Below are 288,358 nucleotides of genomic sequence, written 5' to 3' on the forward strand. Positions count from 1 at the left end.
AAAAAATAAAGATGACCCCTCTACCAGGTAACAGCAACACAGAGTTCTAGTGAAAGCGGAACCTCGTACACTACCAGAATTATAATGTTAGGCTGAGATGAAAGTTCCCAGAAACAGCTTTACCCTGTAATTGGGCCAGTTACTGGTTCCCCTTCAGTGAGTTTCCTGACAGGAGGCCCTGTCCTCAGAAGGTTTGCTGCTTACAATTGTCTGCTTCAGTCTCTCCCTGCATCTAATTGCTGGATTTCTTGTGTCGCAGATGGAAAGGCTGATCGCCAGGTGTGAGGGTTGGGAAGGATTTTTCCCATACCAACAAACTGCTCTGTGTAGTTTGGGGCTTTTTTTCCATGCCTTCCACTCAGCGTCCAGCAGGTCTGGTTTTGCTGGTATTTAAATGAGCATTCCTGCAGCTCTGCTTCACAAGGACATTCGAAGGGCCCCAAGGGCTCTGCAACCCAGTAGGACACCAGCAGCTGAATCCTGAGCAGATAGATACATATATATAGCAGCACAAGGAATAATATCTTTCTGCACCTTAAATGCTTTGTGTCTTGCTGTGTCTCCTGTCCCAGCAGAGTCCCTTGTGAATGGATCAGAGGAAGTATGGCTGTTACTGTATACCATATTAGAAGTTATTATTCCAGGGTGAGATCCAACTTTGCCAGCAGCATTAGCTGGTTTTACTCCAGGGAGATTAACAGCTGTTAAATACGTCTACAGCAGCCTCATTTAGCCAAGTTGCACGCCTCTAACCAGGTACATACTCAGGGCTGGCTTTGCTCACTCAGCTGTGCCTTAATAATACTTTTCTTTTGGAATTTCAGGAGAGACTGAAGGTTTTTGTGTGTCACTGCTATTTGGAACTCATTTCTGCAGGGTTCATTTAGCTTTTCTGTTCCACAAAGCTGTAAGGAATACCTCCACACAAAGACAGGGAGGTCATACAGGGAATAACCCACTCCTGTGGGGTCTGGGTGCTTGCTATTCTTTGGAGTCTAGCAGAAATTTGTACAAAATCCTCAAAAGATTACTAGTGAAATGCTGAAATTCCCCTCCTTGTGATTGATATATTGTCCCAAATTCATTCAGAATTGGGCTAAACATATCCAGTAGTTACAAAATTAATGTGACATACCTTACCAGCACAGACATCAGCAATATTTCTGAGAGGACAACAAGGTGGAAAAGCATTTTCTAATAGTACAATATTGAATTATGTCAGGTACATCATATGGTTAATCTCAAAACTTCACAAAATCTTCTCCAGCTGTACCATGCATCTTAAGCTTCTATTCCACGGATTTATTCTAGTATAGTTGAAAAAGAGATCAAAACTGGCCTTACTGCTCAAAGCTAGTTACAAACTTAACTATGAAGAGACTAGTGTCTCTCCATAATTAGCCCATCAAACAGGGAATGTGCTTGTCAGCCAATGAATGCATATACAATTATTCAGCAATGTTTAAAGGAGTAAAGGAATAAACATGATCAAAGAGCATCCAAGAATTAGGGATATATCATTTTAATCTCTGAAAATTGCACTACACATCAAATGTTATGCAAATGAAATAAATAACAGACAAATCTGATTTATAAAGTTTGAATACCACCTAGGGGTTATGGTAACATCGTGCAACAAAAAAAAGGACCAGAATTTAAGATTAAATTTCACCTTCAAAATTCACCAATTTTTATTTTCTATAATGCTAAAAATATATCAAGACAGGTCTCAAAACCATGTCTGTGTTTTTCATTAACTGTTCAAATCCCACAGACCAGGTTTCCAAGCTGTTAAAGGAAGCCATCACCTGTCCTTGCAATTACAAGCTGGTGTTCTCCACACTCCACACATATTATTTTGGTTGATCTTAAAACTATAGTTACATTTCCTTATCGCTGAAAGTTATCTACAGTTAACAGAATTCTGTCCAGACTTTGAGATGCATGTAAAACACGGTGAAAATATGAGTGATTTTTGTTCTGTGTTTGATCTTACAGGTTGAGCAGTTCTCACTCCTCCCAGTCCTCATCTGTTCCAAGTGCTCATACCTCTGCACAGGTGAGATAAGCTAGGGCAGTCTCCATGGGCCCATTTCTTTACAGCTGCACTGGTTCCCAGCTCACACCACACAGTATCAGCCCTTGACATCTACATGAGTATGAAAGACTCCCACAGCAATTCTCCTTGCTCTCAGGTGTTGGGATCTCGAGTTACGTTAGATCAACCGAGGCATTTGGGTACTCTTTTGAGTTACAGAAATCTAGAGAGAACAAAGAGAACTCCTTGATGCAGTCCAGTTCAGAAGCAAAAACACTGGCATGCTCTTAGTGTTTGCTGTTCTTTAAGTTAAAAAAAAACAAACAACAGGCAAAAGAAAAAAAAGTGTCTGGACTCTGCCTCAATTTTCTATTTCATGCTAAGATTAAGATGTGACTGTCACCTGTCCCAACTCATGCTTTATGAGGGATGAACCCACTCAAATCCTGGTTCGTACTGCACTTCTCCAGGTGGCAGTATGAATACACTACTGTATTTGGGAAAGGAAGCTCATGCAACAAGAAAGAATAGTGTAGATGGAACAATAGGATGGGACAGAGCAGCCTTTGCATGGTGACATTAACACAGTTCACACATAATGCTATTTATGGACCCATAAGTCCTGTCCTTGCATATTCTGTGTGAAGCTACTGTGCAGCAAGACCACACATAAAAGTTCATATAAATAAAAGTCTGCCTGTAAAAAAAAAAATATGCTGACATACTATCCTAACTAATGCAGGCCTGCAATAGGACCCTAGCTCAGCCAGAGCCTTTCAGGTGAATCTTTGTAAATCCTTTTCTTCTGGCTCAAAAAAAAAAAAAAAAAAGAAAAAAGATTTTAAATTCCAAACCCAGGGTCTCCTGGAATTTTTGAAATAAAACCAGTGAAAATGATAGAGAATAGAAAAGGCTGATAAACCACTATCTTCTTTGCCCACTGGCAGGATGCGCTATTTTCTTCAGGCTTGTACTTTGTCCAATATCTTTCTATTGCAACAAGCTCTGTGTGTCTTCCCAGGTCCTTGGGAGAAGTCAGAGGTGGGGGAGGGAGTCTCTGCTTCAGCACTCATACTTCAGACTGCATAGGGGCTTCCCACTCTCTATGGGCAACAGCCATGCCCATCTCCTGTCAGGCTCCCTGCCTGCCCATGGTGGTACATAGGAAAGTTTTCCCATAACTCACTCCCAGGGATAAGCCAAGCTCTCCCTGTTCTTTACACAGTTTCCCACAACTTCCATACGTCCAGCAAAATAAAGGAAATAATGCTGCTTTTCTTGGCTACCTCTTTAAAAGATGACATACATTAATGAAAAACCAGCCAGCAAACGCGTAAACCACATGCCATCTATCACAGGTCTCCCTATGCTCAAGTAACTGACAACTCAGCTTTATTCCCTCTCCTGCCTCGTAGCTCACAGCGTGCCTCAAAGCTCAGAAAACAGGTATTGATCCAAGATGCTGCGAGGATAGAGCCTTCTGAGCAGCTCTGTGCCATCATTTTTCCTGAGGATCTGAAAATGTGGAAAGGCTGGGTCAGCTCAGAGGGAGCCTGGACTTAACCTGGGCAGGCACAGAAGTGGCAGTGACTGCCCAGACTGAAAACATCCAGGACACACTTTCTCTGCAGACTCACTGGCATGAAACATTTGTTCTCTGAAAAGGTATATTTTTTATTGTTCAGCCACTCTCAACTAGATTAAGGTTTTTTTATTACCTTCATCAACTTAGTGTCTCTCACTTTCAATTATACTGACTCATATTTAAGAATAATGCTAATTATTTTAATGTGTTTGCTGTAAATCTAGCCTATGCTAAAAGCTATAATGCAAATCATTTGCGACCTGAATCCTGAATTGTAATTAAAAAAATGCTTTGTATTGTTTGTATTGCCAGAGCATTCAGAAACCAACGAGGACTGAGATGTGACTGTAGGAGAATTGCATCAGACACATAACAAGACTGGCTTCCTGTCTCAAATAGTTCCAAAATAATAAAATAAAATTAAAAAATAAAATAAAATAAAATATTTTTTTTTTTAATGGATTGAAATAATGACAGGTCCTGTTTAAGATGTCTCTGCTATCAGACATGCAACATTAAACAAGGGAAAGGAAAAACAGTCAGTGAGAAACAGTTAATATAGATAATTTTCATAGCGGTTTCCTTTTTTCTAAATAAACATGTAATGTACAGCTAATAAGTCACTGTGGGGTGCAGGGGCACAGGGAGCAGACATTTCATAAACATTTCAGAAAATGCAAGCGTCCCAAATTTAGAAAAAAAATATTCCGTTCTCTTCAGATTCTTCCAGAAGTATTTTAATCCAGGCTTTCATTTTTCGGCTTTCTTTTTTTCAGCTTTCAAGTTTTAAATATAAAATACTACTCCCTGGGTTAAAAAGGGATAAAAGGACTAAAAACTGCCTTCTAAAGAAAAAGATATTGCAGCCAATTTGTAGGGAGATTAATAGCCTGTGCAGTTACTCCAGATTCTCAGAATAAGGCAAACTGAGAGCTAAACATATATCAGGTACTTACAAGCTGGAAGATACTACAGGTAAAAATGAGATACCTGTGGCACCAAGTCACAGAATGACCATAATAAGACTAAGATCTTTCTATGATGTTTTAAGGGCTGGGTTACATGAAAGAACGGTTGGGGAGGAAAAAAATCTATAAAATGTTTAAACAACAAGAAAAAGAGTCAAGAATAAATAAGTGGCTATGGATAGGATTTTGCCATCTGCTGGGGAATTAAATACAAAAAACAGGTAGCACAGGAGTGCTGTTTTGCCTGCTTATGGCCTAATTCATCTGAGGACCTCACACCTATGGCTTGGTCCAGAACTCTGGTTCTCCCTGTTGTCACTTTGTTCACATATTGTGATTTAAAGACTCATTTTCAGTGATGCACAGGGAATCACAACCAGGCCCTTCCAAGGCTGTTTATAGTGTGTCAGTCTGTACCTTTGTGACTACAGAGACCTGCTGCTTTAACTAACACAGAGGCAACCTGACTTATCATCTTGCTATAAGCTTACATGATAAATGAAACAGAAAACAAGACCCTGTTCCTCAATCTCTGCATCAGGAAAATAGAAAATAAGTGGTGCTTTGATATGTAAAGCAATAAAACAGTGTTTCTCTATTTGTCACAATTACCAAGGGATGTGCTTCTGGGTAGAGCATGCTTCTGTGCGTCTGTATTATCATTCCCAAGCATATGTGATCTGTTGTGATGGGAACAATATTAAAAGGAATCTTCTTCTTTTTTGCTGTTCTTAGAAAATGCTATAAAATGTTCCTCTGCACAGAGATAGTCATCTAAGTGGAAGAAGTGGTACACCACATATCATCTGAATCTTGAGAAGCCCAAATCTCTAGGCTTCTATTGCCTGCAAAAGACCTCATCCACTAATTATTCACAAGTCATATGACTTTGAGAAAAAAGTGTATTAAAAACATTGAAATCTTCTTTAGAAATTAGTGTATGGCTTAACTTTCCATCCTGCTTTTACAGCCCTAAGTCTGGAAGAAAATTCCTACCATGCTCATAAGTATCTTGGATAAAGAAATATAAGGCAAATGCCTGTGATGGTGTCCCTAAACACAAAGATTCTGGGAGCAATTCACTTGACCCAGAACTGCAGACATTTGGGAAGTTTTCTACCTGAAGAATGAAGGGGAAGAATAGGCAGAATATCCTGTAGAAATAATATGGGGAAGCTTTAAGATACTTAGTGTCAGATTTATTATATTGGTGCGGTTCAAGATGTCTTTTCATGCCAGCTGGCAGTGATGCCAATACTCAATTCCACATATATATGAAAAGAAGGAACAGGTGACAGTCAATAGGGCTTACTTCTGGTAACTCCCATTTGAACTGAGTGTTGATGTCAAATATTTTCTTGTCATCCTGATCAAGATGGGGGACTCCTGAGGTGCAGAATCTCCCCAGATGCAGGCTAGCTAGCACAGTAACTTCCCCTATAAAGCCCTACCACACTGGAGAAGCCTTTTTGACAAGGTATCCCTAACAAGTTTGCTATTGCTTGTGGCTAGAAACTATAGTGACCTCAGCAAGTTTGCTGTCTTGTCTAACCAGTCTCACCCTACAGAACAGTGAAGGGCAGTCACTGTGTCCTCAATTCAGCCTCAGAAGACATGAAGCAATAACCTCTCTCCTAAGCCTTCTGGGGATCCTTTTTCATGTATTTGCAAAGCAGTGTGCTTATCTAGGTATCTCCCAAACGCACACCATGCAAAGGTAAAAAGAGGGGAGATGCTGAAATATGTTCTGGATAGCTGTGATCATAGGATGTTTTCCATAGTCAAATAAATCTAAAATAGAAAATCCAAATTTCACATAAATTACATAGATCACATAAATATGTGGCATTTCTATTTATTTCTGTGCATTTTGCAAATCAGTTTAAAGCTATTATCAAGATCTTACTCTTCCGGATAATAATTTAAAAAAAGGATTAAAATTCCTTGAGTCTGCCTTAAAGGACTTCTCACCCTCATTCCTTCTTCCTCTACTTTCTTTTCTGTTTTCATTAACTTGTGGAAGAGTGCATGTAGTTTGTAACATCCACTGTACAGCAGAACCTCCTTTTGTTTCTTTACCCCCCCACACAACAAGTCTGCAAAAGTAATTCTGCTCCTAGACCAACACAAAATTACTGGAGTAATTAATCTTATTTCAAATTCTGGCCATCTGTACAGGATCTCAAAAGGCACATGCTTAAAATTATCTTTGAGAATACCTGTGGAAAAATACTGATCATCCAGCTATTTGCATACCTACTGCATAAAACACAGAGAGGGGGAGCTTTGAAAATTCTGGCATAATTTTCAATGCTTTCTGCAATAATCTCAGGTAAAGTGTATTGTGTGTGTCCTTCAAAACTTTGCTTCAAACACTTGTGCTGGCAAAATGCCACCATTTTAATTTTAAGTGTACACTGGATCGCCTGCTGAGTCCAGTGTTAGGTCTAAAGATTTTTGTCACTTAAAAGTAGCCTTCTGACTTCAATAAAAAATTGGTGGCTTGTACTGTGAATTATAGATCTCATGCAAGCTTTTAAATCAATCAGTCAAGCTTAGAAAGCAGTTATTTGGAGAATCATAGCTCTGAGGTTTGGGGCCTTTTTGTGTAGTAGGTAACTGATTTTGTAGCTTTTAGGAATAGTGGTTAGTTTGCTTTTTATCTCCCAAGGAGTACCTAGGTTTGACTAAGCAGGTTTACCACAGTATTTGAAAAAAAAATCCTTTACTTAAGTCATTTTCAAACTGTAAAAGAGAGAATAACATTAAAAAAAAAAAACAACCAACAAAAAACAAACCCACATTTGATCTGCTTAACCATAAAACTCAGGCTAAAATGATCCTTTACTCAGAAGATGAATGATTTTCTGGCTAACCTTTCCCATTTAGCTAGGGACTATTAGCCACTAACTGTGATTTTCAGTTACCTTCCTAGCCCCTAGTGTGGGATGAAAAAAATGTTTTTGTGAGAAATCATTAGGTTTTTTATTTGCTCTGCTTACTTTTGTGTGGCTTTATACATATATATATTTGCATGTATGGGCATACATTATTTACATATGGCTATGTATGTATATGTACGTATATATGTGTATGCATATACAAATTATGTATATGTATATGTATATGTGTGTTTTAGAATCATAGAAGCATAGAATAATTAGGGTTGGAAAGGACTTTAAGATCATCTAGTTCCAACCCCCCTGTCATGGGCAGGGACACCCTAGGCCTCGTCCAACCTGGTCTTGAACACTGCCAGGGGTGGAGCATTCACAACCTCCCTGGGCAACCCATTTTAGTGCCTCACCACCCTAACAGGAAAGAATTTCCTTCTTATATCCAATCTAAACTTCCCCTGTTTAAGTTTTAACCCATTACCCCTTGTCCTGTCACTACAGTCCCTAATAAAGAGTCCCTCTCCAGCATCCCTATAGGCCCCCTTCAGATACTGGAAGGCTGCTATGAGGTCTCCATGCAGACTTCTCCAGGCTGAACAGCTCCAACTTCCTCAGCCTGTCTTCATACGGGAGGTGCTCCAGTCCCCTCATCATCCTCGTGGCCCTCCTCTGGACTTGTTCCAACAGTTCCATGTCCTTTTTATGTTGAGGACACCAGAACTGCACACAATACTCCAGGTGAGGTCTCACAAGAGCAGAGTAGAGCAGCAGGATCACCTCCTTCGACTTGCTGGTCATGCTCCTTTTGATGCAGCCCAGGATACGGTTGGCTTTCTGGGCTGCAAGTGCACACTGCCAGCACATGTTCATTTTGTCATCAACCAATACCCCCAAGTCCTTCTCCACAGGGCTGCTCTGAATCTCTTCTCTGCCCAACCTGTAGCTGTGCCCGGGATTGCTCTGACCCAGGTGTAGGACCTTGCACTTGGCATCGTTAAACCTCACGAGGTTGGCATCAGCCCACCTCACAAGCGTGTCAAAGTCCCTCTGGATGGCATTCCTTCCCTCCAGCATATCAACCGAACCACACAGCTTGGTGTCATCAGCAAACTTGCTGAGGGCGCGCTCAATCCCACTGTCCATGTCAGCGACAAAGATGTTGAACAAGACCGGTCCCAACACCGATCCCTGAGGGGCACCACTCGTTACTGGTCTCCAGCCGGATATTGAGCCATTGACCACAGCTCTTTGTGTGCGGCCATCCAGCCAGTTCTTTATCCACCGAGTTGTCCATCCATCAAACTGATGTCGCTCCAATTTAGAGACAAGGATGTCGTGTGGGACAGTGTCGAATGTTTTGCACAAGTCCAGGTAGATGACATCAACTGCTCTACCCCTGTCCATCAGTTCTGTAGCCCCATCAGAGAAGGCCACCAATTTGGTCAGGCAGGATTTCCCTTTAGTGAAGCCATGCTGGCTGTCACCAAGCACCTTGTTGATTTTCATGTGCCTTAGCATGCCTTCCAGGAGAATCTGCTCTGAGATTTTGTCAGGCACAGAGGTGACACTGACTGGTCTGTAATTCCCCGGGTCATCCATTTTCCCCTTCTTGAAAATGGGGGTTATATTTCCCTTTTTCCAGTCATCAGGAACTTCACCTGACTGCCATGATTTCTCAAATATGATGGCCAGTGGCTTTGCAACTTCATTCTCCAGGTCCTTCAGTACCCGCAGATGGATCTCATCAGGACCCATGGACTTGTGCACGTTCAGATTTTTAAGATGGTCTCAAATCAGTTCCTCTCCTACAGTGGGCCCAAGGTCTTCATTCTCACAGTCCCTGTATCTGCCTTCCAAGACTTGGGTGGTGTGGTCAGAGCCTTTGCCAGTGAAGACCGAGGCAAAGAAGTCATTCAGAACCTCAGCCCTCTCCAAATCCTGTGTAGCCAGTTCTCCTGAGAGCTTCCTGAGGCGACCTACATTCTCCCTAGTCTGTTTTTTATTTGCTATGTACCTATAGAATCCCTTCCTGTTATCTTTAATACCTCTAGCTAAGTTTAATTCTAACTGGGCCTTAGCTTTCCTAACCTGGTCCCTAGCTTCCCGGACAACATCCCTGTACTCTTCCCATGCCACCTGTCCTTGCTTCCACTTATTATAAGCCTCTTTTTTCATTTGAATTTTCCTCAGGAGCTCCTTATCCGTCCAAGGAGGTCTCCTGGCCCTCCTGCTGCACTTCCTTCTGGTTGGGATGCAACACTCCTGAGCTTGCAGCAGGTGATCCTTGAATATCAACCAACAGTCTTGGGCCCCCCTGCCCTCTAGGGCTGTATCCCATGGAACCTTCCTAAGCAGGTTCCTGAAGAGGTCAAAGTCTGCTCTTTTGAAGTCCAGGGCAGTGAGCTTGCTGCACGCTCTTCTCACTGTCCTGAGGATCTCAAATTCAAGCATCTCATGATCGCTGCATTTAAGGCTGCCCTGGAGCGTCACATTTCCAACGAGCCCTTCCCTGTTGGTGAGCACGAGGTCAAGCATGGCACCTCTCCCTGTCAGCTCCTCTATTACTTGCAGAAGGAAGTTGTCTTCTACACAATCGAGGAACCTCCTGGATTGCTTGTGCCGGGCCGTACCGTCCTTCCAACAGATGTCAGGGTGGTTGACGTCACCCATGAGAACAAGGGCCTGCGAGCGTGAGGCTTTTCTTATCTGTCTACGGAGGGCTTCATCCACAGGTTCTCCTTGATCAGGCGGTCTGTAACAGATCCCCACAGTAATGTCTCCCATAGATATATTCCCTTTAACCCTGACCCACAAACTCTCTGTGGACTGCTCACCTGTACCCAGAGAGAGTTCCTTTTTTTTTTTTACTGTTACCAAAGGTGTGCCTGAGCAGCAGAAAGGCTGCCTGTTCCTTTTGTTCTGACATCTCCCCTGTGGCAGAGGTGAAACATCTAGAAAGAAAGGGCTGCACCTTTCCTGAGAATGAGATTTTTTTCCTGGGGATGTTTTTGAAGGAGATGAAAATGGGAAGATGTAGATACCCACTGTGTGTGTTTGGAGGCTTCTGAAGGAGCAAAGGACCTGGTTGCAGCACTGGGGCAGGCCACTGCAGAGCCAGAGGGTGACAGAAAGCAGGAGGTTTTTTCCTGTCACCAGAGTTTGCACAGCTTTGCATGGAGTTTGCACAGCTTTGTGAGGAAATGAATCTTGCCATTCTGGAAAGACAGGATAGAGAAAACCAAGAATCAGCCCAGAAAGACACAATATGGAGAGAGGTATTTATTTCAGATCTTTAAGCAGTGCCACTGAATATACTCTCTAAGGACAGAATGATTTTTTTCTTTCTGTTTATTATTACACATTTTAACCAAACCAAGCTTTACAGACTGGAAGCCCAGAGGTGCACCTTGGCATGCCTGCTACACTGCGGTCCCACCACAGGGACGCAGCTGAACCACCACGTCCAAGGGCTTGAGTTCTTGCTCTGGTCTGGGACCTGCATCGGTTCCTCAGCTGCTGACAGAGCTGTCAGCTCTGCTGCAGTCTCCTCAAGGTAGGTGCCCAGCTGGCTCTCTGTAATACAAAAGAAGGAAGAGAAAGACTTCAAGGATCTGTGAGTCATTTTCCTCAGCAACAGAAAGCGGCCTTGGCTGTGGATCTGGAGGACTATGCTCTGTGCCACATTCCTAACACGCTGCTGTGTTTCAAAAGGGAAAGAGGCATCAAGAACAAAACATGACAGATAATTGCTTAATATTTGCTGTGATTTTTCCTGACTGTGGTGCTTGTGACTGCGTGAAGAAACCAGGGAGCAGCTCATCTTTACCGCACAGGAGAATCCACACAATCAGCACAATATTCCATCTGTTTGAGTCATCTGCCTTTGATAGCATCTACTGCTGGTTAAATCAAGACATAAACTCCCCAACGGACAATTACAAAATTTCCTCTGGAAAGCACTTTTTTCTGACATTTCTGATGACTTGTACTTTAAACTATAAAACAGGTAGGGACAAACACTCTAAAATTATCACACACAACAGTACACACAGTCATTTTGAGCTTTTAAGTTATTCTTGCAACGAATACCAGGCCCTTGGCCCCCACTGTCTCTCATAATAATGTATTTCACATATTAATTATGCATTATGTAAAAGAAGATTTCCTTTGATCCATTTTAAATTTTGCTCTTTGACAAGAGGGAGAGCTCCTTCGTCCTTGCACGCTGCAGCCAGCCCCTTGTCTGCACTTCTCTTGGCTTCAGTGAGACTGAAATGCTCAGGTTCTCTCAAAAAAGAAAACAAAGGCTAATTGTGTGTCTTCCTGTGGATTTAGGAGCCCAAACTTCTATGTTCTGTAATAAAAATGTTCTGCAATTAAGCATAAAACTTATTTTCTTTTTCAATGACTGGGAGCCTCCTGCTTTCATGGCAAACTCAGAGGCTATTCTTATTATTACTGTATTGCTTCAATTATGCATGATATGTACTATGTAAGTCATATCAAACATACTTTTTATACGATGGGTCTAAAATAAACTCCATGTAGTCAATAGAGAGAATATCTCAGCATTTGGTGATCTTCACAATAAGCCCAAGGTTCACTTTGTTCCTAACATACACTTTGCTCCAGCAAATTTTGCTTATAATTCCCCGAGCTTTGTGCCTGCCTTTCTGTCTGTGGTACCGCATTAACATACTTTTATTGAATTATATTTCTCATTCATGCTAAACTGAAAAAAAAATAATAGCTTGCAGAAAACTAAATTCAGGTAGATACAACATCATAGGAGCAGTGTTTGATAGAAACATGAATCAGGTAATAAATAGCTTTCTTTGATCATTGTTTTTAAAATCTCTTGAACCATACTTTGATTAGTTCTATTTAATATTTAACATCTGGTTAGTCAATTTCAATCTGCAATGAGCGCTGCTGGAAAAATTCTATGCTGACTAAATACATTTATAATACTACAAAGCTGACATGTAATTGATTTTAGTTTCCATAAAAGGATTATGTTAACTTTTCTTAATCCATATATTAGGGTTTTGTGAAGTCCAGTGAACTCACACCAGGGATACAAAGTATTTATTTCTTATCAATATTTCATGTAAAGATGATAGGATTATCTTTTAACCTAAGTACTGCTTTCTAGTTTTTCCGCTGGAAAATAGCTAAAATGCAGAAAACATTACAGTGCTGCTGTAGCTCTGGTACAGTGAAGGACTATTTGGTGTTCTTTGGTTTTATATTAGGTAAAATCATACTGTGCTGAAATTTGGTATAGCTATAAACTACCAAAGGTTTTTTCTCCTTCTGCTAAAAGATTATGACAGATCTACATTTTTTAATTTTTATAATTGAACAAAAGCATCAGACTTCAACCTACTTAACATCTTGATTTAGCAAACAGTATTTTGGAGTCATGGAGCGTGAGTCATGAAAATTGCCTGTAGCCATTAATGTTGGCAGTACCCAGTTTCCCAAGGTTAACTCAGGCAATGTGGTAGTCTTGATTGTCTCCAGCCTAACAAAATATGATGGACCATATTGATAACAAATGTACTGCCCTTGTGTATCTTAAACAAATGCAGGATTAGTCACAGATAAAACTGAAGGTCTTTGCCTATCTGGGGAGAGTTTATTTTATCAAAATTCCCTGCTTAGTTGATCAAGACTATGTGCAGCACTGTGCACAGCTGTAAGTATGAAAGTAGACAGTATTAGCTGACAAAGGACTTTGTCTCCCCTTGCCACTGTAAACCCATACCTAATCTAGAATAATAAATCAAAAAGGGTTTGATCCAGAAATTGGCCCTATAGTGAGGAACGAAACAATATCCATGCCACTATATAATACTAAGTCAGGAACTTGGAGTTTTGGTCCAAGGCCAAGTGCCATGGACCACTTAGACTACACATCTTCACAAGAAATTATATTAGAGAGAGATAGGAGATGTGGTCTAACCTAGAGTGAAAGGCAACAGAATGTTTATCACAGTAGCATGCACATCGTTTTCAGGACTGATTCTAATTTGTCATTCTGTTACATGAAATTCATGCTATTGTTGCTTCCATTGTAATTCTAAATGAATCACAGCATCTTAAAATTACCTGATCAAAATTGTAACACTTCTGCCATTTCCAGGAACAAATGGAACTACATACAGTGGTTTTTCTCCTTACACTAGCAGTACTGCAGTGAAGTTGGGTTTCCATTGCTCATAAAGTATCCCATAATATTTTCTTACATATTCCTTTAGATTAAAACTAGCTCAAAGAAGTCTTTTACACTGTGAAGGATTTGGTTAAGGCAGACCTGGAAATGTTAATTGTGAACCCCTCAGTTATGAGCAAGGCTCTCTGCTTAGGCAAGGTCTTTAGGCCCTTAGGAATCAAGGGTGCCTAGATGACTTTATCAATACATGCTTGCCTACACAAAGACTTTCAAGCACTAGCTAATGGTCTTGTGCCTCCTTTTCTTTTACTTAGATACCTACTTTCCACTAGAGCCCTTCAAAAAGCACCTGTTTTTTTTTTTCTTTTTCATCTTGCCCTACATGTTCCTCACGGGGATGAACCAGGACTGTGCTTGCAATCAAGAATTAATTTCTGAGGCAGAAAACTGCTAAGTGAGAAGGACAATCCAAAAATTAGTTTGGATTTGAATCCAAAAATTACTCAAACAACTGTGTATCCTGTTTTACGTTTCCATAAACCATTTTCCTCTGTTCTTTTATCTTCACTAGAATGCAGATTTACAGCATAATACTAATATTTACATGATCTAGCAGACAACTCTACTTTAAAACACTTGTTAATGTAAGTCCTCCCTCCCCCTCAAACTGCTCACACTAATAAAAAAGAAAACTCTTTCACTTTGGTTTGTCTAGAGCATCCGGAAGATCCCTCTGCTTGACACATACACAGCAATTTACATGCGTCGGCCCCACACCACCAAGTGTTTTACACCAGGAAAGACACAAATGTCAACTCCATTATGCCAACTGTGATACACAAAATGTACATTATTTGCAGTATTAAAAACACTTGAGAAACATTGAGGCATTTGTTTTGGAACCAGGAGCCTGCAGCCATGAAATCAGTGGATAATAATGGAAAGAGTTTATTTTTTAGCAGCGACGTTACACTGCAAGCTCTTTTTCAAAATTAGCATGTGACATATAAATGATACAGGGTTTTGGGGCATATTTCCATGAAAAGTCTATTCCAGCCTCTCTTCTGCCTATGGAAGTTCATCCCATTATATGTTTAGACAACTGAAAAATACAGTTACATGTTCATGAACATTGTCAACATTGTCCAGCTACTAATATTATCCTCCTCACAAGTCTGTAGTATAAGCTATGGACAAATTTCTGTCAGTTTTACAGAATTCCTCCAAGTAGCCAATCTGAATAGATCTGAATTTGTTGCTGTGTAAGGGATCCAAGCTCACGGCAGGAAGTCCTTCACCCCCTAGTGTGAAAAACCAGACCCTGTACTGACAGAAAACCCCTAGGAGGGATATTTAAATCTGAAGTAAGTGGTCAGTTAAGTGCCTGCAGAAGCAAAAGGACAGATAGCATATTTGGTATGCTAATAGAAACCTATTTACTGGAGGAAGTGACAAAAACATCAATCAAATCAGAAAAGGCTATTAAGAACTGTTAACTCCTTTTCATATGAGCAATGATTTCTGTTGGAAAGTAAATAAATATTCATGACAGGGACCAGTGACAGAAATTTCACCAAAATTACGCTCTGGCAAGGCTTCTACCAGGCAAATCTTCAGGAGAGGCAGTTGGCCTGTGTTTTGGAAAGGAACTGAATATTTAGAGAATTCTACACAAGCCCCAGAAAAATCTATTTCTATATTCTCTTTTCCTTCCTTGGAAATCTGCTGTAGATATTGTATTTCAGCATTGCCCAGTAAGTCATCCAAAACTGAGATTTTTAAGGATTTAAAGACAATTTCCGTATCATTAGAAGCCCCTACCCCTTCATACTTGGTTCAATATCTTCTCAAAAATATTTTTTATTTTCCCAAGATTAAAAAATCTTGCAAAAACTAATAGTAGATCTCGATATCCTGCATCATTTGAAAGCAAGGTTTGAGCTTTTCTATGCAGATAATTCTGTCTGCAGAGCTGTAAATTTATCAATAATACAAAGTAAAAAGGGTCATTTACATGCTCTCACAATGTCCCAGAACCAGACTGGAAAACAAACGCTGCCTTTTCCTTTATTTCTGTATGAAAAAAAAAATCAATTTTATCTCCCATTTCCTCCTTTTTGGCTGACACATGGGAAGGAAAATTCTAGCTTCATCTATCCCCTTTACAGTTCTTCAGGAAAAGAGTACTTTTGTCCTTTTTTAAGGGGAAAAGAAAAAATCAATGCAGGTTAATAAATATAACAGCTCACATTTCATCAGGGTATTAGTAATGTAACCTAAAATGAAATAACCTATTTGCAAATATGGCAGCTTTCCATGCCAAGTTTCAGCCTGGAGCAAATTTTTATGGCTAAGTTATGAACCTCTAAAACACAGCCATGTCCTTAATACACTATCTTAAATGTCTCCCTCTTTACCATTTGCTTCTTTCTGATATCAATTCAGGGATATTTTTCAGATAGCTTTGCAAATTGGTTACTTTCATGGAGTTAGTTGGCAAGAATAAATGCTTATGCTCTCTCTTGGAGCATGGAAGATATTTTTGCACAAAGAAGCACAATATTTTACCTGAGATCTTCAGTTAAAAGAAGAAAGGCTGATCAGGCTCAGTTCCTTAAAAGCCTTCTCCTTTATCAAGATTGCATATCAGCCATAGGAATTTGAGGAATAAAGAAATCTTTTAAATTTATTTTTTTCTGTGAAGATTCACTGATCTTCTAAAGGGCCTGGGGGATGTTTTGTTTTGGATTTTCTCCATCCTAGATGCATTGTAGGGGTCCAGATGTAGGTCATTAAGACCTAAAAGGTGAAAATATCTGTAAAACTTTGTAAAATTTCATTTCAACATGTTGCTGGTGTATAACAAGGGTCAGGGACTTGCAAATGTAAGGTTAAGGAAAAAGCTGGTGATTTTTATAGACTAAAGGAATACAGATTCAACACCAACAGCTCAACAGGATTCAGTCATTCAAGTGAGGCACCAAGCAACACCTGAGATGTCTGAGGTATCTAAGAAACCTTACAGACCTGAGAGGCATGACACAAAATTTACAGGAAGTGTGGGCTGGATTGGCAGCCGAGGACTAAGCAGAAAACTGGTTACTGAAGTGACAGCAGTTTCATGCTCAGGCAGCTAACTTCTGCTTGCAGAGTATGATTTGGTTTGAGATCAGCTCTTCAATACATCCATGTCTGCTTATGTATCTCCACTTAAGCTAGGAGCTTGATTCAGCTTAGTGTATGTCAATATCTGGTGCCATTTGAACAGTGTCTGGGTTGGAAGACCCAGCTGCTGTTCCAGAGGTGCTCAGATCTCCCATGGGACTTATGCCATTTCTGACAGCCTGTGTGCATGCCAAGCATGTCTCACATAGCACAAGACACCTCTTCTCAGAAAACTCACTCCTGTCCTATGTGTCTGATCTCTTTACAGTCAGTACAGCTGTACCCTATAGTAAACAGACCGCTATTCGACTTACACTAAAATAGGTATGCTAGGTGAAATTCAGTTTCCTAAACAAAGGCAGTTGTGGCCATTTCAGAGCTCCTTGTGAATTCGCAACATCCTCACAGGGCTGGTAGATATGGCACAGAACTTCTGGGAGATTGATTCCCTATTGGATCAGCAACTGTGCTGTGGTTTAAGTCCAGTCAGTAATTCAGAAAAACCACATAGCCATTAGCTCACTCCTGCCCCTTCTCCCTCTGCTCCCGGAGGGATGGGGAGGAGAATTGAAAGAATGTAACTCCCACAGGTTGAGATAAGAGCAGCCCAGTAACTAAGGTATAACACAAACCACTGCTGCTACACCAATAATAATAATGATAAAGGAAATAACAAGGGAAGAGAATACAACCACTCACCACCCGCTGACCAATACCCAGCCCGACCCAAGCAGAGATCTAGCCCTTCCAGGTAACTGCCCCCAGTTTATATAGTGGGCATGACGTGCTGTGGTATGGAATACCTCTTTGGTCAGTTTGGGTCAGATGTCTTGTCTCGGCTTCCTCCCGGCTTTCCCTCCTCCCTGGCAGAGCATGAGGCTCAGAAAGTCCTTGGTCAGAGTAAACATTACTTAGCAACAACTAAAACCATCGGTGTTATCAGCACTGTTCCCAGGCTGAAAGTCAAAAACACAGCACTGCACCACCTACTAAGAAGAAGAAAAATGACTGCTGCTGCTGAACCCAGGACAAACTGGAATAAGAAAAATCCATCACAGGGTCCACAATGGCAGTATTTACCTATTTTTAGGCATGAATGTCACCATAAACCTTCTTTGAGTACAGTGGTAGCATAGAAACCACAACCTGTGGAAACCATAGGCATGGCTCAGCTGCACATTCATAGGCATCCAGTCCCTTTTAAGGTGTCCTAGGTATCAACACAGAGCTGAGAGAAATGACACAGGACCTATGGGAAACTCAGATCCTTCTGGCACAGCTGCTGGAGTCCAAATTCTCAGTAAATGGTGAGGTATCTCAGGTAAATGCACACCTGTGTGTGGGCAGCTGAACCTAGTTCTAGAGGTCTGCAAACTCTTAAACACTTTTGTCTTCTGGTTGGTTGGTTGGGTTTTTAATGCTGCAAGAATAAAGGCAAAGTAGGAGTAGCGGAACTGTATCTTAGAGACAAGAATTACCTTGAATTCTGATTTTATGGTAGGGAGGCTGTGTAACGGAAGTTCAAGAAAATATCTGCCTGTCAGATGTGGAGGTGGAGAGGTACTAACTGCAGTGCTTTCAGTGAAGTTGAAAATTACTCTAAGTGCATCTACCCATTTTAAAACCTCAACATCAAGTGTGTACTTTATTTTTTGTGTGCATCGTAGGCAGCAACTGGTATTAGCATGGGATATGTAGTCAAGTTCAGCTGTTGCAACTGCAAAAACACTGCAAATATAATTTGGATAACAGCCTCCCACAAATCTTGCCATAGTTCAGAGAAAGCACCATCACAACTCAGTGAAAATCTGCACTGTGTGGGCAGGTATTTAAAGGCATGAAACAAATCACAGGCATTTGCATACAGAAGCATAATCAGCTCTGCCCCTAAAATTGAAATTCTTTCCATATTCACCTTCAATTTGCTGATCATTAGCAACATTACAGTCCAAGTATAGCTCCCAAATACATAATGCATCTGTATGTAATGACATTGCTGCAGTTCTTCTTATCATAATGGAGAAACAGTCAGATTTAAATACTATCATGTGAGCTCCTTTGCAACCATTTCTGTTTTGTAAATGTATGTTGTATCGAACACAGTGTGACTGCTAAATCATTACTTGGAGGAAGGCACCCCATTTCATGTCTGTCTATTGTCTTTATCAATGTGCACTTTCAGGCAAGGGATAGAGTTACTTGATGTCACCTAAATATCAATACCATGTCACAAAGCAGTGTTTCTAATCATGATGCTGCTTTAGACTTATATAAAAAGTTCCCCACATTTCTCTGAACAGTATATCATGAAAGCTCTCAAAAATAAAGTGATATTTTATGAGATTACCAGTCATCTACAATTTCTTCATTCTAAAATCAGTAATATGTGGGCTTCAGGGAATGAGGACCAATGTTTCTGCGTGACTGAAGGTTATGTCTAATGATTGTGGTTGCTAAGTATCTTTGTTCTTTCCACACCGGCAGTCTACGTCAAGAAAAGAACTGACTCACTGGTCAAAGTCAGTCACATTTGCCCTTTGACCACTCTACAGGTCATCAGACTTTTTTGTTATGGAAGCTGAAGATGTGATTGGGGTGGTTGATTCTCATAACGTAAATAAAAAATGTAAAGCTATTAAAACCCTTCACCTTCATTCAAAGGTCTGAAAAATATTATAGTTAGTGTCAGGTTTTCATAACGTGGATTTCCAGAGCTTTTCTTTGCAAATGCCTGCCTTTGAAAACAGAAAAAAAAAAAGTAGAGCAACCTATCATGTAAAGCAACCTATCAGGATTGAAGCTTATCTCAGTTTGTCTCAGTTTTTACAGACATGACAATAGACTTATGAATTGCAGGTGCTTTTAAAGATCAGTATTTTTAGGACCTTTGGAAATAAAAGCTTGGAGTAAAACTGTAACAAGCAACTGTCAGAGCTAGAGATTTAAAATTACATCCACGATCTTGTAATAAGATCAAAAGGTACCAACCTGGTCAGCAAATACAGCAACAAAAATTCAGTAATACTTACCTATCTGATCATATTCAAATATAACAAAAACAAATGTGGAGAGATTCACTTGCATAGGTAAGTCAATCAATAATTATTTCTTGCATCCCTGCATGCTGCCTGACAATACTATACATGTACTGACCACTCAGGTAACTACCAGGTGTGAATTTGTGACAAGATTACATGACTGGAATCCATTTGGTCTTACAAACAGAGGGATTATTCCCTATCTGCATTTAACCCAGTCCAGAACAACTCTAATCTTTTTAGTGGCTTGGTTATCAAAAATTGTGTCTCCAGTATAACTTTGAATGCCACTTCAAAATCTTTCTTGATGTTGGCTTAGGGGAACATTTTTCTATGCAAGTGTCTACTCACTGATTTTAATAACTGAAAAAGTATTCATGCATTAGTCAAAACATGAGGTGAAGATAATTTCTGTAAAGTCAGTGTACCCACCTGTCCAGACTGCAGCGACTACAGCACATTTATGAGCTTCTTTAGAAACCTAGTGTGTCGTGGTGGCTTGGATCAACAAGTGCAGTTGTAGTAACTTTCGTACCCTCTGAGCTGCAGAACCAAGCCTCTGGTGCATATTTCTGAGGAGGAATGTATGGCGACCACTGGAGCTCAGCTTTCCCACCTAGCTCAACATCTGTGCCCTCACCATAAGATAAAACCAGGCCAGGGAAGTACTGAAATACCCTACAGGAAAGACTGAGTGACCTTCAGTGCTGAAATACAAGAAATGGGCTGAAATGGATTACTGGAAAAAAAATGCAAGGCCAAACAACTGAGAACTAGTAGCAAGAATTTGGATTATGAGCTGGGAGCTTATAAATTGGAAATGACAGAGGAGAAGGAATGGGCTGTGTTAGTCAATCACAGAATACTTGTGTGTGCCTGTGTGTTACAGCTACAAAAAGCCAGTTCCTAGAGCATGTCAGGGAGGATATATCTGGCAAAGACAGGAAAATATTAGTGTTATCTCATGCAACTCACATTTCACCTGGAATACTGTGTGCTGCTCTGTTTACTTGGGAAAGATTAATTCAAATGGAAAAAAGTCTAGCGAAAGGCTAATAAAATAGTCAGGGGAATGAGGAGAAGAGAGCAGAAAAGCCAGCCACGTGCTATCCATAACTGCTTAACACAGCCCACCTCTCCCAGGGGACTTGGACACCAGACCTATCAGCTTTGCTCCTTGGGAATTCACTCAGGGTAAAGAACAGGGTTAGAAATTCTAACATGGACATGAACTGTACATGATATAATTTGGGAGATGGAGGTGTGGGGAGGTGAAAGATCTCTCCTGTCCTTCTGAGTACTGAGCTTTGGGAGTGTCTTTCTTATAGAAGAAGTGAGGGCAAAACTTTTTACTGTTTTCCAAGGGGAGTATGGTAATATTAGTCAACAACTAATATTACATGGCAAAGAGCCCTTAAAAGCAAGGAGATGGACAGAGGACTGCCAATACACCTTCCAGTCCCATGTTCTTTTACTAGTCTCATACTTGTTTCTGTGTATATGAAAGACTTCAGAGATTTATGTCATTTTTTATCTTTACTGAATGGAAAAAAAAAGTAATAGCACAGATCTGGAAGAGAAATATTCCTCCAAAGAAAGAAGAATGGATTCATAAAGCTTGGCAAATTACAGTCATTGACAAATTAACTCTCTCTGAGAGAGATCAATATCAAGATTGTGCTGAAACTTAGGCTCCATTCCATGTGTCCCACAAAAGGGTAAAAACCCTGCTAAACCATTCCTTTTAATTGTCATTTTGAATAAATGAATGGCAATTTTATCATTCAAAGGACCTAGGAGTGGCTAATTGATATTTAGGTCTCTCCTTTTGTGTCACACACTGAAAAAAAGAATGTGCACACGTGTTCGTGTGTGTGAACAAACATTTATAAAGTTGAATTAATATTTATTATTTCAATGACAATCATCCCCATGGTACGCAGTTGTTATTCTTCTGAAATGGCAACTGCTGTGGACAGGTTTATTTAAGAAATTTCAGCGACTATATTTATGAAGGCAATGTAGAAAAAAAACATTTCAAGGAAAAAGTTGAAAAAGATTGGATAATGGTGCATGGAACTTAAGAGGGTTTGTACCAGTACCTCTCCACTGGTTTTTCAGGCCAATCCCAGATTGCCAGAAGACACCACATTCTTGTCCATGTTAGAGTTTCAGGCAAGTTAACCTTTAGAAGTTACCTAGCATGTACACATATATATTTTTGCACCTATGTCATTCTTGTATTTCACTTAGCCAAAATATTTCACCGCTATTTATAGTGGGATAATTTCCATCACTAAACAAGCAAAATTTACCACAGATCACATCCTTCCAAAGAAAAAAAAAATCAGTAGTCACCATTTTATCAGATGGATAGAAAAAGAAGAGACATATTTCATAGTACACTTCAGATGCTTTGGATGGCTGGTATTTTAAGCCAGTCATAAACTCAGCCTCACTTGCCTGTTAAAGAGGGATATGGCTGCTTTGCAACACCAAAGCAGTGCAAAATGGATAGAGCACATCAGTGAAAATGGTCCCAGATGTCTTAAATAATAAAATAATATACTAAATGCTTTGCAGTGCTAATGTGCCTTGTGCACACAGATCTCAAGGCACCTTACAGACATTAATGAATTAAGCCCTGTAAAGTGGGTAAGTATTATCCATATTATGCCCAAGGGGAAACTGAGAAACAAAGATGTAAGATGATGGTCCAGGAAGTCTGTGACAGACATGGGAATAGAACCCAGGTCTCCTGGTCCCCACTCCAGGGCTGGAGCAACAAAACGCTCTCTGAATTCATGTGTCAGTTATTTTTTTAAGTAAATTTAGTCCTTATGAAATTGACAGCCCCAAAGACTGAAGTGCTCTATTAAACCACAGTACAGGTACATCACCAGCACTGGCTGAGCACATTTTTCCCATGCTGTCTCAATAATAACCATCAACTGCACTTGCTTGGAGACTGTGGGCTGCTCCCTTTAGCATCCCATCCATTCAGCTCCCAGATTGCTCAGTTGAGATTATTGAGCTATGTACCAGGTCGTGCTTGTTCTAATGTGAGCAGGTAATAATAACTGATGATGAACAATACTTTTTGTTCAAACTAAGGACCGAGAATGATCAACTGCCACTTTGCTACACTGTCCAGCCCATATTTACTACAGAACTACAAAAATCATAGGTCAAATGCCTCAAAACTCACCAATATTATTTAAAAAAAAATGGACTGTGGGGTTTACTTCTATCTTCAAAGCTTTGAACTCTGTAACAACTGACAACTAAATTAATGCCAGCTTTACTGGCACTATCACAGAATCATGCAGGCATGAAGGGACCTCAGGTTGTCTCTGGTGCAAGCTCTTGCTTAGAGCAGAGCCTGCTCTGAGGCCAGGCCAGGTTGCTCAGGGCTTTATACAATCAAGCCTCAAAAAGTTCCAAGGGTAGACAGTCCATGGCTTCTCAGGGAAACCTGCTCAAATGCCTGGCTCTCCTCAGAGTGCAATTTCTTTCCTCACACCTAGTTGGAAGTTCTGCTTCAATTTACGCCTTTTTCCTGCCATATCTATCTATGGTCCATCACCTCCAAAACCACCCCATAGTCACTGGTGTACTGTTAAGTGCCCCTGCAGCTGCCTTTTTCAGAAGCTGAAGAAACCCTGGTCCATCAGGCTCTCCTTCACAAGGCCCAATCTTGGTGGCTTTCCGCTGAACTCGCCTCAGTGCATCAGTGTCTTTCCTGTTCTGGGGCGGGTGGTGTGTGAGACCTGGCTGCAGAACTCCAGATGCAAGTTAATGGTTGATGAAAATAGTTGTTTTCTTCTATCATCTATCTACATTCCTGCTGCCCAGGATGCTGTTAGCTTCCATCACTACCAGAACATAATGTTGACTCAAGTCAAGCCTCCTTGCTCAGCAGGAAACCCAGCAGCAGGGTAGTGGGTGGTAGAAGCTCCACTTGTTGCGTTGATGCCCTTTGACAGTTTTAAATCCATCATGTTTCCACACAGTGTTTCTATATCCTTATTTGCACCCTGTCCTCTCTAACATCACCTGTTATACTGCCTTTTGTACTGGAATTTGATCATGAGTTCCAAGTTCAGGCAAGCCAGTCTCCTGATAACATCAAGCAGCTTACTTGAGTCTCAGAGTGGACTATACTTGAACCTGAGGTTAACTTTAATGACCTAAGCCTGTTCTTCCTTTAACGCTGTCTCCCACAAGACCTCATCTATCACCTTCCTTATGTAAGCCAAAGTCTGGTCACCTTAAGCTCATGGTCTGTACTCTGCTCCTTGCCTTCCTCGCTGCCTTTAGGATGTTGAAATGCATTGCTTAATGGTAGCTGCACCCAAGACTGCCACTGATCATCACACCCCCCACCAGTTCTTCCAGCAGGACATCATCTGACCTACTACGTGCATTAAGTCATCTCCAGCACTCTTCAGAAATATCCTGAATTGTTTGTTTTCTATTTGTTAGTTTCTACAGCTTAAGTGTTAAGGTTCCTGATACAAGGTTTTCCACTAGGCATTTTATGGAAACATTGGAGGTGAGGTAACTACTGTCTCAACCTAACAGCACAGACCAAAGACAGGAGGAGAGTTTGGGATTTGGGATTTGAACTTATAACACTGCTTCTTACAACCAATTCTAATTAGAAATAAGGTATTTTTAAAATCAGATTAATTAATTAATGGCACCATTTCTTCAGAGATGTTGCTGACACGCTATCACTTGAAAGCTTTACATTTAATTTAGATACTTTCTGAAAAAATCATTAGCTATCCAAATATTAAAGGTTTGATGTAGAAGCCACTTGGAACATTTTTAAAGCTTCTCTTATGCAAAACAAGCAGGCTTCAGATTAGAAGTTTATAACTGTATTTATCAGTATGTCTCATATCTGGAAAACCCATTCAACTTACACATAAACCACAAGTCATTCATAAGAAAAATTAAGTCTTTGCTGAGCTGGGTTGAATTAAAATCAGTGACCTATAGGTAGAAAGCTTTGTACATCATTAGCGATTCCCCAGGGCAGCCCAGTAAGCACTAATGTTATGTCTTCTAGAATGAAGCTTGTTTTCTGGAAAGATAAGCTTATTAATTCAATTTTTGACCTTTATTGAGCACTCAGACAAGGTTGCCCACCCCCTGGACACAAAGGTAATATCTCCTACATACATTGCTTTCAATCCCAGGCATGTTCTACAATTAAATATTTCAAACTTTTCCTAAAAGATCCACTTCCATTAAGTAGTAAACAAGCATTGCAAAAAATATTACCCTAGATTGCTCCCTAAGTGTGTATCTCAAGTTAAAAGTTCAGCCAATTTTGTAAGGGCTTTGTATTAACTTCTGTATTTTTTTGTACATAGGCAAACCAAAACATTTTTGTAGTCATAGAAGATCTTATGTTTTCACTCTTGAGAGGAACTGTGACTGCATGGAGAGCTGGGAAGGAGAGCAGCAGTCTGCTGTGCTTTCTCAGGAACTGTCACTGCCTAGAAATATTTCCAGGCTCTGGATCTTGGTTCCTCACGTTGCTGAACCATCAGAACAGTTTCTGCTGTGATTTTGGCCCAGGCCAAACAACTTTCTCCCAGATAGTCCTAGGCATAATTTAGGAGCTAGAAAGCACCAAGGACCAAGATTAAGTGGTAGCAATTTATGTGTGGCTACTCTATTTTGGGGCTAAGGATTTAAACAGCATGTATATCAGCCATTCTGCATCAATTAGCTTTGGTGCCAGAGAACAGTCCTAAAATATTTAAATTTCATCATTTTAGATCTGGCCTTGCACAGACACAACACAGACATCAAAGTTTGAAAAGTATTGAAAAGGCCAAATGAATATGGGACATATGTTTGGTTTTGGGTTCTTTTGGAAGAGAATTGAGGACTAAGAATTGCAGAAATCATAGTCAAGCTTGATCTTCTGTAAGGATAAAACCTGGAGTTCTGTATTTAAAACCGTAAGTGCTCATGGTGTTTTTTTGCTAGGCATCATGATCCACTCTTTATAAGAAAATATGGAAATTTATGTGCTACATAAGCACATCATTCTGTTTATTCCTTTTGATATTAATTGCAGTACAGTAAATGGCATTTGGGTTTGCTATACTGTAAAATACATTCCATTTATAGATTTAATTTGGCAACATTGTCAAGCTTTTATTTTTCATATTTGTCAAATGAGTGAGCAATAGTTACCCAGAGATTTAATAATAAAGATTATGGAGGACATAGAATGGAGTAAAAAAACCGCTGGCTTGGAGCTCAGTGGAATTCTTAACCTTGGGTGCAAGCTAAGGGATGAGAAAGGGGCATTTTCATCCAGAATCAATTATCACAAACGATCCCATAGTCATAGCCAAGATCACATTATTTGCAATAAATTAACAATAGCCGGTGATTCTTTCCAAGTGCCTATAGTTTAGAATTAGAAAAAAAGGAAGAGTTAAAGTTCAATACAAGGAAGGAAGATTCCATCTTACTACATCCTCTGCTGTACCCTACTCTCTTTCAGTCAGAGCCTCAGTCTCCTGTATCCATGCTCCTTGTCCCATAGCACTTGCCATGCACATTTTGGTGCCTCTGCTCCTTACATGTTTCTTTCCTTTACTCTTCAGCACTCTTGTGTTCCCTTCCCATTTCTCTACATTTTATCTTTTCTGTTATCTTCCCTCCTACTTCAGTCCAAGCTTCAATAACAGACCTTCACCCTCTTCCTTCTTTTACGTTGAAAAAAACCATATATTGATTTATACAGGTTAAGAAACTAGCCTCAGAACTTTAAAATTGTTCCTGGAATTATTTTCTCTAAAATATGCAGCATGTAAAATTCCAGAGAGACTGGCAGGTACTGGGCAAGATGAGGTATAGGCAGTGGAACTGGTCTTGGACAGGAGGATAATTTCTGACACAGTTACTCATACTGACTGCAGTTTCATAATACATAGCTGTCTCCAGAAGCAAATGTCAGAAAAATAATTCTTTGACTATTTGCAAAATTATATAGAGCACGAATTCACTTCATATAGACACATATTTCTTGTATGTTCATGGAAAGACTAATGCAGGTTTGCCTGTGTTAATGCTTGAGGAAGAAAAGGTTTAAGCTAATATTAATGATGAAAACATTTAAACCTCGCAGATTATTCTCCACAGTTATTATGGGTCAGGATGCATAGACTGGTAAATGCAAAATTAGGAAACTGGTAAATAGAATGCATTGAATGCTTTTACATAACATAATACAACTTAAAACAAAGATTAGTGTGCCCATAGATCCTTACTAGTGCTCTTCTACAATGACTATTAAATAATATAACAGCACCTCTCACTGCTATGAGCATGCATTCACGAGCAATGGCTTTGTGATGAAAGAACATCACATTTTAATTCTTCAGACAGACACTAATTTTTAGTGGTCTATTTTCCTATAAGAATGATACTTTGAGCAAGATAGTAGCAAGACCAAAAATGGAAAGTTTTCTGAAGTTTTTAATCTTGTGTATGTGATGACAGATTCTAAATCCTAGTGTTGTTTTTGGTTGAAGACATCTTTTTGCTTCTAAGACACAGCACCAACAGGAGGAAATAATTCCATATGAATTACTTGGCCAGTCTGTGCCATGAAACACAATTTGGTTTTTTAGCATTTAAGCTCCCTAAAAAGCTTTCCAAATTAATTCACTAAAACCTTTCAAATCACTAAGCAAGTTAAAAAAGGTATCTTTGAAGAAACTGTAATGTAAATATTCCACAAGAAGAAAATGAGGCAATGGCCACAAATAAAATTAGTTGCTGAAAATTAATTCTAATTAAGACTATTTCTGTTCATATACAACTGGGTAGATAGGGAATGACACTGATGCAGATAGGATTCCTGCTTTTTGCAAGAAAGCATTCCTGTACTATCTTGCTTAGTTAAAAAACAAAAGAGACATTTTTTCATTCAGATTTTGTTATTTCTCTATCACAAGTACACTGGAATAAAGAAAGTCGCTTTTACCACAGCACTGAGGGAGAAAGAACAGGAAAACGTGAGGCAACTGTTCTCTGATCTTCATGTACATCAATTACATGCAATAAATTCCCTGTTGCTTGAGCACAGACAGAATCTCAAATGCACATATACTTTGGCTATTAGAAAGTATAAACCAAATAGTGATAAACAGTGACTATCTGTTGTTTAGATTTATTTTCTGAGTAATATAACTGGATGAAAAAAAAAACAGCCTAGTATTGAAGGATGTATCATTTTTAATCTCAGTGCTTTGGCTACTGCCAGCATCAGATAGAGTGTCATATTGCAGTAATTCAAAGATCTTTCTATTAGTTTCTCTGAGCCTTTAAAGCAAATGAAGCTGTTACAACAGGAAATGCTAGGCACATGCTCTAATTCTACTTAGGTCTGGGAGCTAAATTTAGTTTAAGGAGAAATTCAAGGTAAACTGTATATTACTTAATTTTCTTTTTTAACTGTTGTTTGATACACTACATGGTTGGATTTTCTGTGTTTTGTGTTTTGTTGTGTTTTTTTTTTTAATTTTCAATGCCTGCAATAAAAATTGCTGTTGCTCCCATTTGCAGTTCAGATGTATTAGCAGCAGCATATTAAGGCTGAGAGCTATTACCTGACATTACCAACTTTGGGAAGTGATATTCTGTAATTGCTCTTAGATACACACCATACTTGGGAAGGGTTAACTATCTGAATCTGCTGGAGCAGTTTCCTAAAGAACAATAGAAAAATCATTAGTGTGTTAACTGAAACAATACCATACTTTTCTCTCTATTGTTTAATCTTTTGTCCACATTACAAATATCTCAGTGTAGTTCTTATCTTTGACCTTGAGGGACTGTAGCTTTATCAGTGCTTCCGTTTAGATCACAGATGACCTTCAGCTGATATCATTGAGCCCTGACCTGCCTCAGTGATCTGCTCGCACAGAATACATATGCTGAGCAGTGCTGGTGTGTGCAGTAGGGGTAAGTGAATTATTTACAAAAATTTGAGTTGACACCTTTTATCAAATGTGGAAAGATGAAGACAAAACAGCTGCTATTGCTGTCGTAAGCAATCTGCTGGTGATTGAATAAAAGTGTCAAGAAAATGGCTGCTTGATGGCCTTTTGTTCTCTCTCATCCAGCTTGATTTTAGTTTGAGCTGTCAGTTAGGAATCACGGCGCAGTGATTTATCAATAGGCTGAGTGACCTTCTCGCTCAGCCGGCGCTAGCGTGAGAAGACAGCACCCTCTGCTGAGGGCAGACTACCTCTTCGCCACGGGCCCCAGCACCCACTTGCCACCTGCCACCGGGAACACGAACCTAAAATAATGTCACTTTTCGTTTTTCTTCTTTTTTTCTTTTCTCCCCTGCCTTTGATTATTTTTATCAAGTCTCAAACGTTCACCTGGGAAAGCTGAAAAAAAATAAACGAACCAAACCAAAACCCCTACAAACTGCAATGTGGATTTGCAGGCTTTCTAAAAGGGAAAGTACTAGTATTCGGTCAAAACAAACTTACTGTAACTAGGCAATGGGACATGGAAACCCAGCGGCTTTAAGACAAGGCCAGTTTGTGATACGGCTTTGAAAAGTGGTGCTTATCTCGCATCAGGTAATTCCACGCTATTCGCATTTATTCTATAGCTCCCATCTTTACAGCTGGATTTTCTTTCAAATATGCTCACGCAATGAAGTACTGACTCCTCTGAAGCCATGCTTCTTTGCTGAACTTCTGAGACTAAATAAACACACGGGGTGTTCCACAAAATCCACTTACTCTTTGCAAGAAGTCTTTTAAAGCAGCCCAGCAGGGCATCACTCCTCTCTCCACACTCACTGACATCCCAGTGGCAGCTGATCCCAGCAGAGGTTTTGAACTTTCAGCACAACAGCCTGTGCTGGGTCTTCCATCACATGTAATGTTTCTGTGCCCCCCTCTACACAGCCACCCTGATTCCAGCAACGGGGTGCAGATCCAGGCAAGGGTAGCCTGCGAGCAGCCAGAGCCAACTTGCTCTTCCCTGTGTCTTCTGCAGTGTGTGTTGCTTCTGCTGACAGACCCCAAAGCCAGACTGTGCTTTGCACTTCATATTAGCAGCTTTCAAAAACATTCTCATCAAAAAGTGGTTTCTGCATCAATTCTCTTTCCTCCAGCTTCTTTTCACAGCTTTCTGTTAAATTTAAATTTTACTCAGTTTTTCTTTCCTCTCTAATAGACTTCTTTTCTTGCAGATTAGGGGACCAATAGTCCTGTACTGTGCAGGACAGTGCAAGACCCTTTGTTCATTTTTGAGATCTTTACTACAATTATCATCTGGAACAGTAATTTTTGATACTTTTAAACTTTTTCTTTTTTACTAAGCCTAAAGTAATGAGTGATGTTATCTTCTTGAGGACTCCACTTCCCACACACATGGGCACATACACACAACACGCAGATTGCCTTTGCTTTTTTGCTAGTAGTGGGGAAAAAAAAAGAACCAGTGACTCAGAAAGGCTAGTATTATTTTCTCTATACATGAACAGTTTAAAAGTAGTTCTGTGAAGAAAGTTTTCCTAAAAACTGCTATGATAAAACCTTGATTAAAAATCCCAGCAGCTGCCACTGCTGAGAAAACACTTTTTAAATTTTCTCCTTTTTATCAATTTTGCACAGCAGGGTCTTTCTGTGTATTTTTATTTAATAATTTCCTTTTAGGACCCACAAGTTAAGCCTGCTCTTAGCCAAGGAGTCTGGGTCAGCATTTAGCTGAAGTGCTGTGAAGTTTTGTGAGATTTATGCATATTCATCCAAGTCAGATCCTGTGGTTAGATCCATGCAGCAAGAGACTTCCATTGACACAAAGACTCAGATTCTAGGGCCAGCACCAAAAAAAATTGCAATCAGTCAAAGAGAGAGATCTTCTTGGTGGCATGCAGAGGAGTAACTGGCTGATGAGGAGAATCCAGATCAAAGATATCCTTGGAAATCTATGTAATATCCCAAACTAATGGGGCACCAGAATTACAAGAAATATTTTACTTACAAAAGGACACAAATTTCTAGGTCTCTGTCCTAGGCAGGTGTAGTCAGTGGCTAAATAAGGGGTTCACCTTCATTATCATTTCATCAATCCTTTTCTCAAAAAAATAAACTTTTTTTCCATTTACTTTCACGGCAGTTCCTTCATTTTTCCTGTCTTGGTTTCACAGGCATGATTTTCCTTTACATTTCTACCCAGTCAGAGCAAATGCTCTCAAATAGTAGTTTGCAACTAGTGCTAATCTGACAGGGGTGAAATCAGAATAATGGCTAACGTTTTCTAGGGAGACAAAGCATCTTGGCTAAAGCAACCTTTGTGCTCACAACATGGCTACCAGCTAGCTCAGTGCTGAGAAACACCTTGCTGGCTCGAATGAAGGTTACTGAATTGCAAGTTGTGCTTAGGTCTTAAAAGCAAAGTTCCTTAGATCATGAGAGTCTGTAATAGGACATAAACAGACATTTCATCTATAAAATGCCTGCTCAGACACTGTCCTCACACCACAGCTAATGCATCAAAACCTGAAATGGGTTCTGTGTGACAATTTATTCCCCTGGTTACAGAAAATAATGTCTTGTATTATCAGTAGATTTTCTATAGTACTTACATGTTCTGCTAAGATATCTTGCAATCTTGTACTGTCAGCTTTATTACTAGTTTATATTATTTCAATAAAACTTGTTATAATATTTTGTGTTTTCTTGTGTTCAAATGGTCATTAATTTAATTTCCTTGTTTACGTGCTCACTTTATTTCTCTCAAACTTAAAAAATCTTATTATAATAGCTGAGGAAAAAAGGTGTGTTGAATGCTCTGGTTGCAAGGATCAGGAAAAGTGTAGAGGGTACGTGTCTGTCGTTTAGGGTAATTTTCATTGGGTTAGTGTGCCTATTAAAAAAAAAAAATTGATTATTTGCATAAAACATACTTAGCATCTTAAAATAATTTGAAATAATTTTAGAACTATCTAACAAGTACAAGTCCCTGACAAGATGAGAACATTTTAGGTGGCATGGTGGTACTATCTGTCAGCGGGCTACCCAAACTTTTCCTTGCAAGACACTGTTTTGCTTGTAAGAAAGAAATTATTTTTTTAGGGTGAAAATTTCAGTGCCAAGCATCTTCTTGCATTGCTGCACTCTACCCTTCCCCTTTCAGCCCACATCCTTCACATGCAGAAGCACAGCTTGGGGGAGAAGGGCAATGGGGAAACTCTCCCATCATCTTTGACATATGACAAAGATATTCTTGAAGAACATCAGAAATTCATTGCTGCACTGGACAGGGGAACTGCATGGGGCACTTCCCATTGTCTGATGCAGACTGAAGCTGTTGTTTTAGGACTGTAAGTCCCAAAATAAGTTATGTAGAAAAGGGCAACTTAGAGGAAGAAGGTAATGCAAGTTCAGACTAAGGGTGGATATATGCACTGTTTGTGCCTGGAAGTGCACTACTCTTACAGAGTGGAAAGAAACCCAATACTTCTAGGTCTGCTGAGACCCAATCTCTGTGAAATCCACCACATTGCCCCCACAAGACATCTGCAATGTGAAGCTATCTTTATTTGCATGCCCCACATAACTCTTGATAGATTCAGTGGAGAGGGTGGACCCACTAAGCTAACAAGACAAACACAGAAATCTAGTATTCCTACCCATTAACTCAAGTGGCTAGCATTTTTGTGATTGATGTCCACCATGCAGAAAGCACTACTGAGGGCTGTTCATATGACATAAAATGACATGTCTGGGTGGGATATTTCTTTTTTTCAGTATATTGTCTTAGAAATAAACTAAAATGTGGTAAAAAAACTTGACAAAAGTCTGACACTCAAAATCTAGGTTACCTCCAAGAATTCTCATTTACTTCTGTGTCTGTATTATAAGAAGTCTGTAAATTGGCATAATCACATTCTATTTCTGCCCTCCTTGTTCAATTCAATTCATGTGAAGGCTAATGCTCAGTTAACAGACAGGCATTCAATATTGTTCTTTCCTAACTGTTCAGTATATGGACCAAGGTTTTGCTGCATGCCGTTCAAATCCTGCTCTGAATACAGAATTATTAATTTCCCCAAAGGCTTCTTTGTAAAACTTTCCTAAATATTTCCTAGACAGTAGTAAGTTCACTTTCCCAACACCTCTGGGAGATGAGTGTCATTATTCCCATTTTACAGTTGGGAATAATGACACAAAAAATGTGGGCCCAAAGTATTCACTCATTTGGGATGTTCAGTTTAAGAACAACAGGACTAGGTATTTATAAGCATGTAGCATTCCACAATAAAATTACAATTTACTTCAATTTCAGTTGTGAGTGCTTATTGCTTCTGTAAATCAGACTCCAGACACCCATAACACAAGAAACACACCATTATTGACCACCTGTTCAGTGACTTGCCAAGCATCCCACAGGAATTCCCTGACAGATGCACAGATAGAGTAAAATTCCCTGCGGTTGCATTCAGCTCCCTTAACCATGACACCTTCTTTTCTTTTTTTCCAGTCTCTTATTTTGGCCACTATGCATGGGATTGTTTCAGCAAATTTGAAACACCTAGAAGTTAGCCATGAGCTGGTCATCATGCCTCTCTGTTGACAGTAGGGAGATAGGCTGAATAACTAACCCTCTGTAAGGATAAATGGATGGGATAGTAGGTGTCTGTCTTTCCCTCTGACTACAGAAAAATCCCAGACTAGCTTAGAATAAACACCCAGTATTTAGAAGGCTAACTTATGGTAAAAAAAAAATCCTTCCCAGTATGTTTTCTGTAAGAAAATAAATAGCATCATCCTTCACAAAAATCTGATAAATGTGCCCAGATTCACTCTCTAAACTAAATACAGCAAAAGCTACCTATGTGGAGCACATAAATAAAATAGTCTCATAATGCACATGTCCAGCAAGGGTAAATTAAACCATACTCCCAGCCTTGTATCAGTCTATATAGCTTCTGAAAGTACCTCAGTCACATTCTTTCAACATTGGTTTTGCAAGTAAAACCCTGCTTAATTCTGGCAGGGCATGTCCTTGTCTCAGTCCTCCTTGTCATCTCCTATGCATATTACTGCCTGTATTGTCACATTTTGTGATAACAATAAAGGAACCCATGTTCTGTATCGTAACAGAGGGTGAAACTTTCAAACCATAGGGAATCAGTTCAAATTCAAAGCTCAGGTCCAACTTTTTGCTAAAGGCTATATAAGCAGCAATTCTTAGATAAGACAGTCCATGATATGGCCAGATCACCAAGCCTGGTTTCAAATTTTGGCAAGTCTAGTAAATCAGTTCTATCTTAAATGCCTATGTCCTCTGTCTAACTAATGGAGAGAAATATATGGTTTTAAAGAGTTTCAGAAAGCAACTCTACATGCCTGAATCTAGGCATCTGGATCTTACTCGACACCTAGAGTCTGACCCTTAGAATAACAGAAAGCAAAATGCTTGACCCAGCCTTTTCCATGTGAAAATCACGGCGAGCATATATATATCTTGACACAACACTGAAATCTGTCAATAAATTCCAGAGCTATGGAAAAGGCTGTCACAGGGTGCTGTATATGACAACAAAGTTAGAAAAATCAGTAGAGAAGCCAGCCCAGCCTTGAGAAGAGATTATACCTGAATGTTTGGAATGAAAGAGGTACCCAATTTGAAAAAGAAGTAAATGTGTACTGTTTGTTTGTCATTACCACACCTCTACATGGATTTTGCAACTTGGACATTTACAGATGCTGTATCAAGTGTCTTACCTAACTCCGTTTGTTGCTTTTGTACTTTTACTGGTATGAAAGTATAGGGCACTCTCCAACAGGAAGATCTTTGAGCACTGGCATAGATGTAGCATAAAAGCAAGCCCAGTTATGCTGGTCTGAACACCTGGAGCATCGCCAGATATCCACAACTGACTGCACAACAACCAGGTGCACAATATCAGCTACACACCTGAGGTGTAGCAGCTATAAGAAGTGGTAGACTGCAGCTGCTCTTTTCTCCTGTGGTAAAGAATGCTTGTTCATACCATCGAAATATGAATAAGAGAGCACAAAAGGTAGGAATGCTGGTATAATATTCAGAGTGGGCTCCAGCTGAGTATGTGCAAACACAATGCACAGAAGAACTCATCAATTTCTCCTTGACAAAATCCCCCAGGTTGACTCTTCATATATCAGATTAGTGGAAAACTTCATCACACACAGGAACAGCGACAGGTAGGTCTTGTCAGGATTTACGAAAGACACACGAATACAGCTCGTATCTAATATACCGTTGCCTCTGTGTGCTCCATTTATTTTTCCTAAGACTTTGTACAAAAAGGTGCAGCCAGAGTAATCTATTTCATGGGTTAAAAAAGTGAATATTTTCCAACCTACAATATTTTTCATTTCACACTGTCTTCAATCTCTACATCTGCAATGTGCAGAGATTGTCTGCTTTAAATCTCATGTACGTATGCATCATGACGTTTTCATAAAAGGACCATAGAATGTTGAATAATATGTAAATTTTATGTTGTAATGAATTGGGTCCTAAGATCTTTAAAGGTCAGACACCTGATACAATACATCATGTTCTTTAATATCAACTACAAAATAACCGTAATAAATTTTGCCACTACCATATCCTCACACGCTGTTACCCACAAAGAAGCACCAAAGGAAATGTGTCATTTGTCAAAACATGTAGGGAAGCTGACATGTGTATAAGTAATTTTGAAAGTATTGCTAAGGTTAGGCATAGTTATACAAGTTATAAGGTTGACTTTTGAGGGAAGTAACACATTGCCAACAAGCCTGTCGCTTAAATTCCCTAGAAGATTTATACAGCCACAAGGCTATTTCTTTTAAAGTCAAATCACATCTAATGAAATGCTTGTGAATTAGCAGAAGATAGACACATGGCAACTTGAAATTATTGCTACTGACGTGGAGCAAACAAAACAAGAAGCAGTAACTAGCAGAACAGTTCATTCAGGCACAAATTCAGTAAAGCCTTTAAGAACACTCTTTAGGCCCAGAAGTTAAACATGTTTAGGTACCTCACTGAACAGGAAAGTCACAGACATGTTTCAATACGTATTGTTTTAGCAGAAATAACTCCTTGTAATATTAATGCGAATGTGAGGGAAGGTGGACAAAAAAGTGAAATACACACCAGAATTTGCATGCTGTGGTGACTGGACCAAAGGCTTTTTTGGGACACCACAGCATAAAAAAGGATAGAAGAAGAATAAAAAAGTATGTGGCCCTCTGACAAAGTTTGACAAAGATAATATGTGAGATAATTCACTGCTGCTTCACAGTCTGCACAGGTAGACAGCAAAGCCAAGGACAAGTAGTACATATACTCACTGCTTTCTTCTCTCAACCAATTTGTGTCTACCATTCCTGTCTTTAAAATGTAAAGGCAGCGAACCAGTTGAAAACTATGTGAGTAGCAAAATCACCAAACTGTACTTTATAAAAATAACAAAAAAATAAAGTGTCCCTGACCTTCTCAAAGATAGCAAAAAGGAAACTTAGGAACAGGGCAGATCATGTCAGCATAAGAAATGATGTCTCCAACCATAGGTAACACCACTGATAGGGTTTTGACACTTAACTAAAAGGAACTTCTTCTTAAGTCAACCAATGGTTTGTTGTACTGTGATCACGATCATGCAATGCTAACAATATGGCACATGCTCCTGTGTGTGCTCCTTCTAGTGTGCTCCTGCTTCCTCCCACCGACACAGGGTAGGACTGAGTAGGATTTTTTTTCAGATTCACTCACTTAAATTCAGCCACAACGTGTTGGTATCTGCTTGAGAGCTAGATGTCCAAGTTCCAATTAGTCAACAGAAAGATACAGGGCTTGATGTAATCGCATATGTTGCAGCTTCTAGTGCCACCTGAGTCATTCTGGAGCACCCCAGCAAATCCCAGAGCATCATACTGCTACTTCAAGGGGTCCCACCTGAAACAGAACTGGGCACGTATGCATGGGTCATCAATGGGGCAACTGACTATACTGTGAGCTTGAACACTTAGCTCATGTATGCATGTCTGCAATCATAGGATCATAGAATGATAGAATGGTTAGTGTTCTATGTAATGTAGGCTAACTGTATACAGTTAGATAACAGAATCTCAAGTGACTCCCACATTTCCTATTTTGTTACTTTTAGCCAAGACCAAACTGCCCATCACTTAAAAATAACGGTCTTCAAATAGACTGTCTTTTGTTGAGACCATCCAGAACTCCACACCCCATGAAGGAATGGTGGATGAACAGGCACAGTTTCAGCCCTAATGAACAATTGCTTCCTCATGAACCACAAACGAAGCCCAGATGACTACCTCACAAACAGCTAAAACTAGGAGGAATGAATGTGATGTTTAATTTTATGCACTTCTTTGTTGTCACTAATAATGTATTGTTACAGTTTATATTACTGGTGTGGTTCTGCGGAGTTATAGTCATAGTCAATGATAGAAAAATAGTCCAAAAATAGAAAGACTCTCTAAACAGAAAGCATAGATGAGAGGTCCCATTTGGCCCTCTTGCAGCAGGAACAGATAGGCCTGAACAGAAACAGCATGAGAAACAGGAAAAAATCAATGAGACATCACAGCCTGTATATTGGGCAGATTATATTTACCTACCTTGCAAAAGTGTTTGGGAAATTACTGTTTAAGTCTGTGCAGCATTTTAAAGGGGACAAAATGTGCAAATTGTTACATTTCTACATATTTCCTATGATACTTTCTTCCTTTGATAACAGCATACAACCATCATGTATTAAAGAATGAAGACATTCCCCATTAGTGTAAAACAGATGCATAATATACGGTTAGCACCTGAAGAATATAATTTTAATTTTGCCGTTTCATAAAGAAGCTTTAATTCATAAATGTTAATAATACCAAGGAGTAACAATCTTTTCCCTGGAGAAAGATTAGACCTTATATCATACTGTATATTCTTGGACACAGTTTCAACCTGGTTTTTATTATCATGTACGTTTGATTATTTTTTCAGAGTTTATTCTATTCCACTTATGGAAAACATTTTCATTTGCATGAAAATTTGTGATTTTAATATACATGATGTAAACACATTTTTTAACCACCAACATTTCTGTTATTTTAAGTAATTTTCAGTTCACATTGCAGTTAAAGAGTGTGTGTATACAATAAATTTTTTAATTCACTAGTGTTGTTTACCACAACGTGTGACGCATGATCTTCCAAAACATTTTCCAACATTTTAAATTAATTCTAATATAGGTTTATCAGTTCCTTGTTATGGTGCAGAACTTATATTAAATTCTGTGATCCATAAAACCTTTTCTTGAATGACACATAGTTTAGTTTTTCATTTAGAGGCTATAAAAGTGTTCACAAAAGTTATGTTGGAAAAAAAAATGATTGAAAGTGCTAAAACATTGTACAGAATATAAAATCCTTTCATAGACTTTTTATGACACATGAAACATGAGTCTTAAAGGTTTAATGCTACTGACTTTTATACAAGGCTTTTTAATTCTTGATTCCAGTTATGGTTCTGCAAATGAACTGTGACATTAAAAAGAATCAGGCTGGAACTGCCTTAGCTCTCTCTCTAGATGAGTTTCTCCTGTCCATGAAGGGTTCACATAATCTGCCCCACCCTGCCCACGTCTGGTTAGCACTAACTTGCTTTAGCAGCAGCCAAGTGTAAATCCTGCACTGCATTAAATCTGCCTAACACATCGCATCCCACTCAAATTTGTCATTAAGGTTAGGTGGGCTTATAAATTATTAAGAAGGCTGAAGTGTTACTTAATTTCCCTTTCTCTTAATATTTAATAGTGTGCTACAACAATTGAGCACATGATTTAATTGACTGAATACAGAACCAGCACTGATACATACTCCAATGAAATAGAGATGAAACCAGTTATTCCATCATTTACGTACGGGTGAGAAACTCATGCTACTGGGACCAGTGGCTGAACAGGTTCTTACACCTCTAACGGCTAAAGGAAGTCAAGTACTCACATATGGAGCACTCACCCAGCTCAGCAGGCTTTTTGGACTCTCCAAAGGAGTAGTGGCACACCTTTTCTGTGCCCTTCTGTGGGTGGATCTGTCACTAGATGACAATTGTACATGATATGCTCCCAGCCAAACACAGACCTGACCAGGTTGGAGGGAGGTACCCAGCACACCAAGTGACCTGGGGTATACACACTACATTAGGGACTACTAACAGGGGAAAGAACTACGGTCTTAACCTCCTTGAATCCATCTCTGCACGGGTACTTTGGATAATCACATGCCTGAAAAGAAGTTCAGTTCCATTGGCCTAAGGGTTTAGGGAGACATGAGAGTGACTGAACCTTAGGTTTTATTTGACTTGAACATTTACAGTTCCCTCTTCAACAGCTGTATCTGAGTAAGCTGCCTGTACAACCAAAAGAAAGAAAAAAAGGTGTGACTAATCCCACCCTGAAATAAATATCTTATGCCATTAGAATACTTGTTTCTCTGCACTGAGTACAAAAGCAGCTAGGACACCTAGGTCAGGTGTAGACGTATGTATGTAAGAGGCATCTTGGCAGACTGTAGCAGACTGTGGCCATGCGAGAGCTGCATCTTACAGCTATCCCCCTTCTGCTATCAGCAGTCTAAGAGAAACATCCGTGAATGCATCCATAAAAGTAAATAACATAGGATAGTACCAATTATTTGGCTTTGTAGGAAAGAAGCATGTTGTTGTTTGGATCTCTGCAGCTAAAATCCCTTTGCCTCCAAACAAAATAGGTTTGTCTCTACTTCTTGCTGAGAAAAGCCCTTGACTCAAGCAGAATTCTGCTGAGCTATCATTAGAGGTAAGGACAGAGAGCTAGTTGGAATGGGTCCTTGTTTGTGCAAATGGAGAAGATGGGTGATTCTGGGCTGTGCTTAAGCCCAGGCCCCAGAACTGTTGTTTACTTGTGCAGATACACTCAGTGGTTGCAGGTGAAGAGTAATAGGAATATTCTGAGTTCTGCCTTCATTAATGTATATTTAATTCTCAATACACTTCCACACAACAAAGAAGATCGATTAAGATTGACAACTTTTCACTTGTGTACTTTATTAATTAATGCTGCGTATCTGGACAAAGGCCATCACTAAATTGTTATGATTTATATTTACTACAAAACACAGGAATTCTGTTCATAGAAAGTTCATATAGGAGATTTACAAAGCCTATGTACCAGGCTACTTACAAAAAATGAATAAAAAAGGGGTACTGATTCAGATAAAGCACTGTTACACAATATCTTTCACAAAATTACATTCAAAAATCTTTTGTTAAATTGCTGAGACTTAGAAATGTTCATGAATGCTGTGTCCAGCAAATGCTATGAGCAATGTGATTCAGTTGATGATGAAGAAAAATCCATTGCTGTTACTACAGTGCATTGCTCTAGTCTGAACTAATGTCAGAATTTTAAGGTTTGCGTTGCTCTTGAAGATTTGGCAAGCTCATCAAGGGCAGATAGAAATAATTTGTGCATTGTATATCAACACTAGCAAACAAACTTTATTTTTAGTTTTCTTTTTAAGGTTTTTAATTTAGCTTTTGTCTAGAGGACATTCTTGAGTTGTGCTTGCAGGAAAAAATACTATTTTTACAGTATGAAGGAGAAGAAAAGAAAAATAAAGCTGTAAAGTGCCATGAAAAGCTGTCTGCTACAAGGGTAATATTTCTCTCCTGACAGAAAAGCTCCATGTTCTTTTTCCAAAACCCCTCACTAAACTCAGAAACATTGATCCAGACATTTCTATTGCTTCCTTGCTCCATAGGTTGATTACATACTTCATGAAAACTCAGAGCTGCTGTAAATTCTCTAACAAGAGAAAACATGCTGCTTATACACACTGCAGTGGAATGGCATTTTAACTTGCCTTATAGCTTTCCCACCCACTATTTCCATTCACAGTCTCAGGACAGATTAAAATATTAAGTTGTCTCAAGCTGAAATGTAATGTAAATTTAAATTAAATGTAATGCAAATTTAAACTAAATGTAATGCCTTCTCTCAAATGTCTGTAGAAACAACCTATTCTTCTAGTAATTAAACAAGCCCTTTTTCACAAAAAGCCACCAAAAAAAAGGTACAAAAATGTACTTAAAGAACAAAGGAAAAAAAAAAGTTTTTTGTTTTTTTTTTTTGTATTTGATTGACTATCAGTTCCCTTTAAAAAAAGCATAAGACTAGTTTAGTCCATAGTATAACTCTAGCACCTCATCACTTTCAGCTGCTCAGCCTGTGCCCAGTTTTGAGTGGCATTACATGTAAGGTAAATATACCTTATATCGGGGAGGGGGTATCTTCTTACAGCAGGTCTTCTCACCATCTCAGGCCTCCCCTTTCTCCTTGTTCTTTCTCCAGGCCTTCCCACTTCAACACAGCCTTTTGGAGTTTTTTTTCTGTAAACCATTCATTTAGCCAGAACAAGAACAAACACCATTTGAAAGCTGCCTTTTTTAGTTTATTTGTTTTTTTTAATGCTGTTTTGTGAGATGACTGCTTAGGTGAGGAAATTGTATTTTCTCAAGTACTTTGTGGAAGAGAAGGTCAGAAATGAAAGTAGTGTTTAGAAACCATCATCTTCTGGGCAAATGTGTTTTACAGAAAAGGTAAGGGATTTTCTAATCCAAAAATCCAAAATACCAAAATTAAAATAAATGTTAACTCCAGTAATAAAGTAGACTACAACTGTAACCACCAGGACTGTGTGAGAAAGACTGAAAGGGGACAAAAGAAGAGGTCATTTTCTTAAGGTATTGAATTAAGGTAGTGACAATAGGAGGAAGAATGAAAAGACACAGAACTATATGCTGGTGAATAAATTATTTTGTATTGAAAGAAGAAGGTTAACTCCTTGCCAGAATTCAGTGGAGGTGCCTAACCTGACTGAGTGTTGAAAATAAACAACACAGGAAGAGTGTCAGAGAGATGAAAAGCAGTAGAGAAGCAGCATTAGAGAAAAGTAAGAATAACAGCACTAGTAAGAAAACCAGAACTAGAGGGAATGACATGAATTGTTAGGACTACCCTTTCGCTATCCCAGGTGTAAGTACTTGCTACAGGGAATATGGCTCCTATGCTTTCAGAATTCACTTTTGTTCTGAGGTTCTTTCCTTGAAAATTTCTTTCACCTCTCACTTATATTTTCTGCTTCTCCTTAAAATTCTTTTCAAGACATCTAATCTTTCCAGTCAGACTGGGGTACTTTCCTACATGTCTCTCCATATTCTTTGCATACAAACTCCAATTTCTGTATTTTTAACTAAAGGAAATTACAAGTCTGCTGTAGATATGACTGCCTGAATCCACTCAGAAATTAAGATACCTAGCTACAGATATAATTCAGCTTTTTCTTCCACTGAATTAAACTGGAATTAAATTGTGACTGCTTGATGCAAGACCAGGTTTTCTGGTCTTCTATGATGTTTTTATTTTTCACTGAAAGAAAATGTAAACTAGCACCATCTCATAGTTCAGGAACACTTAGTGAAAAAATCTGCCTGTATAGCAGTATCTAAATCCAGTATTAGAGATATAAAACCATCATCTCATGCTCAGATAAATATAGCACTGCAGTGGTCATTATCTGGTTATGTACACAGAGATAATAAAATTATTAGTCTAACTAGTACAGATGGAAAAAACAGATGAGCTGCTGAACTCATGAGTTGTAGAATGGAAAGAATGAAACTGAAACATTGCCAAGACACTGATGGATGCATACCCTGAATGGTACATGTAGTGCTGGAACCCAGTGTCAAAAAGGATACAGTAGCACTAAAAATGAGGGAGGAGTGAGAAAGAGAAAAAGGTATAGAATGGTTCCCATGCAAAGAACAGCTAAATAAATTAGGATCCTTCAGCACCGAAAAGATATGCCACAGGGTTTATAAATTCTGAGTGTCTAGGAGAAATAAAGCAGTCCCACGCTGTTCTTCTTAATAAAAGATGGGAAGAGCCTTACACAAAATTAGCAGATCACAAGTGTCAAACAAAGGGTGTGTTTTTTTTTTTCTCATAAATCATAGTTAAACTGCAGATCACTTAACCACAAGAGTTTTATGGATGCTTAATGGTTATATAGGTTCAAAAAGCAAAGGGACAAACTAGTGAAGAAAGAAATGAAAGTCTAGCATGTACAAAAATCTGACCATTGCATCCAAAAGTCCCTGAGCTGCAAATCAGTGAAAGGTGTGCTAGGCATGTATCCCCTCACGCACTACTCTAGGCACTTGCTGTTGGCTGTGTTAAACTTGGCTAATGGGATTTCTTCTTCACCACAATACAGCCATTCTTATATTGCTATTACCACCATTCAATTTTAGTACAACTTGGTGTGCATTGGGAAACAAAAGTAACTCATGACTGAAGTGTTAATAGTTTCCTTTTCTCTTACTGCAATAGAGGATTGCACTCAACTCAAAATGGAAGAAGTGTGTTTATAGCTGACTCCTAGCCCTACATCAGAACTTCCCTTATCTTTTTTTTTTTCATGATTGTGGATCATATTTTCTCTTTTTCTAGGAAGCTTTATCTCCAGGGAATCGTGAAGATATGAGCTACATGTGGGAGGCTAAACCAGAAGAGTCACAGCTGTATGGGACAGCTAACTGAGGTAAGGAATTTCCTTCCCTTGACTCTGCATCATATACTGTCCCTCCTCAATATCTTTTTCTAGATGGTATTTTAACCTACATGTATTATTTTAAATGCTGACAGCCCCACCCCCCCCCCCCCCCCCCCCCCCCCAAAAAAAAATTAAATATGGGGACTCTGAAAAACTGCTATTGACTAGTAGTATTTGAATTCTGTCCATGGTGTTGATCTATTCTGCCTGCAAAGGGAATTAATGTCAGTGTCCTGGCCAATACATATCTACGTCTGCAAAATGGAGAGCATCTTGGTTCTTGCAATAGTAGCACTGAGCTGACTAAAATAATATCCTTTTCACTGCCATTATACAAACACAATATAATTGGGGAATTGCTAGAGTCCCTATATTTAATTTTAGTGCCTCGGCAAATGATCCTAATGGCCTAATGGCTAGATGCTGCTGTTGCTAATGCTGTTCAATTGACTTGGTTTCAAAGTGTATCAATGAGTCTTTTAAGTATCCACTAGAGCTGTAAGGTTTCAGATTACAGCTCTTAAACTATATGCGATCTCTAATGAAAAAAGCGGGGGGGGGGAAAGAGAATTGATAAAGTAAGCTAAGGCAGCAAAGTCAGCAAAAATTGCACAGGCAATCTAACTTCACTCTATGACCGGGTGAGCACATAAATTACTTTTGGTCGGTAAATAATACACCTGGGAAAGTAAGCAACAGCGCAAATAATAATCCATTTTTTAATAATTAAATCTTAGCTAGGTCCTCATTTGGTCACAATGATATTTTTTTTACAGAGCTATAAGTATAGTCATGGGATTTGTAAAAAAAATATTGCCTTGTAGCTTTTTATGAAAATGAATGCATATCCGGTATTGATCCTGACTTGTTCATGTTAAAACAAGTCTCCTTGGGTAAAATATTCTCAAATCAATAATATGCTGTAATCTCATGTGACACTAATAAAATAACACAAATGACAATTCATTTTTGTTTACTTGTCTCCTCTTAATGGATTGATAAATTTTGTTAAAAAAAAGGAAAACTAGATCTTGGTGCATAGTAGGCATATTTCTAAGACAGTTCTGATTGATTTTTGGAGTAATTTTTGAAGAAACAATCAATCTCTAGAATTCTTTCCTGAAACTTATTTTAATAGCTGTTGATATATGTTGTGCATATCACAAACACCCAAAACGCAGCACTGAAGTTCTTAATCCAGCACTTTACATTTCCTTTCCCCAAGCATTTTATTCCTCTAAATTTACAAGCAGCTACAGTGAGATGCAGCTGATTTCACAGATTTTAAGTTGAGCATATGTGTTTGCAGATTCCAGCCTAAAAGGAGCTGAAATATTACAGAAAACAATTCTGTCATAATCAGTGTTTATCTGTGTGCTATGCCAGATGTATTTATTTCAAATTGCCCCAGATTAAGATTACAGCTATTACCCTTCCTCAAGTAGATGTATTTTGCAACTTCTTGGAAAGAGAATAGGAAATGTTGAAAGTACTGTCATGATTGTGCTGAGAACTACATGTATTTACCGAGATAAACAGAACAACCTTGAAGCCATGCTTCTGCCAAAACCAATATTGTGTCTCCTCAGTTATGGGAGAGGGGGAGAGAAAAATAAATTAATTTAATCCACCTGCACAAACTGCTATGAGGAAGTAAGGTACCAAGCTGTTAAGATGCTTTTGAATTTTATTAGTTGCATCAAGTATTTTCACAAGAGCAATCTCAATAATCTCAGCTGATATTTTGGTGTACACGTAACAGAGCTAAAAGCTTGGTAAATGGTAGAAAACAGAGTCTGAATGGGGAAATAGTGCCAGCCTACTTTTTCAGAGCAGAGGTGGATTTGTAGCACCATTCACCAGCTGTGAGGGAATTCTGCAAGCAGCAGAACCAACAATCTGTAATTGGGATAAAAGGTAGAGATCCCGTGGCAGTAGTCTGAGTTCCAATGAGGGAAAGTCCACACTGAAACTGAAAAGTCAGCTTCTTGTAGTGGAAACACACTTTTCCTCATCTGGAATTAAATGCTTCTTGAATAGGGAACAAGCATTCTTCATACATAACCATGATGATGCAATTCTGATTTTTTTTTTTTTTTTTGAGAAGAAGGACTAAAAAACCATTTACAGGACCAGATTGTAAAGTGCCAAAGAGCGCAATATAAATGTTCACAGACCTGATCTATGAATAAACTTGCAACCATTTGCAGTGACTGCTGTCCAAACACCTAGTTTTACTATTTCTTTGTATTTGGGTTGTCCTTATCCTACAGCTCCTGAGATTTAGAAGTGACCCAGCTGTACTAAACAGAAAACAAGCAAAACAAAGTAAAGCTATAGTTTCTTCTAAGCAGAGACTCCTCTTTTTTCTTTAAGCATTTAATTTATAAATATCTCTTTCTTCATAGGTTTTCTATAGCAGGAGGAATATTGTCAGTGCTTGCCAATTTTTAAATAAAAAGTAGCAATTGCTGAAAACAAATCAGTAACAAATTCATTACTATTTATAACAAATTCATAGTGCTGCCTTTTTTTAGTTTACTGCTTCTGAAATAATCTAAGAAATTCTTGTTAGCTAATAAAAGCCAAGAAAAATGTTTTGTATGTAAACCATATCAATTTAACAAATTACACACCCTCAAAATTCCAGTTTAAACCAGTTAAATTTTCCAGCTAAACAAGTTCTTGGTGTTGCTCCTCCCTTGTGAAAAGATCTGCTCCAGAGACAGATTGATTTGTATTCTTTCTGATATCTATAGGTATGCACTGGCTAAAATACTTTCTTACCTCTTCCTGATTCAATTTAAGGAAACGGATTACTTGAATTAACATTACCTATCAAGTCCTTTGCTTTGTTTTTGCCTCAAACAGCCCCTCTTAAGCTCCCAGAAATTCCATCCGGCCTCCCACCGTTCATTAAAACAAGCCCTGCCTATTTCATTATTTGTGGTCCTGGCGTCTCTCCCCTGAAACAAAAGGGTAGATTGTCTGCTGCAGGAGACACCTGGAAGGTGCACAAAGTACAAAGGCTAGAATTCAAAGGAGTTCCCAGTGTATTCAACAAGCAATTACTTCTGCTTGTGATGGGAGACTGTCAGCTTCAAAAACAAGGCATTCTCTGGAAAGATTAGTCCAAATTACATTTTATTACATTGGCCCGCTTGGACGGCCTAAACTTCATCTCGTTCTTATTCTAATGGAATTCAATCAAGGGTATTAATATATTGTTTATGACATGTTTGGAGTTCTTGTGTTATCAGCATACATTCATGAGAGGAGCTTCAAACACTATCAGATAACAGTGAGCTGGATGTTGGATGTTGTACAGCATAGGGGATTTTATCATCTTGTTGAACCAGTGGCAGTGATTAAATTAAACTGTCTGAACAAAGCTTTTGCATGTCAGGCTGTTGAATGGCAAAATGAAAGAGTGACACACTTCAAAGATCAAGGAGAGAGAGAGCTGGAAAACCATACTTACATAACTTCTTATTTAATATATTAAATAACTGAACCATTGGCTGCCTGGGTTTTTCCTAGCAAATAATCAGAACAAAATATTTTATGCATTCTAGCATTAATTCACTACACACAAATGTCAAAGTGCATACGAAGTTCGTATTTCATTGTTACTTTTCTCATTTCGGTGAGCACCACACTCAATATTACTAGTTTTTCTCTGCCATACTTTCGAAAAAAATCCCAAAACTCTGATTCATACCGATTTCCCTTACAGCTTCGTTTTCATGTGTGCAAGGTCCAAAGGCACAATTCTTAGTTCTTTCCTAAAATGAGCAATAACAACATGCAAAATTTTACAGACACCGGTAGGCTTGTTTGTGGGAATAAAAAGTGTTCATAAAAGCAAGGGCTAAAATATCCAGACCCCAAGCTCTTGAAATGCAAGGTCATTTATAATTTCTATTACTTTTGTACCAAATATAAAAAAAAAAAAAAAAGACAACAAGTGCTAATAGGAAAATAAAAGACAAAACCTAATTCATGACCTACATGTTATTCTCCCAGAGTGTCTGGTTTCTGAAAATAACATTTGAATATATGAAACCTTTTAATGTGTACAGCATGATTTACGGTATAGCATACAACTTGCTGGTATTTTTGGTATGAACTCAGATACTTTCCTTCTACCAAATCTTATGTAAACAAATACTGGCACTATTCACCAATTACACTGCAATCTGCATAAAAAACGGTTTTCTTCTAAAATCTCAAACAAGAGAGTCCTAGATTTAAAATAAATAGGCTGAACCAAAAAGCAATTTCTGCTACAAGGTTTAACTGAATCCTCATTGAGGATGGATTATTGCCTAGCTATTATTTTTTTTAATATCCATTACTAGGATAAGTCAAATTTTAAGAAACACCAGAATGGTCTTCTTTCATTCTATGCTGAACTCAGAATAGGTCTTGACTTTGTTCAGGGTGTTACTGTAATATGAATTATAATTTCTTATCAATAGTAATTTCATCCCATTACTTTACTTTGCACATTTAAACAAGCGTTCGTATACCTTCTGCATAAATAAATAAATTCCCTTTATAGAGCAAGATTAATTTGTTTGCATGTGCAAAAATGAAAGCATTCTTGTTTTTATCAGAGCTGTGACTTAACATCTTCTTCAAAACTTTAGTATTTTTATTTGATAGTAATATTCTTCTCTCTTGTAGAGCCATAGTGCAATGACATCCATTAACATTAAAAACTAAAGAACGCTTTCAAATTCAAATCCACTTGAGATGGTACAGTAGCAGAAATGGAGCCTGAGGGAAAGAATTTTGAGAATAAACAGAGGACCAGCCCATTAGAATATTCCACTGTGTATATCAGTTTTTATAATTGGTGGTACATATGTGTGCATACATGTTTGTATTTCATTGTAACTCTATGAATACATCAAGATTTAATCTTCATGGCAAACAGGATCAATAGTAGATGTGCCAGTGCACTTCAGTCTTTATGCAATAGTACAAAGAAATCTAACTACATAGTGTATATTTAAGCATATATGTGTGTAGGAGCTTATTTAAGAAAAAATACACAGTAACTTTCTAGAGATACTTGTTTATGTTAGACATTTCAGGAATTTCAACCTATATTACATTCTTACTTACATATTCTTACTTTTTTGACCTTTTTCTGTTTTCACCTCTAAATAGCAGTGTGTATGAGAAAACTTAATAGCCAAGTAACATGGAATGTTGTACTTGCTCAGAAAATGTAATTGCTTAAATTTCTTTGCAAAAAGTAAATATGACTTATTCACTACTTGTGAGGCATGGGCAATCTAACCAAAAATAACATAACCATTTTACTAAATAACAACTCTATTTCAGTGTTTTCAAAGCTATATTTCAATTTAATTTTTCAAATAATTATACCTAAGTATAAAAATGCTGGCTTTCATATCACGCAAGTTTCTAAAGTTTTCTGAGATTAAAAGCATTATAGCAGAAGGAATTTAAGATGCTCTTCTCTTTAATTTTAGTTCTGCTACAAAGAAGGCCAAAAACAAATGGGTCTCATTATTCATGCACATATTCATGTAGGACAAGGAGAATGTGGCCCAGGTTGTTTACCAAGTGACTACATCCCTTTGTGTTGTGGTTTTTTTTCAATCTATAGACTAGAATCAAAAATACATAGTACTATGTACACATGTAACATTTTTATTTTGTATAAGCACATATATATATATGCACTGTACTTTGCAGGTTTATTCTTTTTCTCACCTAATATAGGTGTAATTCACTAGTAAGTATGGAAAAAGCACTGAATAGCCGTCAGATTATAATAATAGTTGAGAATTTACTTTTGTGTCTTTTAGTTACTATGTGATTTACAGACAGTTTCCCAATCAGATAGCTTTTAGATATTTGTAGTATAAGCTGCTCAGCCTGTGAACATTTATACATACGACCACTGAACTCAGCAGAAGTACTACATGAATAATGGTAGTTGTGCCTTTGAGAATAGAATTCATCTGATCAATAAGAAAAGGCTGTGTCTCATTCAATATAGATAATTAGCAGATTAATATAATTTGATTTATCCATAACAGTAATCTAAAACAAGTCAGACTGTGCCCCAAAACTGTGTCTCTCCACCAACAAACAAACATGCCCAAGGCAACTAGCTCAGCAGTAAACCTCAAATGTGAAGTTAGTCACGGTGAACATCCAAGATAAATATCTGCAAAGTCAGGTTCTAGCATGGGGGAAACAGGCCTCCACCCCAAAATATTCAAGTGCATGGGAATTCTTCTGTAACTTATAAGGGGAAAATAAACATATTCAAGACAGGAATGTAATCCAAAGCAGAAACAGGATGAACACTTTCATGGGCTATATAGGAGAAAGAATCCACTAACACTCTGAGGAATTCGTTCCTTATCATCAACATTTCTTAAATAAGATCATTTCAAATAATAATAGTTTATTAATTATATTTTGATCAGTGAAATTCAAATTATTTTCCTGTAGATATAAAATAGAAACAGTTTTGTGCTTCAGTGATATTCACCATGGAAGTGTTTCAGTTTCAGGGGAAATGACATTTGGGCTTCATTCCCTACAGTGGAAATAGCAAACAGCAGAGTCCTGTTTGTCTAGTAAAAGCCTCATTTAGAAGAGCACTTTACAACCTGATTTTCTACAGCTAGAGAACATATTACTTAAACTAAAATGCCTAAGGAATTCCCATTCCTAACATCTAGGAATGCATTAATTATTCTTGAACATGGCTATTAAAATTGTTAGCACATCAACATAAAGCAAAGAAAAAGACAAAGTGTTCAAAAGGAGCAAGGCAATATTACAGTCTAAACCGTATGCTTGTGTTAATACTTGTGGTCAGAATCCATCATCATGCATCAGTGCATGCCAGGTCGTATAGGAAGGAAGCACTACTCTAACTGGCAGCCATGGCATGGATCAAAAGACCAGAATGATATGCTAATTTGGTTTAAGATGAATAAGCATGTCAGCTGAAGCATTTTATGTAAAACAGAACTTGTGAAGTTTTACAATCAGGTAGACACCAGAAAGGAATTACAATAATCCACCTTGGAGGTGACAGAAGTACTATATGAATTAGCATTTCAGCTGTGGCCTGAGAAAATATTATCCTTAACCCAGCAACAGCAAGCACATAAATGAGTAAAAAGTGTAGTGAGGATGGCATGTAAACGACCACTAAAGAACATAAAGAGTAAGATGAGTACGATTATCTCTGGCTAAGGATACAGGGAAAAATGCAGCTGTGGACAAACAACAGGAGAAATCCACTGAAGAACTTACATGTGGCTTTTATCTCCCTAGTATCTGAAACACCTTTGTACCTTTACCTGAAGGCCCTTATTCATCAATGTATTTAAACTGGCAATTTGAGATACATCCAGGAGAGCTAGAAAACTATATCCAGGGCCTCATAAAAGACAGAGTGACTCCTACTACTCACAGCACAGGGCTGCAAGAGATGTTAGCTGCTGAAATGCTCCTGAATGCCTAGGTAGTTGCTTTGGCCTCAAAAGAAATTATAACTCCCTCCCCCACTTTGCTCCTGACATAATGAGGGATTTTTCTTTTTCATATATAGCTCAATATTGTGTTCTAACAATAGTTTTTATTTCCTTGCAGATGTAGCAAAATCATTGGCATATAACATGGCCGCCTACTTGAAAATGGAAAGTCAGATTGACACATAGCAAGCCAGTGATCTTGAAGTGGCTACGAATAAGTTTACAGAAGCAATTAAAATATTTGTTTAATTTAACATTCCATCTTAAACATTTGCACTCTAGGAAACACTTGTACAAGACTGGCAGCATTGGTTAGGCCTCCATCTTCTAGTGAGACATATGGTATTCTGTGCTATTTACAGAGCAAGTATTCTGGACATGACTTTAAAACCCAAACTTTATGCTAGTGTATATACCAACATTCCTGTACTTTGTTTTATATGAAAAAGGATTTTATGAATGCTGATGTACCAAACAGTTCCTCAGGGAATTATGCTGAGGTGGGAGTCTAATTTATGAGGAATAAGACATTATAGGAATATAATATATAAAATACAAAGATTATGCATTTTGATAAATATTATTAAAATTTCTTTTTGCTTTGCTGGGATAGGTTACACCTGGACAGATGTTTTATGAGGACCTTCTCCATGAAATTGATTATCTTTATTCTACTGAATGCCAACAGACATTTTAATTGAGAAAATACCATCACACATTCAGTGTCAAGTAGTTTAATGGTGTTTAACCAGGTGCTAAATAAGTGTCAAGTACTAGGCTCCACATTTATAATATGTATGTTGCAAAATAAAGATTAGGCAAGAATATTTCAAATGTACATAACCATGCATAATTCTGATACTGAGTAGCAAATAAATAAATAAGGCTTAATTATAGAGGTTCTAAACAGGTGGAGCTAGATTGACAGCTTTACAAACACATGAAAATAATTTTATTGGAAATATGCAATACAAATCCCATAAAAGTCATATGTATAGTTGCAGTAGTATTCCCTATATTCCTTCAATTTTTATGCTTCATATTAATTTACAACAATGAGCAGGTTGATAAGTACAGCAGTGTAAGAGCTGTACGAGCTTCATTACACAGCCACATACTTCTACTGTCACTGTCTTTGTCAGTCCTGACTTACTATTCTTCTCTGTGTGTCAGATTTGAAATTGGCTTGTGAACTTCTTCAGAACTTTATCAAAAGCTGCATTACATTAAAATAACTTTATCACTCCCCCTTTTCTTCTCAATTCATATAACGAAACATTATAAATGTCCCTACATTTCTGACTCAGAGCAGCAAATACAGAATGTCTTTCCCATATTTTTGTAGTTCAGCATGCATTGAATGTCGCTAGGCTGCTTAAACTTCTTGCACTCTAAATAATGACTCTTACTTTCCAAAAACATTGTGGATAATTGAAGAACATCATAGTCTTGGCCAACGCTTAGGCTGCCTGCCTCTTGAGAGGTTTGTAGTCTGAGAGTATGTTTAGCTAGTTCATAAGCAAAATCTTTGGACTACTACAATGCCTGTGAGAAAATATTTAGCTTATGATAGATTTGGGCTATGCTACTGTAAGGGAAAAATAAACAAAAAATAAGTATAGCTTTCAAGGCCTGTTTTTATATAGTCTCTTCTAGACAAAAGAATCAACAAGACACTTGCAACAGTGCCATCTGGTGACGCCCATACAGACAGCCCTAATGACAGGATTCTTTTTCAACAGTTCTAAGTTTGTAGAACAAAAGGTATCCACAATAATTAGGAATGTCTTAATTTTCATTTTAAACAGGAAAAACCAAATTCATTTCCATACTTGGTTACTGTCTTGTATCAGGGAAGTGCTCTGATTACTTTTTATAAACAGTAGTCAAAAGTGTAAGACATAAAAAAAATACAAACAGTAAAAGTATTAAAATACATCATATACTAATGTACACATACGTGGAACTACAAAGGAGCTACTTACGTACAGTTAGGGAAAATAGTGGGAAAACTTAAGCAAAGATCTTTAGTCTAGTGCTATATGTTTAAAAATCTGGATAAATACGAGAAATCTTGAATTAGCACTAATATTTTACCATTCTTTTGAAAGGGCACTGTGACGACCCAGCTAACTGAAGGCCAGTAATTATCACAAAAAACCCAGGGAAAATTAATGGAAAAGCTAGTAATCTGATGCGGGATTCAATTAATACAAAAATTAAAGGAATGAATGCAATTAACGATGGTCAACATGGTTTTGTAGAAAATAGGTCTTGTTAAATAAAACTTCATGCTTAATTTGGTTTATAATCAAGACACTTCCATCTGCAGTCACTCTATCTGTAACAGCATACTTTCAGACTTTTGTAGGGAGTTTCAACTTTAGAAAGCCTGACAGCTTTTTCTTCTTATTTTTTGTTTTGTCTTATGGCCTAAACAATCACAGTAAAAATTCCTTTCACAGGATTCAGAAATGGTTAAATATTCCACAATTCAGTTCACAAAAGCAAAGATATTGTTGAGATTTGATTTAATTAAGGACAGGACATATACATAAGCACACACTGTGGCTGTATTACATAATGCAAGAGCACACTCTTGTTATATAAAGCAGGAGCACCCATCCTGATTTTAGCAGGGTGATGCAAGGTTCAGTAGCTGTGCTGATACTTTATCATGGATAAACTGGAACTAAATGAAAAAGTTGTTGCTGATACATTTGTGGATTACACAAAAACTGGCAGAGTGGTAAATGTAAAGACAAGACAGACAGAAGGATTTTGACCTGTTCAAAAAGTGGACCGATTCAGATTAAATCTATTTTAACACAGACACATGAAAAGCTAAACAACCAGGAACAAGTTGGGCCATACGTGAAAAATGGAGGATCACATTCTGCAAAACAGTAACTCCAGAAAGGACTTAGGGGATCTTTGAGAAAGCATAGCTCAAAGGGAACCTTGGGTGTGATAGCGGAGCAAAAGAGTGAATAGGCTAGACTGATCTTATCTCCACCCACAGCACAGGTGAGATCGCTATCAGACAGAAGGGAAGGCGAAACCACCACAGGCTGCAGAGAAGACCAGAATGAGCACTGGAGAAAAGAGGAAAAACGCTTTAGAGACAGGAAAATCCTTTCAGCTTATCAAAAAGAATATAGAGTGGTGACTTGATTATAATAGCTCCCTCAGGAGAAAATCCCACAGACTAAAGGGTTCTTTAGTTAAGAAGGAAAAAGCATAACAAGCAGCTGTGTACTGAGCTGAAGTCAGATAAATTAAAAGAAATAAGGCACACAAAGTTTAATAGTGGAGATGATTAACTACGGAACAAACCAACAAAGGAAGCAATGGATACACTATCTCTATTAATGTCTTCAACTCAAGAATAAATGTCTTTTTGGATATGCTTTATCTAAACACAAGTTATTGAATTCAATAGAGAGGCTGCTGGGTGAAATTCAAAGGCTTGTGAAACACAGGAAGTCAGAGTAGATGATCTAATGGGAATATCTGCAAAGACTAATCTTAGCCTCAGGATGCTACTCTCCTTGGGTTACCTCTTCAGTCAAAAGAGTTTCCTTTAGAGAGCAATTCAGAGATGAAGAATAACTTTAGTGCTCCAATTTGCCCCTCTCCACTGAAAGAGCTTGCCTCTCCATTGACTGCAGAGAAAAACAGAGGTTTAAGGATAGTTGAAATCATCTGGGTTTTTCACTAAACCACCACCACACTAAAGTATAAAATGACAATTTTACTAAAGATTTTGGGAAGGGCTTAGTGGGTGAACTGTGGGGAGGATGGAGATGGGGACAGCTCTCTTTTCACTAATTAACCCTTGATAACCTCATCTGATTATGCAGGGAGCTACATCTTCTCCCTGAGAGATTGTCATCTATGGTGGGAGGCTGAAGATTAACATGTCACTTCTTTACCACCCCCTTAAATATCCTACTTTAGGAAACCCCTATCCTCCCTCTAATGTGGTCTCACTTTGGAGACCACAGGCAAGAAACAGAACCAGAAACACCTGACAGACATAGATGAGCTCCTGGCCAGCAGGCAGGTGGAAGAATTCATCCTGCCCCTTCTATTTTTGCTATTGGAAAATATTCTTACCTAATCTACCACATCTAATAAATGTGGCTATTCAGTTGGTATTTGATTAAAACTGTGGTGCTCCTATGGTACATCCTCGTCAGGGAGGCATCTCTTCCTACACACAGTTAGTCTACGTGCTACCCTTATCTTGATTGTGCCTTCTTGTATTAAATGATGTAGATTGATGATTAACTGCCAGAAAGTACATAAACACCAAAAGGGAAAAGCTAAAATGGCTATGAACCACAGAAGGTTGCAGAACTTCCTTTGGTGCACTAAGACAGTTGTGTACATTTTACTACTCTGAATGAAAAGAAAAAGATGACAATACTGGTTAGCTGTGCTGAAAACTCCCTCAACTGTGGCTATTTTACTACTGGTATATCCCATATGAGTAAAAGTTAAATGCATAAAATACATGCTAAGTGCCTAAATCTCAGCTCTCTTTTGTGAACCAAGGTCATGCAATCAATAGCATATCTTTTATTCTTCCTTATAGTTTTAAAATGTTTCAAAAAAATAAATTTAAAGGCTAAATTGCAACAATTCTTCATTAAACTAGAAATTGATAATAAAATTCTATTTATTAGAACCCACGCAAAACTAACAGAGGTGTGTTTTACAAAGCTGCAGCAGTGGTTGCAAATGTTTGTCTGCCATCTAGTGGAATATGCAACCCTTTCCAGTAATATTTATCCTGCTCTAACTACGGGAAGTTTTTTAAAGAAATAATTACAGAAGTAAACGTGAAAGGCATGAAGGATAATGGCACCATGCTCATAAAATTCTTAAAGACAAACTTTAACTGCTGCAAAGATGAAATAGGCAGACCTTTGTACATACAAAGGTCTGTAACACAAATAAGGTTGTATCAGGTGAGACAAAGGCTGGGGTAGAGAAAGACCAGTATACTGAAAACAGGGCAAAGCTCTTGTTCTGCCTGACATATTTTCCTAGAGAGTTTTTTGAAAAGCCTACACCTGTGTCACCAAATGTGACTTGGATACCTGGTATCTGACATGGGACATATTACATAGTCATTACATAAAGCAAATAAAAGTTGTATTTTAGAAGAATGAACACTATCCCTGATATTTATGTGATATCTCTATACACATATGGCATAGCATACATATGCTGATGCACTGGATACCTACACTGCACACTATGACACTCTAAAGGTACTTTAGGGGTACATAAGTACAAACATTTGTACACCAGGAGACTAAGTAGATTTGGCCATGCAGAATACTATGTGACTCCAGTTTCTTGAGCAGTTGTGCACGTTAGCACCAATTGAAATAATTACATCAAAATCGCTTCCAGGAGACAAACGAGTTGCCAAGAAAAGTCTTTATTGAACAGTGCCTGATCATCTTGGGGAAATATTATAGAAATGACAGCTGAAAAACTGGAAAATATTGAAGCCTGACCCCCTTTAAAACAGGAGAGGACAATGATGAACTGTGGCAGATATATTTGGGCAGAAAACTCAGCTCACCAAAAAGAAATGGGAGCACAAGACCTAGCATGACAAATTATAATAACACCATACTAAATGAAAATCTTTAAATCTTTTACTAAACAAGACTTTAGTAAAATTGTTTTGATCTTTAATTTTAATTCTTTTTTTTTAATATTTTGATAAAGGAAAACAACCTATTTTAACTAGAGTGTCCTCCCATGGGAAAGTTAAAGAATCTGCCCAAACAAAATAATGTTTTTATGTCCTCCATTCAGTCACAGATAAGATGAACTGTGGGTTCATGCCCTGTACTGCTATTTCACCAACTTCAATAAAACTTCAGAGGGTGCAAGTCAATGCCAAGTTTGGCCCAGCACTTCTAAAAATGGAATGGCTGCTGCAAAGTCATCTAACCAGAGCAGACAGCAGTGACTAAGACTGGCAGCTTTATAACTGATGTCATTCTTAACAGTGAAATGCTTAGCCCAAGATAACATTCTAAAAATACAGGCTAGATTATCAGTCTGTGCATGTGCCATAGATATTTTTCTGCCTTCAATGTGAGTGCAAACGTCACAGCACAGAGGAATAAACAGCTGTGCACGTACCTTGCTGAGCTGTTCCTGTGTCTTGATTGGTTTCATCTGAACAGCAAACCTAAACAAATCATTCATTTTTTAATTAGAAAAGTGCTTTATCTGAAAAGAGCCTGCATTTTACTTCAGCTTGTATCCCTCAACATATAATATCCTATACAACTCAAACTGTATCCTGAGTTCTCCGTATGAAAATAGCAAGGCTTCTTTTTATATGTCCTAGGAAACGTTTGTCCAGATATTTCTGCATGCATCTTCAAAACGTGTAAGACCAGTGCCTTCTTTAAATCTCTCATTAAATCTTACATATGCCAGAGTACTGTATTCACAAGTGATTAATGTTTTCCCTTAACGTTGTTCTTGCAGCATTTATATCTCATAAAGTCTTGACCTTTAAGGGCAAGGTGCATATTATTGTAACATCTTGGGTTTTTCACAGCTGTAAATCACACATAGTAAACAACCACCTGCTGCTGCTCACAATACACTTTGAGTTCAACACAAGTTCGCTGGTGACAGGAATGAGACTATTTCTCTCTCTTCAATGAGCTGACCCGTCCCAAAATTGTAATTCATCCCATTCACAGTCATCTGCCCCTGTAACATGGCTTGGGAACAAAAACAGAGGGTGTACCAAGCAGTTTTTCAGGAAGGCAGGAAGAATGTCACAAAGAATGTGTGGGAGCCTAGGGAAGTGGGATGGAGTGACAGCTGATGAGATGGCCTAGAGCAAACGCTGAGATGGGGTGGAGTGACAGCTGATGATTCAGCTCCTTCATGTGGTGTCTTCACAAGTTGTGCCAATGGGTAGTGATGGCAGCCTTGTTGTCTTACCACTGCCAGCTTCAAGGCCAAAGAAACATGCAACGGTCAAAAATGATTTAGCATGGCCATCCCAGGTTCCCCTTGCTGGGCCCGACCACGTCTCCCTGGCTGGGGTGGTGAGACAGGCCTGGGGTGCCAGGCCCTGCCCTGATGTCCCCTGCCCTCAAGGAGTCCTGGGCTCACACAGTACCCTGACACAGCTTCAGCATTGTGGAGAGTGTTTAATGAATTACCACCTAACTCGTAAAATCTCTTGTTAAAGGAACTGAACCTGTGGGTGGGAGTAGGGTGATACGACAATCTATTAACAGTATTCTATCCTGTATCTCCTGTCCATTAAATAATTCTTACCTGCTGTTATCTTCAAAGACAACAATTTTGAATCTAGCGTACAAATAAAATAACCAAATGAAATCAAGCTGGGATGTCCCTCAGCCTCTTCACCCTCTCACGGCTCCCTTCCCTGCCCAGGGGTTCTCCTGGCTGCTGCCCTGGGAACCACAGCATGGCCAAGTGCCGCCTCTTCCACTCCCACATTTTCCATCTCCTTTACTCAAAGTTACAACTGAGCTTTAAAAAAACCTGCTCGCCCATGCAATGACACTATTGAGCTCTTTCAGAGATATATTTTCATGAGCTGCTCTTTCCTTACAAGAATCTGAGGTGAGAAAACAGGAATATTTATGAAGTGATAATAAAAGTGCCTGGACTTAATATATTCCAGATTGCTAGTTCAGATAATTAATAGTTGTGTTGTTTGGGGTTTTCTTATCAGGTAATGTTTAAACGTCTCAGAAACCAAGCTTGCATTTCTCTGACAGAAACATTACTGATATTCATCCTAAATATTCTTAATTTTCTTCAAGTTACTTAGAGCTGTTTCACACCAACCTACATGGACTCTGCAGGCAGAAGCAACTGCCACAACTAGTGCATCTGACATCCTGCAGAGAGACATTAGGGACATTTCCCTAGAAACTGGATTAAATCATGACTTTGAATCATAGAATAGTTAGGGTTGGAAAGGACCTTAAGATCATCTGGTTCCAATCACCCAACCACAGGGCAGGGACACCTCACACTACACCATGTCACCCAAGGCTCTGTCCAACCTGGCCTTGAATGCCACCAGGGATGGAGCATTCACAACTTCCTTGGGCACTCCAGTGCCTCACCGCTCTTGAAGAACTTCCCCTGTTTAAGTTTGAACCCATTACCTCTTGTCCTATTGCTACAGACCCTGATAAAGAGTTTTTAAGAACTGAGATGTTTGGTTTTTACATTTTTAAAGCTTGGGTTTTGGTTTATTTTTTTGGGTTTTGTTTTTTTTTTTTTTTGTCAATCTCACTCCTGAGGTAACGAGACAGCAAAATGGGTACCAACATAGTACATTTGTTTTTACTAAGTGATGCTAATGGTGTGTTTCAAGTGAAAATTGTGATGCATAAATTGAAGCATACTGCACCAACATCTCGCATATAAACCCATAAATAAGAAAAAAAATAGTCCACTGACATTTCCACCAAGCAAGGTTCAAATGGAACTCAGTACATTTTTTTTGGTCTCATTCTTTGCCCATAAAATCACAAGTTCACTGGTTCACTGTTTACAAGAGCTGATGCTGGGTGACTGGTCTTCAATTCTGTTATCAATTCTGCCTTGCTTTTTAAAAGGTTGAAATTAATTTGGCACACCTTTCAATCTTTGGAAATTGGTTTTCCAAACTTTAATTAAAAGTAGTATTTGCGGTTCAAAGAGGTGAATCTCCACTACTAAAGGCCTGCCTAAGTCCCTAGCTCAGATGATGCATAGCAATGCGAAGTTGCGAAGTCCCACTGCTTGGCATTACCTCTCTTTAAAGAGGGCTCTCTACACACATACTACATAGCATGCTGTCATGGGTCACCACTAATTCTTATTGTCATTTTTTGGTGCTTTTTCTTTTAACACGATGTCTAGTCAAATAATGAGGGCTGCAGGGTTTCTATAGCATGAAAGTATAAACATGCAAAAGTACATGGCAGTGTTTGAAAGTGGAAAGCATTGGGGAAGAATGGTAGGGCCCAACCTGGCGCAGCCTACTAGGAGCAGTCCCTGGAGTAAAGTATATCTACAAGAGCATTCAGGTTCATTGCAGGGGGAACTAGCTGACTGGATTAACAAGAAAGTCTAAGACTAAATCAGTATTTGCTCAGCTGGAAAGAAAAATAGCTGACAAATATACATGCACTTTTTATGGGTACAGATCTATTAGGTCAAGTGTCTTGGCCTGATCATCATCCAGATTTCTGGGTTGGGTTTTTTTGTTTGTTTTCATGTTTTTGTCTTTTCTTCTTCTTGTTAACAGATTTTTTTTTGCTTTTGCTAACACAGTTACCTGAGAAATAACAACTCCTAATGTTAAGATAGTCATGTTAAGATAGATACTTCAGGATCATGTTTGTGTTCTTTTCTGGTATGCTACAATTTCCTGTAAAATTATTTTTCTACTTAATTTATATCGATGAAACCTAATTATACAATTAAAATGGCACTGATTCTGTTAGTTATCTAGAATGCAATGGCTTGGCCAGGCTGGATTCATGATTGTGCTTAGTCTCTCACAGCTGTGCTGTATGTGACACTAAAAATACTGGGTTTAAGAATAAGTAGGCACTAGTAGGCAGAACTGCATTTTATTCACAATCACTGAAAATCAATGGGAATAAGGTCATAGGTTACCAGCGGCCTTTGCTAACTCATGTGCTGCTTGACCTATTCGTAATTAATCTCTAAAAAGGGACAAAGTGGCAAAATTTGACAAGGATAAACTTAGTGACAGTAGTAAGACAACTAGCAAACTGTGAAGAGCTGCAGAAAGACATACAAGACTGATTAGGAAATAAAATGGCAGATGCAATTCAGCAAAGATAAATAAAAATTGTATACATGGAGATAAACAACCGTACTTTCACCTGTGAACCAACAGCCTCTCAGCTTATCATTACTGCTCAAGAGTGAGATCCTGTGGTTACAACAGATAATGCCATGAAGACAGTTCAGTGCTCAGCTCAAATTTAAAAACTCAAATGAGGAACTACTAGGAAAGAAATAAAGAACAAGAAAGTAAACAAACAGGCCAGTACTTAACTGCATGCCTAATGTTGTGCGCTGTTTTTGTTCTGCTCTCAGAAAATAATACATAAGACTCAGAAAAGTTTCAAAGGACAATAAATACAGAAGCTTAACTAATGCATTTCAGTTTAGAAGAGGAAATTTAAACGTGAATGTTATGTATGTGCAGATCCATGACTGGCACAAGCATGGCAGGTAAAAGCTTACTGTGCAGGGAACATTAAGCTAAGCTAGTGCAAATCAGGTTCAAAATAAACAAGTAACAGCAATTCTTTAGGAAACATACCAATTGATGAGGGTGACTGTTATTCAGGAAGCATATATGGCCGAAGGGAAACTGGACAAGTACTGGAAAAAGAATCACGGGGGACTACTAAATAGACAAACCATATGATGTGCAGGAAAGCCTGGAATAGAAGACACTTGGAAGCTAGGAGAACACAGAAGGAAAAGAACCAAATGTGCTTGCATTGTTCTTCTCCTTCCTAGGCAGCGCTTTTGACTAAAAGAGAGGCTATTGTGTTAGAAAAACTTTTGGTTGAGACCTGTATAGCTGTTCCTATGTTTATTTTTTCAAGAGTTTCAAGAGCATGTAAGTATGGAGCACGTGCTGTTTGCTCAGCTTCTTAGTTAAACATTGTAGAAGACTGTGTGTTACAAATGCAGCCAAGACTTCTGAGCCATCAATGCTCACGTTCACATAGTTGGGATTCCAACAAAGTGATACTTATTTTAGGGCAGAGAAACATTTCCAGTATGAAACTCCTTGCTACAGGGATTTTCTTTTCTTACCAGAAGGGCACATTTGCTTTAGTTTACAGAAAACTTTCAGAGTCTAGGTTTCACAAGTGAGAACTCACAGGCTTAGACACAACTCCCCAAACCAGCAAGAAAGCTCCCCGGTCTTTTCTCATTTTTGACATGCAGCACTGAGTTTAGATAAAATTAAGTGTACAAGCTAACTGATAATTTCTGTTGATCTGACCTGGCATTTTCATGACGTTTTAATGACTTCTAAGATTCCCTAGGATAAATTTCACTGTTTATATCTCTTCATATAAGAGATACCTCAGCATTTTCAAAAACCATTACACCCAATATTCTAAATCTGAAGTATTATAAATCTGAAGTTACACCACCAATGTACAAAGGATTTTTACGTGGAATCATTTTGCTCACTCATGAACACTTGTTCCCAGCTTGGTTATAGAATCTTTTTGGTTGGAAAAGGCCTTGAACATTATCAAGTCCAACTGTTAACCCAGCACTGCCAAGTCCACACTAAACCATGTCCCAGAGTTCCACAGCTACACATCTTTTACGTACTTCCAGGAATGGTGACTCCACCACTTCACAGAAGTTTTCACATCACCTTCCTGGAATGATTTTTTTGGTCAGCCTAACTGGAAACAATAGTAAATGATTCAGCGTAACATAACTATTTTTCTGTTCTCTCTGCCAGCAACTGAAATATTTAGCCCCTTCAATCACTTTTTGTAGAACTATGACCTAGACTGCATACAACGTAAACTCTTAAAGTAGAAAGAGCTTCTTTTTCTCTGCAAAAATATAATGTTTGGATTAACTAAGATTCCAGGTTCATTTCCAAATGTGCTCCAAACTATTAACCTTGGAGGTTAAGTCCCATTAACGCTACATCTTGGAACCATGCTAGCAAAAACAGAACAAAAAATTAAAAAAAGCGCTTAAATAGCAGCAGATGAAGAAGCAACAAAAAAAAACATTTTCTTATGAAGCAGAACTCTTGGATATTTACTGGTAAGTAACACAGTAAAACAGTTTACTGTATAACAGTTACTTATAAACATTTGTTTCGGCATCAGTGAAGATTCCTAGTGCTGAATGAGAAGACATTCTTATACCGAATGACTGTTGAAGACTCACTGGTTCCCACCAACCAAATCTGATGCTTCCTATGTATGCTTTGACTAGGCAGTAGCAATATGGCTGTAATATTTTTGGGTCTAGTAGCCAGAATAAGTGTAACAAATGTATCATCTGAACTCCATAAAATATTCCATGTAATCTAGCATTAAATTTGCATACATTTCTGCATGGATAACTGAAGTTCCAAGATAAAAAACAAGCAAATAAACAAACAAACAAAACAGCCCCAAAAGAAACCCCCACAACACTTTCCCCAGCAATCTAAATCAAAAGGACCATTCGTTACTTACATTATCAAAAGTGCTTTATTCCTTACTTTCAGGTTAAGACTTAAGTCACTACCATCATTCTAATTAAAATAAAGTCAGGATGGGCTTCATAAAATGAAACTAAAATTGTATATGCAGTTTTTCCTCTATGCAAGAGATAAAACCCAGGATATATTAGCACTTCTAAAGGATGCATTAACAAGCTATACTCATTATGCAATATTTGTTGCTACACACTAGGAAGTTCAGCAAATGCACAACCAATTGCACTGTATTCACAAATATCACAAAAATAGCAAGCAATGAGATTACACATGAACTTATCTCATTAAAAACTTTTCAAAGTTATACTATACATACATGCTTTTCAAGAAGCTAACAAATATTCTGAAACCTTCTCACACACACACTTATTCCACTCATTTCCTAAATAGTAACAATCTTCAAAGCCTCTGTTAACTTTGACCTGGTATTCTTCTCATGCAGAAATCTCCTCCCATGTCAGCCTGTCATATTTTCAGCGACCTAGAATGAGAAAAAACATTTATTACAAATCACCAAAAATAGGCACCATGTAGATCAAATTTACTCCATTCTTGTGACTATTTTAATTTTACTAGAGAACTTAAATCTAAACATAAGCTGAAAATTATAAGATGTGTAGCCTTGTTCTCTAATGAATACTTCTTTCATTTCTAAAAAAATAAAATATAAAAAAATGCTGTTGACTGCTTAGCATTTACTGACATAGCCATTACTATTTACTTGTGTTAAACTGTATATCCTGTATGTGAGCAGCTTGTAATCCTGCACATTTTACCCTAATGCTTTCAAGAAGTGATCAAATGCACCATTTTTTTTTTTCCCCTTTGAAGTTTATTTCTTTATACAATTTATAGTAATTACTATTCCCACCCATACAGATAAATTGACATAAAACTTGGAGGAATACCACCAATCATAACTGCATAAATCACACTGCTAATTTTTTGATTAAGGTCATCAGTAAGTACTTTTTTACTTAACCCAACCCAGCCAGCAAGGTACGGTTGTTGGAGACCGACACTGGTAGATTTTAAGACAGTTATGGGACAAACAGGCAAAGGACAGCAATGGGAATGATAAACCAATAAAAACAAAGGAAGTAGTAAAACCAGCCCTCAAATACTTATATACACTGTTAAACACATACGTATGCACACATTTAAGCATGTACACAAATACAAAATATGCATAAGCATATAAAATTTTAAGTTAAAAATGAAGTAAACCGTTTGAAAACTGGTGAAAAATAGCCCTGACTAGCATGTCTTTAGTAAAAATATCAGAAAGTTGGATTATCTAAAAATCAAAATCCAGTCTTGCAGAACAAGAACAGGCAGACTGGACAGAGGTTTCCCCTCCACCTTCCCATAAATAAACAAATACAACGTACAGGGGAAAATAAATCATGATGTTTAGGTAGTCAGTAAAGAATAAAATCCTTTAAAAGACAAGTGAAGATTCTTTTTGATTTTTTTTCTTTTAACCATAGTTACCCTCTCCACTAGCCAAACAGGTAAATAGCCTTATATATACATATACACCATGAAATCCCCTCTTGTCTGTCTTTGGAGAGGCCGAAAGCACAAGTTAATGTGATAAAAGCGGTATGCAAAGATTACATTAGCAAGCTGCATGTACCTGTTTGCATCTACTGCTACATACTATTAGGCCTGAGGATGTACAAATAAGGTGATATGTGTTAAAGTAAAAAGTAGAAAACTGTGATATGATGCAGATAAGGCAGCAAATAGTTGCTACAAATGGCCAGAATAAAAATCAGTGGATTTTGGCTGTTTGGTCTTTTTTTCCTTCAAAAAAGTTAATCCAGCTATTACTGAAAAGGTTTTATTCATACCATTTCTTGCTTCATGTTTCATTCAGTTGTATTCATTGCCTTTCCTATGGAACAGTTAAATTTCCTTGATGTAAAAATGAGTCATATCTCAGTGCAATTTACAAACTGAAGTATAGCAAGTTGAAAATACATCTGACTCTTAAAAACTAATTTATAAGCTTTTATAAAAAGCATTACCTTTAGAGCTTCTGTAGCCTTACGCAGTTCTTTAATAACAGATGATAATGCTTCTGGATTTATCCCCTGTTCGCAAAGCCGCACACAAATAGACAATGTCTCCATATCCAAGCCAGTGTTTAATATCCTTGAAATCTCAAACAGAACTGCAACAGAAAAAATGAAAGCACTTTAGTCCCTACAGACTATTAAATTTCAATGACAAAAAACATTCAACATTTAATTTCTACAGAGTACAGAACATGGCAGTTATGGAAAGCCTTTGCAGTCTGAACCTCAGCAACAACAGTTATGTTCAGTTTACCAGCACAAGCTAAAAGCCACAGCTTCTAACAAAAAAACCCACGCTTTTCTGGTTCAGCAAACTTAATACTGGATAATAGGCTTTAAAAATAAAAATAAGCGAAGAAATCAATAACTAACATTCTTGCCAATTATGTAAGAAGTAGGCTATAAGAATAATCCATGGTTTTGAACTACAGATACTGATGAAGCCCTACTAAAATGGACTGGAAACACATCAGGAGTTTTCTAGCCACCTCCTTCCATGACTAAACTTTGGTTTATGTCCAATATTAACACTGGTTTAACGATAAGCAGAACTATTTAATTTTTACACAATATCAAGAACAGCAACACGCCAGCATGGCATCTTCTGGGGGAGAGATTCCAGTTAGTTTTGTGCAGAAGCAAAGATCTCTCTCCCCTTCCAAACCTTTCCTAAAAGGCCTCTTTTGTTTCATTCTAATAAACAGCTTGTTACATAAGTAGCAGACAACTCATGGAGGTTTTATTTCTGTTTGCACCAGTAAGCTCCATCCTGAGGCTAAGACCCTAGCAATACAGGTTGATTTTGTACAGATGTTATTCACAGTTTCTGTAATCAAACCTCCACTAAGCTAGAAGAAAGTGAAGCAGCATGGTGACTATTGTCCACTTGACAACTATGAAAATACTCTGCTCTGGTGTACCAAAGACATACTGCAGGAGCCCTAAGAGTCGTACTTACCAAGGCCAAGATATCAAAGGCCTAATGTATCCAGCCAATTGCACTGAACTTAGAGAGAAATGTCAGATGCCATGGAAAAAAAACCCTCTACGTGTGACAGCACCTAGCCCACACAAGTAGGGTGGATTAACAATATGCATAAATTTAAAACATGAAAGCAGTTTGTCAGACCAAAGCCCTAGCTATAAGCCACAAGCGAAGCCTTCTCCCCAGCAAGGCTTTCTCTTCCCACTGACTTGAACGGAAACAATTCCAAACACACTACTTATGTGCATCCTGTCTGCACAGAAGCATCTTCAACAGCCAAATAAAGCAACCACAAATTGATTCATTTGCAATAAAAATGCCACTGAACATTAAGAGCTACAGAACTAAGACTGACAGCTTCCCAGAAATAAACAATCCTTACTCTCTTTAACCACATAACATTTATCGTGAAATTTACTAAGCATGTGATGTATTTCAAGGCAGAGCAGTAAATCTAACTAAAGATAAGTTCCTATTTCCTATGTCAGCAAGAGTTGTGGTCACTAGTTTCTAAAACAAAATATTAGGTGTTGAGGCAGCATCTTTGGCAGAGAGATGTAGCAGCTTCTCCACAAAAAAAATCTGAACTCTTAACAGATTCTGCAGAGAACAGCTGCTAAATATTTATATCTGACATTCTACATTAAGCACTTTTCTAAGCTACTATAGTTATAAAAGAATATTTCTTTTATAGCCATTTCTTTTAAAGCCATTGACTTCCATTAGGTGCCTGTTTCTTATTCAGCAAGTTAATACACAACACAGATTTCATGTTCTATTTAAAAAGCAAAAAAAAAAAAATTATCCTACAAATATTTGTCTATTCATTATGCTAGGCCCTCACCAAGAAAAATCTAATTACATGGACACAATTGTCAGTGTGTTACTTTTTAAGTCACTCCACCAAACCACTTTAAATACATATTCTTATAATGAAAATTTCAAAAGATTACTGTTGACAGTAAAAAGCCAAGCCAATTTAGTTATGGAATGCAGTGAAAGATCAGATATGAGGGTGTTTCTAAGGCTCTAAGTAAATATTTAAAGATCAAGTGCATGTTTAAGTTACGGAAATTTGTTTTCTTCTAAAAACACCTGATGTCAGAAAGAGATTATATCATGAACATCTATCCTAAATAAAATACACACATTACTACACAGGAAGCCTGGTCTCCTAAATCTCAAGGGTAGTACACTTTTCATAGCAGTTCTCAAAAGTCTTACTTTGTCCTTATATCTGCATATTGTCCCTCCTACCTAAAACATTCCTGCAAGACTTACTTACAAGTCCTGCAAGACAACACTTACAAGAACTTAGAATCACTGTCCTTCCCAAACAAATCTATCTCCACCCATACAGAATGATTTTATTCTCTTGGAGCATCAGAGAAGCCATAATAACCTTGCTAGTCCTGCCCTTCCTCCTGCAACAGGTCAGAGAGAGTAGCTGAGCAGCTGGAATAGGCATTTTCACATCAGTTCAGCTCATTAAGGTCTCTGCTGCTATGGAGTCCTCATGTAACAGTAGCCATAACTAGAATACAAGGTAAGGGCATGAGAAAATAAGAAACAAAAAGCAGTACCCCCAGAACACTCTCCCTAGCCTCTGGCCTCTCATTAGGGCATTCTCCAGGAAAGTCTTCATATTTAACACCACTCAGGTGACTTCCTGGCAGCTTTCTACTCTGCTTGAAATCCATGTAAGCTTGCTGGCATAGCCATTCCATGGAATTCCAGAGTTTTCCACTACACACTGCTAAGAAACACCTCCTTAACCTGCCACCTTTGATTCCTCCCCATCAGGCTGGAGGAGAAAGTGATCTTTATTCACTCTGTTCACATTTCTCATGGGTTATAGATCTCTGGCGTATCTCTCGCTACTCCCAGTGACACTTCTCTCACATTACTGACATGGTTTAGTGGTGGACTTGACACAGGCCTGGGTAAGTTGGCCTTGATGATCATAAAGGTCTTTTCCAACCTAGGTGAATCTATGGTTCCCCATTCTACAATATTTTTGTGTACCAGAAACTGCTCTAATTCTGTAACACTGACCGCTCCCCTCAAAACTTTTTCACTATGTTGGGTTTCTTCTGGTTTTATGATGGCTTTCTAACATGAGCCATCCACAGTTTGGATGCTGCCACTTACAGCACTACAAGGTTGGTCCTTCCTCTCCTTTCCATGCACTTCCCCCCCCCATTAAATTCAAGACGCATAGAGCCAGATAACATAATCTGCATTAACTCCTTGAAGTAATAAGAAAGAATAGCAAACGTATACATTTATAAACATTAAAAACGCTAAGTTAAATACTTAACAGCTATATAAAATGGAAAGACAAGTCACACGAGATCCAAAGACACTATCACTACATGGGCATTTGAAGTGTTTCAGGCACTACACGTACGTGAAGTAAAAAGAAACTGCCATGCGCTAAATCCTTCAGCAAACCATTATCCCCTTCACAGGTCAGTCGCTTGTATAGGCACGACCCAGCCCAAAGCCCCGCAGCCTGCGGAGAGGGGCGAGGGCAGGAGCGCTAAGGTGAGCCCAGCTCAGGGTGGCCAGTGCCGCAAGCATGGCCCCCTCTCCCGCGGCTGTGCCACCCACCGTCCATGGTCTCCCGCACCGCGTTGAGACTGGCGGCGTTGCTCGCCATGACGGCCCTCTCCTCCCACCCGGAAGCGGAAGGAGCACCCTTCGCGCTGCCCGCCCCGTTTCCCGCTCCCTCCCTCCCGGTCATCGACATCGTTCAAACAATCCCGCTCCACGTGACGCTCCAAACGGAACTCGCCCACCCAGCAGCAGAAAGCAAAAGGGCGGGATTTCGGATTTGTGCAGCGGCTCGGTGAGGGCTAGCGCAGTGATCTGAGGCAAGTATGAGTAGCTGGGTAACGGCAGCAGGTACCTGTTCTGGGGAGCTTAGCACCGCACTAGCTGCGGGCGTGTGGGAGAGTGGCTGGGGGAGAGGCTCGGTGACACTGCCCTGGGGGGAGGGAGGAGAAGGAGCAGTTCTCCGGGCGGGCTGAGAGGGTGTTCTGGTCCCTTTGCCACCTCAGGTAAGGGAGCTGCTGGGGCATAGCTTGACGGGAGGGCTGTAGGGATGGGGTGTGGGGGCCGCAGCAGTAGACCCTCCCGTCCTTTTTCCTTCCCCCGCGGGAGGGAGCGGTGGAGCCTCCCGCAGCCCCTAGGGAGTTGGCCCTTGGGGCTAGAGGGTGCGCTGGTGGTTTTTAGCGCCGGCTTTAGGCCGGTAGGTTTAGCTCCTGAGGGAGCTATTGCCCCCCTCAGGAAAGTCCCGGGATAATCTGCCTTCGCCAGAAGCTTCAGGGTTTGGCTGGTGTAGGCCAACAGGGCAAGTTGCTGGCCGGCAGCCGTTGTGGTTCTACGTTTGCTTCTGTGCTGGCTGCACAGCTTCTGCGCAAGGCGGGGGTGGCACCGAGGGAGACTGACCCTTGTGCTACCCCCGTTCTAGTAATCTTGGAATCACAGAACGGTTTGCGTTGGAAGGAACCTTAGGGATCATCGAGTTCCAGTCTCTTTAGGGATACCTTCCACTAGACCAGGTTGTTTGAAGTCCCATCCAACTTACTTTTATTTCTGAAGCCCTTGAGTGCTAGTTTTAGGGGTATGTGAGCTGCCTTTGAGGAATGTATTTGCTTTCAGTGCTTGTTTGCTTCTGGTGTTTTTGTTCATTTGTTTGGGGGGGGGGGGATTTGGTTCTGTGGTTTGGTTTGGATTATTTTAAATCTCCTTTTCAGTGCCCTTTCTTGTTTCCTTTTTGTAGGTTCTATTTATTTTTAGTTGTTTTTCTTATCAGCCTTATTTATTAGCTTAACACGTCAAAGATAGCTTTGCTTTTGTTAGTCTTTTAAATGTTTCTGGCTCTTTAAAAACCTTCAGGATGACCCTAAAATTATAATCGGAATTATAAATGCTTTTTTTTTCTTTTCCTTTTTTTCTTTCTTTTCAAGGTATCTCTTACTGTTATGGCTCATACAAAAGAAGCTAAAATGCAGATAATGCCAGAAACTCCAGGACGAGTCACCATCCTGAATCCTTTTGAAAGTCCTAGTGATTATTACACTCTTCAGGAGCAGATTGTTTCCAGTCCTTCAGTCTTCAAATCAACAAAACTCTCACCTGTAAGATCTAGTTTTTAGTTGTGTAGCTACAGAAATGCAGTGCTAACATTTTGAAATGCATTAAAAGGTGTATTTTATTTAGTGTATTTTAATGTATATGCTAAGCCAAAGAATTTTGGTGGCATCTGCCGTTCCTTCTGATTACAGGAATATGCTGCTTTGAATATTGACATTGTCTGTCTTCCTCCGATCTGCTAAGTGCTAAAACCAGTTGAAAGCAGATAAAGGACAGTTGTTGGATGTGGTGTTCTTGTCCTACCTAAAGCTGAAAAGTACTCCAGTTCCTACTTACATGCTAAGCAGGCTGGATGCGAGTAAAACATAATTTCACTTCTGTTATGGGTTGTTTGTATATTCACAGAATCAAGTTGATGATTTTGTGTATATATAACATTTTTTAGTTGCAAATCATATGCTTTTGGAGTTGGAATTATCATATGCAAATCATATGCTTTGCAGCTGGAATTACTTTCTGATAAGCAGGACAGCTGTGCTAATGAGTGATCTACCAAGACTTGGTAGATATTTTTTCAAACAGATATTTGAGCAGTATTTTGTAATTAAATGTTAAATAAAGGGCTGAAACTGCTTTGTTTCTGAATTTGATTTTGTTGCGTGCTATGTATGGCATTACAAGGGAGACTTTGCAAGATGCATATGGGGTTGCAAATCCTAAGTCTTATTGGAACTGCGAGGTGAAAGGTGAAAATTTGGGTTAGATGCAGGCACGGGATCTTCATGGAACCTCAGTTTTGATTGTGGCAATCCAGAAATGACTAAATTTTATCCAAAGTTCTCTATCTTTAGTACATCTATCTTAAGGAATTGAAAAGAATTTGACACTTCAGTTTGTAAAGTCTAGGTATGACCTTCTACTTTATATTATCTTGTAAATCATTGTAATACTACTACCAGGATAAAGAAGCCTGATTGACTTTTTTAATAAAGAATTTAAATGGAAACTCTTTTGATAGTCTCTGACAGAAACTGTATGGAAGTTATGTCTGCATTGTTCAAGTTTGTCCTGTGGTTCTATTTTATCTTTTGAGACTAGGAAGCACTAAAATGTTCATGTCTCTTTTTAGACACCAGGAAAATTTAGATGGTCTATTGATCAGCTTGCTGTAATAAATCCTGTGGAAATTGACTTGGAAGATGTTCAACGTCAAGCAATGTATCTGAGTCATGATAGGTAACTTCCAGTCTGTTCTTATGCAGTTACCTTGCTTGAATACTAGAACACTGTTCTTTTGCTTTATTGACATTTCAGCGCAGCAGTGAAGACTTTTTATTCAAATCTTTTAACATAGATTTTCATGTGTCCCTAATGTGGATATAATATTTAGATGAGGCTGCCTCTGTGTCACTCTTTTTAATGTTAAGAATTGCTAATCCACTCTGACTGCAGTTTGGAAGACAGCCAGATAAAAGCAGTCAACAGAAGCAAGAAAATGTCTTGCCAGTGATTGTTACGAAGCTACCTCTTCTGCTCCTTGTCACAACACAGTTTATCTTCTTGGAGTGTTCCATACTAACACCTATGAAGTGTAGGCTGCTTTGGTCTTTGGGACTCCTGCAGAAGGGTAGAGCTGATAAAGCTAGCTAGGCAAGCCAGTACTCTTTGAAAGGTATAGGTGAGACTTAAAGTGAGGGTGGTGAGGCAACAGAACAGGTTGCCCAGAGAAGCTGTGGCTGCCTCATCCCCGGCAGTGTTAAAGGCCAGGTTGAATGGGGCTTTGAGGTATAGTGAAAGGCGCCCCTGCCTGTGGCAGGGGGTTTGGAACTAGATAATCTTTAATATCCCTTCCAACCCAATCCATTCCATGATTCTGTTATAATTTTAGAAGACCAGTTATGATTTTTTTTGTCTGTTTTTTATCCAGATAAAAATACTTACTGATACAAGAAATAAATAGAAGATTTGCAAATATGTACTTAAAAATGGTACAGATCTTTCAAATGAACTGGAGTAACAGATAAATGCATTATATTTCTAGATTTATAGCATGAGGTTATTGCACATAATGGTAAAAAGATTTATTGTTTAGTGCAATTTCATTTATAATGTTTCTGTTAAGCATCTATAAAAGATGACATCGTTGGACTTGACTTTTTTTTTTCAATTATGTGATGGTTTTGATAATGGAGTTGTTTTCATTTGTCGCTTAGAATTGATAAGGAGACAGAAGACAGAAGGCAAAAAGCCATTGAAGAGGTAATAAAATTTTTATGCTATCAAGTATTTATTTGCTTTAGCTACATATCTGCAAAAGATTCACATATATTATAGGATTTCAAAAACCGGAACCCTATTATATTTTACTGATCAGTAAGAAAGTAATTTTCTGTCCTCCTCACTTGCAGATGTAGTTGAAACCCATGTGGTCTTTTTTCTTCCCATCTTCTTTCACACACCTGTAGGTCAAATCAGCAAATACTGTTTCTTTTGTGTTGCTTGGCTTGTGGGAATGTATTAGTAAGATAATTCTTAAAAATAATTAATTTCAGTTTAAAAATGATTGAGTATGTTAGGATTTACAGTAACTTCTGGTGTTAGATGGCATAATTTATCGCATTTTTAAAAATATAGCAGAACCTTGATTTTTTTTTTTGTTTCTTCCAAAGTCTGCTTAGTTGAAGGCAAGACTTACTTCCTTTAGTGTGTAATTCTTTCTGTTTGTTTTCATTTTATTATTTACCATCAATTTGTCTAGCAGAGAAGAAAAAGTGTTTCTTCAGTCCTATTTCCATTAAGATGAAGTTTTGACAGTGTTATTGACCTTTTCGTATTGTATCATGCCATTATGAGTTTCTGTCTCTATGAAAAAAAATGGTTTATGATTCCATAAAGGTGCTAGGTAATTGACCTGCAGCAAAGATGCCCTATTGTTCTAAATCTGCATTAAAAGGGTATTTATTCTTTGTTAGGTATAAACTAATGAATTCTGCAGTTAAACAGCTTGAAACCATGACTGATAAAAATTATGCCTTTAATAGTTGGGTGTTTCAAGCTGTTTTGTTTTCATTTGTTTTGAGTCTTTTATTGTGAGAACAGGATTTACCATGTATTTTGTGAAGCTATGTTATAATGTTCATCTCCTAAACATTAGTGTGTTCTGGATTGTCACAGCAGGTAGTTTCTGGTTCAAAGAAAGAGACTTAAGTGCCAGTACTCATAAATGTTTCACTGCTAACCTGCTTAGCCAAATACACTTGATAAGGTTGCCGTAAGCCTTGGTTGTCCACTTTTTTTTCCTTTCACTGTCTCTTTAGCAGTTCTGCAAAATGTCTTAATTGTCAAAATCAACAAACTGAAAAATTGAAAATAATTATGTTAAACTACTGTGCAATAAGTGTGGTAGAGACAATTCCCTTTTAAAATGAGTAATCGGTGTTAAATGAAACTTGCACAATTTTCCCTCTGAAGGCTTGAAAGATCTGGGGTGATATGTGTCGTAAGGAGCTTGGGGGCTGTCTTTAAATCACTTTTTTTTTTCTTTAACCTCTCTAGACATAAAATAATGAAATATTTGCCGGGTATAAGGGATTTAGGTTTTGGGGAAGGAAGAGTTAAAATTCTTAAAAATATAGATCTGTGGGTAGCAAAAGGTATGACTTAATTTTTTCTTGTTCAGCATACTAATCTAAATTGGAGTGCCTTCAATTTTTAAAAGTGCTAATATGGTTTGTTTCTATTCTAGTTTTTCACAAAAAGGCTCATAGTTCCTTCTCCTTGGACAGAACATGAAGGAAAGCAAGTTTCACAGTTTAATTCTGGTAAATGTAAGTTGCTTCTGTGTGTCACCCACAATTGACTTAGCTTTTGGAGAAACCATCAAGCATAGTTTTTTTTCAACTCTGATTTAAATTTTAAGAACCAGTAATAAAAGTTGGCACAACTGGTAGATTTTTAGCTGTTCTCTCCGAGTGCTTTCTTTTTTTAAAAATTATTTTTTAATTCAAAATCTTCTACAATTTCCCTTTTTGTTATTTTTGATTCCTGTTCTTGTATCTTTTTTCTTTTGTAACCTGTCTTCAAGCAGACAACTTTGCTGCATCAGTACTGGTAAAATCTTCTACTTCAGTTTTCTGGTAGCTGCACCTCTGAATTATTCTGACTGCTTTCCTGTCAGTATAAGTATATGGGAAACTGAGTTCTGTATTTTTCTACTTACTTCTCTATTTTTACTTACTTGCTATGTAAATTCCTGTTCTCTTTGTGCCCTGCTAGTTCACTGTCACTGTATGGGTGTTCTGTTTATTTTGTTTATGCCATGTTATTATTAATGCTCCTGTTATTAAAGTTTCTATATAACTAATAGAATACATAGTAAATGCATTACAAATTGGACAAATGTCGGCTATAAAATATTGTTTGCATTCACTGTTGTTTGGTAGGAGACTCTTAAGTGCGTGGGTTTTTTTGCAAAATTTGGAAGATGCTAAATTGTTAAAATTTTTTATCAAGGAAATGTAGCTTGTGGATAGTGTATTTTTAGTTGTCAGAGAACATTAGCCATGGTACTAGAGCTAGGGAAAGTGTGTGCTGAAAGAAGATGGTATAATGTGTTCTTTAGCTGTGTAAAAAAGTAGAATAGCAGATTCTTCATCTTCGTCTTCATGTTCAAATTGCATGATTTTCTGGAAATGAAATTTACTTGAACACCGCCTGTTTGGCTAAGCACAAACTTGAGTTTGTTTTAAATGTATGTAATGTAGAGGAGGCTGCAGGAGACAAAGATTTAGGCAAAGTTGATGCTACTTTACAAAGCTTTTTTTGAATAGAAAGGTGCTGAAATTCTCATAATCAGCTATAATGGTAACTTTTTTCAGTACTCCCTTTAGTTGTGTTAAATACTCTAACTTAACTGCTGGTTGGTTTCAAAACTATGTGCAATGCGTGCTTAAATTTAAGTTCTTATCTGTTTTACAGCCACAGATCTAAATAGCCTTTCTCCAATTGGAAGACAGCTAACTTTGCACCCTGACAAAAGCAATGGTGGGTAAAAGACGATGTCTGAAATTGCAAGCTTTTTCTGAAGCAAAATGACCCATTTTTTAATGGTGCTTTTATTTCAAAAGGCAGTAATTTTTTTGTTAATATTCCTGTAGAAATACTTTTGTAGCATATGGTACTACTACTTTAATACCTGTTTCTGATAGTAATTTAATTCTATTACAATCTTACATATTTTTTCCAAAGTAAAAACTGAAGTCATCTGTGGAGTACATTTTTTCCGACTCAGTGCATGCCCTTTTTCTGAATTAAAAAGTGAATCTAAGCCTCAGGTTTATGGGTAAATTACAGTTTCAAGAAGCCTGTAATGTGTTGGATTTTTTTGGGTAGAGAATCTTGATTATTTTCTCTGCAATATAAATAGCAGAAATCTTTTTTAACTGTTTCATTTTAGATAAATAATCAATGCTTTTCCCCATGGTATTTTGATGAATTTTCTTCCATTTCCTTTTGAGTCATTTTCTTCAGAGACATCTCTCTTCAGTTCAGAATGCCTTTCTAGAGACTTTTATGTTACAACCCTTTTGTTTACCTGTAGGACTGACTGTGCTGTGCATAGTTGTTGTCAAATCAGAATCCTAGCTTTAATTAACACTTTTCCTTATTGCAACTGTATCTTAAATGGCTTAATTGCAATGCAGTTTGAAAGTGGATTTTTGTTTCTACTGCTTTAGTCAAAGGTTACTGCAAGCTAATTTTGTTGGCTTTATTCATTGCAGCTGCTTGTCAGACAGTACTGTCTTTGCCGGTGGATTTTAATTTAGAGAAAATACTAGGTATGTTGTGTTGTATCAAAATTTAATTATGAATGTTTAAATAGAAAACTTGTGTCGTTTGCTGGGGTTTTCTTGTCTTATGAAATATTGAAAATGTATGAATGGAAGTTTTAAGTCTGTGGTCTAAATAAACAAGTTACTGCATATTTTATGGGACAGCTGACTTAAATGATATACTTTGAGTATAGACATAAAGACAAAAGAGGAGGCATATGGAGAACAATTGCAAAGTAGAAGGCACCCCCTGCCTTCTGCAAAAAGAGCTTTTACTGAGAGCTGTTCAACTTCACATTGCCAGCCATGAGGCTCATAGCTCAACTTTGCCTTGAGCAAAGCAATGCTTTGATTGTGCCTTTCATTGAACTGAAGCCACAGTGGTGACTAGAAGTTGTGTGTTGGCAAAAAAGCTGTGACCACTGAATGGGGAGGCAAGAGTCCAAATTAATTGTCTGATTGTAAGTGCTTTATCAAGCAGTTGCTGTCAGCTTCTCAGGAAGGGGCTTCTATGTGAAAATAGTGGGTATAGCTAGCTCAGAGGTTTTTGGCTGCACACTCCTATCCCTGTAGTGACAGCCCTCATTGTGTGCCATCAAAATTAAAACAGAAAATCAGAGCAATATTGGTTGCTATCATATTTCATCTTAACAAATGTTTCCATCAATGCATAGTTTGCAGATTCAGGAAAAATTTATTCTACAAGGAATATCCATTTAGAATAGAGTAAAACCAAACTGATATGATAAATCATAGCATATTTTAATGGGTCTTTGTTAACATCTGCATGCTTTTTGCTTTGACTTTGAGTTGACTGGTTTGCCTTTGGATGATGTATAACGATTACCATCAAATCATATGGGAGACCTGAAAAAGGGTCTAGTTTTGCTTGAGTAGTATAATAATCTGCTTTTCACAACTGGATGTGAAATACACAGATGTGAAAAGGCCAGTAAGTAGATGTTAGCCAATATCTGTCAATTTTTTAAAATGCAGACTTTAGTATTAAAGCATGATAGGCAGAAGCGGAATCTTAGTAGATGCAGTGGACTCTCTTGTAATGATAACAAGTGATCCTTTAGGATAGGTGGCTAAATTAGACTTATTACTTGATGTACTGGTAAATTAGATTAAATGTTTAATTTAGATAGATATGTCTCTGTAATAGATTTTTTTTCTTTCATTTTTACTGGAAATGACTGCTCCCTGACATTTCTAGGTGAATATATCAGAACTGATGAATTTTCAGATCAGTCTCAGGGAAATCTGAGCTCTTCATCACTCAGAAGAAAGCTGTTTTTAGAAGAAAATGGAAGTGTGTCTGAGTGTTTGTCTGTTTCTCCACATAGTCCATGTGGTAATCAGCCACTTGGAGTGCTTTGTTCAATAGACATCTCTCCAGTTCGGTGCAGAAGCCCTCTGGAAACACCTAGTTCAGTAAGTAGCCTGGTTTGGATGCTGGATGGGATGTGACTGACTTGGCACAGGAGCAGATCTTGGAGCAGGCCAATTTTGTGTTCTAACAGGCTTCACAAGGGGAACAGTCTTTTTAAGAAGCTACAACTGCTTTATTAGAGCATAGGTGTTAGGCCAAACTATGCTTTTGTGGCTTGGATTTTGGTGGTGTGGTTTTTGTGAGTTGTTTTTTTGTTGTTCCCCTCCAAATTCCAAAGTCAGAAAAAACGTGAAAAATAAAAGTTTCGAAGTAATGTCACTGATTTCTTATATCAAACTGTTATGCTGTGATGCTGTTATCTTGTACAGAAGGAATTATGCTTTAATTTCACAAAAGTAGGAATCAATACATATACAAGATTTGCTGAAGGCATGTTGTAACATTATATATATATATATATAAATCCATGAACTGCTGTCTAAAATACTAGCTGATATGAACAGGTGATGTAATTATTTCCCTTATAACTCCTAAATTCATTTATAGTGAAGGAAATTACTTGTGGATCTTTGAATGCAGTGCCAAATATGCTTTTTTCTTTTCCACGAGCCAGAGATTTCAGATAAAAGAGATATTTATTAGAACACAGAATATAATGTCTGTTTTTTAAGTTAAGCCAGATGAATCTTATTCCCAGGTAGATGTATCACAGCTAATCTGGTTTAGGTGGTACAGTTTCTTCTGTTGGGCACTTGAAGTACATGGAAAAAAACACTACCTAAGCTAGAGTGTAGCTTAAAAAAAGTCTTCATTGTGGTAACCTAATAAAGAATTCTTACAGTGTTCCTACAGGACTGCTAAAGTGACTTCTTGCATTGTACTCTTAAGCAAGATCACAACCACTGTTCTTTTTTCTTAAGTATTGTCTGTGCTGCTGCATTGAATTTGGATAACACTGATTCCATTAGAATATATATAGTGGTTGACCTTTATCTGCATTGGTATGAGTAAGAAATTGAGATTAAATACTTAACTGTATACACAGATAGTATTAACACTCTGTTAAGGCTTTTCATAGTTCTTAATTACAATGGATATTACAGTCTAACTTGGTATTATGTGTCAGTTTAAATCCATTGCTCTTTTCTTATTGTGGAGGCATAAAGTTCAAGTGAAGAGCTACAACTGGAATATTCAAGATAAACCAATGATAGAAATTGTCATTGTACAGGATTAGTTTTCCTCAGGGCTGCCATATTATGTTTTTTAGTTAGTTTTTCTATTTACATATTAGTCAAAATTTACATCATGAAAATATGCCTTTTTTTTTTTTTTTCTTCGCTCTGAAACTGAAGGGTCAGATTTCATCAAGTCCTATTCAGGGAGGAGCAAGTGTTTACAGTCTGGGAAGTATAACCAGTCCCACATTTCCACAGGGGTCTCCTGCCCCTAATGGTTCTCCTGCTTTTTCACCAATTGCTTTTCACATAAGAAAGACACCACTGTCAGGTATGGTTTAACTGTGTATGTATTATTCTTTCTTTCTTGATGTGCGTATTTTTATTATTAGAAACAGCTTTTTACAGTTTATTCTTGAAGAAGGCATTGATACCAAATAGGAATGAAAAAAAAAACCCAACCTTAAAGGATTAATCTGAGGAGGGGGGTTAAAGTTGTATGCCTGAACTAAGTAAGGTCATAATCTGATTTGGCTCAACCTGATTTATATGGACACAGAATGTTTGAGTTTTCAAATCGTGTGACTGTGAAGATTACTTGAAAGGGAACTGACTAGTGAAGAAATCACAAACAATTCTGTGTCCTCATTGCTCTAGAAGATGTCAGTTATTTCCTGTTCTGTACATTACCTGGTAAGTCTTAATGCCATGGTTATACGTGATTTTACTCTGGTGAGCGTTGTGGTATTTCAACAGCATTCCATATCGAGATTGTATAGGTGTTTTCTCCCTTGTTTGATTTTCTTGAAAACTTTATTGTTTCCCCATTGTTTTTTTTTTTGGGGGGGGTTGTTTTTTTTTCTTAAATGCGTATAGAACATGTGCATTGATATTTGTTCCGAAAAGAAGCCACAGAACCAGCCTTCACACATTTTCCGTTGTATAGTATTGACATTCAAAAATGTGAGGCCACACCAGTACAGCTAAATATGTAATGAGAAACAAAACTGGGTGGTAAAAGTGAGGTAAAAACTTGCCTTTACTGCGATAGTTTAAATCTGCTGGTGTGTTTTTGTTTTGGGGTTTTTGTTGAGTTGGTTGTTTTGGGGGATTTTTTTGTTGCTTGATTATTTTTTAGTTTTTCAAAGGCAGCCTTGGAGCTGGGGTACAGGGGTCAGTGAAATGCTGTGTGGTTAGTTAGCTGTATAATTAAAAAAACCCTAGGGCTTTGAGGATGATGACTTTATCTCCACCTGGTATCTCACAGCATAATTTTTTTTTTTTTTTTTTTTTACAGACCAAAGAAAATTCACATTTTGTTCTCCAGATATTCCTTCTTCTTCAAATAAAATGACATCCCCAGCTACAAGAAGTCCTTATATAGATGGTTGTTCTCCAATTCAAAAGTCTTCACCTATGAGACTTGGAGCATGCAGAAGAACTACCCAGTTTCAGACTTCTGTCATTAGGATACCAATTGCTGTTGAGAACCACGGTGAGAATGAGGAAGACAAGGAGAATGCTTCTCCATCAGAAGCTTGGTTCCCAGAAATCGATAATGGAATAACCTTATGCCAGCAAGATGGGGATACTTTTACACATGGCACACATCTTGTGGTAGCAACTGTGTCTATTGCACCAGATCACTCAGAAGCTTGTCATCAAAGGCTGTCATCATTTCAGGATATGGAAGGCTCCAAGGAAAATAATACTGTAGATATGGCTGACATAGCTGAAGTGTCAGAGGAAAACATTTGGATAAAAGAAACAATTGGCAATAGCAATGCACCAATGACCAGCTTTATGACAGGGATTACTTTCAGTATTGAAAACTCTCATGTGTTCATGTCGCCTCTTGCAGAAAGTAGCACAATTCCTTGTGACAACAGTAGTATTCAGGTAAAAATAAGAATCTTTAAAACTGAGCTCAACATAATCACTTCTAATATGTATGCTATTCTGGAAGTAATTGTCTTATTTTCTCTTAGTGGATGCTGCGTACAGGTGGCATTGTGACTTTTATCCTTCCTCCCCATTCCCTTTTTGCAGTGGAGTCAGCATAGCAGTTTTTGTGTTACAATGCACAGGAATACATTTAATCCAAAGTAATTCTGATCTATTTCAAGATGTCCTTGCTTATTGCAGAGGGTTGGACTAGATGACCTTTGAAGGTCCCTTCCAACCCAAACTCTTCTATGATTCTGTAATTCTGACAGTTTATGGTTTGCTTTTGTTATTACCTGATGGCAGTTGGTTTGTGGGACTAAGTTCTGTTACCTGGGAGGACTTGTATTTGATTAACTGAGGGGTTTATTGGTGTTAAATTGCAGTACCTTTTTAAACCCTGCTTCTTGGTTTCAGGTGGACAGTGGGTATAATACACAGACTTGTGGAAGCAGCATTATGGATACTGCGGGGGCCCAAAACAGTTGCAGAGAAAATGATGTGAACATTAACGTGTTTCAGACTAAATCTCAGCTGCTTAGAACAAAGGTAGGAGTTAAATTGTGATACGATACAAAAGTGACAGGCTTCTCACCTGAAGCATCTGTTCCTTATTTTACTCTATTTCAGAAAGCCTGAGGGGAGAGACTGTAAGGTGATTATAGAGACTGTGTTAAATGCAGCATCATTTCAAGTATTATGCTGAAAACAAGGAGTTAAGTGCAGGACAAACTAGCAGTAAAATTAATGTATTCTATGACAAAGGCAGACAGTTTCAGAGGAAACTGAGATATACGCATGAGAGGTAGTTGTGAGGCTGCTCATGGCTTCTGAAGTATGGTAGTCTGTCTCTTGTTTCTGTTGTTCCTGCTGCTTTTTTTATTAGAAAATTTTTAGATGTGTGCCTGTGGAGAAGTGCATTTTGGGGAGAAATTTGTCTGCTACTTGTTTTCATAAACTAGCCTTGAGTTTTCTACCCCATACCTGACAATGCTGACTTGGTGGGGAACTTTCTGCTTGGATACAGTATTATGATTACAAGCCCTTGACCTGTCTTAAAACTAAATAAATTACAGAAGACAGCACATACCTAGCAAGGGTCCCAAGCTCTTGTGACTGATGGGAAAGTCTTGCTTCTAGAGAGTGGGAAGCAAGGCTAGTTTCTTTGAAGGAGAGAGCAAAGATCATCTTACTTAGCAGTTGTGGTCTTATAAACTTAGTAGCTTATGGTCTACTACTTACCATCATTTACAGTCCTTGAAGGAGCGAGAGTACTGACTAGTAGTAACAGATTATGAAAAGCCTCAAGTAAGCCTATTTAGCCCTGACTTCACTTCTGTATCTGACATGCTAATAGCCAATAATCTGATGAGGTAAAGAGCAGATTGATGGTGCCTGGTAGACCATGGACATCATGTCCTTTTGCCCAGAGAAGTTCTGTCTGCCCCATCCCTGGAAGTGTTCATGGCTGCATTGGATGGAGATTTGAGCAACCTGGTCTAGTGGAAGGTGTCCCTGCCTGTGGCAGGGGTTTGGAACTCAATGACCTTTAAGGTCCCTTCCAACCCAAACTATTATATGATTCTATGAAATTTTGAACTCTAATCATTTAAGACAAGAATAAATGTGCCGTTACAGGAAGAAAAGATATTTTATCTTAAACTTCTAGAAGTACCCATCTACTCTGAGGTCATGCCCCAATCACCCTTTGGACTTGAAGGTACTCACAAGAATCAGTTGCCTACTCTCAAACTTGTCCTAGAGACAGTTCATGCAGCTGTCTTCTCCTGCTGCTAGTCCTTCAGTTGCTAGATCCTGACTAAGCCAAACTTTGCATTTTTGGAATAGGATTTAAGTGCAGTGGCATTCAGTACTTCCTTCAACTCTCACAACAGGGAACCCACAGAGAATATAAAAAACAAACCAAAAAAACAAACCAAAAAAGCATGGGCGCTGCTGGCTGAAAGAATCCAGTCTGGCTCATTCAGAGCATGTGCAATCTGAGAGGAGATGATTCTTGCTGAGGGCAAAGATTTCTGCAGAGAAAACATCTTTCATTTCTCTTTCATTTCAGAAGGGGAGAGACGGGAAGTTAAGGTACTAATTATAATTAGAAAATTTCCAATAGGAAGTTTGGATCTTCTTTCTTTGGGGGAATTTTTGTGAAAATGGGTTTAAAATGAACTTTTCCTTATTAACCTAGGAGGTTTCTGTTTCAAACCATAAGGACAGTCAGTTGCTGAGAGCAAGATCTCCAGAGAAGCAATGCTGTTTCCAAAAAGCAAAACCACATTGTACAGTATTCGGTCAAAATGCAACTTGCAACATTTCTGCCTGGAAACATCAAAATGAAAACCAAGTTCAGGGATTTTGCAGAAACGATATGTAGTTCTGTGATGGAGAAGATTAAATTGTGATGTCTAATAAATTTTTATGTATATCACATCAGTTACCTGGATTACGCATACTATTTGGGTTTTTTAATGCAAGTGTAATAAATTGTCTGGTATGTATTAAGTGGGGGGTTAAATAATGTGGGATTCTTCAGGTTTTATTAACAAATGTACTGGTATTATTAAGCAACCCTTTTGAAAATTAAGGCAGCTAGACTTGGTATAAAGAAACCACATTAGGTTTGTTTTTTGGAAATGTGTTCTTTCAGTGATTAGGATAGATTCCATGAGGAGCCTTGTTTGAAAGGTTGGACCTAACTTGAGCTTGAAAAGGAGTACTTCAGATAGGCTGGGCAAACCTGGAGTAACTTGCATAGGAGCCAGCGTAACTGTAAAACCACCTACATTGTAAGATACAACTTAAAAAGGCATGAGGGAAATTTTTCTTTGGGGAAGAGAAAAGGGAGTGTTTAGTTTTCATTTGTTTTTTTTTTTTTTTTTTTTTCCCTGATCAGATGTATTGTGTGGCTTCAGGAATGCTAGCAGTGGTGCCAAGAAAGAGTTGCTGGATAGGAGTGAACTGCTGGGGGTGTGAGGAGAGCAGGGCTGGGTGCGTGTCTGTGTCAGTCTAAAGGAAAAGTGATGGAACTCGGCTCCGACTTCATGAGGAAGGAATAAAATTAGTGGCCCAGAAACAGGTCCCTGGAATACATGTATGTTTTTATACTGAACTGCAAACTGTTAAAAACAGGGCCTTCAATTTTAATACCAGGCTAGTTCTTAGTTAGATTTTCCTTGTGAACATGAAAACTCCATTCTAGTTATGGAAGTTATGTACTTTCCACAACTGAAAAAAAAAACCAACCCCCAAATCTAGTTTTATTAATAATAAGGTTTATGCCCAAAGAATCTTGAAGTGGATCACCTGACTCCACCAGTGTTTCCTAAAAGCACTTTGTCCAAACTGAAGCTCCAGTACCCTTTTGAGGGAACGTAAGAAGGTGCAAGGAGATAATTGGTCTCAGTACATCGAGTGGTGCAGCCTTCCTAGTAGTAGACTGTTACACTTCCCTTTTATGTTTAATTCCCAGTACTGCTTACTATACTGTAAGCAACTGTTAGGTTGCTTACAGAAATTGCCAAAATATTTAATAGATAAACATTTAGAGATATAATTAACTTTTGTATGGCACTTACTGCAAAAAGTATTAATATAAACAAAGTCTTGATACTGTCAAGAAAACCACTGATGAACAGAAGTACTGGAATGAGGAGGGTCTGGAAGCCCAGAACTCACTTTGCCTAATCAAATCAGATGTGATTAAATTTGATTTGTTTAAAAGAACCTTCTGGAAGTTCTTAAATATGAATGTGGAGGCGGGTAGGGGATCAATATGGTAATGTTGTAGCCATAGTGACTATGAAGAGGAGATAAGGGAAATTCTGCCATCTCCAGGCTGTTTGTACACCTCTGGAGTGAACTTTATTGCATTAATCAAAGACACCAGTCTACGCCAGTAGGTGCTCCCTGGGTGAAGGAGCCTTCGCTCTGTCTGTAGCAAGGACACCCAGTCCCAGGGTTCTGGGTGGAAGTTTGTGTTCCTGTTCTATTCTGCAGGTCACAGAAAAGCTTGTATCAAAGCCCAGAACAGTTCATAGGTCAGATTCATCCCCTAAATTTGAAGGTGATGGGTGATGTTTTCTGAAGTCTGAAAAGGGGAGGTGCAAGCAGAATTGGGATAGCATTAAAACCAAATGCCTCAGGCCTGAGACTTGTGCACTTGAGTGGTGTATGGATAGAACAGTTCTTGAAATGGTTTAAGAATTAACCAGGGAAGGCTTTTTGAAAAACATTCTAAATGGGAAACTCCTGTGCCATCAACAAAGTTGCTTGGGTTTAGTTCTCACATTGCTAAAGTTGTAATTAAGAAAATCACTTTAGATTCCTAACCAGCAAATATGGACATGCAGTGGGCTTACTTCCATAGCAATTTAATCAGTATTTCAGTAATGCAGATGGAATTCACAGTAACTGAATGTAACATCCTGCAGTGTCTGTTTCACCACCTTGAAGCAGTGCCCTACTACAAGGTGGAAATGCACTGAACTGGTAACTTTTTAAGGGGACGAATTTGTTGAAGTAGAGAATGAACTTGGACTTCTGAATATATCGAACAGGGCCTTCAAAATGCCCTTAGCCTTAGGTTGTAAGGTTGTCGCTCCAAAGCAAGGCACAACTTGTCTGAGGTTTAAAAGTTAGTTATGACCTTGCACCTTGTTAACAGTAATCGACTAAAAGGGTGAATTTCAGATCTGCAGACTGTACAAAGGATTTATTTTTGCAAGTGTGATTACTAAAGTTAGGAATAATGTTAATGTAAATAGGAAGATGAAAAGCAGGGTGGTCCAAATGATGATCTGTTTCTGAACTGTTCCCTGTAACACCTATACTTAAGATTAGGTTTTATTTTTTAAAAATTTTTGATTCTTGATATGTTCAATGATCAGAGGCTTTCAGAGTATTTGCAGATAATAAAAGCAATCGCTAAGCTACTTAACTGTACCCTGCTGAAGTGTTTTCTTAAAGGAAATGTAACAGCAGAAACGAGTGAAAGTAAGAAGTAATTAAGGATCCCCCCAAATAAGTTGCCTGTATTTTCTGTCCTGTTTTATAGTCTTCAATTGGATGGGAATTATTTATTTTATGAAAGTGTGCATGTGTTTTCATGATGTCAGTGTAACTGCTTTGTATTAAGAAACCTGCTGTGCAAATTACCATGGAAATCATTTGACCATTCTGTTTCTCTGGTTGTACTTCACATGTTGGTTGGTACATGTTGCACAAAAAGGTCATTGTTTACATTAAATTAATTACAGTAGTTTTAAGGAGAGTCCTTTAACATAAATGTATTAACTATACATTGAATAGTGAAACAATAAAGACATCTCTTTCATACCTAGCTGGTATTTATTTCTTTGCTACATTTTGCAGCATCTTTCCTTTAATGATGCCAGTAACACCCATCTGTGTGCACTGTTTGGGTGGGGGGTGTTGGAGCAGAAGTAGGAGGTCAGGGAAGGAGCTCAGTGAACTGCTCTCATGTACACAGGTAAAAACTGGTTTCAGTTATTGTAGCACATGGTATCAGAGAGCCTGTGCTCTGCACATCTGTCTTGAAACCGAGTTTTGTTTTCCAAGTGTCTGAAGCTTTCTAGAGTAGTGCTGATAGGAGTGTAGAGTTAGACTAGTACTGGGAAGCAGTGCTTTAGTGCTGGGTTTGGCGAGACAATGGAACTGAGTTGCGAACGCACCCCTGGCAGTATTCGAGGCCAGGTTGGATGGGACTTTGAGCAACCTGGTCCAGTAGAAGGTGTCTCTGTCCATGGGAATTGGATTAGGATTCAAACATCTCATTGGGGGGACAGTGTTGTGGTTTCTGTTTGAGTCAGCTGTCTCCTTTTGGTGCCTTCTGTAAATACACACTTCATAAACCTGATTCAGCCCTTTAACAATGACAGCACTCGGGAAGTTGAGTAACTACGGCTAGGTGACAACCACATATTGATCAACTGTGACCTGATCCTTACCAAGGAAAGTACCAAGTGACTAGTATAGAAGTTTGTGAGCTGTAACTCTCTGAAGATGGCTGAGGAACACCTGCAGTATGTGGGACTGCAGTCTCTTGCCTTTGAGAGCTTGGAGCTGGCAGCAGCAGAACCAGTCAATGAAAACTACTCTTGTCCCAGGTGCTTTGGAGGACAGTTTCATTGAAACAAACATGCAGAACTCAGTAACAACTACCTTGGGGTCCCTGTGGTGGAAGTTCAGCACTGCGCTCAGGAGCACACACACTCAACCTACATCAGTCCTCACACCATGTAAAACATGCTTTATGACTACATAGGCAGGAGATGTGGCTTGCCTGTAACCACATGGTTCAAGGTACAAAATGAGAATTATAACTAACAATTGTTAACTTGCCAGTATGGGGCTATGTATGGCCTTTATTATTCAAGAGTAAGTTCTGTTAGCAGATTGAAAAAACTGACTTTAGTCAGGCTCTTGCATGGCCTTAAGGCTGTTATAAAATACAACTATTCCTTCACTTCACAGAAGCATTTATTTTCACCCACAAGACAAAACTATAGCCATACATTAAAACATAGATGGTTTTAAAACTACTGCTGCATACATATTCATTAAAAAGTTATTTTTTAAAAAAGCCAGTTTTACAAATCATTAAAAGGTGTATTTAAAAGTAAACATAATCTGTTTCTAGCATTTTGTCCATAGGGAAAAAAATATGTAAATACAAAGAATTCATGTGTGACTTCCTATTAACTTCAGTATCGAGCTATTTTTGTAGCTTCCTTTTCTTCTTCTCTGGTTCATTGTTGCTGCTTGTCTCTGCAGATAGATTTGCAGGCACATCATTTCCTTGTATCTACAGTAAGAAGAGCAGTGGAAGTCAGAACACTTTTAACTTGTACCTTCATGATGAAACTGGAGTTCACTTATACAGACCTTTTACAATCACTGTATCAACATCAGAAAACTCTGTTGTTAATCCCCTAAAGGAGGCTGTACCATCATATAACACTTGCAGCAGGAAAAGCTGAGAAGAGCTCACGCAAAGGGCAGCAGTGCCACCTCTGCTGCCCATAGTGGCAGGGGGATGAGTGAGAGGTGAGAAGGGACCTTAACCTCACAATTTCCATTTTGCTTTTAAAAGTCACGATTGCAGCGTTTCCTGCAGTGCTGTTCCTGTCAGGCTCAGGACAGAATTACTTGTATTTGAAGAAGTCACCAGGAAGCACACTGTGGTGTCTTTGAGAGTATGGACACATGTGGTACTGTGGTATTTAAGCCCAGCCAGTAACCCAGAACCACACAGCTGCTCACTCACTCCCCACCTTCCTCCCACTGCTCCCAGAGGGATGGGGAGCAGAATCCAAAGAATGTAACTCCCATGAGCTAAGAACAGTCCAGTAACTAAGGTATAACACAAACCACTACTGCTACCACCAATAATAATATGGGAAATAACAAGGGAAGAGAATACAACTGCTCACCACCTGCCAACCAATACCCAGCCCAACTGAGCAGCGATCTAGCCCTTCCGGATTACTGCCCCCAGTTTATATAGTGGGCATGACGTGCTGTGGTATGGAATACCTCTTTGGTTAGTTTGGGTCAGGTGTCCTGTCTCTGCTTCCTCCCGGCTTCCCCTCCTCCCTGACATGAGACTGAGAAAGTCCCTGGTCAGCATAAACATTACTGAGCACCAACTAAAACCATCAGTGTTATCAGCACTGTTCCCAGTCTGAAAGTCAAAAACACAGCACTGCACCAGCTACTAAGAAGGAGAAAAATGACTGTTACTGCTGAACCCAGGACAAGTATTTAAAGAGAGGAGAGCAAAGCAAGCTGTGATGGAGTTCATTTAAGTAATGTCTCTAAGACAGCTGGACCAAGACTATACACATGCATTCTCCTCTACACTTAGGTCTCTGGGCAAACTAATGTCCGACGAGAGAAGGTAACAGGTATTTCAGAAGCTTGATGCAAGGAAGCCAATCACTAGGACTTCAATGCCAGGTTATAAATCACATGGAAGTGACAACAGCATATACCAGTAGAAGGAATAGTCATTTAATTGTATAAGCATGTCACAGACACCTATGCATTAAACCCACCACCATAAGCCAAAGGTTATGGTTTTGGTCAGCTAGTTAGAATGGCAAGTATTATGACATGCTAAAGAGTATTGGAGAGGCTGTGAGAACAGGTAGTTACAATCAATTACCTTCAATGAGTGAGTGTTGCAAGAAGGCTCTAGACAGAGTCTATGTTTCTAGGTGTAAAGGCCTGTTTGTTGGGGGAACTGGTCAGGGAACCCATGAACAGGGAGAAACAACTCTATGCCTGAGGACCTGCTTAAGAGGTTGCCCACAGAACCATCCCTGTAATACAGATAAAAATCCCAAAGTTTAAAATGCATTACATGAGCAACAATAAGGAATTTAATGAAAATTTTATTAAAGGGGGTTGCAAAAAGGCAAAATGCTTTTGGGAGTGAGATGGAATTTAAAAAAGGCTTGGAGGAAGAACATGCCATTTATCAATAAGATTTCAAGAGAACAGTTAAAGAAGTGAAAATCTTGTCCAAATGAAGAATAAATGCAAAATTAAAATAGGCAAGCAAAAAAGACTGAGAACAGTAATAAAAGAATCTAAGTGAGAGGCAGGAAATTCCTCCTTGCATCTCTATCAGTAGCTAGCTGGATGATAACAGAAGCCTAAAGCAGGTAATAAAAGTGTATTTGAAGCACTCGAGAAAATTAAGACCAGTATCAAGAAAACTGTGACAAGTAAAAAAAAAAAAAAATTAAAAAAATGAAGGTTTAGAACAAAGTGGGTAAGAGGAAAGCGTTCCTTTAATGGCAGGGTTAGATACAGTCTATCTAAGAGTTCTAAAAGCAAGTGTAAAACTGTCAGCTAGCAACTGGTGGTGTGTGTAAACTCAGTGCTTAAAACTGGTCTTGGTACTAGGACTGAAAGATGAAAAGTGTTCCCACATAACACCATACAACACTGTACCTAATCTCTGTACGTATGTGATCCTGCATGGCTCTGTGGTGTGCTCGCAAACGTCACGTATGTGCTGCTGCTCCCAGTTCAAAAAAAATCATGTAAGAGAACTATAACAACATAAAAGCAATGAGAAACATCAAAGATGCAAAGGTTTCCAGTAAAGGAGGAGCTAAAAGAAGTATATAGAATTGGGTTGCATGGGAACAGTAAATGGGAAACACAGTATGTCATAAAGTAATAGTATTAGGTTTTAAACAGATGAAAGGTCAAGCACTTTTTCATACAAGGTGAGCTGTGTATTTAAGCTGCAAATTGCTGGAAGCTTGAAATGGACACAAAGGGAATGATCACTGTATATGCACTTGACTCCTGTATTCGCTCCTTACAAAGAAGGGGGACTAGTAACTGATGGTCAGGATGAAAAAGTATTTTGGCTTAACTACTACAGCCATTCCTGTATCAAGGGAAAAGCTAAAATTATAGTATTTGGTTTGTTGTAGAAAAAGGGACCTTCACAGAAATTAGTACAAGTAGAAGGGAAGCCAGCTTTCATCAGCCCTAATATGTGTCCATTTTCAATGAACAAAGTGCGTCCCTCAGCAGCAGCTCGGACAAACCCTCACTGGTGAGCACAAGCAGCAGGTAGCTCAGCACGAGAATGCACAGCAGGATGCAAGGTTTCTTTCTACTACAGATTGCATTTTCTACCCCCCCACTTTTTGAGATCATGAGGACTGCCTTGAACTCAAGCCTATACGACAGCTCAAAGATAAGTATATTTAAATGCGTCTGAAAACAGGTTATTTCTCAGCAAAAACAGAGAAATGATAATGTTTGACTGCAAAAACAAGGACCTCTTGCTTATTTTCGATTTTCTTTTTCCTACATGATTATGGATACTCAGTTATCGCACCATCTGTTTACCAAGTCACATGTAACTTAATGGAAGTATTCAATGGAACGCAAAATACTGAGCAGACCTGAGGTGTGAGACGAGGTGAAAACCCATGTCCCAGATGTACTAAGAAGCTAGAACCGGAAAGTCTGAAGACCAGAGACACAGTTATTAGGACACTGCAGTTCTTACCACATTATCAAGGGGTAATTTTTATATTGTGGCCATTTTAAGAAAGGACTGTCATTTACAGCCAGCAATTACATAGTTTCCTTCTGAGCCGCCCATCGCAGTTACAGCATAATTTACTGGAGCAAAGATGGTCTGACTGAGTTTTGGAAGGTTTTTAAAAGGGAGATTTGATTACAGAACCATGAAATTCAAAAGATACTACTTCAGCAAATCATCATCTTTCCTATCAGTGGAAATAACTCTTACGGGCCCAGAAGGGAAATTTAATTTAGAGCCCTTTATTCTTTTCAACAGCCAGTGAAAGCAGACCTGTGTCTTCTCGAGAGTGGACACAAAGCAACTGCAACAATCTGCTGCTAAGTGGTTTTTTTTTCCTCCTGGTTTAAACTTCAATTTTACCATACACTGATTTTTTAACATTACTGAAGAGTAATATGATTTCTGTGAATCACAAATGTTGTGCCTTACCTTTGGTTCTACCAACACCATCTGAATTTTCTGATGTTGGATGTTGGAAGCATCTAACATAATGTTCACCTTAACTTTATCAAATACACATAATGTTGTGTCTTCCACAGTCAGTGATGGTACCTGAAAGTTCAAATATTGTATAAATACTCACTGTTTAAAATGGCTTATGTTTTTTTACAGATAAATATTTTTGTAGGAAATTATTATGTGTGAATATAAATTAACATAAATGACTCCTGAATGTTCAGAGGTTTAGGAAAGCCTCTCTTACCCCTCTAAAACCAACTAGATTTTAGTCATTCTGCTCACTTACCAAGTAAAAAAATAAAGGCATTTAACATACCTCATTGTTGTAATCCAGTCTTGGTGTTGGTTTACCTTTTTCTTCAAAGAAGACTGTTCCTTCTAGCCCATACTTGGGAATCAGAACCACAACTGCATTTTTTCTTACAAATAATATATATGCATCTTCATTCACTACTCCTTTGCCTTTGAAGAACAGCTGTAACAGAAGTAAAATACATGAATAAGAATAAAAGCTAGAACATTCTCTGTATTACATATATACTGGCTTAAAAAAAATGAAAACATTCAAATACAAATCTATACTTAGTGATTATTATGCACCACGTATTGAAAGCAGAATAAAGAAATCCCATAAACTGTTCATAAAAATTACTGTAGTATTAAGCATCCATCATATTGATATAAAACACAAAAAAAATCCACAAGATGCCATTACTCTAAATCTTTCAGAACAAGCAACACAATGATGAAGCCTTTCCTCAAAGAAGCAGCTCTTGCTCTTACTCGCTTAGTTTTGCTCTACAAAGCACAACTCAGTGTTCCCTCTCTGCCTTTAAAATCAACATAAATGGTCCACCACAGTTAATTCTCACATATCAAAACTCCTTACCTGTGTATGGAATGCAACAGATGCTCTTTGTGCGTATTGAGCCATTTTATGTCGGTAATTGAGATTTTTACACATATCCGCTATTTTATGTTTATCTCTAAGTTCAGGGTAAGTATCATCTGCTCCTATTGCCACTGCCAAAAGTCGATGTACTATAATGTCAGCATACCTGCAAAGATGAGATTAAATGATCAAAACATACTTAAAAAAAAAATAATCTGAATATAATTTTGGGTTTGTGACTCTTCTAGATCAAAACATTTTTGCAATAATGATGGTGTGCTGATAACTCCCTATATTAATGCAAGATCACTCTTTTCACTGACCAAAGATACATTCTGCAAAGCCAGCACAAACTGTACTGTTCTCCAACATAAACTCTATATTCTACCAGTAGAGCCTGTACTTTGCTGCTTCTTTGTACCAATAGTCTGTACTCAACAGTACATGACTTAACCAAATTTAATATAGAATGGTGTTTCAATACCATTGATCTGCAAAGCATAATCACACTTTAACATCTTTGTACATAACTTCTAATAAACCTTCAACAAGGAACCTTTTAACGCATCTGTAAGCAACTAAAATTTAAGATTCCTAGAAGCTCCATAAATTATCCACACAAATGCACAGGAATTTTAATCCTCCTGTAAGAGAGATTTCACTTGAAATGTTCCTGAGGAGAAAAAAAATATGACAATTATTTTTCTTGAATACTGCTTGGTAAAAAGAAGAAAAAAACCTCTGATTTTCCAAGGTGTACTGTTTAACTACAATGCAAGTTTCAAATCAGCAATGCTTTTATATGTAAAATAACAGTCCCAAAATTTAAACACAGCTTACATCTGAAAAATGACAGACCAAACTCTGCCTCAGTCTCTGCTGACTTACATAATGCTAACTGATCCTGAAGTGTGTTTTTATGCCAGATACGCACTAGGGATGTATTTCTATTATGAGTTTTCTTAAAGATTTCTTTTGATCTTAGAAGTCACAGGCAGTGAACCTGGGAGCATGTATGAATACTGATCACCATCTAAAGCCATGGCTGTTTCAACTGAGATTTAAAGCTGAACAGAAACTGTATCTTTTAAATGCACACCACCACAATTTAAAAAAGAATTTATTCACAAATAAATCACTTATTTTTGTTCTCTGAAAGGTTCCCAAATTAAAATACCTTCTAATAGGTGAGGTAAAGTGGGTATAAATAGGTGAGGCTAAACCATAGTGATGAAAATCATTATCCATTCCGGAGCAGAAATAAACAGCTTGCATCATGCAGCGAGTGGTCAAAATTCGCAGCAGTGTATTTAGATATGGGAATGTAGGAGATTCAGCTTTGTCCAGTGATTCAGCTAAAGCCTTTGCTGAATCTGTCTTAATTTCTAAGTTCTGGAAGGAGGGAATCAAAAAATAAAAAAGGTCAGGTATTATTAGCAAATATTAGCAGAGTGTAAGCAGAAATGTACAGCCACATCCATGCTAATCTTAGCAGCTGGCGCAGCTATAATGCCAAATAACCCCACTGAATGCCACTATTACCAATAAATGAATATAGATAGATAAATCCACACATGCACAGGTCCTTCCCTCATTAATACTAGTACTCTATGCAAAATATGAAAAGTCAGTAGCCTAGCAATTCAGAGATTAAATCCATCCAGAACTAAGAAATACTTTGTTAATATTAGCAAGTTCTTTATTTCCTTTGACTTTTCCATCCCTTTATTGACCAAGCAGTAATCAACTTTGTTTTACTTATTCCACAGTTATTAAAATTTATACTTGGGAAAGTAATTTGCAGAACCAACTATATGACATTTTGTTCCTTGTTTGCCAGTGTTCACTGATAAAAATTCAGGTAGGTAGAAGAAAATAGGGAATGCATTTTATTTCCCATCACACATTGTATGATCTGTTGAATGTTCTCCTTTATGTAAACCACTGAACACAAAGCATGATCTAGAGACCAAATTATGGTAAAATAATTACATATTTATTTTTAAAAGTATGACAAAAGTATAGCATATTAATCATGATGGTTGCGTCATAGTGAAAAGCCACTTTCGTTTACTGAAAGAACATTTGTCTATGCATGGGAATTTAGCTTTCCAAATAAAACGGTAGTTTAATAATAAGTTTGAGAGTACAAATGAAATTATTATGACTATTCCAGTTTTACAGCAGTGGAACATGAAATGGGCTGGGTTTTGGCTCATCTATTGATCTTGCACTGATAGAGGCTAGAGAGAAACTCCCTTATTCTAAAAAACCCACAGGGGTGTGCATGTGTGTGAATAGTTGAGGGGAAAGGAAATATGACTGCACATCACAATGTCTAGAAAGTTAGAATAATTAGCTCAAATAAAAGACCCCTGAAACTGGAAAAGTAATTTTTCAGTTCAGACTTGGTTATTAAATCAGACTTGTTTCAGGCTAAATTAAACTCTAGCTGATCTACGGAGAGGATGGAAACTATAAACACACAGGGATACATTTTCTTCTCTCCTGACTCTTTAAGAGAGGTATGTTGTTTGATATGATTGACCAATTTGTAAGTACATCAATAACGTATGTGATCCGAACCCAAAAACTGGCTCAAAAATCGCATGTGGCCTGGAGAGGAGAAATACAACTCACAAGAGTTACAATAGGAAAGCCTTTCAGAGTGATTTGCTTTCTTTACTGAAGGAAGGGTTTTAAAAGAACAAAATAGTTCCCTTCATCTAGAAGTACACTTAATCTTGTTACAAGTACCAGCAATTTCAAAGTGCAGCTGATACACTTTCAAAACACCATTTTTGAACCCTTATTCTTGGGTAAGTGGCCAATCAGAATAAAAACCTGCAGCTTCTTTTAATTAAGTCACTTAATTAGCATGGTATAAACTTGCCTTGGACTTTGCAGCCTTCACAAGGATGTCATAATTTGATGGAGGAGGAGCAGGATGTTTCCGGAGCAAGGCAAACTCTGGGAACTCACTGTGAATTTTTTGTGCCACAGAAATATTGGCAAGCAACATGAACTCTTCAACCATGGAATTTGTTTCTCTACCAACATGAAATATTTTATATTGTTAGAAAAGCATTAAGCTATGTATTTACTTGAGTGCTTAATTAAGAGACATTCCACCATCCTGAACAGTATTATACAGTATTCACCAGTTGTTTTAAACATTTACACAATTAGGCAAACATTTTTAAGACTAAAAACGTTAACATTTATTAAGTTTAGATACTGAGTCAGAAGAAAAACACCCATTCTAAAATTATGAATTATATTTAAGAAAAACTCTCTTTAAAATTGTCTCAAAATGTCAACAGATAAGTTTTCGATTTCTTCCTAAGTGTACTGTTGTAATATTGTCCATGTAAGTTTGAAAACACCATGTTGCACACCACGGGCGTGACAGTTTACATAACTAAGTGTAGATTTTAGCACCGACACTAAGCAGTAGTTTGAGACAAAGTAAGTAACAATCTTCAGAAACTGAATTAGTAGCTCCATTTCTACAACTCTTCAGTAAGACTGTATCACTCTGCAATAATGTGCAATAACTGCTCTGTTTTTCTTAAGTTTTCAGTAATCCATAACTCCAAGTTCTATTTTCCTTTGTTAATACCAGTAGAAGAGCATCACAGAGAAGCCAGTGTGGTGTAGAAAGTTTGGACCTTAGTGTTCCATTATGTCAGTAGTAAAGACTTAGGTTCATATGTGAAGCATACGCTCAAAACTTGGTTCACACATAGCACAGTAAAATACAGAGGATTTCTTGAATTCTAGGGTCAGCTTCCCCAAGAAGCTGCCCCATCCCTGGCAGTGTTCAAGGCCAGGCTGGATGAGGCTTTGAGCAACCTGATCTAGTGAAAGGTGTCCTTGCCCATGGCAGGAGGCTTTGTACTAGATGATCTTTAAAGGTCCCTTGCAACCCAAGTAATGTTATAATTCTATGACTATTATGAACTATTATATGAACTCTGTACACTATTAATGTTACTACTTAAACATGTCTTTAATTCCACCCCTGCCCTGAATTAACTAACTGAGGAAAATAAAACACATACTTTAGCTCCTTAGTCTGCAGATCAATAGGATCATGAGTTTCACTGTCCATGTGGAAACGAACTTCTGGTGAGGAAAGCATCAAGGCTCTGGAAGACAGGAAGAGCTATTAGCAAATTGCGGTAAAGCAGACAACAGCTCAATTGCAAGGCTGTACACAATATCTGGGTTTATCATGAAAACGTAATTTAAAAATCAGCAGAAATAAAAATGAAAAAAAAAAAAAAACCAAACCCAGAAAACCCCAACATACAGCAGGAATTAAAAATAAAACTGGGAAATTCATGTTCAAATCAGCCAAAATTATAATGCTGACTCACATCAGCAGTAGCTCCTAAAATTGTTGTCTTTTTATACTGATTGTAAGAGATCCATATTGATTGATCTTGTAAGCACCCCAAGTTAACTGTTTTTCGGGAAATGAAGACAGACAATTTTATGCAAACTGAAATGGCAAAGTACTGCTCTTTTAAAAGACATTTGTTGAAGAAATGGACGCACAGGACCATTATCAAATTATTTTGACAGCAAAAAACAGCCAAGAAAAACAGAAAACAAAACCAACCAAAGAAACCAGGGGAAAAAGGAACAGCAACACTGCATGGTTTACCCATTATCAATTCTTCTCTTCTTCATAATTTTTGCTAATTTGTTTAGTTTACGTAGGCTGGTAGTAATATCATCGTTCATAGTTGCTGAATCAATTCTCATCTGTGCTTCGGCATATGTAAGAGAAGCCTTGAAGAGGTTTAAAAAAACAAGAGACATGGTACATAATAGAATAATGAAAAGAAAAACACAGTTGTCTGGCAGAAACTGCAGTTTGCTGTCAAAGGTGGTTCACACAAATACAAAGCTTGCCATTCATTTAGGTGCCGAGTTACAATTCTCAAATAATGTGAAAACAAGACAGATCTACGCAAGACATCAAGAAATACTACATTTACAGTGGGTTTTTTATGCTGATCACAGATGTATTTTATATGGATATATTTTATACAGACGTATTTTATACATCTGAGGTTTAATTTTCAGAAATGTATTTAAGACCTACAAAATCCACTGAATTTAACTGAAAATTATTAGTAGCTGGTATATACCAACCATGTCATATACACCTCCGTATCTCTATAGATATCTCAATACATTTATACTTTTTAAATGAAATACCATAACAAAGTAACTGCACAAAAAACACTGTAGCCATAGAAGTTTGAAAGAAGGGGGCAGAATCAAACACTTTGTCTTTCTAAGGTTTAAGTATCATTTCCTAATTCTAACAAAATCATAGATTACCAGGTTGGAAGGGACCTCAAGGGTCACCAGAAAAATACAGGAAAATCAATAAAGAGCAAGAAGAAGACTTTAGTCTGTTGATCACAGTTTTTGTAAAAAGGCCTCAAGCTTCTTCTTTTGAAATATAGTAAGATTTGTGACTAACCTTGGATTTGATAACACTTTTTGTAAATCTGGTTTTTAGAATTTCAGCCTTATGGTTCATCTCCCATATACATGAAAATGCAAGCCTATGAGAGGGAAAAGGGAGAAAAACCTGTTAAAATCCACATATAAATATCTGGAGTTCCTCATCAAGACCAAAGTACAGTTCATATTTATATATATATACCTGTCCTCATCAGATCTCAGGGAGCATAAATTGGAACTAAGTAACTCTGGAACCATATCAATCCTCTGCAAAATAAAGAATAAAAATCATGACTCAGTACAAATATGTATTTTAATTTCCCACTTTTTACTGTACTAAATGCTTGGAAATAATAACTTTTTCTTTTTTTTTTTGCTAATAAAGCTCAGATTTCCAAGAGAAAAGTGAGCTACTTAGTAGAAATTTATTCCAAGATCCATTTTTATTATCAGCTTTTTAGTAACAGTTACTTCTGAAAAAAAACTGTGGTCTGTAAGAAGTTAAAATGAACAGGACTACAGTTGTAATGAATACAAATCATAACAAACATATATATAATGAAGATGTAGCTATCACAAGAAAAAACAACTGAAAAGCCAAACCAGGCCACTTCTTCAGTTTCAGACTGGTATTACAACAGAAGTCCAGTTCATCCTTCTTGCTCTGCAAGCCAAATGACAGAAAGCACCTTCATTATGACAGTCTTAGGCAAATTACATGCAGCCCAAAGGAGCCTACTTTTTCTTTTTTTTTATTTAGTTTAGAGAATATTCCCAAGAATTACAGGAGGAAGGCAATGAAAACCTAACTGCTTAGTTGAACAAAAAGCTACAGAAAACCATTACTTTTTCACACAGATATACTGTTGTTCCTCTTTTTACTGACTCCTCATCCAAAGCATTTCCTGGACGAATGAAATGGCTGACATCTGCAATATGTACACCAACCTAAAAAACAGCATCATAGAAATTATAGGTCTTATCATGAAAGGCACCCTCAAGTTTTTATTTACAACCCAATTTACCCACTGCCAATTCCCTTCAGCAGCTCCTATATCCAGTAACAGGAATAGTTAAAATCTATCATACTGGTATTAAAAAAATAAATAGTTGCAGCAATTACACAAAATAAGAGTGTCCATACATTTAGTGGAAAGTTATATTCATTTCCAATGCAACCCTTCCTGCCTGGGGGCTCAGATAACCTCCGTCCTTTTCTCAAAGGCTCACTGAAAACGTGTTTTTGGTTTTCTGTTTGATAGAACTTCCATTTTTGCACACTCAGCTTGTACAGCTACAGATGAATTTATAAGGAAGAAAACCTGACTAAATCAGATATAAGGGGGTAGAGTGCTGGTGTTAAGCCTGTAGCTTTTTAATGCCCCCCCCCCCTTTTTTTTTAATAAAATAGTAATTCCTTAGGCATTAAAACAGTAGCTTCACTTTTTCCACTGATACTTATTCTAGCTGTAGATATCCATGTTTATACTTAGCTAAGGCAGCCAGTAAGTCTTGTGTTCATTTCCCATGCCAAATGAGCGGAAAGCAGGGTGAATTTAGAAAATTCCCACTTCTGACACTGATGCAATGCAAATCAGTTCCCTTTCTTTATTGCCATCTTGCAGTTGTGCAAACACTATTCATCTCTTTTACAACAGATCTTGAGCTTTGCTCATGTCATTTACTATTACCACTACTGCACTGTTTGTAAAATAAAGGAAAATGCAAATAGATGACCAGATAATAACAGAGAGACAATACCTCTATATTTCCGTTTTCTATTTCTCTACAATGTAATGCATCATCAATATCTGTACAGCCAGGAGGATCAACACTACAAATACACAGATGCCTTAAGTCCTCCCTGTATTTCATATCCTGAAATTAAAAATAAAAAAAAAATTAAATTGTTTTCAAGAACATTTTCTGTATCAAAGTAAAAATGATCCCTTGGGAAAGGCAGTTCACGTAAGATTTTCCAAACCAACCAAATATTTTCAGAGTGCTTTTGTTTGTTTGTTTGTTTTAGGACAAGATTTGCAGTAGTATTTATTTTTAAGATCAAAACAGATGTGCAGGAACTACAGTGATAGAAAATAAGTCAAAAAATGATCAAATATTTGTATTTGTTCATTTTACAGCAAACAGGAAGACAAACAGAACACAACCTCAATCTTCTCATGATTGCGACCAGGAATCCAGATTTAAGTGACATTTTGACTGATGTCCAGCTGGACAATTTGTTTCGAATGTGACTGCTCTCAATTCTAGCTTTTTAAGGCTAGTTTTATTTTTAATGACACCTGTAACATGCTTTTTATCTTAAAATTTTTTGTCTGTCCATAACAAATAATTTTAGCCACACCTCCAAAATTTGCAGAGGCTTTGTCTCCATAGGAAATCCAACTGAAAATTTACACCGAGATAAAATGGTTCTGGACATTTCTCCTCTATTTCTGATGCACTAGGTTATTCAAGAGCATCACAACTTGATCTGAAGTAGAAGACATAGGTATTATTACAATAATTTAAAAATTATTACCTGTTCTGTAATGCTCCATGGCATTTTTGGTAGGCAACTAAGGACAGCCTGGGAAAAAGGCTGATGAGGGACATCATGTTCAAGCAGAAGAACTTCTGTCTCGGTTTCTTTATCTCCAGCACTTCCCAAGTTCTTTACAAAATGACCCTGAGAAACAATATGCACACATACAAATATACATGCACATCAAGCAACACTGTTAACTCAGAAGTATTTTGAGACCATTATTCCACAGGTTATTAGTATATTAAGCTAACAGTATGAATAATCTTTCTTCAGCTAGCTGTCTCAGCTTTAACAGAGAGATTTAATTTCAAACATTTAATTGATTCAGTAAGTCTGAAATGTGTACATCTCCCTCTTTTCCTTGAATGGCAATAAAATTCTCCACAATTAAGACTGCAAAATTGTAAACATGGCAATTCAGTTTTGCAGTTAAGAATAAACATCGCTGCATAAGCAGCAAAACTAGTGAGGTCTAATTTCTCTACAGGTTTGTGTTGTGCCCACTCCCTAATACCGTATCAGCACTACTTCATTCCTCTCATCTCTCACATCTCATCCTCTACAGCAATGCTGTCTTCGCCTTAGCAGTCGTTCAATATATTCCAAGTTTCCTTCGTTTTTCTAAACTTGTTTGCAACACCTGTGCTCTCATTCATTACAAGCTATGCATTCCTATGCAAGCCAATGGAAGCCTCTTTAAAACCTACTTTGTTTTCAATGCAAACTAAAGCTAGTCCTCATTTTCCCTTATAGCTTCCTATTTATTTCCAAAGATCTTTCAAGAACTTCATTACCTGTAACTCAGCCCCACTGTCAATTTGGCTGAATTTGGCCAAGGTGTTTAAAACTACTTGCCAAGACAGTGATCAGTCTGTGAATGAGCAAAGTCACAGCAAAAGGTTCACATTTCTAGGAACCCAGACTAAAACAAGGTGGTCCCTGGTTAGTCTAAATAAAGCACCTTAGTTAGCACATGTAAGTTCACTGCAGAACTGGCGGAGTGAGCTTTCTGAGTATGATAAATCTGTATCTTTTTCTGGGGGTAAGAATGAACTAAATAATTTAGGGACTTCCTTAGTTGGCACCATCAAATGGCACTCAAAATTCACATCGACACTTTTTGAAGTTACTCAGCACTGCAGATAATAAACACTTTACCTAATAACACATAGAAAGAATAGAAAAAAGTTCATAAGAAAAAGCTTAAACTTACATTAGGATACCTGGAATTCCTGGGCCAGCCGTCAATAGCAACAATTATTCTTTGTCCTTGCAATTTATCTGCTTGTCTTGTTTCTATTCGAATGCGAGGAATTCTGCGATCAGCTGGTGTGAACAAATGGCGCCTTGCCTATTAACAGCCAGAAAAGGGAGCAATTAATTTTCAATTAGAGAGAAAAATAACAAAACCCCAAACATCTGCGCTTACAGTAACTGGATTGTTTCTTTACCTCTTTGATCTCTGACTTGGAAAGCATGCCACAAAGCGGTCGCCAGTTTCGTTTTATAATGCCCACTACTTTTCCTGTGGGTCTCAGCATGTCCTTGCTAACAGAAGTCTTCAGCTGGTAGAACACACAAGGGTTAAAAACACAAAAATCTTTGAACTCATGTTAACATGCTTGGCTATAGCACGTATCTCAAACCTTGGTGGTAACATCTTATGTGTCACTATAATGCTGTAAATTCTATTATGACTTCATAAGCAGAAATACGCTTCCCTGTGCTCTGCATGTCTTTTAGTGTTTTTAGTATGTGACCTGACTACACTGTTGTAGTTGTGGGGTTTTTTTAATGGACATCATTGCAGAAAATCAAGGAACAGCAGAAAAAAGGTGAAGAAATGCTATCTTGTCCCACTGTCTCTGTTTACTCCACAACTATCTCAATATTCCTTAAAAAAAAAAAAAAATTACTTTAATTTTCAGGAACCCTCTTACATTGTTTGAATATTCTCCAGTAAATCTAAACCAAGTAATTAAAAAACATTACCTGCAGGAAGATCATGTTTTTAAATAAATAGAAGTATTTGTTGGACAAGGTATACATGTATATGCACTGCATGCATATTGAGAGGGATTACTGCAAGAAGCTAAGGATTTCACAACTGGTTCCAAATGTATGCACTACCGGTAAAAGCTGACCATTATCATGAGACAACACCTGCTCCTATTCTAGCAAATCCTAATGTGCACATCAGTATATAGCTTTGTATTACCTGACTACCACCCAGGAACTTTTGGAGTTATTAAAGCTTAACTAAGTAACACGGCAATTTCTGATTGGGATTAATTAGGAAGTATCAATTTTAGACATAATCATATAATTAATGCAACTTTACGACTACAATTAAGTTTCATAGTTTATGTATTCACAATAGTATAAAAAGGATGTGTAAATCTGAAGCCTAGCACTGTCAGGGTAATGCAGATTTAATCTCTCTCTTAACATAAGAGTGAAGTGAAAAGTTATTTACTGCATACAATGTTTTCTTTCTCCTCCTCAGTTTCAATGTCATCTTCATCTTGGCCATCATCTTGCAAGACCACTGAGGACAGTGCCACCCATTCACTTTTTGGCAACAGCTCCACAGCTACAATATCTTCATGAACTGCTCGATTTAAATGTTTCAATCCTTGTATAACTATCTGGATTTTTTTTTTTAGAAAACAAAATGAAAATGTAAATATTCACAATGACAGCAACAGAAGACCCATATCAAAGCAGTATACCAGAAGAGTATACATGTGTAACAGGCTGTGCATTCTAAAGAACATTTTAAGGTATGTTTGTGACACATTTTTTTTCCTCTACCTTGGTTTCTTTCAGTACTTATGATACCATTTCAGGATTCCAACTGCCTCCACAAAAATAATGTGCTTTCCACAGATGTTTTGTTTATAATCATACAATCCTCCTACCTTTGCAAGCTAGGGAACTCCATATACTACTGGAAAACAGGAATAAAAGAAATGGGGAGCCAGGGAAGCATCTCCAGCTGCCACCACAAACAGGGAGAGAGGAGGTAAGCACTGCTGCTTGAAGCAGGACAGCTGTACCAACAGTAGGTAGACAGGTGGGTTAACTGTCTGGAGGGAAAGAATCTGTCTACTCATCACCAGGTATGAAAATATTAGGGGAAATAAAGCAGGACAGCCTCACAATGGCTTATCAGTTTCTCTGAAAATCCTCCTGCAAACTTATCTCTGTCTTTTATCATGTATTTCAAACTAATAAAAAAAGAAATCATTAGTCAGCTGAAAAAGTATTAACAGCACAGTCAGCATTTCAGTAGCCTATAGCCATAGAGTAAAACATCAGAAAAAAGTCACAAAAAAATCAGAAAAGGAAAAATTACTACAATGCTCATTTTAATATATGTCACTATGAAACAACTGCGTTTTAAGTCATTACTGAGGCTAATTAAAAGTTCACAGCATGAAGGTAAAATAAAAAACTTACCTCTTTTTCTTCAGCATCTCCATGAACCCAAACAGTAGCTTCAAGATAATTATCTCTGCTTGCCCTGTAAGTTCCTTGGAGGTAATTACCAGATTTTATCCCTTGCTGCAATTTGCTAAGAGGAATATGTTCTGGGAAAATTATTTTTCCACTTTCTATTTCTTTCTTAAAAAAAGCCAAATAAAAAAAACACAAACAAAATGAAACAAAACAAAGTAGCAACAAAAAACAAGAAGAAATTTTCAGTCTTTTGTACTCATGATTATTCTTAAACTAACTCAAGAATGTGACACTCAAGCTAACAAACTCTAAAATAATTACTATGTTCGATATGAATATAGACAGTAATAAAAAACAACTATTAAGCAGTAATTTTTCTAGTTAAGTATAAAAAGCATAAAGAACACAGAAACATGGCAATTACAGGAATGCCTCCTCTTCTTCTCCTGTTTGCCTGCAGTTACTGAAAAAAATACTGCCCAAGTGACACACGCTTTCATGCTGACTTGCATATACTAGCATTACGTGGTAAAGAGTATGGCACACAGTACAAGCGTATAATATAAACTATATATTAACATTATGAAAAAATATTACTATGACTAAAACTTTAAGAGGTGTCAGACAATGAACTGCTGAGCAGATCAACTGAGCCCTCCACTTTCTTTCCATTCTTGCCTGTCCCACCCTATTCTGACAGGACTACCTCTGACAAAATTAACCTTCCCATTTTTTGGTGTTAGTTTTTAGCTATATCAGTCTCATGTGATAAACACAAAGCACAAGGAAATAAAAGAGGATGTAGCTCATGTCTGAGCTGCAGCCTACACTTATGACAACTTGCATGACCACAAAAATCAGAACTTTTGATAGAAATTTATCAGTAAGTTAATATCAACTTTCAAATAACAGATAAAAAGCAGAGGTTGAAATGGTTTGCAATACCCATTTTTCATTTTGTTTCCATTTTTTAATATTTATACACTTTCTTTAACCATTATTATACTCATCTTTATATCAGTTACCTAAAGCAAGTAGCATTTTACAAATAACTAAGCAATTACTAATAGGCACATAAGCAGCAGTAAAAACTGCTACAATGTATCTCCCTTTCTTTTCAGTTGTCAAAAGGTTGTATTGTCAAATTGGTACTAAGTCCAGAGTCCTCATATTCTAAACTGATGCTAGTAGCCTGACATAGAGCGTCCAATAACATACTGCAAACCATTTGTGCTTAATTTATCTTATAAAAAGAAAATAAAAACATACCCCTTCATCAGATACACAAGCAAGACGATCTACAAGCTCAGGATTAGCTACCAAGCTTTTTATATATTCCTCACCTACAAAAGCACACACATAAAATTTATGCAAGAGGTGCACCAGATTTAGGTATGAAGAGACTGCTGAGATTGTTTATCTGAGCAATAAATTAAAACATACATGTCACTTTACTTACATGTATAAGCAGTTATCCCTTCCTCTAGAGCTTTCTCCTTATTAATTCTGTCATTTGTTAAAAAGATAACTTGAGTCTTCTCCTCATCCTCTATTTTCTTCAAGTGCTCACTGTACCATTTTACCGCTACCCGAATGGCTCTGTCATTGCGGTCATTAGAAGTTTCTCCTTTCTTCTGCTCTATGTATGTTTCTCTAAATACATGAACACATAGACATAAATAAATACATAAATGAAACAAAATAAATCTTAAAATCTATCCATACTTACAAAAATTTTTCAGACAAGCAAGACTGTGAGGCCAAAAGAATCTCTGCTGTACCGGTTTTTGTATGTGTAATACTCTGGCCACTGAAGGTCAGGAGACACACAGGTAAAGAAAAATAGGAAAGAGGAGCTAATTTCTAACTCAACCTTCGCAACTGACAACTGAAGAGAACTGCATTCAAGATGCTATAACTATGGATTCAAGATTCCTAGAACTATGATACTGCATATTGGAAACTGCTTGTGAGGGCAAAAAAAGGCAAATTAATTGCATGTTTATTTCTTAGAGCTTTCTGTCACTAACTAACCAACTTTTTTTTTTTTTTTTAATTCTGCTACAGACTGAGCTTATTAAGAAAATATTGGAATATTTTTAAAAAGGAATTGGAATGTTTTTAAAAAGGAATATTTTTAAGAAAAAATTGGAATATTTTTAAAAAGGACACTAAAATGGAAAATCAGTATTCTATATCTCAGGGCAAGTTTTGTCTGTAAATCTCACTCATCATTCTGAACACCTTTTCATAATATATATATAAGCTTATATTAATTACAGACCATGTTCCTGGAACACGTAACTATTTCCCAATTGGATTCCTTACAAGTATACAGTTCTATGCACCCCAGCCTAATTTTTTTACCTAGTTCAAATGTTGCAGTTCTGTTTCCCAGTTTCTTTCACCGGCTAGCAGCGCAATTGTTACATCCTATTCCACACCTTACCTATGATGTTCATTGGTGAAAGAATAGAAATGTTTTTCAGGGGTTTGAATCACGTCCCTAATTCGCTTGTATACTGGTATACTCCGATTCCTGACTTCTTGTAAGACTGTCTGTAGCACAATGACATTCTTAATAACAGGATCTTCAAGTATATCAATCTGAGGAACAAAATGGAAATGAATAAAAATTGTTGTTTAATTCTATCCAATAACAGGACTTAAACAGTTCAAATATGATTTTCCAGCCTCTTTGTAACCTGAATTTTGCTGGAATGAAGAGCATGACTTATTCTGATTTTCACCAAATTCAGCCTCAACATGTGCAGTACTCCAATCAAATCTAAGGCCACATGTACACTAGAAATTTAGTTTACATAGGATGGGTTCTTGTAAACTATTACCTTTGTAAACCAAATACAGTTTTATGCAATTTGATTGTAATCCAACATAGTTTAAAGGCTTTCTGGCGTATGTCTTTGTGAACAATGCAAACCATCAAATAGTTACTGTTACACAGCTAACACCAATATGCCTGTGACATGTGTAGGCTCAAGTTCTCCAAACCCAATCCCACTGTTGCCCTCCAGTTTTCATTTCTGCAGATTCAACTCACCAGGAATTCTGTTAGCTGCTCTTCACCTTTTCAAAGACCTATCTTTTTGAGGAAACGTGTTTAAAATTTTTCAGCACTTTTCTCTGCCAACTCCTGACAGCCACGACATGCAAAGAGAAGTCTACACATAACATCCATGCAGCCCATCAGGAGAAAAAGATGTGAGCTTCATTTCCTAAGCTTGTGGCAAGGAACTGTACAAACCCATCTCCAAAATGAGACAGAATCATAGAATCACATAATCGTCAGGGTTGGAAGGGACCTCTGGAGATCACCTATCCTAAACCCCCTGCCATGGCACAAGACAGCAGTAAGGCTCTAGAAGGCATGGCTAAAAGAACTGAAATCCATGCCAAACCAAGCTCCTCTTCATCTGATGTTTAAATGACCTAACAGATTAAGAGCCATGTTCCTAGGGCAAGTAATCAAGTATTAGTCTATGCACAAGACCAATTACCAGGCCAAGTCTTACTGTTACAATCATGCTCCGGTTGCTGGGTAAAAACTTTTCCTGCTGTTACCAAGGCTTTCTAATCCTGCTGCTCCAGTTCATGGCAGCGTACCGTGGCACATTCTTAAGAGTGTTCGACATTACGCATATACAAACTTTGCCAACAGACACCAAGAAGTCCGTGGGCAACAGACTGAAAGCATCCCTCAGTTTGCTGTTTTGGGAAAAAAATTCTTACAACTTTCAGGATGAGCAACAGTTGAAGCATGTGAGTGTTGTGCTCCTCTCCAGACTAATCCATGTTAGGATTCATGAATTATTTCCAGTCTCCAATGTCAGCACAGGGCTATTCTACTTTCCATGCATTCCAAAGCAATTAAAAAAAAAAACAAAACACCAAAAAAAACACCAAACAATGAAAATCATCAAGATTGGGAATTCTCCCAGCCTGAAATTTTACTGCCTGCACTGCCCAGGCTCAAGCCTTTGCACAACTAGGAATGGGCTGCAGAATAAAGTTCATCCCATGCTTCCAGGGTTGCACATGGGATGATTCAGCAGCCTCTATTCATTACCTGAAATCAGCATCACAGTATGAAGAACCAAAGCCTACAACAGGTCTGAAAAATGGAATGGGTATTCAGGAAAATGCAGTAACCACCTGAAGATCCTGATGCTGCTTCAGTCTATACACCATTCTAGCTTAACTTTCCATACCTGTATCAGGCTACAAACAGCGAATAAATAAATACTGTTCAGTATTTAAAGGGTGGCTACAAAGAAGATGGAGACTGCCTTTTTACCAGAAGTAAAATAGAAAAGGGTAATGGGTCTACGTTACTTCTGACAAGATTCTGGTGGGACACATCAGAAAATTTTTCACGATGAGAACGATCAACCACTGGAATAATCTCCCCAGGAAAGTGGTGGATTCCCCATGGTTGGAAACTTTTAAGATTTGACTGGACAGAGTGCTGCAACATGCCATCTAGGTCATGCATTGCCAAAAGAGGTTGGACCAGACAATCCTTGAGGTTACTTCCAACCGTAATTCTATGATCCTATGGAACAAGTTCTCTATTCCTACTGTTGAGGCAGCAAAATACAAAACCGGAATACAGCCTAAGATCAGGCCAGATTCGGCGATGCTGAAAGCCTCCTCCGTATCATGCAGAGACAGAAAAGCCAAGCCGTTCCGGACACCACTAACAACAGCAAGGCCCGAGCCCGGCGGCGTACTCACTGCTGACGCTATCCACACCTCTCCAGGAGCGATGCCCGGACCCAAGACCTGAGGGGACCCCTCCCACGCAGACGATTTAACCGAGGCTGAAGCAGAGAGGCGCATGACTAAGCCCAGAGCGGTGCCGGGACCCGAGGCGCGACCCGCGGCTTACCTGGTGAAGCAGGACGTTGGTGTCTGGCAGAAGGTAGTGCGGGGCAGGGCAGAGGCTGCTGGCGGCACCGCCGGGCCGCGCCTCGAGGCTGGGCGCGGGCGCGTCGGGCCGCAACGGGCAGAGGCGGCAGGCGGCGGCGCCGCACGGGATGTCGTCACGCAGGTAGTGCTCGCGCACCACCTTCACGACGGCGCCCGCCCGCGTGCGCTTCACGAACGTCCGCGAGGTCTGCATGGCGCGCGCCGCGGGCAGGAACACCACCCGCCCCCGCCGCTTCCTCCCGGCACGCACCGCGGCAGAGAGCGCGGGAATTGGCGCGCGGCGGCGCTCCGGTCGCCCTGGTGATGGCGTCGCGCAGCCCCGCCTCGGCCGCCCTGAGGGAAGGCGGAAGGGCGCGTCGCCGCCGTCTGAGGTGAGTGAGCGCCCGACCCGGCGTTGGAGCTGCAGGTGCCGAGCGGAACCCTCTTCGCCTGGCGGGTCAGCTTCTTCTCGCTCTTATACACCCTGCTGGCCGTTGTCTTCCGCTGACTTGGGCATCCGGCGTATCTTCCATTGAGCTGCCTCTGCCGTGGGGAAGGAGCAGTGGCCTGGGAGAGCCAGCCCCGGCGGGTTCGGCACCCCTCGCGTTAGCGCGGCACTGCCTTTCCCTGTAGGGCTTTGAACGGCTTGCGTTAGTCTGCGCACCTCTTCAGTAAAAGCCGTGGTCTGTACCGAGCAGTTGTAAAGTACGTGTGGCTGTTGAGTAAGTTAGCCTGGTAAGCGTACCAGAGCTGATACTTTAGAGAAGACAAAAGTGGCTATCACTCCATTCCTGTATTGTTTTCTGTAGCAAGCTTTGTTAATGCTCGTTATTGGATGTTCTCTGATACTGTATGTATGGCTTATGGATCTTGTGAAGTTTTGGTGCATGTTCTTCTGAGAGCGTGAATGGCAGGTGTACATCCTGATTTACTTACAGCATCTTACCAGTAAGCTTGATTCACACCGGTATTTAGCTTACTGCAGTCAAACCCCGTGCTAACAATTACTTAAGCGACAGACTCCTTGGGCAACTTCTTGAGCTTAAAATGTTTTTCTTGTGTAAAAAATACATTCATGTGATGCTGGGAAGTTGCTTAGTGGTCTTAACTTTTTAATTTTTCATAATGCCTTTCACTTAACTGTTTTGATTCTTACAGTTAATTCTTCAGGGGCTCATCTGAAAGTACCACATAAAAAAGCATTGCAAATAGTAGAAGAAAATGTCACTTAAAAGCTCTAAGGAAATGAGGAAAGTAAACATTTCCAGCTCTTTTGAGTCTGAAGATATTAGCTTAGAAACCACAGTACCAACTGATGATATTTCTTCCTCTGAAGAGAGAGAAGGTACTGTTAAAATAACTAAGGAGCTGATTGAACGGAAGGAGTTGCTCCATAATCTTCAGCTAGTTAAAATAGAACTATCTCAGAAAAACTTGATGATTGACAACCTGAAAGTAGAATATCTGACCAAGGTAAGAAATGTTGTTCTTTTTGTTGTATAATCTTTTCTTGTTTCTGGTGCTCTTGGAGTATGATAGAAACTTATATTCTGCCAACAAATTCTGTGAATTGCATGCTGAAAGCCTGCTTAGTTGTTTTTGGAAGGGATTTTTGTGTTTTCTTTGGTTTTTTTTGAGAAAAGAAGGAAACAAAGATATGGAAAACTTAGCTGACTGAGCAAGTAAATTCAACATTTCAAATGAACGAGGTGGGATTTAATTAGGTTTTTCTTTTCTAAAAACAGAAGAAAAAGACCTGTTTTCTTTCAGAAATGAAGAATAATTTTGTCACTGATAAAAGCAGCTTAATAGGGCTTTTCTACTTTGGAATAGTAGGAACAGTAATCTGAATACTATTTGATGATCTGTTAATCAGGATGTGGCTAGAATACGCCAACATGCTAATAGGAGGGGATTTTATTGTGTACAGTTGCCACTAAAATGCATGAAACTAAGAAAGGTTGTTAAAGCTTTGCCACACCTGTGTGCAGTCCACATTTACGGCCTACTAAATACTAATTGTGGCTTTCACAGGCTTGCTGCTTTGTATTTAAGCCTGGTTTGAAGTTAGTTGAACAAGTAGCTATTTGGCTGAAAACAATAAGGTTTAGAGCTAAGTCTTTTTTACTTTTAGTTCATTAGGGCAAAATCTGTATTGTATTTATGAAACTTATTATTTGGCATATTTGGAGGTCTTGTCAGATAGTCATTGCATTTCCTACGGCATTGGCTCTCCACCTTTTTGTACAGTTGTTTTTTTTTAATTACCAAAGTAAGCTCCAGTCTTTGTTTTATACTTACATTCATTCTATTTAGATTGAAGAGCTAGAAGAGAAACTTAATGATGCAGTCCATCAAAAGAAGCTGTTGTCTTTACGACTGGATAGTCAGCTGGCATTACAGCAAGAAGATTCCAGGTACAATGGGAGTAAAACTAAGAACTTCATCTTTAATAATTTATTAATATGAATTTTAATTAATTCATTGACAGTTAATGGAAGCTAATGATTATGAATTGCAGGAATAGGATTTCTTTTGCATTCTAAAAATGGAATTTGTGTGTTTCATTTACATATACATACATTTGAATTCAGCTTTCACTTGCTGAAGTTTTATTGTTACCTGGATTCAAAACTGAATAAGAACTGGAGTAAGAGCATTCTTAAAACTAGTAAAGAGTAAAAGGAGTAGGTAGAGGTGGCAGATTTTGCATGAAATTAAACAGAATTTTGAATAACTCTGCCGCCTTGATGACTTGGGAAAGGTAAGGGGATAATGTTTAGCACTCCCAGTTAGGATTGCTTATTGGTCAGGAACATTATCAGTTGATGATGCAGAAATTTTTCATCTTGCTTTTCTGAAACATTTTGAATTAACCTGTAGCTGAAAATAGACTGGCACACAGGCTTCTCCAAATTACTTTGTCAGTTAAATGTTCTAACACCTGTGAAGGAAGAGCATTACTTATAAGTCTCATGTTAGAGCTTACAGGATGTAACTAATTCAAAGTCATATTCTGTAGTAAGCCTAGAACAGATTTAGGGATATGAAGCTGGATTTGGGATTAGTTACAACAAAGTCTTTTAACTCGGAGCAGCTGACTGTCAGAAAAATGCCTTGTCATTCTGAATGCTGATTTGCACCAGAGTGGAATATTTTTATGTTGGCCATATCTGAGTTATTTGTGAAGTGTTCAGTAAAACAAGAACTTCGGTGCAAATTGCTATTAATAAGCATAAAAAGTTTAATGAAAAGACTGGGAAAAGTAAAGTAGTTAGTTTTCCTGTCTGCCTTTTACATCACTTTCCATCTCTGTTTAAGAGTATTGCACGCTATGTACAGAGTGTTTCCTTGTGTGACTGCATTGATGACCTGGGACTTTCTCTTGTCTTTTTGAAATCAGTGAGCCAGACACTGCCTTGTAGTACCAGCTAGTATTTTTAATATTACTTTTTAAAATAATGTAGGAGTTGGTCCATTTTGAAGAATGATTTAATTTGAATAGATTTTCAAGAGTCATGGCTAAAACCTCTGAAAAATTAGGTCAGTTACATTTGATTTAAATAAAGTGAACACTTAGAAACATCTTGAAGTGATGCACAGTTTTTCTTGTTGCATAATACCATATCTCTGGTGATAATAATAATGGTAGTATTTTAAGGCTGGCAGTAGGGCCGCTTGTTTAAGTGTAGTGGCCTTTGCAGTGTGTGGTTTGTGGTGTGATTTTTTTTGTTTTTTTTGTTTTGTTTTATTTAAAATGGATCCCAATTTTGTGTATTACACTGGGCAGAAAATGAAGGGTTGTGTGTGGAATAGGCCTTAATCACGTATGTGCTGAAACTTGGTAAGACACAAATGTAACTTACTATTGTACTATTTCTTTGGTGATTTACTAGTTCCTTGGGTTTTGTGTGGAAATACAGTCAGCTTTTTCATGCTTTTAATGTTTTGAATTTATAAGTTAGTCTAAATTTACCAATTAAAGTCAGCACATGTGGAGCTTAATTGACACTTCTCAGATTCAGCCTCATATTGTCAATGTAAAGTTTCTGGCATATATGATATGATTGTGTAATCATGCTGGTGTACACTTTTGTGCTAATTACCTAATCTCTGTAAAATTTCCCCACTACAATGAGCATAACTCACTGCCTTACCAGCGTATTGTGAAGGTTTGTCACTTGTGTTACTTGCTACTTAATGTCTTCTGTTTTCAAATCAATCTTGAAGAAAACATCAGGCTCTAATGAAACAAGAAATGGAAACTATTTTGTTGAGACAGAAGCAACTGGAGGAAACAAATCGTCAGTTAAGGGAGAGGGCTGGAGATATCCGTCGTAGTTTGCGAGACTTGGAGTTGACAGATGATTGCTATAAGCAGCTAAAGTTACTTCCTGAAGACCAGCTTTCTATCCCTGAATATGTTTCTGTGAGTATTGAGTTTTGTATTGGTTTAAAATATAGCAGTATCCTGGGTTTGCCTAGGATGGAGTTAACTTTCTTCATAGCAGCCTGAATCTTCTTGTGCTTGCTTTGTGCTTGGCTAAAACAGTGTTGGCAACACACCAGTGTTACAGCTATTGCTGGACAGTGCTTGTACAGCATCAAGGCTTACTCTTCTTCCCCTCTCCCCAGCAAGCAAGGGATATTCATGAGCTTGAGAGGGGACACAGCTGAATAGCTGGCATGAATCAGCCAAAGGAATATTCCATGCCATCTAAGGTCATGCTCAGTAATATAAACTGGAAATAGAGGAAGAAAGATGAGGTGGGGGGTGGCTTCCAAGGTGGTTATTGCTCAGAGACTGGCTGGGCATCAGTCTGCTTGCAAGAGGTGGTGACTGTATTTGCATGGCCATTGGAATAATCTCCCCAGGGAAGTGGTGGACTCCCCAGTGTTGGACACTTGGAATTCAGCTGGACAGGGTGCTCAGACATCTAGTCTAGGTTATGCTTTGCCAAGAAAGTTTGGACCAGATGATCCATGAGGTCCCTTCCAACCACTATTCTATGATTCTCTCTCTTTCCTTCACTAATAAACTGTTGAGAAAACTCAACACCTGAGTTTCCTTGCTTTTGTTCTTCACACTCCTGTGTCCTGCTCCCACTGGAGGCAGCCAGTGAGCAGCCAATATGGGTGCTTGGCTGCTGCTCAGGGTCAACCCACCACAAGCTGTAAATTGCTTCTGTTTAGAATTAAAGGTATTTGCATATAGTGGAAGCCAGTCTATACTCCTAAATTCTTACTCTTCCCCAGCTAGAAATGAGGGAACTTCAGAGACAGGTGTGCTTTTGGATCTGTCTGTTACAACAGGATTCCAGTAAAGAGGGGAACCTTTTAAGTCCAGACTCTGATGTCTTGAAAGGATTAGAATTGCTGACATATTTTAAGCAGGTTAAGCAGACGAGGTGTTACAGTTACATGGTGGGTACACACTGATGATCTAAAACACAGCAGGCTGAAAAAAGTAATTTGAAACTCGGCTTGCCAGAGCCGGAAGTCAAGGTGGCTGTTGCAGAGATCTCTTACCTTTCCTTCATGTTTTCCATCTGTCCATTTCCTGTCTGACTAAACGCAGGAGATAAAGTGTACCTTAAAGACTACTGTAAGACCCGTTTTCTTGATTTAAGAAGTTTTTTAATTATGGCTTATGGGTAGATAGAAGGGCAGGGGGATTTCTGCTTGCAATAAAAAGACAGTGTCTTCACAGACTGTGGAATATGTCCAGACTATCCTGGCTCACTTCTGGAAATGAAGAGGATTTGGACATACAAACCTTAATCCACCAAAGTATTAGCATTTTACTTATTTGTAGAGCTAGTTATTAAAGAAGCTGTAAATAATACAATTTAAAAAGCTTAGTGGATTTGTTGAGGTATAAATGCTGCATGAATGAGTTCTCTTGCTGGATGAAAGTAATGGTATACTGTGCTCTAAAATATGTACAGAGAAGCCTAACTTGTCCTTCTTATCTTAAGGATGTGCTTGGAAACATCTTCTCAAAAGTTCTAAAACTTGGACTTTTGAAAGTACTGGGAAAATTTTAAGGCTCTGTACGAATAACAAGATCACCTAGCTGGAGCCTCTTAGGTCGCTACCCCTAGTTGCCTACTGTACCCTGCCCTCTGCAGAAGTATTTCAGGGGTTTTGTTGATTCCTGCAATACCATGGTTGAAAAAGCAAATTTTAAACGCAAACTGAAATCTCTGTCAGCTTGCTTGAAATTGGTATGCAGGAAGCTCCAGTTCTTTGGAGCTGATTGGCAGTCAGTACAAAAGAATGTGTAGCTGGGAAGGAGAAATACAAGGTGTTAGTAACCTTGCCAGCTGCTTTAAGTGTAGGTGTCACAGCACAGATTGCTTAGACTGTATTTGTGAATAGAAGGGTACTCTAAAAAGGATGTGAAGCAGGAGAGGCAACAGCCACCTTCTACCTCTAATCTATCTTTCTTTTCCGCTTGCATTCAACTGGTAAATTCTACTTTTGTCTGTGACAGAAACTCCCCTACCTACGTGTTCAGTGAAGTCCTTTTCTTTACATATATGTCACTTTCTTTGGAAAGGACTGAAGAAGTCCTTTTTTGGTCAAACCAATTTTTTTTTTTTTTTCGTGAGAAGACATTGTAGTGAAGACATAAACAGTGTCGTCTTGTAGTAAGATGCTGTTTTCTGCTTCTCCCAACTTATTTTGGCAACAGGATCAGCATGAACATGAGAGTATCGGTTAAGCTCGGTGATTATCACTACTTTGAGTTGTTCAGCTGTAACAGATGCTGAGAGGCTACAGAACAGTTTTGTATATCCTGTGTATGCATCCATCTGGTTTCAGAAAGCTAGTAAAAGGATGTTGAAGGGACTAAGTAATTTTTCTGATGCTGTTTTCTGCTTTACTCACCTAAGGAGGAATTGTGCATTTTTCAGGCAGATAAAATCTCCGACTCCAGATCTATGGGCAGACTAACAGTATAGTGTATTGATATGAGAATAAAATTCTCCTTGGTGAGAAAGTTTTGCTTAAAGAAGAGTTGAGCAAGAAATTTCCAGACTTTTTTCTGTTTATCCATTATGAAATACTGCTTTACAATTCTCCAGGATAGAAGCAATTGTATATATAATTCTTACACTTTATTTGAAACCTGATATAATGGAAAAACAGCAGGAAGTGTTTAAATACACATTTTGTATATAGAGATACTGCAACATAGACAAACAGGACATAGAATTAAAACAAATGAGATGTTTTTTCACTGTTCTGCCACAAAGGGGTGCAATAGTGACACGATAGAGCAAAAACTAGGCAATGTTTAATGTTAATCATAGAATAATAGAATAGTTAGGGTTGGAAAGGACCTTAAGATCATCAAGTTCCAACCCCTCTGCCATGGGCAGGGACACCTCTCACTAAACCGTGTCGCCCAGGGCTCTGGTTCTGTCCAACCCGGCCTTGAACACTGCCAAGGATGGAGCATTCACAGCCTCCTTGGGCAACCCATTCCTGTACCTCACCACCCTCCCAGTAAAGAACTTCTTCCTTATGTCTAACCTAAACTTCCCCTGTTTAAGTTAATCATAGAATAATTTGGGTTGGAAGAGACCTTAGAGATAATCTAGTTCCAATAATGATGTTTTAAGCATCTTTCTCTTAAAAATCACACTTTTTTTAACTTGTATATAAAAATTTAGAGGTTTTTTTACTGTTTATAAGAATGATTTTCTTGGAAACAGAAAAATTTTAAAGCACTCCAGGTCATTGAACTGGTGCTTGGCAGCTGAATCACTTAATTTGTTCAGTAAAGTGAGCATTTGTGTACTCCTAAAAATTTTTCATCAAGTTGTTTAAAAATGGAATCTGTGAATTCTGTTTGATCCAATTTCAGTCGCTATGTTTTTCAGTGGCCTCATTTTACTAACTACAGCTCATTTGCCCTTTGTTTAAGAAGGCAGTAACTGATGAAACTACTTTAACATGACTTCATTTAACAGGAGCCAACTTCCTCATCCTCTGCGCCCACCCATTTTTAGGTTAAGCTTTGTTTTCTATAAAAAATGGTGGGCACATATTAAGAACTTTTTAAAAATTGCCTGGAAAGTGGTGACCTTTTCCTTACAGCACATGAATATAAATTTGTATTTTTTAAGATATGCAGTTATTTCTGAAATCCCATTAGAATAATCTTTGTTGCTGCTATATGAACTCGACAAGAGGTAATATGTGTGATTTGACTGCTGAGTTACATGAATGTTTATTTGCCATCAAGCAAGTTAAGTAACAGTTGACTTCTGCTGCAACCTTCCCCTCATGTCTGCATTAATTTGCACTTTCTTATTACCATAGATTGATGTTTTCTCAGGAGGGCTGTGCAGATAGATACACCTATCTTGATACCTATATCCCATGAAATCCTAGTTTGATACTGGATAATCTTATTTTAAGATTGTTGCAGTTTGGGAAGTAAATGTGGCATGATGGCATAAGTTAGGTTTCCTAAGGAAATCACAATAAAAAGACAAGAACTTAAGGGAAAAAGTAGTGTGGTTTAAAAAACCCACAATGTTTTAAATAGTCATCAATTAGTGACAGTCAAGGTTATTTTTAAAGAAAATAATATAATATTTTTTTGGGGAGGGAAGAGGATTTGATTAAAAATCAGTTGCTTGATTTCAGATGTAGTTGGACAAGTTCTTAAAGAGTCCACATAGGCGCAAACTAGTCAGTGGAAGCTATAGAGAAGAGACAGAAAAATTACTACTTTGAAGTAGCTGAAGCCTGATGTAGTTTGGAAGTTAGAAAGAAGCCACAAAGCTATCTTTGCTGTTTTGTTTTCATGCAAGCCAATTAGAAACAATGGGATTTCACAGATGGACAGGAAAAAAAGTCCTTGAATATTGGCATAATGCAAGAAAAAAAAGTAATGAAGCAGTACAATAAAGCAATATTATGCACTTCACTTCTCGGAATAGAAAATTTCTGTTTTCTAGTTTTAGCTGCTGTAGCATCTGATGGTTCGACTTGTCATTTGGAATTTTCAGAACATGAACAAAAAAGTGATCCTACCTTATTTCTTTTTAAAATGAACTGTAGTTTAAAATGTCCTTCATTTTCTTCATTTTGTGTGTAAACTTAGACATAACAAACTGAGAATCCCTTCTTACCATCTTAAAAATAACAGCTGTATTTTGGGAAAGCATTCATTTTTTTTTATAAGAAGTTGCTTCAGATTTATAGTATATGTCTTACTTTAGCTTGTGCTTGTTTTGCATCTGAAGGTAAGGCTGAAAAGTGGAGCTCTCTTGTTGAGTGCAACAGATTCAAGCAACTGCAGCTTTTAACAAGCACAATATTTGGAAAAACTTGAAAACAAAAAAAAGAAAATGTCACTTTTTCTGCCTTACTATTAGTCTTCCAGTCATGTTACACATTTGCTTTGTTGTCTAAAGCAAACTACACCTATATTTACATCACAAATTTCCATGGCTTCTGTGGTATGCTGTCAATTATGTGGAATATACCTGGAACTTTTCTTTGTCTTCTGTTGTTTACAGGTAGTAAAACAGACTTGTCTTCTGCATGGAAGTGTAGTACAGCTTGCTCTTGAGTTCTGTCTGTGCTTTCTTGCTTGTATTTCTTCTTTAATTGTATATCAAACAAAGCATTCATGATAGAGGGGTATGGAGAAGCTTTTGCATGAAAATAGTGCTTAATTATCTGTTCTTTGCTTTTCATCCCACAAAACAAACATTATAAGGTATCAGGTTAATCTAGGAGTAATAACATCTGTGTACGTGTGTGTGGGTGTATATCAAAAAAGCTCTTTCTTCTTTGTCTCTTTTGTCTTTTTGTTTTAGGGGTTTGGGATTTGTTTTTTACTGCTGGTTTATGGTTTAGTACTGTGTTTTTCTAGTATTTTTTCTTGTTCAGTACAAATGTTCTGGAAGAGTTTATGGATCTGAGATTTACTTGTCTGAGACTATGCCTGTGAGTGGACTGGGGGAAGAGAGAGGAGTATCTGTTACAGGATTGTTATTATTTATTTTTTTTTCATCCCTTTACAAGGATTTTTTTTTTCAGTGTTAATTTAGCAGGGCAGATTCTGTCAGAGGCATAGTTGCATGATGCAGCTGAACCCATGCAGCAGCCTGTCACTGCTGAAAGTGTGTGTGGGGGGTGTATCATGGCTTTTCTTGGTCATGGGCTGTTCTGCTTCCTGCGCTTGCTCTCGCATTTTGATCCAGATTCAGCACACTGAACTGGCAGAAAACAGAGCTAATCTCTCCCCACTTCTACACACCCCATTAAAATTTATATTGGCTTGGGGAAAGTTAGCAAGTCACGTTGGTTTATTGCTAAATAGGCTTACTTTCTTTTTTTCTTTTTTCTTTTTTTTACAATATTAATCAAATAGGCCCTAGGATTGGCACAAGTAAGAGGGAGGGAACATGTGGTCCCTTAGCAGCTCTGCATTTTAATCAGGCAGCCTGAGAGCTGCCTTAGTTGAACAGACATGTATATCTTTACCTTTATTCCTCCTTTTTTATTTAGTGCCAAACACAAACTGATTATTTCTTTGCTGCTGCTGTTAGTGTCTTAAAGAAAAACACTGTCTTTGCTTTAACATTTCCCTAGCCTCAGCCAGGTTCCTTGTTTACGCTAGAAATTATTTGGTGAATTATTGCCATAAAATGTTAAGCTGGGGTCTGTATTGTTGTTTTTGTGTGGCTTTTTTTGTTTGTTGTTTTTGTTTGTTTTTGTTTGTTTGTTTGTTTTTTAACTGTGGCTTTGCGATTGCAGTTTTGCTAGTCTCAATTTTGAATATGTATCTTGTTTTTCTAGATTCTATTCTATGAAGTAGTCCATTCCTTACGAAAAGAGTTAAGTGATCTACAGATGAAAAAAGAGAGCCTAACAGAAGAACTACGTGGGTACAAATCGCAACTGAAGTGTCTGACAGAGGTCTGTGAATCTTAATTATTTCAATTAAGAAAATGTGTAAATATATTGCAAAAAACTAATTTTCCAAATCATTATTGATGTATAAGATATAAAAGAGGGTTCTTTTGCTGTATAATAATAAGTGGGGGTAGGAGGGCTGAGGTGAGAGGGAAAGGAGAAGCAAGCTACAGATGCCCTTGCATAACAGCTAATTTTGCATTATAGCTACTCTGCAAAATTTGCTCATTAGAATGTTAAGGATAGACTCTTACCAGCTATGTTGTGCTTTCTGAGGGCAAGGTTCAGGTCAGGGAAACTGAGACAAGAGATCCATCCAGAAGTAGATAGGGAATGATTGTTCAGTGTATAGTTTTCAAGATGGTGATGTCTTAGTAATTTGCCTCACCTTTAGTTTTAGATAATCTAAAAATGCGTTTTTAAAGAATTCTTTGGAGTTGCCTCTTCTCTTCTGCTTTTCAACTTTTATATTTGAATTTCCTATTTATTTCTATACTAAAGAAAAAGATAATTTCAGGTATGTTATAAATGCCAGAGATAGAGAAACAAATTATCTAAATATATTTATTTTTTTATTTGCAAAGAGCAAAGGAGCTGAAACAGTATATGAAGAATGTATTTTTGAAGGTATTTATGAACATTTATAATATTCTTAGTATGCATACAACTAGGAAGATTTGTATTTTACCTTAGTTCTGCATAAATCTGGAATTGTGATAAGACAGCTTCAGGTACCTAGTGTGTATTTATCCAAGTTGTGGCCAGCAGGCACTTGAATGCCACTGTCAGTTTGCTACTTCTGACCTTATTCTTTAGTTACCACTTTTTTTTCTTTTTTTTTTTTTTCTTCAGAATTAACTTATGGAATAATCAGCTGTAAAGAGTTATTAATTGTACAGGATCATCTTTGTGAAATTCATATAATTTTCATTTCTCTTTTTGATTGAATTAAAAGTAGCCAGTAAAATTTGGGCACTTATGTGCTTCACCATTATTTTGTAATCATCTCTAGCCATAACTTAAATTAACTGATTTACCTGAGCATTCATTTTGCTTCATTGTACATTTAATGTGCTTTGATTGAATAAAATTCTACAGGAGGATTTCAGCCTTCTGAGATTTGACTGACATCTGTGTTAATTTTTGATACGGCAGCTTAACAGGATAGTAGATAACAATAATTAAAGTTTTGCTAGAAACAATTTTCTTGGTATACTGACCTTTCTTTAATATAGAAACATGTAATTTTGTTCTTTTTATACCACATGTTGGCAGTATCCACCTTTCCTACTGATTTTATTTTTCCAAGTTTGAAGTTTACTAGGCTTTCGATGTTGGTGAAAAAGCACTAGAATGTTGCCTGTGTTGAACTGAGGTGGTTATTTGAATGCTTATACCCTGTTTCCATAATCATGCTTAAAATGAGAGACAATTACTAAGAATGAATACCTCGTTTAAATGGAAAAACCCAAGCCAAAACCAATTGGGGAAGATATCCAGTTGCTGAAATGTAACAAGTTAAAAAAAAAATAAAATGGCTTACAGTTATTAATAAAAATTACTCCTTAGGATTCTTAGGTTTCGGGTAAGTTCACTTACTACAGTTTTTCCATATATACACTCCCCCAAACTCAAGTCTTTACCTTATCTGTTATGCAGAGGTGATGTGTATGTGACCTGAGATGAGGTATTTTATGTGCAGAGAGACTTGAAAGTCTCTGTTTTGCTTCTGACAAGTTCAGATTTGACCTTGTGACTTGATGAGTGTCAATATAACAAGGTACCTCAGGCTGTTTCAGGTAGTAAGGAGCATCACCAATATGTGAGGGTACTTCAGAATCTCTAATGTACTTAATACACTAAAACTAATGTACGTATGCATCTCTTGCAGTTTATGAAGAAGTGTTTTCAAGGTGTACTCTCAGGGTAACTTACTTATTTGAGTTCCTTAAATAAGGTCAGGCTTTATTGCAAGGAATTTATCAGTAGGAAATAAAGTACAGTTTTATTCAGAGTCTTAAGCTCTTATACTCTTCTTTTACTGCTTTTGTGATATTCCAATTATTCTTTATTACCAGATACATGAAACACAGTTGCTGAAGCTTCTTTCCTGTTTTTAAGGAACTTACACTCTTCATATCCTTTCTCTGATTTGCCATCCAGTATTCCTTAAGTTTTCTCCAACAGTTGCAATATTTCTGTTCTCTACATTATTTATTAACAATGTGTCTCTTCTGGGTTTAAAAGTTCATTAGGAAACTACTGATACAGATATTTGAGATGCAGTCATCACTGAAGTTAAGACAATCTATTACTTTTTTTCTCTTTTTTTTTTTTTTCCCTTCCCTCTGTGAGAATAAACCACTTCCTACAATAAGCATTTTTTTTCCCTACTGTTGCACATCATTAACAAACTCCCTAATGAGTTTCAACATGTTTTTTCTTCTTTGTGGAATATAGAAAGGAACTAAAATACGTGTTTAGCCCAATTTTTTTTAAGAATTACTAATGTCTTGGAGCTTTTCTGCTTGTTCATGCCTGAGGGACTAGGTTTGAGTAAGTTTCATATGTGTAGATATTCACCTAGAAATAAACTAGTGGGAAATACAAGACAATTGGGTATAGACTTGGGACAGGCTATCTAGCCAACAGAGAACTGAAAAAATTTAAAGGAAAATGCAAACTTGTCTAGTATGCAAAGCCAGTTCTAGGAAAATTTAAATGTGAAATGAATTCATCAAATAAGACAATCATTGCCTAGTATTTTGTGACAGGATGGCTGTAGTCCTTTAATTTGGTCAAAGGAAATGAGCTCTAATTTCACTGTTCTTCTGTTCATACTCCAAAACAAGGCACATTATTTTGTTTTCTTTGCTCGTGAGCCCTTAGTGTTTTGTGAGAAGGCAAAGCTGCACAGTTCAGTTGTCTGGATGTTATTAAGATGAGCCAGTATGTCTGAGTACTGGTTATATAAAACAAGGTCTTTGAACCCACCAAATCCTTTTTTGCTATATGCTGCCTTTTTTGTTTGTTTGTTTTTTGGGGGCTGAGGGGAGCACCCACCAAGAGAAACTTGTTCTCAGCACAACAGACCTCACCTGGCACGAAAATGGGTCAGTTGCCTGGCATTGTGGCCTCTTAGCCAACTGAGTTTATAAGTATCCAGCTGTATGAACTAGAAAGCTTGGTTCTCTAAAAATTGAATTGTCATTGTAGCCTTGTAGAAACCAAGTTTCTAAGATTTGACAAATCCTCATGTTCTTGTCTCTAGGCCATTCATTAATTCATTTGTAGTAGGCAAAAGTGCTGACATCAGGACATGAAAGACATCTTCCAAATCTACATCACCTGTATTTGTATTCTAGGTATATTAATTTATCTTTCATTTATTCAGAAGTGGCAAAAGGTCCTAACTGTTTATCGGCCTCTGTCAGCACTTATTTAATTCTTAGTATCCCAAGATTAAGACCACTAAAACTTTACGTTACTTGGTAACAAAGTTCTCTTGTTGATTGTCTGTTGCTGCTCTGAGTTAGCATTTAATCAAAGCCTGCTGAATCTGTAACACAGACTCAGTAGGGTGGGGAGCTGTTTCTGACAACTGGTAGCAGAGAACAGCATGAAGACTGATTTCTAGCACTGGAACATAATCTGATAAACACAGCTAGTGTGAAAAAATCTCTGTCACCACTTTCTGTTTTTAAAGTGGTCAGGCTAAGTGGTTCTGCAGTACTACCACAAAGTTAATGGTGCTCTATACACAGTGATTCCATCTGTAATTTAGACCAGTGTGGTCCTCTTTTTCTAGGTGCAGCAGCAACAGACTGGGGAGGAGTCAGTGGAATGGGTAAAAGCCATGTTCTTGTGTTGCAGTGCTGACTGATCTGTTATCAAATCATAAAATCAAATCAAACGGGTTGGAAGGGCTATTAACACACCACACCCCCCGCCAATGGGCAGGGAAACCTTCCACTAGACTTGTTTTGGTCCTTTTACAGTGCTCAGTACTTAAAGTATAAATAATGTTGGCACCTCCACCTTTGGTGGTACAGATAGAGGGAAGTCCAGCTGTAGTGTTGTATTACCAGGAGCTTCCCGGAAAGAAAACCAGCTTCTGATGTGTGTGTTCCCATGCTGAATATCGGTGTACTATTTTCAGAGTTGTTTGCTTCCAAAGTGGTTAGAACCTTTTCTCAAACAGATGTAATTTACTGCTTGTGTTTCTCTCAAGACTGGGAGAATGTCTGTGAAGGAAATTCTGCTTTTCTTTGTAGGCCTAGAAGATTAAGTATTGCTTTCTTCTCTGGCTATGAGTTTCTTGGCAGTGTTTTTCTGGAATTCGATCTTGATACAGTTTTAGCAAGTCTTAAGTCTTTCTTTTTTTTTTTTTTTTTTTTCCTCCTGTAACGTTGTCTTTAAGACTTGCAATCAAATTTATAGTATGGCAGTTAAAAGCTATGGTTAGCCTACAGACAAAGCTGGATGTATGTAAGACAAGGATTCTTTCCAAGAGCTTGTCTCTGAATCAGGATTAGTAGCTGTCAGGCTTAGCTAGGCATACCTAACAGTTTTCTCTGTGATAATGTTTCCCAGCTGGAGGAAAAATATTTCTATGGTCTTCAAAGAACAAACTAAGCTATTGCTTAAAGGATCAGTCACCACTAGATGTATCTGAATGTTGTAAAATTGAGAGTACCATTGCTAGTGACTGGGAGTGCCCTATCTAGAGTCCTTGACAGATTACCAGTTTCGTATCGGCATGCTGGAAAAGATGTCCTATTTGTCCAGTTATGTGTAACTTCTTCCTGATATTTGGGCTGTTGTAATTCAATTAAATAATGTATTGACCAATAATTTTTGAATACATACTGTGCACGTGTACCAGTCCATGGGTCCTGATGAGATCCATCCGCGGGTCCTGAAGGAGCTGGCAAATGAAGTTGCAAAGCCACTGGCCATCATATTTGAAAAATCATGGCAGTCAGGTGAAGTTCTCAATGACTGGAAAAAGGGAAATATAACCCCCATTTTCAAGAAGGGGAAAATGGATGACCCGGGGAATTACAGACCAGTCAGTCTCACCTCTGTGCCTGGCAAAATCTTGGAGCAGATTTTCTTGGAAGGCATGCTAAGGCACATGAAAATCAACAAGGTGCTTGGTGACAGCCAGCATGGCTTCACTAAGGGGAAATACTGCCTGACCAATTTGATGGCCTTCTCTGATGGGGCTACAGAACTGATGGACAGGGGTAGAGCAGTTGATGTCATCTACCTGGACTTGTGAAAGTGTTCGACACTGTCCCACACGACATGCTTGTCTCTAAATTGGAGAGCCATCAATTTGATGGATGGACCACTCAGTGGATAAAGAACTGGCTAGATTGCCGCACACAAAGAGTTGTGTACTGTCCTTCCAACAGATGTCAGGGTGGTTGAAGTCACCCATGAGAACAAGTGCCTGTGAGCGTGAGACTTTTCCTACCTGTCTATGGAGTGCTTCATCCGCAGGTTCTCCTTGATCCGGCGGTCTATAACAGATCCCCCCACAGTAATGTCTCCCATAGCTATATTCCCTTTAACCCTGACCTGCAAACTCTCTGTGGACTGCTCACATGAGCTGGCTTCAGTGTGCGCTTGCAGCCCAGAAAGCCAACCGTATCCTGGGCTGCATCAAAAGGAATGTGACCAGCAGGTTGAAGGAGGTGATCCTGCCCCTCTACTCTGCTCTCGTGAGACCTCACTTGGAGTATTGTGTGCAGTTCTGGTGTCCTCAATGTAAAAAGGACATGGAACTGTTGGAACAAGTCCGGAGTAGGGCCATGAGGATGATCAGGGGACTGGAGCACCTCCCATATGAAGACAGGCTGAGGGAGTTGGGGCTGGTCAGCCTGGAGAAGAGAAGGCTGTGTGGAGACCTCATAGCAGCCTTCCAGTATCTGAAGGGGGCCTATAGGGATGCTGGGGAGGGACTCTTCATTAGAGACTGTAGTGACAGGACAAGGGGTAACGGGTTAAAACTTAAACAGGAGAAGTTTAGGTTGGATATAAGAAGGAAATTCTTTCCTGTTAGGGTGGTGAGGCACTGGAATAGGTTGCCCAGAGAGATTGTGAATGTTCCATCCCTGGCAGTGTTCAAGGCCAGGTTGGATGAGGCCTTGGATGATATGATTTAGCGTAAGGTGTCCCTGCCCACAGCAGGGGGGTTGGAACTAGATGACCTTAAGGTCCTTTCCAACCCTAACCATTCTATGATTCTATGAAATGGATTAAAGCAAAATGTCATCTTCACTAAGTAGTGCACCTTATCCAACTAACTTGAGGGAATTGTTTTTCATGTTACAATAGTTATAGTAGCTTTACATTTGTGTAGGGCCATTAAGTACCTTAGGATACAAACAGAAAGTGCTGGCTTGTGTAAGTGATCCTTCAGAAATGAAGTTCTTTCAAGTTAGCTTTTTAAAAGCAGGATCACTTTCTTCCACTGGCCTATCTGTAGACAGTGTGAAGAAGTCATGCTTCTTCTGGTTGATTGGCTGATTAATCTTTTCCTTGCAGTTTTGTTTATCTTCTTATCCCCAAAGACTTTTTGAAAGATCAGCTAATCCCTACCATGTATTATGTGTCACTAACTTTGTTCAAAAAGTATGTCACCCAATTTTTGTACTTGAAATTTAGAGAGGTGTTTATTCAAGTGACTTGCTATAAGCTGCTATTCATTCCAGATGGAAGATAACATAAAACTGAGGTCTGTCATTAGATCTTTAGTTTCTCTACCAGTTTGTTTTTTAAATGGTGCATATCAGTGAAGTTTAGAATCTTCTTGCTCAAAACATCCATCTGTTGACAGTGTTTGTAAACCAAATGGAATCACTTCTTGGTAGGGACTGCTTCATGTATTTTGCAGAAATGACCTGTAGTGGTTAATACTGGGTCTTTTGGACAGCTCTGTTAACAATTTCTTTAGGCAATGTTTGCCTACCCATCTCACACGTCAGATTTGTTTGTTTTAATTGCCTCATCTGATTTGCTGCTCTGCAGTAACAAAAATTAATAAGAAGCTGAAGAAAAGTTATACATTGCTCGCAGGATCATCACAATCTTTTCTTCACACTTGTGGGCTTACTTAAGTTATTTTTATTAATTGGTGTTATTTTTAGGACCTCATTCATGTCCTTGAAAGTGATCTGTATCTTGATCCCTTTAAAAGCCCCCTTTTTGCTTCAGCAGGACATGACTTCATCATGATTTCCAAGCTATCTCTTGAAGGTAAATAGAAAGATAATGCTGTTTCTTTGCAGAGATCTTAAAGTCAGTTCAGGGCATATGGACATTGTTATAAACTTAATTAACTTCACTACATGCAAAGCAAGGCTTATTCTGCCTAAACACAGGCACCTTGTTTGTATGTCTTTAAGATGTATTGCTATAGAAGTCCAGAAGCTTGTGTGGCTGCTACCTGGAGATATGCTTACTGTATAGGGGATTTTGTGTGTTAACCTGTAGGCTGTTTATTAGCTTGTCTTCCATATTTCTTCTTGTGATTAAAATACAACTTTGATACCTAAGAGATTAGGTAGTTAGAAAACGTTGACCTGTGTAGAAGAACTAGTATTTCTTCAAGAATTACAGTTAATCTTTAAAAACAAAACAAACCAAAACAAACCCTCCTTTCTGTAATTATTTTTTTAAGCATCAAACTGTTTGGTTATGTCTTAGTATCATTTCAAAAGTAGAACTTAACCTCCTTCCCCTTCTCTGGGGTTATCATATTGCTACATGACACTAGCACTGCTGCCTTACAGTATCTGAAGGGGGCCTATAAGAATGCTGGGGAGGGGCTCTTCATTACAGACTGTAGTGATAGGACAAGGGGTAACAGGTTAAAACTTAAACAGAGGAAGTTTAGATTAGATATAAGGAAGAAGCTCTTTACTGTGAGGGTGGTGAAGCACTGGAATGGGTTGCCTAAGGAAGTTGTAAATGCTCCATCTCTATTGGTGTTCAAGACCAGGTTGGAGAGAGCCTTGGGTGACATGGTTTAGCATGAGGTGGCCCTGCCTGTGGCAGGGGAGTTGGAACTTTATGATCTTAAAGTCCTTTCCAACCCTAACTATTCTATGATTCTGTGATGTGTTAAATAAAATTCAAAGCTGTTTTAGATCTTAGGTGTTAAAAAGAATTAGTTCTGTAGATACAGTTTTGTAGATATTTCACTATTCTGTAAATTGGTGCTTCAGAGCTGTTCATGACAAATTTGTCCAGAGGTTAACCAATTTAATTGTATACTTTTGGTTGTTGTCTTCTAGTTGTAAATGAGTAATACTGTAGGAGCTTCAATAGCTTTCTCTGTGAAGGGTTTATGAATTCTAGCATGGTATTAGCAGCAGAATGGCACATGATATTTGCAGAGTAATTGTATCCGAACTTAATCTTTCAATTTGCACTTAAAAATTAAGTGCCCTTACGCCCATTTCCTGTTGCAAGATTAGTCATGTTTGCACTGCACACTTGTTACATATTTGAAATTCTAGCTAACTTGTAGACAACACTCTTTACCCAGACCGAGGCTTTAGTGTTATAATAATGCCATTTTTATAAATGATACCATGGTAATTGGTTTAAGAAGAAACTTTTCTATAGTGTTGATTTGTATAATGTATATCCACTAGGGTAAACATAAAAATAAGCCATATGTACCAGTATGTTAGGATGATTAACAATTGTGTCTTCAGATGACATGTTCTTAATGATATACCATCCAAAATCCTCATGAAAACTTTTTTTAGTGTTGTCATCTAATGTGATTTGTGATATATAAACCAAAAAATTCTTATTTATCAACAGGATACTTACAGTATATTTGGTGGCTCAGGGAGCTTTTCTGTAGTGTCTTACGGAAATTTAGGTGTATTTTTTCAAGAAGCATTCTGTCAGACTTTCAGTTTATGGTGTCTGTGAATTTGGTTGTTCTTTGTGTCTTTCCATCCCTTTCCTAGAGTATTATCTTTGTGTTCATTCCTCCTACGAAGCTGCATTTAGGAGTCATCCGTTACTTAAATGCTACTTTCCTAAACTTTTCTTGTCTATTAAAAACTAGCTAGACACAATTGCTATACTCTCTTATAATGTATGAAGCATAGCTTTCAATTTACGTTAAAAAGTTATGCACTCATACAATGTCCCTCTGCAAAATAAATTTATTTTGCAGTGGTTAAATGGTTAGTTCAGTAATTACATCTTAAAGCAGTGTTCACCTTCAGTGAATAATATTGTGATGCCTGTTTGATAAAACCAGATAGAGTTATTGTTTATCAAGAATCCATTATCGAACTTGCCATATATCAACTATAGCAGGAAAAAAAAAGCAGAACTTGGCAGTATTCTGAGAGACAGAAGATGGAAAAAAAATCTGGATGTCCAGAAGTTATTCTCAAGGTTTTAGCAGGCAGTTCTTTGTGCTGTCCATCAGTTTTCCCTAGCATAGGTGGCTGAGTCTTATTTTTTGTTGGTTTTGTGAAGAAATTGCTAAGTAGTACATCATTTAGGACAAGCAAGTAAGGTAAACTTGTGTAAAATTTTGTAGGGTAAATTTGTACTTTGTAGAAAAATCTGAGAAATGGAGTCTAGATTGAGTATTAAGATACAGAGGTCTGCTATTCCTGTGGGGGGTGGGAGAGAGGAATATGATAATTAGGAAATCTAGTTATCTTCAAAAGGAATAACCAGTGTTTTTAAAATACTTCTGCTTTCTGTGTGTTCTCTTGCTTTGGTCCTTTTTTCTAGTTTGCATAGTAGACTCTCAAAGTATATGTGGAGGACAAAGAATGGAAAATGGAAATTAAGGCTGATAGACCATTAAATAAGCAAATAAATACCTTTTTCTTTTTCCTTTTTTCACTCCCTTCACCAAAGCTTTGGATGATATTTTGTTGGAGCAAGTGCAGAGGAGGGCTGCAGGGATGATAAGGGGGCTCAAGCACCTCACATATGAAGACAAGCTGAGAAAGTCAGGGCTGTTCAGCCTGGAGAAGAGAAGGCTGCATGGAGACCTCATAGCAGCTTTCCAGTATCTGAAGAGGGCCTGCAAGGATGCTGGGGAGCGACTCTTCATTAGGGACTGTAGTGACAGGACAAGGGGTAACGGGTTCAAACTTAAACAGGAGAAGTTTAGGATAGATATAACAAAGAAGTTCTTTCCTGTTAGGGTGGTGAGGCCCTGGAACAGGTTGCCTAAGGAAGCTGTGACTGCTCTGTCTCTGTCAGTGTTCAAGACCAGGTTGGACAGAGCCTTGGGTGACATGGTGTAGTGTGAGGTGTCCCTGCCTATGGCAGGGGGTTTGGAACTCGATGATCTTAAGTTCCTTTCCAACCCTAACTATTCTATGATTCTAATATGTTTTAGCAAACATAAATTCCCAGATACAATTTGGGAGGAACTGGCTGAAATTTTTCATATAATGAGAGAATTTGGCAAGATTCGTGACTGACCGGCATATGTCTTCACATGGAAAATTGTTTGAAAATATTGTAAAGTGAGTGTGACTTTTGTGCTCCTACTATAGGTTTGTAGACCACCAGCTGTATATATGAGGTTTACTGGTCTTGGAAGTTGTGCCCATGGACAGATGTGTTAGAAAAAATTAGATACATTAATCACCTATTTAGGATAAGATAAAAAGTAAGTTGAGTATCAATATGACTGGTTACTTTGTGATACCTGCTAGATTTCCAGATACAAATGGTACTACTTGAATGCTCATAAGAGGCCTTCACAAAACTTAGTTGGTGATTGCTTTAAGTAAATATCAGTGTAGCTTTAATAATTTCAAAATGTCTTATCTTCTAGAGCTATGAAGACGAGAGGAGAACTCGGTCAGAGCTTGAGATAAGATGTCAGCGTTTAACACTGGAACTGGCTGATACAAAGCAAATGATTCAGCAAGGTGATTACAGACAAGAGAACTATGATAAAGTAAAATGGTAGGTATCTATATCTACCTATATACAAATGTTAATAGAAAAACTTCAGCCTTGATTGACTAGAGTTTTTAATTTGATTTTTTGGCTTAAGTACACCACAGATATTTTTCCTTACCTTAAGCCACTGCTGGTTCAGTTATCTCCTGTAGTATGCTACAGTTATAAGATGAACAACCTGTTGAATTCTGATGCACCAGATTATCTCCATGGAAGTTTATATTTGGGGATTTACTGTGTTTTCAGAAGAGCCTACCAGTCACATTGCAACCAAAGAAATGGGAGCTGTTGATGCCAAGCAGCTTAGAACAAGTACTCCTTTTTTCTTAGAGTAAAAGCAGTGATCTAACAAAAGGCCCTGTGCTCTACTGTGTGGTGACTACACAGTGAATAAAGAGTGCAGGACCTTGGAATTAATATTTATAACTTAAGATAGCCTTGTAACCATGAATTTGAAAGAGCTGTTATAAGACCTCTGTTAGAGTCTGTTACTGTAAAGTGACCCTGTCTTAGGGTTACTTTAGTGAATTGGTTTAACTGCAGAAAGTCCCAGTGTCTCTTCATTTTTAAAGTACAGATTTTACAGTTCTAGCCTGTGCTTTGAATGTGCATCTTGTAAACAACAACTGCAAAATAGTGAAAATGGACTTTCTATAAATACAGATTTATACTTCACAATCCAGCCCCCAAATGGCTTATTTAGTGTGCTTGCCAGTACATGAAATCTGGCTTTTGGCACATTTGTTGGGGAATGGATTCAAAAATTGAGATTATGAATAGAAAACACCCTGTCAGCTCCTTAGTTGTTCACAGTGTATGAACTCAAGCATACTTACTGACATAAATGACTTTGCCACAAAATCATTTGAAGGACAGTCTTTATTCTGGATAACTGTTCACAGTTATGTCTACTAAAACAACCTTGGAATCTACCTGGAAGCTTTTTGCAAATAGGATGGATTGATGCTATGGTTTGCCTCCTGTGTGCAGCTGCATCTTAATAAATGGATTGCAATAATGTTCGTGTGAATGGCCCCAGTGTTTAAGAGTGTACATTTAAAATAGTCTTGAATGAATGTGCCAAGACTGTATTTAAGAGTAAGTTGTATTCATCTGGGTAGGCACAGATGAAGGGAAGGGGAGAGCACTGTTGGCATGACTGCATGAGGATATTTGGGAGCATTGCAGGAGTTAATCACTTCCAGGCTTGTTTCAGTCTTTAAAAGTGCCATGTCAAATCTTCTAGTTCTGGTGTACTACAAGTTATCTCAGTTTTAAAACTATGCTATGCTTAATAAAAAACTGGTTAGCTTTTTTTCCAAACTGCAAGCTCATATTGGGTCATTCATTTCACTGTTCTGACAGGGTCAGATAGAGTGGAGACAGAGCTGCTTCTTTGTGCATATGGAAAGCACTCTTATTCAGGAAACCCAACATAATTTTTACAGCTGTGTCATGTGTATTTTAAACATGAAAAGAGTTGTACAACCTCCTCTGGTATCAAGAGACTGTATACAAGGGAAACTAGCAACTAAGAACAAGTATACATTGCTTTCTGTTTGATCAGGAAGATAGGAAAGAAGTAGCTTTACTTTTCCATCAAACTTCAGTGGCTGAAAAAGACTCAAGAGATTGTTGGAGGAAATAGCATCGAACTAAAAGGGTGGACAAGGATACTTACAGTTTATTGTTAAGAGGAGAAATGTATAGGCCAAAGTATAGGCTAAAGAATAATAATCGGAGGAGAATGAAATAATTTATGATGGGAATTCATTATTACTGTGTTATAATTTAGGATTTTTTTAAAAATACTTAGAAATTATGAAAATTCTTCCATATAATAAGGTATTGTTCTAGGTGTTCATCACTAGCGAAGGTAGGATTATCACTAATTGCCTTGTGAGTGACTGATTGGAAGAAGTCAGAATCATGACAGAAACGCTGAAGGATTATAAATGCGCAGGAATCTTGTTTGTTACACTTTATTCATCTAACAGTTTCACTTTATTTTAACAGTGAACGTGATACATTTGAACATGAATTGTCAGAACTCAGAAGAAAATATGAAATATTAGAGGTGTCACACAAAGCACAAGCTAAAGAAAGAAGTGACGTATCAAAAGAGGTAACGTTTTTATTTCAGTAATTGTCTATTTCTTCATCTCAGGAATTTGATTCTTTGTCTGCTTCAGTCTGTCAGGATCACTTGTAGGATCATGGAATAATTTAGATTAGAATGGCTCTAAGGAGACCAGCTGGTCCAACCCTTCTATGCAGTGCAGAGCCAGCTTAGGTTAGGTTACTTAGGGCTTAGTCAGGTTTTGAATCTCCAAGAATGGAGATTCCACAGGCTTTCTGGACAATCTGTTACAGTGTTTATCCACCCTCTTTGTGAAAATGTTTTTGTAAAATCTAATCAGTGTTGTTGCAGGTTTTTTTCTGTTGAAAAAAAAACATTTCTCTCAAACCCGTGTACATCATGTGCTCCAGTCCATGACCATCTTGGCAGAGATGACATCTAGTCTTGCTCCAGTATGTTAATGTATGTTTTTAGGAGGAAATCAGAATGCACATGGCACGTCAAGTACAGTTTCACAAGTACTGAACACAGGATAATAATAAATTTCTTGAGACTATTTTCTTCATTGTTACTAAATAATGGCCTAGTAGGCACTTGGCCGTCTTTGCTGTCAGGGCACACTTCTGGCTCATGTTTAGTTTGTTCAACTGATATTTGTGTATCCAGCCCATATTTTGCCCGTTTTCCCATAGAGGTGTTATGCAAGATGGCTGAAAGCCATGCAAAAGTCTACATAACTGACATGAACAGCTATGCCCTCATCCATAGAGCCAACTTACTTGTCAGGTTTGCTAGGCACAGTTTGGCCTTGATAAATCCATGCTAGTTGTTTTCAGTCACCTTATCCTCCCTATGCATGGATATTGCTTGCAGGAGGATTTGTTTCCTTCTGAAATCCAACTTTTGCAGGGACTGAGGTTAGATTTACAAGTCTACAGTTCCCTGGGTCTTCCTTCTTGAAGATGAATTCTGCGTCATCAGGAGCCCTGCTCACCTGCTATGATCTTTCAAACAGCTGGGCAAGCTCACAACAGCGTTGGCTGTCTCCCTCAACATTGGTCAAATGCTTTTCATTTTTCCTTAAGCATTATGTAGATGCCATTTTTTTAGGTCTCTAGCTTAGCCTTCCTTTGCTTCAGCCTTCTGAACTCTGGCAATAAGTTCAGGAACCTGGGAGGCCCAAGGGCAAAATCTACCAGTGAATGCTGAATGCTTGTGAGTATGTTCTGCCCCTCAAAAGGTGCAGAACTAATTAGCTTTAGCTCTTTTCCAACCAATAGTGACAGCAGGGCAGAGCTACTGTATGGCTTATGTTTTGTTGTGTATGATTTTTTTTCTAGACATCAATAGAATACATAGTTTTTCTTATTTGTGACTCTAGTAAAGTAATGGTTCAGTTGCATGAAGTTTCCTTCAATTTGTCTTTCCAGAGGTTAGTTCTGTGTAACAGATAGAGAGATAGCCATCCTGGCCATCTTTCTGTGATACTGCATTTTGACAAGAAGAATTCCAGTGCTGCTTCCCTTTTGGGCAGGTCTTCCACTAGGGTGAGGGATCTCAGTGACTGCCATTCTTGTAGCACTAGTCTTGCACAGCGGAATGTGTTTCTGCTGTTCCAAGGGTGCGAGGTGTGTCTGGTCAAGAGAAATGTCCCTAGCTGCTTCTCTGTTCAGTAATTCATTCATCCAAGTGTCACGAAATGTCTTCAGTGATGGCTCCCTTACTGGGCATGTATGATAACTTTTGGGTCAAGGGACTCAAAGAGTAATATGTATAGAGAATGTTTGGATGATAAAATCATCCAAAACTAACAACTCATTAAGGTATTTTTTCCTTCATCTCATGTTAGCATAGCTTTGCAACAGCTTTTTGAGAGGGAGAAGAGACTTCTACTGAATCTTGAGAAAGAAAATTTTTCAGCTTAGTATTATCATTGATAGTTTGTAGCTCAGTGCAATTTTGACAAAAAATAAGACTATTTTTAAGCTGTGTTTCTGTAGAGATCTTTTCAGAAAACAAAATAATAGCAAAATGATTAGCTGTTTTGAATTAATTTGTGAATTTATGTTGTAAGGTGGTTTGAAAGAGGTACTGCATGAGAAGGTTGTTCATCAAATGAAGGATCTTTGTGTGTTAACACTTTGGCAGCTAAACAGATGAGACCAATTACACCTGAGAGAATTCAGGGAAGATTGTGTTGCTTAATATCTCAGTATAACATTGTTACAGATAAATTAGTGTCTATAACTACTGCTTTAAGGGTAGAAGTCCTCTGGCTAATTTTACAGCTAGCCACAGAGATTCTCTGAAACACTAGGGAAGAAACAGTTTCTATTAGAAAATACTTTTTATATTCTTGCCTTTGATATTGGTCCAAAGGCTTTGTTAGGCTGCTTATTCATCAGTGCTCTAGCATTGTAAGGGGTCACCAAAATACAGGTTTATTGTCAGCATATAACAATGGCCAAAAAAGTACTGTCATGTACATCAAGCTTGTATTTATGCATCAGATACTGCAGTAGTATTTGCAGTAACAGCAATGATATTTCTTTTCATTAACTTTATACTAAATTGATCTGAGAGAAAATAAAGGTAGCACTAATTTAAACTAAAATACCCCTTCAAACTGTGTGATTTACTTGAATGTCCTGGAAAGTCTGTGACGGTTTTTGTGTATGCTTATATAGTATTACAAGTTCTGGGTTGGAAGAGCATACAGTTGTGTTTACACAGTATTTATTCCAGGGGTGGAGGAATTAGAGGGGTAGTAACTTCTAGATTTCTTTGTTCATGTAGTAATCAAAGACGTCTGTGTTCACTGTGGATGTACGTATAACCTATTATCATTCTTTGAACATGACATGTGAAGTCCTCAGGAGCTTAAATGGCAAAATATATTTTAAGGTGATAAAACTGTGTTTTGCTATCATGACTAAGGAGTTGGGCTGCTCTGCATCAGTGCCATTATGCTTTGTGGCTGTTCTCTGACAATGTTCACCTGAAATAGATTGAGACTACTCGCTCCCACACCACTTTCTTCTTGGAATAGTGAGGGTGACTGATCTGTTGATTGGGAAGGCTGTTAGAGACTCGCAAGATACTCATGTTTCTGATTTGGCATCGGTTCAGCCTTCTATAGCAACACCATGCTAAATGAAAGTCAAAACAAGGCATGTGTAATGCTCTTTGGTGCTGGTCTGGAACACTAGGTTGTCCACAGCAGTCATGATATACTTCAGCCCTAAAAATAGCAGTTTTACCATTTGTTTATGGAGCAGTAATGTCTCTGGTGTCCTTAAAATTTTCACTTCAGTTTCTGAGAATGGTGTAGCCAGTACGATGACAGACTGCCACCAAGACTTGACATCAGGATTTCTGATGTAGTACTATTCAGTACTATCACTATTCAGTACTTCAGTACTACTTAGATACTGAGGTAAATTAAGGGACACTCTACCTCTTTTTCAGGTTCCAACTATCAGAAATAAATAATAAAAACTTGTAAAACTGTAATTTTATTAAAGTCCTTTTTCAGCATAAAGCTTTACCAACTTACGTAAGTGTAAATAGAGTCTTCTGGTTCAGCTAATTTCACAGAAGAGAGTTAAAATGAAATCATAAATATGCATACATAGGTGAAATACTTATCTTGATGTTCATGTTAAAGTGTACTTTTTAATGCTTTTTATAGCTGGCAACCATACAACAATCCCTCAACTTGTTGCAAAAAGATAAAGATTATCTTAACCGCCAGAACATGGAGCTTAGTGTTCGCTGTGCACATGAGGAGGATCGCCTTGAAAGACTTCAAATTCAGCTAGAGGATGCCAAAAAAGCTAGGGAAGAAATGTATGAAAAATATGTTGCATCCAGGTAAGTTACTGTGTGTTCACTTCTATTACTAGCCAAGTTATTTAACTGTTTTCCCTTGTTTCTTGCACAAATTCTGTTTAACTAAATATAATTTAACTTACAGAAAGCTAGTCCATATTTATGAAACTAGAAACAGAACACTTTTGTTGGATCTTAATGTCTATCAGGAAACTATTTTAAACCTTTCGTATAAGACCATAAGAAATAGTACAGATGTCATCACTGAAAATAGTGAAGATGCCAGCATTGAAAGTTTATGGCAACTATTCTCTTAGGTGTATATAGAAATTTAAGCCCCAAATGACCTTTATTAAAAAAAAGTATTTGAAAGACAAGATTATTGCAGAATAAAATACTTTTAATTTTCACAGATGTTTAAAATAGGACATAGCATGTTTTATATCAGCTGATAGAGCTATCAGTCTTTCGTATCTCAAGTTTGAATACAGTTTGAATAAATATAGCATTGAGAAATACATTGATCATTGTATGTTAGCCATGCTGGTAAATAGTGTCAAATCCTCATGCTATTTGAATTGATATAGATATATGAGTATGGGATGTTGAAAGGAAGCTTTATGCTGTTCAGCTACATATCTTGCTACCTATGTAATGCTATACTACAAAATTTCATATCTTAAGTTAGAAAGGACCCATAAGGGAGTGTTGAGTCCCACTTTCTGCTTCTCTCAGTACTACTTGAAACTAAATCATATGACTAAGAATGTTCTCCAATTTCAAACCACATTTAGGTTTTTCTTGTTAGAAATTCAAGGCTATCCAGTTCATGTTCTTTCCCTACATCTACATGCCAAAAATATTTCAATATATATCCCAAAATAACATCAAATATTTGCCTTGTAGCTAAATTTCTGTTTCTGGAAAACCACTGTGAAATCCTTATCCTGTAATAATGATGTGGAGGCACTTTTACAAAGCTGTCTCCATATGAATAAACTAGAAAGAGACATATCTAGCTTGCCTCTGTCACAGTTTGGAATACTGTGCAAGCCTCCTTCTCTGACCTCTGGAACATCAGAGGTCTCTTGACCTCTGCATTTTGATGCCAGCTAAAAAATTCTGTGACTTGTACTTTGCCTTTAGAGATCTTGATACTGTCATTGGGATCCTGCACTATTTCCAGATCTCTTTCTCAATATCATTGGTATTGGTGACTGTCTTCATGATGCTAATTTTCGTAGGACAGATATTAACCGTAATGAATAATGCAGGTGTGTCTGCTGTCCTCTAGTGACCATTATTGTCTTTTGCAAGTACAATATAGCATAACAGAGAACACGGTGGAGGGCACTGAGCAGCATTTGTAGGACTGCTCTGCAGCTTTGGCAGCCTAAGTTTTATTTGTGATTCTGCTGCTGAAAAACCTTGAATAAGTCATTTCATAATGTAAAGATCTGATGTAAAATGTAAAAATGTTAATGTAAGTTTTCTTTTGTAAAATGTGGGTAATGGTATTCTTTTGTCAAGTGCTCTAAATTCTGCATGTGATCTGCAGTATTGCAGTGGCTGTCCCTTCTTTACATTTTCCCCACACACATGTACACAGTTTGTGTGCATCTTCTGAGGCCACATCCCATAGTGGGGATTCCTGTACGTTCAGCAATTTAAACCATCCATCTCTCAGGTGAAATATCTACAGAATTGGGTTTCTTATAGAGAGTTCTACAGAATCCTATTTATTTGTTAGGTAAATTAAAGAGGTAGAAAAGTAGAGCAGGAGAAAACTAACAACTGATGGACATTATACAGTACTCGGCTGTATATGGAAATGACATCAGTTTGGGTTATAAGCTTCTATTTGCTACTGTTTGAAGAATTTGAGGCTTTTTTAATGCTCACTTCACATCTGGATCTCTTTTCGATGCTGTAGTTCAGGAACAAAGATTATGAAAACAAACCCAAGTACCATTTAGTCAGCTGATCGGACCTAGCCTAGCTAGAGCCGCAGCCGGCACGCTTCAGCGACCGCGAGGGTCAACGGAGATTAGGAAAATCAGAGGGGACAGCGCAGAGACATCGCGATTCCCGACATCTCCCGATCCCCGAAGCTCCAGCAGCCCTTGCGAGAGAGCGGCTGATGTGGCGGGGGGCGTTCCCACGGTGACGGCGACCACCCCCCTGCCCCTTGCCTTGAAAGAGCCTCTGAGAGGGCAGCGACGTCTGCCCACCAGGCGCAGGGAGGAACAAGCAGGTCGTGTTGCTGACCCTGTTGCTGGTGTCTGGCTGCGGACCAATATAGTCGCCTCCAGAGAGAGAGCTTGCAGTAAGAAGACTGTAGCAACTCAGACAGAGACCCCGTCCCAAACCGTGGCTGTTCAGGTCTCTGGATGCAGGGAGTGCCAGAGCCTGCTGCTGCTGGGGGAGGGAGGACAGCATTCCACCTGTGTGAGGTGTGAGCAGGTAGAAGATCTGCTTAGCCTGGTGGCAAAACTTAAGGAGGAGGTTGAGACACTGAGGACCATCAGGGAATGTGAAAGGGAGATCGACTGGTGGAGTCACTCCCTGGCGTGCCAGTTGGAACGGTTCCAGGGAGATACCCCCAAAAGGGGAAGGACCCCCTGCCTTCTGACACAGAGGGGGGTGGCTCGAGACACCCCCTGCCCTGTAGCTGTTGCGCAGAGGTAGGGGACCAAAAAGACGACGAGGGTTGGAAGCGAGTTCCAGTTAGGCGTCGTGGGAAACCCTCCCCCCATCCTGCCCTGCTTCCCCAGGTGTCCCTCCGTAATAGGCTCGAGGCCCTGGATTTTGAAGGAGAGGTAGGCGAGAATGTGGTGCAAGGCCAGCCTACAAGGCCACATAGGAAAAGGGGGTCGACTTTGCACCTCAAGACTGCCTCTGTTAAGAAAGAAAGAAGGGTCATTGTAGTAGGGGATTCCCTTCTGAGAGGAGCAGAGGGCCCGATATGCAGAGTTGACCCTCATCATAGGGAAGTGTGTAGTCTGCCTGGAGCCCGGATCAGGGATATCACTAGGGCGCTCCCCAACCTGGTGCACCCGACAGACTACTACCCGCTGCTGATCTTCCAGACAGGTGAGGGAGAAGCTGCTTCCCGCAGTCTGAGGGGGATGAAGAAAGGCTACGGGGCCTTGGGGTGGATGGTAAAAGAGTCTGGGGCTCAAGTGATCTTCTCCTCACTCCTTCCATCTTCCACTGATGATGTGGGAAGGAATCGGAAGATTCAGTTCATAAACGATTGGCTTCGAGACTGGTGCTGCAGGCAGGGCTTTGGATTCTTTGCTAACGGCTGGTTTTATAGGGCACCAGTCTGGACAATGACAAGTGGGAAAGGTTTATCTCACAGAGGCAAAAGGATGCTGGGGCACGAATTAGCAGGGCTCATTTGGAGAGCTTTAAACTAGATTCGAAGGGGGATGGGGTTGTGGCTGGGCTTGCCCCAGTGGGGCAGCACTCCAGAATTAATGAAGACTGGGAGGCCTCCTATAATCCTAGGGTGAAATCGGTGTGCTCAGCTCGCTCCCTGGAATGTCTGTACACCAATGCACGCAGCATGGGAAATAAACAGGAGGAGTTGGAAACATGTGTTAAGTCAGGAGACTATGGTCTGGTGGCAATTACAGAGACGTGGTGGGACAGCTCACATGACTGGAATATAGTCATGGAGGGCTATGTCCTTTTCAGGAAAGACAGGCCAGCCAGGAGGGGTGGTGGCGTTGCTCTTTATGTGCGGGAGCAACTACAATGCACCGAGTTCTGTCCAGGGACAGATGACGAGCGAGTTGAGAGTCTGTGGGTGAGAATTAAGGGGCAGGCTGGCAGGGGGGATACTGTTGTGGGGGTCTGTTACAGACCACCAGATCAGGGTGAGGAAGTTGACGAGGCCTTCTACAGGCAGCTGAGAGCGGCCTCACAGTCACAGGCCGTGGTCGTCGTGGGGGATTTTAACTTCCCTGATGTTTGCTGGAAGGACCACTCGGCAACCCAGCCAAGTCCAGGAGATTCCTCCAGTGTATGGATGATAACTTCCTCCTGCAAATGGTGGATGAGCCGACCAGGAGAGGAGCGCTGCTGGATCTCATGCTTACTAACAAGGAGGGTCTGGTTGAAGCAGTAAGGGTTGAGGGCTGCCTTGATTGCAGCGACCACGAGATGGTGGAATTCAGGATCTTGTGTGGTAGGACCAGTAGAATAGCAAGTAGAATTGCAACCCTGGACTTCAGCAGGGCAAACTTTGGCCTTTTCAAGCAATTGCTAGGGGAAATCCCATGGGCAAGGCTGTTTGAAGGTAAAGGGGCCCAAGATAGTTGGTTGGCATTCAAGGATTGCTTTTTCCGAGCTCAAGATCAGAGCATCCCGACACGTAGGAAGTCAAGGAAGAGGGCCAAGAGACCTGCGTGGCTAAATAGGGAATTGCTGGGTATGCTCAAGTGGAAGAGGAGAGTTTACAGGTCATGGAAGGAGGGACTGGCCACTTGGGAGGAATATAAGGCTGCTGCTAGAGGATGTAGGAAGGCAGCTAGGAGGACTAAGGCATCCTTAGAATTAAACCTGGCGAGAAGGGTCAAGGACAGTAAAAAGAGCTTTTTCAAATACATAGATAAAACTAACACCAGAGGCAATGTAGGCCCACTGATGAACGGGATGGGTGCCCTGGTGACAGAAGATATAGAGATGGCAGAGTTACTGAATGCCTTCTTTGTCTCTGTCTACTCTGCTGCAGGCAGTCCTGAAGAGCCCTGTACCCCTGAGACCTTAGATGAAGTCAGGTCAACGGAGCGGTTTGCCTTAGTCGATGAGGAATGGGTTAGAGACCAGTTGAGCAATCTGGACATCCATAAATCCATGGGTCCAGATGGGATGCACCCGCGGGTGCTGAGGGAACTGGCGGAAGTCATTGCTAGACCACTCTCCATCATCTTTACCAAGTCTTGGGAAACAGGAGAGGTGCCTGAGGACTGGAGGAAAGCAAATGTCACTCCAGTCTTCCAAAAGGCCAAGAAGAAGGACCCGGGTAGCTATAGACTGGTCAGCCTCACCTCCATCCCTAGGAAAGTGATGGAACACCTTATCCTTGGTGCCATCTTAAGGCATATCAAGGATAAGAGGGTTATGAGGGGCAGTCAACATGGCTTCACCAAGGGGAAATCATGCTTGACCAAATCTCTTAGCCTTTTATGAGGAAATAACGGTGGATGGATGATGGCAGAGCGGTGGATGTGGTCTACCTTGACTTCAGCAAAGCATTTGACACAGTCTCCCCCAGCATCCTCACAGCTAAATTGAGGAAGTGTGGACTGGATGATCAGGTAGTGAGGTGGACTGTGAACTGGCTGAAGGAGAGAAGCCAGAGAGTTGTAGTCTATGGGGCAGAGTCTAGTTGGAGGCCTGTAACTAGTGGAGTGCCTCAAGGGTCAGTACTGGGACCAGTATTATTTAATATATTCATCAATGATTTAGATGAGGGAATTGAGTGTACTATCAGCAAGTTTGCTGATGACACTGAGCTGGGAGGAGTGGCTGACACGCCAGAAGGCCATGCTGTCCAGCGAGACCTGGACAGGCTGGAGAGTTGGGAATAACTTGATGAAATATAACAAGGGAAAGTGTAGAGTCCTGCATTTGGGCAGGAACAACCCCAGGTTCCAGTATAGGTTGGGGAACGACCTGTTAGAGAGCAGTGTAGGGGAGAGGGACCTGGTGGTCCTAGTTGACAACAGGATGACCATGAGCCAACACTGTGCCCTTGTGTTCAAGAAGGCCAATGGCATCCTGGGGTGTATTAGAAGGGGGTGGTTAGTAGGTCGAGAGAGGTTCTCCTTCCCCTCTACTCTGCCCTGGTGAGACCGCATCTGGAATATGGTGTCCAGTTCTGGGCCCCTCAGTTCAAGAAGGACAGGGACCTGCTGGAGAGAGTCCAGTGCAGGGCAATGAAGATGATTAAGGGAGTGGAGCATCTCCCTTATGAGGAAAGACTGAGGGAGCTGGGTCTCTATAGTTTGGAGGAGACTGAGGGGTGACCTTATTAGTGTATATAAATATATAAAGGGGGAGTGACACGAGGATGGAGCCAGGCTCTACTCAGTGGCAAACAATGATAGGACAAGGGGTAATGGGAACAAACTGGAACACAAGAGGTTCCACTTAAACTTGAGAAGAAACTTTTTCTCAGTGAGGGTGACAGAGCACTGGAACAGGCTGTCCAGGGAGGTTGTGGAGTCTCCTTCCCTGGAGACATTCAAAACTCGCCTGGACACATTCCTGTGTAACATTATCTAGGTGTTCCTGCTCCGGCAGGGGGATTGGACTAGATGATCTTTTGAGGTCCCTTCCAATCTCTAGCATACTGTGATACCTATTTTTAGGTATAAAGAACAATTGACCTTCTGGTCTTTGTTAGAACTGCTGGCATTGGGGTACTGTAGTTAGAAAATTACAAAATTTAGGAATTTAGGACTTGAGGGATTAACCTGCCAAAATTTAAAAGAGACACACTTAGAATAGTTTGAGACTGTAGCAAGATGAATGGCAGCAGCTCACAGCTACTGTTCTTGGGAATCTATGTGTAAGCACAGACCAACAAAGAAGATTTCACTTTGTATGTTTAATCTTAAAACACAATCCATAGTTGTGTTGAGATGCTCAGATCACATTTAGTTTATTCACAGTATAAAGCCTTATGTATATTAGGCCCCAAAAGAAGCTCATTAGAGCCTGCAGCTTGAAGACGAAGAAACAACTTGATAAGGCAAAACCATTTTTAATTACTGCTCAAGCAAAAGACTGTAACAGCAGATCAGGAACAAAAATTGCAATTGATGGGGCTTTGCTGCAGCAGCAACTTGGTATTTATTAAAAGGCACTGGCAGGGCAGTTAAGCTCTATACTCAGAATATGCCCTTTACTATACTATTTGTTAATTCAGTCATCATAAAGGTAAGTGTCCCTTTGAAATATCTCCTGGTGACATCACTGTGGGTCTTTAAGACTTTTCCAGATTCTTCGAATGTTTTCACTGAACCTTCCTGACTCTTGTCAGCCTTGCCATGGGAGGGAAGGGGGAATTTCTGCAGTGAAGAGAATATTCTTTTTTTTTTTTGGCAAGTAGTCATGGCAATAGCAAATTGTGTGAGAAAGTGAAGAAAATGGTAATGCTCATTGGTTCTGCACGTAAGAATTGTATCCAATGGTCCTGATCTTCCACAGTCTTTTTTCTTTTTCTCTACATGTTGAGCCATATAAATAATACATAAAAAAAAGGATCAGTTTCTAATGGGGACCTTACATTCTGGTACAGTGGTTTTGGGGAGTTTGTTTTGTTGATTTATTTTTTTAAATTGTAAACTTAATTGCCTCAGAGATATTAATGAAATATTTTACTGTAGTGTGGCACAGTTGAGGAAAGCGAGGAGATAAATGTAAAGGGTCAACTGAAATTCAGTGTCTCAATACAAAGAAAACTGGACAGGAAGCCCTCTGACAGTTAAATATTTTGGGCTTTTTATTTAACTTGCAGTAGTTTTTGGCCAGCTCAAGTACTGATTTATAAAAAAACTTATGGGCTATTACACAGTTGGAAATCAGAAGAAATCTAAAGCATTTTATAGTTGTAAATGCACCTTTTGTCATAAAAATGCTTTTATTTCCAAACCTGTAATTTCTACCAGTTGCTTCATTGCTGATTGATTATCCATGAATATTAACTATAAAATTTTAACATTCCTTAGCCGTTGAGTACTTACAATTTAGGCTTGGGTTTCTTGTAATTTTGTAGAAGAAATTCATTAAGGGGTTCCCTACAGTCTGCCATGGGCTTCCAAAGTTACAAAAAGATGTCAGTATTATTCTGAAAGGAAATTCTTTTATCCTGGAATCTTCTGATATCTGCTGTTTATAAATTAATTAAAATACATACTTAAGCTTTTATGTCATATTGAAAGATAAATTTCCAAATCTTGGAGTTTTTTGACTTCACGAATCTCTGCAGTATGTAATCTTCAAAGTTTCTTTTATTTTCCCTAATAAGGTGCAGCTAGTACACTCAAAGTCCTAGAGTAGCATGGCAGTATTGTAAATTAACACGTTAGTTAATGCTTACCCAGTGATGAAGATGGCAGAAAACGTCAGAAAGCAAGGAATTAATTTGGGGGGGTTTAAGTGGTTAGTTAATATAAACACTCATGTAGAGGCTGACAAAGAATTGCTGGAATAATCTTAAGCATAGTGTTGCGTTATTAATCAATGTCAAATTACTTATAACAAATTTGAACAGTATGCAGAAAGCTTTTATTTATTCCCAATTAAATATTGTTTATTCCTGATGGATTTCTGCTTGGTTTGCATTAACAACGTAGGCTAACATGTATTTCAAGCAGTTTGGGAGGAAAATTAGTAAAAATAAAAATAAAATGTAAAATCAAGAAGTGCTTTGCTCTACTTGTACCACTGTTATCTGAAGCTTTGATATTTTGGTGATTGCAGTTAATTTTCAATTTCCATGTTGGGTATTTGTTTGTTTACAGAGACCACTATAAAACAGAATATGAAAAGAGACTGCATGAAGAGTTGGAACAAATAAGGTTGAAAACAAATCAAGAAATTGAGCAACTAAAAAGTGCTTCAAAAGAGATGTATGAACGTGAAAACAGGTAAGTAACACGCAGGCAATAACCTAATTAGGGCAAAAATGACCAAGTACTGTTACGTTCTCAGGTATAATTCTAGTTGACTGGCTCATTGAGAGGTAAACAAAAGGTGAGAATTTAAGTTCAGTTATAAAATTGATGACAATCTTGTAAGAACTAAAATGAAATTACACTTGCATACTTTTAAATATATTATATTTATTATTAAGTTATGGATATTCAACATTGTCAATGAAAAGTACTGTCAGAGGGATGGAGCATCTCTCCTGTGGGGAAATGCTGAGAGAGTTGGGGTTCAGCCTGGAGAAGGGAAGGTTCCAGGAAGTTCTTATTGCAGCCTTTCAGTTCTTAAAATGGGCCTATAAGAAAGATGGGGAGAGATTCTTTGTCAGTGTCTGTTGTGACAGGACAAGAGGTGATGGTTTTAAACTAAAAGAGGGAAGATTCAGGCTGGATGTGAGGAAGAAATTTTTTACAGTGAGGGTGGTGAAATCCTGGCACATGTTGCCCAGAGAGGCGGTGGATGCACCCTCCCTGGAGACATTCAAGGCCAGGCTGGATGTGGTTCTGGGTAACCTGATCTAGTTGAAGATGTCCCTGCTTATTGCAAGGGGGGTGGACTAGATAACTTTCCAACACAAACCATTCTGTGATTCTATGATTATTAAAATTCCTGTTCTAGATAAACATGAGTGATCTGAAGTTTGTTCAGATGTACAATTTTAGTTAATGAACACAAAATATGTTGGTTTACCTGTCCCGCTGTATGGGCAATCTTGAAACTGAGCCAGGAAACCGGAGAAGAAGGCGCTGATGCAGAAAGTAAAGCAGAAAAAATAAGAGAAACTAATAAGATTTATGTCTTCATAAAACAAATTATCTGAGATTTACAGCGTTATGGTTCAAGAAAGCATTGATTTCCTAGAAATTATTTTAAAATCTCTTTTGAAGAAGACCCTAGTCCTGCAGAGACCTGCGTATTGAATTTTGTATGTGTGTTATCTTGTTGAATTCCATGGAATTATATGCAGAGTTAGGCACATATATAAGCCTTTAAGGATCTAAGGATTTGGACTTCTAGTACTGCATTTCTTTTTAAGCTTGCTTTTTGCCCGTTTCATTCTTTTAAAATGGAAGGAGCATTTAATAATTCATTATAACTTCATTGCAGATGTCCTCAAAGTGTCTTATGTGGAGAAGGAAATTACTGTAGTAAAAAGATATTTGTGGCATCAGCATCTGTTCTTCTGATAGGTAGTTTTGTTACTGCTCGGAAGAGCGAAAAAAGAACATGACTCCTGCTGTCTGTCTTCCAGTCAACTGAAAGGTTCTAATTAAAAAAATTACATCATCGTGTAGTTTTGCAAGTGTGATTAAAATATATGTATTACGCATATACACATACATCCACACCACTTCCTGTATGCAAATCTATTTTGAATTACAAAGTACGAATTTAAACCTTCACTGTTCATGGAAATTTGACAAAGGGTCTGTATATCACAGAGAAAATTACTGGAAGATATTTCATTTGTATCTGGAACCAATTTACAGAACTTTTGTTCCTCATTTTGAAATAATTACTTCTGAAATGTAAATTCCTTAGATTTGATTTCATATTTTGCAAAAAAAAAAAATTTTAGCATATGCTCTTTCTACAAAATACTAAAAAAATCCCCCATGAGACAGTGCTTCACAATCTGACATGCCCCTTAGTGGCGAGACAAATGCAACCTGAAATTGTGAGTAGGTCAGTTTGCCGTGAATGCGTGATGTGATAAGATGCTGATTTTGAATGAAAATAAAGCTAAGATGCTGGTTTCCTCTTCAGGCTTGAAGTGTGGAATGGTAGTACAGCTAAGATAATCTAATATTAGTTGCTGTTGCTCCTTACACTTTGCCAAGCCTGATGAGCTTGATGTTTCCCTTGAATTTACTGGCACTTATTTTACACTTGGATGATTCAGTTCAAGAAGCTAAGAGGGGATGGGGATGACAAATCTATAATAAGGTGATGCTTTCGTTCTTAATTTATTTGGGATCAGTTTCACTTGCTTGGTTGTAGTAAGCATTGGCTATGTTTGCATTAGCAAGCATGAGCAGATTCAAAAGGCACATGAATGCCTGCATGAGGTTTGACTTTGGATTAGCTGCAGTCTTTTTGTACAGATCAAACACAATTTAGTAGTTTTGAGCATGTTAGATGCTGTCCCTGAGCACATTTTCTGACATGATCAAGCTGACTGGAATACAGTTTGTGCACTCTGAAATAGTTTAGGGGTGTGAAGTGCAATAAATGGCAGTTTATTTAAAGAGGTTTACTTCAAAAGCTAATATAGATGCCCTTGTGCTTCTGCTTCCCCTGAAGGATACAATATTGTACTCCTCTCCGAGTCGTAATATGCTTGATCTTAATGCTGTCAACAGAAATAATTACAGTGTTCTTATATTTTGGTATGAGTCAGTTTTAAAGGATTTGCTCTGATGATCAGTCCCTGCATTTCATCAGTAAATTCTCTGGCCCAGCGATTCATTTTTTAAAGAAAATTTTGTTTTCTTTCTCTCATAGCCAGTTAACTGTCACATAATTTTGATGTTGGTTCTTCATAAGTAATTATTCATTTTAATTACTTGAGTTCAGAAATATACCAGTGATAACGTAACCTTCATCTAGAATGTAGTCTTTTATCCAAGAATTATATACCTTTAGTGTAGCTAAAACAACCTAGGGTAACATTTACATGGCTTAGTAATTTTCCATTTAGCTCTCTATCTTTAACTTTTATGTTTTCAAAATTTGCTTGAGACTAGAATTCCACTTTGCTTTAATTCAGAAAGTTTCTGTGGAGGAGAGGGGAACAAATAGCTTCAGTAGGAAGAGCTTGGTTGCATCTACATTAACAGTTTGTGTGGTTTTGAAGTGAAACCCCCCTAGTCTTTGCTGCTTACCATCTTTGTTGCTGCTTGGAATGACAAGGGAAATCCCCTAGTCGTTGATGCTTGCCTCGCAGTTTGCGCTTGGATTTGTGGTATTCTGCTCACATTTGTAGCATATGAACAGGATTCCTCTTAGGTGAAATGAAAGAAATCTTTAAGATCATTTCATATATTCCAAATGCTAGTGAGTGTTCAAGTAACAGGAGCAAACTGGGAGTGTCCTTGAAAATGTTTATAATGTAGGTCCTCAGTAGCCCTTCAACAGTCTGCAAATTGGCTGTTACGTGTTGCACTAAATAATGGAGGTGCAGTTTATAGGCGCTATCTAAGCAGTAGTTCCACTATTTTTTATTTATTACAATGTTATGCTACATGCAGACAACAGATTAACAGGCTACTAATACCTGTATAATTTTTTAACACAAGTACTGTTTGTATTATTCTCATTTCTGTCAGTGAAATAATAGTTAGTTTGAAAGTCCTGACTGATTCTTGGTTAAAAAATTGGAAAAGTATAGATTGATTGCAGTAAAATGCTTGTGTTATTTTACAGTTCTGTGCAGATCAAAAACAATGTTAGCAGTAGAAACCAGGAGACAGCAATGACATGAAATAACCTGTATATCTACAACTAATTAGCCAATTAGTTGTATGTGGAAGTAGGATTTCTATGCCTAGCTAATCTTTTCCTGCTCTGTCATTAAAGTTGTGAAATATCTCAGCTAGGGGGAGAGCATTCTCCTATTTATTAGTGAAGTATAAAGTATCAAAATTGTTGGCATTTAGTTGATGCCTATAAAAAGTAATTCGTAGTTTTAATAGTCTAAACTTATTAATATGTTTGTACATGTGCATAGGTGGTTTGATCATTGGTTTTAGAATTTCAGAACTGGAAACTTTGCAGGTATGTATGAAAATAATCTAAAGTAAAGCCTGTATAATGAATAGGCATCTAGATAGACTCCTATATTATTCTGTGAGAACTGAAGAAGGTAGTACTGAAGTTCAGATCAGTCAGTATAATTCATGCAGCAAAACAGTCTTTTTCCTAACAGATTCTTGACAGAGTAACTTTTGTTTCCTTCAGAAATTTGAGAGAAGCGAGAGATAATGCTGTTGCTGAAAAAGAAAGAGCAGTTATTGCTGAAAAGGATGCTTTAAGAAAACATGATCAACTCTTAGAACAGTAAGTATCATTAAAAAATATAAAGGTGTAATGATATTTCTATCTCAGGAGCTTTATGAGGAATGACTGCTTTGACTTTCTGCTTATAAAAAAGAAATGGAATTACAAACATTTTGTTTAAATGAAATTACAGATTTAATTTTAGTAGTATATTTTTTTCTTTTACCAGTACAGTAACAATATGGAAGTTTGATTCTCCTACAATCCTGTAAAGACAAGCAGACAGTAATTATGTATCTCACAGCGGGAATGTGGATTTCATACTGTACAGTAGCAGTGGTCAAACTCTGAACCTGTTGGGTTTTTTCTTTAGTTGAAAATAGAAAATTATCTTAGATGAGGACTTCAATGAATAGTTTTTGTAGTGTGGTTAGAGAGCAGCAGTCATGAACACTTATACTTGCTACATGCTGCTTTTCTTACTGCTGTCTCTTCTCAGCCTTTCATATTCCATGTATCAAAGATACTGTCTATAGAAACATACAATTCTATTCATATGGAGAACGAAACTGATTTTTCTGCATGTTTACAAGCAGTCTTGCTATCCTGTTCTGCAGCATCTTTTTGTAAATTTAGAATATTAGTTAAGGTAAATTATGAGGTAATTTGAAGCTTTTGACAATAATAAAGCTGTTCAAGGTAAGTTTGTTGTGTGTCATTAATTTTGGACCCAATTTGTTGTTTAATTCTTTTTTCTAAGACGAAAAGATCAGTTCATTAACTGTGCTACCTCAATGAAACTACTAGATGTGAACTTTTTCTTACTTGGAATTGTTTTTAATTCCAAGAAGTAATCTATTAAAATGTTGCTAACTTAAGCATAGGCACAAATTAATTAAAGCTTTTCATTTTTATGTATAACTCCTGAATTTCAGTGGTGATATTACTGAAGAAACAGCATTGCCTAAGGACTCAAAAAAAAGTCATTATTTTTTGTGGTGTGAAGCAATAGGGGTAGGTCTAGAGCGAACAAGGTGCGTCAGAGACTTGATATCTACTCAGTCTCAGGGGTTTGACTTCAGATTAATCTAGTTTGGGCTGGATGGGGCCCAAGGGTACCGAATGCCTTTTAGTGGGTAGAGTACATTGTAGGTGTTCTTGGATTCTCAAAAAGGAATTCAGTTAGCAAACTCTGAGACGATAGCTCCCCAGTGCAAATCAAAATGTGGAAATCAAAGCTGGTTAACTGAGGACAACCAGGAAACTTAGTTCAAAACTGATTTCCTGAGTCAAAATAAAATGCTTATGTGAGCCAACCACATTTCTGATGAGACTGCCACGTTTTATTGTGATAAGACTGTGACATGTGGGGAGTTCATCGCTAACAGGAAGCTCTGCTGGAAAATAGGTCTGGTGTATGATAATTTGAGTATGAAACTTGATTGTTTTTAATGGAAATATCAACTTTAGAATTATTACCATATTTATTTTTAAACTTTAGAGCCATGGAGAAAATACTTCTCTGTTCTGCTTTATTCCCAGTCATACAATGTGTCTTTTTCTTTTTTTTTTTTCATATTGCTGCTGTTGTTTTTTTGACAAGTTTCCCTACAATGAGAAACATAAGATTTTCAAATGGATAAAAAGGGGGGAAAAGAAGAATGGTAGTAATAAACCATTTGTTGCCATCTTGTTTGACACACTCATGCTTCTATCCTCCAGTAGCTTTTTCTAGTAATAATCTCTCCAATTAAGTAAACTCTACCTTCCTTGATCTAAATAAATTAAAAAGTTGATAAGTTGATTTATACTTCTTTTTTTTTTTTTTTTTTTTACTTCAAAGTAGTAGGTCATTCATCAGAAGATTATGCTTTTTAGAGAAAAACACTTCTGCTTGGGAAAGTAGAAAACCCCATACTTCCTTTCTTTAAAATAAAGGCGTCTCCCTTTAAAACTCTTCTAACCACAGTGCGGGTTTTAAGACCATGATTTTTTCCACATTCCAATTCATCTACCTAAACGACCTGCAAAGTAACACACTGGCATGATGAGATGGAATAAATGCCTCAACTTAAAAGACCCCAAATTCTGAATTTACTGTGGATTGACATGTGATAGTTCTGTAACAAAGACATTTTCTAATATCACCAGAAACTCCTGAGATAAAAAAGGAATACCTGTGTTGTTCAATTCCGTATTTAAGTGATTCTAACAGCTTGTTCTATTTTAGTGAAAACAAGGTGACTCATCGTAGTTACCAGTGGTATCATAATCTGTATAAACAAACATGTTTTAAAGCTTCAGAAGTATGTGGAATGTTGACTGGCCTGAATGGTGGTTAAATAAAGCCCTTGGCAAATCTTGTGATCAGAAGTGTAACTAATACCCAATTTTCTAGTCAAGCACAGTTATTTTCATTTTTTCTTACTGATGTTTGTGATAGCTTTTTATAAACAGCTGTTTACGTATGCCAAGAAAATACTTGAGTGATAATATCCATGAAAGAGATATATATTGAGAGAGAATCTGCTGTTTCAGCCTCTGAGTAGGCCACTATAATGTCAGGTTGTAAGTTTTGTTGCAGCTCTATATTCTATGTGAGAATCCATGTTTTGTTTGTCTGTGGCAATGAAAAAAAACTTAAATGACTTGGTGTTTTGGATTAAACTGGGGTCAGTGTCACGCATGTTCTGAAGAATGATGGCCAAGTAAAAACATTTTCACCTTGTTTTCAACTTCTGGTAGTGAGGCTAAGACTTTTTTATAATTTTAAATGTATTTTGTCTCAGTTGAAAGTGTCCAGGGGTTGAGTGTAAAGAGCAATTCTGTAAAAGCTCCATCAGCTACGCATAGTAAAGTGTAGATACTAAATATGTTCCAACTTTTCTTTCTCTTGAATATTCCTGGAGTGTTATTTTCAAACAATTGACTGTCAATCTGTTATTCACTTCTTGCAAAACAGCATCAAAAAGTAAAACAAATGCATCCTGGTTTCCTATCTTTTTGGTTTTTTCCTACTGGTAAACTTTTCTAGTTTCATATAATGTGCAACATCAAACTGAAATGATTCCAATGTTCAAAGTGGACTCTAAGGTCTAATATGGGATGAGCTCTTCACTTCAGGGGATGCCTACAAGAGCCATCTCTTGTCTTTGATTGTTCACTTCCTTCAAACCTTAAGGAGTATAATTTCTTTTCCTAAGATCATATAGTTAGCTCTGTCAGTGGAAAGTGGTTGAAAAATTCCACAAGTACTCAGAACACAAAGACTATCCATAGATGGTGTGATTTTACAAAATCTTCTTAGTAACAAAAAAAAACATAACAACCCAAACTGTACTCTGTTACAGTTGCTTATTGCTTACGTAATATACTCAAGGTGATTTTTCCTGTCCTTATAATAGAATCATAGAATCATAGAATAGTTAGGGTTGGAAAGGACCTTAAGATCATCTACTTACAGCCCCCCTGCCATGGGCAGGGACTCCTCTCACTACACCATGTCACCCAAGGCTCTGTCCAGCCCGGCCTTGAACACCACCAGGGATGGAGCATTCACAACTTCCCTGGGCAACCCATTTCACTGCCTCACCACCCTCACAGGAAAGAATTTCTTCCTTATATCCAATCTAAACTTCCCCTGTTTAAGTTTGAACCTGTTACCCCTTGTCCTATCACTACAGTCCCTAATGAAGAGTCCCTCCCCAGCATCCTTGCAGGCCCTCCTTCAGATACTGGAAGGCTGCTATGAGATCTCCACGCAGCTTTCTCTTCTCCCGGCTGAACAGCCCCAGCTTTCTCAGCCTATCTTCATACAGGAGGAGCTCCCGCCCGCTGATCCTCCTTGTGGCCCTTCTCTGGACTTGTTCCAACAGTTCCATGTCCTTTTCATGTTGAGGACACCAGAACTGCACACAATACTCTTAAGTGAGGTCTCAGAAGAGCAGAGTAGAGGGGCAGGATCACCTCCTTTGACCTGCTGGTCACCCTCCTTTTGATGCAGCCCAGGATACGGTTGGCTTTCTGGGCTGTGAGCACACACACTGAAGCCAGCTCGTGTTCATTTTCTCATCAACCAACACCCCCGAGTCCTTCTCCACAGGGCTGCTCTGAATCTCTTCTCTGCCCAACCTGTAGCTGTGCCTGGGATTGCTCCAACCCAGGTGTAGGACCTTGCACTTGGCATGGTTAAACTTCATGAGGTTGGCATCAGCCCACCTCACAAGCGTGTCAAGGTCCCTCTGGATGGCATTCCTTCCCTCCAGCGTATCAACCGAACCACACAGCTTGGTGTCATCGGCGAACTTGCTGAGGGCGCACTCAATCCCACTGTCCATGTCAGCGGCAAAGACGTTGAACAAGACCGGTCCCAACACCGATCCCTGGGGGACACCATTTATTACTGATCTCTAGCCAGACATTGAGCCATTGCCCACAACTCTTTGTGTGCGTCCATCCAGCCAGTTCTTTATCCACTGAGTGGTCCATCCATCAAATTGATGTCACTCCAATTTAGAGACAAGGATGTCATGCAGGCCAGTGTTGAACGCTTTCCACAAGTCTAGGTAGATGACATCAGCTGCTCTTCCCCGTCCATCAGTTCCGTAGCCCCATCATAGAAGGCCACCAAATTGGTCAGGCAGGATTTCCCCTTAGTGAAGCCATGCTGGCTGTCGCCAAGCACCTTGTTGTTTTTCATGTGCCTTAGCATGCCTTCCAGGAGAATCTGCTCCGAGATTTTGCCAGGCACAGAGGTGAGACTGACTGGTCTGTAATTCCCCGGGTCATCCATTTTCCCCTTCTTGAAAATGGGAGTTATATTTCCCTTTTTCCAGTCCTCGGGAACTTCACCTGACTGCCATGATTTTTCAAATATGATGGCCAGTGGCTTAGCAACTTCATTTGCCAGCTGCTTTAGGACCCGCAGGTGGATTTCATCAGGTCCCATGGACTTGTGCACATTCAGGTTCTTTATTTCTAATGATAAAATGGCAAGTGTAGAGAAACAAAGAGAAATAAAACAGGTATGCAGTAAGCAGATGAGTAGTATTCAAGAAAATTGTGTATGGCAGTATTATTCCTTCGGCTTTACAGCTTACTTTAATACGCATAAATGATGGAAGAGCATTTTTAAACAATATTTTTTTATTTGGGCTGAGTGAAGTCAGAAAGAGTGCTACAAAAAGTAGTTTAGAGCCTGAGGTTGGTTTCATAAAGATTTCAAAGGATTTTGTATTGTTATTTAAACCTTTCTGAAATGATGTAGGTAGCTCAGCTTTTTAAAATTGTTGGATGTGTAACAAATCGTCTGCTAAAGATAAAAATACCTTTAGCAGTAGTTTTAGTATTTGTATTCAGAAATGCCTTTCTCAAATAAAAAGCAAAATAGAATAAAAGTAATTGCCATTTCTTGATAGTGATTGTCTATGCTTCATAGATTTAAAAAATGTATGCAAAAAGTTCCCTGTATATTTGTGTTTACCTACTTAATGCTTTCCTGTCAGCTGCAAGCCATGTATACATTTTGGAGATTCCTGTTAATCTCTTCATTAATCTTTATATTCTGATTTTTTTTTCCCCTGTTTTGTTCTTTGCAATTGTGATGCTTTCTAGAATTTTTTTGGAATTGAGATTAACTCTATCTGATTTTAGTCATTTGTCTTAAACTTTGTAGGTGATCTAGAGAAGTGATCAATCCTGCTCATAAAATGGGTGTTTAAATTGGATGAAATTAAGATCCCTATATCTTCTTATTAATTGCAGGCAAGCCAGAGGAAGATCTTAGATAAGAAGATAATTGGAGAAATTTACTGAGTAAATAACTGCTCTACTTTGCAATTAGAATCTCTGCTGAGTATGCAGGAATCCGATTATTAGATTAGCATTTATTACATTATACGTTTGTTGTTAATGGAAACATTAATTATTGCCACCTCTATTAACGTGTTTTTATCCAGATGTTGCAATGACAGGATTCCAATCTTAAAATGATTAAGTCAGTGTATTTTTGTGTTGGACTAATTGCTAATACTTAAACAAATGTCTATTATCTCCTAAAAGTATTTGTATAAAAGTAGGATTTAAATAATGAATTAAAAAAAAATCCATGCTGAAAACTTCTGTCCAAAATATTTCTTTGCCAAAGCTGCTGTAACCTTATATTAGAACCCACTGAAATGCTGTGAATGTGATGGAAATTAATTCTGAACTTCCAAGAGGATGTCTTTCAGCAGTGCAAAGGCAGCAGTGTAAAAGACCAGGAGTGACAGTATGGTGGAGAAGCAGAGAAAAAGTCTATTTTCCAGGAGACTGGGTCTAATTTGCTTCCAAGCTATAGAAGCAGCCCTGAAATCCGTAACAAAAACAATTCTGTGCACCTGATATTTCTGCTGAAATAACTAGGGAGGCTTCTACTCTTTTTCCCTTTTCTTCTAAAGATATATGTATTTGGAGTTTACATCTTAATAGATGGTTAAATTGCATTTTAATAAACAGAAGGAGAAAACCTAATTAACTGATTTGACCAAATAAATTAATAGTAATGTTAGGAAGACTGCACACTTGCTAGGACATGCCTTACTGTCTTTGGTTGTTAGATGCCTAATAGGGATCTCAAAATTTTATATTCATAGCTAAGATAGTGTTTCTCCAGAGTGAATGCTTTAAGCCCTGTAACCAGTTACCTCATAACAGTAACTGTCTTGATGTTGTAGAATTATCAATGTCAAGACTCATAGGAATGATAAGTTAGTCTGATGGCTGACCTTTCTGAGCTTCATTACATCTGGAACGCAGGCTTTGAAGTTTGTTCTCTTACTGTGCAAGGAATGTTCAATAATTATATTTACAGCTTTAGAAATGTTTTTATTTTAGTTCCTCTTGCCCCAGCTCCTAAGAAATAATTCTCACAAAATATTATTAGCCTCTGAAGGATGCTTTGGGAAGGTTGTAATATGAACATATCCTGATATCATAAAGATTTTCCTTAAGCCTTGACATTCTCATTTTACCTGGTTATTTCCTACTAGCCAAAATGCCTTAATCTTAAAACATGAAGGCCAGTAAAGGCAAAATGTTAAAATTCTGTGATGGCTATTACACTGATTACCTAAGAAACTATGAATTCTTTTAAGTCCTTAGTATTTTTGTCAGCCTGGAAAGGTTGAAAATATATCAGTGATCTTTGAGAACAAAATTGAGAAGAGTTATAAGGGTGCTGCTGCTTAGACTTCATATATTTCTTGAATTACAGGGTTGAAACTTCCACTGCAGTCCATGATTTTGTGATGTTTGTTAGTATCCCTCGTGTGTACAAATTTTTGTGATTCACTGCACCCAGCTTCTCATTAAAGATGAGCACTGACAGGATGAGCAAATAGAGGAACTCATCACCAAATGATGTTTCAGACGCTAAGTTTACATGGGTTCAAAAGGAGACTGAAAAAGCTCAGAGATTAATTTGAGAATTATTGAACAAGTAGAAACCACATCCAATTCAGGAAATTCTTGAGATAGAAATCGTTGAATGCTAGTGGCAGAGGATTAGGCAGAAATACGATCTGTGCAGCAGTTTTTCTGGTTCCTCTCAAAACACACACTTTTGGCTATAATTGGAGACAGGATTATCAGGCTACATAGGCCTTGCATCCGATACACTATGACTAGTCTATGTACAGCTGTTCTATATAGAACAGAACAGAAGCTATGAAATAGAGACATCTCAACCTGTATGTTTGCTTTGTGTCCCTTTGAAAAGTGTAGGCTGGAGGTAATGACAAGATATAAATGAAAGAACTTATCTGAAGATAAAGTTAACGTTTTGGGGTTCTTGTTAAAATTTATATATATATATTAGGTTGTCTGTGCAAATAATATTTCTTCTGGATTGTGTCTAGCCATTTTAGCTTGAAGGATTCAATTTCTGTATGGAGCCCCTAGCAGCATTTGGTAGCCCAAAACATTAACACTTCAATGGCATATCAGAAAAGAGCCTGTTTATAGGAAACTCCAAGTACATGGATTTTAGAATACAGAAGAAATACAAGTCACAAATAGCCACACGACCATAAATACATGCAGTGATTGTTAGTTGCATGTCTAACAAAATTGTGAATTATAGTGCGTATTTAAAAGTTAAATTCTTCAACATACTCTCTGTATGGCTGTAGAAAAATTTTGATACTCTAAGGATGGCTAAATATGTAATATTGTATTTCAGGCTAATCAAACCGTAAAAGTTTTCTTTTAATAGTAATTGTCTTCTAGAATTACATGCAGAGTCTGTGGTTCCATTCTCATACCCTCTGGAAAAAGCATGCGATTCTGTACTTGTACCTGGATAATGAACTGTTGAAGAACAGTCTGTCCAAATAGGTGTTTCTGCGGCTTGAGAAGGAAGTTACAGCTCTGTAATCTTATGGACCTCATAGTAAACTTACAGGAAACTCTGAAATGTTAGTAAGCAAGACTAACATTTATGAGAGTGAACTTTGGGCTGAGTTTTGGCCAGAGCTTGTCTTTTGCAGAACCATATTCGAAGTGCTGAGAAAATGTTAATTGTAACTGGAAGCCTAACTCTACTGCTGTCAGCTTGGTCCTCACTTGCATGGTGGTGATACCTATGTCATGTAAGCAATTTTCATGAATAAGGAAAATGTTAGCATATTGTTCTGGAATTGAGGGTAGCTAGTCCATTTGTAAATGAATAAATGAAGGAATATGCGTAAACAAAGAACCTTCATACTCTGCTCATGAACATGCTACCAAAACAGTGTATATTGGTGAGCCCAAGGTACTTTCAGGCTGTAAGCCACAGGGAGCTCTTTGCCTTGGGCAGTAGTCCATCCAGCATTGAATGTGACTAATTAATCATATTGAGGACTTCCCAAAAGAAGACATATGGTACATACATGTAGTGCTCCCAGCTGAGGAAATCACCATTCAGAACTGATGGAACAACCATGTGAGTCCATGGCAGCTTGTTTGCTGCTTTTTCTCTTCATGAGATTGGCTTGTCTGGTGACTAGTTTCTGGATGAGGAGAGAGTGGGAAGACCATGGTTGGAGAGCTGGCTTCCCTTTTGTATGGTCTTTTTTCTAGATAGGATTTCCTCAAGAATTTATCCCAGACTTTGTCAAGGTTGGCTCAGAGTTATTTACATTCAGGAAGACCAGTAAATTTTTTTTGAAACTACATGCCTTCAGCCCTGAAGTATTGCATCACATATTGGATAGTGGAAAGGCCATGTTCTTTAGTTTACTTAGTGCAAAGCTATTTAGATAATTTTTACCGCTCTTTGTGTTTCTAGCTTAACAATCTAAAGGCATAATTGTGTCTATGATATGGCCCTCTGGGTAACTCTGTAAGGCTATTCTGTGAAACCTGCAAAATGAATGTGCAATTAATGTTCAACGTATAGTTAACCAGAGTTCAAGAGCTTGCCAAGGAATACCTTGATCCTGGATAGCTATAGGCTGGTAATGTGACAGGTTAGCAGCAGTTTTACCAAACATCATATAACCATGGTGGCACTTAGATGTGACATGGCGTTTGAATCGTGGGGACACCAAAAAGGGTGGTACTACTTTGAGTTACTTAAGATGTCAATGAGTATACAGGTGTGAACTGGTTTTATATTTAAACAAATTTTTAAAAGGTTACTTACAAACAGAACTTTAGCAAGACTGAAGTGAGACAGAAACATTTCCTCTTGATAGGCCTCTGAGAGCACCTTGTAGTGCTCCCCTCAGAGGAGTAGATGTGCTGGACTGTTGTAGATGGTAGCTAGTGATGATTAGCGAGAGGTTTTGTAATTGTGTGTTACGAGGACCGTGGTGAGAGGCAGTAAGGACAGAACCTGGGAAGTGAAGAAACCCAACAGAAATGGAATGGAATGGTGCATATAAAAGAGTAAATCAGGGGGCTTTGCTACAAGTAATAAAGAGCTTCTGTAGTTTTTACCGTTAGGTAGAATTCATGAAGATGTTGCTCATAGGAGCATATAATGCCCAACCCTTTCTTGTAAACCCTGTTTAATAGCAGGGGTTTGTACTTGAAACTAATGTGGACTACTGAAGATGATGTTGCACAGATCACCATGCAAACTCCTCTCATGCAGCGTAGAAAGGATAGGGGTTGTGTGTATGTGTGCCTCTGACAGGTACCCCATTTGCCACAGGTTCCAAGTGCAACAGCTTATGCCAGCTTCTTATCTGCAGCATAAATATGCATATAGACAGCATAACATCAGAAACTTTTTCTTAAAGGAAAGTGAACTTTTTTCATCAAGTACCAGTGTAGTTGTAGAAATAAGCTTACTTAAAATATAATTTAAGTTCCTTTGAGATGAAGCTTGGGCATTATGTAAAATGCTTATACCTGTCTGTCATTTAATCTTTTCATAAAATGTTAGATTTTATAACAAGCACATAAAATGTAAATGTATGCACTTGCACTTACAAGCCTACTTGTATATCTCTTCTAAAATTCAAATACTGGATATATTGTCAAAATGCTGCAACTCTTGGCTGATATTTTAACATAAATACTACCGCGTGTCTATGTATATAATCTAGTTTAAGCTTTGGTGTGAAACTTGTCATCTGGAATTGTTTTTGTGGATATTCTAATTGTTTCATGGAAAGTGTTCGTTGCCATGGGCAAACAGATATAGCAGTGCACTGATTCATCCCTTCTGAAATTTTGATTAATGTTTACCCTGATTGCTCTGAGATCTTAACCTTTCCCTTTCCAAAAATATGTAGGTCTTAAGTATCAAGATACTTCAAAAAGTTACCTCTTCCTATATATACCTTGGATACATTGCTGGGGTCCCTAGAAGTCATTGTGGGTTGTTGAAGGGGGAAGGATTTGTCCTAATCAAAACTCCACAGGAAGAAGATAAAGTTTTAGGTTTTTTTTAATGATACTTAGAGTACCATTTTACACAAAAATGGTACTCTTAAGTAGATTAATTAGAAACCCTAGTCCTTCACTTGTCTTCCTATGCTTCTCACTTCAGGCAGTTAACTGACTCTTGAATCTCTAAGTGTACTCAATACAAACTGTTTCTCTAAAGAGTAGAGGATAAACACAATGTGACTGTGACTGATGTAAATCCCACGCTCCTGTGTAATGGCCAGAAATAGGTGGAATGAGGCCTCAACTGATACCTTAATTCTAAGATTTTTTAGATGTAAAACCATGTGAGGAAATATTTTTTGTCTGTTCCATGTTCATTTCAGACTTTGTTTTAGAAGAGAGTGAGGCTGAGCTTTTTAGTTTTAGATTTGTCCCTTATGACTCTGTTCCCAGTCACAAATTGTGAAATCTGGGTCTAATTTCTGTGTTATGTCAAAGTTCTGGTCTTTTTTCAAAGTATTCTATACACATAGATATATGGGGTACATGTCAGTTTATTTTCTTGGTTCCAGATGAATGCCTCTTTTCAAAGAAAGAAAAAAAAATTTAAGTAATGCATTATTGAAGTGTGCGGACGAGCAGAAAGTAGTTGACATGCTACAAGTTAGAAAAGAGCCACGTTATGGTAATTTATTTGTGTGCCAGGGGTCTGTTTTAGTAAAATAATCAAATCTTCCTTTTGTCCTTTGTCTCCGATGGTTATCTGTTTTTACAGAACAACTGTATGAAACAGTTTTAGTTTGACCATTAGAATAAGCAAAAATAATCGCAATCTTTCTATTGCTAAACTGATATCTTTTGGCAGAATTATTTGAGAATTATTTTTAAAGATAGTTTTTACATTTATCTTTGTAAGTCTCTTTTGTTATGCCAGCTCTCTAAATCTTTTCATAAACCTCAGTTAAAAGAAACATATTTTCCACGATTATTTTAAAATATAATGTTTACTGGAAGGGAAGTCTAGTGAATTCCCACAGATGAAGTGTAGTTCTCCCACTTGTAAATGAGTTCTTATTTCCTACGGTACATATTCTGGTACCACAAAGAGTCATTTTCAACATGTTTTAGTTTAGCTTCTAAAACATCTAAAAACTTGGCAGATACATGTAAGTGAATGTTACATCCAGTTTTAGAAACTGCTTCCAAGTAATATTTTACTAACATGATGATTGTGAGTAGACCTTTCATAATGCAGAAGTGTCTTTTGTGATAAGCCTAAAAGCATTTACAGAGGTCTTACTTCTATTTTGTTTTTTTCATCTTTAGCATGTTTTGGTTTAACCATTCTGTAAAATATGGAGAATACTTCTGTGAAAAAGCCTTACGGGTTACAAGCAAAGTGTTATAAATGGAACACGTTAGCCGGGCAAGTGATGGCTTTCTTCAGATGTATTGACTGAATTTTACAAATTTTCATGCTATTTTACAGTTCTCAGTTTTACAACTTTCAAAATCTGTTTCCTAATAAGTTACCTTGACAGTTCAAATATTAGAAAAGAATTTAAGTAATATGCTTAAAAGGGACTTTCAAGTAACGAGGGTAGAGTGGGAGAAAAATGGAGAGGTAGACCAGGCATACTTAGATTTAAAACCAAATCAAAACAAAACCAACAAATGGACAAACAAAAAAAAAAAGACCAACTAACAATCACCAGTGTTCCATTGGTGAGACAATTTTCATTTATCCGTTACTTAAAAATATCTCATATTTTAACTTCCTTGTCCTAGCTTCCTGGTATCTAGGATCTTAGATGCTTTGCTCACATACTGATATCTATGCTTAGACACACTCACATTTCTGCAGCCTGTATTTAAATATCACCCTAAATATTTTCTAATTGGCAGCATTTGTCACGTCAATTTAATATGCATGTTAGGGGTAACTGTGATTATTTTCTGTCGCAGCTTTAACCATCTGTTGTCCACAATGAAACACCATATTATCAGCAAGCTCTTACTGAAATTACCACCCTTAAAAATTTCTTTAGCTTTTTATTAGACTCAGAAGATGTGGAAAACATTTAAAACTTGATTACTACGCCTTTCATTTAAAGACATCCTGGGATCCTTTTTCTCTTAGTTGTGTGGTATAACATATAAAGGAAACCGATTTAAAAACCCTTCCTCTACCCCTCCAATTGGTCTTAAATATATTCATCACGGAGAAATCATAAAAAGGAGAGGGAGAAGTTAGTTTAGGGGATAGAGAGTCTTAGTTATTTTGTCAGACAAATATACGTACATTTTTCTCCTTCCATTATGTCTAAGTTGTTGTGAAACTTGCAGAAGATTGATGATAGGCAAAAGGGTTCAAACATTAGTTTCTGAGAAAAGAAAGTACATGCTACATGGACTTCAGCACAGCTTTACTGTGGCTGGTATCAGTCTTGTCTAACTTTAAATGCCTATGCCAGGATGTAATCGTGTCCATGAAGCATTTGTTCCTTTGCACTGACTTATAAAGGGAGTTTACATGATGGGTTCAGATGTAAATACCCTCATTGTAAGCACTTGAAGCAAGGTGAGGTGAGTCCCGCCTGTCTTTTCCGAGTTCAATGAGTTCAGCATAGCTTCATTACAATTTCATGGAATTTAGAGCTTTTATGCTTCTTGTTGAGTTCTTTGGGAGTGAAGTAAGCCTGGGAAGAAGGGAGAGATGGGGGGAAGGTGCTTTATGATTTAATTTTTATTTTCTCATTGTCCTACTCTGATATGATTGGTAATGAACTAAATTCATTTTCCTCTGTTTTGCCCATGACAGTAATTGGCAAATGACCTCTCCTTGTCTTTATCTCAACCCATGAGCCTTTCATTGTATTTTCTCTCCCCTGTCCAGCTGAGGAGGGGAGTGATAGAGTGGCTTTGGTAGGCACCTGGCATCCAGCCAGGGTCAATCCACCACAATGTATTGGTTTGATATGTTTGATAAGTACAGGCCTTGCGCATACTAATGGCTTTCCAGCTGGTTGTCATAGTGATCTCTGGGGGCAGATTTTCCTTGACTAGTTTCCACTGAAGTCTTACCAATACCTCCTGTTTTCAAGCACCACCTAACCTCAGAGGCACTTAAAATCAGTCTGCATTCCAAATTGGAGCACATCTAGGTAGAGGTTCCTATGCATGCTCGGAAGTCTCCTGGTTTGGAAAATTAAGTGTTTATTTTGATATGGGTAGGGAGGTACTTGAACCCTGTTCAAGTCCCTGAAGGGCCTGTTTTTATTAGATCATGGCCAACTCATTCAAAAGCACTGAGTTCACTCCAGTACACTGTTAGAAGAGGAGGCAATGGCTAAACTTGCGTCTTTTGTAACAAGCTTTGAGCACTTGCTCAGGAAGTTCAAGACCTTGGTCCTTTCCCTCTAAATCTCCCTAATTATTTAAACAAGTTTTGATGTTACCTAGAAGTTTTTTGCCCAGAATTATTGGCGATAAGTGTATTAATATATATAATGCACGAGTTAAGCAAAATGCCACAAAAGAGGAAAAATAAACTAATTTGGGTGATTGGTTTTGTGAATGCTGGTCATACAGATCCTTAAAAAAAAAAAAAGCAATTAAAATACAACTTCTAGACTTTTTAAAGCTATGTTAATTGTCCTTTTGCATTTCTTTTCCCATTATTAAAAAAAAACCAACAAACTAGCAAATAAACCTGCAAACGTGGATATTGTCAGGAAAGTAGTTACCTATAAAGTTTATAAACATTATTTTGAGAATGAGCCTTTTGGATCATTGATTCTTTTGTCATTGCATATAACCATCTTTTCATATATTAACCTCTGATCTCTAGTGTTCCTAGTGGAAGCTATTCCAGGATTATAAGGGGGCTGGAGCACCTCGTGAATGAGACAGGCTAAGAATATTGGGGCTGTTCAGCCTGGAGAAGAGAAGGCTGCGTTGAGACCTCAGAGCCACTTTTTGGTGTCTGAAGGGGACCTACAAGGATGCCAGAAAGGGACTCTTCATCTGGGGCTGTAGTGACAAGGGGTAATGGGTTAAAACTTAAACAGGGGAGAATCAGATTAGGTGTAAGGAAGAAGTTCGTTACTGTGAGGGTGGTGAGGCATTGGAACAGGTTGCTTAAGGAATTTGTGAATACTCCATCCCTGTCAGTGTCCAAGGCCAGGTTGGATGGGGCTTTGAGCAACCTGTTCTAGTGTGAGGTGTCCCTGCTCATGGCAAGGGGCTGGAACTAGATGTTCTTAAGGTCCTTTCCAACCCTAACCATTCTGTGATTCTATTCTAGTTGTCATGTTCAGATGGAGTTTTAATTTCTGAGATTATTTTCTTCTGGTTTATAACAAGGAGTTCTGATGCTACCATTAATACTTAAACATCTGTTGGTTTGCCCTCTTAAAATCTTAGACTTAATTTTCCTAGATTGTAGCTTATTTGACTTCTCCTGGGATAGATTCCTTGTTCTCTTGAACATCTGAGTACCATTTCTTTCAATCTTGACCTTCCTTCAACTGGAATAACTGGAATTCTGAATAGTGTTTCACATAATTTCCCGCTCTATCTTGTATGACACCATCGTTTCCACTAGATGTGCCTTAGTGATTCCTGGAACTGTCTTTTGCATAGCTGGATCATGTTAGCTGTTTATTTATCCTGATACCATGTAATGAATCTAGATCCTGTCCTGTCCTGTCTTCTGAGTGTCTGATGAAAACAGACACCGTTTTAAGTTTTCTAGCCCTATTCTTAACTCCTGTTTATATATAAATTTTTATTTGGTTTTGTGTAGCAATAATAATCATGCTCTCCAGTCTATGAGAGAGTCACATCACCCTGGAAGATGTGGAATCTTTTTGCTCCCAAGTACTCAACATGAGCCACAGCTCAGTAAGTGTACTTAGCATGGGTACTACAGAGTTGCAGACATCCAAGATATCATTATAGTAAGTGAAAACTTATTAAGCGGAATCAGTGGGGTTTGGAGAGCTGTTCAGCTGACTAAATCAAGGTTGCTGCCTCAGTACGTCAAAGGGTTCTCTTTATAACCTTTGACTGCAGTGACTAGGTTTCTACCAATCATACTGGGGACACAACTTACAGGTAGATGCCTAAGCCTTTGTAAACCTAGTTTAAAAAAATAAAATCACAGAATGGTTCAGTTTGAAAGGGAACTCTTGTCCAACCACTCCACTCAGGCAGGGCCACCTAGAGCCTAGGTTGTACAAGATCATGTCTACATGGCTTTTGAATATCTGAGAGAATGAAGACTCAGCAACCTCTCTGGGTAACCTGTTCCAGTACTCTGTTTCCCTCACAGTAAAAAAAAAGTATTACCTGATGTTCGAATGGAACCTCCTTTTTTCAGTTTCTGCCTTTTGCTTCTGGTTCCATCACTAGGCACCACTGAAAAAAAGCTTGTCTCCACTCTCTCTGCACTTTAGTGGTCTTAAATGTACATAGCTGATGCAGTAGTGAACTGTATCATCTAAGTAAACAATGGATTCTTTAAGATAGAAGCTGTAGGTGGTAGGATAATGGTATAGTACAAGATAGTCACATGAATGTCAAGCCATTGACAAACTTAAGCCCTACAGCAGTTTAATAGAGGAAGCTTTTGAAGAATTTTAGAATTGGATTTAGAAAAATTCAATTGATGCGAAATACAAACCAACCTTACTGGTGTGATAAGACTAGATTGGCTGTGAAGATGTTTTATTTCTATTTTCCTATCCTATCTTTCTTTTCCACAGCCTTCCCTAGACTGAGATGTGATATGATTGCCTAAGCAACAATTCCTGAGGCATATTTTTAATCTATATTTTACCCCAAATCTTCAGCTATTTGACTATGTGTCAATAGCATATAAAAATTGAAATGCCTAAAGAAAGAAATGAACTAGGTTTCAGAAGTTATAATTTTAGCTTTGGTATATGATACTTATCAATGTGAACTTGCATTACTAAAGTGGGGTAGGGGAGAATAACATTTGTGAAGAGTACAAATACTGTAATTGTAATTGCTTTTATCATTTAACAATTCACACAAACCTGTCAGGGCATTTTCTTTTCTGTATTAGCTTTGAAAAATCATAATACAAAATACACCAGTTTCTCTGTAATTTTTGTAATTGCATAAATTTTAATTCTTCTGTACCTTCTGTTTAGCAGCTGCCAGATTTAATGGTTATGGAAAATGTTGACTAATATTACTTTTAGAAATGTGTGGGTTTTAATCACATTTGTTTTGTTATTTACTTGTTTTATGGACTATCCTGTGTCCTATTAAATAGAAAATGTTTGATCGGTAAAAATGCCTTTTCAGTATGCTCTGAGGTCTAGGAAGAGAGTAATTTAAATGATGTTACAGTTCAAGCAATATGCGTACCTTTTACCTTTCACTTGCCTACACTTTAATATTTTTCATATTTATTATAGCTAGTCAGTGAAATGAATAGACATGTTTAGGCATCACTTCTTAGATTCCTAAATTATTTCTTATATTAGTGCTTATTATTTTTCCTTAATGTTTGCAGTTTCAGCAGTTTTTGTACTTGTCTTGGACTTCCTACTCTACTTACCACCCTACAAATAAATCTTTTTATATTCAAATTGATGCCAAGATGCCAGCAGTATAAATTGTAACGTATGATTCATACTACAAACACATTTACTGGTGTGCTAGTACATTCGTTTGACAGTCGGATAAATATATATCTAAATATTACATGTAAATGTATGATCACTGAAAAAGATTGCATTGATCTTGAATGTGTGCACATTTCATACCAGTTCAATAATCTTTAAACGTGGCTAGAAGAAGTCATTTTCTGTTACTCCCACATTAATTCTAAAACCATTTAAAAACAATCTTCTGAAATGCTAAAAAAAATTTGTTTGAAAATTAGAACCATTGTATATTTTTCAAAGTAAAAGTTAAGCTTATGTATCTGTGGAGGGAATATAATGAAGGAAAATCACCTAAAATAGGAGAAAACCTAATTTAAAGAGAATGGAAATGTGATTGTGCCAAATGGAAGAAGAATAGTTTTGCCATTCAACACTGATTGCATAGAAATGGGTTTCTAGATCTTTACAAAAATCAAGACCTCTTCCTTTTGTTATTTTTGTCCTTTGTTTTCATATTACGGTTTCAGAAATTTCATCGTTATTGCATGCTAATAATGATAATACTTTGAGAACTAATACTTATAGAAGTAATAATAGTTTGAGAAGGCCTTGAGGAAAAGCTAATTTCAATACAACCCAAACACCACGCATACAATTTCACTATTGAAATTTAGTGGCAAAAGATGGCAGCATGGTTTTTAAATCACAGAAAGTGAAGGAAACTTTTTAAATAGTACTTCAGAAAGGTTTCTTCTATCTTCTTGTGTCAATTCCAATGTCAAATGGTCTGTGTTTGGGGGATTTTTTAGATCTGTTTTGCTTTTGACATTCTTTTTGCCAGGCCCAACCTCTATTTTTTTTTTTTTTTATTATTTTTTTAAGCTGCATAAACTAATTAGAAGCTGTGAGAAATGCAGAATGGAACCTGTCCATGCTATTAGAGCTGTGGAAACAGGAGAATAGTACCAGAGAACTAAGTATGGTTACTTTTGTTGTTGTAACTTAAATTATGAAGTCTGACAAAAATGTTTACAATAGCAATAGACTTTTTATAAAATCCATAAAAATATATGAATTTGGAAGTTATAATTCTCTTACTGTGTATTTTACTTACTTTCCTCTTGCAAAGTTTTGGTCCTTCTGTCTTAGTAAGAGTACCAAATACTGCAGTGTGCTGTTTATTTTATCAGTCATATTGCTTGCTGTATTTGATCATGATCTGAGACATGCACTGAATTACTTTAAACACATGCTTTAGATTCCTATAGATCCGTAGTACAGTTGTTAAACATACCCTGCATTTCTAAAGAAGCAAAAAAAGATTGCTCGCATTCATACAAGAGCTTGCATCCAAGCCAAGAATGACAGATGCTGTTACAGCTGAGAAATGTAGGAAAGCACTCAAACAGTAGTTAACTTAGGTCAAAGTAGAAAAAAATTAATTTAATATTACCTTAATCTAGACTAGAGTTAAAGGTACTTGAGTTGTAGATGTTGGTTGTGAAGGATTGTGTTCCAATTCAGTAAATCTGCAATATCTGAATGAAAGAAATAGTTCTAATTTCTGCTCTTATTAATTTCATTATTTTTGCCTTTTTTTTTTTTTATTCCTCAGTTTAAGTAAATATATTTGCAAGGTTGTGTTTTGTTTTGTTTTATTGTTTTTATTTTCATATTGTAGAGTATGTGTAAATCCTAGCATCTAAGGAATGGTGAAGAGGGGAGTTGTCTGTACATAATCCAAACTTTTGTGGCCTGGATTTGACTTTACTATGCCAAAGCAACATATTTGTCCTATTTTAATGTTGACATGATCATCTAGAGCCTTTATATTTATTCCATGTGCTATAGGGAATAATTCACAAGAGTTTAGCATTTTTAGCAAGAATATAAGGTCATAGAGTAAATGGAAATTTGAAAAATAAAGGAAAAATATTAGTAAGACAAAAGCACTGAATTATGTGACATCGTATATAATAATTCTGTGTCTAGTATTAATTCACAGTACTGTAGGAGCACAAGAGAGGTAATGGCACAGGCTCAACATTGCAGCACTTAATGTACCAAAAATCTTGGCACGCACTATTGTATTTAAGTGATGACAGTTTTAGTTCTGCTGTACTAAAAATGTGTGCATCTTTATCTCAATAAGTAAAATAGTTGTTCTGAATATTTTTATTTCTTTCAAGCCCCTAAATGTGGCATTGAAGTAGCAACATCTGATATCTGTCAAAGTCATTGACTTTATAAACCTGCAAGTAATTCTTTACAGTCCAGCAAGGAAACTTGAGAAGGGTATTCCTTGTCACTGACAACAAAAAAGGCAAAACTTCCATAATGGGTTAAACATGCATGATTCTGCAGTTATAAAAGGTTTTATTCTTTGATCAATTTATAATGTTTTGTGTGGTGGAAAGCGTCAAATAACCAATAATTCATTTGGCTTTAAAAAGAGATTATATTTTATGTAAACAAACAAGTTGAATTGTGTTATGTTCTGTGGTTAGGGAACAGAGATTCATAAAGAATAATTTCTTTTATTTTGAGGAAACAATTTTAGGATGGGATAAAATGCTAAGTATTCTGTTTCTCTCCAATGTTGAGTGAATTAGCTTGATACCTATTACTCTGAATGGGAGAAGTTCCCTTGAATTGCTAAAGTGAGCCGCTTCAAGTAATCCGTGTTCAGAATTTGGCACATATCTAAGACACTTTTTCTCTCAAAGTAGGTATTCTTTATTCTTGCCAACACTTTTTAATTCAAACAAGAATTAATTCAGGAAAGCCTTGTGTTTTACCTTTGTCAAACAAGCTGTGGTTACTCTGTGGTTACTTTTGAATTTATCTAAGGCTATGTATGCACAGTTCACTGTGGTTTTGAATATCTGATCTAGCTTTATACTGGTCTGCTCATACACTGTTATTAGTTTCATCACAAATTTAAGTGAAGACTAATTTACTGTTCTGCTTAACTTCTGTATTGACTAGAGTCTTGAAAAATGCTCTTTATAACTGAAAGCCCAAATCTCTTAAAAAACCTGCTGTGGCCAAGCAAATTGCAAACCTTAGCAGCATTCATCCAGAAAGTAAAAACTTTTTTTATTAAATACTGATTCCCTTAGGTGCTTGTCTCCAACATGCACATTCATACACTCAAGTCTAAGGATAGTTTCCTTTGTCAGTACTGATGCATGTCATCTGTAATCAACAGTCCTACATTCTCATACTAAGTCCCTTTCAATACAAAGCTGAGGATACAGAGCTACACTGGTGCAGGTCCAGGACTGTACCGTGATTTCTGCTTTTTCTTCATTTCTCCAGGGTGTCACCTCCAACTGTAGCTTTCTTATTGAAGGTAACTTTCTCATATTTGCCACTTATGTTTTTTGCTTAGTCTACTTTAAAGAGAGAAAATGGACATTTTGTGCAAGGTCCAAAACACTGACAAAAAAAAAAAAAGAGCTGTTATTAAAAATTCCAGAAAGTCTCTTCTGAAAGAGTCTGTGAGCTTCTTCACAAACACAGGAAACTTGGATAGATGTCCTGGGTTTTGATCTTCATTTCCTAAGATCTTCACTCCAACGGCAAAGGCCCCTTACCTCATCTAAGGACTTAATTCCAGTAATCTGCTGATGTAAGGCTTAAGCTTCACACTGGAAGACAGTTAACACTTCTATATCCCTGGAACTTAAGAATAGGAAAAATATTCACAAAGTCCCCTGCCTATAAGTTCAGTATCATTATATGAATAATGATGGGGCGACTCTATTTTTATATCGTTTACTAACAAATATCAAAATGAGGTCTTCTCACTTAGGAATATGTCCTGGGTTCAGCAGTAGCAGTCAGTTTTCTCCTTCTTGGTAGCTGATGCAGTGCTGTGTTTTGACTTCCAGCCTGGGAACAGTGCTGGTGATACCAGTGTTTTCGGTTGTTGCTGAGTGATGTTTACCCTGACCAAGGACTTTGTGAGGCTCATGCTCTGCCAGGGAGGAGGGGAAGCCGGGAGGAAGCAGAGATGGGGTGCCTGACTCAGGCTAGCCAAAGAGGTATTCCATACCACAGCACGTCATGCCCGGGGTGGGGGGTAGCTGGGAGTTACCCGGAAGGACAGGGGCTTCTGGGTCAGACTCATTTCTTGGCCGGTGGTATTGTATTCTCTTCCCTTGTTATTTTTTCTTATCATTGTTGTCGTTGGTGGGGTAGCGGGGTGATTTGTGTTGTACATTGGTTGCTGGACTGTTCTTGTCTCAACCCGTGGGAGTTGCACTCTTTTGATCCTCCTCCCCATCCCTCTGGGAGGGGGGAAGGGGAGAGCCCTGGGTGGGGCGGGCCTCGATTGCTCTCAGCCCGGCACCACTCACTGGGAGTGAGTGAACAAGCTGTCTGGCTAGGGTTTAAACCACAGCAGAATAACTGATCAAATGGAATCAGTTCATCAACTGACAGGAGTCTTGAACACATTAGCAAATGGAATTGCATGTTCCCGAATAGATGAAGTGAGGAGTGATAATTCAATAGCTCTTTTCAAAGAATTTGGAGGCAACACAAGATTGGTAATCTTGACTTAGACACCAATAGGAAGTTGTAGGTGTATCTCTTTCTCTTCAAACTTGGATGAATTAAGAATGAATTTGAGAAGGGCTTTTTTTTACTTCCTAGATGTGAAAGCTGTTGAGTGTTCTTGCTATGTTGCTTTTGCCGGCCAGAATCATCTATGTGGTAAATTTCTAACACCCTGTAACAGTGGGGATTCTGCTAGTGGAAATATAACTAGTAAAGTTCTTATAAGAAGACTTTCTACATAGAAGTTGGGGAGACTGCTAGTATTCTTGAAATTTTTGCTTTGAAATTGTGTCTTTTCAGGTAACCCACAGATCCCTATAAGGAGTACTACTAGATTGTCAGAAGTGGGGTTTTCTTTACTCGTCACAGGCATTGGGTAGCCTTGTGAGGAAGTACTTGTTGACGTGTGAGTGTCTGAGTGTCCTGGGTTTGGCTTCTTAACTTATTTTATCGCTATGTCACTGACCTTTTTTTGAGGTAATGTGACTAGATTTGTACTGCTGGGTTTTAACTCCTGAAACCTTTATATTGCTTGCCAGCGTGGTAACTTGGCATTTGTTACTGAAGATTCCCTACCCGTACTCATGGTGACTTTGTGGGGAATACAGCTTGGAGTTACTTACATTGTGGGTGTCCTGGAGCAGAAATCAAATTTACCTATAACTGTTCTTTAAGGTATTTTTTTCCTATATGCACGTTTGCAGCACACCCTCTTTATTGCTTGCCTTTGAATGTCCATTTATGGTTATCAAGAATTCTGAGATTGGGAAGAAGTGAAAATACGAGCCAAACTCCACCCCTGTTATATAACAGCAAAGTATTAGACTGTGTACCCCATTAGCATTGCTAAGACAAGCATGCTTCAGTGTCATGTACCTGCAAACACTGCATCTTCAAGAATAGCTGACAGTAAGCAGATTTTCTTGTTTTCTGAAAGACTGACTCCATTTTGACTTAAGGCAGTTGAACTATTAGCCTGTTAAGTGCTTTTAGACAAGCTTAGAGTCTGGTTCCAACCTGGTTCAGACTTCTAACAGTGGAGGAATGGAATGCTGAGAATGGAGCTCAGTGTGGAACAGAGTTTAAAATACTGTGGAAAAATATTAAACACCTCCATCTACTTAAAACAATCTTGTAATAAAAAAGGCAAAAGAATTGCATATCACACAAAATAAGGGTAACTGAAGTACAACTGTTTTTCAGTCATGACCTTAGTATTCACACAAACCTGGTAACTAACATGGTCACACTGAAGTGCAACAGTTCATTCTTTTAAGTTTAAAGGGAAATAAGCTTTTCCTATCTACATCTAAGTCTCTGTTCAGCAGAAGTCTTTCTTTTAAACCATAAGCATACAAAGGGTTAAAGCAGCGGCTTAACATACTGTTCAGTGAATGGCTTCCTTTTATCGAAGGAGTTAATGTTAACAATATGGCTATGCTAGAGGGAACTTCTCCAGTGAGTACAAGAATTGTATCTTCATTTGCTTTATTGGTTGTGTGAAGGATGTGGATTCTAAAGCTCCTAGCAGAAAGAATGGATGTTGGCAGGGATGAAATGATACAAGCACTGAATATGCAGAGTAGTAGGAGCTTCATCTTTCTATTACGCAGTGAAAATATGATACACTACAATCTGAAAGTTAAAAAGAAAAGGTTATAGTCTCCAGGTACTCAATTGGAACAGGGAATATTTGAGGATTTGGATTGTCTTAGAATCATAGAATAGTTAGGGTTCCAAAGGACCTTAAGATCATCTAGTTCCAACCCCCCTGCCATGGGCTGGGACACCTCACACTAAACCATGTCACCCAAGGGTCTGTCCAACCTGGCCTTGAACACTGCCAGGGATGGAGCATTCACAATCTCCTTGGGCAACCTGTTCCAGTGCCTCACCACCCTCACAGGAAAGAATTTCTTCCTTATATCCAATCTAAACTTCCCCTGTTTAAGTTTGAACCTGTTACCCCTTATCCTATCACTATAGTCCCTAATGAAGAGTCCCTCTCCAGAATCCTTGTAAGCCCCCTTCAGATACTGGAAGGCTGCTATGAGGTCTCCACACAGCCTTCTCTTCTCCAGGCTGAACAGCCCCAACTTTCTCAGTCTGTCTTCATACAGGAGGTGCTCCAGTCCCCTGATCCTCCTTGTGGCCCTTCTCTGGACTTGTTCCAACAGTTCCATGTCCTTTTTATGTTGAGGAAGCCAGAACTGCACACAGTACTCTAAGTGAGGTCTCAGGAGAGCAGAGTAGAGGGGCAGGATCACGTCCTTCGACCTGCTGGTCATGCTCCTTTTGATGCATCCCAGGATACGGTTGGCTTTCTGGGCTTCAAGCGCACTGAAGCCGGGCCATGTTCATTTTCTCATCGACCAACACCTCCGAGTCCTTCTCCACAGGGCTGCTCAGAATCTCTTCTCTGCCCAACCTGTAGCTGTGCCTGGGATTGCTCTGACCCAGGTGTAGGACCTTGCACTTGGCATGGTTAAACTTCATGAGGTTGGCATCAGCCCACCTCACAATCGTGTCAAGGTCCCTCTGGATGGCATTCCTTCCCTCCAGGATATCAACCGAACCACACAACTTGGTGTCATCAGCGAACTTGCTGAGGGCACGCTCAATCCCACTGTCCATGTCAGGGACAAAGATGTTGAACAAGACCGGTTCCAACACCGATCCCTGAGGGACACCACTCGTTACTGGTCTCCAGCCGGACATTGAGCCATTGCCCACAACTCTTTGTGTGTGTCCATCCAGCCAGTTCTTTCTCCACCGAGTGGTCCATCCATCAAATTGATGTCTCTCCAATTTAGAGACAAGGATGTCGTGTGGGACAGTGTCGAACACTTTACACAAGTCCAGGTAGATGATGTCAACTGCTCTACCCCATCCATCTGTTCTGTAGGCCTATCTTAGAAGGCCACCAAATTGGTCAGGGCAGGATTTCCCCTTAGTGAAGCCATGCTGGCTGTCACCAAGCACCTTGTTGTTTTTCATGTGCCTTAGCATGCTTTCCAGGAGAATCTGCTCCAAGATTTTGCCAGGCACAAGGGTGAGACTGACTGGTCTGTAATTTCCCGGGTCATCCATTTTCCCCTTCTTGAAAATGGGGGTTATATTTCCTTTTTTCCAGTCGTCGAGAACTTCACCTGACTGCCATGATTTTTCAAATATGATGGCCAGTGGCTTTGCAACTTCATTTGCCAGCTCCTTTAGGACCCACGGATTTATTTCATCAGGTCCCATGGACTTGTGCACATTCAGGTTCTTAAGATGGTCTCAAACCAGATTCTCTCCTACAGTGGGCCTAGGGTCCAGTGTCTGCCTTCCAAGACTTGGGTGGTGTGGTCTTAGCATTTTCCAGTGAAGACTGAGGCAAAAAAGTCATTGAGAATCTCAGCCTTCTCAAAATCCAGGGTAGCCAGTTCTCCTGATAGGTTCTAGAGAGGGCCCATGTTGTCCCTAGTCTGTCTTATTTGCAGTGTAGCTGTAGAATCCCTTCCTGTCTTGTCTACAAGTCCCATGAGGAGAAAATCCCATAAGAAGAAACGTTTATTCTACAGTCTGCTACAAAAGAAAGGAAATTATTTCTCAGATGTTGTTATTCCAGGGATTATGATACTCAATATGAATAAATAATTGTTTAAATGGTAAGAGGGAATAGAAATAATGGGAGGAAAATGCAAAACCTAAGACAAAAATATGCAGGGAGGGAGAAGAGAGCTGGACATAATTAGAAGAAGCGGAGAAACAGAAAACTTGATTAGTCTATGAATTATAAGTTTACTAAAATAAATTTCAGTGCTTTTTGCTGTGGTCTCTCAGGAGCCAGATGACAGTTATATCACATCTAAGACTTGTTAGAAGTTAATCTTGAAACATATATTGCAGAGCCTGTTAATGTACCCTCTAATTTGTCAGTTCTGGCTTTATTTTCTTCTTTTCAAACCTGGATTTTATTTTTTTTTTCTTCTTTTTTAATTGCTTCCCACAACTCTTCTCAAATTAATAAATTCAGGAGTAGGAAAAGTAGAAAAGCTATATGAAAGCGAAGTGTCTGTCTAAAAATATTGTTAAACTTGTCAGACAACTGATAAAATACAGAAAAGTATGTTGTGAAAGCAGATGAGCTCAGAAGTGGAGACAGCTTGGAGTTAACTGACTATTTTTCAAAATAGTTACTGCATTTTTGAAGTATTTTCATTTTTCACATGTCTCAGCAGGTAATAGAGGATAATTTGGTAACTGAAGAATTTATTGGGATAGGCTGCTTTATAGAAGGAAAACATAGATTCATTCAACCTTTTCCTGCTTAGAAATGAAGAGAAATGAGATTGTTTCATTAGTGTCATAAACAGTTTGGTGATGTATCTATTCAGGACTCATTTGTTACTCTTCTTGAAGCTTTTAAGAGCATGCAGGTTATGACTGTAGCTCCTTTTGTTTTGGGCTGTAAGAATATCTTTCACACTCTCTTACACTATTGATGCTGTTTTCTAGGAACGTTTATCGTTCTTACAGTATCTTCAAAAGATTCTCTGGTAGATTTGAAGTACTTGTACCATTCAGGAAAACAGTTTTTAGAAGCAGTCTGTGTTTCATTTCTGGATTGACTGCACACAGATATCTACATCTTAATACCTGTAACAAACCAGCTAGTATACAACATTTTATTATTTGATAGTTGTCTCTAAAGGTGAACTGCAGTTGCTGAGCTTGGTTTTTAAGTCATATAAATGAAGACAGGTCTTCACGCTATCTCCTTTGTTTTCCTGTTAATGGTAATGTTAATGGGGTCCCAGCTGTTATCACTGTATGTCTTAGACTTGAAAGAAGACAGATCCAGTAATGCTCCCCTACCCACTGCTTAACTGTCAGTCATTATAGTATCTTCTAATTACGTAAGACCCATCTCTGCTAGCTGTTATCAGGTCTTTCCATCCTTTACTGTTCTAACAAAAACTTCTCTGAGCTGCCCAGTTGCTCTGAAGCATGCCTGATGGCGTGCAGGTGGCTTATTATAAGTTCCTTTGCATTCTGAAAGACAGATGGAAATCCATGTATTTTTCTGGTATCATACTTATAAAAGAACTGCTGAAAGTACAGTTAAAGTAGTATTTGGTATATGGTTTTTAATATTTGAATAGCTTTTATGTAGCATTCAAATGCATATAAGGAAATGCAAGTTGTGTTACTACACATCATTCTTGTCTTTTTGTAAGCAGCAGTGTACCCTGACAGCATCCTGCACTGTATTAGCAGGAGAATAGTCAACGTATCAAGGGGTTGTCCAGTCTGGGACATCTAATACGAGTAACACAATGATAAACTGGACTGAATTTTGTGCAGAACCACCGGAATGCTGAAGCACTTACCCCATGAGGACAGGCTGAGAAGAGGGTTTGTTCAATCTGGTCTTTGGGACAACCTAGTCTGATTTTTATAGCTGACGTTGCTCTGAGCAGGATGTTGTACTAGATACCCTGAAATCCTTTTCAACCTGAATTAATCAGTAATGTTGTTCTGCATTTGCATTGTTGGGATCTTATTTTAAGGGGTAATTTTAGGGGAAATAAATGGAGAAGTATGCAGCAATAAGCTGGCCTCTTGTATCTAGATTTTGTTTATTTCAAAAGTCACTGCAAACACCAAGGCCCTCCAGTACATTAATTCTTAAGGGAAAACTTGCTTTGCTGTCCATCATTGCTAACTCTAGCACACTGAGGAACATATCCTTGACAGATAACAAGGTATGCCTGTACTTTGAACTCTGCTTATCAGGAGATCAAACCTGTTACGTGTGATATAAAGGACATACCAATCATTTGCTAAAATACGGCAGTTTAAACCCTAACCTTATGACCTACTCCCCCAGACTTTCAGTGGGGAAAATGGAGGGGGAGTTGTTCATACAGTAGTTGCACATATCTCCTATTTCAGATGTCAGAGGAACTTTGCTTGATGGTTTCCCAGTTTGTCCTATCTCAAAAGACTTGTCCCTGCTTTCTCATTTCTCTCCCTGTCATTTTCTGGGAAGCTTCAGTGATGTCATTTTCTTTTTTTATTTTTTCCTTGCTGGTCCTCAGAAAAACTCCTTGTTCTCATCACTGTACAGAATAAAATTTTAGGTTTGATATTACTAGTTACATACAGTGAAATTTGTGGAATTAAGACCTTAAGTATTTGTATGTTCATTTCTGACTGGTTTAAGGAGGTACATGGCATTCCAAACATTTTTCTTCTGTTTGTAGCTACCTCTGTTTTTAGTACTTTTTAGATTTTGTTAAAAGGAGAGAGACATTCAGTATTGCTGTTGCCATAGAATAGGTAACAAATTTTGTCAACATGAACATCCAGAGAGTGTATTTCCTTAAATCATCTTCCTGATATGGTTTTAATTTGACCAATATGTGTATATCAGAAGTTTTCAGTAGCTTCTTTTCAGTATCTGCAGAGGTTTAAAGTTTGTGACTTCAGATATTTATAAGAAAAAAATAAGTAGTCAAAACGACTCCTAGCTTTAGCTTAGCAGGGATGATTTTATGATTTCAGTTTGGGTTTTGTGTGTATGTGTGTATATCTGTGTATGCACATGTGTATTTGGATGCAGTATTCTTTTTTAATGGTGATGGCACTAGTGTGGATTGATTAAATAAAGAAGGAGAAAAAAGTATTTTCCCTGGAGAGGATCTACGACATATTGGGAATATAAACTGTTTACCTCTAGACTTTCATGTAACTTTGGTAGTTATGTTGAGTTTATTTGATTATCAATCTTGCATTTGTTTCAGCTTTTTTTTTTTATTTTTCTTTTTAAGTGTTTTGTACCAAGGAAATTGCTGGCATTTTCTTCATTTGGGTCATTAAGTGTTACATATTCCTCACAGAGAAACCTTTCACAGTTACAATTCACATTAATTATATTCTATACCAATCAATATACATTGTTAGGGATAAGTCTGTCTACTGTTCCTTGACTTTTTGTTGATTTAGTATAAAATTCAGCTTTGTTAACATAGCAATTTTTGCAAGGACTGAAGTGAACCATGAAATAAAAATACATTTTAATAAAGTTAATGGTTTGAGATGCCATAATATGCACAGAATGTGTATCTAAAGACATAATGAGGTTTTAATAAATATACTTTGTGGGGTTTTCTCTTGGATTGTGCAGTAGACAAAGCCATATTGCAGAGCAGGGATCCTTTTCAATCTATCATCTGAAAGTGAACTTTTAAAAAAAATTTAAGTATTAATCTATTTGAGCAAAGATGTCATTTAGGCAATGAGAAATCTAATCATCTTCATTCTGCTGCTTGACCACATGTGTGTTCCACCCTCAGTTCATCATGTTTCTCATGCTTTCAAGATTTGACATATTATGTGCTAGTGCACACCAATGCCAGAGGTAGCTTTGTACAGTGTATTGAGGCTGTGCCAGAAACAATACAACTGTGCAGTGTCTTCTGACTGCTTTTGGCTTGATGTATAGCCGCTTTTGTTTGAATCCTTTAGCTTGGCTATGTTTTTCTCTTAGATTGTTGTCCTGTACTTAGGAGAATGCTATGAAATTATATACTTTGGTATATCTTCACTAGGTTTCAGAGAACTTAATAGCCTTTCTGTTTGAAAAAGAGAAATCTTTCTTTGGGGTTGTTTTGAAGTTTTATTCAAAGAATGTTGTGTGGTGATAATTTCCTATTTTTGGATTCACAAACCAGCTATCCCTATGCCTACATCTCCGGAAAAAAACTGATCTGATAGGTGTTCTCTGACCAACCGTGTATGCCGATGATTTCTATGTTTCTTTATTATACTGTTTTTCATAGATTTAGAATTCATCATCCCCAGAAGCATAAACGAGACTAAACATGTATTTTGACTAAGATGTATAGGCAAAGAGAAAAGCAGTTAACATTAGAATACTAAAAATTACTGGGGTTACTTTGGTCTTCTATTTATTTATCTAAAAAAAAAACAGTTTTTGGGGAGGAAAACCAGGAATTATCTTCCATTCCTTGTTATATGCTTATTAGTTTCTTCAGATCCTTTTTTTTCTTCTTAAGGATGCTGTTATTAGTAGCTCTATACTGATAAAGTTCAGTTAAATTTTTTGAATATATTTCATTGACTCAAATAACAAAAGAGTTAACTCCATCAAAATGCTGATCACTTTAATCACCTAATAACAGTCTAGGCAAGAGACTATGAGCAAACCAAGCATGCATCAGCAGCGTTGACAGAGTAGCAACCACATCCTGTTTCATTTAAAAGAAAATGACAGGAGTTGCTCATCCTCTTTACAGTAGCCCTAAAGTAAATGAGCACTTTCTGGAAGTGGAAGGCTGGATTCAGAGCTCCAGGATTAAATTCTCATGACTGAAATACAACTCCCAAACACAGGCTAGGCTAGGCTAGGCTGAAGCCGTCTCTACCATTACTGTTGAAGCTGTGTCTCGGTGCAGGAGAGAATCTTAAATTTTCAGAATCATAGTCAAATAAAAGGAAGCATAATTTCATAGTCCAGAGACAAGGAAACAAAGATGTATTTCAGTCACTGCCGTCAGCATGATTTAGCAGATATATCTAAAGCAGCCTCATCTGTTGTAATGTTGATTCTTCTGATTCCTAAAGGAGATTGAACACCCGTCATTGTAATTAGGTCACTGTAGCTGTCCTAGTGGAAAAAAACCCACAAAGATAAGCAGCTACCTTTATAGTAATTCATCAAGATGTGCCTTTCATATGTATATTCTACAACCCCACCTTTACTTTGCTCTTTACTAGTCATATTACAAGTTAGTGAGATCTGAGCAACCACTAACTTGTTTCTTTCTCTGGCATAAGGCACAAAAATAACATGGGAAGTCTGCATGTTCTCATCAGAGACTACAGGGAAGAGTGTCGCATCTGGTGTACACTAGGCATTAGTCTGGTTAGGGCAGAAAGAATACATGGGTTCTACATACTGAAGAGCTCCACTTACTGCATAGGTAATTTTGGGTTTAGGTGTCCTGAAAGCACAGGTAGTGTGAAACAGCTGTTTATCTTGCTGAATCAGTTTGTTTGGCACTAGCACTTCCTACAGACTGCAAAACAGTTTGTGGAAGTGTTGCCTCCAAGGAAGCTGTTTTGACAGAATGAGGATCAGAGGCCAATACATAACAAATGCTTAAAATGCTGCAAAACACAAAAATCTGCTTTGAAGCAAGCAGCTTTAAACAAAGCTTCTAAGCTTTCTCTCTCAAACAGATCTTAGTAACCACATGTGAAAGAACTGCATGTTTAATTACTTGATACGAAGCAAATGCAACATCTGGCAAGAGCTTGCATGTTAAATCGTGTTTACCCTTTAGAATTTAAAGTATATGTTTCTGGATTTTTTTTTTTTTAATAAGAATCTAAAACAGGAATACTGTGCTGAAAAAAGTCCCAGCATGTCCTTTGTGGAAGACAAATTTTAAACTATTTCAGCAAACAATTTCTTTATCGTTTAAACAATTTATTGATGGCACACTTCATCTTCTGTTTAATCATTATCCTCAGAGGTTTTCTTTTTTTTCTGTTGGAGGTATTTAAATTCATTGTTACTAAGCAATCTTTTATTTTAGTCCAGATTAGAAATAATTTAACATATTTGATAGACATTGATGAAACAATAAATGGTAAAAAAGACTGAAAATGATCGTAAAGTTAGTGTAACAATCTCCATAAAACACATGTATTTAATTGAAGAACAACAGGTTTTTTGCCCATTTTGTAGTAAATATTAAAACAGATTTTCAGTTTATGAAACCAGCCAGATCCATGACTCATCAGACTTATGTTCAGTGTTTCGGAAGATGAGCAATGAAAGGATTTGAAGCTAAGGATCAGCGTTCCTGCGTTTTCAGTTACTTAGTGGCTAGTGTGTGAACTCAATTCATGGGAATGTTTTAATTGCTCAGAAACAGGCCAACCTGCTTTTAGTACTGAGGATCAAAAAGAGAACCAGTGAAAACGAGATCCTTTGAGTGCTATGTAAGACTGGAGTCTCACAGTATGCTACATGTATGGATGGAGCATGCCCAGTATGTAACATGCCTTATATTAATTTACGTTTATCTAGACTGCTGTTACTCCTCCTGTGACTCCAAGTGACACAATGAAGAGTAAAGAAAATTCTGTTCTGTACTTTCATGCTTAATTTGGGGCTGTTTGGAAGTAGGGAGCCTTAACAGTCAGACTCAGTTGCAGAAGGTGAGGAAGCTGAACCGGGATTTGATCCTCATATTGAAAGAAGTATGGGTAGGATTTGATGAAGGATGCCCAGCTCTGAGGGTGATACAGGAACAGAGAGAAAGGAAACCAGCAGATGGAGAGTAGGGCTATAAGATTGGAATGGAAGCTGAATAGGCCAGGAATACAGGTGAGAAGAAAGACAGATGCCCCGAGTAAAAGGAATTAAAAGAGAAATTTAGTCTGGCACTGGGAACAGAGGGGGAGGAGGGCAGGAACATTAGAGTACATATTGGGGCTGGAAGTAGGAGGTTTGCAATAGGACAGTTTAGGGAGGAAATGTCTGTAGCATTTGGGTTTCTCTGCAAGTTAGGCACTGAACCAAAGCAAAGACATTTGTATAAATAGGAGAGTATATTGTAATTACTCTAAATATCTTAGATCCGGAACTGACCCATCTATAGCGTCAGGATGATTTCAGAACTTAAGGGTTTTTTTTTCATTTTTAAACTTGAAAATGTTTAAAGTATATATGAAAAAGCTTTAGGTTAATATAATCATGTTTGCAAAATGAAAAAGAGGTGGTTTTTTTTTTAATTTTGGTAGGATTTCCTTCACAAGATGTTATTTGTATTTACTAATTGGCATTCTTTCCTATTAATAAGCTTAATGGTGGGATTTGTGGGTTCTTGAATGCAAAAATTGTCTTCTAATTTACTTTATTGTTCAGTTACACTTTTGAGGAGTACTGCTTGGGTTTTGTCAATGAGATCGACAATGGTAAAAAAAAAGTATTTCTGTTAGGTAAAAATGGATTAGGGTTACTATCTCAGTACTTACAGAATGCTTATAAAAAGTTGAATATGTTATGTAAATCACACTTTACACACAAATATGATAACAATCTGAATATCAGTACTAAACTAATAAATGAAATAATAAATAGAATTAATTAAATAGAATTAAACTTAGCTAGAGGTATTAAAGATAAAAGGAAGGGATTCTACAGGTATGTAGCAAATAAAAAAACACACTAGGGAGAATGTAGGCCCCCTCAGGAAGCTCTCAGGAGAACTGGCTACACAGGATTTGGAGAAGGCTGAGGTTCTGAATGACTTCTTTGCCTAAGTCTTCACTGGCAAAGGTTCTGACCACACCACCCAAGTCTTGGAAGGCAGACACAGGGATTGTGAGAATGAAGAAGACCCTAGGCCCACTGTAGGAGAGGATCAGGTTCGAGATCATCTTAGGAACGTGAATGCGCACAAGTCCATGGGACCTGATGGAATCCATCTGTGGGTCCTGAAGGAGCTGGCAAATGAAGCTGCTAAGCCACTGGCCATCATATTTGAAAAATCATGGCAGTCAGGTGAAGTTCCCGAGGACTGGAAAAAGGGAAATATAACCCCCATTTTCAAGAAGGGGAAAATGGATGACCCGGGGAATTACAGACCAGTCAGTCTCACCTCTGTGCCTGGCAAAATCTTGGAGCAGATTCTCCTGGAAGGCATGCTAAAGCACATGAAAATCAACAAGGTGCTTGGTGACAGCCAGCATGGCTTCACTAAGGGGAAATCCTGCCTGACCAATTTGGTGGCCTTCTATGATGAGGCTACAGAACTGATGGACAGGGGTAGAGCAGTTGATGTCATCTACCTGGACTTGTGTAAAGCGTTCGACACTGTCCCACATGACATCCTTGTCTCTAAATTGGAGAGCCATCAATTTGATGGATGGACCACTCAGTGGATAAAGAACTGGCTGGATGGCCACACACAAAGAGTTGTGGGCAATGGCTCAATGTCTGGCTGGAGACCAGTAACGAGTGGTGTCCCTCAGGGATCGGTGTTGGGACCGGTCTTGTTCAACATCTTCGTCGCTGACAGGGACAGTGGGATTGAGCGTGCCCTCAGCAAGTTCGCTGATGACACCAAGTTGTGTGGTTCGGTTGATACCCTGGAGGGAAGGAATGCCATCCAGAGGGACCTTGACACGCTTGTGAGGTGGGCTGATGCCAACCTCATGAAGTTTAACCATGCCAAGTGCAAGGTCCTACACCTGGGTCAGAGCAATCCCAGGCACAGCTACAGGTTGGGCAGAGAAAAGATTGAGAGCAGCCCTGTGGAGAAGGACTCGGGGGTGTTGGTCGATGAGAAAACGAACATGGCCCGGCTTCAGTGTGCGCTTGAAGCCCAGAAAGCCAACCGCATCCTGGGCTGCATTAAAAGGAGGGTGACCAGCAGGTTGAAGGAGGTGATCCTGCCCCTCTGCTCTTGTGAGACCTCACTTAGAGTACTGTGTGCAGTTCTGGTGTCCTCAACATAAAAAGGACATGGAACTGTTGGAACAAGTCCAGAGAAGGGCCACAAGGATGATCAGGCGACTGGAGCACCTCCCGTATGAAGACAGGCTGAGGAAGTTGGGGCTGTTCAGCCTGGAGAAGAGAAGGCTACGTGGAGACCTCATAGGAGAGGGACTCTTCATTAGAAACTGTAGTGATAGGACAAGTGGTAACGGGTTCAAACTTAAACAGGGGAAGTTTATATTGGATATAAGGAAGAAATTCTTTCCTGTGAGGGTGGTGAGGCACTGGAATAGGTTGCCCAGGGAGGTTGTGAATGCTCCATCCCTGGCAGTGTTCAAGGCCAGGTTGGACGAGGCCTTGGGTGATACGATTTAGCGTAAGGTGTCCCTGCCCACGGCAGGGGGGCTGTAAGTAGATGATCTTAAGGTCCTTTCCAATCCTAATTATTCTATGATTCTATGATTATGCTGTGCTGGATGTGGTCTGTAGTTACTTCATTCAAAAAAACACTTGCCTGCCATACTTCAGTATACAGATTAATACCTGATTTTACCATGAAATCTTTCAGTTTACTCTCACTGTATGCACATTTTGAAAAGTTGTTATATCGTTTCCACCATTTGCAAAACCACATTCCTCTGATTAAAAAAAAATCTTAATACCATCCTTGCAAGCCAGAGTTTAAGTCCCTCTCTGAATATTCTCTCTTCTACTTCAGAAGTAACCTTTTTGGTAACTGTTGGGCTGCTCTGTTCTAGCAAAATTCAGGTATTATTGACTGGTCATCCTAACAGCACAGAGGCATAATGAAATTGAGACCTCGTTCCAGATTATTCTTACATGTAGCCTTTTTCCATTTTTTTCCTTAGCTCAATCTGTAATTTCTTTTTCATTCAGAACCCTCATTTTTCTGTGAGACAAAAACCTCTACTCTTTCATTGTATCAAGCTTGCTAAAATTCCTTGGTGGAGAAAAATCCATATTCTTCCATAATAGTAATATTAAAGCATGGAGTGGTTTTGTTTTCTTTTGTTTTCCCTTACAGACCATCTAGGCAGATTAAGGAATGTATTTTGACATTGTGTTACATGATTCTGTACACACACGCACACACATTTGTGCTGAAATAGTAGCCATGAAACCAGAGATACTATCTGACCAAGTAAAAGCAAGTATGACACAAAAACTATGAATGTTGATACAGTGGGGGAGTTACTAATAAGCTCAGCTGTATACTAAAGTCAAAAGAAAACTGACCCTTCATAACCTTACCCATGCTAAACAGGTCATGCACATGTAAGCTTCTTCAGATTTCCAAACTAAAGTCGACAAAGTTTTTCTGAAGTTACTGCTCGTGATTGGATTGATAAGCTCACTCTGGAAACACCTGATTGAGTAGATTTACAAAATCATCAGAGAACTATGGACTCTTCCAGAAAGTATAGAAAATAGGTCCAGAGAAGCATGCTTGGCCTATGTTTATGCATGTGTCTAGTGTGTAAATTCTGTACAGAACAGGCCATTGAACCTCAGACTAATTTAGGGTCTGAAGCTGTGTACAAGAAGGCATTGCTGTTTATTTTGTGTAAAGGAGGAAGATACGAATATGTTGTTGACAGTCAATAAATACTACTTTTAGATAAATTTCTTTTGTGTGTGGCATTGCACATCAGTTGGCTGGATGACATGTATCTTTGTGAGGACTTACTCGTTTTGGAACAGAGCAGTCTTCCCAGGATTGTAAACAATGTGTACAACAGAACAGATTTAGTGTCATGTCTGCAGCCAGTCATTTGCAGAGTGTGGAGAATGTGAGAGTGCTGAAACTATTCTTGTGTGGTAAAATAAAAATAGAAACATACAGTCAGGGAGCAGTGATGAAATACTTTTAAGTATCAGCACTTGAAAAGCATCCTCAAGCAAAATTGACAGCAGTACTCAATAACCTGATAGATAATTGGCATTTAGCAGTTTGAGTGCAGTAACTGTTTGAAAACAAATATTGAAAAAGAAAACTCTTGTAAAAAGAGCGACCTTTTCCTGAGCTCAGTAGGCAGAATTTCCAATGTCTGCTCATGCAGCCTGTGTGGGAACAATCTCATTCATGCATTGGACTGTTTACTCATACACGGATGTCTACAGAGTGAGTATAAAAGGCATCATAATGACACCTGTTTGTTCCGTTTCAGTTAATTCCACCAAAAATTGCTTCCTCTTTCTGCCTTAGAAACATTCCTACATCTGAAATCCTCGGGGAAATACTTGAAGTAATCCCTTTGCTTTTGTTAAACACTCTCAATCCCACCTAAAGATCAGGTGCTAAATAGGATGGAATTGTGGTTGTTGCAACTGCTATTTGACAAATGTCAGCTAACAGCAGTGCTGGGTTGGAGTAAAGGTTTATCTGCAGTTCTGACAATCTGTAGTTAAGTGACTTCTGTGTGAGAAGTACCATCTTGCATTTTATAGTTGTCAAAAGATTTCTCTACTTCAAGTTTGTAAAGTATCCTCTTGAGTAAGTGTTAATTTTTAGCAGCCACAGTGTCTTATTTGGAGAAGGACTTCTATTTGTTTTCATTCTGCATCTGCTAGCTTTATTAGATGTCTTCTTATTCATCTACTGGAAGATACAATTAATTCCTATTCTCATTTTTCATGCCCCTCATGATGTTAGAGGCCTCTCTTCTTCCTTGTCCTTATGCCATCTCTTTTCCGAGCTGTAGAGCCCTAGCTTGCTTAAGCAGTTTCATCCTCACAGTGTAAATATATAAGCGCATGCTGTTGCTGGTTATCAAAGGTGATCCTTGTTACCCTTCCCTGATGCTTTATGAGTTTTATTAAATTCCTTGTGAGATGAGGTACTAGAAAGGTCATCAGCATTTGGTGTGCAGGCAACAGCATGGAATTGTGATGTGGTGATTTCTGTATTTTTTCTGTTGCTTTCACATTAATTACCAAAATACTGGGTTTGACCGTTATTTAAAACAGAGTAAAAGTTTTCATGGATTTATCTAGCATAACCCCAGGATCTCACTTGTGAATGAAAGCAGTCAGCTAGGAGCTCATCCTTATATGTATATGGTTAGGATCATTTTTACAACCTGTGATTTACTTTGCATCTATTTCCTCTGAATTATTTAATGCTAAGATTCATACGGCTTTCTTCTTTTCTTCAAATCACCCTCATTTTCTGATGTCCAGTAATTTAGTATTCTATCAACAAACTTTTTTACCACTCTTCTTTGAGATTGCCTGTTAATTGTAATGAGTACAATGAATGAAGTCCACTTCTAAGTGAAATATTATTTATCTGTCACCTATAATTACCTGATAGTGATATTCTAAAAAATATACTTAATCTCTGATTTTTGAGAAGGACCTTGGTTCTGTGGAAATTAATGCACCAATGAGGTCTGACATTTCTTCATATATTTGGATACGGGAAAAAGCAGTGTAGCTGGTATCTGTGATATCCCAAAGGGATATCCCAAGGGATGCACTAATATCACTTTTCCCTATCATGTGTAACACATGATGGTGAAGACAGGAGATGGCATCTCCTTAGTATCTCTCCCATGAAAAGACTTCAGGTGCATCCATTTGTGCACCAAGAAGGAGATTTACGCTGATCTGATGTGTTTAAAAAATAAGGCATAATGTAAGGTTGTTGCCATTTCATTGTGCATTAACCACATATTCAGAAAAGTCATGGACGGAGTTTTCCACATACTGTGTTATGTTGTTATAATAGTATTGAATTTTCAAATGTTTCAAATACAGGTTACAATAGTTACATAGATAAGCATACTAACACCTATTAAAGTCTTAGAAATACTGTATAACTTCTGAAATTTATACCTGTAATGGACAGAACTAGCATATGTTCTAAGCTTGGAGTTTTGAATCATCATAACCTTTTTTTTTTCCTTCCCCCCCCTGCCCCCCCCCCACTCCCCTTTTCTTCCCCCCTTTTTTTTTCTTTTTTTCTTTTAGGTATAGACAAATGCAGCTTGGCACAGAAAGCAAAGTAGCTGAACTTCTTCACCAAAGTAAGTTAAAATCCTTTGAAACTGAACATGTACAACTCATGCAACAAGAAACAGCTAAGAATCTTTCACAGTGCCAAATGGAATGTGAAAAATACCAGAGAAAACTGGAGGTATGTTATATAAAGAGACACTTTAAGGACCATCACGTAGTTGTTTTCAATTAGAGTGTAAAATGGAAAAGCGTGGGGAAAAAATGGAAAAGTACGTACATGGCTGAAGGAGTATCCCCACCAAATTCTGCTGAAGCAGAATCTAATAATGAAGCTTAAGTTTGACCAGTTCAATGGAAAACAAGACTTAGGGGAGAGGAAGAAAGCAAAACAATTTCTCATGGAGAGATGTTGAAGGCAGCACCTCATTCACATGAGATACATATATGCTTGTATCATAAAACTGCTTATATCAGTCTTTGTGATTATTGTAGGGAAAGAATACGGTGAATTCAGTGTCATTACTAAAAGCTAAAATTTGCAATAGCATTATTGTATAATAAAAATGTTTTTTTAATTGATATACAATTCTGGAACAGATCTTTACTAGCTAAAAAAGTCAAGGAGAGCATGGTGTGTAAGCGTTGAAAACACCTAACATTGCTAATCTTATCGTGGTGGGTTGACCTTTGGCAGCTGCCAGCCAGCCACCCAGCCATGCTCTCATTCCACCTCCTCAAGAGGATGGGGTGTAAATAAGCTGAAAAAGCTTGTCGGTTGATGTAAAGATACAGAGATCACTTAGCTATTCCCATCATGAGCAAAACAGACTTGACCTGGGGAAAATTAACTTCACTTATTACCAATTGACATAGATTTGGATGGGGAGAAACAAAGAGGAAAACTAAAACACCTTTCCCCACCCCTTTCTCTTCTCAGTTTAATTTCCCTCCTTCATTTTTGACTCTTCAGCCTTTCCCTCCCCAAACAACACAGGAAGGGATGGGGACTGAGGATTGGGTCTATCTGTAACAGCTTCTCTCTGCCACTTCTTCCTCCTCACACTTGTATCCTGCTCCAGTGTGTTAATCCGCTGAGGGCGTCAGCCTCATTCAGGAGAAAATCTGCTCCTACTTGGGCTTTCCAGAGGTTGAAGTTCCTCCAGGGCAGGTGCCACTGCTTTGGCATGGGATCCTCCATGGGCTGTAGAGTTGAATGACTTGGACCCTTCTATCTCTATAAGCTTAGAATTTATTATCTTTCAAACATGTGCTTTCAAAAATGTGTCATATCCTGTTCACCTGTTTTAGTATTGGAAGGGTGTCCAGTATTTAGCAGAGCAAACTTACTTTAAAACCAAATACTTCACCTGTGCAAAGTTAGTCTCAGAATTATATCACTGAGTCCAATTTTTGAGATTTAAATGAGATTGGCAGTATGCATGTCTTAAACAAATGTCAGGATGCAAACTGGACAGGACGAAATAAAAACCTTTTTTTCAAAGTGCCAGCTACGGCAGCCTTTGTTTTTCTGTGAAAGGATGCTGTTCTTAAAGTCCCTGCATTTCTAGTTCTGAACCTGCCTAGGGTGTTTATGAAAAGGAATTAAAGTGAAAATAGAATAGAGAGTTCTAGATAAAATGTAATTTCTTGTTTTATCTGTATTGGGACATTCAGATCCTGCCTGATGAGGTTAGTTGTCATGAGTGCTGGGAGTGCCAGTTTTGCTAGACTTTGATGTTGCTAAACAGAATTTTAATTGCACAGACATGTCTAAACTTTGATAAGATAGTTTAATCTGAGTTATATTTCCACTTTCTTTGTGGATATTCATTTGATCTTGTAGCATCTTGTATATTTGGCATTCAGTTCTACTAACACTTCTTGCACTTCTTTTCTCTAAAGAGACACTTTGAAACCAGTGCTCTTTCATTAAGAAATGTTCTTGCAGAATTTAAGTATTTGGTGTCTGAAGCTTTTACTTTTATTCCTTTTGACTGAACTCTTAATTTTTGATTTTCCTTTCTTATATATCATTGATATATATATATGTATATATCAATGCACTAAGAAGATTTTTCTTACTCTTCTAATAGGATATTGATCTTAATAGTGTAGTTACTAGTAACTTGTGGCTCAGCTACAGTGGCTTTGTGAAGCAACTCTTGGTTTTATTTTGATTTCAGGAAAGTTTCTCTTCTTATGCATGGTAAAATTAGGAAACAGGTAATTTATATGTTGCCAAATTTTAACCTATACATTTTCGTCTATGACACTACACTAATCTTTTCATATTTGAGTGGCTTGATTCTCTAAGCATTCTGCATTCTTTGGTATTTTTGACAGAGATTCTGGTATTACTGCTGTATACAATATGCATATATTTCTGATCTTAAGATCTATATTCAGCTGTCATCTTGAATGTTTGGGATTTACATTTGGGAAGTTAGTATCAGACCTAGCTACAGCACTGCTTGGTTATTACCAGAACTTTACCTGTTCTGGTGGGAATTTTTCTACAAAGCATATAGATTACTTACTTACCAAGAATTTCCTTATTCCAGTTGGATTTCTCATATTTTTGTTGTCAATGCTCTTTGCTATTTTCAAGCACTATATCAAGCTTTAGTTCTTATAAAGACCTTTAGAGCTTCTGTTTCTGAATATGTGCTTTTTCTTTTAAGCTCAGTGGATTGCTATTTACATTAGTCCTGTATCTTAATAGCATTAGTCCTAAATCTTAATAGCAATAAGGCATATTACCTTTCAGTACTGAGTAATATTATTGAATCGTAAGTAAAGAAAGAATTTTAAGTAAATAATTAGAATCTTGTATGTCTTAAATACCAAATTTTTATATTCATGTATTTACCTTCTGTAAAGGACTCTTCATTTTTTAAATAGATAACTGATATGTGAATCTAGTTAAAACAATAAGAATAAATGCATTTACACTCTTTGACTGCTGTTACAGTGCTTTTCCTAATTCTCCTTTAAAATTCTTGTAGCTTCTTCAAGAGAGAGATTATTAGAATTACTGAGGCCTTAGGAGATAGGCATAAGTGATATGACCTGAGAGTGTACTCTGTGCAAGATAATATAGTTAAAAAAATAACTGCTTTTTAAAGTATTTAAATCTTTCCTGTGCAAAAGTTTCATCAAAGATTTAGTATCATACTGCTAAGCATTTTACATGTATTACATTTTGCCTGTTTCATAAATAGCTGTAATACTGACTCCCTGATCTCTCCATTATTCATTCTCACAGGTGCTTACTAAAGAATATTATAGTCTTCAGTCTTCTAGTGAAACACGCATTACTGAGCTTCAGACACAGAATTCTGAGTTGCAAGCAAGGCTCAATACTTACGAAAAACTTGAAAAAGAGCTTGATGAGATAATACTGCAGACAGCAGAAAGTAAGTTCTATCACAAATTATGTTGTGTCTGTAGGTGTTTCTGGCATTATGACAAGATGTCTTGTTTCTCATGGCATTTGGAAAGTATTACAGTGCTTGTCATTCTCCCTCCTTATGCCTGAAAATTAAGATGCAGTGACTATTTTGACAGAAAATATGAATGATGGGTTTCTAAATGGATTTGTAAATATGTATTAAATGAACTTGAATGAAGACATATAGATATTAAAAATCATCCTTGTCTTTCTTTTTTCCTCATCTCTCATTTCCTTATTCAAATGATCTGTTATAATTAGATACGTTTTTTAGGTTTTCCCTATTATTTAAGTATATTTCAAGTATCAGGAAACTCTCATTGTTGACAGACAATTGCATGCTTCATAATACAGTGCAGTGGTTAATATGAATTTTTGAATGAATTGGGGAGAAATAAAAGCTCTTGCTGGTGTTGAATTAATAGCAATTAGACATTGAGTAGTTGCTTTTGTCAGATGGATTAAACCCTGGATTAAATTCAGTCCTGATTACTCTTGAAAATTTTTTTTTCTCTGCTTGGCAAATTTCTGTGAAGTCTCTATTCATTTGATTCTCAGCCTAAATAAATCCACAAAGCAAATAATTTCTGATTTGAAACTAAGACTCTAATCTTGAAGTCTTTTAACCTGAGTGTAAACAGGGTAGGGCATTTTAAGATTTCAAACTAATTCATGTAATTTCTTGTCCCTTTTTTTTCTTTGCTTCTCAAAAAAATTAATAACAATTTATAAATAATGTTTTCCAGGTAGAAGATAATTGCATAAGCTCTGTATATAAAAAGTAGTGTAGAGCAAATTATGTATTACTGGGATGCAGTGAAGTCTGGGTATCATTAGTAATTAGACTGCACATACTTTATTAATTTTGTGCACTGCAGCTTGGACTTGTTAGAATAGCATAACTACCCAAAGATCTCAGTCTGACCATAAGCATGTTTGCTATATACAAGCTTATGTTATAGTTGGTAACGTTTTTTGAAGTGTGTGTACATAAATTTGCCTAAAGAGTATTTATGTATTAATACAGAATTTTGTGGACCTTACCTTAATTTTTTCCAAGGAGGAGGTAGAGTTCAGAATACAGAGGTTTTATTTATACTGATTTGCATTTTTCTTATGTATAGTAGGATATCAGTTTGTTACAGAACTAAATTGTTCTTAACAATTAAGTATGTATTTTAATTACAATTTATATTCTAAGCTACAGAATATGACTTAAATTAAAAGTTTCCAAATGTACTATTCTGTTAAAATATTACTTCGTTTTCTGATTTTGTTGGAGTGAAAAGGAAGTTGAACTATATAATATTATTTTTTTCTGCTAAGTAGTGTAAAAAACTGTTGTTAAAAAGTGTCCCCTAACTTGTAAAATGTGTATTTTACACCACAAAGTTAGGCGAAGAGCTTGAAAAGACATGAGAGAAGCACATACTGAAACAGAGCATTACTTTGGCTTGGTATCTTCAACAGTTACAAATTTGTGTTTGTCTTCATGATCTGACATTTACATGGACACTACTGACAGATATGAATTTATAGGGCAGAATCTTACTGACATTTTTGAGGCACACAACACTGAATTTGTAACCAAAAGTAAGGATTATGACAAAGGCAGGTTAAATTATTTTTTATGTTTTTCTGAACCAGAGGTGTTTAAGGCACTGGAGAATTCCCCATTATAACTAAGCCTTGAAAATCTGAAGTTCTGGTGCCTTTGTACTGCCACATCGGTGAACTTTTTTCTGTCATACTTACCAGAACTGTTTTTTGTGTAACTAGATATGTGACTTATCACAAGTGCTCTACTAGAGACTTTGTTCTTTCTAAATGTTTTTTAAGGATCCTTGTTTAAAATAGCATTAAAAGGGTATCAGACAAGTGAGGAAGCTAGAGCATTGTGCAAGTTGTTGAGAGAAGGGATTTCTGATTTTGAGGCACTTGAGCATTAGGAAGGCTGAGTCAGATAGGACTATCACGTCAATTCCTCAATTTGTTTCTCATGTTCCCAGCTACTTGATTCATCAAAGCTGTTGTGTGGTGCCTGGGCTGGTGCTCCCTTGTGCTCCTTCCTTCACACCCTTGCCGCTGCCCCCTTATTATTATTCTCCTCCTTTTCCCCTTTCTCTCTGTCCCTCTCTCTCTGCCCCTGCCTACCTAACACGCACACTTCATTTTTCTGTTGTTTTTTTCTCCCCTCTTGCCCGCTTTATCTTACAGGAGAGAGGAAACCTGAATTACATGAGCTGAAATACTAAAATCTGTGCATGTTTGAGTCTTGCTGCTACTGGGATTTCTTTTCAAAGCAGTCCCAATGTGTTTTGAATCCTTAGAAATATGTTTTCAGAAATCAGTCATTTATTGAGAGAGAGATAAATTTGAATGTTTTTACTTTGCACAAGCATAAGATTCTCATTGCCTTTCTCTGAAGATGGATATGGCATTTGTTTCCTTTCAGGTTATCAGAAATTTCTGATCACCACAGTCTTTCATAAATTATAGTCAGCAGCCTCATAATGCCATCAGCTCCCTCAGCAACCTCAGATGTGCATGTGACCCTTCTGGTCCCATGGACTTGTTTATATCCAGTTGGCTTAAGCACTCGCTAATTTTATCTTCTACTTCCACGTGTATGCACAGAAAATGGATTCTTTAGGAGAAAAAGTCCTGAGCAACCTAACCCTGTACTGCTGAATGAAACCTATACTATTAGTATGTATTTTGTGACTATACCAATAGAATGAATATTCAAGGACACTGAACTTTTGTCTTTTACTTTCATATTGCATAAGTCTTATATTAATCAGAAAACAAAAAAAAAGTGAAAAGCCTGCCACTGTTGTAAGAAATTAATTTATGGCACTGTGTTGATGCTAACTGTGAACAAAATTGTTCCACTCAAGTCCAGGTTACAACAACTGAAAATCTAGCTTCTAGAAAAATGTCTGTCTGTGTGTGTAATTATGAATAGAATTGCTTATAAGTTTATAAGTTCTTGCACTGTAATTATGTTCTTAAATTGTACCTTTCTGCAAATTTTTTTACAGTGGAAGATAAAGTTGAAGCTGAAAGGGTTCTCTTCTCATATGGGTATGGCGCTAATGTTCCTACAACTGCCAAAAGACGACTAAAGCAAAGGTAAAAAGTGCCTCCTGAATTTACTTCTTCAAGATAAAGTAAATTAAAATAGATGCATTATATTTTGTCTTAGAATCCAGCCAGTTTAATTAACATAAAGAGGGTTTTTAGTTACTTAAGTTTACAGGAATAGAATGAAGACTAGGACCTGTTAATGTGGCATATGCATATGAATGATCATATACATACTTTTCTAGGTCATCTAAAGATTTTTTTTCATTGCCTTTTCAGAAGGATGAATTTTAGTTGTATAAAACTAAACAGCTGTAAAAACAGACTTGTTACATTGTTCACATTTATATAATAATATATCAAATAAGGTTTTAATATCCTAAAACTGATTGTATGTAGTTGTAACAAAACCACATCTGTCAGTATATTAGGAAGGCCAAGGTTTCACAGCATCACTATTTCATCTTTACAAATACAGGATCTGATTCCAGTTATATTTATTCAGTTTACCTATACCATTTGGTCAATAGATGAAAACGATGTGTAGGCTGAGTAACAGACCGCTTGATCGTAGTAATTTTAAAATAAGATTCTTTAAGAAAGAATAGTGACATTTGAATGGATCACTGGGAACACTGGGAATGTGGATTTATGTATAGTATTTTTAAAGTGTGACCACAACGAAATTTCTGTTGTTGTTAAAAGTATGTATAGATAGTATAAAAAGAAAACATAACCTAAGATGCATGAAAGTCAACTGCATAATTTGTGGTAATGGTAGGCTTTGGCCACGCTGTCTTCTACCAAAATGAGAAACTCCGCCATCATTGGCAGACACACAAAGAAGAGTATAAAGACAGGGTGAACATGTGCCATAGCTTCACAGTGCACATCCCTAGCATTCAGGAGCTGGAAATGCAGTTTTTCTTACGTGTAGCTGTTTTTAACATCAAGTATTAGTTTGTTAAGTTGGTTTTGTCCTCTTAACCACCACCTTCTCCATGACAAAGAAAATTTAACATGAAAAGAAGGCTCCAAGGAGACCTTGTAGCAGCCTTCCAGTACCCAAAGGGGGCCTACAGGTTTGCTGGAGAAGGAATTTTTATAAAAGCAAGTAGTGATGCTGCAAGGGGGAAGGGTTTTAAACTGTAAGAGGGAAGATTTTGTGTATTGGGAAGAAATTCTTTACTGTGAGGGTCGTGAGGCACTGGCACAGGTTGCCCAGAGAAACTGTGGATGTCCCATTCCTGTCACTGTTCAAGGCCAGGTTAGATGGCGCTTTGAGCAATGTGGTCTAGTGGAAGGTGTCCCCGGCCATGTCAGGGGGGTTGGAACCCAATGATCTTTAAGGTCTCTTCCAACTCTAGCTATTCTAAGTTACTGATGAGAATTAAGGGTAGATGATGGTATGTTCATGTTTGCAACAAAGATTTATAGGCCACATATCTTTCTTCTGTCATTTATATTTGTTTTTCAAGCGCTGTCAATATGATTGTCAATCAGATTAGACCTGTTGCACACTGAGTTACATACTGCTGACAAAAATCGTAAAGATTCTATGTAGTTTTTAATTTTGGCATGGCTTAATTTTTTTCATACCCTTAAGCCTCTTCAGATTATTTCTGCGTAAGATTTCTTTTCATATTGCTTAAAATTGAAGAAAACAGAAAGTGGGGGGGGGCAGGACAGCAAAAATCCCTCCATGAGCCTGTTACATGTCTCTTTTAGGAGACTGTTGAGAGTTCTATAGCATTATTTCCTAGAACTTCAGTTCCTTCCTTCTCTGTCAGTAGTTTGGGAACTTTTCTGAGTTTCAGTTAGAACCCCACCTTATTAGGTTCAATATGAATCATTTGCCTACACAATAAATCTTCTTTTGAAGTCCAGTACTTCCTCGTTAATTCCAGACATATGGGATCCTAAATGAAGAGTTCTTGTAAGTTCACAGAATGCACTTCAGTCTCTGGAACTCTGTATAAAACCACCTATTCAAGCATAGTACACTGGGGGATCTATACCTCTGCATAGAGGTATACTTCTGCATACTGGCCAGAAACAACTATTTAATTACTTAGGATGTAGGTACCATACACCCATAGTAGTATGCCTGGGACCATTTTGAAGCATCAAGACCAAATGGCCTACTTCCATAAAACTAAATTCTCAGTGTAGGTTAGCTGCATGTGAACTATGTTTTGGCAGTGATTTACTTGCCCACGCTAACTCTTCAGCTATGCTCAGGAACTGTTTGCAAGAGTGTTAATGAGTAAATGCCAGAGTGCTACCAGGGATGCTCTAGTGTTTTGCTAACAAGAAATTATCACATTATTGAGCATTGCATAATTTTCTAGTATAGTCAGACTCAGATTTTTCCAGGATAAGATGTCTTTGTCCCTTTGCTTGTAATTTAAACTAGTCAAAAAACATATTGACAAGCATACTTGAAAGATGTACTTGTGTTTTTCCTTAAATACCTGCAAATTCAGGTTAAGTTCACTGAACAGTTGTAGCTGGGAAAATTATAATGGGCTACATTCCCAACGTTGCTATGAGAAGGTATCAGAGTTTCCCCTCACACTCTAATAGCTAATGTATAGGATCCCTAACTCATTAGAGAAGTGTTTAATTTCTCGTTTTCACTAGATGGACTCTTAATACACATCTTGTATCTCCTAAATAAAAATCAAAATAATTAGTTTTGAGAATTAGTTTCTTTTTCTCAGTTATTTTTTACATAGTCTAATGCTCCTTGTAGGAGGAACTGAGAAACCAGCCTCATAGTGAATGCTATCGAGAATTCAAGGATTGCTGTCATACAAGGTGAAAGTAAAATATTGTACGGAAGGGTAGGTTTATAACAGAGGTGAATATTAAGACTTCTGCCCAGTCTGAAAGTGTATTCCTTTTACGGAGGAGAAGGTGGAGGTTATGACTGGTCAGATTTTAAGAGAAAGTTTGTACACTCATCTAGCTTTACACACTAAACCTCACCTTAAGGATAAATAGAATCTCTCTGTTGGTCTCCTTTAGACTGCTTACACTTTTATAGATACAGTATCGTGGTCAAGAACTGGTTAACACTTTCATAGCCATTATTTGGTCACCAACAGTCTTAACATTTTCAGTTTATGGATGGTATACATTGAAAGTCTAAGATCTGCATTGGAATGACTTCTTCCTTTCTTCAGTGTACAGTGTTCCTGAAAAATGGCACACATTTGAATGGAAGGATAGATTGTTGTAGAGAGCCATTAGTTCAGTGGTTAAGACATGCTAAATGGTGGTATTAGCCCTGTGTATCTTCGTCATTTTAGAGCTCTGAATTTCCTATGTTACGTTGTGAAATATATTGGTGACTAATGTACGTAACACAGACAGTTACATGGATAAATTCTCTAGAAGCAATTTTGATAATAAGCCACCAAGCTGCTGAATCCTACAAAGATGCAGGATTCATGACAGAATACATAAATTTAGACATCTAATCGTAGGTTTAACATGGAGATTGGGCACCTAACCTCCCACTATAACTGGTTTAATTCTAATCAATATATTCAGTGGAGTTTGGAGCCCACTCTACTTCCCCATCTAGGAGTCCATTTCACTGGAATATAGTCGGGTTCTACAGACCATATTGACTCAGTGATAAGTAACAGCCTGAAAGACTAGGTTAGATATCTGGAAATTGCATGCTGAGCCTTCCCATGTTCCCTATGGAACTATGCTGTGGAATTGATGATAAACACTTGTGAATTTGGGCATGAAACATGCAAAAGGTTGAGCATCTAATTTTTTAACTAAGGTGTTTAAGTAACTCAACAGTCCTTTCTCTTGACTTGTAAATTAATTTGTGGATCTCTCTGAGAGATTATTTTCATAAAGTGACAATAACAATTATTACCATAATAAATGTCAGACAAAACAATTTTGCGTCTGTTTTAAAAATGATAAAATACTGCATTTTGCAGTGTTCCACTACAAAATATACAAAATTTATATTAATGTGCATTTTGTTTAATTATTTAAGGAGAAGCCAATTACAGTGATTCCCTGATGTTGCTAAAAAACAAACAAACAAAAAAAAAAACCAAAAAAATTTTGACATAATTTCCGCAATTGCTATATAGCAAAAATTATATAGGCAATTACTTTGTAAAAAATATTACAATGGCATAACTGTGGGAATGTTGTTTCAGTGTTGTTAAAATTTGTAGTATTTTCATTGTTTTTCTAACTTTGACCATTCTGCATGTTTCACTGTGTAGTTTATATATTAGTATTTAAGCACTGGTGAAAAAATTAAGGCAATCAAGTATAAATGTGAGAATTTCTTTTGCATATTTTGGAAAAAAATCAACTTGAGTTTGCTTTTTATTGGCACAGCGTGCACTTGGCAAGGAGGTTACTGCAGCTAGAAAAGCAAAACTCGTTGCTTGTAAAAGATCTGGAACATCAGAAGGAACAAGTAACACAGATTTCACAAGAGGTAAATTACTGCTACAAAAAAAGATCAAATCTGTAGAGACTATAAACATTGTGGAACAGCTGTTCATAAAATGAAATATTTTCTGAACAGTGTTTATTGTCTATTTGATGTCAAAAACTGGCGTCATAATTAACCAAAACTCTATGCTAAACGTTTTCAAAGTAATTTATATTGTATTTTGAAATGAAGATTGAAAGAGGGATTATTTTACCGGCTAAACAAGAATGTAAGCCAGACAAACAGCGTTCTGATTTCTGAACTGAATACCAGCTAGCCAAACTAGTTCGTTCTGTTTGATAGTTAATTGTTCAATGAATGCCTCATTTTACACAGCTCTTCTCCTAAATCACTTTTGAAGGTACTTCTGTAAATCCTTTTCTATGTTGTGCAGTTCTTGAATCTTTTGAATATACAAATCTAGGGAATATTTAACATGAGCTGCTTTTTTAAAAAGCTCATATTATTTTTTTTTCCTTGTTACAATGAGTTTAATTTCATTATCTTTTAAATTCTGTGTATAATACCTGAAATCACATATTGCATTGACACGGAAAACAAATGCTAAACAAAACTCAGCATGAAATCTTCCAGAATTAGGGTGAACTAGTTTTTTTAAAATATTTTTAAATTTTCTTCTATGTTTCTCTTAAGAACCAATGAGCTTTTAGATTTGCTATTAGAATTTCTATTTGCTATGGAATTTCTAGGCTATTTCAGGAATGCAGTTAACAGTTTGATTTTTAAAGCCATGGTAATTATAGATTAGGATAACTACATCCAGTAGTTCACAGTGCAAATAATGTCAGTTTCCACATACATAAAATCAATTAAATTTAAATATTTTATATGTGCATATATATATGATTATATATAATATTTCAGTGAAAGGTATGTGAACAAGTGAAATTTTTAAATGTTTTGGGTTTTGTCAGCCAATTTATTATGATTCGTAGGTATATCTATGACTAAAACATATCTTTCAAATCTTCTTGACTTGAAGACATCAGAGATTTAGGAATCCAATGTTATCCTTGGTATTCTTCTCTATCACTATTATTTCACTATTGTTAATAAAATCTTAAATCTACTTAAATCTACTGGTTTCCACTTCAATACGTTTCTTCTTGCCCTCAGTTATTTTATATTTGCTTCTAGGTCACTACCAGCGACTACTTCTAGTCACTACTTCTAGTCAGTACCAGTGACCTTAGTTCAATTTCCTGCAAAATTCCACTAGAACATCTTCACCTCATTTTTTATTTTCCTGTGAATTGTCAAGTAGCCCTTTCTTGATCTTGTATCATATAACTGTATAGCTGAAATCAGAATGTCATCCCGTATAAAGTTAAATGTCCTGCACATAGCTAATGCACAGCTACTAAGTCTATTAGCATCAAAATCCTAAGGTTAAGTAAAACTTTTTTAAGACCTGCTTTCTATTAAACTCATATCTGGCATCCAGGTCTGAATGCTTCATAAGATTTCTTTCTTCCTTTTTTTTAGTTTTCTGTGTTATTATAGGCCATTTAATTTTATAACAATTACTTAAGCTATTCTGCTCGCCATCCTTTAATATGTGCACAAAGAGTTTACACTTGTTATTAACGGACTGGAATATAGTTCATAATTCTTACATTATACAAGCCCATCATCTGACTTTTTCAAATAGAGCGAAAAACTTCCATGTTGTCTTCAGCATTATATACAGTTTTAGCATATCTCTTCATAATGGGCTGTACTGTTTCTAGGATTTATTTGCTCCCATTTTTTTCCTTCTAAGAGCTTTATGCCTGCAAGTATCAATTTTCCCCTTGAAGCTGTAGCTCCTCTTGTAAATTTTCTGTATTTCATATTTTATACTGATTGCTATCTATTATCTTTCTTTACATAGTCAAAGTTCTTAAATTTCTCTTTGCTGACTTTACTGAATCCCCTGAGCTAAGACAGACTTTTTACTCTAAGCTATCATCTGTCTTTTTTCTTTTTTTAAGAGCAAAACAGAGACCCTGTAGACTACATCTTGCTTAGGTAGCCCATTAATTTTTGATTGACAGTTTGTTCAGTCATCTGCATGAAATCTAGCACATGGATTGAGAGTTGATGCCAAAGTGATTGGACCAGCTTTTCTCTGTTCTGTGAGGGTGGTGAGGCACTGGAGCAGGTTGCCCGAAGAAGTGGTAAATGCTCCATCCCTGGCAGTGTTCAAGGCCAGGTTGGAAAGAGCCTTGGGTGACATGGTCTGGTGTGAGGCGCCCCTGCCCATTCAGCAGGGTTGGAACTAGATGATCTTAAGGTCCTTTCCTACCCTAACTATGCTAAGATTCTTTTGAACTTGCATTTAATACTGCTATTTCACTGCAGTATTTATCATGCAGCTTTTTTTTTAATCCTTTAAAGAAGGGAGGAAAAGAAAGAGATTGCGATAACTACAGTGGATGTTCTTTCTGAGATTCTTTTTCTGGACTGTCCACAGCCAATTGCTGTTGAGCTTTATAGAAAAAAAGTCATATTGATCTTCTGGGAAAGTCCAGTATTACCATGAAGAAAATATTGACTTCTCCTTAATTTCATTCATTTGATGGAAAGTCTGATAGTGGGCCTGCTTGAAAGTTGGAACCCTGTGGAAGCTCAGCTGCTGCAAAAAAAACTTGCCAGTCCCATTACAGTTTGTCAAGCTTTATTTAACTGCAGGATCCTATCTGTTTTCAGGTCATGATACAGCATTAGAAAAGAAATTTCCCTCAAAGTCCTGTTTCTGTTGGTTTGTATAGCAATGACCTGCAATTTTAAAATTACAAAAGGTTTGTTGACCATGTCTAGGGTAAAACAAATTCTCATTACCTGATCCAAGATCCTCATCTACTGATAATCAGATTATTGCCTCTGCAATTCACTTAATGTTACTCCGAGTTTAAGTAAGTAGAAGACAATATGTCAGGTTCTGCAAAGTAGTGATCTGCAATTGGTACATTTAGTGTCCAATCTTAAGTTTTGGAATGAATTCACTTTGCACAGTTTCACTTTAGCACAGTGCCAGAACTGATGGATAGACACTCTCTTGTGCCTAGAAGGCCAATATGTTCTTTGGCTGACTTAAAAAGCAAATATTGAGTCAGTATGCAGTAAAAGCAATATCCTAAATAAAGAAATTTACTAAGCTGATATATTTGGCTTGCTGTTGAATTACTTTTTTGAGCCTTCATCAAGACATTGTATTTATGCGTTTTGTATGCCTCAGTTGAAACTTTTACCAAAATCACTTTATATCTCACTCTGAATGAGAGCGTATAGATCAAGCTGAACAATGATGAAATCTTTCAGCTTGATAGAGTTGTCCCGTCAGGGAATGTTCCATGCCTGTCAGTGTTCAAGGCCAGGTAGGACAGAGCCTTCGGTGACATGGTTTAGTGTGAGATGTCCCTGCCCATGGCAGGGGGTTGGAACTAGATGATCTTAAGGTCCTTTCCAACCCTAATTATTGTATGATTCTGTGTCCAGTTGCAAGGTATTAGATTTATCACTTAAAAGAATGACACAGAAGTACTTAAGGAAATCTTGTACATTAAGGCAGAAAGAAATCAAAGTTGCTTTCAAAACAATAGTGCTTTTGTTCAAGGATAATGTTCAGTTTATATGTGTGTATAAGTAAAATTGATCCATTAAATTCATTTAACACTTAATTGATTACAATTTCATGACAGCCTCTTTTAAGTTTATAAAGTCAAACAGGCAGCAAAGCACGACCATGGAGAGAGAAGGGATAGCCTTTTTACCTTACAGCAGCATGGTTTTTAGCTGGTGAAGTTAGAAGTTAACAGATGATTTAGTAGCATCAAACCAAGCTTACACTACCTCACTTTCCTACTGAAGTATTTATCAGTCAGAACAATGTAGTCTTGACTTTCATGCAGTCTAGCTGCTGAAACTGCTAAATCTTGATGTGTGATCTTAGTTCTCTACATATTTTAGAGAATGGTTTTGTTATATTGCTCAAGATGACAGCCATATCCTGCAAGCTTTTTAAACCTAGTGGTCCTAATTTTCTCAGGGAATAGAGCTAGTAAAATTTATTTCCTTCTTATAGGTATGACAGCTATTTCATACTCCTCTTGTAAACATCCTGTTGGATTTCACTTTTCATGTACAGTAATTGATTAGAGGACAGGGGACTTACAGTATTGCTGTAGTTTTTTTCCAGTTCAATTTCTGTTCAATTTCCAAGCTGAAAATTCCATTTTAATAGTATACTGTTTTGAAAAAGTCACTTGTAGTCAGTAAGCTGAACAAACAGAGGCCTTGTCTATACTAACTTTTTTCATCAGTCAAAACTGTTATATTAAAACTCTTGAAAATGCAGATTAGGAAGTATCGAAAGTGGTAGCATGATTGCAGTGAAAATACTGTGTAATTGCAACTGAAAAGTAAGAGGATACGGTATTAAATAGTAATTTGAGGGTAATTTTGTTCTTAAATAACAGGGTTGGTTTCTATATTATTGTGCAATTGGTAATAATCAATAATATGCAATAATCAAGTAATTGTGCTTTATCAGTTATAACAATTATAGTAGTAATACTTTTTTTTTTTTGGCAGCTTGGAAGAGCAAATTCTTTGTTGAATCAAGTACAACAACCACACAAATATCTCATTGAAACTGTGCAACAGAGAGATTCTCAAATAAGTCGACAGAAAGAACATATTACACAACTTGAAAAAGATGTCAGGTAATTAAAATCACTGTATCTTTATTTTTAGAATGAAAGTAAAATCACTTATGTGTTTATCATTAGAAAACAATTATTTTGTTGGCCATGAAGTAGGAGATGTTGAAACTCCATCATTAACTAAATCTGATCTTTATGCTGTAACTCTAGCATCTGTGATTTCTCTCGTACTGTCTGGAAAAAGAGGCTTTAGGTATGGAAAAGCAGCAATGACAGTCAGGTTTACACTGAGTTTGAAGTTGACAAGAGGTCTCGTGAAATAGAGGAAAGCTCAGAAGAGTAGGGGGAAAGAATGACACACCAGATGTACAAAAGTAAAAATAAAGAAATAAAGTCAGAGAAAAATAATAGACTAGTACACCAGCAAAGGGTATTTTGGGAATAACTCATGCAGACTTCCTCTAGTAGAGACTCTGATTGGATGCTATATATAGCTGTCAGAACTCTGAACACTCAGCATCTTCCTATCCTCGTACAACTTCATAAACTGTTTAACATGTGGTTCCCAAGTAAACTGTTACAATCTGCCCCTTGATTTTCAAGGAAGTCGATGGCTGCACTGCGCTGCAGAAGAATTAGCATTTTAACTATTAGATGTTTATGTGGTATAGAATCATAGAAACATAGAATAGTTAGGGTTGGAAAGGACCTTAAGATCATCTACTTACAGCCCCCTGCCATGGGCAGGGACACCTCCCATTAAACCATGTCACCCAAGGCTCTATCCAACCTGGCCTTGAACACCACCAGGGATGGAGCATTCACAACTTCCTTAGGCAACCCATTCCAGTGCCTCACCACCCTCACAGTAAAGAACTTCTTCCTTATATCCAATCTAAACTTCCCCTGTTTAAGTTTCAACCCATTACCCCTTGTCCTGTCACTATAGTCCCTAGTGAAGAGTCCCTCTCCAGCATCCTTGGTATCTCGGTTTAGGACATGCATACAGTAAAAAGTATGAAATATTAATGTGATTGTATTATGAAGCAATTACATGAAAAATACCGTTTTTTTTTCCAACAAATCCGCTGAAGCAATGACAATAGAAAAACTAGGACTCAGCTAAATGCTTTGCATACTGTCTTACATATGTATCTATTCAGAGTGTTTTGATAGTTTGGGATAGTATTCGTTATCCGTTGAGGAATACCTGAAAACGCTTATCGTCCAAGTAAATCTATCCATAAATCAGTGCATTTATAAATAAACTGAAATATTCATTCATACTTCCTAACAAGATAGCTTTCACTAGGTTTAACTTTTATTCAGTAAGAATAGATCCTTTTTTATTCCAGAATCAAGTGGTTTTTAATATTTTCCTAGACTTGATATAAGAAAAACTTCAATGGTAAATTATAGTTTTACAGATGAAAAATCATAATGTTCTCTCTGTATATGCAGGATTTGACATTTCAGTTGTGAAGAAAAAATCATCAAAGAGTTGGTTGCTAGCAAATTAAATGTTCAGGTTATGGTAACATAAAAACATCTTCCATTATCCACATAGTGGCCCAAAAGTCTTCTCAAAAGCTAGAAAAAAAAAAGGAGTAAATAGGTGGTCATTTCTGCTTAAAATATATGCATTATTAGCATTGATTCCCTTGAGTTTTTATGGTTCATTACAAACAATCTGTATGCCCAGATAGTCTTCCTAAACTTAGCCTACAAATTAAGGCACCTAAATTAGGAACTTGGTTAGATCAGCTTTCCTTAATAGTGCATGGAGGAAGTGGCATCTCTAAAAAGCAGTTCAGATTTTGGATGGAGTGAGTCATTTGCTAGAGATGCCTGTTACTCTCCATTAACTATAAAGGGAATTTTTGGCATCTTAACGTGCCTGAGGTTAAGGAAGAAAATGGATCTGCACCACAGTGAGAACATTCGTGGTAAACATACTAGCAGTACTCTACTGTGGTGAGCTGGCGTGTGCTCACCACCAGTCCATGTTTCTGTAAATGAAAGTGTGGTTTGGCAAAAAAATATTTTTATCCTTAATGGTTTTGTGGCAAAAAAAGTAACATTTACTTTGCACATCAAATGTTTTGGTAAGTTTTTTCCTGTAGTTTCCAGTATTTCTTGAGAACTAAAAATAGCTATTATTTCCTTATCACAAGTTTGCCTCAACTTTGCTGTAGTTTCATGGGCCAATGAAATTCTTGGAAACAGCCTGATATCTCAGGACTTCTGGTACAGACAGGTAGTCCCTAATTTTTCTATTCATAACTCCAAATTTAAAACAAATGTCCTAAATTGTTAATTTATGTTCCCTCGAGAACAGAAGAAATCGTAATCTGGTATAAAATTGATAATGTTGGTCCTTTGCTTTCCCTTAAGTGAGAGGAAGGTTAGAGGAAGGGATTTCTAAATAGAGAACCATTACATTCCAGCACACTTTTGTCATGAGGAATCTGCTGATGAGAGTTTTAAGTTAAAATATCCCTTAGGTGATTTCAGATTACTTTGTGGACCAGTCTAGCTCCCAGCTATTCCAGAACTGAGTCAGAATGGTATTTCAGTAAATTAATGATAATCTTTACCAAATACATGCCAAGTGAAGCTCTGCTGGATCAAAATATTTAGCCCACTATTCCTATCCGTTTTAGTTTATTAAACAGAACTTTGTTGGTTTGTGTGTCAAATATTTTTGAGAGGATGAGGTCAGAGAATTAATGCTCTTCGAGGAGGGCCCTCAATTCTGCTGATAATGTTGGTGCTATAGAAAAGTAACAGTGAAAACACTAAACATGGTTTATGAAGCCGGGTTTATCTCAGAACTAAGGAAAAAAGTTAGTATTTGTAAAGCCATTTTAATGAGAAATGTTTTTTTCAGGCATTACCTATAATTAATAGTTAATACCAGAGTTTTAATTCATACTACAGTTACAGAAAGCACATTATTTTTTTTTTACATACAATACCTTAAATTTATTTCTATAAAGCAATTTCACAACAGAAGAATAATGTTCAACTTCTTGTTTTGAGGCACACCTTTAAAATACTAGTAAATTTTTAATTCATTATTTTTTAAATTTTATATTTGAGTACCAGATTGTAGAAAAATTAAGGTAATGTTGATATGCCTCCACCCTGACAATCAGGACTGAATACTTAGTTTTACCTTCATGGCTGCCCAGTGTTTGATCATGCTTTTTCTGCCTTTGTATTTGGTGTGCAGAATCTATGGTAGAGGAATGTTCTTTTCGTGTTATGTTTTTATCTCATCTGCTTATCTGGAGAGGCGGTTCTGCATTATGCAAGTCATGGATTCCCTAACTGGAGCAGTTACATCTGTATTATCAGTGCCAGTGTTCTTTATCATCTCCTACTTCATTTGAGTGTGGAGGGATCAGTAGGGACTAATTTCCAAGTGAATTTAATTTTTTAAACTTAATCCCCAATGGGCTTCAGTGTGCAGGTCAATGATCTTTTTAGAATGTACTCCTCCTAGTGTGGTTAGATTCCAGCAGATTTCTCAGAATGATGAGTCAGCACTTTGTTGCAATCTTGCAAATGCTTTGCAGCAACCTGCAGCGCTTTGTATTTCCTTGTCTATTGAGAAGGCTGTTGGTTGCTGCTGGATGTGGTTTTGATTTTGTCATGAAATACACAGTCTTGATGAAATTGGCATCAAGAGGAAGGCAACTATAAGGATGGCTATCTGTGACAGCAATCTCCTTGTGAAACTTCTTGTGCCATATTTTTACTGATTTTTCACAAAATGGCCTAAAGCAACTTATAATGTGGTCCCTTCAGGGGCAACAGATGTATTCAGGGTTCCCCACACTGCATCATTCTGTGAAAGTGGCATTTCTGACAGCAGTTATTTCCGTAGAAGGAGTTGGACAGATTTAGGCAGATCATTTTGATATAATACTTTTGAGAAGTCCTGTAGATTCGTAGAATCGTAAAATTATTTGGGTTGGAAGGGACCTTAAGATCATCAAGTTCCAACCCTCCTGCCATGGGCAGGGACACCTCCCACTAAACCATGCCACCCAAGGCTCTGTCCAACCTGGCCTTGAACACTGCCAGGGATGGAGCATTCACAGCTTCCTTAGGCAACCCATTCCAGTGCCTCACCACCCTCACAGTAAAGAACTTCCTTATATCGAACCTAGACCTTGTTTAGAGACAAGGATGTCATGCCAGGCAGCATCAAAAGCTTTGTGCAAGTCCAGGTAGATGACATCAACTGCTCTACCCCTGTCCATCAGTTCTGTAGCCTCATCATAGAAGGCCACCAAATTGGTCAGGCAGGATTTCCCCTTAGTGAAGCCATGCTGGCTGTCACCAAGCACCTTGTTGATCTTCATGTGCCTTAGCGTGCCTTCCAGGAGAATCTGCTCCAAGATTTTGCCAGGCACAGAGGTGAGACTGACTGGTCTGTAATTCCCCGGGTCATCCATTTTCCCCTTCTTGAAAATGGGGGTTATATTTCCCTTTTTCCAGTCCTCGGGAACTTCACCTGACTGCCATGATTTTTCAAATATGATGGCCAGTGGCTTAGCAGCTTCATTTGCCAGCTCCTTCAGGACCCACAGATGGATTCCATCAGGTCCCATGGACTTGTGCGCATTCACGTTCCTAAGATGATCTCGAACCTGGTCCTCTCCTACAGTGGGCCTAGGGTCTTCTTCATTCTCACAATCCCTGTGTCTGCCTTCCAAGACTTGGGTGGTGTGGTCAGAACCTTTGCCAGTGAAGACTTAGGCAAAGAAGTCATTGAGAATCTCAGCCTTCTCAAAATCCAGGGTAGCCAGTTCTTCCGTTAGCTTCCAGAGAGAGACCACATTATCCCTAATCTGCCTTTTGTTTGCGACATACCTATAGAAGCCCTTCCTGTTGTCTTTGACATCCCTGGCAAGACTCAGTTCTAACTGGGCCTTAGCTTTCCTGACCTGATCTCTGGCTTCCCAAACAATGTCCCTGTATTCCTTCCATCATGGCTTTCAAAGTTCACTGTAACCAGAGAGCTTTACATGCCTTCATCCTTAAGCATCGTACCTCTAAACCTGAAGCTATCATTCAGACCCTCTCTATCAAAATGACTTCACTTCGAAGGACTATTCAAATAGTACTCAAAGTTGCTTATGTCAGTAGCTGCCAAACTGAATCATAGAATAATCATGGAGTGGTTTGGATTGGAAGGGATCTGTAAAGATAGGATCATATAGTTCCAACACCCTGCCATGGGTAAAGACATCTATTCAAGTGCCCTGCCATGGATAAAGACATTTTCTGCTACATTAGGTTTGCTCAAAACCCTAGATAACCTCTCCTTGAAAGGACAGGAATAGTCAAAAGATGGAATCCAGGCCTCGAAGTAGGATATTTCACCAGAGCTGGAGATACTTCAGTGGCTTGCTGAGAAGTGTGTCAATTCTAGACATTTTTCACATGTCTGTGGATCTTTAGCCATACCTTCACTAAGAAGTGTTGTAAATGCTTAGCTGAGTAGCTGTAATTATAGCGATTGTTAGTTATTTGCAAAAACAACTTAGGTTCCCATCTCCAGGTTATTACAGGTGTGTGATGTAACTGCTTAGATTCAAGTGTGAAGGCACGAGTGTATTACCACTCAAAGATAAAAAGAGAGGTTATTTAGGGGTAATCTAACCTCTGTCAGATGTTACCCACAGGTATGTTCACTACCACCCTCCTTTCCATCCCCTTAGAATTCTCCCATCCAGGCCACAGGCTGTGCTGGCATTTAGCTATGGGGAAAACTGAGGTGGTCTTGGGAGCAGAACACTGCATGTGCTTGTGCACTGATCCATGCACCTGCAGATACACTTTGGAAACAAAGCCTCTGCTCTTGACTGACAGGGCATCTGCAGGGTGAATTTATAGGTGGTCTTTGTATCTCAGAATATTCTGTTAAGTAACCTCTCGTTTATGTTAGCCTACATAGCACTCTTGTTAATAAAAGCAAATAGCCATGGTTAATACAAGCAGTGGTATGTAAGAGGATGACTCCTTATTACTATAAAGAAATCTCTCTAGCATACAGTTCTTTAACCAGAAACGAAAACATCACATTTAGCACTGCTTTTGAAAAGAAATGCCTTGTAACTGTGTCATGCTGTGGGAAAACAAATCTCTGAATTTTATTCTTATGTGTGTAGTGAAGTAACTGTCGTTTTAGTACATAATTTTCTGGTAAAAACATCTAGGTTTATAAGTAACTGGAGACATTAAACAGGACTTCATTCATAAAGAGAGGGTATTTATTTTAAATGCAGTTACTCAAATTTCTCTGTACTGATGGCTGGTTTTAAAAGTGGTTCACTTACCCAAAAGCACTCCTCAAAAGCCTAACTGTGTGGCAAATCCAGAAGCAGTACAAGGATTTTGCTCACTAAGAAGCTATGTACTGAAATGTTCCTTACTTAAAACATTTTGGGTTCTCTATTTGCCATCTAAACGTTACAAAGCTCAGCATACAGTGTTAGATGAGTTTTTCTTATCCCAGAATGGGCAGTGAGCTCTTACGAGAACACTACCATTCTGTGAAATATGCATCTATTCCAATGCTACTCCAGTTTAATCTGAGAAATGCTCCAAATAAAATTTGTAGAAATATATATTTTTTTTTTTCTATAAATTAATGTTTTCTGACCTGTATTACAGCTTTTTAAAAGTTATTTGCTTGGGTTTTTTTTTTTCTACAATTTGTAAAAGGAATTTCTTTTCAGTTTGGACACTACACGGATGAATTTTTAAGCCACCTCAGGCACTCAATTTAACATTATTAAGCAATAATAATTTTTTTTATGGTAATACTTGTATATGACTATAAAATGTTAAAAAAACCCTCAAGATTGGACTTCTGTTTTCACTTTTACCATGCCATAACATGAAATTAACAGAAAGGCCTTATTTCTTACAGCATTTGGGGTACACAATCACTGAAAACTAAACGTATTTCTTTTCTTCAACCTGAACAGAAGTAATAATAAAACCCAGTTATATGTAAATTCATGTTTATTTAGTGTGTCCAACATAAATGCATTATCCAGAATACCTAATAATAGAAGTTTGTGATCAGGATAGCAGCTAATATAGTAACTAGCAGAGATTTGGGCTAATTGCCCAAATTCAAAAGGTTTTAAAAGTCTGAGACTGGAAAATATTAGTCTCCATTCTCAAAAAAAAAAAAAAAAAAATCAGGTCACCTAAAAATGTCTTTATGACAACCAAGCTACCTTGGCTTTAGATCCTGACAAAACAAAACAATCCAGTGGTTGCTATGAACAATGTGTATGTATAAGACAAGTGTATTCCATGGTAAGTCCTGCATTCCTGGCACCTGGATTCATACCTGGTTAGGTTTTGAAAGCCTGACAGAATGAAACTGAATCTCCTCCCAGACATTTGGTTTCTTCTGGAAATCAAGGCATACAAGAAAAAGCAGAGCTGCATTGCTCCTCAGTTAATTCTCCAACCTGGACTTTGGAGGCCTCGCTTATATGATGTATCACAAAGACCGCCTTCTGCACATTCAGGATGGAGCAGTCAGTGACCAGGAGTGTGGAGCATAGCCTAGTCTACATCTGCAGTGTGAAAACAGAGTTTGTGCTGTTAAATAGCTGCAAGGATATTGTATCACTTCAACACAGTCCATTTTTCCCAAGTGTTTACACAGTTTCACCCCAGAGCAAGTCATTGGAAGATTTCTTTCAATGATTAGTACTCTAGTACATTAATACATCTCTGTATCATGAAAACTTTAAAGTATGGTTAGTTAAAGATAGTAAAGAAGATCTTGTCTTTTAAGATGAAAGTTGTAACCCTTGGTGTGAGAATGGTTTGTCTAGACTTAGAGACTGTGGTTTCAGAATCACAGTAAGACAGTTAAGGCACTCAGTTACTAAATGGAATAGTTTCATCCTTGTTTCAGCTGTGTTTTTCCACTGTACATGGTAAATCAAGTTGTTTTGGTGATCCATGTGAAAAATAAAGACTACAGCTTCCAGTGAAGTGACCTACTTACATGGTAACAAATTTTCAGATACCAGTATAAAGAGCAGGTTACCAGTATGTTATTAGGGAAGGATGATTTTTCAGCATCAATTTTCACTTAGGGCAGGTGAAACAAACTGTAAAGCTGCTCTCTAATTTGCTACACTGCCCATCAAAACTGGATTAACTTAAACTATTGTTTGATGAAGTGTAAGGTAGTTTAAAGCTAGAACCTCCTTGACTGAATCAAGTAGGATTGCAGATACCCAAGCTGCCTGTTAAGAATGTTTTCATAAGAGGGACAGAAATGGTCAGTCTTCTTCTCCAAAGTGAATTTTTGAAGGTATTTCTGCTTTACTTGCTCATTAGAGGTATGAATTTACTTTGTGATGTCTGGTAACTGCTTTTAAATGTATGTGTGCCTCTTTTGCAGTATTCTTTCACAAGTATTTATTTCCCCCTCTCTGCAGTTGCAGAACTATTAAATCTGAAGTCTGCACACCCTTTGGTAATTCTGTATTCATATGTATGGCATAAGACACATCAAGTGGTACTGAGTCATGTAGCAGTCTAATTTCTATATTTGACCATAAACAAAGAAAGAAGAAAGTTGCAACTGCTCAATATAGATCAGTCATGTCATACTGTTTCAGAAGGTATAACTAGAATAGGTTCTGTTCTGTAGATGAAATTGAATGCTGAATGTGAACTTCTGGTTTAGCCATGAACACTAATGCTTATGCTTATTCCGTACACTATTTAAGGCATAAAGGAACTTTTATTATTGCTTCTCTAATAAGTTTGTGAGTCTCTGAAAGGATTGGTTTATGCTATTAGGAAGTACAGAAATCCAAGGAAAAATGACATATCAGTCAGTTACAACATATGAACCCAGGAAAAATATAGTACTGCAAGTTCATCATGATTAAAAATGTCATAGAAAATAACTCTTGAAAATATTAAACTTTGTAGTTTTTCATGAATGTTACTACTTTGCTTTCAAATAACTCAGACAACTGAGCAATTTTGCCAAAACTTACAAGTTTTCTGAGAGTTAATGAATGCCTAGAAGAAATTGATAGTCATAATTTACAAAACCGAGCTTGCTAGGAAAATTTCTGTGGCAAAGAATGATCTTGCCTATTTGAAGCAAACAGATGATAACAGCCAATTAAAGAAAAGTTTGATTTATTTTGTTAATCATTCCTGGATTAAATACTGGGAGTATTAAATAATTTGTAACATATATAATTGTTCTATTGCATTTATAAAATTTTAATACATTTGCTTTTGAACTTCCTGACCTCTATTCAGCATTGCATATTTGCACTTCATATGCAGAATTGCATAGTTGTTGATTTATGTTATAATTCAAGTTGTGCAACCTATATACTTACATCATGATAATGGCATATATACCATTGGTCTTCCAAGAAAACCTCTGTGGTTGTTTTAACAAACTAGATTATATACTGGCATTATGCATGTATGAGTCTGAAGTTTATTGATAGAAACCAATGTGGGGGCTAAATACAAAAATACATTTAATTATATTAGAATTGCTGCCTGGAATCAGAATGTATATGCTCAACACGTCAAATGTTTGCATTCTGTAACTGGGAAAACAAAGAACAATTAAAGTTAAACTTGACATTGTGCTATAAAAGCATGCCTTCATGCTAAAACAGTTTTCATACTTGGTTCACAGGATAAACTTGACCCCATGCATTGTCCAGGAATATAAAACAAAAAAAAAAAAAGGCAAAAAAATTTACAAATTCTGCAGAAACTACACAGCTAAAAGGGAGAGTTAGATCATGTTCTACCTTGTAGTTGTAGTTGTTACTTTCAAAATCCTTAATACAGTAGTATAAAAATAGGTGATACTGAGAGAATAGTGTTTGCCGCTACTAGTGATGCATGCAACAAAGAAATACACATTTTGATATAGAAATGTAGATATATGGAGCCTTACTTTATTTATAAAATGAGCTCATTTTGCATAGAAGAAAGCAAGACAGAAGATTCTGATAGTTTAAATTCTTCAGAGAATCAACACTACCCTCACCCCCATATTTTATGATGATTTTGAGTAGTATTTCTGTTCAACTAAAGTGAGATTTTGTATGTATCAGTACATTCAGGCCTATTTATAAACAGTTCCAGTGCTTGAACATAGAGAAGGATCATTTGATACAATTACTTGAGCAGATTTTCCTCGTTGCCAGTATTTAGCTTTAGAAAATGCATGTTTCAGCCAGAATACAAGATTAAAAGAGATTATCTGTTGCTATTACTGTATTTCCTATCCTCTTTTTCCCAGTCTTTTAAATAAAGAAAAGACAGCTTTGCTGCGTGTCAAGAATCAAATGGCAGCAGATTTGGAGAGACTTCTAAATCACCGTGAGGTAATCTTCCTGGTTTAGCATTACTACCATCAGTGTGTTTTTTTTTCCTTTCCTCAGCCTTAAACCATGGGGAAAAGTTGGTTTACTTTGGTTTGATTTCTTGGGGTTTTGTCTGTGTTGCTTTCAGACACAGAGGTAATCATGTCTGGCAGGCACTCAGGAGGCTCTCAGTTGTGCTCTGAGTTAGTTACACTCTCAGTTGCTGAATTCTTTTTGATGACTTAGTCTCACTGTTCTTTCTTTTCTTTCTTATACAACAGATGTGCCTTGCAAAGTATTCAGCATTTGCAAGGATTTAGTGAGTATTTAGGTAAAGGTAGTGAAATTAATAACACATGTAACCTGCAAGACCTGCATGTGCCACAGTATGGCCCAGGTCTCTCCCTTCTCCCCAGTTATTGAGTTCAAAAACCTGGACAAAGCATTGTCCGATTCATTTCCAGTACACATATCTGAGTTTATTTTCATCTCCAGAATAGGATTTGGGGAGAGAAAACAGGATGGTAGTCACACAGGTTTCGTCCAGACAAAAGTCAGGGTACTTCTGTATGTACTTGTATGTGTTTCATCCAAGCAAGGAATCGAGATGCTACCAGAATGCACTCTCAATCCTGAAAGTATGCAAAATCTTGCCATTTAGACATAAATGCTCCATATGGGGATTCCTAAAAGGATTTTGTCCAGATTTCTCTCTAAGCAATCTTAAGAGACTAACATGTCATAGAGTATGACAGAAAATCTTTCTGTAGATTAAATGTCTGGAGCAAAGGATAGAAATAAATAAAGTTTACTGAAGGAGTCCCATATGCAAATGATCTGAAAAAAGGTGAATGGTAATATGGAAAGTTGCTGAAGCTGTAGAATACTGAAGATACAAATCCAAAAGCTTACCATGAGAAGTTCTTAAATGGTCTCCTAGAGCTGCTAAATGATTTGACAAGGATTTGCAGAGAAGATACAACATTAATGAATCAAAATCTATGAATGTGAGGGAAAACAGCACAAGTTATATATTGGTGGTGATGGGACCTAAATAGCCAGTTACATATTCGGAAAGATCATCATAGTGTCATATCAATGGTTCTCTGAATATGTCCTTCCAGTTTTCTGACTGGGAAGAGAGAAGAACTGTAGAAGGAGATTCTACAACTCCCCTAAAATATCCTTTCAGAGATTGCATTATCACTCAATGCCAATATTTCCATAGAAAACTGACTGTCCATGCACCTCTTGAAGTTCTTTCACTCTGCCTTCAGAATTGTTCTCCATCTGCTTTCCTTGCTATTCCCCCAAATTCTTTTCTTAGATCAGAAAATCAAAACTCACGTAATGGTCCAAACCAGTTCGTGTCTGCTAACCAGTTACAAAGCTGTTTTTTCCTAGAACCAAACCAAAACAATTTCATTGACAGCTGAGTCTAAGGAAGCCTTAAGTAAAACTGTATTAATTATGTTGTGTTAGTGCAGATCTCAAATGTGAAACGATCACCTTAAAAGTAAAAAGAAATAATGATCTTCAGTTGTTTACTTTCAGTGCTGAATTGCACTGGATGTTTGTCTGATGCAGTTTCCTTCTAGAATAGTTTTTTGCATTTAACTCTCTGAATATTAGTGCTTGTGAAGCTCCATGCATAGAAATTAAAATACAGAAAAGAGTAATTGAACGTGCTTCCCCAACCTGCAGGTGTCATTGACCTGGCAGGATCATCTGTGGATGGATCAGAAGTAACCATTCGATAGCTCTTATTTCCAATGCCTATACCCATGTTGTGTCATTTGACCACTTAAAATTTTCAGACTCTGGCAAGTAACTCAAGCAAGGCTGAGTGAGGCAGGCTTTATATAAAAGAAAACAAATCATGAAGTCTAAACCAGTCTACATCTTGAATGTTCCTCATAGCCTGGATGTTAAGAAATTGAGCAAATTTTTTTCCAAAATTACTACTGTTTTGTCAAAATTCTTTTTAGATCTATGAAAAATAGGCCATATTAGTCATGTTGTTTACCTGTGTAACAGTGATGACAGTTTTTAAAGTTTACTATGCAGAAAATGATATAAATACTGAAAAAGAAATATTTAAAGTTGTCTGTTTGGGGGAAGAAAATTATGAAATGCTTGTACAATGCACAAAAAAACTCTAAGGAACACAAAAATTAGCTAAAGTTGGTTTATAAAAATGTGCAAAAATAGGTGGCTTGTGTATGTGGTTTAGATTTGTCACTTCTGTTTGTTCCTAATGCAGCCTTTTACTTTTTACTTTTAATGCAGAGTTTTACAGTTTATGGATTTCTGGAAAAGGCAATTACTTCATATATTGAAATATTTGTACACAATAGGACAACTTAGTTTACAGTGAGGTAGGCTTCAACTAATTTTTTTTTTCCATCTTAAGGAAAAGGTTAAATATGCGGTAACATCACCACTTCCCAATAACTATCCCTGCTAATAGGAAAAAAAAAATTCCAAATTTTCTAATCATAGACTTAACTTCATTTAGACAAGGTATGTGCTTTTAAGTAAAAGTAACATGCAGTCTCTAAATACAGATTTATGCAATTTGAGAAATACGAATTATGGGTTTATGTGTTCTGTACATGCTATCATTGATTACAATCAGTCTTGTTTAGTCATTGCACATACTGAACTGTCATATCTTAGAAATTACCTTGTTACTCTCATGTTTGCAAGTAAAAACATTGGGATTCTTGAATAGATAAGTCCAAGATATCCATAGTTAATATAAAATCAAGTTTAGGTATGTTAAAAGTACAAGCAAAATTCCAAAACAAAGTTAGTGCTGTATTAAACTGACATGTTTAAATAAATATACAGTTTTGACTTAAGGTATTCCAGCCTGTGTGGTCTCAGACTGTATTAACTCTTTTTAATGAAATTTAGAGTTTGAGAGGTAGGGTTTTTTCATTTTTATCTCCTTGTGATATCAGCTGGATTCATAATGCTTGCTTTGGAGGTAATTACAGCATTTTATATACTTTCTAAATAAAGAACTTGCATTCATGCTTAATCTTACTCCGTTTTCCACATATTTTAATTTTGGTAGAAAAAAGTTTAATATTTAAAGTCTGAATCTTGGAAGAATTTATACAGGGCTCTTGCGTAAGCTCTTTTAGTACAGGAAAAAATGACACTAGCTATTCACATAATAAAGTAGTTCATTATTTCAAATTATGAAGACAGCTAATTTGATGATGGTGATTATATTTTGCTGTGGGAAACTACAGTGAAAATTGGCCATCTGACTATACACATCCTTAAAAGGTTGGGTCCATTCATGAAGGAGAAAAACTGAAGCTTTTCTTAGTTTCCTTAGGCTATATGCTTGGCCCAAATTCCTAACTGTTTCTTGGCCTGCTATTGCCTTTTTTTTTTCTGAATTAGTAAATGAATATGAGAAACTTTTTAATATAGCATTTCAGTTAGGTCACTGAGAATTGGCTGGTACAACAAAATTTCTAATCATAATATGGATAAATGCAAACTTCACAATTTTAGAGGGAGTTCAATGGCATTATCGTGAATGATCAGTATCCAGGATCATGATGGGATTATGTTCTTAGGGGTTCATACTAAAGCCCTCATAGTGCTGCTGCTCTCTGAGCTGTCAGAAGGAACTGGGGTACACAGTGTTGTGATGCCATTTGTAAAGGCCTTAACACATGATAACAAGTACAGCTAGTACAGCCAAATTTTTCATCTGGTTTCAGACTAAGAAATTTTATATGTTTTGTCAAGATAACCAATAGGAGTTTTAATTGTTTTTCCAGCTCCATTAGAAGAGCATAAAACATTGTTTGGAGGAACAATGGGGGCTCCCGTTAGTAACCTTCTAGTAAACAGTGTTCTTTTTTTTTAAAAAAAAAATGGCTATTTCAAATCCAGATTTTTTTTTTTAATTGTTGTTTGAGTCTGTGTTCTCTTTTTAATCAGCTGGACTTTGCACTTTTGACCCTCTGTCTTTTAACTGTGGGTAACCAAACCACAGCAAAAAAAAAGGAAAGGACCTGTAGCCTTCATTCTTCCCACTCTTAACTTCAGCACTTTCCCCAAAATGTGGACCCTTGTCGCCCTTGTGCTTCATGTAATCAGGGGAGCACAAGTAAGAATAATGTTCCTTTATATATTGTGCCTGCGTTGACGCAATACCTATTAACCTATTAACACTTACCTCTTTGCTCCTGATTCTCCTTCTCTTTCCTCCTCTTGCACCGGCTCTGGCACATCTCTGATGCTGCACTGGGACCATTCAGATCACTAGACAGAAACCTGACCAAAAAGAAAAGAAACCCACAAAGGTGAATTGTTGTCAGTTAGGTTAGCAGTTTGAATCACCTTTGGAAAGGGTCCAGCAAGGAAAAGAGCAAGTAAAAATATTTATATGTCAGTATTTCTTGTGAAAAAGAGGGCATTTTGTGTCCAGAATTCTTGAGTATAGCACACCAAACTTCTGTGCCATCTTTTATCTACATCCAGACTTTATCCTTTTGTGGATATAATCGGAATCTATAAGTTAAAGACACCAAAGTGCAGTTCTCCTAAGTGGTAAAGTTAAGTGGGATGAATCTGCTAAATCTTTTTAGCTGAAATTCTTGATTCATGTTTCCTTTTATGTCATTTGAGGATTTTTCTCCTCTTCCAACAGTCAGCCCTTCACTTAAAGGAAGATTTACTGTGGGCTCTGTGATCTTGGCACTTCCATTGCCTTTCATACTTGATGCAGTTGTTAGTATTTTGGAACATAAGTGCAATTTTAGACTTTATCCATTGGCTTGCAGACTTCAGATGAAAACCTGGAAGGGCAGCCTGTCAGCACTCAGATGTTTGGCAAGAAGTTTTAGTAATCATTTTCTGAGGTTACATTTAAGAGGTTTTAAATTTCCTATGCTTTGATGTATGGCATTATACTACTTCTTTGGTATTTAGGATGCAGATGTATCATAGGAAGAAAACCAATAATATGCACAATTAAATCTATTTATTTTAACTTTTCCAAATCGAAGTGCAGAGTATAGAAAGTGGCTTCTAAAATCTTGAAAATTAATAAACTGTTGTTTATGTTTTTAACGTGGATAATCCATTGTTCTTGGGGGGGAACAGCAAGTATAACAAATGGGGACATTCTTCTTATGTTTTAAATAGAAATATTTTAGGAGGCTTGAAAAGAAACAAAAATGAGACAGTGGTATAAGAGACATCAATAGAAGGCTTTAAATAGGTATTCCTCTAAATGCTAAGATCAGTTTCAGTTTATATGAATATATGCAAGTTAATTTACACTACCTTTTTTTTAAACTCCTTGAAATCACTTGTGTGCAGTGCAGCCTGGCAATTACAATAATCTTTAATCCATGAAACTAAAACTACTATTGTGAAACTACTGTAGTAAGAAATAAAAGGCTAAAATTTGATGTAAACAGTGCAACTTAAAGCTGTTTATGATACTCATTAGTTTCCTGTAACATAATTGTTTATGCAGACATGATCAGTTATCAGCACGTGAATATTATACTAGTTAAAATGATATGAAAATGTGCTGATATTTTATCTCCTTTGCACATCTGTGCACTTGTGGTAGATTAGCAGCTCTGCATACAAGTGATAGAATGCAAACTTGCTGAACTGGTCACCTGCCTTATTGACACATTCACATGTTACTGTGCCAGAGCTCTTCAAGTGAAGCTAGCAACCAGAAACCAGGCTCTGGCTATCTGCTATGGGACAAAGTCAAAAACATGTAGTAGTAGTTTAAATAAACCTATTTGATATCAATCAGTTAAATTGCTACAGACACATGGGGTTTGGTTGCTATTTACTTAAAACCAGTTAGCTTATGTCAGTAAGCTGTTGTGTCACTCGAAGTGAGCGCTAAATCTGTCTAAATGTGTACCTGAACTGGTATGAATCTTCAACTAGGTGAGGTTAAAATTCATTTAGGTTAGCCATTGCAAGCACCTGTTCTTTTTAAAACAAACCTCTTAATAAGCTGTTCATGCAGAAAACAGTCTAGCAGGTTAATATTAAAATGCTATTTGCCTAAGTGGCTATTATGTTGAACTCATTTTTCAATTGGCAAGAAGCTTTCCAAATCTAATGTATAATTCGCAATTTATGAGCAAATGTAATGTTTTTCTTTTACTACCACATATCTCTTCCCCCTTCCAGGTTTTCATGGTTTCTTAACAATATGTCAAAATAATCCTGTTTAGTAACTGAATATTTCTCTGGCCTTCACCACTGTAACCGAATACCTCACAAATATTATCCTCACAACTTCAAGCAGAAAAGTGTCATTACTCCTGTTTTGCAGAAGCAACAATCACAATGAAAGAAATGGTGGTTTGCCCAAAACTCACAAGAGTTTGTGGCAGAGATTAAGAGTTCATGTGTCCTAATGCAGTATCTTAATCACAGCCATCCTTTTGTCCTTACATGTTTCAGTTAAAATGCCCCAAAAGAAAATCTCCTTAGTGTTCATTTTTCCTAACTAGACACAAATTAACCCTTTTCTCTAAGTCATCTTTTTATATATGATCTCAATGTAATTTGGAAGTAGTTTCACAAATTATGTTTTCACCTTGCATCATTCTGAGAATTTATATTTACATTAATTTTTTCATCCATGTCTCTTGAAAAAGGGTACTTTCCAAAGTACTGAGTTTCTTAAATAAAATTAAGTCTAATGATTTTTTTAACTGTATCATTAATATATTTTTTATATTATATTTTCTGGGAAGAGAGAAGAAAATTCACAGCAGGCTGGAGCTCTTATGTGAATGAGATTAGAAGTGTAGTTTATTTTGTCCAAGAAAATGGATGATCTAATAGGAAGCAGGGAAAGGAGATAAACATAAGGCAGCATTATTTCGTAATAAGTAAGAACAGAGAAAAAGAACAAATGAGACAGAAAAGTGATGTTAAGAACAGAAAATTGTTACTTCATCATCTTTCAAATGTAGAAATCTGACTTCTTTTTTTGTTTTTGAGAAATGGTTGCCAAATGTATTTTCTAAGTGTATGTAAGATTAAAGAGAGTCAGTGTAACTGAGCAGGAGGAACAGCTACTAATTAGTTCTATTAGGATATGCATAGTTTGTTAATGGCTATAAGAATTTTTCAGAGAGCTTCTATAAATGATCAGGCTAAGGTTCCTGAGGATTATATAAATCTTGATGGATGCTGGACTTTAAACATGGCCATGTGAATTATCAGAAGCATTTGCAATTCTGTGACCTTGTTCCAAAATTTTTCTGTTTCCAGTGTCTGAGAATATAGCAGTCTCTGTGCTGGCACATACGTTCCTACACAAATACCTGATACTTCTCAACAGCTACCCATTATCTGGCCCACAAAAATGAAAGAAAAGAAAAATGCATTTATTCTTCTTTTCTGAGGAGAAGCAAGGTCTCCTGAAGTATCTGTGCTTGCACCAGTTATTCCTATATTCTCATGTTTATCTTTCTTTTGTATTCCCCTTGGTGAATGCCCCTCTCTGCCATATTCTCTATGCCTAGGGTTTCATTCCTTCTCAGCAATGACCTTGAGGATTCCAGATGAGTTTTCATGTTTCATTATTAGTCATACTTTAAAGTATGACATAAAGTATTTGAAGTAGCTGTAATTAAGTTATGCTGAAGAAGACTGACGAGAAGTAACCTAGGACAGAAAGCCAGTGTGTTGGATTTAGGAACCTGTAGAGTAGCAACAGCTGCCGTCTGCAAAAAACAGAGGTAGAGAGAAGTTCAGAGGCTCATAAAAAGCTTTGGAGTCATAAGTGGGAGGGCAGTACGTGTTTAATCAGGGATGGAAGCTTAGTGGATAAAAGGAGAACACTGCTTTGTTGGGAGAGAGGGGAAGGAAGGGGTATCTGCAGGGGTTGGGAAGACACGACTGAAAAGAAGTGATTGGTAACACATGCCTTCAAACAGGCTCTAGCTCTGCCTCTTTTCTGTGTAAAAGATTGTACACGATAAAGTCAAAACTATTTGTGTTTCTAAAGTGAATGACTTCCTGCTCATCTATGTGCTGCAACTTGTTTTATATATATAAAAAAAAATGCTGATGTACAAAGCTTAGCTCTCTTTTTAAATGTTAAGCCACAGAGTAATTATCATTTTTCTTATGCTACGTTTATGTTCCAAGATTCTAGTTTCTATTAATGTTCTGCATGTTTTCTAAGTAGATTACAGGGACATTTCTGCATCACAAGTAAGCCCTGGAGCTATTCTCAGCTTAAAGCTGGGAGAAACAAAGTGACATTTACATTGCTAAATGAGTGTAGAGAAGTTTCTGGCTCATTTTTTACAAGGAAAAATATGCTTCTAAGCAGTATTTCTCATTTTTGTTATCTATTTTTTGCTGTCAAGCTTTAATAAAACTTGAATTCCAAATAGTAATGAATTTAAGAAGAGGAAGGACTTGACAGCTAGGCACATTCATTCTTTTCTTGGAGCTGTATTATTCAGAATGCCTTACTGGTTTTCATATATATTCTTTAAACAATTATCTTTCCATTCGCAGTGGTATACATTAAACAGTTGTATACTAAATAGTGATGTCTACTTAGCAAGGTTTTTTGGGGTTTGGGCTTGCTTTTCGGTGTGTTTTTTTTAATCTTATGGACCATGATAGTAAAACAGGGTTTAGTAATGTCATTTAATATGTCAAATATAAACACATTATTGCTCTCAAAAATGGAAAATTTCAAGGGCAAAATGCAACTTATTTATGATTATGAGATGGAACTGGCATGTATATTTTATATGTTTTTGTGAGAGCCAGCATCAGTTAAGGTAATAAACATATAAACAAGAAGTTGTTGGCTGTTGGACAATCTGAAATTCTTCAGATTTTCTGAACATTTAACCAGTCTTCTGTTACGTTCATTTTTCCTGTATTGACTGTGAATACTTTCCTGCTTATCCAGCTGTGTAAAAATTTTACTTTTGTTGAATTTATGGTAGCATTTGAATATTACCAAGTGAAAAGTGAATTTAAATACTCCATAAGAAATACCAAAGCCATGGAGAATCAAACTTAAATGTTACTTTCTCAGAAAATACAGGAACTTCTACATAATAATTTGTCTGAGTAATGCTGTTTTGACATAATTTCATTATTAGCATCTGTTTCCTGTAAGTAGAATTTACTCAAGAGATCATACTTTTTATTAAACTTAAATTTGAGTAAATGAATGTCACAGTGGCTCAGATTAAAAAAATATTGGGGGATTTAGTCCTAGTTATAATTGCAAATATAGTTCTGATCTTCAATGCAAACAGAAAAAAAAAAAAAAACCTTCCAGAATTTGACATGCATGTTCTGAATTATGAGACAAATTGTTTCTTCCCAGGAACTTAGAAAAATTTAACAGTTAAGAGCAAATTTAAGATACAACTGAAATAGAGTGAAATAGATTTTTATGTATCTAAAAAGACAGAAGCTGTTTGCTGCTCTGACTGGGCCATTCTGTTGTTGCCACAGTTCTAATACATTCACCTTGTAAAACTGAAAGCAGCGCATAGATCCATATAGTCACAGATCTGTCAGTTCATTTTAAGCTTTTATATGCACTGGGATATAGAGAACTCCTGAATTAGGTGTAGTACAGAGAAACTACAAACATCCTGCATATGGTCTGACATCTTTCCATCACCCAGTTACCAGGTTCGTTTGATCAGGACATTTCATGCTGTCTTCCAGTTTCCAGCTTTACAGTGTGTATCCATGTGCCTGCGATGACCATATGTGCAAATCTCACACCAGAATTATTGCTGACTTCTCATATTTCCAGTATAGCTGCAATTGAGGATGCGGCTATGTCAGATACACTCTGCCTTATGTGAGGGATTAAACCATGACTTGTGATGTTTTCATAATGGCATAAGTTGTTAAAATCTTCTTTGAGCTCTGTTACACATGTAGGTTCTACTGATAGCCACAAGCCCAAAGCGTTCCACTGTTGGAGCTGAATTTGCACCATTTATGCCATTGCATCCTGTCCATCTGCAGTTATAAGTAGTGGAATGGACCAACTTACCACTTGCTTCATTTTGCTGTCACATCAAAATGGAGCTTCTATAGTGCCTTTCTACTATTTCACACTTTATCATCATTAATGTTAATGTCCAGTGTTGTTTATTCTGTACTAATAGTGTTGGTCTTTTTGCCACTTTCAGCCAAAAAAGGGAGACAGTTCAGTCCAGGTTATAGGCTATAGCCTTTCTGCAGTGTGTCCCTAGCTGTTTGGCAGAAATAAAACCCATAAAGAAGAGTACTAAAAAAATTCTCTGTAGTTTAGACATCTACATCTGAAAATCAACCAAGGATTTATAGTCAGGAAAGAAAAATAGGCACTATTAAGGTATGATTTCATAGAATCATAGAAAAGTTAGGGTTGGAAAGGACCTTAAGATCATCTAGTTCCAAGCCCCCTGCCGTGGGCAGGGACACCTTATGCTAAATCATATCACCCAAGGCCTCATCCAACCTGGTCTTGAACACTGCCAGGGATGGTGCATTCACAACCTCCCTGGGCAAACCCATTCCAGTGCCTCACCACCCTAACAGGAAAGAATTTCCTCCTTATATCCAATCTAAACTTCCCCTGTTTAAGTTTTAACCGTTACCCCTTGTCCTGTCACTACAGTCTCTAATGAAGAGTCCCTCCCCAGCATCCCTATAGGCCCCCTTCAGATACTGGAAGGCTGCTATGAGGTCTCCACGCAGCCTTCTCTTCTCCAGGCTGAACAGCCCCAACTTTCTCAGCCTGTCTTCATACGGGAGGTGCTCCAGTCCCCTGATCATCCTCGTGGCCCTTCTCTGGACTTGTTCCAACAGTTCCGTGTCCTTTTTACATTGAGGACACCAGAACTGCACACAATACTCCAGGTGAGGTCTCAGGAGAGCAGAGTAGAGGGGCAGGATCACCTCCTTCGACCTGCTGGTCACGCTCCTTTTGATGCAGCCCAGGATATGGTTGGCTTTCTGGGCTGTGAGCACACACACTGAAGCCAGCTCGTGTTCATTTTCTCATCAACCAACACCCCCAAGTCCTTCTCCACAGGGCTGCTCTGAATCTCTTCTCTGGCCAGCCTGCAGCTGTGCATGTGACTGCTCCAACCCAGGTGTAGGACCTTGCACTTGGCATGGTTTCAACTTCATGAGGTTGGCATCAGCCCACCTCACAATCGTGTCAAGGTCCCTTTGGATGGCATTCCTTCCCTCCAGGGTATCAACCGAACCACACAGCTTGGTGTCATCGGCAAACTTGCTGAGGGTGCACTCAATCCCACTGTCCATGTCAGCGGCAAAGATGTTGAACAAGACCGGTCCCAACACCGATCCCTGAGGGACACCACTCGTTACTGGTCTCCAGCCGGACATTGAGCCATTGCCCACAACTCTTTGCGTGCGGCCATCCAGCCAGTTCTTTATCCACCGAGTGGTCCATCCATTGAATTGATGTCTCTCCAATTTAGAGACAAGGATGTCGTGTGGGACAGTGTCGAACGCTTTGCATAAGATTTACCATACCCTTGTTTGAAATGGGCAAAATAAGTGTAACCTGTGAAATTCTAACAGCTATATAGAGGAATCAGACAAGCTACTCTGCCTAGGTTTAAATATTACTGGAGATAGCCAGTCACATAATTGACATGCAAGAGTTCTCACAAAGATGCCTCTCCATCTTAGGATCAGCTATGAAATGGTACAACTTCATTTTTAACACACCTTTACTTTCACAGAAAATCACAGCAAGAGTCTAAGAGGGATCCAAGTAAGAAAATGCACAGACTTAATAGGAACAATACATCATCTTATGTGTCCATCAAGCTTGACTTTACTGAACACTCTGAGACAGACCACTCTGAAGACAGTTTCTTCTGAACCAACCCTTTTCCAGAAAGGGATCACTTTCTCTCAAGAAGTAATTATGGGAAGTATAAAATTAATTTTTTTCCTCTGAATACTTCCAAGAATTGGAGGATATTGAACACAAACTTTTAATTCTTGAGAGACTGAGAAATCATTTCTGAAATGCACTCTTTACAAAACACTACCAAATGGATATAGCATTCACAAATGCTAGTTTAGGTTTCTCAAATCTGTGTTCTTTAGCATACCCGTAACCTCTTTTTCTGAACTATGCTTTTCCCTGTGCTGACTTGTTGTTTGAAGACTACAATAGCTGCCTAAATGGGAGGATATGTGCATGTGAAGACAGATGGCATTGACTTGGTATGAACATGTTTTTCATCCCAGTACTGCTGTCTTCCCTCACTTCCCTCACTTGCATGTTCTATTATAGCTATTGTTTTTATTGCTGCTGTTATTTCAGAAGGTAATGTAGCCAGAATAGTCACTAGACTGCTAAACTCTATCCTACTATATTTGACTTTCACATAAAGAAGATTCCAGTCTCCGGACTTGAGGTGCACTAGGTCTCTCATGAAGCCATTTTTCGCCCGGTCCCCTCTATGCAAGGGGACCTGTACAATCAACTGTTCTTGGTCCTAAAAACAGTGCTGTAATCTCTCAAGTTTCTCCAAACTGAATACATATTTTTATTTTGAGTTATAATTTAACCACATGGGGACCATATGGCAGTTAAAGTCAGGAATACAAGCATTCCCAATGAGGTCCTGAACATACATGCTTTACTCTAACAGTACAGAAGAGTTACAGAGTGGGGGTGGGAACACACATCTAAAATGATCTTCTTAATACTTGGTTCACAAATTCTAAGAGACCTTAAGTTTTGATCAGCATCTCTGAGGGAGGCAAACCTCTGGTTTTATCCCTCCTTCAGCTTTTCCATATCCTTCTTTTTCATTTTCTTTTATTTATGATTTTGTTATAATATTTAATATTATACTAATTCTGAATATTTCTACTACTTAATCAGGAAAATGTAAGATGCTTTTCTGGTACATGTATGTTTGAGCGTGTATCAAGGACAACAAAAACAATGTTAACATCACCTTGTATTTGTAACTCAAAATACATTTATATTTTATATTGCTGCATCTCTTCTTTTTGTATTTGCTTGTCTGCATGTTCAAGTTACATTGCTAGCTGAAGGAATGAAATTTTACCCTTCATATTCCCAAACTGATCTTCAGTTTACATTTTCCTAGGCTCTCTTTCAATTATCCATAATAAAGAGGTAAAAACAATTTTCAATAAAATATAAATTATTTTTACTTGCTTGAAATCAAACATTGTCATAAGAATCTCAGTTTCTTCTGAAATATGAGTAATATGAGCAGATAGCATCTAACTATTTTGTCTTTTCTATTTTACCTTTTAAATATGATTGACACTTACTTGGCTTGGTTCCTTTAACACTTTTAAAGCTTGATGATTTTAATATGACATACAGTTTTTGCAGACTGTAAGAGTTCCACAAAAACAGCACTGATAGCATTCAGCCTAATAAAAATCCCAAAACATGAAAGTTTTTAATTAATGAACATCACAGAAAGGATTGGTACCTGTGCTTTGTCTGTACCTAAGTGCTTCCTTCTCAGTTTGTGTACTGGCATACAAAAACACCTTTGCTGTTTTTAACTAAGGTGGTCATACCTCACAGTGCCAAAAATAAATGGAAACAAGCAAGTACATCCTTCTGATAATATTTACAATGCAGTGCATGTTACCTTACCTCACCTCCTGCTACATCACTCCCATTGTTCTCAGCCCATTTACTTATCTTGAATTCCGGCTGCTTTCTGGTTATGTGTGCAAAAGTTTCAATGATTCTTTTATAGTTCAAGTAATCTTCACTAAATGTGAATTAATATGATATGCATAAGTAAGTGGAATATAGGATGTTAGATTGTTCTAAAGTATGAGCCTGTGTATGTTTAGGAAGACTTACACGATCTATGGTGTGAATGCCTGTTCTAAAAGTGCAGTTCTTTTTCACACAGCAATTCGATACTTCAAATATGTGTGCATGGAGAACTATGATTGCACCTTGGTTATTCTGGATGAAAGTTGGTTTAGGTGAAGTAGAAGGCTGAGAAAAGTAAATGATAAGGAGAGTGAAGTGAGAAATAGATTCAGCTTATGACAACTAAATTTATGTATCTAAATGGGGGCATCCGTGGTGAGGTAAGCGTCCTATTCAATATGGCTGATGTTACAACAGCACAATGCAACCGGCACACCAGTAGATGTCCACTTCTGAATGAGTTTAACCTCTTGCCAAGCTACACTGTCTGTAATGGAAAATTAGATTTCTAGCTCATGTAGATAATTATGTTCAGTCACATAAACTTAGTTATTATAAGCTTGAATTAAATCCCACTTTATGTGTCATACAGCTCATTACTTTGGTTTTTGGCATTTGTGCAGGTAGGCACAGCAGGTTAGCATCCTTAACAAAAATTCATCAGGTTTCTTTGGACAGACTTTCAAAGTATTTAATAATATAGTCCTGACATTTGTTTGTATGGGTGACACTCGTTGTACATTAGGAAGTTCTTTGCTATGAGAGTGGTGAGACACTGGAACAGGTTGTCTAGAGGAGCTGTGGCTGCCCCATCCCCAGCAGTGTTCGAGGCCAGGTTGGATGGGGCTTTAAGCAGCCTGGTCTAATGGAAGGTGTCCCTGCCCATGGCCAGGGTTGGAACTGGATGATCTTTAAGGTCCCTTCTAACTCAAACCGTTCTTTCATTCTACGATAAACAGTGGGTTTGTGCCAGCTGCATACTCTCATTTTTAATTTGTTTCATTTTAACCCACCTTTTCTTGTTAAATGCATTGTTTTCCATGTGTCTGCACTGCCGTGTCCCCAGAGAATATTGTATAAGCAGGGAGTGGGTGCTTGTGTTCACAAAGCATGGGACAGGGAGACCAAAGCTGTAAAGCCAGCACAGAGAAGCGCTGGGTGAATCCACTCAGAGGTGTTAGTACTCATAGTCCTCCCAAGAAGGATTGCTGCCCAGCTCTCCAAAGCCAAGTCCTCAGACCTGGAAGCCTCAACACAATGACGCGTAGCTTGCTTAGACATCCAGGAGCCAGCGTGGCAAGAACCAAATACCTGCACAGAGAAACTGGAAAATGCAGAGTTTTAGCAACACTGTTTCTATAGTGCACTCAGTAACTGAAGTGAATACTGTAAGCAAACAATTTGCATCACGCTGCCTCAACACAAGACCATGCTACAGCAGAAATTTATAAAAATTTTGATCATCTGTTGTTCTTCACATCTTCCTTTATGTAGCTTATCCTGAAACAAATGCGTGTCCTTCTACACAAGAGACTCTTCCCATCAGTTTTGAACCCTATACTTACCTCCCCTTTTTTCTCAAGTCCCTGTTGACCCTGGACAAATTCACATGTTTCTGCTGAGCATAACCTCCAGAGCTTCTTTTTTCTTGCTAGCTTTCTAGACCAACTTGCCAATTTTTAGGGTTGGAAAATATTATTGAATCATGGTAGCCCATTAACAGTGGCAGGTAGTGCTAATGACCGTGCGTTTAGAACTTTAAAGTGAAGCTAAGAATTAAGATTGTGATCGGGAGCAGAGAAATCTACAGAGATAGGTAAAATTATTGCAGTTCAAGACAGAACTTTGTTTACAGTATTTCCTTGGTTGAAAGCAGCAAATCTCTTGCAAATGTGTTTATTGGGCCAATTTTCTTTTCTTGTTCAGCAGTACACATACCAGTGATTCTATTGGAGTCAGTGTTTTCCTGTGCTATTCTGCCAAGCTTGCTAAGGTCTTTCTCACTAAATGTGGAAGGATTTTAGAACAAATACTAAGGCAACTTTAGCTAAATTCTCATGATAAATTCAGCTGTGATGCCAAAATAGTTTATTTGTTGTGGGCTAATCTGTCATCCCCACTCCCTGTCATTCCTTTCCATAGCTTCACATTAGAGAATTCTCCTGTCACAGGGGAAGCTTGTGTGAGAGCTGACTCTCCAGAGCCTATTCCAAGTCTGAAAACAGACAGGGCTGTCAAGTACAGGACAGATTCTGTGAAGTAGAGAAGACCTTAAACTGCCAAGTGGATCCTGACACAAGAGAATTTGACCCTACACATACAGGTTTCAACTCTGTTTCTGAAATAAATCTGCATGACAGTTTTGGGGGTTTGCCTTGTTCAAACATGCAGCTATTTGGTCCACAGAATAACACAGTTTAAGTATAGGAACAGCACTCGTTAATGTCAAAACATTGTTTATGTACAATTTAATCTCCTGTGATGGTGTATTTATTTACTGTATACTTGCTTGAGTTATTTTCATCAAGAAATTCTGTCTATGTGTCGCTTTGGCAACATCTTTGCAGAGTTTACAACTTTGAAAAACATGTTGGCATCAGCTATGCAGTCCTTTTAAACAGCTGCTCTGCAGTCATGCTGTTTCAACATGCCACCACACATGGCTGAATTATGCAAATGCTTAATATTAAATGACTGAGATACAAGAACAATTTGTACACTCGATATAGCTGATCTGTGTAGTATAACATCCATTCATATAACCGAGTTAGTGTGGGACAATTTAAAGGCAACAACATGATTCTTTTTACTTTCCATCTTGTATTAAAGGCAGGACTGGACAGAGAGAAGGTATATGGCAGGAATGTTTTAAAAGGCTGAGAGGGGGTTTAGCTCATTATTAATAATGCAATGAAAATAGAATGTGCACCGGTGTAGTTTTCTGTCAAGTGTTGAGAAATAGGTAAGATATAACAAATGTTTGTCATTCAGCTATAAATATGAGTTACCACCCTGTTCTGGCTGAATTATAAGATAGAATGTTAATTATATAGAATGCTAACACACTAACAGTATTGCTTACTGAAGAAAACAGCATTTATAAAAAGCAAGCAACCAAAACCATTAGTAGTTTAAAAAAGATATATATATAAAATTGTCATAAAATTTACTTTGAAAGGCTTTTCTACTGACCTTGCTGTTCTAGTTCTACAGTAATGAATCTTCTAAATAATAGGACAATTACTACTACTACTAAGTTCTTTAAATTCAGTAAATTGTTTTCTAGTGATTGCATCCATTGGGGCGGGGGGGAGACCATTAGCTACTAGGTGATGTAAGATGACAAAAGAAGATGTCCAGTTAAAGTCACAAAATATTAGGGTTTTTTTGCTTTCTCTGCTGTACATTTTGAATAATCTGTTTTGTTCAGCTAAGTAGTAAAAAAAGGTTACTTTTTTACTTAATCCAAATTGTTTACAAAGCAAATTGTTAGCGCATCCAAAAAAGTCTGCATTTTTGTATACTTCTGGTTTCCTTTTCCCATTTTGGAACTTTCATTTTTCACAGAATTTCTTTTCTACTCTGATCCCATTTTTGCCATAGGTCCACTTAAGGATTTTTCATTGATTTTCCTTTTCTGATCTGGATAAAAGGGCACATATATATTTCTAGTAATTTATTTATAAGACATCTGTGCAAGATCTAGCACTCGAAAGTACGGTTTATCACAGTCATTCAAATCAGATTTGTAAACTCCTTTGGCCTGACAAAACAAATTAAAAAAGCATTATTTTAAATCAAATGGAAGCTGAATTTAAAAGAGATACTGGGGTCCTTATTACACTGCAAATGTTTTCTTTTACAGTCTTTAAGCAATACAAAATTGGAGTTGTATAAATCCTATGTGCCTTTTCTATTTTGTTACTTCTACTCATGTCCAGTTAGTATTCTTATTAATTATGGCAAGTGTATGTTCGTGCTTTTTAGATTTACTCATCCGCTTACACATTTAGTTTGGTGCATATAAATATATTAGTAACAAATAAATCTTTAATAGGTTCAAATGTAATTTTACTGAATAACAGCATTGTTCTTTTGTGGTTTTATAGGAACTAGCCACAATGAAACAGATTCTAATTAGTCTACATGGTAAACACTATGAACAAAACTTACCTCAGTCTCATACTGACGTAAAAAGTGTGACTGCAAAAACCAAACCAAATCCTTCAGTAAAACAGCTGCCAGAACATGAAGAAGAAAATGTATTTACACCTAAGCCAACGTTATTTGTAAGTACTATAAGTGCCATAAGCTTTTTTGATAATTCTCCTCACTTTTTAAAAAGAAAAATGTGGGTTCAAACTTCAAGGTGATGTATAATTAATTCAGCTGAACACTTGCACCTTTTTATGGGAATAGTCAGTGTTGTGGAGATAAATTACTGATTGTGATGTTATTTAGCTATTTAGTATTTCTGAATTTCTTCCTGCATTTTAAGTTCACAGCAAACTAGATTCTTTTTTTTAATTCCATTATAATATTACAATATTGAGTGGTTAGCAAAATTTTGAAAGCCGAAGGGATTCACAGACTATGTATACAATTTTAAATCTACACTGATCATGTATGAGTTGAGTATATGTGTGTGTGTATATATAGAGAGAGGAGAAGGGGATAATAGGTGTATTTGTGTATCCTTATATTCATTTATATATGTATATTAAACTGTGTGTGTGTATATCTAAAAAAATACATGCCCAGTGTCAATATTGCTTCTGTTACTGAGCATAACTGATATTATAAAATGCTGGTTTACTCCTTTAGAATCTAAATGCTTAATTTTAAATACTTCAAGTGGCCTGCTTCAGATTTAGTGTCCCTAGTATTTAAAAGCTTCATGAAAATGGTTTAGAAGTTTCTCATTATAACTGTGTCTGAACTGATAGATTCAAGAAAGCCAAGTTGCAGCGTTGAATCACAAAACACATTATGTCTCTTTCTTAACATTTCTTGAGGCTACCAGGGTCGACTGGTTGTATCCACACTGCAGCATAGATTATGTGCTCTTTTGGTCCAGATATACATCTACACTTTTTTATTTCCCCTGGCAGAAACTTTAAATTCACTGTGTTAAACAATACAAGGTTTGTATTGCAGCACATCAGATACTGTTTCTATAATACAAAATGTAGGAAATGGTTGCTTCTCTTGGACGTGATGCCAGGGCTTTGCGGGATTTTAGGGGTTCAAAATTTGCTTGGATATTGTTACGAGACTAAACACAGGCAAACCCAGCATTGTCTCATGCACAATCCTTTCAGTAGTGCTAAATCATACTCCCCAAATTTTGGTTTTCATGGAGCTATTCAGTGATCCAAAACAGAGCCAAAATATAAGCTAGCAGTTAGGTTCTGTAGGTGATCCACCGTTTCAGTGTTTAATCTGTCCTGTTTTACACAGGGATATAGAAATGGAGTAGGGATCTAAAAAAAAAGAAAAAAAAGGGGGGGGGGGGGGGGGGGGAAGCTTTTACATTTAGAAATTCTGACCAATTTCTGTTTGAAAAATTCTTTTCAGACATTGAAGCAGGGAACCAAAACCAGGCACATGCAGGGTCTCCTCTTAGATGGAGAAAGAAGTTATAAGTCCTGTGAAAATCCTGGCAATTTAGGTCAATTTCTAGAATTTAAAAAGCCTGCACAAATACAGAAGATGTATTTTTGTAACTGAAACCTTCAAAAAGAAAGAAAGATGGAGATTAAAATGTGGAGAGACCCCCCACCAGAAGGCCATCTGAATTAAATTGTTTTCTAAACTGAATGGTTATTAAGTCTTAAGTCTTGAAGGAAAGAACAAATAGAGAGCAGATATAAAATGGAATTAGAAAAGGACAAGTATAGGGACAACAGACAAAAGAGACAGTACTCACTAACGCAAGAGATTATACCCATCCCTGACATCAGAACAGTCGTTAACTTGTTCCATATCCACTTCATTAGTTTTATTTCTGTATACGAGCAAACACTGCATTTGCCACAAGAATGTCAAGCAATCCTGACTGTGTAGCGATGGCCCTTAGGATTATGGAGTCAAAGAAAAGTTGTTCACAGATGATTCTCTGTGATTAAAATACTTTCTACACTGTCATAAAACTGCTGAATTCTTGTGGGTTTAAGTCTTAATTGTTAAGAACTATATTTCTGCATAAAGTGTTGGTCAATTACAGCACACGTAAGATCCCTTTTTTTAAGTCCCATCCCCTTCTCAACTGTGAAAGTCAGATGATGCTATTTCATATGAAATCTGTTTATGGCTCGGTTGATGTATGTTTTCATTTCGATAGATATTTTAAAACAAATCATTTCCTACTGTATAATCTGCTTTTTATAAGCTAAAAATAAGGAGGTTTTAATACAGATATATAGGAATAAGAACCTTAAATGCATAATCTTGTTTACAAGCAAAGAACTCTCTTATCACTGTGAACTACACTGGAAAGAGACTTTAGTGTAGATGGCATGTTTTACTTCTGACTTTCTTCTGACTTTCACTGTCTCACAATTGAAACTTTCTTTATTTTACAGACAAATAAAGAGGCACCTGTATGGTACAAGAAACTGCAGAAGAAAACATCATCATAACATTTTTCCAGAATTACTAAAAATAATCCTTTGGGGATATTTTCTTGGAAGAAAGTTATTTTCACCATAATGATGCCCTTTTTACCATAAAAGGAAACAACTGTTTTGGTTTAAACTGTTTTTTTTATACCTGTTAAATGGTCTTATGCTTCATAAAATACTTTTTAGATCTGTCATATGAATAAAGTGCGTGGAAATAATACATGAAATGATTCTACTAACATGTATTTGAATTTTAAAGGATAAATAAACAGTAGCATATTGTACACATTTATAATCCAGGCAGTTAAAGGACGTGTTATTTAGAGTGTTCAAATTAATGCATATTTCAGCTTTTTTATATTGTTTTTCTTGGACCCTGTGTTTTGTGCCACATTCCTTGCAACTATTCTGCCTCATAAAAATTTAAAACATATACATGAGTTCACATCAGACTATATTCTGCTTTCTATGAAGGAAATTCATGTCAGGTGAAAAAAAAAAATAATTTATCAGCCTTAATTTGTATAATTTGTTATTTGATATAATTTGTTCTACCAGACAGGCATTAAAAATTCTAAAGAAGCAATGAATACATCTTTATTACCAGCACTGATTCTTTATTGGCTAGATACACTTGCTCTGGTACAGTTGCATCAGTGTAATAATAAAATTAGGCCATGATGTGTGATTATCATGCAACAGTGAAATGGATAACTTGGCATATTTAGTTGTATGAAAATAAGCCACATCTTCCAAGAACACAATCTACTTATTTATTCCACTCCACCATTTATTTAGACTATAGAAAATGTCTCTCATATTTTAAAGCGCTTTTGTCTGCATATGGTACCTTTCTATATATAACATAAATATAGAAGATATTAAGTGACTGTACACTGAAATATTGCTCAGATTTCATTTAAAAGGAAGCTCCTTTTTCTTGCCTCCTCTTTCCTTGACAGTATCTCTTCAACTGATTCATTGTTCCTACCTGGACATGAACAATAATTATTTCCTGTGTAATACAAAGCTTAATCTTATCAAGCTTATGATTCCTAGATAGACTTTTCTTCATTTTCCATACAGCAGTTTGACACACAGCAATACTTCCTCTGCTACAGGTAAACTTCAGTTTCTTTATTGGGGTCTTTTGTCTAATTCTGAGAGTGAGGTAAAAATGCACATCACGGGTTTAAAATTAGCATTCTGTGAGTGGGGGAGGCCAAGTGCATGGGCAGAGGTAGTATGTTTTATTAGACTAACTGGTGTTCACTGGGAAAACAATAGGCAAACCTTTGGGCTCACAAATCTACCTGTACAGACATTCCTGAATAAACTTTGGTTTCCTGAAGTCTAGGGTTTTATCTAATTTGTGGTTTTATGTTAATAGAATCATTAACTTCTTTTCATGTGAAACAGCTCACATATGCAGATAGTCATTATGTAGTTTATAATAGATATTTTATATGATTCACAGTCCCTAGTTTAACTTCACAGACTACCCTGTTTGTCTGTTAACACCCAATAATTAGTAAATTTTATTATGTAGAAGGACTGTCAGCTATTTTAGGCAAGATATTAGTTGGTATCTTAAGTATTCACAATTTGTTCACCTTTAGTATTCTTATAGATAAATTAGTGAAATACAGACTATAAGGTAAGTGGAAAATTGGCTCACAGACCAAGCTCAAGGCAATGTGAGCAGCAATGCAAAGTCCAACTGGCAACTGGAGAACAGTAGTATCCCTTGGCAAGTTCATAAGCAATACCAAATTCAGGGGAGTAGTCTATGCTGGAGAACGGGGTTTTGGAGCGACCTCAACAGGCTGGAAACTGGGTCAACAAGAACCTTACGAAGTTCAAGAGCAGTTGCAGTTCCATGTGTAGGGTGGAATAACCCTGTATGCCAGTACTGTCTGGAAAGCAGCTTGGCAGAAACAGACCTCAAGATCCTAGCGAAGTGATCCTTCCCTCCTATCTGGTGCATAGGAGGCCACATCCGGAGTGCTGCATGCAGTTTTGGGCTTGTTTAAGACAGACTGACACATTGAAGTCCACCAAAGAGTCACCAAAATGATCAGGGGCTGGAGCACCTGATGCAGAAGGGGAGGCTGAAAGAACTGGCCTTGTTCAGCCTTAAGAAGAGAGGGCTTGGGGAGAATATATTGCAGCCTCCAACTACCTAATGGGATGGTACAGAGACAGCAGTGCCAGACTCTTCTCAGAGATGTGCAGCAATAGAGTAATAGGCATTGGACACAAACTAGAGCACTAGAAAACTCAGCTATTATGAAAAATGGTTTTACTGTGAGGGTGATCAAACACTGAAACAGATTGCCCAGGGAAGTGATGGAATCTTCATCCTTGGAGATACTCAGACTGGACAGAGTCCTCCACAACCTGGTATAATTGGACCTGGTTTTGACACCGACCAGAAGACTGGTTTTCAGAATTCCTGTCCAATCTAAAATCACTGGTGATATTTCTAAATATAAGGATATAAGATAGTGACATTAATTTACTTCTTAACATCCAAAAGACACAAAGTGTTTCATTATTCCATGGAAATAAAATACACAAGAACATTTTGATGCTTACAGAACAAATTGTGCATTGTCAGTATCTGGGTCCTCCAAACAGACAGAAAACTGGGCTGATTTATAGTGAAATTTTATTGACATATAAACCACTCTTCAGATTGCAAAATTGCTGGTTTTTTTTTTAAATCGCTAACAAAGTCCACGGTTACATTGTCAAAAACAGAAGTACTTGTTAGCATATACTTATAACACATAATGCTGTTGGTAAATTCTTGTAATCCACATGGTTCTTGTGTAAATCTCAGTATGGTTTAGAGGATTTTTTTCCCAGATGAAGACTCTGTATTTTTCCTGTGTCTCCTCACTTCATTAGTTATGTAGGAGGGCACCTTCTAAGCTTTTCATGCTAAAGCAGAACGTTACTTAAATATAACTACTGAAATGTGAAAAGCTCTACAGCAAAAATTAATCTTTTCTGTCTTTAAGTAATGAAAAGGTTCAGTTGTATTACCTGTCCAGCATTTTTACTGATGTTCTTTCCCGCAACCACAGTTGTCAAATGAATTATTCCAAAATTATTCTTCACGGTCTTTGCAGTCTCCTATTGTAGTAGGTCTTGTGTCAATGATGTGTGAGTCAAAAATAAGAGAAATTTCTAAGGGTATTCATGCATGTAAGCAACTTGTGACTGAAGTGCCCAACCCACATAATCATCCTCAGTTCCTCTTTTTCAAGCCAAAGGGAGCAAACAGAGAAAAACCTCTATCCACTATTAAATGTCTTAATACATTAAATTGGATTTACTTAAGCGGCAAGTTTTGTAAGTATAGGGATTGAACAGGGAAGATGGAAGGACAACTGATTTAGAGCAGGTTATGATGTTTTCCCTGTTCTTAAAGGGGTAATTGCTTTCTCACCTTTCTGTCCCATGCTAGAAGCAAAGAAGCTCTAACACATCAAGGAAACCTTTTGTCTGAGGAAAATTAAATTGCTATTTTTTTAAATATGGTCCTAAACTTTGAAAGTTCATTGCTGAATCCCGTGGTCATACTTCACTGGCACTGTAGTTTCTAAATATTTTCTGTAAAAGAAATATGTCATTGGGATTTGTAGTCTTCCTCCTCTTCAAGACTTTCTGTACAAAACTGATGAAACCTTGTAAAAGAGGAACAAGTGTACATTCACATTAGTTGACTATTTTGTCAGTATCTCTGGGATACAATTTTCTACCTCTTGCACTTTAGCTGTTATTTTCTATTTCAGTTACCCTTTTGTATGATATCCAGTTCCTACAAAATGTGATATTTGGCTCTTAACTCTACTAAACCTCTGACATCTGCAAGATGGTCAGGTAGAATTATTTTGCTCCTGGTAGACATTCATCGACTTCAATGTCTTTGGAAGACATGACTCAGAGAACACGACTTTCTAGAAACAAATTGCTACCTTTTGAAGAAGTAAATATGTTATTATATATATATATGTGTCTCAATCAATTGTCAGCCTGTTGTACATTTACATGAAAATAGATTTATATGCAACAGTTTGAGCCTGTAACAGCCTGTCATCTTTCAGGGTTGCACTCATTAGGGAGGTCTACTGAGGAAAGAATTTATCTCTCTCTTAACGTTACATTTGATAGAACACATGCCAGAATTTTTACTGAGTCAAATAAATTTATGCCTGGTATTTTCCTATGCAAAAGAATACAAAGAATCTGTGTTCATTATTGAGGTTTGAAAATGAAACAAGTACCTCTAGAAGATCAAGTTTTGCTTAGTGTCTTTGGGCAACAGTATCCCCATCTTAAATTCCTAGGATGGATTGGGAACTCTTGACCTTTAAAATGCATACTTCTGTAGCTTAATTAAGGCAGTTACACTTAAGGGTACTCCAGACTGAAGCTGGGCAGCAGTCAGCAGCCATACAAGGTGCCAGCTCTTGGGGGTGGCATCAGTAGTGGAAATGGACAGTAGTTGGGAATTATGGAAGGGTGAATGGCAGGTCCTGCGGAAGTGTTTAGTAGCAGGAGAAGCAGGTACCGCTCTTCATGGATATTAGACCCTCTGCAGCTCTTTAAGCCCTCTGCTGACAGCACAAGAACCACAAGCATTGTTCCACAGAGTTCATTTTGCAGAGTTCCCTGGTTTTCTTTCCTCACTAATGAAGTTTTTCATAACAGTAAATTCCTGTATTTCTCTTTCTTTAATTCTTTCTGAGTGAGTGAAAGAGAGACTCCTTTTTTTCAGGACATTGGAGCTGGGTTAAAAAAAAAAAAAAAAAGGTGAATTTAATCAGCTTACCCTTTAAAGGATAAGGGGCACAAAAAAAAAACCTGCAAATTTCATCCCCATGGAAGCAGGAAATGGCAGAAGTATTAAAAGCAAAAACTTAGGACTGATCATGGAAATAGCTTTTACTCAGAAGCTTACATGTTTTCATAGACTGTGCCCTTTTTGAAGATACTACAGAAATAACCACTGTAAAAGAGAATGCTGCTTTGATTGGAGCAATAGAATCAACTTTGTTTGACCACGAATAATTGAAGTCTTTGTGTTAATGCTTCTTTTAAGGAGTAGTGGATCAGTAAATGTAACTTAATTGCAGGAAAAGACTTATGGATGGAATTTATGACTGTATTTTAATGACAGTCTTTTTATTTTTCCTTTTGGTTCAGTAGAAAAAGGATTACTTAGATTATTCAGTGTTGCAGCTGAAAGTGTTAGCAATACCAGTGCTCCTTTCTGTCATGAATTTTGGAAACATCTATTGCAGCCTGCAAGACTTTCTCTTTTCTTACTCAGTTTTTTAGAAGAACTTGTTTCTTTGTGCATTATTATTAGGTACAGACTAGGTAATGTGCTTGATTTCTGCAAGAGAGTTGTCATCTAGAATGTATATGTGGATTTTAAATATAGGATTTTTACCTAAGTGCAGTGGTCATTTCTAAAAGAAAGAGTTAGAAATATTCCCACTGAGTTCTCTCTGAGATCTTGAGAGGGTTGTTTCTGTGCCTAGGCTTTCCTGAGTTCCCCATTGCTGGTACAGTGCCACACATTCAGGAGACTTGTCACTCACTTGTTCACAAGCCTATGGTTTCCACGCACACAGCTCCCAGTGCCAGTGGAACTGTGTAAACACAGATTCACACATTGTCATCTGGAGGTACGTTCACACAGAAATTAATATCACTCATCTCCTCTGTGATACTCTGTAAGCAAGGAAAAAATACAGTATTTTGGTGCAGCCTATTCACTTGTCCCTTTTCCTTCTTGGGGGTTAAATTATTTTAGTGTTTGAATGGAATTCTGGTGAGTCTTTGTTCTTAGACATTGAAAAGGAAACATGCTGCAAGTCCTGCAAGGATGGCAAACTCCTTTTTTTTTTCAGATACTTCATCAGAGATCTTCCATGTTAGTTCCTAAGACATCATTAGGCACCACTTCTTAGACATTAATCTTTATTTTACTAACTTAATACTTAGATACTAAGTCCCCCAAATCCACTCAGTATTTACAAGTAAAGGAGTACGTGCCTGAAAGTAGCAATGAGCAATAAATGGACTACCATGTCAATGACTTGAGACTTACTGAATTAGCAAATTCCTTGTCATTTTCTGTCATTTCTTTCATTATTGCAGTAATTAACTTTGCAAATTGCATTTGTTCTATTCAGTGGGGAACAGAGAACAATAACAATGTTTACCAACAGCAGGAGGGAGTTTACCTTTCTTTCTCAACCCTGTAAAATCTCTGCAGGCTAATCTCAGCGCACAGCTAGGGTGCCCCCCTACACAATGGAGACAGTCTGAAACCTCCCTTAGGGAAACCTGTGTGAGCTGCTCAGGTCTGTTGTTAATGAAAACCAAATACCCGACCCTATGAAATACATAGCGGTTTTCTGTTCTGACGTGCCATTCCAAATCTGTACAGGCTGAAAACTCTGTCATGCGGTTTTACACCATGATAGTAATTCTGAGATAGCTGAATGACTTAAAAACAAGTACAGAGTATTCTCAATCCATTAAACTCTGTGAAATTACAAAGAAACAAACTATGTAAAGTTCTTAAGTTTCCAGCTGCAGTAACATCAAGAATCTTTGATAATTCACTGTTATTCAAGTTGTAAACTGAAATATATAAATACTTTTTTTTTTAATATAAATGTAAGTTTAATTATTTGGGTTTAATAATACAAAGCAAAATATTTTTCATATAATCATAGACTGGTTTGGGTTGGAAAGGAGCTTAAAGGTTCCAACCCCCATGCCATGGGCAGGGACAACTTCCTGTGAACATCTGTTCACTTTCTGTTTAAGTTGCTTTTGGTCATGAACGAAATGCCAATAAAGTATCTTGAAATTGCTTTTATTTAAAAATACAAAGGACAGTGTATTGTATAATCTGATCTACTGTCCTGTCTCCAGTAATTGTCAGGTTCATCACAGAAAGGTGCAAACTCCCCATGAGCTGACAGTGGACAGCACCACATTTACTGATTTGAATGACAGCCCTTAGTTTTCATAAAAATACACAGATCTTTAATATGCAAGCTTTCAGATTCACTGGGTGTTTTTGGGAACAGGAACACCTGATCCACCTTCTCAGCTATGTTTTTTGTTATTTTTTCACGTAAAAGATTTTCTGTGTTCTTTACTGCTATCACTTCCAATTTCTGAAAACATAAAGATGTAACTGTAAGGTTCTTAACACCCTGCTTCAGTGCCACTCAGCCACGGAGGTACAAAATACACAGCTATGCCAGCATTCCAAGTGACCACCTAGACTTCTAGCTGTTACAATGCCAAGTCCAACTTCTATATAGAGAGATGACAGTACTAACAGTGCTTCACTCTATATGAAATAGCAATCCTTGGGTTTGGTAATAAGACCAAGTGTGGTCCTGAGTATTTATGTATTGGATCAAAAACTGGAACCCAGTCTGAACAGAACTGTGGGCTTCACAGAGCTCTATTGTCATTTCACTGATTCCATAGGGAACCAAATATGTTACCTTTTTCCTCAGGCGGTGGATAGGATGCCCCTTGAGTGTTCATAGAAGTTAATATTGCAACATGATGATGGGAGCATTTCTGAAGAAAGGAGTGAGCTTCAGCCCTTCAGCTTTGGAAAAAAACAGCCAAAAGAAAATCCAGAGCTTCTAGTCTATTAGCTTGAATCACCTTATACAGGCTACAGAAAGCTTCTGAGTACTGACAGGGTACTGAATTTAATATATTCCTCTTCGTCCTTCATTTTCTGTTGTCTACTTTAAAAATACTAATTTTCTAGTTTTTATTTATCCCATTCTTAAGCACTTAACTTCAGGAAATAATAAGGAACTCTGGACAAATCTTGGAGATTATGGATATCATGACTACTTCAACACTCATCTTCGCAAAAGTTAGCACTTAAGTTTCAGTTTTAGGTTGCCAGCAAGAGTAGATCTGATCCAATAAAGCAAATTAGGGGGCCATAGCATTTCAGGGAGGGTAGGTATTTAAATATGAAATGCATTAATGTTTAACAAAGTATTTGCAGAGGGCAATTCCTTAAATTGCATAATTCAGAGTGAGCAGGTAACTTCTTTGGCTACTTGGCTATTACCTTGGTTTCCATGAGCACTGTTTTCACTCCTGCATTTAGAGCAGAGGGAAACATCCATTGCATCACACTGTCTCTCAGTGTGATATGTTTGAAAGAAACACTGACATGAGACCAGTTTAATGGTACCACAGTGTCCTTGGGATAAAGAATGCAGAGCTTTTTTTTTTTATCATTAAATTAGCTACCAGGAAAGCTGATTGCCACTGCTTCACCCTGTAAGTAACATCACCAGGACTGGAAGTGCTGCACCAGATCATTGCAAAATGCTTCTGCTGATAGAACACAGTGGACCAAGCTGGTGTAGCCTACTTTGACTAGTAATTATCTCATAGGTTAATTTCACTGTGTTCAAATACTTGTTTTAGTGTAAAATCTGAAATAACAGTGATGGATGCAGGTGCAGTATTGAAAGACAGTTTGTGCAATAGCTATCTGCTCTATTCACATGATCTGGCAATGCTAACATGAAGCAAAAGGAAAAGACTTAACATCCTCTTCTAGTCATTTCCACTTTTACTTCTTTTCCTTTTCAGCAAAGTCATATCTGAATACAGAATTTAAAATCTGAAAAACTGTAGTGCTGCATGGTAACACTTTAAAACATGTAGAACAAGATGAGCCTTTTTTCCTGGGTCTGCTAAAATGTGTTTTAATATTATTTTGTTTCTCTGGTGCAATAAAATACAGATCTATATTTTTTCCCACAGGTTACATGCAGTTATGTTGTATTTTACGGCAATTCGTACATGATAATATGTGCCAGAATAATGAATTGTAAGGCCTTATTTGTGAATTGCACAGAAGCAAGGTTTTCTAATCACAAAAAAACCCCATTGTATTTTGTCAATCTACAAAGTTATCAAAATGCAATCTAGAGAGAAAGAAGACTTGTTTTGTTAAAAGACTGAATCAACTTTTCCTCTCCTTTATTTATATCTTTCAAGCAGCACAGGGATTAAGATGTGGTGTTCAAAGTCTTGCTTCATCCAACTGGCCACATTAGGTGCAAGTTCATGCATAAGCAGGCTCCATAGCTTAACTAAGCATGTTATGAACCAGTCAGGTAAAGGCATTTTAAATGGGCTATACATTCATGAACTGCAGTTTTCCGTACCATAACACAATAGACATAGACCGGCTTTCATTAAGTCACCACCCAGCAGCACGGATACTTACAGGTCACATGTGAACATCTTAATACATATATATTTGTATCTACAGCTGCTCTAGCGAAAAAATACATTAACAAAACATCATTAGAGAAAGGTTTTCATTGGTCCCTTGTTCTGAAAGTAAGCATTTCGTCTTTTTTCTTTTTTAATATTTAAAAAACCTTTTCAAAAAAAAAAAGAACTTTTAAAAAATTATTAGTGTATTACAAGTGGAAACTAGGTAAACTGGTTGTAACATGATTTTAATTTAAATCTTTTTGAAAACAGTATCCTTAATTACCTGAATAAATATCTCTAAAATGTGTAGAATAAAGCTGGATTGAGTATTTTACTGAATATTTTGTTGCATGGTTTTCCAGCAAGTTTTGAAGAAAATAATGTGAATAACACTGGAAGCTGTAGGTGCCAATATGTTAATAGTGTTTCATGTTTTTCTCACTGAAAAAATTATTTTGTTTCTGTTGATCAGGCTCTAAATATTTTCAGAAAGGCAAAAAATAATAAGAAAAAAAACGTTGTGTTAATTGTTTAACTATGTTGTATGTTATTTAACATAATCTACTACTTAATGTATGTCTGAAATTAAAAACATTCTAAAGGACTTAAAAATTAATGCCACTGCAGTTCATGGGAATAATATAGTGAGACGTGTAAGACAGTCCTATGCCATTAGACATTTTCATCTTCTATAATATTTGAATTTTTGTTTTCAAATGGACATCTTATGATACTTATTTGAGAAGAAGATGTGCATTTTATAGATGTGTGTCCGTTCTAAAGTCCCATTTGTGAAGAGACATTTGAGTCATTGCCAATAACCACTGGCATTTTTCTCCTATCATCTTACTTCTAGCTTGTTCCAGTGTTGGTGAGTTGGTGATTTTCTGACTACACCTTACCTAAGTAAATGAAACTACTCAAACTGTGTGGAGGCAGCAGCTTCCTTGATGGGAGGAGTTCATCATGAGGCAAACAGAAACCATGAAGAGGGATGCAGCTGTGCCTTTTCAATACAGTACATGATTAGAAATACAGAAATTTCCCCATCCAGCAAGATGAATATTATCACCAATCCTGCAAGCCCCCAGTGAACAGGAGGTAGAACGTGTGCAGCCACAGAATATCAAGGCTGATCAGCTTTCTTGTAGTGGAAGACTGGGCTCTCCAAGGTTGACAGTGTTTAGTTCATTCATTTTTCTTACCAGTCAACTTGTGATGATCAGTAAATGGAGCTGATGTTTTGCTAAGTATTTATCTCTACTGCTAAGACTAAGCACATTCTATGACTTCTGGAATTTTTACTAAGATCAGGATTTTAAATACTCTTGTCACAAAATTACATTCCTCTCCTATGGTGTGACTGGGATGAAAAATTAAGTATGCTTTCAAAAGCTTCCATGGGAAGCACCTTTCAAACCTGATTCACCTTTCTAGTGAAGCCTGAGGTAGGTGTCTGTAATCTCTGCTGTTATGCCTCCTGATAAGTGACATCCAGTCATTCAGCTCATTTATTGAAAGATGCCTAATATGTTTTCAGTGGAGGTCAAACCTCACGTAGTCTTGAGGCAGATGCATGGAAAGTCAGTACTCGCTATTGAAATTTTTTGAAATTATTTGCTTGTTCCTAAACTTCCTCCTTTTTTCAAAAAATGTCAATCAAGCTACCAGGATATGCTGAAAATTGTGATGGTCAACTGGGTTATTACCCTTAGCATTAAGCAGGAGAGAACCCTGTCATAACTTTAATATCCTCTGACTGACTGAAAAGTCTCCTTTTGCTGCTGCTACAGCTGTTTCCCAGAGCAGAAAGGCTGGTTCCTTCCTATTTTTTACTCTCTCTAGGGGCATACTGTTTAGATAGGATACTATTAGATACTACCTAATTCTTTGTGCTCCTTGGAGTTGGGGTGGCTCCTCTGAACCGATCATGGGACTGGGGTATGCAACAGCAAAAATGAAGCAACAAAAACACACTACCAGTTTACTTAAACTGGGAATTCCTAAGATATAGTGTACACGCCATTACTGCTTTATAAGCTGCTTCAGAGTGATTCTCAAATACCAACAAGAAAAATACATCGGCACATAAATGATGATACTCAAGCAACCTCACCTGGGAGACTGATCAAGATTGAGATTGTCCAGATTTAAATATAAACATTTAACCTCCAGCCTTGGTAGATCTGTGTCTGATAGTGCAAACAATCCATTCTCACAGCTTTTATTGTATTTTGGCATCTATACTGCACATAAGTTTTAAGTGTGTACTGAAAATGTCCTTCTTAAACAGCTGTCAGTCTGTGAGCTTGTGCACATGAACTACTGGGATTCCTCAAGAAACATCTAAGAAAAGCAAGCTTGTTGGTTATAAGTTTAAAATCATTACGCAAGCTTTTTTAATTTAAGAAGAAGGGGAATAAGCAGGAAAGACTGAAAACTGTATTCTTAAAATGAACATCTCATGATCAATACAAAATTAAGGCCTTCACAGGGAAATAGTGTCTGCCTTCATCTGGAGGTCTAACCCTCTCCATCGGCTACACATACCAGCTATTTCAGTAGACACTACAAGTAGGTGCAGGGTCAATCGCTAATTGTGAGAGAGTGGATTTCACTCCCTCTGCAACTGTGGATGCTCAAAAGGATTAAGCATTTCAGTAAAATACCTTCACCAGTGCCAGTTCAGCAGAACTGCTCTACATGAGTTTCATCTGTTTAGGCATCCGAGATTTACATCCTGCTTGGCCACCTGTGGAATCATCTTGATGTTGCTAGCCATTATTAAGACAAGAACCTTTTCATGTCTTCATATATATCTATACTGGAAGATATATAGTTTACAAGCATCCAACATACCAAGGAATCTAGGGATTTGTCTCAGTAGACAGATTTCCAACCTTCATTACTTATTTCATATAATCATAGAATAGTTAGGGTTGGAAAGGACCCTAAGATCATCAAGTTCCAACCCCCCTGCCCTGGTCAGGGACACCTCACACTACACCATGTCACCCAAGGCTCTGTCCAATCTTGGCTTGAACACTGCCAGGGATGGAGCAACCCATTCCAGTGCCTCAGCACCTTCACAGTAAAGAACTTTCTCCTTATATCCAATCTAAACTTCCCCTGTTTAACTTTAAACACATTACCCCTTGTACTATCACTACAGTTCCTCATGCATTTCTCCCCCATGCTTAATGTCCTCAATAAAATTAATCAGTTACTATGTTTTCTTTAAAAAAGGTAAAATGCATTTCTTATCGTTAAAAACCAATCCCCATAATACCTTATATATCAACCTGGCAATATTCCATTTGAAAAAAGTTGAGACCTCAATTAGTAATTTTAGTAAAAAATGTTGAGTTGAATCAAGTGATAATATTTTACAAAAATGTGGTTTGCATAAACTGTTATCTTTTGTGATCAACTTTATTCAAAGTTAGTTCAACAAGGTCTTGTTTTTCTTAAGCATATACCGAATGGCATAAATTATATTATCTTCCTATTTTAATAAATCCTCACATTGACTATTCACATTAAGCTGCTCAAATTAATGTCACAATGCAAATTTATATGCCTGCATAATTTAATTTACATTTTCTTTTAAGTATTGGTTCTAACTTTAGCTTTCTTAACAGTCTTCTGGAATATGTCTAATATTCTAACAATTACTGAATATTAATCCTGAAGGCTCACTGACCAGCTCTTTTAAAATTCTTGGTGTGAAGTTATCCAGACATACTCCTCTAAGACCTTTAACAGTAGCTGGTTTAATATGCTCTTGAAATACTGTTGAAATGGAAAATATTTTGTCATTATATGATACATTTCCTACTCTTTTCCCAAATACAGCACAGGAATATTTAGTATGGTTTTCTTCCTTGGTTGTCAACAGTTCTGCATCTTTTATCTAAAACCAGACAATTGTTAGAGTTCTTAATACATTTCATGGACATTTTTTAGATGTTCTTTTCAACACGGGTCATTGACTTCTTAGGCATCTTTCTTCCTCCATATTATTTTTCCATAATCACTGCCATCAAAGTTATATTTGCTGTTACTAGTTCTTTTCCCAGCTGTTGAGTATCTATAATTATAACTGCTTTACAGAATGTCCTCTAACAAGGCAGAAGGAAAGAGGTCGTTCCTTTGAGGAAGGGGTGTTTTGTTTTGACTAGCTTCTGTGGGATTTAGAATTTGAGGACTGTACTCACCTCACTCAGACTCTGCCTAATTATTAAGTGGTCAGAGCTTAAGTCTACTATTTATTTCAGTTTTGTCAAATCAGCCCTTTTAAATCACCAAGTCGATACCTTCCTGTTTCAGCCCTTTCTGCTGATTATAGACAGCATGATTAAATAATTATTTGCAGATGTCCACCAAGTTTCCCTTTTTTTGACAAGTTATCAGATTTTATGATTATAAACATATCTAGTGCAGAATTTGTCTGTGCTGGATACAAGATCATTTGAGTACAGACACTACTGCTTAATGTTAGAATTTGTGAAGACATTAGAGCCAATAGCATGAGCTCTGCTGCTTCACCACTGAGGGTATAGCTACACTTAAATTTAACACTTAACACAGTTTAAATTTAACACACTTAAATTTAGGTTCCTACCATTGCTCTGAATAAGGCAGTTCAGGTACCACAGGGAACACAGACATAAAGGCTCACTAGCTTCTCTGGACAGCCAAAGAGGTCTGTCAGGGTCTCTGCAGTGCTACCAGTACCCTACAGATATTACACTCTGAAGTCCCCAGGATCTTCTTTCTGCACATTATAGGCAGTTGATTAAGGAGCTTATCCTCCCTTGCAATGCTTGAAAGAACACAGCATAAGAAGTGAAGGATTTTTTTTTTTCTGACTACATCCCTTAATTATTTTTGCTCTCAACATTAGGTTTTACTTCCAAATGAGTATTTGCTGCCCAACCTCATCATGCTCCTAGAGATTGTTAAACAAGTAGCCTGTCATTGCTTTAATGCCCTAGGAGGGGCTTGTCCAGCCAAACCATCCCCTCTGCCACATCCCAGCCTGTAAAGGCTCCATCTCCCAGCTGGCAGGCCGGTATTTCACAAACCCCAAACCACTCCATGTTATTTCTCTGATCAGGAGATTTTCAGCCAAGACATGCAAGCATGGCAGTTTTACAGTTAAGAGTCTGTTAACAAATTTTCAGCATAAACACTCTGGAGCCAAAACTGCTTTCTTTAGTAGAAAAGAATGTGGGTTTGTCTCATATATTCAAGCAGTTAAACATGAGCGTAGGACCACCCATTGCTAACAAATGTTGCCAACAGCATTTGCTTTTATAAAGTGGGCAGACTACGTGTTGCACGGGGAGGTGGAAGAAAAGAGAGGTGCTGACTCCCCCGAAACTCCTGACAGGGAAACCCCCTTTCCACAGATCGTGAATGTTATTTTCTAAGTATGCATTTTATCTTGTATAATTACTGCCATGTACAGATTTCCATCTGCACTAATAGTACATAAGTAATTAAGCGACATGCTCAAGGGGCATGCTGTTGTAGTTTCTGGCTCTACCATGAAACAAGTCAGAGCCGAGCAGCTGTATGACAACGGATAAAAATACAGGAAACGCTCATCTCCTAAAGCTGAGTCAGTGACCTGTTGTTCTTAAAAAGGCCTGTTGTAATAAACAGCCTCCAGTTCATGTATATGTTTAACATACAGAGGTCAAAAATGGGACTGGAAACAGTAAAAGATTTTTATGTACTCTGTCTTCTCAGATGGGCTCAAAATATTTGAAATGCACCTGAAACCATGAAATACAAGGTTGCTACCTGAAGTTCTGAAGACTCCTTAAAACCACAGTAAAGACTTGGTTCAGCTACTGAGTAAGATGTCTTGTTTCCTCCAGACAGGTTGATGATTCCTAATCCAAGAATTCAAGTAATGAACAGTTGAAGTTTCCATCTTGAAGCATCTGTTCCGCCAAGTCAGCACTGGCCTTGATAAATAGCAAATGAGACTGATGCATGCAAGTGTATACACACATGCTCAAGTTAAACTTGAGGGAAAATACTTGAACAGATCTCTGCATAGACAGATTTCTATAATTAATCTGTAATTAGGCTTTATACTGCACAGACTGACCCAGACAGGTCAAAACACAGAAAATGCAGACATGGTAGGATCCTTACCTGTTGCTGCAAACAAACTTTTTCAAAGGTTATTTGTGGGTAAGTTTACATATCTTCTTTTAGTGTCACAAACCTTCACTGCTATTATTTCTTACTCATCTTACAGTGGAAGAAAAATATGTTTAGCTAAAGGATAAAAACAAACCACAAGTACAACTGCATCTGGGTACTTTTAGTAATCTCAGCAAACTTCAAACATAACTTTAACAGTTTTGCTTCATTTTTAATTGTGCAGAAGAAAAACTTGAGTGCACCACTCATAAAGTCTGTACCCAGCTTTGAAATGGTGACTCTCCCTTGGCCTATAGAATATTGGAATTGGTTGTTTTGCAGTTTTTATATATTTTGAAAAACTGTCAAATCCAGTTTCTGATGCTGGAGTAACCCTATTGAGGACGCTTCTACCTGACATGATGTGCCATTTCAATTCCAGTAACAAGAAATTCCAAACTGATTCAGGAATTCACTCTTGGCAGAGTGGCAAAGAAATCCTGAGGGACTCCAATGGGAATGGGAAGGTTTTACACAACTGTCCTAGGGCATACAGGGGGGCTGGCAAAATTAAAACTCACTTTCTGTACATGCTTCACAACAGAGCCTTGTACAAAGGAGAATTAGAGGTATTTTCCTCATTGTAAGATTTGCACACCAGAGCAAAAAGGTAGAACTGGATGACTACTGAAAGAGCCATCTTTCAGTAAGATCTTCATTCAGCTAAGAAGGGAAAGAAGTCAAGATGAAGGGAGTTTTTACTCCAAACGCAAGTCTGATGCAATTAAGGAAGTGCCATTTGTTATTTCAGGAGGAATATCCTTTTCTCTGTAGGGTCTGGCACTAAGTAAAGTGAAATGAAAATCTGCATAAGCAAAGGGAACACCTCTGTAAGATAATCCTGAAATAGCAACAGGTAAAGGTAGTACACTGCAATTGACTATCATTTCATGATTTTCCAATTAACTTTAGCAGAAAGTCACCCTGCTACATTCCTCATTGTGGTGGTGCTGTATTATATAGCTCGACTGGCATTCACAAAGCCTGTCATGAGTTAAGATGGCACCTCATGGCTAGTGCAATCCTGTTTTTAGTGGAAAGTTAGAATAAGAAAAATAATGACTTTCTTGACATGAAATGATGGTACTGGCTCTCCTTCAAAAGTCTAAAGTAAGAAAAGAAACCGTTTCTTCCCTTGGGGACATGGACTCTAATGAGTGGCCAGAAGTACAGCTAGCCACTGATTTTTCAAGAAGGAAGTTTATTTTCACTTCTCTGGTAAATTTACATGAAAAAGAGGGGTGAGCATCTGCTGACAGAGAACAGCCTCTGAATGTGCTAAAAGCTCCTGAAATCATTACCAGCCACCTTCCTAAAACTCCAACTCTGGCTCAGTTCAGCTGAGGTCTTCAGGTTTCCCTCACCTCACCATTATTATGAAACAACTTGTGCATGTCTTTCCACTCCTGCCCTACCCCTCCAAACAACGCACGTGCAGGTCCCCATCAACTCTGGCCCCTCTCCTCCCCACCAGGAACACAAGTACCTTCTCTAAGAGGTGTGTCTGGCAGAGACAAGGAGCTGGGAAACCATGAAGCCTGTCTCCATCTTGTCCGCCCCTCACACCCATCCTAAACACCTTTGCTCCCAACCCCTCTTCCACAAGGCAGTGCTGTGCCCCACTGCTGCCAAGCTCCCAACTGCCTGGGACTTGACATCAGATCTTGTTTTCTCCTGTCTCCCCTCATGGGTATAGCACTACTAAGTGAACAGGAATGCACAGAACAAGAGAGTTCAAAGTAATTGAGGTACATTCATTCAGAAGCCTGGATCCCTGCCCACTCAGAACCTGCAGCATTTACACAGTTTCAGAAAGTTTAACCCTTTTTTATTGAACCTGGTAATGCTCTTTCTAGCACAGAGTGTTGCACTGCTCTTATCAGTGACCAAAGACACTGCAAGGTGTCTTTCACACATCCAGCTCAAGGTGCTTATCTCTCAGTGTTCTATTCCCCTTTGCTCTATGAGACAGTGACTAAAGACCTTGTCATTTTTATGATGCTCAGGGAGCTGTGTTGCAGAGGAATGATCACTTACTGTCACTCCCAAACACGCCTGACAAAAGTCTTAGTTATACAAACAGAACTGTACTGGGTTTTAAAGAGCTTACGCGTTTTTCTGCTGCAGAAAGGTGTAATCTCACTTTTAACTCTGCAAAATCACTGAAGAAACAGAAACATTCCAAATAATTGTAACTGTAAACTCTTCTTTTTCCCCTGATGATTAATTCTGAACAAACTCTCATTTCAATTTAATTCAGGAGATGATGTTGGCAGCTTATTACTGACCTTAAATTTGTAAATAAAAAGGATTTGTTCAAGAAAGTACAAAATCTAACAATGGAAATTCTTAAAATAGGCTATCAAATAATTTTTCTGTCTGGTTCTAACCATGCATTTAGACTATCTGTAAGCTTCAATAATGCTGCACTGTGTAGGTCAGATAAGCAGAGGACCTGATCAGGAACAAGAGTTGATCTGATTTGCCTGCTTAATTGGTAGTAACAGTAGAAATGCCTAAATAGAAAAAAATCACCCTTGAAAAATTATATAGTCTTTAGTAATCTTCCATTGACAGTTGCTTGACAAAAGACTGTAGGGCCCATCATTAGCACAAAAACATAGCAATGGGGTTGCATTTATTTACCTGCAGTTCAGACCTAATTATATCCTTTTACAAAACATTAGAACACATTCAGAGCTGCTTCTGAAAATGTTTAAGTACACACAGAGCTTTACTCAGTGATACTGTTTTAATTAACCTGCCAAAGCATTTGCCAGAGCTGGCCCTTTATAAATGTACATATATAAAACAAAACAAAAAAACGATTTTGAAATGATCTGTTTATCATTCGTTTAATCAGATGGAGGTAGAGCATGTAATTAAAGCATGCAAGTCCCAGAAACATTTCAGTTACTACAGCCATACAATTTACATAAATGTCTGAAAGTTACTAGCATATGCACTACATCAGATGCTGCCTAGCCTTATATTGTGCCTAGCCCTATATTGTGCCTCATATACAAGAATTACAGCCAAATTATTCTTCAGACAGTGTAGTGCTGTGTTGCTAGTTTTGCATTTTTAAAGCTGCTTGAGCAGTTTATACTAAATGTGTCGTTTCAGAGAATCAAAAGCATAGTTCAAATCCTAACTGGGTAGAAACAGGGAACATGAAGGGCATTCAAAAAACCCTAAACTAGGGCTATGTGAAGGGCATTCACATAGAAACAAAAGATGATTTTAAAATCTGCTGGTTAAAACACCTGTTTCTAGGATAGAATGGGTAAAGAAACGTCAGCCAGAGTCCTCGGAAAAAGCCACTGAAGTCGCATGTTGTCTAAACATGTTAGTGTTGGATGGATATCCGCTTGCATGACTTCAAATGCTATGCTGACGGGAGTACCCAGATCTACGTTTGTAATAACAAGCATCAAGCGGCTATATACTGCTAAACAGTTAGTGTAAATAAATGTTATGCCGATTTCTTTCCTGGTTCTGTAATTAGCTCTCTGCATACAGGCTCTGAGACGTTCTCATCGTGGACTGCAAAGCGAAGGGGAGGAGTGCCAGGCTGACCAGAAAAGTGCTTTTTCACATCTAAAAAACAGCCTTCGCTGTAATTGATAGGGGATAAGTTTGTGGAGGGGGAGGTTGCCAACACCTCTATGGATTCACAAACCCTCTCTCAGAGCTGCAAGGTTGGTAGGGCCAGGAGAAAGGTGGGAAGTTTGGGTTTTTTTCCAAGGCTCCGCTACGTGTTGCACTTTTCCCATGCAATGTGAGCCCTTTCGTGTTGCACTAAAGGATGGCGTCCCTCCTTTTTCTCCTCCTTCAGTGAAACATGCAGGAGCTTAACTCACCGTCTCGTGTCTTATGGGGAAATACGCTCTGCGTCGAAACCACACCTCAAAACAAGTAAATAGAAACTTGCCTCACTGGGGGGGGGGGGGGGGGGGGGAGGAAACGGGACGGGACGGTGGGGTGGGGAGACAATAGGCGCTCTTTTCCTCTCCCCTTCTTCCTCCTCCTCCGAGCTACTTCTGTAACAGCATTTTCCCGGCGTACGGTAAAGATGTATATTACAGCACCGAAATGTATTAGCAGCAGGTTTTGGAGTATGAGTTCCCTTCGGGACAGAAAATAATAAATTTGAATGACTGCCTCTAAACCCCTTTTGAAGTTGAAAGGCAGGGCAGACGGCTATTTTCCAATGTCTGCATTTAGCAGCGCTTCCTTATAAATAATAGTAAAGCACGAGAGGGGCCACAGCAGACCGCCGCACTTGTTGAAAACCTTCTTTCACTTCGCTGCGAGCACCAAGCCGTCCGTCCCTCCCCGTACTGAGCCCTGCCTGCACAGCGCACAGGCACAGCGCAGGGGGCAGCCCGGCTGCTGAGCGCCGGGATCGGGGGCGGGCCGGGAACCGGTACCGGCCACCCTGCCCTGCCACCGCCGCGCTCTCCTCGTCCGGGCACTCCACGGAGGCCCAGGGCGGGCGCGGTGCGGGGAGGAACCGCCCGCGCTCCCCGTAGGCAGGGCATCCCGCAGGGCCGGCCCCCTTCGTCGGGCTGGGTGGGGTGTAGGGGGGGGCGGGGGTGGAGTAGGGTGAAATAGAGGCGGGCGTGTATCACCGGGTAGATACCCGCGGCCAGGTACAGGCGGAGGCACTGACGACACTGGAGTGGCTGGGCGCTCGGGCTGTGGCTCCTGGGGAGTGAGCGCACGACTAGCCACCGCCTGCCCGCCCGCCCGCCCGGAGCCGCCCGCGGGCAGTCCCCCTGCGCCGGGGCGGGCAGCCCGTCCGCGCCGCACCCGCCGCCTCCTGCAGCCCGCCTCATGGCTACCAGAGTGTTGACCATGAGCGCGCGCCTGGGTCCCGCGCAGCAGCCCGAGGAGCCGGTGTTCGCGCAGCTCAAGCCCGTGCTGGGGGCCAGGGACGCAGCGATCTTTCCCGGGGACGACCTCAAGCAGCAACAGCCACCGCCGCCGCCTCAGCAGCAACCGCCGCAGCAGCAGCAGCAGCACCCGGGGGGCGGTGGCGGCGGCGCGACCCTGCCAGCCGAGGAGATGGTACAGGTAGGCGGTGGGCAACCCCTCACGGCCCACCGGCAGTCGGCCGGGCGGGCGGGGAGTGGCCGTGAGGAACGGACGGGCGGGAGAGCGGGATTGGGTGGGGCCGCGGTGCGGGCGAGGGCAGCGGACCCCGAGGTGCGAGTCTGGGTCGGCGGGTGCGTGTGTGAGGGGGAGCGGCCGCCGCCGCCCAGCCCGCCTGCGCGGAGCAGAGAGCGCTCCCGCCTTCCCGCCGGCGGAGCCCGGTGAGGCGGCCGGGGCTGAGGCGGGGCGCGGGCTCCAGGGCGGCTGACGGGGCGTTGTGGGGAGCGGGGCTGCCCCCGCGGGTGTGTTGAAAGCCGCAGCTGCTGCCTGCTTGCTTGCCCGGCGGCGGGATTAGAGCGGCCGCCTGTCCCCTCGCCCACGCTAGGAGTCATGTTCAGGGGGGAACGGGGACACGGCACACCGGGCGAGAGGGGACTTCCCGGGACTTTCTACCCGTCCCGGGAGCGGATCCACCGGCAAACAGCTGGAGGAGCTAACAGGAGCAAGGCGGCGGCCGCAGCCCCGCGAAGGGTGTTCGCTGAGAAGCGGCACCCGGCAGGCAGCGGCCGTGAGGAGACACCGACCTGGAGCTGCTGCGTGTCAGCCTTGTCCCTGGGAAGGGGCGTCCCGGGGATCCCCCGGTGCCGGGCAGCGGTCTGACGGGAGTTGCGTTTCGGTAGCGCCTTCCCCAGCGAATAAATAAGTCTTCAAAGCGAGCTGCTCTCGGCTCGTAAACAAGGGCTGGAAAAAGTAGCCTGGCATGTCGGGGCAGATCCACATCAAAGGGACGGGAAAGGCGGCTCTGTTTGTGGTGTTTACCGGGGGTCTTTGAAGAAAGGCCCTAAAAATCCACTTTCTGGCAGAGTTGCTGTTTGTCAGCTGCTTTCTCCTGTGGGGCGCTAAACGGGTCTGGTATGAGCGCTCTCTTGACAGGGCAGGGGGGAATGTAGCATTTGCCCACTGGAGAGTGCGTGATAAATGCTTTGCCGATGACTACCAGCAATGGATCGGGCTCCAGCCACCCACGGATTCCCTCGCACCACTACGCTAAGGGAAACATTTCCCAGTAATTAAAGAGCTTTCCTAGTACCGAGGCATGCATGGATAGACACATGTTTATCACGCTGTTGACCAATTATACACTGTATAGATTACTATTTTATTTAAAGTATAGTGCTGGAGACGCTTCACACAAAGGGTACTCTGAGGCAGTCAACCCGTCCTCTTATTTAGCATTATTTATAACTTTAACATTTTGGTGTCGTATTTTTAATCAAATGCCTTTGGTTAAAAAATGATGATGAAAGATATTGGAAGTATATATAGGAAAAAAAAAAACAACATTATTTGAAGTGTTAGCATTCAAATAGCCAGCTGAGGATGTGGCTTTTAGCGTTAGCATTTCAAAGAGAATCGGGTGAAACAGATAGGCAGTCACCCTGCTCCAGCAGTGAATTCCAGAGCGGGAGATCTGCAGATTAGGCAGAGTGCCTGTCATTTATGCACCTCGCGCTGTCTGGTAGGCATAAAAGATGGAAAGTTTGCCGTGCACTGAAATACCGGCTCGCTCTTAGTGCTTGCTGTGCATGAACGACTCATGCCATGGCTTTTTCTCCTTGTCCTTGGTGATGTTGATTATCACGCCGATTATAAAAGACAGATTTTCATTAGCGTGAAGGTTTATAGCTTCCTCTGTAGGTAGCTTGTGGCCAGCTGAACAGTATTGTTTTATTTGCAAAACCTCACGTGAGTTGCATGCCATCATCTTTCTCAGATGGTAACAAATCATGTGGGTTATGGTTTGTTTTCTTTTTGTAGACAAGATGTGAAATGGAGAAATACCTGGCACCTCAGCTTCCGCCTGTCCCCGTCATCCCTGAGCATAAGAAATACAGAAGAGACAGTGCCTCGGTTGTAGACCAGTTTTTCACTGACAGCGAAGGGTTGCCTTACAGCATCAACATGAATGTCTTCCTCCCCGACATCAGCCACCTGAGAACTGGCCTGTACAAATCCCAGCGACCTTGTGTAACCCACATCAAGACAGAGCCAGTCACCGTCTTCAGTCACCAGAGCGAAACTACCGCCCCTGCCCCCCCCACTCAGGCCCTCCCCGAATTTACCAGCATCTTCAGCTCCCACCAGACCCCTGATGTGAACAACATTTTCATCAAGCAGGAGCTTCCTACTCCAGACGTTCATCTTTCCGTCACACCCCAGCAAGGCCAGTTGTATCAGCTCCTGAGCTCACCGGATTTAGATATGCCCAACACTACTACTCAGGCAGCCGTGATGGACTCCCTTAACAATGTCTCCATGCCATCAGCCATGACGGGCCTTAACACGCTCTCCTCGGCTGTTCCACAGACTGCAATGAAACAGTTCCAGGGCATCCCCCCCTGCACCTACACCATGCCAAACCAGTTTCTGCAGCAGCAGGCCACTTACTTCCCTCCTTCCCCTCCAAGCTCTGAGCCTGGAAGTCCAGACAGACAAGCAGAGATGCTGCAGAATTTAACCCCCCCTCCGTCATACGCTGCAACTATAGCTTCCAAGCTGGCAATTCACAATCCGAATTTACCAGCAGCTTTGCCCATAACCCCCCAGAACATCCAACCAGTCAGATACAACAGGAGAAGTAACCCAGATTTGGAGAAAAGACGTATCCACTACTGTGACTATCCTGGTAAGCGATCTGTGCCAGAAAATACCAGCTCTTGCAATAATAAAAATGGGGAATAATCGTGGATGGGGTATAAGTGTTTTTTCTTTAGCTGTAGTCTGCACCTAGGGAGAATCAAATATTTCCTTGCCGAAGTAAAATTTTTCTGGTTTGTGTGGCACATGTTCACATGGTTTAAATAATATACACCCTTCATGTCATTTATCATTCTCTTAAATACCTGATCTTATTTTACCATGATGCAAAAATTGTACTCTGTAGGAAAAAAAAAAACAATAAAAATTACGGCCTCCTGTAATGTAAGTCAGTGTGACCATGTAGCTCCTGCTTGCACTTTCCTAATGCCCATGATGGAGCAGAGCCTTTGTCCAGTGCATCACAGCTCAGTTAGATTCTGCTCACGCTGAAAGAGCCATTTCAGCTCCCAGTAGCCGAGGCCATGGCCATTTCTTCTGTTTTACAAACGGGATCCAGCTGCCCACATAAATCCATTAAAGTTGTCCCTGAAAATTGTCCACAGATGGATTCCCTTCCATCCTTTTCTGTGTTGAAGGAAAGATAGACCTGGCTATAAACTGCGCTGCCATGTAGTACATGATCCCAGATAAAAGATACTCACACCCATCCGAGCACAGAGAAAAGCTGCTGCTCGTGGCTCATCTCCCCCTTTACCAACATAACTCTCAGTGAGGTATTACCCATTCAGTGTACCTTGTGATAAATGTTCAGTGGGAGAGTTACGCTGAGCCCTGAATGACAGTGACTCCAAGTCTGCTTTGATGAAATCCTTTAGGAAATATTTAAAAAATAAAGTTCTGCTCTGAGATTTTAACCTACCTAGCAGGTGTTACAGTACGTAGATTGTAGCAGCTATTGGTCTATCCTACATTACAAGGTAGTAAGTCTACCAGAAACACGCATTTTTCTCTTCTCTGTGTAAAGCAACATAGCCCTAGGAACTTTCTTTATCAAATCTTAACTCTAAAGAATGATGGTGCCAGAAGGTACTAAACTTAAATGTTTCCAGCTAGTACCCCAGCACCTAAATGTAACATGGAGTGTTAATGTTCTCCCTGCTGAAATGCCTCTCTGCTTTTTTATTTTGTCTTGTAGGCTGCACAAAAGTTTATACGAAATCTTCTCACTTAAAAGCGCACCTGAGAACTCACACGGGTATGTACTCACTGTATCTCACAGTCTCTTGTTCGTTCATGGCTTACACATTTTCTGAGAAAGTAAGCATGTTTGATCTGCCATCTTCTCCCTGCTTTCCGTGGAGTGCTATGGGTTCAGGCTAGCTGTTCAGTTAAGAAAAATTTTAGGGTTCAGTCAATGAGGAGAAAAATTGCTTTTATTCTTGCTGCAGTTTACATAAACCTTTTATAATACAGAACTTGAAATAGGTAAGAATAAACAGATAAAGCTTTCCTTTTCAATATAAAGTGTTACCAAAAAAGGACTTTTTTCCCCTGAATAATGAATTAATCGTAGTGAACATATTAGAGTTTTCAAGACTCATTTAAATAGGTAGAATTTTCTTGCTTGGGCTTTTTCTTTGACCTGTTAGAATTATTTAGTCTTAGATTTTTTTTTTTTCAGAAATGTCATGAAAATTCCCAGGATATTTCTGTTTCCTTAGCTAAGTATGCCTTTTTTTTTAAAGACAAATTATTCTATATATTTATTTTTTAAAAAGAGAGTTAATTTTTGGTCAGTGAAAGACATTGCAATGGAGGAAATTTAAAGTGTCAGTGTGTCACGCTTGGTTTTTGTACCTCAGTCAAATTCTGCCAGCAGCTACAGAGGCTGTCCCTGTTGGTGGGCCTGCATGGAGCAGAGCTGGGTACAGTGTTGCTTGTGCATGGGTGCAGGAGCCATGCAGGCAGAGGACAGGGTTGGAAGGTGGAACCTCCTGCCCTAGGTGCTTTTCCTAAGCATTCACCCGCTGAGGCAGGGGGAAGAAGGAGAGAAATGGGAGAAAAACGTAGCTCACCAACAGCGTGCCTGAAACTATTTAGGACAGTTCTTAGCTGGGATGTTTGTACAGAACTGCTCATGCTAAATCAGTGAATGCACATGACTGATCTCGTAAATAAATGAGAGAGCTGTGACTCCTGTTTTTAAAACAAAGAGTGAACCCCACCTCTTCTCTGTGTGGACCTCGATTCAGAGCAAAACACAAGGCAGAGTTGAAGCAACTTGTTTATTGAAGCAGGCTGTCGGCGTTGCAGCTGTGCCGTTCAAGTAATGGGGTTTCACCTACATTTAAATCATAAATCAGAACAAAACTTAACATGAGCTATGATCTAACAAAATGTTTTGCTATCTCTATGGAAACAAGGCCTTCTATTCAGCAGCTATTTTGAATCGATCGTTGGATTATCGTAAAGAAATTGAGTATCTCCAGGCTAAATGTTACTATAGAAATTTTGTTTTGATAAATGAGTTATCTGTGCTGCAGTCACAGTCAAAAATTACAAGCAATCGTACAAATGTTACTGCCTTGCATTAGTAATAGACTAAGCAAGAACACTGTTAAAAATATTTTTGATATATGTAATCACTCCTTAGCCATAAACTCAGTAAGAAGGGAATATTTTCATGAGGCTCTAAACCTGAATAATCTCAGCGAGTATAATCCTGTTGCTCTTTAATAAATAATCTGTAAATTTAAGGGTGTGTGATTTCCCCTTGCGCACTTTAGCCAGCAACTAAATACAGCTTTAAATATCTCACTTGCTATTACACGATAACTAGGAAGAGAGATAAAAGCAAAGCTTTCGTCTAAGAACGAACAATTACATAGTCAGCATTTCAAATGTACTCATTTCCTTTGTAAAATCAGTTTATATCTTTTTTTTTGGTAACGACTGTAGGGTGTATAAACTTAATACCTGTGTGCACAGAAATACAGACCATGTTGCTAACATATATTGATTAGGGTCACTAATGTTTATTGTTGCCTTCACTTTTTTACCTATAGATATTTGACCTTAGAAATGCGGACGAATGTGCAAAGGTCAGAGGAGCTGATGTATTCATGGAAACAAGAATGTTGTTTTAGATAAAAATCTAGTGAACTTAAGCAGGTCTGTAATACAAAGGGTCTTCTGGGGAGGTGAATGAAGGGATAAACTGTCTAAGGTGTGCATTACATGCAGGAATGTGAGTCTGTATCCTGTTACCTGCATTATTTCACAGTTTGCATTAGTTTAACTGTCTTGAATATTCAGTTAATACTTGAGGATTTCCAGCACCGATTCTGATCTCTGCTTTAACATATGGTTGAAGTGTATATTATGGGGAAAATCTCTGACTTACCCAGTACTGTAAATCCATTAAGTGAACGTTAAAGTAAATGAGTGCAAACTCGGGGAAACCTGTGAAGTTGCACATCTCCCCCAGGAGCACAGGGGAATCTTGTTATTGATCTCCAAAGAGAAGGGCTCCATGCCGAGGGCTAAATTTGGGTGTGTACCTCTGTGCATCCCATCCCCCAGCACTGTGAATTCATACTGCACTATGAAGTTTTGATTATTTATTTTTTAAGGGTTTTTTTTTTCCTTTTTTTTTAAGGACTTCTGTGAAGCTTTTACCTTCAAAGTCTAAAGCAAGTGTCACGTAATCCATTTTAATAAAGTTGTGTATGATATTCTTTCAAATCCCTTCAGGTATAGCAGACCTGTTTATCTGGCTAAACCCGTTCTTTAGTAATCATGGACCACTGAAGTTGTTTTCTCCTTATTCTTAGTTTCTTAACAATACCTTTTAAAATTGGCTGCAGTCTCTCTCTCATCCCAACCAGTTCCCGCCCTTTTCAGCAATCTGTCATCTTAAAATAAAAGAGCCTGCAGCAGAGTTTGTCTGCCATTAAAAGTCAAGACAAACCTTATGGTTTTCCTTTTGTATTGGAAAATCTCAGCCTTTTCACAGTATTTACTTAGCAGCCTTTCTCTCTGAAAGGCTTTCACTGGGTTTAGTAGGCATTCTTTGAGAACAAACCTAAGGGACATGTTATTTTTGATAGGTGGAATGTAGGCTGTGGTCTTTTTTTTTTTCCTTTTTTAAATTCAGATCTGAACACACTGTCAGACTTTATAAATTACAATTAAATAAAACTACAGAAAATGGGCAAAAGAAAAATCCATTGCATTTTTCTTCTTGGGTGTGCCCAAGGTGTTTACCTTGCACCATGTCAGGTGGTATTAGCTGGTGTAGTTATGCTGATTTAGTGTAATTACACTGAACTTTTGTAGTTGATGAAGAATCCAATATTCACTAACGAGCGAAGCAAGGTTAATGTGTAAGGAGTACCTGTCACTGAAGCAGGCATGTGGGTTTTTCTCTCTAAGTAATGCTGTAGCACTCATAAATTGTGAAGTAAATTTTAGTTGTGTGTGTTAGGTAACCCTAAAATTGAACATGAACGAAGATTTTAATGCTGCAAAGTTACAGGACATTTTGTATCCATCTGCACGCAGTTCTGAAGCAGATGTCTGATACATTTTAATACCTCAAAACTCTTAAGTATGATATCTTACCTCTATATTATTTGTTCCTGAAACAGGTAAAATGGTATTCAGTATGCTAAGGTACCTGTTGGAACATCTCTCAAACAGATTGGAGTTTTTGACCTTTTGAAGCAGGGATTTTTCTTTTAAAACAATTTTACCTGTTAGTCATGGAACAAGTTTTTGTTTCATAACCAGCATTGTGCAACTATGGTATATGATTGGGGACGGAGTTGTGCATTTGTTGCAGGCTGTCCAGCAGTAAAACCACCTTCAGGCTCTGGCATAACAGCTATAATGTGCCAAGTGTCACTGAAAAGCAGTTACTTGTGTGTTGTAGATAAACCTCATTCAGTTCCTTTTCTGGCATCTGAGTATGTACACATATATATCAAGTACTCCCTTAGAAACAGCATTCCTATAACTTACCTTGTTAGATTTCTTAATGTTAAAGATACGCATTGTGGAAGTTGAGCCCTTGATATTCACTGTGGGGAATACCTTACCTGGGCCCTACCTGTAACGCTGCAGAAGAGCTGCTGGCTCCATGGTGGGGGTTTCCTTTTATTATTTCTGTGAACAGCTGCACACTTCAGACTTGTGTATGGTTTTAAGAGGAAAATCTGTCATTGTTTTGAACACATCAAGGCACACACATCGAGGACATTTTCCAGCTGCATATTGGTTTTCTGTATACAGAGTCTTTGTACAGGCATGTTGTCTGGTCACATGGTGGGCTTGCCATTAATAGTTTCAAGCATTAACTGCAGAACTATTTCATCTCTATCTATAGATCTAGTTTGGTGATGGGAAGTGGAAGCTGAGATAACTGAAGAGAAATGGCATTTCTCTAAATGAGATCCACTCAAAATACTTCCACTGTTCCTAGTTATTTCAAATGTTTATGTAAGCATGGGACAGCTGCTGACTTGTGTGGTTCCTCAAGGTGTTAAACATTTTTATTTTAGATCTCTGCCTCAATAGATCCAGAATTAGGCGCTGATCAACATCGGTATTAGGACCAGTTGTGTGCAATAGACTTCCACAGCCCATAGGACTTGACACTCCCAGCTTACCATAGCTGTATGCGGATGCTTGTCAAAGGAGGTACCATACAGAATTGCCTGGGAATTTGGGATGCCCGTTGTTCAGAAGGAAGGACAAGCAGTAGCTGGTCTTCTACTGCAGAAAAGCACCTTTTGAAAACATGTATTGACTCAATTCTGAGACTTACGTGGGGGATTTCTCTTATGGTGTACAAGTGGGGAGTGGAGGCCTCAAGATTCAGCTTTGCTCAGGGTTGCAGCATTCTGTGTACATAGCAAATCTCATCCTGGAAAAATCTTTGCATCATGAAAACTGCTATTAAGTAATACCTCTGTGCAGATTCTGCTTCTTTAACCTGCTAGATGAGTCAGTTGCACAGATTATAGTTTAAGGGAGGTGTCGGTAAATGCCATCATTGATAGAGACAATAAGGAAAAATAGAGGCAAGTTAAATAAAACTATTGACAAAGTGCATTAAAGTGCAGTGTTGCTAGACACTGCTGGAGAATATGTTGATATCTTTTATTTATGAATTCTGCTAAATCCATTAGTTGCCTGTATGAGAAATGGAAGTACATTATTTTCCTGTGCAAACCACAGTTTAAGGGAAAATAATGTGCTTTTATTTTTCAAATACATTGTGAATGATTGCAGATCTTGGGATTAATTGATCTGGTTCTTTATCTGTAGCCATAAGCAAAATGAGACATGTTTGAATGTGTTGTTCAAAAGAGGCTGAAATCTTAGCAATACACACCTAAATTTTAGTGAAGTATTAGTGGCCATTCACGTCAGTGTCGAGCACACAATTTTTATGAAGCAGGAATTAAATTCCAAGGTGTCAGGTGAGGGGTACTCCTGTTAGATTTTTAGATACTGAAAAGAAAAGCCTAATATTTTCTTTCTGATTAAAAGTCTAGAAAGTCCCTCTAAGCATGCAAGCTTAAAAAAACCTGTTGTTTCTGTCAATTGCTCCCTGAGAGGATTAAACTTCAGTTCCAGGATATTTGATTCCTGATAAGGCAACTGTTGACCTAAGAGACCAGCTTTAAATATAGTTCATTTTCAGTCCGCCCTACATAGGCTAATATAGTCCTAAGATTCACAGCAATTGCCAGTGATTAAAACTTTCCATTATTTGATTAGACATTCCTTATTGTAATTAATTTCTGAGCTTGACTGGAACGATTGACTCCTTGTTCCAGGGTAGTGTTGGTGTTTGTTGTTTGTTAGATGACCTGCACCTCCCATTGGTGAAAGATTAGAAACATTTAAGTAATGTCCTAGTTTAGTCTGAGTATCTTGGTAGCAGCATTCCTGTCCTGTCAGCTTGCATTATTTATATTCAGGGTCTCTAACAACTCTGATTAAAGACATATTAAAACCTTTGATTTTGGCAAGTGTAGAGTGCCTCGCTTTGAGTTAAAACTGCTTTAATGTATTGCTTTTTTTTTTTGTGTGTATATGTGTGTGTGTGTGCATACAGTGGATGGAAATCTGGAAGTCTACAGTACATATTGAATAAATTCCATTTTAAAAGCACCTCTTATCTGACTGTACAAGAGCTAGTGTTATTGGTGTGTGTTCTTGCACCATGGGCATGTATGAGGAAATGTGTTCTTCAGCGCAGGACATGTAGACACAGCAATGCACCCCAGATGGCATGGACTTCTGATGAACCTACTTTAAAAAAAAAATTTCTTTCCTCTTTGTTTGCATATCTCCTTGAAGAGAGACCACCTCTGTTAAGACAAAATGTTATACCAGAAAGAAAATAAACCATCACACAGGCCAGTCAAGATTCCCCAGTAATCCTTGAACTGCGTAAGACAACACTTAACGAGTGCTTCAAGCACTGGTAGGAGTGCTGAGGAGAAGATAATGCCTTCTGTGCCTCTCTAGTCAGAAGGTGAATGATGCACAACTCGATTGTCCTGTTTGCTTACCAGGCAGTTTCCTTTTTTTTCCTGTGCGTGCTTCTGTTAAGAGATCAAATACTGCTTGGTTTAGCAGTCATCAGCCTTACACAGTGCAACAGCTCTCTGTTACAGGATTCCTTAAAATGCTGTTTTGCCGTGAAGTAGTACTTAACGGTCACTCTCTAGCCATTACTATACTAGGCAGAGGCTTTACCACGTTTAAAAATGTACGGCATATGTTACGGATTTGTATTACTGGTGGATGTTTCAAGGACTAAATTTATTTTGTCACTCACAAAATAAGCTGGATGTACCTTATGTACTGTCAGCCCTCTGATCCATCTCCATCTTGGACAACTGAGGATTTCAGTGCTCTAAAGTGCTTTTAGACACCTGATGGACATTTTAAGTTGAAATTTCAGCTTTCTGCTATTTCTCAAAAAAAAATGAAACAAAACAAAAAACACACTCCAAAAACCACAAAAACAACAAAACCCTGTCTTTAAAAAGAGCAAAAAAAAAACCCCCAACAAACAACCCCCACCCCCCCAACAAGCTGCTTTTAATGATGACTAAAGTGCTTAGTCAATAGCAATAGCAGAAGGAAGGTCTAATTTTAGGTAAATGCTGAGAGCTAAAAACCTCTTTTGAATGAGTGCAGACATACACCCAAGCAGCAACTTTCATTTCCAGTCAGCCTGGAAGAGACCAAAGTTAAAAACCTTAGTGCTATAAACTAGGGGAAACCTATTTCAGGCAAACTAAAACAGAGGGAACACATTTCATTTGTTTGGTTTGTTTTTTTTTTCTCACACCATGTGAGGGAACCAAGACAACTGATGTTAAGATGTGAAAAAATTGAAAGCAAATGCACAAAAAAATCCAAAATTATCTGTTCTTAAATAATACAGGTTATGCATATAACTGGTGCAATTACAGTGCTGAAACCTATGCTTTGCCTTTTTATCACACCTAATTGTGTAATTTTTAAGGCTGAACCCTTGCCACTAGAAATAATTCCATAATAGAAACGAGTAATATTAAAATGATGGAAAGAATGGCGGGTGGTGTCTTTACACTTTTATACCCTCACAAGCAGTAATCAGGTATTGTCTTTTTAGAGTCTTTGACAAGTGTGCTGCATTTTCTTCTTCAAGGAAGCTCCAAACTCACTTTTTTGACAGAAATTTCTGATAGGAAATAAGAGAAGTTGCAGGCCTTGGCTGGTGTAATACCTGTATTGGGGTTTCTACATACCAACAGAGTTACGTAACTTTAGATTTGAAAATCTGGCCCTTGTTTGCAGTTTTACATTTAAAGAAAGCTGTCCTAGCAGGGAATTGCAGAAATAAAGTCACACAATTCTTTGGTGAAATAAGGAAGCTTATTTTCTGTTGATAGGAAATTCATCATTAATGGAGGTTTTCAGTGACTTGGTTTTTTCCAAACAGGATTTTAAACAGAAATATTTTCTTGAGCAGAGGCTACATGTTGAAGATACAGGGTGTCTTCAAAATGACCGTCACCCCCACCACCACTGGTGGCACTGTACCTTATCCAAATGGACACAGCCATGATGGTCACTGCCAGTGGCTAGAATTAGTGTTCGGAAAGCAATTGGTGCCTTTGACACCACTAAATCCCCCAAAAATACATTAAAGAGAGAAGAGCCCACACAATATGCCTCACTGGTCCAGACCGTTCTGTTGTGGGATCAACAAGGATCCTGAAACTTGTGATTTACCTTGGAATAGTTTTATCAGTTGAAGCGGCTGGTTAGGTTAGCATGTTATATGTGCATGTCCAGACATATTTTTGACATCCTTACAATCTCACGCCTTAGAAATTCTGGTTTGTTTTTTTTGTGTTTGGTTTTGTGTTTTTTTTTTTTTTTGTAACAGACACACACTGCAAGCAGAATAGTCTTCTTTCAGGTTAAACTACCTTATCTCTTGCTAGGTGCTTTCTGTTAAAGAGCTTCCAAACTAAACAAGCGGGCTTAAAATTTCTGTGCTCAAGTACAAGTCTGTTTCTCATACTCCACAAATGTATTTCTTTTAAACTGGAGAATGGATGCATATTAACAGCTCAAGAACTTAAAAATATATTTTGTGATGTATATGCCTAGCAAAACATTTTAAACCAGTGATACTGGAAGGAGGTTATGCAGAAATCCAATTAAACTTATGAAATCCGTATCCTGTTGAAGTATAATTTAAAGGAAAGCAGTTCTGTTTCCCAGAAGTGCTGTGTATAATATTTCTGGCTTGGGAAGAAAGGGTTGGAGTGTGCTGTTTGGCTGGAAATTGGTACCAGCTTCCTCCATGGTGTTTTAGTTAACAGTGTTGACATTCTAACAAATCCTGTGGAAGCTCCCCTGAAGTGGAGGAGTTAGCTGTTTTCTTGCTTTTACAGTGAAATATCTGTTTGATACCGCGATCGTGTTCCAGTAACTGTGTTGTACTACCTTTGCATTTGATGACCAGTGGCATTCTTGGTTTTAACACCCTATAGAAGCCCTAAATTGCTGGAGGAAAACCAAATATTTCTGAAACTTACAGCTACTGTATTTCCCACAATCATTAAAGTAAACAAATCTTACATTACCATGTAGGCAGTGAAAACAGGGGATAAAGGGTTCAGTGTCCCTTGTTGTGTATACCTGCTTTTTAAAAAAGAAATCTTCATCACGAGATTTCTCAGCAAAGAAGTAGGATCACTTCAGAAAATATGTAACATGAGGCTCTTTTTCCCTTGCTGCAGGAGCTTAAACCAAATTCTTATTTCTGCTGAATGACAAAAAGCATGTGTATAGGTTGAGAGAAAATACTACTAGCTAGTTGTTGTTCTGCTTTCTTTAAAGGAGTGAAAATAATCTCCACCTTCTTTTTCTTGCCCCCCTTCCTCCTTGCCCAAAAGGAAAACATTTAAAATTGATGCAGTTCTTAAATAGAACTTTCCAACGGAAACTAGTATTACAAACATAGATATTCAGTATTTTACCCCTAGGATTTATTCAAAATAATCAGTGCCTCTACACACTGGAACTAAAAATACACTTTCCAGTTCTCACTGTTGGCCAAAGCAGGGGTTAAAAGCAGCATTCTGGCTTTACTTTCCAGTACATAAAAGTAACACTGTTAAAACAATTTGTGTAAAGGCACCAGCTTGTTCCCTGCCCTATCCCCTGAGTTTAGCTGGGTTTAGCTAGGTTTAGCTCAGGTCTGCAGAAGGGCTGGCCAGGAGGAGCAGTCAGTGCATGGCACTGCCCAGTTTTATCTCTGAGCAGCGCTGCTGCCCAGGAGGGTTGGTGGCTGTTGCAGGCAGGGAAGAGACCAGGACAGCAAGATGGTTTCTAGATGGTGTCTCCTGGAAATGGAGTCCCCTGGAGTTCAATGGGGGTCTCTGATTAAGCGTTGACTTGGAAGCTGTGGCATCCAGCAAGACACGGGGTTCTGCAGCTGAGAGTTCGCATGCTAGGAGCCTTCATATCACCTGCTCATGCTGTTTGCAGATTAGAAAATGTTTTAGAAGGGGACAGCAGTTTTGTTTGGACTCAGGCAGGGTGAGGTACCAACTCCACGTGACAGCTTTGAGACTCCTTTTGTGGTACAGTGTATGTATGGTGAAACTGCGCATACTTATACCTTCTTGATGCCAGGCTTGGAAACTGATTTTAACTTCCTGGTCCTTTAAGGAAGGAAGGTTTTTAACTTCTGATCTGGTCCAGATATTGCTAGGTTTCTGTTCAACTAGTGGTGTTTTCCTGCTATCTTTACCATTTCTCATTCCTCATGTGAAGTGTATAAGCAGGTGTTTGGAGTATGTAGAGGCTTGACCATACATATGTTCTGTGTGGGCAGTTAGGGTGGCAGGATCACAAGACTGGGAGTTTAGCATCAAGTATAATATAACAGTTTTAAGTGAAGGCTTTTAAAGAAGAGTTTGAAGCCAGTGTGTGAGAAAAGGAGAAAGAAAGGAGAGAAAGAAATACACTGGCTTTAAGTTAAGGTGCTTCAAATGACGGATTAATGTTTTGTGCAACCTGTGTGCACGTGTGTTTTAACACAGAGCGCTCACAGAAGATCTCCCTGGTGCTGTGCCTATGGGAGCAGCAGCAGTCTTACAGACAGCATTAATAACCCAATTTAAATACATTAAGAATGATGTATATAGTACAGAAGATCCCTTGCTGAATAAAGATCTTTTCTGTCATTCTGCCATGAAGAGTAAATGTGTTATCTCACCTGGCTTCTCTGATGTTATAAATGCTTTACACACTGGGTTTGAATGAAATCTATATTTTAACCTGTATAGGTTGCATGGAGCAAAAGAGTCCTCAGTGGATCATTCCGGTCGTCAGTCAGCATCAGATAAGAGTATATTCAGCTATGACAGAAATTTGTAATGATTTGTGTTCTGATTTGCTATCCACCAAATACTTTTGAACTCTGTGAGAGGAGATGCCAGGCTCTAAGTTTGTTTTTCTTAAGGGATGATATGTTTCCCCTGTGATTTCAATAAATCCCAGTCTCTGTTTATGCAATGAAGTGGTTGGGGGGGGGGGTATTTTTTCTTGTAGAGGTCTGGTCCTGGTTCTGACTGTGCTGCCAACATGAAGTCACATCCCCATTGTGAGCAAAGGACTGGTTTTGCTCTTAGTAGTAGACAGAAATTTGCTAGTTACTTGATCAGAGAAGCAGTAGAAACTCCCAGACAAAACCAGTTTCATAATTTCATCTGTATGATAAATTAGCACCTCTGAAGTAATGTTTTGTAGTTTCTCAGATGGTGTTCTCTGCATAGCTGGTACAGAACAAACAGTCTGATTGCAGGATACTGGCTCCTGTCTTTCTTCCGCATGCTTGTGTGACGATAAACCAGGGAAAAGTAGGAGTCACTCCACTCAGCTGTGGATTGAGACTGTGAGGGTAAAGGTCTGAGACTGATGGAGGGGCAGAAGCTCTGTAAGATGTGTTGGAAAAGACTTTTTGGAAAGCTCAGGCATGTTCTGATTCTGCTCCAGATGAAGCTACTGCCAGGTGCTTTGACAAATTCATTTTTCTTTCTCTTTTTTGCCAAATGAGTCAAATTAATATAAAGGCTATAGATAACAATCCATTCTCCCAACTGAAAAGTGTTTTTGTCAACCAACATCAAGGAATAGCCTATAAATGGGTAATCTTAGCCTCTTTATTTATATGAAGCTTGCTTGCATGGTGACATCATGTCCATACCCGCTTCTGAGCAGGTGTACTTACACGCAGAAAGTTCTGGTTTCACACAGAAGTCAACTTGGCTTTGTGGCTTTATAGTTCTTCCATTTCAACAAACACCTATAAATAACAGGCATGCTTAAAATACCTCATTTATGATTCTAAAATGGATGAACGCAATCATTTTAGGTGCTCGGGCTGGTGTGTTCAAGACCAGCTGGATAGTTTGAAGCTGTATTTGGAGCTGCTGTAACACAGCAAGTTCTCAGAGATGACATGCTCCCCATACATCAGTATAGACTGATGGATACTGCAAGCACTAAAATATGGCTGTTTAAACACCTGATTGTATATGTTAAATGTTAAATTCTTAAAACTGCTTTGATTGTTCAGGTACTTTCTCCTACATATAGCTAGCCCAAATTGGGATACCACAAGTGTTTATTGCCCCTTAGATTTTAGAAAATACTATCCATGTGGTGTTTGTAACACACTGTACCCCTTTCTTTGCACATCAGAAGCTCTTGAATAATCTGCACACTACAAAGAATCTTTATAGAAATCTTCCTTCCCATTTCAGACCTCTTAAAAAAACTCTCTATAATTTAATTTACCCATTTTAAAAAGGTGCAAGCATAAGTCACAAACTAGGCCGGATTGTCACATTCAACTGCTTTTTCCCCTACTCCCTCACACACTGAGATGAGTGTAAGGGGGGGTATTTCAGTCTCATGCAGGGTTTTTTTTTTCTCTGTGATTTTTCTGTACCATAGCTGCCTCTAATTTGTGTGTTTGAAGGTTTCGTAGATTTTATGTGTTAAATCATGGAATCACTGAATTGATAGAATTGAAAGGGACCTCTGGAGATGAGAGAGAAGAGCAAGATTTGCTGGAAAAACAAAGGGGCTGTTGGTTTGAGGCCTACTGAATAGATACATGAAGAAGCATCAGCTCCTCCATTGTCATTGTCATTTATTTCTGGTTTAAATTGAAGAGCAGTGCCATGCAATATGATCTTGAATCATTTTTCTCCTGAAGAGTGGCAGCTGACATTGTCATTTCTCTGTGCTCTCTTTCAGGTGAGAAGCCATACAAGTGCACGTGGGAGGGCTGCGACTGGCGATTTGCTCGCTCAGATGAGTTAACGCGCCACTACAGGAAGCACACAGGGGCAAAGCCCTTCCAGTGCGCGGTCTGCAATCGCAGCTTCTCCCGCTCTGACCACCTGGCTCTCCACATGAAGAGGCACCAGAACTGAAAGCTGGGCTTGTCGTTGAGGCTGTTTTGTATCTATGCAATTTCCTATTGACTCTTGACGCGCAACTAAAGTTAGTTTAATTTTTGAGTATGGGTTACCCATTTAAAAGAAATCTCGAAAGAAACTGGAAATGTATATTTTGTATATTTATGCAGAAAAAGGGAAGACACTGTATCACAGTACCAGCGTGTTCAGTCACTTGTTTGCTCTCATGATGTATATGGCTTTAGTCAGCAGGTTACATCTCTTCACAAGTATTATGTCTTGACACATTGCAGCTTTATACATTTTTTTTTTCCTCTTGCAGTGTTTTGACCAAAGCACTGTCATTGTTGTGACAATGTTTAGTAAACAAATTAATGAGAGGCTGCAGGTGAATGAACACAGTGGAAAAGCCATGAATTGTAATCTGTCAGGTTTTTACTGGACGTACTTAGTACTTGTGGGGGTTTTTCTTAAACGTTAAGTCATTCTGTGAAAAAAGGTACATAGGAAAATTCATAAACAGCCATAGAACAAACATTTTGTTCTGTATGTTGCATGTTTGCTATGACAAAGATTTTGTAAATATGCAAATCAGCTTTTTAGGTTTAATACAAAAAGTTTTCTAACAATCATCTGAAAAAAGGCAGTTGTTTTACATTTGATAACACGGCACATTTACAGAAAAAAAGTTATTTAAATACCTCTCAAAACCATACTGACTTAGCTTTGTTTTTCTTCAGAGAAATGAGCTAGACATTCAGATGTGTCGTACCTGTTAACTAAAATGGTGTGCACTGAATATTCAAAACAGGATTTTGTTTTCAAGTTGCTTAAAAGGGCAAAGACATGGAGAATGAACCGTAAAGTCATCATTGGAAGCTTAACTAACGGGGATAGTTGCAAGGAACACAGAATGTTAAACCTCTTACTATAAGCTAAACTTAGTATCACTTTAAAAAGAAGGATTTAGAATGCAATTTTCATATACAGACACATTAAGCTGGTTCAGCACCAGTGTGATCTAGTTTTGTGTGGATATTGCATGTAATTTACTAGAAGGTAAGGATACAGTGATTTTGTGTCAAATTACAGCACAGTCTAGTTAATCCACTGTTGAGATTGACACACGCAATGGAAAACTTACTGCTGACAAAAGTAGCTGAAACTCCACTGAAGACAGTGAGGCGGTGCCCTTTTATGCTAACAATGACTTTGATCCACCGTGTTCAGCCTAGAAATAGTAGATGGAGGGCCAAAGATGAGGTTAGACCATGTAGGATTTGGCCAGGCAACAGGAGAAAACCAAGCAAACTTAGGAAGTGTCTGGACTCCACAAGCTGTAACATTAAGCTGTCAACCAAAGGCTAGAATAGACAATCAAAATACCAAAAAAAAGGATCTTGCAGGAAAACCTAGCTTTGTTAAAACTGTTGTTTGTCTTTATTTATTTGTGGTATATGATAGACTCTCTTTTTTTTTTTAAGACAATTTTACATATACTTGATAAATTATAGTTTTGTTTGTTATAGTTAGAAATGTTGCTATTAATGTAAATAGTTGACAAACGATGTAAATAATTTTGTAAGGCTTCAAATGTTTGTACATGGAAACATGCAGGAATTGGTTGCTGTTTTGCTTCTTTTGCCTCCCCCCCCCCCCCCCTTTTTGTATTGTGGTATTTCCTATGCAAATGATGGAGCAAACAGCTGTATAGTTGTAGAATGTTTTGAGAGAGAATGAAATGGTTTATATATAAAGACTCTTTTTTTTTTTTTTGCAAAATAAAACAAAGTGCCTAATGTGTGTTTGTCTGTGTGTGTGTGTGTGCTCTCTGTAGCTCCTGACAGGGACAGCTCTGTGGTTTTCACGGGGAGCTGGAAATCATAGCAACATGAAGCTAAGAATGTTCGTTCTTCACAGCAAGGATTGTCTCTTTGGAAAGTACCTGGCACTTCCGTATCCTGCCCTGATGAAAATAAGAAGTAGAAACAGAGAAGGGATCGTGCTTTTCTGCTATCGGAACTTTAAAGGAAGTGTATGGTAGCCTGAAAGTGGGTGGTGCAATTGTCCACAGTATCTAGATGGTAAATTAAAGGTACCCTTTGGGTACATGAAAGTATACAAATTCTCTTCAACTTTCAAAGTGGGTAAAACCTACTCACACTTCTGACGACCTATAGTGTTGGCAGAAAGAAGTTTCTCCCAAAAAAAGTCCTTTCATGCCCTCGGTAGACAAGAAGGTCCCACAGCAGGACTGTGCAGTCCCCCACAGCAGATTCTCCTTTTCAGTGTTTTTCCCTTGGGAGATGGAAGTGTGGTTCTGTTGATAAATTGAGGTGGATGAGATCTAGGGGTTACATCTGTCTTGTGGTCACTTCCTCCAAGCTTAAAGAAAAGAGGCACGCTGAGCATTTTAGAAGAAATGTAACTTCAATCAAAGAGTCAGTTTGAATATCATTTACTACCAAATTATAATCATCCAATTAAATCAACTGTCAGGTTATTAAAATTTCAGTTGTTCTCTTGTAAACTCTGATCTCCTAAATCCTTTCCCGAATGCCTCTGCTCTTTCCTTACAACCTAACTTTGATTTTTCTTTCTTTCTTTGATGTTTCTCTCCTAACCTCTCCCACATGTCAGCTAATCCCTCCTTTTAAAAAAATACCTAAGGTAGCATTAAGGAAGTCGGTGAAGACCTGGTTAATTACCAAGAAATTCTGCCTGCGTCTCACCTAACTGCACAACCACAAACACGAGAGCGATGTGTTGGAAAACAGGGAGAGAGAACTCCCAGCAGCACTGCTGCGGCATTCTCTTTTCTGGTCCAGCCATTAGGAAAACACACGTGTTTCTTAGGAGCCTGTCTTGCTCTGATGGGAAGCTGGCAATGAATTGGGCAATCAGTCATGTGCCATCACCGTGAAAGAGAGCTACCAGAGATTATTTTGCTCAGTGCAGGGTGAAGTGAGTAACAGCATGGCAGCATGGGGCATTCGGAGCTACGAGCCTCCCTGTTCAGCTCAGCCCATCAGTTTGGGGTTGCAGCAGTGAAGGGTTTGATAGCCCTTTAGTCCTGGGCAGTTAGGTCTTCTCCCATCCTGTGTTTTGTCCCAACTCCATAGATGAAGGCAGCACTTGCTTTTGAGTTTCTCATGTCTTTTCACAATGAAAGCCCGCTGATTGCGTGGTTTTAGCCTCCAACATTGCCTCATACTTGTTTTAGATGTTTCTGTTGCTCAGCTACCTGGTTGCATAAACCAGCTTAATGGCTTCATATTAATCTTGAATGAAAGGCCATAATTAGGCCCATCTACTTCAGAGCGTTTAACCTAATGCAAACAGAGACAGGCACAGCAGACCCGTGCGGCCAAATACATTACAAAACCAAAAGCAGAGGAGCTTTCTTCACTGGCAAGTGCTATGTCCGCAACACACCATGTTAATGCAGTAGCTCAGCATCATGGCTGATCTTGAAACCTGCCATAAAAACAGTATCACCATAGGCCCTGCTTGTTTTATTTAAAGCAGCTGGCACAGAGTCCCCCAGGGTACTGAGGCCACCCTCAAATCCAACTCTCCAATTATCCTTCAGCACCTGAATTATCATTCCACACGAAGAGGGAAATACCAGTTGGCCAACTGGCTTTTCTGGTGGCCACGTGAACACCTAGTCCTCTTGACTGGGTGCAGAGTTCCTTCCTGTGGTTTTCAATGTGAGTTAAGGGCCTGATCCTCCACAGATGTGCCTCTGTGCCCACATGGGAACTCTTTGACCTTCCTTACATGGATCCCTGCATGGATCCTTGTTTTAATCTGGTCAGTACGTTGCCATGAAGCTCTGCCATGCTCTACAACTACAATAGTGGTGTTGCTGTTGACCTTAATGAAAGAGAGTCTGGCTCAACAACTGATTATTACCTGAAAGAATGTGATGAATTACTCATGTGCTGAATAATGCGCCCTGCTACTTCGAGTGCAGTAAGACAGAGGGAATTTGTTGGCCACTGTAAGTAGCAGAAGCAGCTTGATGGATCTGCTTTTAATAAAATGACTATCATCCTTTGCTTGTGTTTACTTACTCCTCTTCTCCTCCACTACTAACCATTAGGCTGCTGTTGTCATGTACTGTGTTTCAAGTACTCTCACCAATGCTGTTTGTTTGGGATTTGGGATTGGATTTGGCACTGGCAGGGCAGGCAGAGTCCAGTCTGTCTACGGTGAACAAAGGCCCTTGTATGGCAAATGAAGAGTGCTGTGGTTCCCGAGACGTCTTTGATGTTGTTATTGTGCTTTTTAAAAATAGTTACTGTTTACATATAAATCTGTATGCAAATACGTATTGGTGCATGTGTGTGTGCATGCATGTGCATTTGCATATTCAGTTCAATCCTGAATCTTGGCAAATACTTGCTTTTTGACAACGTGTCATGGCAGCGAGCTCCACAGCCTAGCTGAGGAGTGGCAGGGGAGGAGAAAGTGGGTGCTCCCCTGTTTCTACACAGAATTCCCAAACAGCTGGGAAAGTTTAAAAGTCTGTTTTCTCCACTGTGGGTACTGTACTGAGGGAGAAACGTAACAATGAATTTCTGTTTCCAAGGATTAGGTTATTTCTTTATTTTGAAGTAGTCTAAATTTGTGTGTGTGAGAGAGAGCTGTGGGGAGAGGGAGAGGCAATATATTGCAGAAACAAAGCTAATTCACACTGAAGAAGAGACTGTTCAGCTAGGCAAGTCAAAAATATGAGTTATTTCTGCAGGAGAACCTGTGCAGGTGTCAGCAGACAGAATCCTGAAATGAGGTCTCAGGTTTACCTTGTCAAAACAGACTTCATAGAATCACATAATCATAGAATAATAGAATGGTTTGGATTGGAAAGGACCTTAAGACTCATCCAGATCCAACCCCCTGCCACTGAACAGGGACATCTTCCTCAAGACCATGCTACTCCAAGCCCCATCCAGTATGGTCTTGAACACTGCCAGGGATGGAGCAGCCACAGCTTCTCTGGGCAACCTGTGCCAGTGCCTCACCAACCTCATGGTAAAGAATTTCTTCCTAATGTCTGATCTAAATCTCCCTTCTTCCAGCTTAAAGCCATCATCCCTTGTCCTATCACTGCATGCCCTTCTCAAAAGTCACCTCCAGATTTCTTGTATGTCCCCTTTAGGCACTGGAAACTGCTCTAAGGTCTCCCCAGACCCTTCTCTTCTCCAGGCTGAACAAACCCAACTCTCTCAGCCTGTCTCCATAGCAGAGGTGCTCCAGTCCTCTGATCATCTTCATGGCCTTCTCTTGACTCACTCAAGCAGGTCCATTTCCCTCTTGTAAGCTGAATGCAGTACCACAAGTGGGGTCTCACAGGAGCAGAGTAGGGTGGGAGAATCACCTCTCTCGGCCTGCTCGTCATGCTGCTTCTTCCTCCCTTAGCTCTGTTTACATTTCCCAGTCTCTACAAGATCTCATTTCTGCTGGCCATCAGTCTCAGGCTTGATTTGTATGTCCCATTGCTCCCACAACTTCAGCTACTGCTGTTGCTCCTTCCCACCGCACCAGCAGCTGGTGATGGGCTTAGACTAGTGCTGCCCCTGCCCCCCTGCTGCACTGCTTCCCCTGGGGCACACATCTCAGCTAACTCAGGTCTTAATTCACGGCATAAAGAGTAACAGCTTGTTTACTTTCTGTCAGTCTCCCTGTGCTGTATGACCACGGCAAACTTCCTCTTTTCCTTATGTGCAGTGCCTGTATCAATACATGGCACATGCTACTACTACGTTCAGAATTGCTTTTGCACCCAGTGTGATCTTTTTTCAGTGAAGGGCTCAGGAAGCTGATTAGAGCCTTCTTCTTCCCGTGGGACTGAGCAAAGGAGGATTCTTGCACTTCTGAGTCAGCAACTCAGCACTACTTAGCTGTTCACCATGGAGTCATGGGGTTTCCAACCTTCTTTTTTGTGCTGACGTCCCCGTTTTCTTGCCTTACTCTTTTTACTATAGTAGTCAGTTCAACCGCTTCAGCTACAGGAAGCTTTAGGAAAATGTGGTTTGCCTCTTTCTTAAGAACTGAGGGGTCACATTGGCTGATCTGCCATCTCCTCTGCCTAGGAAATCAAAGTCTAAAGCCTCTTCTAAATAATATCCCCAAAGGCCACTTCTCTTCCCAGCCTCAGTTGTTGTTTCTGTTTGTACTTGTTTTGTTTAGCTGGCTATTGTTATTGTGGTTTGTCATTATTTCCAACCCATTGGGGTGGATCACTAGACCAAAAATAATGATGAAGGCACCCTCAGAAGGACCAGAGTCCCAGTGTCCCAGGTCAGTACCCACGCTGCGAGGTTGCAGATTCACGGCTTTCTTTTTCCAGTCCCAGGAATCTGACACTCTTGGCTTCTCGCAAGCCTAAGAAGGGGCGAAGCAGAGTGAACCCTTTCTGTGCCTCAGTAGCCTGAGACCTGGTGTATCTCCTGTGAAGTCAGGGAAGTTGGATTTTGGCTCTCTCGGGCCCATGAGGAACAGGTACCACATCTCCCAGCCACCAGAAGATTGTCCTGGTTCACAGATCAGCCTATCAAACAGGGGCACCATCACCAAGTTCCTTCAAATAGGTAACTTCACAAAGGAAAACAATGACAGCTTCTGAGAAGCTTCATCCTGTACACATGCAGGAAGTGAGCTGGAAGAGTGCCTTTGACATGAAAACTCCCAGAGGATTTAGGCAGAGCAATACCCTGTTTCTGGATACTGACCAGGGATGAGGGTGACCTGAGTCCCTAACAGCATGAAGCCTGAGGCTCTGTTGCATATCTGCCCAAGCACAGCTCTAGGAACACAAGGATTTTCAAAACTCATAAATTTATTGGCATACAGAGTTTACCCTGTAGGGTTAAACTTTAGCAGTACAAAGGTTTTCTGGGTTATGTGCTTACATTACACCCCACTTTAGGTGCTAAATCTGTTCTTGGTGGATCAGCCCTGATATTTTGCTTCAGTGAGAAGAAGCAATGTGCAGCTTCAGTAACTCACATGACTGGAGAAGGCTTGAGAAATCTGTTTCTGCTGGCTGCATTGGCACCAGAGCTGTCCTTGAGGTCTGGGTCTGCAGGAGCAGCCTTCTCCCTTGGTAGCAATAATGCAGAGCTGGTACCAGGTGAGCACTGCCATCACCTTGGAGGTGACTCTGGCTACCTTGTATACTTCCTGCTGGACCAGGAACCTCCATGAGTGTTTGAAGTGATATGGTGAAATAGGATTTAATTTGAAAACTGCTGGAGTATGACACAAAAGATGACCTGAAGTCTGAGTGTTTTGCTCTTGGGGAGGTTTCATACTAGATCTATTGATTCCAGTGTTTTAAACTGCAGTCTTTCCCGAGGCCAGGTCCAGATTTGATCCTGAAGAAGAGATTTATTTTCCAGTTTTGTTTGGATACACTGATCTCCCAAGAGCAAAATTTGTAAGATTTCTGCTGTGGAGGATGGCAGAACTCCTGCCAGATTAACACCATTCCCTCTGTTGCTCGCTATCAGGAAGAACCTTACATCATCCAAACCTTTCCCCTCAGCCCATCTCTGATGAATCCCTTAAATGGACACTCACATTCATGAAGTGTTCATGAGAAAAAGCAATAGTAATGTGTCCAGATATGCTTGAGGTTGAAGTTGGTTTGGCTTGGTTTCTTGTTCTCAGTCTTCTCAGGTAAATAATGAAATAGCAGCAGTTTTCTTATACAAATATTTGTATGCTATTACTAGATTTACCTGTGGCTTCCCCTCCACCCCAAAAATTAATAATTTGCTGCTTTCCTAACAGTAGGTTTGTTTTTTCTCCTGTGCTGTTATCAGGCTAGAACTGAGAATCATTCCTCCTTTGAAGAAGCTCAGACAAATGGGTAAGCCAGGCTTAATGTCCCCAGGGGAAAACTTACTTCATTTCTGAAACATTAACAACAGCAATCAAATGAAATGTGAGTATTTTCAGAGTACATACTGTGCCTTAGGACATTTAAGCTAATTTCTTGAATAAAGGAACTTTTCAGTAGCCTTAAAGAAGCATGCCCTGAAAAGACAGTTCTGAATACCAGCTATTCTGACATGTACCATCTGCAGAAAAAGTAGGCTCAAGAAATCCATGTGTTCCTCTTTTTGTGAGATTATTTTGTTGGATGGGGCTTTGAGCAATCTGGTCTAGTGGAAGGCATCCCTTCCTATGACAGGAGGGTTTGAACTAGATGAGCTTTAAGGTCCCTTCCAATCAAAACCAAATAATGCACATTTGCATTATTAGGTTGCATATAGCGGCTGGTAGATGTTCCTTCATGTGCTTGTGGCCAGCTATGGTCACATGCAATGGTCGTTGCTGTTTTGCAATGGTCCCTTAGAACCACCTCCTGCTTTTTCTCCTCGTTGTTACTCACTTTGTCCCCTTGGTGGGGAGCAGGGTGTTAGCTGAGGTCTGGTGAAGGGAGGGTGACCATCTGACCAGTCTTCCATTTGTTTCCAAGCAAATGTCCTTTTCGTGCAAATACTGCCAGCCACCACAGCACCATGAGGTACATGGGTTGGTTCTCCATGCCATGCCTGGAGAAACATCTGGGGTTGGCTCACTTGCTGATAAAACTGAATAAACTTGAACTGTATGCTGCTTGAACAACCATGGTTTGGACCATGATCGGATAGGCACAGGATGTGAATAATTTTCCAGTGCTCCGTGTAAGTACAGATAGTTCCGATCTGCTCCCTCTCAGACTTCTACTTCTTAATGCCATGGGGGAATAAGCAAAATGGACAAATGGGTTCCCCCCCTCCTGCCCCTCCCAAGTGTCTCATTCTCGGCATTTAAGCATAAACGTCCAAAAAAAACCTCCTTAGCAATTAATGGAAATAAATCAGTCTTACAGCCAAGGCAATGCATAACATCAGTCTACAAGCAAATATATATGTTTATGCCAGGAAGTTGGATAAGCAGCCTTCTCCTTGGAATGGTGTAGTTGTATAAGTATCAAGTTTGAGCAACCATGCTGTGTCACTACTAGTAAATTAAGCATGTCTGGGACCATCCCTGGTGCTGATGGAGATGAAAATCAAATGGAGGCATTCACAGAATCACAGAATGGTTTGGGTTGGACGGGACCTTCAAAAGTCATCTAGTCCAACCCTCCTGCAATGAGCAGGATCATACTGCTGGCATCCTCTCCATGCCCTGCACACAAACTGCCTATTGAGCGTGACCCCGGCCCATGTCAGCTGTTGGCCTGTGTTTGGGAATTGTTTGGGAAAGATGGCCTCTGCTCCTTTGTGCCAGGCACTGTGCTAACAATTGAACAGCGCAGATAATTGCTTTCCAATGCCTGGGAATGTTCCCCAGCACTATTTCATTTAGCAAAATGAACGTTAGCTTTGGAGTTCAAGCTTTGGCAGATTCAGCTCAGCTTTACCCTGATTTTAAAAGGAGAAAAACAAACAAACAATCAAACAAACAAAATGGCATTCAGGGGAGCAGATCTGCTGCATGTGGTCCTTCTTAGAGCCTGAGAAATATGCAAATACACAGACTCTATTCGCTTCAAATTACTCCACGCTGACAATAGAATAAAGACAAAAAGCAGAATGACCCAGAAAATTGCTTTACTATTAAAAAGAGGGAAAAGACATTTTATTTTAATTTTATTTTATTTCAGTGAGTGAAGAAGTCTGGTTGGGGGGGCTCAGCTGGACGCCTCCTCAGAGAGCTATGTAGAAAACAGGGGAGGAAATGTTCAGTAATATTCCTTTAAGAAGAAAAAAAAAAGGGGGGGGGGAATTAAAAAGAGAGCAAGAAGGAGAGAAAAGAAGAGGTCTAATCCCTTTGAAGCTTGCAGTTTTATGAGAGCTTTGTCCTTGGGAACTGTGCACCAAAGATGACTAGAGCCGCTTCAGGCTTTGCAAAATTACTACAAACATAAGGTGAGTGGCTTTATCATAAAATTGGAGTGGCCATTAAAACTTCAAAGGAGACGTGTGACCTGAATTTTACCTGTCACAGTCTGGAGTATTTATTAGAGGATGATCTGATACATTTCTTTAGTTAACAACCCAGTACTCACGTGAGGTCATGGGCTAGATTACAGTTTTCATTGGTGGTATGACAGATTAGATGTTAATATTTTATTGCTCCTGACCTTGGGAATCTATAAAGCATTGAACAGGTAAGAGCTGAAGAAAACCCCAGCCTGGCTTCTTTATAAATGAAAACATATTTCTAATACGTGAGTGTGGCCAAAGTGGTACCTTTCCCTTGACTAGCACCCGACCAGTCTGACTTCAACAGGACATATCCTTCAGAGGATGCTGTTGATTGTAGTCCTTTAGGAGCACCATCAAACAGTGACATTGCCCATTCACTGACAAACCTTGAAATAAGAATACCACAAAGCAGAGGCAGACTCAATAGTCAAAATGGTAGAGAAGCACACTGTGATAAAGCTATCTTTTCCTAGCAACATCCATGTATTTCCCTAACCTTTGTCCTTCCTGCTACATTTGCTGGCTGCCTCCACTCAAGCCAGAGTGGTTCATCTCCTCATCGTCTCATGGGCCCTTTCCTTTGTTCATGAGGCTGTTGAATTGGTCACCTCTTCTACTGACTTGGTTCCCTCTTTTCAACCTTCTCCTTTTCCTCCTTTGAGACTTCCCCAAAAGACGGGCGTGCTTGTGGCTTCCCATCTTTCCTTCCAGTCTTTTCTACTATTCCTCTGCCTGCCTGCCTTCCCACCCCCAAGAAGTGCTTTTAATGGCCCTTTAAAATGAGCAATTGCCACACAGACCTTTGGCATCTCAGGCTGCTTGCATTGCACTTTAGCTGGAATCTGTGTGAATATGCTTGCCTGCAGCTGTACTTGTAAATGATCAGAATCATTTTACTAATATTTGCATTCGAGTGAGATGCCTTTTGTTTTAAGAGAACATAGCAACAGCATTTTAACAGTACTGAAGTGGAATCCTCTGTAAAACTGTTGGTCTGCATGTTCCAAGTTAGTGAAGTAGCTTCTGCAATACTCTAGCTGAGGAAATAAAAGCATTAAGAACTACCTTGATCAAAAGACGTGGTATAGCTGTGGCCCAGTTGAGGTGAGAACCTGTGGGTCTGGATTCTGAGGCAAATACTAACGTTTTTAACTATCTGAATATGATTTCCTAGATCTAGATTAAGATTTAAAGTTGGGATTTCAATGGAGTTTAGGTGCCTAGTCCTGGACAATAGTAAAGATAGCCAGCTAGGTAGTACTGCCCTACTTTTAAAAGTACCCCTGTGATCAGCCTAAAAACACTGACCCTTTTGCATATTAGGATGGTGGTAGACAGCTTTTGCATAAAAGGCTTGTGGGAGAGCTACTTTCCCAAGGACTCAGAGGCCCACAAAACATTTTTCATTAGCCCACTGTTGAGGTCACCAACAGCATGGCATCTCTAGTAGCCTTGCCCATGTAGACAAGGAAGAGTGCGAGGACTCCTTGGAAAAGAAGACTGTATGAAGGTGAGAAGGACTTGAGGGTACTGGTTGATAAGAAACTTAACATGAGCCAGCAGTGTGTGCTTGCAGCCCAGAAAGCCAACCGTATCCTGGGCTGCATCAAAAGGAGCATGACCAGCAGGTCGAAGGGGGTGATCCTGCCCCTCTACTCTGCTCTCGTGAGACCTCACCTGGAGTATTGTGTGCAGTTCTGGTGTCCTCAACATAAAAGAGACATAGAACTGTGAGAACAAGTCCAGAGGAGGGCCATGAGGATGATCAGGGGACTGGAGCACCTCCTGTATGAAGACAGGCTGAGGAAGTTGGGGCTGTTCAGCCTGGAGAAGAGAAGGCTGCGTGGAGACCTCATAGCAGGCTTCCAGTATCTGAAGGGGGCCTATAGGGATGCTGGGGAGGGACTCTTCATTAGGGACTGTAGTGATAGGACAAGGGGTAATGGGTTAAAACTTCAACAGGGAAAGTTTAGATTGGATATAAGAAGGAAGTTCTTTCCTGTTAGGGTGGTGAGGCACTGGAACAGGTTGCCCAGGGAAGTTGTGAATGTTCCATCCCTGGTGGTGTTCAAGGCCAGGTTGGACAGAGCCTTGGGTGGCATGGTGTAGTGTGAGGTGTCCCTGCCCATGGCAGGGGGATTGGAACTAGATGATCTTAAGGTCCTTTCCAACCCTAACCATTCTATGATTCTATGAAAACTGGATTTTAGCTGGAATGTTACAGTACATGGAAGTAAAGTAGACATCTAAAATCTAGATGTTATGATTATAAATGCAAATTTAAGATGTCTACAGACAATTCTGTGGCAGGTCTGGCTCAGAGCACTTCCATCTGCATGATTAAAGTAGGTTGCAATCCTGCAATCTTTGAAATTAGAGCCCTCCCAAACAAACAAAAAATCCAAACAAAACCACACAGTCCACAACCCAGACCTAAAAAGAGGTGCACGCTTTTTTCCCTAGCTGAGAGCTAGACTCCCAGATCCATCCACCCTTCAACACTGATGTGACCAAGAACTGCAGGTCTCCTGGGCCTTCAACCAAGATGTCTTTCTCTAGTCCCAATAGTTCCCTCTTCACCTCCACAGCAACCTAAAACCCCACCACTTTATATCCCTTGGTCTCAGTCACTCTCTTTCCCTCATCCTACCCAGTTCTAGCACCAGATTATCCCGATTATTCACGGTTGGCCTTTTCCTCCTTCCTTTCTCCTCCCATACTGAGCTGTGATCCCAGCAGCCCTAATCACAGTCTGGCTGGTGGCATGGTAGGATGTCCACCATAACATCATCTCACCATCCTGCTACCAGGAAGGTAATTTCCTCTTCCAAGACAGCAAGAGAGAAACTCAGCCTCTCCTTCCTTGCTGCATCAGGCCAGTTGCATTCTCTCTGCTCTCTCCTAGCACACTGGGACCCCAATCCCCTCACAAAAGGAAAACCCAGGATTAAATTTTTCCACCATCAGCTAACAAGCCACAGCAAAACTGGCCTGGCTGGTTGGAGACCAGCCAAGTAGCAATACAGTGGATCATGTGTCATGGGTACTTATAGAAATGAAATGTCACAGCACTCAAATAGAGAAGGAAGACTTGGTCTCAGGCCATGAGGTGTAAAAAAGCTTTATTGGAATCTTTCCTAGTTGAAACTGATCATAAACTACTTATTGCCACTGCTAAAAGGGGCTTGGCAAGCATCTTGCTGGGAAACAAAATGAAACAATATTTTTTTTTTTCAGTTACAAATATAAAAATTGCAAACTGAATCCTAGCCTGAGTGAGACTTGTGAAGGAGATAGGCTCTCTAGAGCACCTGGGAAAAATGCAGTGGACTAAAGTTCAGAGGTGGGTTATTTACACTGCAATTTTATTGAAAAGCCGGTCTGAGAGAAAATATGCAGTGTGACTGCTGTATATAAGGATGTGATCCCACAGAAAGGATCTGAGGCTTTCAGCATAATGTTTCTGGAAAGTCTATTTTCAGTTTCTATTATCAGTATTAAAAGAATCTTTTAGCACTAGTAGGATTTTGGTTAAAGTGGTTGGGAGAATGAGCCTTAAAGTGTTATAATAAAGATAAGTGTTTTAAAGAATAGTGTGAGCAGCACAAAAGCAATCTAAGAAAGGTACAAGAGACTGGCTTTAGACAAAGAAACCTGTGGAAGCGTGACCAGTGTTTTTCATATGTAACAAAGAAGTGAGACAATCTGTATTCAGTATTTTAGGTTAGGAATAGAAATAAAACAGGCTGGCCAAAGTAATCTTAATTGAGATGGATGCAAACGCATGCATTAATTTAGCAAGAAAGTTCTACTTGCAAGTACCACAACAAGGCAGATCATCGCATATGTCAAGTATTTTTTATTGCACAGGGTGCATTGTAATGTCTGATTGTGTGTCACAAGTTGGACAAGAATTAAACAACAGGATTAAACAGGCAGTGGATGATGTCAGAAGAAGGCACCAGCTGCATCCAGCCTCTCACCTGATAATCTGATTCCCTGCATAGAAGGCTAGTCCCAGCCCTCTACCAGGACTTGCTACAGCCCAGCCTGGTCACACTGCTCCAGCCTATTGGCCTTGTCATGTTGTCTGCCTCAATGCCCATGGTCTTTCCAGACCATTATGCCATGTCCACTCCGTCCCTATGTTTCCCCCAGACCTGCTTCCCATTCACAGGGTTTTGCTTCAAGAGTCATAGAACCATAGAATCACAGAATGGTTTGGGTTGGAAAGGACCTTAAAGATCATCTAGTTCCAACCCACAAAGTCCTTCAGCTCCAGCACTTCATTTCATTGTCTTTTCAGTCACGCCCAGTCTTCCCTCATGCTCAAACCGCTCGTATCCATTAGAAACCATGGTCATACTGTTGTTGTCTTGCTCTTTCTCAAGCTCCTTATCTAGACTTGCTTTCGGTGTTTACACCATTGGAGCCAAGAGTGCTTCCCAGTTCCCGTGTCTGGATGTGTGCTTAGTCATGGCCAAGCTCCATACTGGGATGGAAACCTGGACATGTGTGCTGGATGGGAGTTGCAGCATGTCCCAACAGGCCCAACAATTCAGATGACCAGGAAATGAGGGCCCTAAGATATGCTGCAGAGCAAGTAAGTACAGATGCAGCTGCTGTTTCTCAGCTAGCTGGCTCTCCACTCCCAGGTCCTAGTCCAATTTTCCATACTCAGTCATCGCTCCCTGTCTCCACACCCAGCCAGCCTAAGTTTCAGTTCCCTGCTTTGGGACCATCTCACAGAAATTCTCTTCCCATTCTGATCCTCTGATCTGACTTTTGTCATCTCACCCTTCAAACCACATCTCCGCTTCCTCTTCCCACTGCCTTTGTTCCAGCAACGACTTCCAGACAATGCAGAAGAGATATATTTCCTGCTCTTGGTTCTAGTACGTGATCCCTTTCAATTCCTAACCATTGGTACCAGCAACTAAGTCATGAAGAACATCTGCTTTCCATTAGCTCAATTTCTTTGTGCTGCCACTCAGTGCTTGGCTCTACAGGAGCCATGCTTCCACTTCTGGTCTGAAAAGGGTCCTATAGCTTGGTTGTTAAAGTTCTGATGACAAATGCCTTGGACATAGTGTTGACCAGAGCATGAGCAAAGAACTTGGTTTTACATCTGCAGTAAATGAGACCAGAGTCCTGCACAGGTGATGTAGAAGCAGATACCTGCTGAGACTTGCATGCTTTGCCTAGAACCGTGTTTGTGCAGCATGGTCATGTGTAGAAACCTGTGAGAAACTCACGTGTGTTCAGTGATGCTGCAGGATTGTAGCCTGAATAGGCTAAAACACCTGCTGAGACAAATCTCTGAGCAGGTGCAGACCTCAAATTCTCAAATACTCAAATTGATGGTTCCTTGGCTCCTTTGATGTGTGTATGAAAGTTGATGAAGTTATTGAAGTCTACCAGCTGACAGACACAAACCACCATAGAACCATAGAATAGTTTAGGTTCTAAGGGACCTTCAAAGATCGCCCCCCTGCAATGAGCAGGGACATTTTGAACCAGATCAGGTTGCTCAGAACCACATCCAGCCTGGCCTCGAATGTCTCCAGGGATGGTGCATCCACCGCCTCTCTCGGCAACCTGTGCCGGTGTTTTATCACACTCACTGTAAAAAATTTCTTCCTCACATCCAGCCTGAATCTCCTCTCTTTTAGTTTAAAACCATGACCCCTCGTCCTGTCACAACAGGCCCTGCTAAAGTCATCTCCCTATCTCATCTCTAAGATAGGCCCCTTTTAAGTACTGGAAGGCTGCAATAAGGTCTCCCTGGGGTATTCTCCAGGCTGAACAACCCAAGCTCTTTCAGCCTTGTCTTCATAGGAGAGGTGCCCCATCCCGCTGATCATTTTTTGTGGCCTTTCTCTGACCTCTCCAACAGGTCCATGTTTTTTCATAAGACATGCCGGGTCATATACCACATCCAATTCAGCCTAAACCTGACAACCTGCAGCCCTTTATACAGCTGAGAAGAGCTGGGACTTTCAGCTAGATCTGTCATATCAAAACCAAGCAATTCACAGTCTCTTTGTTCAATGGCTGTATCAGGTTCTAGTCTGACTTGAACAGGAGAGGTATTCTTAAGACTGCTTTTGTTTATTTATTTTCAGATGTGCATACCACAAAAATTAGATTACAGTTTGGATTTTGTCACGGCTGTCACCTGCAAAGACTGATTCTGTCTGTAGCAAGTATTTTCTGGAGGGTTTCTTCTGTTAATTACATGCTGCCACCACTTATTTCCTTTAGGCACATTTTGCATCTGTGATTTCCCTATGAAGCTTCCTTCCTTTAAGGTAGTTCACCTTCAAGGTGGGCAGACTGACAGCATAGAAAAGGCTTTTACAGTCCAGGGGTCAAATATTTTTCTTCTGCCACATGGAGAAATGGAAAGTGCACAGACTGTGTCACAGAGAGCATTAACCTGGTGCTAACACTGGAAGCAATTGCAATCTGAGGACACAGTGGGAGAATGTAGTGTTGCCTTGATCCTGCAATCCCACATGTGCTTGACTTGACATTTGTAAACAAGGAGAAGCACAAGATAAACACCCAACACTAGAGAGATGATAATTTGAAAGTTCGTTAGCATAATTTGGTTTTTACC

The 288,358-nt window shown here is 38.5% G+C and overlaps 5 protein-coding genes and 1 long non-coding RNA gene across 14 annotated transcripts; 3 read left to right on the top strand and 3 right to left on the bottom strand.

Annotated features, from left to right (window-relative positions):
- Nucleotides 1–43,836: 43,836 nt before the first annotated feature.
- On the bottom strand, nucleotides 43,837–58,992 carry LOC130607172 (uncharacterized). Its single transcript, XR_008974171.1, has 4 exons — nucleotides 58,466–58,992; nucleotides 45,767–45,892; nucleotides 45,413–45,488; nucleotides 43,837–44,916 (listed from the first exon to the last, which is right to left on the bottom strand). It is a non-coding gene; the product is annotated as an uncharacterized LOC130607172 (long non-coding RNA).
- Nucleotides 58,993–63,422: 4,430 nt separating this feature from the next.
- Nucleotides 63,423–69,248, bottom strand: MZT1 (mitotic spindle organizing protein 1). The gene is made up of 3 exons (XM_057424070.1): nucleotides 69,132–69,248; nucleotides 65,483–65,628; nucleotides 63,423–63,930 (listed from the first exon to the last, which is right to left on the bottom strand). The coding sequence occupies exons 1-3, from the start codon at nucleotides 69,178–69,180 to the stop codon at nucleotides 63,907–63,909; spliced, it is 219 nt and encodes a 72-aa protein (XP_057280053.1). The 5' UTR covers nucleotides 69,181–69,248; the 3' UTR covers nucleotides 63,423–63,906.
- Nucleotides 69,249–70,496: 1,248 nt separating this feature from the next.
- Nucleotides 70,497–83,409, top strand: BORA (BORA aurora kinase A activator). The gene is made up of 11 exons (XM_057424072.1): nucleotides 70,497–70,663; nucleotides 71,749–71,855; nucleotides 72,833–72,878; nucleotides 74,365–74,440; nucleotides 75,597–75,662; nucleotides 76,400–76,456; nucleotides 77,670–77,887; nucleotides 79,202–79,355; nucleotides 80,322–80,923; nucleotides 81,386–81,517; nucleotides 83,172–83,409. Exons 1-11 carry the CDS (start codon nucleotides 70,508–70,510, stop codon nucleotides 83,355–83,357), a joined length of 1,800 nt encoding a protein of 599 aa, XP_057280055.1. The 5' UTR covers nucleotides 70,497–70,507; the 3' UTR covers nucleotides 83,358–83,409.
- A 4,272-nt stretch (nucleotides 83,410–87,681) lies between these two features.
- On the bottom strand, nucleotides 87,682–109,073 carry DIS3 (DIS3 homolog, exosome endoribonuclease and 3'-5' exoribonuclease). The gene is made up of 21 exons (XM_057424071.1): nucleotides 108,840–109,073; nucleotides 106,380–106,537; nucleotides 105,390–105,583; nucleotides 105,200–105,273; nucleotides 103,927–104,095; nucleotides 102,952–103,112; nucleotides 101,920–102,033; nucleotides 101,682–101,819; nucleotides 100,463–100,609; nucleotides 99,682–99,798; nucleotides 98,767–98,868; nucleotides 98,123–98,187; nucleotides 97,937–98,021; nucleotides 97,106–97,233; nucleotides 96,498–96,584; nucleotides 95,327–95,483; nucleotides 93,611–93,825; nucleotides 92,431–92,599; nucleotides 91,858–92,016; nucleotides 91,512–91,634; nucleotides 87,682–87,806 (listed from the first exon to the last, which is right to left on the bottom strand). The coding sequence occupies exons 1-21, from the start codon at nucleotides 109,071–109,073 to the stop codon at nucleotides 87,717–87,719; spliced, it is 2,886 nt and encodes a 961-aa protein (XP_057280054.1). The 3' UTR covers nucleotides 87,682–87,716.
- On the top strand, nucleotides 109,072–235,074 carry PIBF1 (progesterone immunomodulatory binding factor 1). 7 transcript variants are annotated; one of them, XM_057424064.1, is made up of 18 exons: nucleotides 109,192–109,251; nucleotides 110,018–110,332; nucleotides 111,176–111,276; nucleotides 113,090–113,288; nucleotides 119,690–119,809; nucleotides 130,653–130,786; nucleotides 132,800–132,908; nucleotides 136,555–136,736; nucleotides 145,235–145,360; nucleotides 149,382–149,480; nucleotides 188,007–188,172; nucleotides 191,260–191,410; nucleotides 194,490–194,580; nucleotides 198,916–199,018; nucleotides 203,612–203,742; nucleotides 214,028–214,112; nucleotides 231,975–232,154; nucleotides 234,450–235,074. In XM_057424064.1, the coding sequence occupies exons 2-18, from the start codon at nucleotides 110,081–110,083 to the stop codon at nucleotides 234,504–234,506; spliced, it is 2,286 nt and encodes a 761-aa protein (XP_057280047.1). In that variant the 5' UTR covers nucleotides 109,192–109,251; nucleotides 110,018–110,080; the 3' UTR covers nucleotides 234,507–235,074. The 7 variants fall into 7 exon arrangements, with proteins under 7 accessions (XP_057280048.1, XP_057280047.1, XP_057280046.1 ...); XM_057424063.1 differs by lacking the exon at nucleotides 109,192–109,251 and adding an exon at nucleotides 109,418–109,594; XM_057424065.1 differs by lacking the exon at nucleotides 110,018–110,332 and having other exon boundaries at nucleotides 109,072–109,251.
- Nucleotides 235,075–254,615: 19,541 nt separating this feature from the next.
- KLF5 (KLF transcription factor 5) lies at nucleotides 254,616–273,544 on the top strand. 3 transcript variants are annotated; one of them, XM_057424059.1, is made up of 4 exons: nucleotides 254,616–255,104; nucleotides 256,941–257,808; nucleotides 258,919–258,978; nucleotides 271,578–273,544. In XM_057424059.1, exons 1-4 carry the CDS (start codon nucleotides 254,865–254,867, stop codon nucleotides 271,754–271,756), a joined length of 1,347 nt encoding a protein of 448 aa, XP_057280042.1. In that variant the 5' UTR covers nucleotides 254,616–254,864; the 3' UTR covers nucleotides 271,757–273,544. The 3 variants fall into 3 exon arrangements, with proteins under 3 accessions (XP_057280042.1, XP_057280043.1, XP_057280044.1); XM_057424060.1 differs by lacking the exon at nucleotides 254,616–255,104 and adding an exon at nucleotides 255,237–255,343; XM_057424061.1 differs by lacking the exon at nucleotides 254,616–255,104 and adding an exon at nucleotides 255,851–256,641.
- Nucleotides 273,545–288,358: the final 14,814 nt, after the last annotated feature.

Source organism: Pezoporus wallicus, unplaced genomic scaffold (assembly GCF_028554395.1).
Source record: "Pezoporus wallicus isolate ANWC-B61680 ecotype Strahan unplaced genomic scaffold, APGP_CSIRO_Pwel_v1 contig_16, whole genome shotgun sequence".
NCBI lineage: Eukaryota > Metazoa > Chordata > Aves > Psittaciformes > Psittacidae > Pezoporus > Pezoporus wallicus.

Bases quoted from the DNA above. Each gene is read 5' to 3' on its own strand.
- MZT1 (XM_057424070.1), bottom strand. From the start codon at position 69,180: ATGGCGAGCAACGCCGCCAGTCTCAACGCGGTGCGGGAGACCATGGAC. The intron at 65,629-69,131 runs GTGGGTGGCACA...TTTCTGTTGCAG, and splicing joins GGTGCGGGAGACCATGGACG to TTCTGTTTGAGATTTCAAGG. The intron at 63,931-65,482 runs GTAATGCTTTTT...TTCTCATTCTAG, and splicing joins AGGCTACAGAAGCTCTAAAG to GTCGCTGAAAATATGACAGG.
- BORA (XM_057424072.1), top strand. From the start codon at position 70,508: ATGGCTCATACAAAAGAAGCTAAAATGCAGATAATGCCAGAAACTCCA. The intron at 80,924-81,385 runs GTAAAAATAAGA...TCTTGGTTTCAG, and splicing joins GTGACAACAGTAGTATTCAG to GTGGACAGTGGGTATAATAC. The intron at 81,518-83,171 runs GTAGGAGTTAAA...TTATTAACCTAG, and splicing joins CTCAGCTGCTTAGAACAAAG to GAGGTTTCTGTTTCAAACCA.
- DIS3 (XM_057424071.1), bottom strand. From the start codon at position 109,073: ATGCAGACCTCGCGGACGTTCGTGAAGCGCACGCGGGCGGGCGCCGTC. The intron at 101,820-101,919 runs GTAAAGAAACAA...GGCTGTTAATAG, and splicing joins CCAAGTCAGAGATCAAAGAG to GCAAGGCGCCATTTGTTCAC. The intron at 98,869-99,681 runs GTATTGTCTCTC...GCTGTTTTTTAG, and splicing joins TAGAAAACGGAAATATAGAG to GTTGGTGTACATATTGCAGA.
- PIBF1 (XM_057424064.1), top strand. From the start codon at position 110,081: ATGTCACTTAAAAGCTCTAAGGAAATGAGGAAAGTAAACATTTCCAGC. The intron at 110,333-111,175 runs GTAAGAAATGTT...CATTCTATTTAG, and splicing joins AAGTAGAATATCTGACCAAG to ATTGAAGAGCTAGAAGAGAA. The intron at 191,411-194,489 runs GTAAGTTCTATC...ATTTTTTTACAG, and splicing joins AATACTGCAGACAGCAGAAA to TGGAAGATAAAGTTGAAGCT.
- KLF5 (XM_057424059.1), top strand. From the start codon at position 254,865: ATGGCTACCAGAGTGTTGACCATGAGCGCGCGCCTGGGTCCCGCGCAG. The intron at 255,105-256,940 runs GTAGGCGGTGGG...TTCTTTTTGTAG, and splicing joins CAGCCGAGGAGATGGTACAG to ACAAGATGTGAAATGGAGAA. The intron at 258,979-271,577 runs GTATGTACTCAC...GCTCTCTTTCAG, and splicing joins GCACCTGAGAACTCACACGG to GTGAGAAGCCATACAAGTGC.